The 252,196-nt window shown below is 37.3% G+C and overlaps 2 protein-coding genes across 4 annotated transcripts; both read left to right on the top strand.

Annotated features, from left to right (window-relative positions):
* The first annotated feature begins 74,476 nt into the window (after positions 1-74,476).
* Positions 74,477-214,170, top strand: znf804a (zinc finger protein 804A). 3 transcript variants are annotated; one of them, XM_058788205.1, is made up of 6 exons: positions 74,477-75,015; positions 123,693-123,836; positions 126,862-126,992; positions 127,988-131,002; positions 134,882-134,915; positions 213,180-214,170. In XM_058788205.1, exons 1-4 carry the CDS (start codon positions 74,905-74,907, stop codon positions 130,992-130,994), a joined length of 3,393 nt encoding a protein of 1,130 aa, XP_058644188.1. In that variant the 5' UTR covers positions 74,477-74,904; the 3' UTR covers positions 130,995-131,002; positions 134,882-134,915; positions 213,180-214,170. The 3 variants fall into 3 exon arrangements, with proteins under 3 accessions (XP_058644188.1, XP_058644187.1, XP_058644189.1); XM_058788204.1 differs by lacking the exons at positions 134,882-134,915; positions 213,180-214,170 and having other exon boundaries at positions 127,988-133,310; XM_058788206.1 differs by lacking the exons at positions 74,477-75,015; positions 134,882-134,915; positions 213,180-214,170 and adding an exon at positions 80,633-81,262 and having other exon boundaries at positions 126,862-126,984; positions 127,988-133,310.
* A 28,947-nt stretch (positions 214,171-243,117) lies between these two features.
* zc3h15 (zinc finger CCCH-type containing 15) lies at positions 243,118-250,340 on the top strand. The gene is made up of 10 exons (XM_058788191.1): positions 243,118-243,304; positions 243,919-244,020; positions 244,105-244,213; positions 245,815-245,967; positions 246,182-246,273; positions 246,373-246,558; positions 246,661-246,807; positions 246,968-247,102; positions 247,290-247,422; positions 248,891-250,340. The coding sequence occupies exons 1-10, from the start codon at positions 243,230-243,232 to the stop codon at positions 249,076-249,078; spliced, it is 1,320 nt and encodes a 439-aa protein (XP_058644174.1). The 5' UTR covers positions 243,118-243,229; the 3' UTR covers positions 249,079-250,340.
* The last annotated feature ends 1,856 nt before the right edge of the window (positions 250,341-252,196 follow it).

A 252,196-nucleotide genomic window follows, 5' to 3' on the forward strand; every position in this document is an offset into this window, starting at 1 on the left:
GGCTATGCCCCTAAGACATTCGTTCATCTTCGGAACACACATTATGATATTTTTGATGAAAACTGAGAGCTTTCTGACCCTTCAGCAACACAACTACCATTTTCAAGGACCAGAAAGGTAGTAATGACATTGTTGTAACTTTATGAAGCTAAAAAAGTACTTTTTGTTTGTGCGAAGAAAACAAAAATAACGACTTTATTCAACAATTTCTTCTTTCCTTTGGGTGAAATCACTTTAAGCTCAGGTACATATAGCATACAGTAATGTAATCTATAATCAATTTATTTTAGCTATACATTTAAAGGTGCCATAGAATGGAAAACTGTATTTACATTGGCATATTTGAATCAACACGGTCTCACTCCCAACTCGTCACATATTGACGCTTGGTCAGAACCCCTTGGCGTCGCTTTTTGACGCTCAAGGTACCCCTTTAGCGTCATTCTTCGACGCAAAGGGTCCTCTATTGTTTTCAGTTGTTTGTCTTAATTGAATGCTTTTCATGCATTTGTATTAAATATAAATAATTTTATATAAATGTATACTTTCATTGGAGCACGTAACCCCACCCCTACCCTAAACCTACCCACTTCTGAACAATATAAAACACGTAACAGGCAAATAAAAGTACAGTCACAGGTATTTATTGCAAAAAACAACCATAAACAAGCAGTATAAAAGCATTACAAACATGTCGTGTTGCATTCCAAGTCTTCTGAAGCCATACAATATCTTTATGTGAAGAAGAGAGTAAAACATAAGGTTTTAATCGCTGAAAATAGGCTTGTTTGAGATGAACAAAATCTGCAGAGAACCGATCACCGGTGATCACCGCGAGATGCATGCCGGTTATAAAAGTGTCCGAGTTATGTCCGCCTTGCACTGATGTCGTGCTGACGTGTGCCAAAAAACTCTTGCGATGGCGAGGCGGCTGTGTCGGATTGAGTAGTCGACTGACTGACGACACAGCTCAAGTATAGGTCTCTGCAGGAAAGTAATGGGAGTTACCAGATCAGGGCGTTTTTAGACCATGTTACCTGATTGGCTGATGTCATAGTGACGGTAGGTTTAGGGGTGGGGTTAGGTAAGGGGGATCATTTTGATTGCATGGTTTAGAAACACCCAGCAGTTTGAAAACACCCAAAAAAATCAGAAATGCCCACTTTTGCACTGCAGAGACCTCAATCTCACACAGCTTGATGCTCATTGGTTCAGACAACCGTGATGCTGCATTCTCTTCTAAAATGTTTTATTTTTTAAATCTGATGCTATTATGTATTTAAATTGTGCATGAATATTCCCAAACACTATGACAGTGCGATCACTGTGTGAGATATGTGATTGTTGTCATGTTTTCTATAAAAATCTAAATTAGCCTACATGTTTGAATTAGAATAAAAATGGATGATAAATACGCCTTTCGTATGGAATTAAATAGCAAGCACTTTGAATGTCTTGTTCATCATATTTATATTCATATAAAAGCAACAGAACTGAAATTATATCATGTTTATCAGCAGCACAGCATATGAGTGAGAATAACGTGATATCTGCCTTTGATCTTGTAGGTATCTGTTCCACTTCGAGAGGGCAGAACTGTCCGTCTTGACTGCGCTTATTTCACTCCTCCCCTCACTGCAGCCGCCTACATTTCAGGATGAGGCGAGGCGCATCTCAAACAAGCCTAATTGCTAACCTAAGGCTTTTTCTGGCAGCATTTTTTTTAATTCGCACACAGAGACAGCACACAGGAAGAGCTTTACGGCAGACGGAGACGGCGATCGCGTCTATTCCTCTCACAAATCAATCGTTTTGCCTCGAAAGACTTGGAATATTATTATTTTTTTAAAATAAATTATAGTTGTATCTGCCTGTTTTATCTTGTGTTTTATTGACAAATGGTAGGTTTAGGGGCAGAGGTTGTTGGATAATCAGTCTAATGAATACTTTTATTTATTATTCCATATAAAAGCCCATATGGATGGTTTACTGAGCATGGTGTGGAAGAACTTGACTGGCCTACACAAACTCAGACCTGAACACCTATGAAAAACTAGACACCATTCTCAATGTCCTCGCCTGGCTGCACTGAAGCTTCTGTTTCTGAATGAAGCAAACTCCTGCATGTTCCAACATCCAGTTCAAACCCTTCCCAGATAAATGAAAAGGAAGGACTAACTCCATGATGCCCACAGTTTTGAAATTTAGGCGCTATTCAAGTAAGTTACATATATTTGCTTTAGCCATGTACTGTATTATAGTGGTTCTTAATCTTTTTGAGTTCGAATCAGAGCATGTGAGTGGAATGGAGCGGGAGCGGAACGGGGAGCGTAGCGATCATATTTCCATCAGAGCGGAGAGCGCCTTTCTGAAGATTCCGCTCCGCTCGCTCAAAACGCTCAGCACCGCTCGCTCAACCCAAATGCCCTTTGGTAATTTGCTAGCTAGAGAATCTGTGGAATAGACTAAGCAATAGTTTGTCTAAGCTAATGTTTCTAAAAGCAAATTCTAAAATCCTGTAAAGATTGACAGATGTTTTAATAAACCGCGTTTCTCCGCAGTTTTGGTCTATTTTAATTTTAGAAAATGTGTTTCTTTTATTAATGCCACAAAATGATTCTTTAAGTGCATTTCATCTTGTGTGTGCTTTCATGGGCCTGATAAGCAAGGTGTATTTTGTGAAATTCTATGTGCATTTCATCTTGAGTGCGTGTTTTGAATGTTCTGTTGCACAATAACTGAAGCTGTGTTTTCATGGAAAAGTATAATTTTTCAGTTATTGAATTTTTTTTAAGGAAGATTTGCCAAGCGGCTTCAAAAACAAGACACGTTTTTAAATTAATAATTTTAATTTAATACATTTAAATTAATAAAATTCTACAAGCTGAACGTCACCCTGAAACATAACTGGACTACTGCTTTAATTGATACATTTATTCAAGAATTCCATTCTAAACAGGAAAAAAAATAAATAAATACAAATTTAAAAAAAAATAAAAAATAGGCCTACTGGAGAAATTTAATGTCAGAGCGTGATCTGAGCGGGATTTGGTTTACATGAGCGGAACATTAGCGGGAGCGTTTGCTTTGGCCGTGAGTGACTGAGCGGAGCGCACGCACACAAAGAGGAATATTGAGCTGAGCGTCCCACTGCTCCGCTTCGCTCACATCCTCTGGTTCAAATCCCTTCATTGCCCACAACAATGTTGAAAGGTCAGAAACTCCTAGTTTCTGTAAATGAAATTACAGGATTCCATAAGTTTTAGGAACTGTATGTTCATTTACATGACTTTTCTGATTTATTTGGTAAAGATTAAGGATAATGATTTTTAAGTTTCAACTAACAATTTCTACCCAATAAAACATTTTAGAGCTTGTCATAACTATAAAAATGTATATTAATTATAAAAAAATGCACATGAAGTTATAAAATGTTATTAATTTGCATCCTCGTATACCCAAATTCCAGAAATATTGGGACGTTTTTTAAATTTGAATAAAATGAAAACTAAAAGACTTTCAAAGCACATGAGCCAATATTTTACTCACAACAGAACATAGAGAACACAACAAATGTTTAAATGGAGAAATTTTACACTTTTATCCACTAAATGAGCTCATTTCAAATTTGATGCCTGCTATAGGTCTCAAAAACGTTGGCACAGGGGCAACATAGGGCTGAAAAAGCAAGACATTTTGAAAAAAATTCAGCTTGGAGAACATCTAGCAACTAAATAAGTTAATTGACATCTGGTCTGTAACATGATTAGCTATAAAAGGGTTGTCTTAGAGAGGCAGAGTCTCTCAGAAGTAAAGATGGGCAGAGGCTCTCCAATCTGTGAAAGAGTGCGTAAAAAGATTGTGGAATACTTTAAAAACAATGTTCCCCAACGTCAAATTGCAAAGGCTTTGCAAATCTCATCATCTACAGTGCATAACATCATCAAAGATTCAGAGAAACTGGAGAAATCTCTGTGCGTAAGAGACAAGGCTGAAGACCTTTGTTGGATGCCCGTGGCTCGGACGACACTGCATCACTCATCGGCATGATTCTGTCATTGACATTAATAAATGGGCCCAGGAATACTTCCAGATACCACTGTCGGTAAACACAATCCGCCGTGCCATCTGCAGATGCCAACTAAAGCTCTATCGGTATGGGCAGCTTGCATGTTTTGGAAGGCACTATGAATGCTGAAAGGTATATAAAGTTTTTAGAGCAACATATGCTCCCCTCCAGACAACATGTATGTCAGCAGGACAATGCAAAACCACATACTGCAGCTATTACAACAGCATGGCTTCGTAGTAGAAGAGTCCGGTTGCTGAATTGGTCTGCCTGCAGTCCAGATCTTTCACCTATAGAGAACATTTGCCGCCTCATTAAACGAAAAATACGTCAAAGACGACCACGAACTCTTCAGCAGCTGGAAACCAATATCAGGCAAGAATGGGACCAAATTCCAACACCAAAACTCCAGAAACTCATAACCTCGATGCCCAGACGTCTTCAAACTGTTTTAAAAGAAGAGGAGATGCTACACCACGGTAAACATGCCCCCGTCCCAACTATTTTGAGACCTGTAGCAGGCATCAAATTTGAAATTAGCTCATTTTGTGCATAAAATTGTAAAATTGATCAGTTTAAACATTTGTTATGTTATCTATGTTCTATTGTGAATAAAATACTGGCTCTTGTGATTTGAAAGTCCTTTAGTTTTAATTTTATTCAAATTTAAAAAATGTCCCAACATTTCCGGAATTCGGGTTGTATTCAGGTCCTACAAGACAGTGGAAACAGTTGTTGAGGGGTTGAATAAACATAAGAAATATTTAGTCTTATTTTAAATCATTTTAAATAATCTTGGAAGTTTGCTGAGGCTCGCAGGCTTCAGCTGCCAGGTTCAGAACCACTACTGTATAACTACTGTACCTCACAAGAGAAATGGGTTCAACTGTTTTTCCATTACTTTTGCTTCTAAACCTCTCAAGAGAAGTGAAGCTGAGATATGTAAAAGACAAGACAGTCGAACCTAAAGATCAGAGTGAGCACTTTTCCGAAATAAGCCTGCTTGGTAATGGCAATTGAAAGACAGTGATGAAACCCCAGGAACAGACAGTCCAATAAATCAAGACATTGTCAGACAATACAGCACAGTCCTAACAAGGCATGGAGAGGGAATGAGAGAGTCTGTTGGGATCCCTGTGCTTCTGAACCACACACAGAGCTCATCATGTCCAAGCTGAAGGCTCTGCAACCAAAACAAGGTGAAGGAGAAAGGAGCAGCAAGGAAACAAATCAGGAAAACAAGCCTTGGCACTGGCTTTCTCACAGAAAGTGAGTGAGATGTTTGGCAGAGGAGAATCCAATAAGAGTGCTGGTGAGCTGAGCATTTCAATTACCCAGTGGAGAAGCAAGCAGACATGGGGAGGTATCAGATGGAGGTTTGACATGTTGTTGGTGGACAGGTCTCAGCAGCTGCCCACTCCTCCAGCCCTCAGGGCAGCTATCACTGTAAACACACTGCCATAACAATGGACACCACAAAAGTTATTTGCAGCCCGACTGAAAAATCTGACTGTGCTCCCTACGCACCCACACTTGCTAGCTCAAACTGAGTGACGTCGTCATTTTTAGTATTTCGATGGGAGTTTTTCTAGGACAATATTACTTCTTGGCGTCCACGTGTAACATATGAGTGCTTTTCATACACTAACACATTAAGCAGATGTTACACATTATTGTCAGGGGAATGAAGGCAAGTCTGTTCAACATTAATACTTAATGTACCCCACAGCACCTAATGCAAAAACACACAATCAATTTGATTATGCTGTGTTTACTTTAAAATAACAAGCTGAGAATTTCCGTGCAGGACTAGCATAAGCCACCTGCACTGCTAAAGGTCACGGATGGGAATTGGCTCCACACCCTGACAATAAGATGATGAGCAATGGTGATTACAAGAGCTTTTTTTTTCTTTGCACTCTTTTCTCCATTTTCGAATAACCAGATTGTGAGCTGCAAAATGCAATTTGACCAAGACCAGACAAAGGGTACGAACCAGATTGTTAAATGCTAACCCCGCACTGATACGATTTTTCATTATTTTGCTTTTTTCTTGCAGTAGGTCAAAGGAACCTTTGTAATGGAGGTCTAGTGACTGGAAATCTTCACAGACCAGACATGGGTTCTTTTGTGCCTTAGCAGTGGTGCATTAAAAGATTGAAAAACATGTTGTACAAAACATATTCTGACTCGTTCAGTAAAAGTAGTGAGACTCAAAGTTTGTTTTCTGTACATTTTAATATAAAACCTGTGTCTTTTTAAAAAAAAATTATCTATGATTGGACCAAAATCTTATATGAGGTCTTATAATATTGTGTAAAATCATATATATGTATAAATGATAAAACAGTAAATCTTACATTAATATACGTATATATTATGAGTCAAAAACAAAAGACTAACATTATAAATGGATAGGTTCCAATTTCAGGTTCCAACTCCAAATTCTGATTGGATGAGCCACATTTACAATTATATCAACACCCAAACACATTACATTTTATTTTAATGATGCAGGCTGTGATGTTAATTGGGAACCAAGAAGAACCAAATCAAATAATCTACATGTTGCACTGTGGGGGTAAAAAAAAAAAAAAAAAAAAAACCTTCATAACAAAGTTCTTCCTCACCTTGACTTGTTTTGGACATGTGGTTTAAACTGAATTTCATTTGCTTCTTCATGAGGCAGACTCTCAATATTGGCTTCAGATTGCAAGTGCTGCCTGAAAGAGACTGCGTTGCTTCTCACAGTTCAAGGTGACGGGCTGAACACAGTATAGAAGTAATGTGAAAGTCCCTTTTCAGGAATGTCAGGGGTGATGTTTTATCTCCATATAAATGTGCTCTCTGAGTGCTTTTGAGAGGCTTGCCTTGCCTCCTCTTCACAATAATTATGGTTTTGATGATGCATTCTCCACTGCAAAATAATTGTGACTACAGGCTGTTACCATCTGAAACCACATCTTTATAATCACAAATGGGACATAACGTACAAACAGTGTATTTTAAGAATAAATGTTTTGTGTGTGTGTGTGTGATTAGTCGAGTCTTCTTAACACTGATGGTGTGTTGATGATGATGAAGGGGGAGGAAATGACTGGACAGCGAACAGATGAAGATGATCTGGCTGCTTTTGGGTCAGTGGTGGAATTACATTTTTGCTAAGATCATCTGAGGCTAAAATTCATTAAGGTTCAGGAGATTTTCCGTGAAGTCATGCATGTATTTACCATCTGCTGTGTAGCAAGGGCATCCTTCACAGGAGGTACTGCTTAGAATGTCTTGATTAAGTTCGTATCACCTTAAAATGCCTCAGTTGGTTAGTAAGTAATTATGATATAATCAGACATGGCTAAATGTTGTCTTGTTGATTCATCTTATAATCAGGTCCATGGATTTATGGGAGGCATGCTAACGTTTTGATTAAAATGTACTTTTTTTTTTTTTTAGTAACAATGATGCGTGCACAGATAACAAACTCACTACTTTTGACCTTGTGTCCTTTGGACTTAAAATTAAACACTTTTTATACTCTAAAATTTTTGTCATAAAATCTAATTTCACAAGTAGCATTTTATGTGTTCTTAAAACACACCATTAAATAATATAACACATTTAATAATATTATTTTACTATCATTTAATGTATTGTGATATTACGTTAATAATATTCAACCTCATTGGTGTTCCTGTCATCACATGATGTGCATAAACTAATGAGCTAACTTTATTTGATAAATTATTTGAATTGATAGTGAATAATTATTTAAATGCTCATGATATAGAGCGAACTTATCGCTAAAGAAAACTTGGATTTATTGGATTCATATACTTTTTATTTTATTTTTAAAGTCTAACGTTACTGATATTCATTGTATGGACAAAACAGCTAACTGTCGACATTCTTCAAATGTTTGTGTTTCGTCGAAGTAAGAAAATCATACACTTTTGGAAAGACCTGAGAATTTTCCTTGTGGGGCGAACTATTACTTTAAAACAGGTAAACGTGCAACTTTATCATCACTGTGCATTCATTTGACATGACTAATTTGCATTTTTGACGCCATTCTTAGATATTCTAGCCACTTTATTTTGCCCATCCTCAGAAATAAAATAATTGTATGTAACATTACACATAACAAATGTATGAATTGATCTTTTAAATGTAGTTTTAATCTTAAACTTCTGCTTTTTATTTCATCAGCAACAAAAATGCAGTTTATTAAGTGTGAGGAAGAGATGAGTCACTCAACTCCTAAAAGATTGGTCCATGTGTCAGTAACTGTATAAATGTGCCAATAAGTGTGTAGATGTAAAATTCATGCCGGTCAAAACATTTGCATTTAGTGCCTGTTACAGAACAGCACATTGTTACTGGTCTCCCTCCAGGTCTGTAAGAAATAAAATCACGCTTGGTAAATAATCAAGATGTTAAAAGTCTTAATGAGATGCTAAGTGATAATAATGAGATAAAAGTTTGAAATTATGAGATGCTAATTATGAGATAATTTTTTATGTGAAAAAATCTAAATTCAAACTTCTTAATCTCATAATATTGATTTATGTTGTAATCATAATTTACAGTATATAACCATGATTTCTTTTTTCTTATGTGGTAGAAATGGTCTTTCATAGTACTTCACTGTACTTGTTCTCAGTGCTTACCTGGTTAAGAAGATGATTCATTTTGACTGGAATCCCAATGCTTGCATTAGTGATGTCTCTAATTGGGTTTTGAACCCATTACAGTGTGGGATAATGTTAATGACATTCTTTTTTGAGAGCTCTCAAATCAAGATTGTGCATAAATGGCTCAATCTTAATGAATTGACCTTTCGTTGACCTTTTGTATTGTGTGATTGCTAATGTCTGAATGGTTCTTGTCGCTTTCAGTCAACCTTTTGTCACTTTAACATATATAAAACTATTAAAAGCTTTAACATGATTATATTTTTATATACTGTATAAGTGTTAACGCATGCTTTTCAATGATATATGACAGATGCAGATTTTGATGTCATGTTAGTTTAATTAATGTGAACGTCTCTAGAGAACAATTCTGCAGCTTAATTGGTAACCTCCTCCTCTCTCTGATTTGGTTCATTACCAGGATGAGCTGTGTTAGGTGTGTGTCCCCATATGTGTTTTTGTGTGTTATTTTGCATGCGAGAAGACATTACTGTGAGCCTGAATCAGAGTTTCATATGTCATTCATTTTGTCACCTTTTACTTGTTTTGAGAAATGTGCTAGGAGAGATTCTTCATCTACAAACCCGTGGCAAGTTTTAATTTCATTTATGGAACAATTTTGTGTGCAAAAATGTCTTGATTCAGCCAGTCGCGAGATATTATTGCTGCCATTTTGGGTAGTTATCTGGAAAAAGCCAGCTGCTGGGGAAATCACAAAGGATATTAATGCCATGAATGAAATAATAATAATGTCATACATATAAATACTTCATAATGAGTCTCTCCCTGGATTTTTTTGCTGACACAGCAATAATGGGAAGAGGTTTTATTGCTCTCAGTTAAGAGATGAGGGCTATTGATATTGCATATCTCATGCTCGAAATGTCCCTGAAGGATTTCAGGAATGAGTTTTCACTCAGCCTCGAGAAAGAATAGAGAAAATCCACTTTCTCAACCCAGTTTATGTTTCCTACGGCTTCTAATTTATTGAGAGAACCATCCGATTGGTTTTCACCTACTGTTCATCTATTTGGGTAGCTGGGTAACAGGACAATATACTTTCCATACATTCCAAAACCTATTGAACTTTTTACAGGAGCAGCAACATAGTGCATCAAAGTTGTGCTCATGTGTTGACACGAATGCTATTCCAAAAAAATAACTTAACTATGCTGCCTTTTTTTCTTTCTTTCCAAATTCTAAAGAAATATCACATGAGTCTTAGAGAAGGTAGTTGCAGGATACTTTGCAACTAGCTCAGTGAAAAAATAAAATCAAGACAAGTCAAGAGAAATATCAATTGTAACTCTTTACAATTAATTCACTGAGGAACAAAAAAGTTTAAAATACTTTTTTTTTTCTAAAACATTTCACAATTTGTGTGTACCATGAATATTCATCCATTATAGTATAACATGACTTATGCTTAATGCATAACCAGTATTAAGTCCTGTTTGAGCACTGTTTATGCGGCATATGGTGTTTCTAACTACACTATCATTCAAAAGTTTGGGGTTGTGTAGATTTTTAAAAATGTTTTTGAAATAATTGTCTCTTATGCTCACCAAGTGTGCATTTATTTGATAAAAATACAGTAAAAACAGTAATATTGTGAAATATTATTACAATGTAAAAATACCTGTTTTCTATTTAAATTTATATTGTAAAATGTAATTTATTCCTGGCATTTACTGATGGCAAAGCAATCCTTCAGAAATCATTCTGATATGCTGATTTGGTGTTCAAGAAACATTTCTTTATTATTATCAGTGTTGAAAACGGTCATCATATATTTTTTCCAAAATTCTTTAATGAATAGCAAGTTTAAAAGAATAGGATTAATTTGAAATAAAAATATGTTGTACTTTTGTCACATAAATTTCTTAAATATAATTCTTAAAACATGATTAACCTCAAACTCCGGAATAATCGAGTTCCTTGACCAAAGAAGGTAGTGAGCTCACTAGGCTTTGGAACAGAACTTGAGACTCACATTTATAACCATCAAGTGTTCATCAACTGTTTATGTAAATGCTGTATTGAAGGTTTTATGACAATACAGTATACTGTATTCCTCTTGGTCAGAATCCCAAAAAGCACTTGCGCTACTCACGCTAAAATAGTTTCACTCTTGGAAGTCATTACAGTAAGTGGCTGGATCTGTTGTGTTGTCAAAATCCAAGCCAATTGTTTCATATTTTACTTGAACTAAAGGCCCAGTGGAGCATATGTTTGAAGTCCTGATAAAGTCCTCAGAGTATTGTTTTGGAGCGTTATAAACACTGAATAGCCAAGCAACTTCCATATGCTAATTGAAACTGACCTCAGAACCTTTTTCTGTCCGCCAAATCAATGACCCTACGAGACTCAAAATGCTAATATAAACAAATCAATATCCATCTCATTTATTCAGGTGATTAGACTTAGAAAGGATTTTGTAACAGCCACCGCTGCCAAAAACAGCCTCTGCGTCTTCCTCTTGTAACATTATTTGAACGCCATCCAAGTAAGCCATTTTCGCCTGTTTGTTCCCCACCCCTCACCCCCACCACCAACTTTTAATTTTCTCATTCAAGCTGTACAAGTGGCAGTGACTGATCTGCTACAAATACATATTCATTATTTCAATTGATCTGCGAGCTTAAGTCGTCTCTGAGGAGAGGTCTGCTGTAGCTTTCAGTGATGTCATGGAGAAATTGTTAGCTCCGTTGTCCCTAGACACCCATGCAGTGCTCCTCAAATGGAAAACATAGACCATTTGCTTAAGGATGAGTTAATGGGAGTGTTTTGTCTCTCCGCTGCCTTTAAACATAGACGATATTTCAATGTAAACAGGTTTGCCAACTCTTAATCATGACAGAGTAGAATTTGTTTTCAAAAGCTTTTACCCTTTAATTACATTAGAAGCTTTGCTTCAGGCGGGGATCCTGGAACAGTTGAGGAATTCTGCCTGTGGCTTAGTCAGCACATTGAATGGGAATAATACCAAGCCACTTAAAGCTATTAAGTCCGCCAGCGAAACCACATCTGCAGTGTGGATAAACCTTGGCTGCTTGGCGGTGAAATCAAGCGTCGCATTAAGTGTGCGACTTATCAAGCCTTTTAAAATATTACAGTGAATGTATTAGCTTCATCTGCCATTGATAGGGTGCCTATACCCACTGATTGCATGAAAGTGTGGAGTCATCACAATGCTGGGGTTCTCTAGGATGAGGACATTGCCCTTCACATCTCTCTGACCTAGCTAACCGCTGTGCTTCAGTTAATGACTCTAGCCCTGGGTTGTGCTATTCCAGCCCCTGCTGTTTAGAGGACAGCTGCTAGCATGCATGCTAGCACTCTTCAGATGTGGAAAGGCGGATGAGAGTCCCTCTGTGGGCAATTTGATGGTGCGCTGAAGGATTTTTTTTTTTTTGTCTTGGTGCACTATAAACAAAGGGGAGCTGGCATTTAAGAGCAGAATTTATTATACAGTCAGTATTACGGTTTAACCTACATCTGTGTGAATCAGCTGGGTTTATGAAATGAGAGCTGCTTTTACTTCCACAGTGATGAATTTCTTTTTTAGACTGATGTAGATCTACATTTTGAATAGTAGTGGGTTGAGACCTGTCATGAACAAATGTGAACTGGATTTAATTCAGATGTACAGGGAATAGAGTGATGTATATTGTGACTCGGAGAATGACATGTTCATTTCTGTGATTTCTACTGTAGTGACTTGCTTGACTTCTAGTTCATCTGCTGACCACTGCTCGTCACCCACCGCTGCTATTTACTTACCACTGTGCTGCAAAGTGCTTCTAAAATGTCTTTTTTACTCTGGTTGAGACAAGCAGCAAGATTACAGACTACTGGGGCAGTAAGTGCAGGGCCTAATTAAAAATAAAAATAAATAAAATAGATATATGCTGTGCATAATGAAACAGTTGTTATTTGTGGTGCATGTTTTTTTCCCCAGCCATCTCTCCATCATTCATAATTAATTTATTTGACCAGCGGAAACCTCTATTAATCAGGTCCCAGTTGAGGGGGACTTACTGTCCACAATCTAGGAGTCACCTTCAATGCCACTTTCCTTCACTTCACACATTTCTTCTCTGACCAAACTGTCCTTTCTTCATCTCCACAACATCGCCAGACTGCGTCCTATGCTTATAGCTCCACTGATGCTGAAACCTTGGTTGTATGCATTCATCTTATCAAGTCTCATCAAGTCTTGCAGTAAATAATGCTCTTTTTTTTTGTCTTCCTAATAATTTACTGAATAAGCTCCAGTACATTCAAAATTCTGCTGCAAGGGTTCTCACCTTTTCAGAAAAGGTCTTCTCATATCATCCTTGTCCTCTGCAGTACACTGGCTGCCTGTTACATATCGTATTCAATATAAAATCCTCCTTATCACTTTCAAAGATTTCCATAGCATTGCTCCACAATATCTCCTTCACCCCTACTCCCCACTTCGCTCGCCTAGGTCCCCCAGTATAGTTCTCTATTGAACCCCACTTTAAACTGTCAACATTTGGAGGCAGGGCATTCAGTGTTGCCATCTCCAAATTATTGAATTTTCTTCTTACCCTGACAGCATCATAGTGTTGGCCCAGATCCGGCCCACATCTGGCCCGCGTGAAATCCATGCGGGCCAGATGTGGACCGGATCTGGGCCGACACTGCTTGCTGTCTGGGTAAGAATATCCAATATCTCTGACTTCGAGACTAAACTCTTCAATCAGTGATTTGAGTTGATTTATCTGCGATTTTGTGTGTATTGCTGTATTATTTTCTTTTCTTCTTAGTCCTAGCATACTTTATTGCTATATGTATACTGTATATTTTTTTCTAGTGTATCGTCAAATATTACTTATATTTTTCCCACCTACTTTGTATTTTTCTATTTTTGTAAAGCGTCCTTGATTTAGTAGAAAGGCACTATATAAAATAAACATTATTCTATTATTATAACATAAGCAGAGACAATGTTACAGGAAGAACTTTATTGAACACTTTTTATTATGGGAATTTGTGTTTCCACTGACTTCCATTCATACGCATGCAAATGCAGGAGACCTGGAAACATGCACTCATGTAAAGAAGTTTCACATTTTGCGGCATTCCGAAGTTCAAGTTCAGTGAACTCTAACCTGCGAATATGTTTAATGAAAAGACTTATGACTAGAAGAGTAGCTTAAAGAGCTAAAACTTTAAAGCTTCAGGTTTGTAGTGTTTGGAGGAAAGTGGAGTATATTGTATAATTCTTACATTTTTTATTTATTGTTGTTTTTGTTGAATTTATGTTCTTAAAAAAGGCGCCACATGATGTGATGATGTGTGTCATTCGTTGCAGTGTCTGGGTTTCCTCATTTTTTTTTTAAGTTAAGTCAACTTATCACTTTTTACAGTGTATCTGTGAAACTTTGTAAATGATGGGGTCTGCAGAAATCTGCAGCGCATGAAGATTTTAAAATATGACTCTAAGAAATAATAATTGATATAAAACCATGCTAAATCCATCCTCATGTCGGATGAGTATATTTTCATATGTGAGTATCTGAATGTTATTTGTTCTGTATTGCATAAATTCTCTGTTTTACTTGACTGTGTGCTAAAATAACTGTTGCATATGTGGGGGGCTCCACAGGGAGGCTAGCTTGGTTGCATTGAACAGTGCCTTTGGCAAGAGATGACAGAATCTGTAATTATTCTCACTAGAATGAGCATAACTGTATTAGTCTATGTTGATGTGCCCATTAGCTATTTTTCACCACGATGTATGGCCTTCAAAGCAAATCAATAAAATATGGTCAAAGATTTGCGTTTTGGTACGCAAACACAGGGAATTAGATAAAGTCTCACTGGAGGACAACCGCAAGCTGCAAATGCTCCAAAATGGCAGAACATAAAGGCAGAGGGAGAGATTACAGCACAAATATCTTCATTTAACTAATGACAGTCTGTTTGAAATTGTGTAATTGAATTAATTCAGTATCTGTTTTCAAGCGGTCTTTTGTGTGTATCCGGTAGAGAACTATTTGAAATAGACTTTATGCCCACAAAGGCATGGGGGGTGGCCCATGGTGACAATATATCAATATTAAATCAACCAAATTAACCAGAATCCTTGAAAAAGTGGATCGTTTCTCATCATTAAATGAACAGAGAGGGTATATTCAGGGGACTAAATGAAAATTAATGACTGCACTTGCAGTTACATGCCTGTCAGGTCCTAATAGATCTTCTAAATCAGCACTGACTACAGTGTCGGGAGGTCTGAACCCCTCCTTTCGTCCTAATGTCTCTTAAGGTTCCTGTGGATCAGAGGAGTAAGACTGTGCTTTTCTTCCAGAGGCAAACATCTGAGCACATATTACCATGAAGGTGACATTCTTACGCTCTCTTTTTGTCTTTGCCAAGGGAAATTTCCATATTATCGTCACGCTAAAGATCCACTTAAGATAAAGATCAGATTTGGCTTATTCCTCTGCACTATTTAATGGCACTGATGAACTGATACGGTATCTCCCATCTCACTCAGACAGCATGGCAATGCTTGATCCTGAAGTTGTTTTCATATACCCACTTGGCTCTTTAAAGTCTGGAGTCAAGACTTTATCCGTTCATGCAATACCTTGACAATGGGTTCTGTTCTGAACTTCTGAAGACTAATAGCTTGTTTGTAGCAATTTGTCATTATCTACGCTGGGGCAATAGGGTGCACCCTCTCATGATGATCTTCGTCCTTTTTTAGTGGTTGTTTCATTGCTGACAAACCCTGACGTATGGAGCACCCCCTCACGGCGTTATGAGCCAATTATGTTACGGTTAAATTGGCCTGTCTAGAGCAATTTCTACGGTACTCTGCATAGAAGCTGCATCTAAGCAGCAAATATGCTATATGTTTACACAGACTTTTTATGTCACACAGAGGCGGACTAAATGTATTTACACTGATTCTCAATCACGCCCAACAGTAATCTCATAGTCGAATATCGATTAGCTCCACATTGTAAAGATGCTGTAGGAGTGCTTTTTGCTAGGTTTTCCTGTGGTGCAAAAGAAGTATTATAGAAAGAAGTTTCATTCTAGAATCTGTGTCTTCAGACTTACAGTATGTACATTACAGTTCAATTTCTTATTAGTACTGACTAAAACCAACCAGATTTATACTTCATACAGTAACAGGAACCTAAAAGATGAATGGAAGATATTAGCCAAAAACTAAAACTTTAAAGCTTCAGGTTTGTAGTGTTTGGAGGAAAGTGGAGTATATTGTATAATTCTTACATTTTTATTTATTGTTGTTTTGTTGAATTTATGTTCTTAAAAAGGCGCCACATGATGTGATGATGTGTGTCATTCGTTGCAGTGTCTGGGTTTCCTCATTTTTTTTTAAGTTAAGTCAACTTATCACTTTTACAGTGTATCTGTGAAACTTTGTAAATGATGGGGTCTGCAGAAATCTGCAGCGCATGAAGATTTTATAGGCTAAAATATGACTCTAAGAAATAATAATTGATATAAAACCATGCTAAATCCATCCTCATGTCGGATGAGTATATTTTCATATGTGAGTATCTGAATGTTATTTGTTCTGTATTGCATAAATTCTCTGTTTTACTTGACTGTGTGCTAAAATAACTGTTGCATATGTGGGGGCTCCACAGGGAGGCTAGCTTGGTTGCATTGAACAGTGCCTTTGGCAAGAGATGACAGAAACAGTGCCTTTGGCAAGAGATGACAGAATCTGTAATTATTCTCACTAGAATGAGCATAACTGTATTAGTCTATGTTGATGTGCCCATTAGCTATTTTTCACCACGATGTATGGCCTTCAAAGCAAATCAATAAAATATGGTCAAAGATTTGCGTTTTGGTACGCAAACACAGGGAATTAGATAAAGTCTCACTGGAGGACAACCGCAAGCTGCAAATGCTCCAAAATGGCAGAACATAAAGGCAGAGGGAGAGATTACAGCACAAATATCTTCATTTAACTAATGACAGTCTGTTTGAAATTGTGTAATTGAATTAATTCAGTATCTGTTTTCAAGCGGTCTTTTGTGTGTATCCGGTAGAGAACTATTTGAAATAGACTTTATGCCCACAAAGGCATGGGGGGTGGCCCATGGTGACAATATATCAATATTAAATCAACCAAATTAACCAGAATCCTTGAAAAAGTGGATCGTTTCTCATCATTAAATGAACAGAGAGGGTATATTCAGGGACTAAATGAAAATTAATGACTGCACTTGCAGTTACATGCCTGTCAGGTCCTAATAGATCTTCTAAATCAGCACTGACTACAGTGTCGGGAGGTCTGAACCCCTCCTTTCGTCCTAATGTCTCTTAAGGTTCCTGTGGATCAGAGGAGTAAGACTGTGCTTTTCTTCCAGAGGCAAACATCTGAGCACATATTACCATGAAGGTGACATTCTTACGCTCTCTTTTTGTCTTTGCCAAGGGAAATTTCCATATTATCGTCACGCTAAAGATCCACTTAAGATAAAGATCAGATTTGGCTTATTCCTCTGCACTATTTAATGGCACTGATGAACTGATACGGTATCTCCCATCTCACTCAGACAGCATGGCAATGCTTGATCCTGAAGTTGTTTTCATATACCCACTTGGCTCTTTAAAGTCTGGAGTCAAGACTTTATCCGTTCATGCAATACCTTGACAATGGGTTCTGTTCTGAACTTCTGAAGACTAATAGCTTGTTTGTAGCAATTTGTCATTATCTACGCTGGGGCAATAGGGTGCACCCTCTCATGATGATCTTCGTCCTTTTTTAGTGGTTGTTTCATTGCTGACAAACCCTGACGTATGGAGCACCCCCTCACGGCGTTATGAGCCAATTATGTTACGGTTAAATTGGCCTGTCTAGAGCAATTTCTACGGTACTCTGCATAGAAGCTGCATCTAAGCAGCAAATATGCTATATGTTTACACAGACTTTTTTATGTCACACAGAGGCGGACTAAATGTATTTACACTGATTCTCAATCACGCCCAACAGTAATCTCATAGTCGAATATCGATTAGCTCCACATTGTAAAGATGCTGTAGGAGTGCTTTTTGCTAGGTTTTCCTGTGGTGCAAAAGAAGTATTATAGAAAGAAGTTTCATTCTAGAATCTGTGTCTTCAGACTTACAGTATGTACATTACAGTTCAATTTCTTATTAGTACTGACTAAAACCAACCAGATTTATACTTCATACAGTAACAGGAACCTAAAAGATGAATGGAAGATATTAGCCAAAAACTAAAAATCTTAACTGTCTGCTTCCAATAGCGATACTTTTCTTTCCCAGTTTTAAATGTTTGTGCATGATGTCACCACTTGAGGACCAATCTTATGGTTCACAACAGGGTTTTGTGCCATTCACAATATAACTGAAAAGGCCTTTTAAATTCCAATTCAGTTCCAGAAAGTTTGGAAAGCAATTTTAAAAACTTTGTTTACAGACTTAGATGGAACAATAGATGGATGGATGTAGATGTAGATGAGTATATAAAGAGAAAATGATAAAGATAGATAGATATTTCTATTCAGTTTCCTGTGAGGTGTGACAAATATAATTCAAATTTACACTCATGAATTGAAAGAGAGCTAATTCTTCAATTGTGAATTTTGCCTAACCCTGGTTCACAGGGGCCCTCAAGATTAGGTGACACACCACTGCTTCCTAACACGCCAATGACTGAATTAGACGTTCTTTTATACCTGCTGCATGTCTTAATTAAAGATATAACCTGCTGATTTATATTAGTTATCATACTGATGATCTGTTTAATGATGGGTATAGTCTATTTCATTCACAGCACTTTTCGCTCCTGTGTTTCTCTTTTTAATTTAGATTCCTGCCCTTGAAGATTATAACTTCTTTGTCTGTAACATTGCTGCGTATCTGATCATCACAAAGGCACTCACTAACGCCAGGTGACTTTGAAAGGCTTTTGAAGTTCGAGAGCCATACAGTGGTAAAGAGATGCAATATCATCAAAACCACAGGTTTGACAGATGAAAGAAATCCAATAAGACAACTCCTCTTGCATCATTAAACCAAATTACTTTTAATACACAGTAGCTCCTCAGGTCAAGTGGGGCTCAGAGTGGGTCTGATGAGCCATTAAAGTAACTCCCGTCTTATAGCCACCTCTGATATGCATGCAGAACAGCCATGTAAAAACTCCATTAAAAGGCATTACGGAGTGGAACGATGCCTAATCAAGCAGGGCTCGAAGGCTTTTGCTTAGTGACTTTCTCACAGCTTGCAAGCTATACCTGAAACTGCTTATAGGACATTATTATGGCAGCAGGCTACAATTATGGATTCTTCTTTGAGCCATTTTGTCACGTTAGAAAAGCACATTTTCTTGATGGGAAGCTGAGTGCCTTGAAACAAACACAATCCACTGTAAATGATTCTATTTGTGTCCTTTTGATCTTTCTGGCCAGGTTTGATGTCTTAAATAAATATTATGGTACACGTGGTGGTAATAGGCATTTCAGTTGGCTGCCTACTACTGTATGTAGGGCTGGGTAAAAAGATCGATATCTCGATATTAATCGATTCTCATATTTACGGAACGATATCGATTCTCATATCCCAAGAATCGATTAGCCTAGTCTGTTTACAGTTAATGGAAGGAACGTTGAAGGGCACTTAAACCAATATATCGCAATAAGCATTGTGCTTTGGTACTTTTAATATGAAACAAAGTCTCAGATTTCAAATTCTGTCCATTGTATTGCAGTATCAAAACAATAAATGCCGTTTTGCCGTCAGCAAGAAATAAACATGAATAAACATCCGAAGGTAAGTTAAAAGAAAGAGTACAACACAAATATCTTCATTTAACTAATGACAGTCTGTTTGAAATTGTGTAATTGAATTAATTCAGTATCTGTTTTCAAGCGGTCTTTTGTGTGTATCCGGTAGAGAACTATTTGAAATAGACTTTATGCCCACAAAGGCATGGGGTGGCCCATGGTGACAATATATCAATATTAAATCAACCAAATTAACCAGAATCCTTGAAAAGTGGATCGTTTCTCATCATTAAATGAACAGAGAGGGTATATTCAGGGGACTAAATGAAAATTAATGACTGCACTTGCAGTTACATGCCTGTCAGGTCCTAATAGATCTTCTAAATCAGCACTGACTACAGTGTCGGGAGGTCTGAACCCCTCCTTTCGTCCTAATGTCTCTTAAGGTTCCTGTGGATCAGAGGAGTAAGACTGTGCTTTTCTTCCAGAGGCAAACATCTGAGCACATATTACCATGAAGGTGACATTCTTACGCTCTCTTTTTGTCTTTGCCAAGGGAAATTTCCATATTATCGTCACGCTAAAGATCCACTTAAGATAAAGATCAGATTTGGCTTATTCCTCTGCACTATTTAATGGCACTGATGAACTGATACGGTATCTCCCATCTCACTCAGACAGCATGGCAATGCTTGATCCTGAAGTTGTTTTCATATACCCACTTGGCTCTTTAAAGTCTGGAGTCAAGACTTTATCCGTTCATGCAATACCTTGACAATGGGTTCTGTTCTGAACTTCTGAAGACTAATAGCTTGTTTGTAGCAATTTGTCATTATCTACGCTGGGGCAATAGGGTGCACCCTCTCATGATGATCTTCGTCCTTTTTTAGTGGTTGTTTCATTGCTGCCAAACCCTGACGTATGGAGCACCCCCTCACGGCGTTATGAGCCAATTATGTTACGGTTAAATTGGCCTGTCTAGAGCAATTTCTACGGTACTCTGCATAGAAGCTGCATCTAAGCAGCAAATATGCTATATGTTTACACAGACTTTTTTATGTCACACAGAGGCGGACTAAATGTATTTACACTGATTCTCAATCACGCCCAACAGTAATCTCATAGTCGAATATCGATTAGCTCCACATTGTAAAGATGCTGTAGGAGTGCTTTTTGCTAGGTTTTCCTGTGGTGCAAAAGAAGTATTATAGAAAGAAGTTTCATTCTAGAATCTGTGTCTTCAGACTTACAGTATGTACATTACAGTTCAATTTCTTATTAGTACTGACTAAAACCAACCAGATTTATACTTCATACAGTAACAGGAACCTAAAAAGATGAATGGAAGATATTAGCCAAAAACTAAAAATCTTAACTGTCTGCTTCCAATAGCGATACTTTTTCTTTCCCAGTTTTAAATGTTTGTGCATGATGTCACCACTTGAGGACCAATCTTATGGTTCACAACAGGGTTTTGTGCCATTCACAATATAACTGAAAAGGCCTTTTAAATTCCAATTCAGTTCCAGAAAGTTTGGAAAGCAATTTTAAAAACTTTGTTTACAGACTTAGATGGAACAATAGATGGATGGATGTAGATGTAGATGAGTATATAAAGAGAAAATGATAAAGATAGATAGATATTTCTATTCAGTTTCCTGTGAGGTGTGACAAATATAATTCAAATTTACACTCATGAATTGAAAGAGAGCTAATTCTTCAATTGTGAATTTTGCCTAACCCTGGTTCACAGGGGGCCCTCAAGATTAGGTGACACACCACTGCTTCCTAACACGCCAATGACTGAATTAGACGTTCTTTTATACCTGCTGCATGTCTTAATTAAAGATATAACCTGCTGATTTATATTAGTTATCATACTGATGATCTGTTTAATGATGGGTATAGTCTATTTCATTCACAGCACTTTTCGCTCCTGTGTTTCTCTTTTTAATTTAGATTCCTGCCCTTGAAGATTATAACTTCTTTGTCTGTAACATTGCTGCGTATCTGATCATCACAAAGGCACTCACTAACGCCAGGTGACTTTGAAAGGCTTTTGAAGTTCGAGAGCCATACAGTGGTAAAAGAGATGCAATATCATCAAAACCACAGGTTTGACAGATGAAAGAAATCCAATAAGACAACTCCTCTTGCATCATTAAACCAAATTACTTTTAATACACAGTAGCTCCTCAGGTCAAGTGGGGCTCAGAGTGGGTCTGATGAGCCATTAAAGTAACTCCCGTCTTATAGCCACCTCTGATATGCATGCAGAACAGCCATGTAAAAACTCCATTAAAAGGCATTACGGAGTGGAACGATGCCTAATCAAGCAGGGCTCGAAGGCTTTTGCTTAGTGACTTTCTCACAGCTTGCAAGCTATACCTGAAACTGCTTATAGGACATTATTATGGCAGCAGGCTACAATTATGGATTCTTCTTTGAGCCATTTTGTCACGTTAGAAAAGCACATTTTCTTGATGGGAAGCTGAGTGCCTTCGGAAACAAACACAATCCACTGTAAATGATTCTATTTGTGTCCTTTTGATCTTTCTGGCCAGGTTTGATGTCTTAAAGAAATATTATGGTACATGTGGTGGTAATAGGCATTTCAGTTGGCTGCCTACTACTGTATGTAGGGCTGGGTAAAAAAGATCGATATCTCGATATTAATCGATTCTCATATTTACGGAACGATATCGATTCTCATATCCCAAGAATCGATTAGCCTAGTCTGTTTACAGTTAATGGAAGGAACGTTGAAGGGCACTTAAACCAATATATCGCAATAAGCATTGTGCTTTGGTACTTTTAATATGAAACAAAGTCTCAGATTTCAAATTCTGTCCATTGTATTGCAGTATCAAAACAATAAATGCCGTTTTGCCGTCAGCAAGAAATAAACATGAATAAACATCCGAAGGTAAGTTAAAAGAAAGAGTACAACTTTACAATCCATATCTTGTCTCATGTAATCGCTCAATCAGTGTTTCAGCCGCACAAAGTTGTCAATATAACGGCTTGAAAACAATGTCACGTAACGTCACGTTTACCTTAGAAAAACATATTCGTGATCATAAATGCATTAGTCAGATAAAATTAAAAAATAAAGAAAAATAAACTGTAGGGAGTTGCATTTTGCTAAATATATGCATCATATAACATTTACTGTTCTTCAATGTTTAATTTATGTTTGAATAAATCCATCAAGTTTTTATGACTGCCACCATTATGTTTATATAAAAAATAAAACCCCCCAAAAAAAACCTAATTGGAGTAGAAATATTATGTAGGCTAATTGTAACTTTATTATTTAAAAAACTTCATTACGTGTAATTTTAACAAATCAGCCAATTTTAACCTTCAATATTATAGTAATGTAGTAACTGACTCATGTATATTTTACAGCATTAGTTGAGAGATTTTATTTCCTTGAGAAAATTTGGCAAGTGCTGTACTTGATATATATCCAAAACAATCAATATTGAATCGAATCGAATCGAATCGGTAATCGAATCGAATCACAAGCTTGTGAATGAGAATCGAATCGAATTGTGAAATTTGTGTCAAAATCCAGCCCTAGTAGTAGTACACACACAATATTTGACCTGCTGGTGGGTCCGCTCTCCCTGAGCCCTATGCATAGTCCATTGGTGCCATACATATACTGAAAGACTCCTATTGCAAATGAATATCTCTTGATCAGTCTGTGTCCTTGTTTAGAAGCCTCTGCACTTGATATTTTCACAGCATGTAATCTCAAAAGCCATCTTTATGAATTTTTAAAGTTAGTTGCAAGCGTGAATCATGCTGTTGACTCTTAACCTGTCTGCCTTAAATGTAAGTAAATGATTCTCAAGATCTTTTTTTTTTTTTTTGAACACCTCATTACAACTGTGCAGATCCCCCAAGTTGAACGGCATCTGTGCACGGGGGAGAACAGACGTCAAAAGCATTGATATGCAGCTCTTGACAGGGTCAGGTGAGGGCTGCCGCCTCCTTGTGAAGATATTTTAATTATCTCTCTGTGGATTTGTGTACTATATGATAAGCTTTGTGAGACTTGCGAGGCAGAGCTCAGATTCAGAAAGCAATAAATGTTTTCATCAGTCCTGCATGGTTACGGGGTCACCTCTGAAATAAGCCTCTGGAAAGATTTCATGAGATGGAAGTTTTAGACAGATACACAACACAATTTCATTAACTGGATTAGATACCAACAGCTCTATTTGAAAACCTTTTTGAATCGTTTATTTAATTTATATGCCTTCTGAAATAATGTTTTTCTTCAGTGCAGTTGTTCACTTGCTGTGTTTCTTTGTTAAACTCAGTTAATAATAGTTCTTTGTTACTTTTTATCTTTTTTTTTTTTTGAGGGAAAAAAAATAGTGTGCTGTGTGCCAAACTGACTGACGTTTTAGAGCAAGCCTATTCCAAATAATATCACAGATTTAATTGACTTTTTTTTTTTAATTTAATTTTTTTAATTATGACTAGTTCTAAATTAGCCTGAAAGTAGATTGAGAGTTGGCTCTCATTACTGTTCAAAACAACACTGCATTGTGTGTGACTTTTCAAAAGATATGCAGATTATTTTTGTGCTTGACCTTATGCTGCTATGTTCTTTATTAATATTTTTAAGCATTTCTTTCTCTCTCTGTCTTGGTGAATGATGAATAATACATCTGTGACAAAGTTGTCCTTGATTAAATGGGTATTTTTACATTTGTTTATTGTGTTTTTAATGAGTATGACTGAGTCAGGGGATGTGCAATTACAGTATATTTTACAACTCTGTTCTCAATCTTTATTTGTTCAGCATCAGAAAGAGTATCACTGCCTTTTCTGTCTGTTTTTATCAGGGTCACAGAACTGGGGTTTTAATATTTACATTAATAGCCCCACAAACCTTCAGCTTTTATCTTTGTGAGTTCAGTTTATTGCTCTGGTGAAGTGTAACAATTAATTTTCCATCCCTAATACCCAAATCAAAGACAATGGCCATGCCCCTTTCATGCCTTTGAGGTATTTCCATTATCTCCTTTCATGTTTTTTCTCTGTGTAAACAAAAGTAGTAAGTAGCTTAGGGTTCTGCACATAGTAAATATGGTCTCAGAAGTGTTCCCTGATGAACTGGTTTGAGCTTGTGTTTGTTCTTGGGTCCACTGCGGTTCTGGACTACACCTTTGCTTGTGCTGTCTTCTAGTTTCAAAATTCATAATTATAATGTGTTGTGCATTTTGATGTGATGTGCAAGTGATTTTAGTCAGAATAAAATTGACTTGCTGGCATTTTCATATTTCTTGCTCTCTTTTTAATTCCAAAGACAGCAAGTGTTTTAGCACTAATGCAACATAATGATTAGCAAAGAATGAGCATTAGATTAATCTATGCTTAATGTGTTTATCATTCCAGTGCTGCCACAGAAAGTGATGGGAAATGCAGTAAGGTCACTAATTCTGTCTCCTCATAAACCAACTAAATGAGTGGTATTTTGAGTTGTGTTACTCTGCTTCATCAAGAAAAAAAAGAAAAAAAAAAGATATTACTGTGTATATATTTATATTGTATGTATATTTATTTTTAAGAAGGCTGCATTTATCAGAAAAACGGTAAAACAATAATATTGTGAAATTTTATGTTATTATAATATTGTAATGTTATGTTATTATAATAACCGATGGTGTGGAATTGGGGGTGGGTTTGTTTGTTTGACTGACCAATGACAGAGAAACCTGTTTGAAAACAGTCATTATTTTTCTAATGCTGCTAGTTGATCTTATGACTAGGAAACTAGCCGTCAATCAAGTGATCAATTCATTGATCTGCCTTTCCTTGTTTTATTTTTATTTTCTGCAGGTTTTCTTATTTTAGTGACCTGGTTGGGAACATTTTGCTTAGATTCTAATGATGGAAGCTTTCTTGGGTGAGCTGGTGCCGACGGCATGACCGTGAATCATTGATCTTCCACTTTCCTTACCCAGGTTACATTTACATTTTCATTCATCTCACTTTACCTTTCAGCTTTTTAAAAATTATTGTGTTTTACTACAGTCATTTTTTGCACCATTTGGTGATTTTAGCAGCATAGAAATGACAGTTTTAAGCAGTAAAATAATGCTGATACTGGAGCAAGCCATGCATTTTATTGGTGAATATCGCTGATAAATGTCAAGTAATAATTTAGCAGGCTATTTTTTTTTTTTTTTTTTGAGGGAAAAAATAGTGTGCTGTGTGCCAAACTGACTGACGTTTTAGAGCAAGCCTATTCCAAATAATATCACAGATTTAATTGACTTTTTTTTAATTTAATTTTTTAATTATGACTAGTTCTAAATTAGCCTGAAAGTAGATTGAGAGTTGGCTCTCATTACTGTTCAAAACAACACTGCATTGTGTGTGACTTTTCAAAAGATATGCAGATTATTTTTGTGCTTGACCTTATGCTGCTATGTTCTTTATTAATATTTTTAAGCATTTCTTTCTCTCTCTGTCTTGGTGAATGATGAATAATACATCTGTGACAAAGTTGTCCTTGATTAAATGGGTATTTTTACATTTGTTTATTGTGTTTTTAATGAGTATGACTGAGTCAGGGGATGTGCAATTACAGTGTCACATCTCACAGGGGAGCACGGAACCAGGAACGAGAAGACGAGGAATTAGCAACACGGGAGTTTAATATATAGACAGGAACACAGATCACAGGTAGGGTAGACACTTACGTAGACACTTAGGTTGACGTACAAAGACCGACCAACACTAACTGAAAGGACTGGGGTTTTAAAGACAGGACAATCAAGGAACTAAAGGAGACACACCTGGAATCAAATTAACCAATCAAGGGGAGACAGAAACTAGGTCACAGGGCACACATGGGGAGCAAAACACACACAAGACAGTCCAGGGACGTGACATTACTCCCCTCCCGGAAGGTGCGTCCTCGCACCGTGGAACAACAGAGGGGGAAACGGTGGGAACCATGGCGGAGGCTCAGGAGGAGGACGGACCACCGGGAGGAGGTCGGCAGACAGAGACCAGGGAGGCAACGAAGGAGGGAGGAGCCAGGGAAGAGACAGGAGGGACCCGGAGCAGGAGGAGCCTGGCGGACCCAGGCCACAGCCATGATGATGGCCACGGTGGAGCCGACGGAGGGAGGAGCCAGGGAAGAGACAGGAGGGACCCGGGCAGGAGGAGCCTGGCGGACCCAGGCCACAGCCATGATGATGGCCACGGTGGAGCCGACGGCATGACCGTGAATCATTGATCTTCCACTTTCCTTACCCAGGTTACATTTACATTTTCATTCATCTCACTTTACCTTTCAGCTTTTTAAAAATTATTGTGTTTTACTACAGTCATTTTTGCACCATTTGGTGATTTTAGCAGCATAGAAATGACAGTTTTAAGCAGTAAATAATGCTGATACTGGAGCAAGCCATGCATTTTATTGGTGAATATCGCTGATAAATGTCAAGTAATAATTTAGCAGGCTATTTTTTTTTGTCTCCTTTGGGCTGTGCACATTTGTATTTATTTATTTTTTAGCAAATATTGCTAAAGCCTAAGGTTAGATACTGTAGATGACTGTAGATGAAGTACTTTGAACACCCATTTCTGATTTCACAGACAAGGCTTAAGCATTGTCCTATACTAAAATGCATGTTTGAGCTTGTCCTAATTTAACCAAGGGCTAATCCTGGCTTAACCTAAACCCTTTCTCTGAAACTAGCCTCAGACTGTTAGCCACAGTATAGTTTATATTTATGCATTTGGCAGACACCAAAGCAACTTACATTGCATCCAAAGTGTACATGAAGGCATTAGTCAATCAAATAAGTGTAGAGCCCATTTAAACACAACCGAGGTTGACCAAAGTCCTTTACAAAGAATAAAATAAACACAATTAATTAAATAAAAGGATAAAAGAAAAATAAACAGACAAACAAATACAAGCAATAAGCATTCAACAGAATATAACAGGATAACATGCTGTTAAAAGCTGACTGTTAAAAGCCAGGATAAATAAGTATGTCTTAAGATAAGATTTAAAAGTACTATGCCTGATAAAGGTAGGTATAGTTATTCCAAAGCTTCTTGGCGCAGGCACTGGGGGCGCTCTGAAGCGCTGTGCTGGACGGAACCAGCGGAGACTCTTGGGAGCGGCTTCTTGGCGCAGGCACTGGGGGCGCTGAAGCGCTGTGCTGGACGGAACCAGCGGAGACTCTTGGGAGCGCCGTGGCGCAGGCACTGGGGGCGCTGAAGCGCTGTGCTGGACGGAACCAGCGGAGACTCTTGGGAGCGCCTTCTTGGCGCAGGCACTGGGGGGCGCTCTGGAAGCGCTGTGCTGGACGGAACCAGCGGAGACTCTTGGGAGCGCCTTCTTGGCGCAGGCACTGGGGGGCGCTCGGAAAGCGCTGTGCTGGACGGAACCAGCGGAGACTCTAGAGGGCTCTTGCGAGGGGCAGGCACTGGCGGGCTCTTGCGAGGGGCAGGCACTGGCGGGCTTGCCATACTCTCTGCCGGCGGGCTTGCCATACTCTCTGCCGGCGGGCTTGCCATACTCTCTGCCGGCGGGCTTGCCATACTCTCTGCCGGCGGGCTTGCCATACTCTCTGCCGGCGGGCTTGCCATACTCTCTGCCGGCGGGCTTGCCATACTCTCTGCCGGCGGGCTTGCCATACTCTCTGCCGGCGGGCTTGCCATACTCTCTGCCGGCGGGTTTTCCTGGACCGCGAACGGCGGCTGGTGAAGGGAAACGTTGACCTCCAGATCCGTTTCCCAGTCCAGTAAATCCTCCTCCATGTCCAGCAGCCCCAGATAGATGATCAGCTCATCCTCAGCCGTGATGCAGGGGGCGGAGCTCCACTCCGCGCTCACACCGTCCACGGTTGGCTCCCTCGCGATGGGCACCGTCGCCGGCTCTCGCACCTGATCTGACGTGTTGGGCTCAACTTCCGGGGCGATCTTCCGCTCAGTCGCTCGGCTTCGCGCTGGCTCGTAGATCGCGGCGGGGAATGGCTCTCCGTCATCGGTGGGCTCGGGCTGATGCTCCGTACCGCTGGGAGTTGGTGGGCTGGGCTCTGGGTCTGGAGTGGATCTGGCGAGATCATCCTCGGGAGACGGTGGGGGTGATCCGTTTCTCACCAGAATCCACTCCACGGCGGCGAAATCCTCTCGAGGACCATCCTCGGACGACAGCGCTCTGCACGCGGTGTTCAGACTTGCGTTGTAGAATGAGCAGAGCGTGCCGTCCGGGTAGCTGGTGTCATTAGCTATCATCAGGAATAGTCTGGTGTGGTCCTCGAGAGATCGTTCCCCCTGCTCCAGCAGGAGGAGGAGGAATTCGGGCCGAACATAGGGATCCATAGATGCACAACGGAAAGAAAAAACACTGGGTAAAAACGGAAACAAAACGGAGGGTACAAACACGGAGGTTACTGTATAGGTCGGTCTTTCTGTCACATCTCACAGGGGAGCACGGGAACCAGGAACGAGAAGACGAGGAATTAGCAACACGGGAGTTTAATATATAGACAGGAACACAGATCACAGGTAGGGTAGACACTTACGTAGACACTTAGGTTGACGTACAAAGACCGACCAACACTAACTGAAAGGACTGGGGTTTTAAAGACAGGACAATCAAGGAACTAAAGGAGACACACCTGGAATCAAATTAACCAATCAAGGGGAGACAGAAACTAGGTCACAGGGCACACATGGGGAGCAAAACACACACAAGACAGTCCAGGGACGTGACATACAGTATATTTTACAACTCTGTTCTCAATCTTTATTTGTTCAGCATCAGAAAGAGTATCACTGCCTTTTCTGTCTGTTTTTATCAGGGTCACAGAACTGGGGTTTTAATATTTACATTAATAGCCCCACAAACCTTCAGCTTTTATCTTTGTGAGTTCAGTTTATTGCTCTGGTGAAGTGTAACAATTAATTTTCCATCCCTAATACCCAAATCAAAGACAATGGCCATGCCCCTTTCATGCCTTTGAGGTATTTCCATTATCTCCTTTCATGTTTTTTCTCTGTGTAAACAAAAGTAGTAAGTAGCTTAGGGTTCTGCACATAGTAAATATGGTCTCAGAAGTGTTCCCTGATGAACTGGTTTGAGCTTGTGTTTGTTCTTGGGTCCACTGCGGTTCTGGACTACACCTTTGCTTGTGCTGTCTTCTAGTTTCAAAATTCATAATTATAATGTGTTGTGCATTTTGATGTGATGTGCAAGTGATTTTAGTCAGAATAAAATTGACTTGCTGGCATTTTCATATTTCTTGCTCTCTTTTTAATTCCAAAGACAGCAAGTGTTTTAGCACTAATGCAACATAATGATTAGCAAAGAATGAGCATTAGATTAATCTATGCTTAATGTGTTTATCATTCCAGTGCTGCCACAGAAAGTGATGGGAAATGCAGTAAGGTCACTAATTCTGTCTCCTCATAAACCAACTAAATGAGTGGTATTTTGAGTTGTGTTACTCTGCTTCATCAAGAAAAAAAAAGAAAAAAAAAAGATATTACTGTGTATATATTTATATTGTATGTATATTTATTTTTAAGAAGGCTGCATTTATCAGAAAAACGGTAAAACAATAATATTGTGAAATTTTATGTTATTATAATATTGTAATGTTATGTTATTATAATAACCGATGGTGTGGAATTGGGGGTGGGTTTGTTTGTTTGACTGACCAATGACAGAGAAACCTGTTTGAAAACAGTCATTATTTTTCTAATGCTGCTAGTTGATCTTATGACTAGGAAACTAGTCAATCAAGTGATCAATTCATTGATCTGCCTTTCCTTGTTTTATTTTTATTTTCTGCAGGTTTTCTTATTTTAGTGACCTGGTTGGGAACATTTTGCTTAGATTCTAATGATGGAAGCTTTCTTGGGTGAGCTGGTGCCGACGGCATGACCGTGAATCATTGATCTTCCACTTTCCTTACCCAGGTTACATTTACATTTTCATTCATCTCACTTTACCTTTCAGCTTTTTAAAAATTATTGTGTTTTACTACAGTCATTTTTTGCACCATTTGGTGATTTTAGCAGCATAGAAATGACAGTTTTAAGCAGTAAAATAATGCTGATACTGGAGCAAGCCATGCATTTTATTGGTGAATATCGCTGATAAATGTCAAGTAATAATTTAGCAGGCTATTTTTTTTTTTTGTCTCCTTTGGGCTGTGCACATTTGTATTTATTTATTTTTTAGCAAATATTGCTAAAGCCTAAGGTTAGATACTGTAGATGACTGTAGATGAAGTACTTTGAACACCCATTTCTGATTTCACAGACAAGGCTTAAGCATTGTCCTATACTAAAATGCATGTTTGAGCTTGTCCTAATTTAACCAAGGGCTAATCCTGGCTTAACCTAAACCCTTTCTCTGAAACTAGCCTCAGACTGTTAGCCACAGTATAGTTTATATTTATGCATTTGGCAGACACCAAAGCAACTTACATTGCATCCAAAGTGTACATGAAGGCATTAGTCAATCAAATAAGTGTAGAGCCCATTTAAACACAACCGAGGTTGACCAAAGTCCTTTACAAAGAATAAAATAAACACAATTAATTAAATAAAAGGATAAAAGAAAAATAAACAGACAAACAAATACAAGCAATAAGCATTCAACAGAATATAACAGGATAACATGCTGTTAAAAGCTGACTGTTAAAAGCCAGGATAAATAAGTATGTCTTAAGATAAGATTTAAAAGTACTATGCCTGATAAAGGTAGGTATAGTTATTCCAAAGCTTCAGTCTAACACCACAATTTTTAAGTTTAACTTTAGGAACTATGAGTAGGCCAAGGTCACAAGATCTCAAGTTTCTAGAAGGAGTATACAGAATCAATAAATCAGTTAAGTATCGAGATGCCAGGTTATTGAGGGATTTATAGACAAATAATAAGATTTTAAAATAAATCCAGTACTTGACAGGGAGCCAGTGAAGGGACATTAAATTATAATATTGTCATATTTTTACTTCCCTTCGAGCAGTCTAGTGGCTGCTTTTTGAACCAACTGAAAATGAGAAATGGAAGCCTGAGTAAGACCATAGTACAGCGAGTTTCAATAATCAAGCCGAGATGTTACAAAGGCTTGGATAGCTGTGTCAAGATTTCTCCTGGATAAAAAGGGCTTAACTTTACTGAGAAGGCGAAGTTGGTAAAAACACTACTTCACAAGAGCTAAAATCTGTTTGTCAAACTTTAAACTGGAGTCAAATAGGATGCCCACATTTCTGACACACTGTGTATTATATGATCAAAAGATCAAAATCAAAAGGCCATTTTCCTTATGACCAATGCATCAGCTCATGCATCCCCTGGGTATTGAACCCATGACCTTGGCATTGCTAGTGCCATGCAAGACTGTTTTGAGCTAAAATAATATTTTGAGATTTCTTCTCATATTTGAGATTGCTATTGCGTATTTCCTGAGTATTCCTCCTTATCTAGAGTGTATGTAAACAGTAGAGCATGGTGCTAGCAACACCAAGGTCATGGGTTCTATTCCCAGGGAATGCTTGCACTGATGAATTATATACCTGTTTACTTGTGCAATGTTAGTCACTTCAGATAAAAGTGTCTGCCAAATGCATATAATATATAAATATATAAGTAAACTAGTTTTTCATTCTGGCTTTGCCATATTGTCTGAGGTCAGTGTTGCCCTTATGAGTGCTGTTCTTGGCTGTTCTGAAAAGTGCTGTTTACAGCGTTCTCAGAAATACAATGCCATCTCAGCAGTGGCTGCAACATCCTGGCCTTGTGTGTGTGTGTGTGTTAACTGATACCCTCCTAGATTCAGCTATTACACCCCAAACAACAAGGCTTCAACATAACCAACAAAGGGCTAGACAGAGAATGTAAAAGATCCTCAGCTCGTTTTTTTTTCTCAAGATGCTAAAAGTATGTGAGAGCCCCACTGCAGCAGTCTCAGACAGACTGATGTCCTTAGATGAGGAGAAAGACGTTTGCAGCTGAGGCATTTAGCATCTGCTGATAGCGAGAGGTAGTCTGATATGTCTGGCATGCTGATCCATTACCACAGGTCATGACATCCTTTGACCAACCGCCTTTCTGCATTTTCTCAGGTATTTTAGCTGCGATGGCGTGAACTCCTGACATTCAAAAAACAAAGGATAATACTAAAATACCCTTTTTTCCTCAAGTTAAGCAGCACAGTGTTTTGATTCTTGGAGCAAAGGTCTGTCTAATATGTGTTGCCATGAGGCAGGCTGATAGATGAACAGATGGGAGCAGTTATTTATAGACCCCATTATCACAGTCCATCAAACACTCATTTATGCCACATGCAATAAGATAACGCAAAAATGCCCCCGTCTCCGACCCCAAGCCGTAGCTAAACCTTAGATGCATTTTTACAGGCTTCTTCACCTTTTACATTTGAAGGCTATGACTCCGCAACTAAATCTGTTTACACTGGTTGGTGCCGGTCGCTGCTCGTGCTTGTGTTGTTGCTGTGTATTATATGCTGGGTCTCTAGGGACAGTGAGAGATGCTGAAATGCCTCCCTGACATTTACTGAAGGATCATACTCTGGGAGGATATGCTCTGCTTTTGTCAAACGAGGTTAAAACCCATTGACATTTTGCAGGGCGCTGGATACCATCTGTGGCGGTGGTCTCTCGCTGGTCTCTCTCTCTTTCCACTCCGGGTTAAAAACACAGTGACATTTGCCTGGCATGTCAAACACTTGCCTTTCGCCCCTTACCTCGTGTCCATTTCAAACATCTGTGGTATATGATAGTGTTGGGCGATATGGTCATTTTTTCATATTGTCATATCGCCAGCCTGTGAGATTGCCGATACACGATATTATCATGCATGGGTGGGTGGGGGCAAGAGAGAGACTCTCTGTACTTATCATATAGGCTATTTCATAACTACTTGGTGATTTTAAACCACGCGTGCGTGAGAGAGAGCACCAATAACCGAAATAATAGACTTTCAAACATACTGAAAAATGAACATGTTAAATATAAAAATATTTAAAACAGCTAGTTCATATATTCGGATACAGCAGTCATACATCGCTATTAGGACCGCACGTCCCACTGTGACAAGTTTGCCGCATCGGCGGCGGAAGTTATCAGTCTAAAAATCAGGAGAAAATCAAAAGTAGATTTATTTTAAAGTCCAACAGTTTAACACTAAATATTGGACATAAACGAACACATTAAAGATAAAAGTATTTAGTTAGTTAAGTAAAGATCAATTAAATGGATGCATCAGACAACAGCGCTCAGGCCCGCGCGCCCCATGACGAGCCCTGTTTTAGACTGATAACTTATTAACTGCATATTTTTTATAATAACGATGATGAAGAATAAGCATCATTGTTTTTTGTTAATGTGCTGTAAAGAAAAAGAAATGCTGCCGGTGCAGTTTCGTCATGTTCATTCATAGCTCATAGCTGTTCAAGAAGATGTCTAAAAGATGGCTCTTTTTGCACTCTTGACATAGCCTAATTTGTAAATAAAGGTTTATCACCCTGCAGTTCAATTTTGATGTGGGCTTAGTTTCAGAGTCCATTTATAAAACATTTCCAATGAGGAGGAGAAGCCTAATCCTCATTTGTGTGTGTGTGAAATGCGGCGCTGAGGTGAAATAGCAGGGCAATTTGATAATAATAGCCCAATAGTAACATGCCGCCTAATAATAATCATAGTTTTATACAGTAATAGGAGAATGAGCCTAATATCGTCTTGACTATCGACAAAGACATCTGTAATCGTCGATACACGATACTATTGTCTATCGGCACAACCCTAGTATATGAAGCAAGAATCAGTCTAATCTTTCTTATTTCACAGTGTTTGCTTGAGAGCTTTGTTTTTTTTCTCTGCCACAAGCATGAAGATGTAATTGGGAGCAAGTTAGATGGAGATCTCTCTTCCCAGGAGTATCTGGCTCAAACAAAGCTGAGAGCGCAATATTTCATCTTTTCCTGTCAGGTCAGCGGTTTCTGAACACCTAAATCTATCCACAGACTTGTAAAACAGGCTTTCTGTCTTAGTTTAATCTAAACGCCTCAAACTGTGTGAATCATTCAAGCCAGAATGAAGCATCCTCATGTGAATATGATCAGTAAACATTAGTCTCCCAACCAGTGGTATGTCTGTCCCAGGGGATACTTAGAAAGATTTTGCTAAACAGAAATTAAGACTTACATTTTTTCAATGTTTTATATTTATGCTCCTATATATTAATTAATGGAGGACCCAGGAGGATCTGGGTGGGTGAGGAAAAGGACGTACTGTATAGTCAGCCTTACTTAGCCTGCTGCCATCGCAGCCCAGAACCGGATAAGTGGAGGAGGATGGATGGATGGATAAATTAACCCTCTATCATACACATTATAAAAGCAGTGTTAAAATACATTTGACTTTTTTTGTATAATATCCTTAGGTATAATGTCTGAAGAATAGTGTCACTCAGTTTCACTGGAAATGAATACATGACCAATCTGAGTCTTTTTATAAGATTATTCAAAGGCAATTAATTATTTGCGGTGAAATTGACTGACTTTTTCTATTGTTTACTGATGCCAGAATACTAAAAATATGTGTAAAAGTATAGAAATATGTAAACTATTTTATTACGTTTTTCTTTTTACTTTAATGTTATGATACAATAATGATACTTAATAGATAATAACACATCTTCCATATGGTGTTATATAATATAATATATTAATAATATAGAATAATATAAATGTTGAACGTAGTATATGACCAAGAGAACTTTTGGTTTATTGAAAGTCATTTCTTCATTATTGTGATCATTTTATTGCTTTTTTTTTTTTTGTAAAGACAATGGATTTGTTACTCGGAGGTATTGTGCAATAGAGGGATATAGTGAACTGTAGAGTGTCTACAGTTTTATTACAGAAATAAAACAAAATAACGTGTTTAAAGTTTTATACATTTGTGTAGCAGAAACCCACTTGAGAATACTACTGTTCAAAAGTTTAGGGTCAGTAAGATTTTTGGAGGCATTTATTAAATAAAAAATACAGTAAAACAGTAATATTACTGCAATTATTATTTAACTGTAATATAACTATTTTCTATTTTAATATATTTTAAAATGTAAATTTGTACTCATTGCTCCAGTCTTCAGTGTCACATGATCCTTCAGAAATCATTGCAATATGCTGATTTGCTGCTCAAGAAATATTTCTTCTTATTTTCAATGTTGAAAACAGTTGAAACAGTGATACTTTTGTTCAGGATTCTTTGATGAATAAGATGTTTAATAAAACTGTATTTATTTGAAATAGATTTTTTGTAACCATGTAAAATTATTTACTGTCGCTTTTGATTAATTTATTGCATCCTTGCTGAATAAAATAATAAAATTTACAAAAAAATAAATAAATAAAAAATGTCGTATTGACACTAAACTTTCAAACGGTAGATACTTTGGTTCAGTTTTGGTTTAAAAATGACATCAATAATATTAGTGATAATGCTCATTATAAGTTTGGTTCTGCTGAAGTGATGCCTTACTGATGGGGCTGTAGTAGTACAGATAAAAGGTTGGATAACACTGATCTCGCACATTCGGCCTTTCGACACATGCAGTACTTGTTTGGAACATTTTAGCCAAGATGTTAAAAAGCTTGTCTAATATTTTAGCCAATGAAAAGTGAACAACTCCTATGCCTCGCTGGTTACTTGTTCCAGTCCTAAACGGTTGCTTGGGCATATGCGTGTTTGATTTGATGCAAATGTTTTGCCCTGTGGTGAATCTAGCTGTACACAGGAGGCCTGGCATCCTGCAGATGTGTAAGCAGGATTAAACAGTGTTTGCAGAATTATGGGGCTGTTCCCTGCCCTGAGAATCCTGCAGAGAGAAGCCCATAGAAGAGCTTGATACTGTCACTCTAGTGTGGTGATGAATGGGAGCAGAGCACTGTTTAATTGATCTACAAGCTGTGCTGGGCAGCGGGGAGGCCTGTGCCTTCAGGCAGAGCGACACTGTAAATGTAACGCTTGCATGCATGAGTCCTTGATGCCATTGCTCTTGATTCTCTAGTCCCTGATTGTCTCATGTTCTCCTCCTCATTTTAAAAATAGGTTTTCAGAGGACTTAAAAGTGAAGGCTTTTTAGCTTAATTCTTTCACTTAATTAATTTAAATAAATACTAAACCTAAAATGTCAAGTTAACATGACAAATCTACTTTCAGTCTAACAATTGCCAATTTAGATTAAGTACCTCTCTGAAGATGTCTTTAGTTGAATAAGCTTAAAAAGAGTTCTGTTCAAATTGTTCTTCTAATTTACATGGTTTTAACATTTTCAGTGTGCTTTATGTTGCTTACACCACAAACAACATCAATACTTGGGGGGTCTGACTTCATAAAATAATAGGCCTATGTTACTAAATGTGATGACAAAATCAACAGCAGTTTAAAAAATGGTTAAATGTTTTAAATAAAGCAACCTCATTGATTACTCATCTCCCAGTGCATGCTGGGTAGAGGACGAATGGGACCACAAAATCATTTTTTACCTTTATTACTTAAATTAATTGATTTCCTCATTGAAATGCCTATTGGCCATTATAATTTGCAGTTAATGTGATTGCATTTTATTTTAAATAAAATATGCATTAATCCAACCTGCTATGCTTATTATTTTTTTTTTTAATTATAATAAATTGTATAAAACTGAATTTGATACAAATTCTTAATAGCTGAGTATACCAAGCAAAGCAACCGACAGTAAATAAGTACATCTTTGGTTATATTTTCAATGTTAATTAACTGATCTAATTCTTTTTTAAAACATTTTTTTTTTTTGTTGTAATTTTCTTTTCTTTGTATTATTGCAGTGCTCTCTACCTCCCGTCTCAGTCCATGCTCTTCTTTTCCCCTGCTCCCCTCTTATTACAGAAGGATTTTAGGAGCCAGCAACAAACCTCTTTTAGAGGAGTAGATCAATACACAGACAGCCCTCACATCTGCTCATTTCTCTGATAAAGCCTCACCACTGCCATCAGCTCTCACACACAATGCACACCTCATATCAACTTCTAATACCCACTGGTGTCCTATTTTAATGATCTACATCCACTATACAGAAAAGAAAACAGCCGAGGAGCCGAAATAGTTGCACAACTTCTCATCCCGGTACGTCTTGTTTCCCAGTAACAATATCTAAACAAAATACTCAAGAATCAAGATAATAAAATGTACTTTCTGCAAATATCTGAATCCTTGATTTTTTTTTTGGCAAATTGTTTTCTTTTGCTCATTGTTGTTAAAAAGGATAGTCTATCAAGTGTATAGTGCTGTTAGTATTTACACCAAGTTTTCAGTGCAAACAAACCACCTTTTTATGTAAATTAGGCTCATTATATATTGCACATACGTATTTACAAAAATCAGCACTGTTTATTCGGCGCAATTACCTTTTCCTTAAAGTTAATGCCAGTTTCCACTGAAAGCAACATTTTATTAAATTATATTTTTCATATTTGCCTATATTTCGATTTCTATCATGACAACTCTTGGAAAATTTTAGCATGGTAATGGATATGACAATGTTAATGTACTTGGTCTTGGCAGGAAAAGATCTGCTATGTTGTAGATTATTGCTGCTGCTGCAAGCAAGTATAGGAACTTGCTACTGCCAATGCATACGGTGTTACATGCTGTGAGTATTTGAGACAAACTGCAAATATGTACACTTTAAGTACTAATATGTTCCTTTAAGGTACCAAAATGGACCCTATAGGTACAAACGTGGTACAAAAAGGTACCGCCCCGGTGACAGCTTTTGTACCTTTATTTCTGAGAGTGTATCAGCCTGTGCCATCTAGAGTTTCATGAAAGAACTTGGCATTTATCATGCAGCCACAGGGCCCTATTTTTGGGAAGTCGTGACCTAATGGTTAGAGAGTGGGACCGGTGACAGCTTTTGTACCTTTATTTCTGAGAGTGTATCAGCCTGTGCCATCTAGAGTTTCATGAAAGAACTTGGCATTTATCATGCAGCCACAGGGCCCTATTTTTGGGGAAGTCGTGACCTAATGGTTAGAGAGTGGGACCCGGTGACAGCTTTTGTACCTTTATTTCTGAGAGTGTATCAGCCTGTGCCATCTAGAGTTTCATGAAAGAACTTGGCATTTATCATGCAGCCACAGGGCCCTATTTTTGGGGAAGTCGTGACCTAATGGTTAGAGAGTGGGACTCGTCGGAGTTCGAGTCCCAGGTCCGGCAGTAATTGTAGGTGGGGGGAGTGAATGTACAGCTCTCTCTTCCACCTTCAATACCACGACTGAGGTGCCCTTGAGCAACGCACCGAACCCCCAACTGCTCCCCGGACGCTGCAGCATAAATGGCTGCCCCCTGCTCCGGGTGTGTTCACAGTGTGTGTGTGTTCACTGCTGTGTGTGTGCACTTAGGATGGGTTAAATGCAGAGCACAGATTCCGAGTATGGGTTACCATACTTGGCCACATATCACGTCACTTTCACTTTTTTCACTTTCACTTTTAACGATCTAAGCGCATGGTCTAAAGTACACAGCGCAGGTGCACTCAGGGCGTGTCCGAATCCACTTTTGCTAGTTTAACGATGGGAAAACGGTCGGGCGCCCCCGGGCACATGGTCTAAATGGGTTGTCCCTATTCTCTTAAGGAGTAATGGGTGTTTTTTGGGCGTAACGTGCAATAAACCAATCAGAGTCTCATCTCCCTATTCCCTTTAAGAGCGAGTTTCTGATTCTGATAACACGCAATGACTATCCATTATGACATGGCTCTTTAAATAACCAAAAACATATTGCGCCATTGACTTTAGACTAGGTTTAAGTTGGTCTATGGTGCAGTCTATTTTCAGTTCCTCAAAATAGCAACACGCCAACAATGCGCCTGAACACACCTCTTTTTTAGACCAGCACGCCCATGGGTGCACAAATGGGCACAAATGCATTTCTATTTAAACAACGCGGTGCAGGACGGGAAAATGAGAACTGCGTCGGGCTGAAACTAGCAAAAACACTTGCGCAGCACCTAGCGCCGCATTGTGCCGGGTGTATGATAGGGCCCCTAGTCTGCTGGTACTCATTGTTTTATTAGTTACCTTATTTGCTTAGTTCTTTTATTGAACTGGGTTCTAAAACAATGCAGATGCAGAGCATGTGAATAAATGTCTGTCAGCAGCCAATAATCATTCCTAGCGAATTCACCCCTCTAAGCAGCAGCTCTGCAAAAGAAATGGTTGAATTTTCAGTTAATAGTGAGCTAAAGATTCCCAGGACATACCTGAGCATCTGGATTTTGATATTAGTTGTGATATTCTTGAGGAAAGTGCATGCAATCGAGGGGTTTTCAGAGGCCTGACGAAAGGCTCAGGCTGGGAGCAGATGGCGGGACTGTGCTAAGCTCACGCTGCATTTTGCATTGGGCAGCAGTTTGAGTTCAGTGGTGTGGCAGGAATTCCTTAGAGCCTGGGTCTCATCTGCTCTTATCAGTCGCCTGCAGTTGGGGAACGAGGTTAAAGACAGAGTTACAACATAAGGCATAAGGCGTAAAGCTTCAGGGGCAAGGTTGAGCTGTGCTCGAGAGAGAGAGAGAGAGAGAGAGGGGCGAGAGAAAAAATATTCCCCAAGAAAAGTCTGATAAATGCAGTGTGCATTTGAGTAGTCCGTCATGTTGGGGCCATCTGCACACTCCATGAGTCTTACATTCATCACCCAAGTCATTTTTAAATGGAAATGTTCAGGGCAATAAATGGATTCCTTGCCCCTGACATCCCAATTTAAGCACAGTGCCGAACTGGAAGGTTTATTTTTATACTAAAAATACCAAATGTTCATTTTGAATGGACTCTTAATCCTCTAACGCTAAAATTCCAGCCAATGTTGGGGATACTTTAAAATGAAAATGGTGTGGATACGATTATAAAGTGTAACGTGTAGACTCAGCTAGTCTCAAATGGAGACATTACGTCATTTGCTGGTCGAAAAAGAAGTCACGCCCTCCCAGGACCTCCAGAAGGGAGACACTGGTCCCATGAGCACCATTATCTTTATGGCAGGGGTGACGATATGCTATAAACTTCATGTATGCTTTTTCACGTGATGCCGACTGTACTCTTAAAGGGACATTTTACCCGTAAATGAAAATTATGTCATCAGTATGTCTTTCGTCGAAATTTTGAAGATTATCCAATAGTCACTGTTTTACATGAAACGGCAATGACTGTGGACTGTGATTAGTGACATACAGAGAGATGGATCCTCTGTCACTAAAACAGCTCCAAAACAAGGGTTGCAAATCAAAACAGTGTTGTGAAAATTGTCTTTTGCTTAACAGTACAGAGACTGCTTGGACCCACAGTATTTCACCTGTACTGTTGTATTTTACCTTTGCTTTTGCCCCCAGGATATATTTTCTTTGACTTCCCTCTGTAGTGTAGACAGTAACTGAGCACCTTTGTTTTTGTGGAAGCATTAAACTTGTTAGTGGGCAGCGAGGCATGGAAAGATATATGCCCTACCAACTCTCTCCCTCTCTCTCTCCTCTTTGTTCTATAGTCATTCAGACACAAAGATGAGGCCGACTGGCTTGTTGGTCAATGCTATCGCTGTAAATATTTATAAAGAATGAGTTCTGAGATCAACACAAATCCTGGAGAGACAGAAAGACAGGGAAAGACAGTTTCTGGAGTTTTCTTGGTATTAATATTTTAAGTTTGTCCTGCTGCCACTGCCATCACTTTGTTTCAAACCATGAAGCGGGTGCAGACGTGCTGTATATTAATTAGATTATGCACTAATAATGTGGATAATGTGACACTGAAGACTGGATTAATGGCTGCTGCAAATCTCAACGACCCCAAACTTTTGAACAGTAGTGTATTTATATTCATGTTTGCATTACTCAACTCACTAGCTTTGTGACAAACCAATCCACCCCATCAATGTTTACACCATTCACAAACATCTAATTAACAGCATTCTGGAAATATTAATTTGTATCTTGTTTGGGAATAGGCATGTCTGGATGCGCAATACTGTGTTGCATTATCATTTGATTGGTAACTATGCTGTTTTATATAATTGTTTGCCTTTCTCCAGTGATCTGTCATCAGTGTTGTGGGCTGAGATTGATGACATTCTGCAGGCTCTGTGAAGCCCATTGTGCGATCATTAGGATATTACTTGCCGCATGTCGTCATGCTACATTTGCCAAATTACACTGATGTCTTAATGAGAGAGAGCAGGGCTGAATCCTTAGTGAGCCCCGGCGATAGAAACCCTGCAGTTACAACATGGCGTGTACTGTAATGTATCATTTCACCCTTTGTTCTCCTCACAGTTTTTTGTCTCTTTCTGTTTCTCTCTCTCGCACATATTCTCCATTTCTCTCTCATCTTTTTTTTTCTCCTTGTGCACACTCGCACACGCAGACATGCCATTTGACTCCTACATCACATAACAGACAGCTTGTGCAAGGCCCTCAATTCGGCCAGAGAGCCTGAGCAATTACTCACTCAGAGAGCCAGGCCTTCACTCATCCCCGCAGCTACACAGCCAGACCAGTTATCACTCGCTTTGTGCTGTTTGTGGAAACTCCTTTGGCTCAGTTGTCATGATTTTTCATACGTCTGCTCTAAAAGGCTGTGAACTGAGAGGAACGAAGAAGGGAGGACCAGCAGTGCAATAACTCTGAAAAAAACTGCTCATGAATCTGTGGTGTGAAAGAGACAGATTGAGCGAAGCAAGATTAAGAGAGGGAGTGAGATTGTGGGTAAAAGGTGGAAAAAAGCGTGAGGGAGCAGACAAGTAAAGAAACACAAGGTAGACGGAGATGAGAAGGAAAGAAAGAGCAAGAGCGAGATGAACTGCCCTGGGATGTAAATGCTGACAGATCGGCTGTAAGAGTCTGCAGCGTCCAGCTGGAAGACGGCCACACTGGGAGATCTCACACCGCTCCAAACTGCCCGTCAGTACGGCGCTCATCACAGCAGGCCTGTATGAGGAACTTCTGCTGAACACAAAGTGACAAAAGTTCAGAAGTCCTCATTAAAGAACCAGTTCACATAAAAACCATTTACTTCCACTTATGCTGCTCCAAAACTGTCCGACTTCATTTCTCCCTTTGTCAAGAAAGATTGAAGAATGTACTGATCACTCTTCTCTGTGCATTTACAATAAAACTATCATAAAAGCCCTATTCGGACGGGACTAGTTTTCCAGGGGGTCGTTAGAGAATTTGTGTTTCACAGACGTACTTTGAGATTTTAATCCCGTCTGAATCTGCCATGTCTGTGTTTTTCTCACTCAACCTCTAATAATTCCAGAGCAAATTACCTACTGTTTTTCGACAAACTCAGCGATCCTCTGAGAAAACTAATCCCATCCGAATGCGAATGTCTGTGATTGCCAACAATATTTTTTCCATCATATTTTTTGTTTACATAATATAGGCCTATGTGTACTGTGTATATTTATTATGTATATACATACTCTCACATACAGCATATATTTCATCTCGGTTCGGTGCATGAGGCCTTACAACGAATACAGGCAATTCACCCTCAATGCAAAGGGGGCGCCCGCAGTAATGCAACGCTGTTTGATAACCGCCAGCAGAGGAACAGGCGAATCCTGTTGCGCACTTGAAAGTTGCGCACTTGAAAACAAAGCCCACTAGACAGTGACCATGTGCTGATTCTGAACACGTCTCTCACTGACAAAGGAGTATACTTCAAAGGCTTGCGCACTCAACTTTTCGTGAAATGGAGCTTTGTGCTCGTGTATCCTACCTCTCTCATTTGGCACAAATATTCCATAATATTTCCATATTTGCAATGTATCTGAATGCAAAAACCAACGGAACCGTGACATCTGTGTACCGTTACACCCCTAATATTTATATACTTATATTTTATATTATATATAAATATATTTCATATATAAACATAACATATTTTTCTTAAATATGTACATGCATTACGTATATATGCATAATAAATATACACAGCACACACACATATTATGTAAACAAAAACTTATTTTGGATGCGATTAATCGTTTGACAGCACTAAAACAAATAATAAAATCAAGAGACAGATCACATAAACTGTTAAGACTGGTTACTGTAATATCAGCGTCAGGTAATATTAATGTTTTTTCGCCTTAATTTCTGTGCTCAATTACATAATGTTTTAATTACATATGCACCTTTATGAAAATCAAACATGGTTTTCTACAAATAAAAAAATAAAATAGTTAAACTAATCACACATTAACCATGGTTTTGCTATACTAGCAATATAGCTTCACCATGGTATTTGTAGTAAAACTGTGGTTATACTATCGATCCGAATGACTATACGCAATGCACGCATACGAATAAGAATCGAAACTCAAACGTAGTTTAGAAAACTAGTCCCGTCCGAATAGGGCTAAAGAGTGTCATTTGAAGTCAGAGAATAGCTTTGTGTAATGAACAGAGCAAAATTTCAGTTGTAATTCACAGAAAAGCCCTAGCTCTCCTTGTCACAAGAAAATGTATGAGAGAAGTAGCCGATTTGATCCAATTTAGTATCGGTCTGAATGATTTGTTCACGAATCAGGCTGTTAAAACATGTGAATTTAGAGGTTAATAAAGGCAAATATTATAAATAATATATATATATTATATATTATAATATATTATATATTATTACAAAATTTTAGTCTGTTCATAAATTAAAATGATGTTTGACTTCAGAAAACTTGGAATAAAAGACCCGAGTACTCAAAACTATTTTATGATACTTTGTGTTCTTAAAGACACCATGAAATTGACTCTTCGGAAAGACCCTCTCCCTTAGTTACTGTTGCTACGTTCGACAAGCCAGGACGCTCTCACTCCACACATTACTTTCTCACGTAGTGAAAAATACATCACAGAGCAAAGAGGACTCTGACACCGTTCCGACAGATAAGACAGAGCAGGTTACTTTTGATATAAAACAAAGTCTCAGTGTCATTTAAAAAAAAAAAAAAATTCAAACAATAAATACCATTTTGTGACTCTTTAATGTATCGTGACAGATCACTGTAGCACCTCAGTTCAAGCAGCACGTGAATCGATCGTCTTTTCATATTTACTTAAAGCACAAAATAAACATTAAATGAACATCAGAAGGTATCTTGTTTCATCCGTGGAAAGATGTCAACACACACCATTTTCAAGTTCAAGTCCACTGACATTATCTACTCTTATGTCTGGTTTGTTTGTTGGAAAAAAAATGGAAAATTTGGCATTATGATTGGTCAGATTGCTTGTCAGTCAAACTCCTGACAAAGGGTGAATTGATATTCACCCCATCTATTTTCTGTCTCGTAATCATGAATGCATCTTTGTTTGTTTGTTTCTTTCTTTCTTTTTAATTTTGAGCTAATAATTTTTTTTATACAATATCAACTTAATCTTTTGCCAAAATGTCAGACGTCTCGGTTACGTATATGCTGGACTTCACCAATCATTTAGTCTGCTAAGTTCTGCCCCTTTCTTACAATAGAATGCAAGCTTGCATTCAGATCTGCCTCCATCCAATTAACAACAGAGGGATAGAATCCCCACACTACATTTTTTTTTCATTTTTGTTCAGTTTCACTTTTTGATGTAGGTCACAATATGGAAGAAAAAAAAATCTGTCATACAGGGGAGTAAATGGTGGTAGAATTTTCATTATTTGGTCTCTATCCCTCTACAGAACTACCCATTAGCTAGACTGTTTTGTTTAACACTGTACTTGTAAAGTGAGTCTGTAATTGAGAAAACCCCCACTGAGCATGCTCAGTGGAAACTTCTCCGTCATCAAATTCCCCTTTTAATGAGTCCATTATGCATTAAGCACTTGTGGATCTTGATTGGAGTGCAGGATTTCAAAGTGAGGTTCAAAAATAGCTTCAAAGACTCATGAAAAAATCATTAGAGCAGAAAATCAACACAAGCATGCAGTGACCAACATTTGGACGATGCACCTTGTAAAAACATCAGGCAGCTTTGGGTAACATTAACCTATCTTCCTGCTTCTTGTTTAAGTCAATGTTATGCTCTGGGTAATCCCACAATTAAGATCTCTCAGAGTCTCAGAGCATCAATTAGAGATGGGTACATGGAAGCACAGCCAATCGGGGCTTCCTGTTGCTTTCTGATGAAGGTCTACAACTAAAATATCAAAGAAAGAGAGTTTTGTGTATGCTGTGCTGCATATTTCATAGATTTTTCTTTACAACTGTTTCCTTTATGCTTGTATCAGAGTGTTTGAAAATCAATGTATGCTTTTATGCATGTACTTAAGAGTTTTTTGATCACACCGAAGTCAGATAGATAGCCTCTGGTCTGAGCCTCTGTGCCTCAGTCTGCTTTCATGGGTGCCGGTATAAAGACAGATCCTGGCACCGCACCAGGTTTGATGTTGTTTTGCTGCCTACACTTCGACTCTCTCCTCTTTTGTGTCAGAGGGGGGAGTAGAGATAAAACAGAAAGCAGCAGTTGAGGGAATGTTGTTTATTGATTAAAAAATTAGAAATAAATCCAGGAATTTACAAAGATCTTTTCCTTCACCTCCAGCTCACAATAGTGAATCTGAGATGCCTCTTAACATGGCAATAAATATTTCTAACCTCAACAGATTTTTATTTATTTTTTTGTCCTGCCTTTGAGAGGTTAAAGTTCATAATAAATCAGGACAGGGGCGTCATGGACCTTGAATTATATATTATATTATTGCATTATGTTCACATGCTGACCTTTTTATACACTATCATTCAAAAGTCATTCATGTTTCATTAATTTATTTTGAAGAATAACATGGATGCAAAAAATTAATCAAAAGTGTCAGTAAAGACATTGTTTTTGACAGTGATAGTAATAATAATTATTTCTAAAGGATCATGAAACACAGAGTAATGTAAAATGAGTTAGTAAAAAAATTCAGCTTTACCTTAACAGGAATAAATTACATTATACAAATACAAATAGAAAACAGTTATTTTAAATGGTAAAAATATTTCATATCATTACAATTTTACTGTAGTTTTGATCAAATAAATGCATCCTTGGTGGGTATAAGTGTCTAAGCAAATTGTCAGATTAAAGTATTAAAGAGTACTGCCCAAATTTATACATATGAAAGTGTGATTTCTGTCAGACATTTTTTTTTTTTTTCATCATTACCTACAATAATCATGGTTTATCAAACGTACAGTACATTTTTTGGAGGTTACATTGAAATTCCACTTGACTCAAAAATTGGAGGGGGCACGTAGGCATGACTCTTCTGTGCTGAATGTTGAATTTCAGCAGTTGCTCTTAGCAGGCAGCAGCTAATAGCACAGAACGAAATGAGGGAATCCAGAAGTTCACATTTGAATGCAATCAAAATGTTTTTCTGAGAATGATGATTCAAACTCGCTCCACTGCCTCACCCACTTAAGAAATCCATCATATTAAGTTTTATCAGTGACACTTCATTTGCCGAAGCCATAAAATCAAAGATGTGTGTTAACCATTGATCATTACCATCAATCAATGGCTTTTATTAATTAAAACGGGACATGAACTGGCCCTCTGTGGGTCATAGCAGGAATTGCCGCCCTGAGCTGTTGCTTTGAGGCACAAAAGCAGCAGGCTCTTTTAGCAGGTGTCACTGAAATAGATGATCTCACTAAATAGAGACTTCATTAGCACTCTACCGAGAAGCAGGGGGAGGCGTTCGGTGTAAACTTAATCTCAGATGGAATGGATGTGTTTTAAGTGTCCACACCTTGCCAATCTGTCTGAATCGCTGGAGGCTGGATAACCTTTGGTCCTGTTAAAACTTAATGATGTGTCTGCTGCAGCACAGAGTGCCCACCTCCCGATAATTAGCACATGCACAGGAAAATTAACTGCTTCAGTTTTGAACTCAAATGGATTTGATATCATTGCAGGGTTATTGTGCAATGAGTGCATGGAGAATGAACAACTGTTCATAGCCGTGCAGAACATTGCAAACTGACATTCACCTAATCTGAGGCAGGGGCATAGATGAGGGTATTGATAGAGCTAAGTAACATTTTTTTTTAATGTTTTGACTGATACAATTGAAAGTATTCCAAACCCGTAAGATCTTTGTTCATCTTCAGGACACAAATTAAGATATTTTTGATGAAATCTGAGAGCTTTCTGACCCTGCATAGACAGCAATGCAACTGAAACGTTTTATGGCCCAGAAACGTAGTAAGGACATCGTTAATGTAGTGCATGTGGCATCAGTGGTTAAACCGTAATGTTATGAAGCTACAAGAGAACTTTTTGTGTGCTAAGAAAAAAGTAACAATTTTATTAAACAATTTCTTCTCTTCCGGGTCAGTCTCCGCTGGCATTCACATGAGTACCATGATGCATTCGTTATTTTTCGTAGCTTCATAACACATTATAGTTGAACCACTGATGTCAGATGGACTATTTTAATGATGTCCTTACGTTTCTGGGCCTGCACACATTTTAGTTGTGACCCTGCAGGGTCAGAAAGTTTTTGGATTTAATCAAAAATATCTTGATTTGTGTTCTGAAGATGAACGAAGGTCTTGAAGTGACATGAGGGTGAGAAATTAATGACAGAATTTTCATTTTTGGGTGAACTATCCCTTTATTAGTTGGGCACGCTCATTTATATCTGTTATTTGTGTGTTTGTTTTCATGCATTGAAACGCACAATATGAACATATTGCCAGCTTCTAAAATATCATCATTATTAATATTTTATTTTATTTATTTACATATACTCTGCTTAAGAAACAGTCCTTTATAAATAAATACACCAAAAAAATAAATAAATAGAAAATGTACTAACAGAGCTTATTTAGCAATTTCACTGTATAGGTTTTAATGTCTTTTTAGAAAGATATGATTTTTTTTAATGTCACTTTTTGAAGTAAGCCGTTTGAGGTGGCTTTGGGTACAGCCTGAACTTTTAGTCAGCATTTCTCTTCAGATACTATCATGCTGTGTTTCATCTCATAAGCATTAGCACTGTTGCTAATAGCACTGTAACATTTTATGGGTATAATTTTGGAATTGGTTACAGTGAGGCACAGTATGACTGACATGCCTATATCGCAGAAAAGTGGAAAAGTACTATACTGACCCTTCAAAATGAGTAGTTAAAGCTTATCTATGAATGCAGTAATGCATGTATTTCACGCTAGCAACATGTCGATTAGTGTAGTTGGGCTCCCTGGTGAGAAGACTGGTGCAGTCTTTCTCGCACCTAAATCTCAAGGTGCTTCTGGAGTCAAAATGTGTGTAGAAGCCCCACTGAGTTTTCTCTCTAGTGCTCTACCGCAACAAGCATAATTAGATTGAATCATTTGGCTACTCAGACAAAATTGAGCGCCTCGCCTTCAGCCAGCACTGGCCAGCGGTTCCACACCTGAAATTACGTTCTTTTGAAGTACAGCGTGAATGAGTCCCATTAAAATGCATTTAACCTCGCCTGGAATTCTCCAAAGGTCCTTTCCTCCTCTTTCCCGGGCCCCGCAGATCCGCCAAGGTTGATGTACACCGCTCAGTGGAAGGTGGGCGGTCTTTCGCTCACTTAATCACTCCGTCCGCGAGTGACACAAACTCATATTCCGGTGTGCAAATTGCTCATGCTCGGAGTTTACTACAAAATGGCCACTTTGCTAGAAATGAAAAACGGCCTGGTGTCTCATAGGTGATTTATATGGCACTGATGGCTGCGCGTGCAGCGGCGAGAGTGTGGGGGAGGATCCACCAGCTGCTGATAGATCACGTGACCGGCCCTCGTTTCTGTCTCCAAGAGATGGCACCTGATAAATTACTGTTATGCAATTTTATACCACACACCGGGAGAGTGACTGCCCTTCACATGAATTTAAAGTGCTTCACCTCCTCTACTGAGTTGAACTGAAGTGAAAAGGAGCACATTGCAGTCAATTTTCATGAACTGCCTTCAGAATTGTAGCGCAGCAGCGCGCCTGCCATGCGATGGTGTGTGAGAGGCTGAAAATAATTTGTGTTCTTGTGGATGGATGTTCAAAACCAGAACGGTTCCTCCACAGCTCAGACACACTCATGCAGCATTTATTTGGAGAGGATTGTCTGCTGCACTGTTGTGATTGCTCTGTCTGCTAGATTAGGACGAAGAGCTTTCCTGTATTACAGCAGATACAAAATTTATCTCACCGCCGGTGACCTTCTGTTTATTTATACAGCCATTGTACAAGGGAACAGCTGCTGTTGTGGCAAGTTCTGTCATTGTTCCTAACTTGGGTGTCACTTGGTTTTAAAAAGCAGTCGAGAACAGTTGAGAGGCGGGACAGATGTGATGGTTGTGACATCACACCCATTTAGCTCATGAATATTCATTAGTTTATACACAATTTAATAGTTAAGGCTTCTATTTTAGTGATTTAAATTAATAAAAAGATCCTGAGATCCTGAGATCAGTAGCAGAGGATTTGCTCATGTTCAGGTCAAAACTGGATTGTAAACAATAATATTTTATTTATATAAATTTATTTGATTGAAATATTATTGATTTACAGTATGTTGGTTTATTGTCATTTGTTGTTAATTTATACAAATTGAGCGTTCAAAAAGTGTTGCTAAGTGTACCTTTAACATATAGAACATTACTGAAACATTTCCGTAGCACATTAAATACATTTTTTGACTTTTTTTTTCTAAAGTGAATTTACAGAGTGATTTGAGGTAGCAATCATTCTTGCTGACAAAAAATTTACATAATTTCATTATTCTTTAAAAATTTTATTTAAATATTCCTGAAATCTTTCTATCACTGTGAGTCTCAAGATGTTGTAGGCCAGTGGATAAATGCATCTTGATATTAAATATGAGACTGTGGTTGAGAACGAGGAGGTGTGAGTTCTAATTAACCCTAGAGTTATCAACACTGCATGCAGCTGTTAATATATTTGGAGCAGGGACACATTTGTTTGCATTTTGTTTTGTGGTTTCTTTCGAATGGATTGTGAGCTGCAGAATAGCTGATACCAGTGGTGGATAACAGTCGTTATAACATACAAAAACTAAATGGAAAACCTGGGCAACTGTAGATGTTTCCTCTGCATTAGACGCATCCCTGCTGCAAGCTATTTCATAAAGCGGTGGGGACAAAATCAGCAGTGGCAAAAAGTATGACTCTTTTGGTTGCTGCAGGGAGAAAGCTGGCCTCGAATCTGCATGAGCCTGGGCAAGATGGGATCAATAAAAGAGCAATGAGCATTCATAGTACACTGGCTTTCTCAACAGTTTTTCAGATTTTACTGAGGGAAATGTCATTGGGGAGACAGTGCATTGATACCAGGTTATTGAATGGCGAAGAAAGTAAAAATAGATCATTTTAATGAAAAAGAAGATGGAGACAATGCAAGGCACAGACATTAAGTATTTCATCAGGATGAAGTGTAATGGATCAGACTGCTTTACAGTCTGGATGACATCTTAACTATGATCAAACAGTAGGGTATCTGGCTCTTTACCCCCTGGGAACAAGCTGGTGGAAGAGCATGTTCTCTGTTGTCTAGTGAAAATGGTGATCCGCCGAACATCACTCTGTCGGAGTCAAGATAGGAGGTTAATGAAGCAAAATAATTCATGCACATTTCAGATTACGACTCAATCTTCTCGAACTTGAGGAAAGGCCTTATGCCAAAAGATCTGTGCGCTTTAATTTTGGATTCTGCTGGTTTCATCGACACCTCAAAATGCCTAAAACGCTTCACTTAGCATGAGTGAACAGACTGGTGTTGCAGATCATCCGTGTTGTGAAGCATAGATTGGTGAGATTTATAAGGCCCGGTGCATTTCAAACCAGAGAGCGAGCTGATCTAACCCTGGTGGTCTCTGGGTAAAACACCCTATTGTTTGGAACTCGGATAACAAGACAGCAAGAAAGGCATTTGAAAATCAATATAGAATAAAAACTGCCTCTTAAAAGCCTGAAAGTATGTCCAGGAGCTACCTCGCTTCCAATTCACTCTGCTGCTGCAAAGCCTGTCTGTTCTGACTTGTTCTTTGCTCTGACTATCTTTCTTTTCCCCCTCCCTCAGTCCTGAGGTGCCCAGGGGCCCAAGCGGTCCGATCTTGATTCGGAACGCACTCTTATTTGTAAAGATTCCTGACAGCTTCACGCGTCTCGCCAGCAAAGTGCTGGAAATGAAGCACGCTGATGATGTACAGAGACAGTCTTTCACGGGCCCTCAGTCTTTGTTTCTGTCACTCGTTCTCTCTCCCTCTCTCTCCTGACACTTTTGCATGCGCTCAGTCTTACCTGTCAGCTCACAGCACAAAAGTTGTTCTCATCACTGTAGTCGGCCACACCGAAGATGCAGCATCTGCACTCTTGGCGGAGGAACGCTGATTGATGTTCCACAGTACCACCATCATTTCCTATTTAGCTCCATAGCTGCCTCTGTGTAACCCCTGCATATATTACACACCACACTGGAGCAGAATATCTGACTTTGCAGTGTATGGGTTATTTGCTGTATATAACCACACATGATTATATGGATTTTTAAAAGTTTCCCTTTTAAATGTCAATGGAATTTCTCCTGGGGCTCCGGGTCCTTCAAATGACACAAAAACACAATGATATTACTTGGGAGTTGGTGGTGTTAAAGCCTAAATAGTGCTATAGGCACACTTTGTTTTGCTCATTATATTTCTACAAATTCAGTTAGGTTTGTTATTTTACCAGTAAAGCTGGGGATGTGTACACTTTTTAAAAATGTATTTTATTCAGCAAAGACATGTTAAATTGAAAAGTGATCGTAAAGACATTTAAAATGTAAAAAAAAAAAAAAATCTATTTCTAATAAATTCTGTGCTTTTAAACTTTATATTCATCAAAGAAGCCTGATAAAATTGTCATAATCAGCACAATTGCTTTCAACATTAATAATAAAATGAAATGTTTCTTGAGCAGCAAGTTAACATATTAGGTCACACTTTATTTCGATAGTCTACTTTAGACATTCTACTAACTATAAGTAACTTTGTAACTACATGTCAACTACATGTCAACTAATTCTCATTAATTTGCAACTACATGTCTACTAACTCTCAGTAGGGTAGGTTTAGGGTTAGTAGAATAAGTTGACATATACTTGCAAAGTTTCTAATACTCAGTATGTTGTGGACCCATCAAAATAAAATGTTAGAAGATATTAAGCAGACAGTCTTCTAATACTCTAATGACTGCTAGTTGACATGCAGTTGCAAAGTTACTTACTGTTGGTAGAATGTCTAAAGTGGACTATCGAAATAAAGTGTTATCGCATATTAGATTGATTTCTGAAGGATCATGTCATAGAAAAAAATAAAATAGTTAAATATGTTCAAATAGAAAATTGTACTTAAAATTGTAATAATATTACTGTTTTGTGTTTAATCGCATAAATGCAGCCTTGGTGAGCAAAATAAACTTATTTTAAAAACATTTTAAGAAATCCCACTGACCCTGATCTTTTAAATGGTGGTGTACATTAAAAGGCATTTTGTCCACCTCATGTACTGAAAGACTACTGCAGTGCTTGCAGTATGAAAGGGCTTTGTAGTCAGCCTTTGTTGCATTTAAGATTAGTGCTCTTTGCTGGGATTCCTGTACGATGTGGATTAGGAGTTACAAGTATCCTGTTTATGAAGGGATTTGAAGAATTAGGGATGAAACAGAATGGTATACACGCAATGCAAATGTGCCCATTTCCCTCTCTAGCACGGATACATATGTAAATGAATGCAGTTTTGTAGAAGCCTCTTGTTATATCTATTTGCATGATATAAAGTGTGCTTGTGAAACTTGCCGCATGTCAAAAGAAGGTTAAAAAGAGGTTTTACAGTGCTGCTTTTGAGAAAGCAGCTATTATTCAGTTGTCTTCTCATAAAGGTTTCATTTGCAGTAAGACGTACCACAACAATGCGCAGCCACAAATGGAGATTATTGATTCAGTCAATTGCCATAAAATCACATCCATTTCCTGGCTATTCAGCAGTCAGCTGCATAGAGTGTGGTGAATGAAATATCCACACAAGCCCATTACTGAGCCAGAATCCGAATGGAAAAAAGAGCACATCAGGCCATCAAGAAGAGAATAATCTAATATCTGCCTGCAATTGAAAATTTCTCCATTCAGCGAAATGTCCTTTTTTAAATTTGAGGCCTGACTAGATAGATTAACAGAGCATATTATAGTGGTAATTTGTGTGGAGAATAAAAGCTTTACCTAGACCTATTACCAAGACAAATAGGAAGGCTGATGCATTTTGCAGGAGAGGATGGTGGGGCTGGGGTGGGATGAGGCATCTTGGCAGTCGGAAAAGACGGAGAAATCAAACTGCAAATAGCATTTCTTGAGCAAACAGGACTTAAAAGCCCGCCGAGTCCACCTTTGTTGATGGCCGATGATATTTTCTCTATGCAAATATGTATTATGGAGAGGTATGTACTCTGTGTCATTTCAGCAGCATGCCGACTGGAGTGTGTAATTACTTTGTTTAAGAAGGGAGCTACATAAGTGTATCAAGCTATTATTTTTCCTCATCCCGTACTTTATTCTTCAGTTTTTTTTATGGTTAACCACGGGCAAAACATTTTAGTGCTCGGTGACGAGGAATATGTTCACTCTAGCATTATCGCCATAAAGCTCCATTTACTTTCATGAGATCCAGCGTGACAACGCGGGGCCGGACGCAGGTCATTATAATTATATGATACATAGATGATTCCACTCAGGCTGAGAATTGCCAGCAACAGCAAAGCTGGAGAGCATGACACCCACTAGAATGAGATCATTAAATGAGATGTATTCTGGGAGGGGAACCATCTGTCTAGTGCACACTGGCTGGCTGTTTCTTCCTCCATTACCAAGGATGGGTCGCTGCCACCTCGCAAGTCTGCAGCCACTTTACATGCCAATGACTGTGTGGCCTGGGCGTGCCTTTGGCACAGCTGAATTAGATGTTCAATTTGAACCCATTGTTTCTCTTTCGAATATTTATAAAGAGTTTGACAGTTCTATCAATCTGATATCCATTGCTAATGTAAGGATAATTATTTAGTTCTTTAGGAAAAAAAAGCCAGAATAATTATTAGCCTGTGTTTAGGGGTGCTTCCAAAATGTCCCACAAATTTGTCATCATTTGAAGAGAAGATATTCTGTGCTTTTTTCCCCGCTTGTTTTCCTGTGGAGTGAACTTGTAATAATAGTAAAGGTCTAACTATTTCTTCCTCTGATTAAAGAGGAAGAGGCTATTGTACCTTTAAAGGGTAAGTTTATCCAAAAATTCTGTCATTGTTTACTCACCATTGTCATTCCAAACCTGTATGATATTTGTAATGAAACCTGAGAAATTTCTGTCTCTCCATTGAAAGTCAATTCCAGCAAAACTATAATGCTTCAAACTGTTAATAAAGACATTGTAAAGAAATCCCTATGTATCGTGTTGTTTAATACAAGTCTTGGTTCGCCACCCACGGTTTCAAATGCAGTTCATCTGAAGTCTAATGACACTTCTGAAAACATAAATATTAAATGTGTATGAATTATAAAGTGTCCAAAAGAACATATGCATAACAGTAGCAAGACTGTGCTGCACTGATACAAACAGTTTGTCGAACACAAAAGGCTTTTGAAGAACACTTTTGTCCATACAATGAAAGTCAGAAGGATCCACTCGGTAGAAAGGAAAGTCTGTTCACTCGGTGGCTATATTTGCAACGCCTCTGGCCAACTATTTCAGGCATCCAAGTCCTATCTAAATGAATGGGGTAATCCTGAAATCTCAAAAAACTGCATTCCTGAACTCACAATTAAATTACACATTTCATATCAGCAATCTAAAAATGAACTACCCCATAAATGCTTTTCCTTATGCACAAATAGAGTTAGAAAAGCTACATTTTTCTGGCTTGACCAGCCAATGCGCATCTGCAGTCATAAGAACGAGTCTCATGCTTCTATGGTCGCTGCAGTGATGCAGTGACTTACCAATCAGCGATTGGCTCTTTCATTTAGAAGACAGGACATATTCCGCCATATTGCACGTTGTAGTTTCTCCCAATCATAAGTAATAGGAGTGAACCATCTTTGTATATCTATAGTCTGGTAGAAATCAAGTTTCGGGGGCTTCTCGATAGAATCCAAAGTGCACTTTAGCATTGGCGATTAAAGGGGCAAGGGCTTGAGCCAAATAAGCATGAGTGACAGAAATGATTACAGAATTCCCAAGAAGCATTCTGGGTAACACTTTAATATAGGGACCAATTCTCTCTATTAACTAGTTGCTTATTAGCATGCCTATTAATAACATATTGGCTGTTTATTAGTACTTGTAAAACACATTCTGTATGACCATATTCTACATCCCTAATCCTAATATCCCCAATGCCTAAACTTAACAACTAGTATTAATACGCAGCAAATTAGTAGTTTATTGAGGCAAAAGACGTAGTTGATGGTTTGTTAATTGGACCTTAAAATAAAGTCGTGACCGATTTCTGTTGCTACTTGTTTCATTGCCTTAAAAATAAAAATTGGTCATTGGTACAATTTTTCTTTAAATCTGTGTACGCCAAACAGCAGTGCACCAAGCATTTAACAAACCACGCCACAACCATGATTACCGAACCGTGAAAAATCAGCACATTTTTCTTGTAGTAAATGGACTGAAAGGAATCGTCAAGAAACCCTCTGTGGGAAAGAGTTCCTGTGGATGCCCAAGTCTAGACCGGAGATGGATTCTCACGATCAAACATTTTCATTGTTGCGAGATGAATTGTAAGATGAAACTATTTGACCACAGAGTATTGTGTTCAGTCTGGCAGAAGAAACGTGGGTCCTGGAGTTAATGCGGGACACCAGGCATTGATCAGTCTGTCTGAGCCTGGGACTGCAGCCCAAGCACTAGCTATCACTTTAGGTATTGGTTGCATCAGGGAGAGATAGTGAGTAGCTTCCTGTTTTCTTCCAGGTTGTCTTGCATTGATTTCTTTTTCTCTCCTCCTCTTGATTTTGTCGCGGGATTGAAGGCTGACGCCTTCTTTCTGTGTTTGAATGTGATATCTCATGCTCGCTGAGCACAAAAGGAAAGCGAGGGGGATGCTTTCCAGCAGGATCAGGGTCATCTTCAAACGGTCACCTTCACCGCAGCATTTGGCTATATTGTTTATATCCGCACATACCCTCCATACACGACTACAGGCATTGATCTGCTGTCAATACCAAGGAAGGCACTCAGTCCTGAACGCGCTGCCACCTGATTCCCTGTGTCTTTCTCTCTCTATCTCCCCCATTACTGCACCATCAGTCTCCTGTGACCTCTGCTTATGTCACTGGCTTTTTTTTTTTCATCTATTAAGCCCCAAATCCTAGATGCTGTATTGAAAATCATGAGAAGAGCTGCATCTGCGCTTAATGAAATGACATTTGAAGTGGATATTCCACAAAATCATATTCCAGTCGCAGTAACCACTCAACGGATATTTGTTCAATCAATCTTCCACACTACATGGCTGTACGCAGAGCTTGAAGTGAGAAAATATTATTTCATTATTTATACTTCAGACATACATACAGTACATACATTTAAAAGCAAATAAAGCTGCTATCTAAAGTATATGAATCTATTTATTTTACAGTTTTTTTTCTACCAAGTTTAAGTTGCTTTTTAAAATTTTGCAGCATGTGTTATTCGCTATCTTTAAATGATCTGCAGCGGTATTAAATATATTGGCCTTTCGATCACCTTGCTCTCTAAGATATCTGCATCAGCCATCAAAAATTCCTATCGATTGGCCATTATAGTTTAATATATAGGCCCCTATTCATTACCTCCAGTCTGTGACTGGATAGAACTTCCCTAGATTAAGCTACAATATGCACCAACTTTAGCGATAAAAGTTAAATCTCTGGCTTGTGTGACTAACAGTCTTTGTCTAGTGGGAGCAAGAGGGCAGACTGTCTTGTCAAGCAAGAACAGAAGAGAGTGCCGACAGTTTATGAGAGCTGGCGGTATCTAAGAATAATTACCGGTACTGAACAGAGTAGCCCAGAATCGCTGGTATTCTGTTCCTGTGAGTACTGTCCCACTTCATGCACCGGCTGTACATATTGTTGCATAAGCAGGCAAAGTATATATTTTCTTTCCCCAAGCATGTTTTTGTTGGACAATTTATTGCCGTCAGACATATGCCACAAGTCCCCCATCAATGTAGCATTTGAGCCTATTGAGATCATTTAGTGATGATGATTTCATTAATATGGTGGTAATTGTTGTATGAACAGACACAATGACAATTATGAAATGGATTTGTTGTGCCACGTTCGCAAGTGGGTATTTTTCCAGATCTCTTGGGGATGTCAGGTAATTACCACTTTACTTAGCTGCCTGGTGTAATCGGTGCCACAGCTCACAGTATATTCATAAAGGGCTGATTTGCTCTGAGCTTATGAGTGCTGCTATTTTTGTACCGACACAGGTCTCCACAATTACCATTTGGTATGTTAGAACAAGTCAACTGGACCAAATGGGGGGGGAACACCGCTGTGACAAACCACTTCAGTATTTTTGGCTTGTTTTCCAGTGCAAATATCTAAACATCTTTAAAACAAGATTCATTTACTTGAAAGAAAATTGCATATGATAATACTTGTTTACAGAGACTATAATATAAGAACGTGTGGTGAATTAAGAGCCCCACTGGCAAATTGTTGTAGTGAGGTTTATGCTTGAAACAATTGGAAAAAATGCCAGTGGGATAAAAACAATGATTTACTTCAGTGTTCTCTGAAACAAGTTATTATCTTACACAGTTTTTATAATCTCACAATTTTGCCAAACATAAAACGGGATAATGTACAGTCAAGGTAATGAGAAGCAGTGGGGTTTTGTATCCCCAAAAGGGCTTATTTCCTGAATTCTTACTTGCAAAATAGATAAATACATGGACATGAAATATAAACTTGAGTTGACTTTTTATATGTAAATTATATATAAATATTGGACCCCTAAATCATTGTGATTGACCAGTCAGAATCAGGTATTTCAGAGTTGTGCAGTCTCTCTTGTTTAATAAATGTTTAGATATGTTTACTTGCAAACAGAATAAAAATAGCCTATAGATAAGATAAATGTTTTTTGTTTGTTTGTTTGTTTTGTTTCATAGCTTCACTGTATTTATTTCCTTCTGATGAAGAGAAGTGAAAGATCGTAATATAAGTGCTATTTGATTTGGGTGGTGAAATTATATGTACTGTAGTGCACACAGTTGATCATCTTGCATATTGAATTCTTTCTAAGTGATTTTACTCTCCAGTCAATTCATTTTATTGACTCACACATATGTGCTATATTCATAGCTTGTGGTGTTTCATTTAAGAGCAGGCACACAGAGCTTGAAAAAATATGCAGTTGGAGCTCTTTCATCTTTAATATAGTTATTTTCTCACTTCCTGTCACTTGATATATTCCTCTCTGTCGTATCCTCTTCTGGGACTCGAATACCACGACTGTTCGACTTAGTGTGCTGCTTGGGTTACAACATGACAACTATAGCCTATTCAAAAAGCTGAATTTTTATTTGCATATTTGCATATTTACAGAATTTCTCCACTCTTGGTGCTGAATCCTTTGTTAGCTGTCAGCAATATAGAAAGGTTATTATTAGATTATGTGCAGATGCTTTTTATCCAATGCAATTTACAGTACACTTGATAGGGAGCACAGCCCCTGGAGTAACCTGGGGTTAAGTGCATTGCACATGGGCACAATGGTAATACAGAAACCCAACCATTCCACAGATCACGTATCACTTTCTCTTCAGTTTCAATCTGGGTTTCAGCTCTGATCTTTACCCACACTTCATTACCATTCATTGAAGAGATTTCTAATGGCATTACCCTATAGCACTGACCCAGGATATTGTACACTTCGCAAGCCGATAGATTAAGGTTGTTTTAGATTTTTGTAGGATGCACAGTATATCTGCACCATGTTGGTTATCGATCCTGCTTATATACATGCACACTTATTTTTTATATTTAATTCATTTACCCTATTTACACTTTTAGATTACCTTTGCTGTTGTTGAACTCTGACTTCAAGGAACAAGTCACACAAAAATGAAAATTCAGTCTTTTCACAATATTTTACACAACCTCATGATGTTCCAAACCTGCATGATTTACTTTAAGGTGAGCATAAGAGAGAATATTTAGAGAAATGTTTTTATTTTATTTATTTTTTTTTTTTTCAGTGCAATGCAAGTCATGCATTCTGTTTTATTTAATTAATTTATTTATTAATGCAAGTATTTATTTATTTTGGTTGAAGTACTGTATCCTGTAAAAGTTGAGCCAACTTAAAATTTTAAGGCAACCAGCTTCAGCAGATTTTTGAGTTTGCTCAACTTATTTTTGTGGGAGATTCTCAAATTTTTGTTGTATAAACTTAAAATGACAAGTTGAGAAAACTCAAAAATCTGCTGAAGCTGGATGCCTTAAAATCTTAAGTTGGCTCAACTTTTTTTTTTTTCTTATTGTAAGGTAAAGCGAATCTTTAAAAAACACTGTAAAAATGATATGATCAGTATGTCGTGGCAGCTTATGTTTTTCATTAACTCACCAAGATAAGTTGAGTGATTTCAACGTTTTTTTTTTAAGTCAGTTTAATATAATTTGAGTTGAAATGACTTGCACAACCAAGCTGATTATACTTCACTTAAAAAAAATAGAAAAAAAAATTAAGGCAGCAACTGAAATTAAGTATGAAATATGCTATTTGTTTGTTACTACCACTGGATGTAAACTTTAACAAATGTCAAAATCAGTGATATCTAAATTCACTTGTAGCCTTTAAAATGGTTTGTTTATACAATGTTATTTTTAATTTAAGACAAAATGGTATCAAATTTGAACATTAGTGATTTATTGGTTATAAACCATAATTAATTGTCACCAAATAAATCACCAAAGTCCTGAATTATTTATTTATTTAAACAGCTGCCAGTCCTTTGAATGGATACCAGATCAGTCTTGTTGGCATGGGATGAAAACTAACCATGATTATATATATAGGCTACATGAAGTATTTAGATCTTGCATCAATGAGAGGCATTTTAAATACAGCACAGGGCCTCTGCTCCTACAGCAGACACACAGGAACCCAGCAATTACAGAGCACTTTCACAGCAAAAAGTACATTTAGACATCTCTAAACATAAATCTCCTATCAACTGATATCGATCCATCATAATCTAAGAAGAAAGGCATTGCACCTTGAGAGAGACATTAACAATAAAAGGAAGTTAAAACTGTCAGCATAGCCTATATTTGTCACTGATGGATGCTACCAGATCCTCTAGTGTTTGTTGAAAGCTCTTTAAAAGTGGTTTTTTTTTTTTTTTTTTTTGCTGTTTTACCCAGGGGGTGTTGTTGCAATGTACATGTCTGCGGTCAGTATGTTTGTTTTTGGGAGGTGCAAATATTTCATTACCCACAGCTGTGCATGAACACCTCCAAACGCTCCAGTCGGGAGAATCAGCACTCCCTTCAGTGGTAGATGGATGAGATGAACTAAGATAGGGCAGAGCTCTGGGGGAGATGCTATCATATAGTCCCTGTTGATGCAGAAACGATAAAAATCCCTGCTGCCTCAGAGGAAAAGGACGCTTTTAACCCTGGACTCAGAAGTCTGAATAACAGCCAGTAAACTGTTACAGGATAGATCCCAGCGGAGATGGGTAGGTTTACTTACGAGCACAGATGTTATTAATTGCCAACATATGATAGGAGTTAAGTTTTGAGTAAGTTTGACCTGCACTCTGCTGGTGCAATTTCTGATTTTCAATGGTTTGTTAAAAAAGGAACATTTTATTTATTTCACTCTGCCATGCATAATTTAGATAGCTGAGGCGAAACTCTGAAACGTGCTGCAGAATCCATCAAATAATGTGACAATGTTCAGTAAACAGAAAACACAAAAATCTTTTTGCTTTGTATTGGGTTACTGCGTCTTACATCACATTTGTCTCATTCGCCTCTAAAAATGCTTTCTGGGAGCATTCACTAAATCCTGCGCATGTAATGAATGATTTGGTGCAATTTGAATTTTAAACCACTTGAAAGGATTTAGGGTTTTCCAGAGGAACATGGCAGTTGGCATGTTTCCTATGCTGGCTTTGCTCATGGTGTATAGATATTAAACAATGACAAAACTAGTGCATGCAGAACAAAACCCATCCCTAGAGGACGAGGAGGTGTTGGGGTTTCTCCACACCAGTTTCACCTCTATAATTGCTGACAAACCCCCCGAGGACTAGGAAATGGGAATACTTAGAAATGTTGATTAAAAATACAAGCAATTTAAAATATACCCTTCTTAAAATAGACATCTTCATGGGGGATCTTGCTTGTCCAATTGAGGAAGGAATAGGGGGTCCTTTTAAATGATGTATTTATTTTGATATTTTAATATTTATTTAATCGTTTATGCTTTCTAATATGTATATAATTATTACACTATCATTTAAATATACTTTAAATTCATAAGGCAAGACATTCATTAAAACCTTTTGATGTGAAAGACTGTGTGCCTGTGTGTTGCCGTGAATGTGAAATAGCTTTTAGACAATCAATATTGTTGATTAATTTTTGGTGTCTCCCCCACTCACTTTATTATGCTTCAGCGTCACAATTGATTTGTTTTTCTTGTTCAAGTAGCAAAACATTAATCTGTTACCCTGACATACCCACTCTGAATATTGATAGAGATTATACATCTGCTTTTTTCCCCTCAGATTCCTGCAGTGATGAATGTGAGATTTTAAAACAAATTATAAATCACTTTTATTCACCGTAGCAAAATAGCACCACCCTTTCCCTGTAATTTATGTACAGAACTGGCCTGTGTTCATTTTTTTCTGAAAATGTTTCTGAGCTCATCAGTGTTACTGCCTGTATGTTAAGAGGATCACTCTACGTCCTCTAGATTCAGAAGTCTCGTCATGAGGCCATAGACTGATTCAGATTGAGGGGATGTATTTTTAACATACATGTTTGCTCTCCCCAGAGACTCTGAATGGAGGCACAATATGTATGCTAATGCGGCTTGTCTGCTATGATAAGGATGATATTACTGGAATATAAGAGAGACGGCACAAAAAAGGCATTTCTATTCACTTGTGCATTTACCAATAGTTTTATGTCTTTCACCCGCTCTTGTTTTACATTCTTTAAGTAATTTATTTCCGTATTACAGACGTTGAATATTGTCATTTGTTATACAGTATGTTTGACACCAGTGTTGGGAGTAACTACTCTAAGTAAAATGCCATCTTCTACAATGCACACTTTCTATCTCATTTTGGGAAATCTTGATTCATTTTTGTGAATTTGTTCATTCAGATTTATGACTGTAGTTCATAAAATCTTTATGAATTATAATTTTACATTGTCTTCATATACAAAATAATATTATTAATCATAATGTTGCCATTCCTAAACTCGGATAGATAAGTTATAAGTGTTGCTATTTGCTTGTTGTACTTTTTATGTTTTGTACAGAACCTAGATCACAGGAAAAGTGCTATCTTAAGAAGAGATTATTAGTAGTAGTAATATTGTTATTTGGAAAATTTGAGACCCATGAGAGAAAACGAGTTTTATGTATATACGGGCCACTGATATGATTAGAGTCTATCTTAATCAAGTGCATGTCATTTCAGTTGTGTAATGTCAAAAGTACTATCCATTTCTTCATGTATCAAACTTTACTAATGAGGAAAACAACCTATACTGCATGCATTTGAATCAATTCTGTTGTCAGTTCTGATGTGTTTGGATGTACTGACTCAATCATTAGTCACCTAAGCAACAATCATGCCGAGATTGTAAAGAGGTGCTTGCTCAGATCTAGAGTGTTTAAACAATAAATTCAGCCATAAATGAAGCAAGGACATCATACATCTTAAATTGGGGCCAAAAAAAACAAATGGTCTGACCGCAATCAAACTCTCAAAAACACATGACCAATATTGTGTTCAGAAGGCATACTATGTTTCGAAAAAGAATGTATACACAGAATGTATATTCTTTTTTGTGTGCATAGAACAGCTTCACGTTCATTTGGTAAAATGATCAATACTGTATTCCTATAAATACAACTGACTTGACCTTTCGTTTCCATTGAGAGGATTTAACAAGAAGCAATATCAGTCTATCTTTAATAATACTTTCCTGACTCATCTGATTCAATTGCCAGAAGTTAAGATATTTATAAAGACATTTCCACAAATGTCAAATAATAATGTGAAGTCATGCAACAACCACGCAGCATACATTGAAATATTTAGATTATGTGTAATGCACAATGCTTTTTCACATAGTCTCAAATAGCAGGCAGCATGCTAGTAATTCTGAAGGTGGCAGTTGACATCACCCAGGTCAGTATAGAGAGCACCATACAACTTGCACGCATATCAACTTGTGTCGAGAAGAATAGTAAAGTAGAAACCGCCACAATATCAACGATTGTGTGACGAGCACACTTGAAGCCACTAGTTGTCATTCTTCATGCCATCATGCCTGAATCACTCCATCGTCAGAGAAGATCCTTAGCGCTGTGAAGTGTCATTTACAGATTTCTTGCATGCAGGAGGGGTGTGCGCTTTGTACAGCCACTGCTGAGTATTTTTAGTATCCACCTTTGTAGTTGCCGTGGAAGCTGTGCTAATAAACTGCTCGTCTCTGAGGCCCGTCAACTTTTCTGCTCAGAAGTGAGGCGAGAGCGGCTTCGGTGATGCTAGATTAGCACCCATAGGAATATCAGACTCTGATATCAAGTCAGGCAGAGACGACTGTGTCCAGATCAATAATTTTCTAAAGGGTAAAGTGATTACTGTGCGGTTATTGAATTTTAGCTGCAACTGCAACACAGAAGTCCATTTACGCACGACTGTAAAACTGGGTTAGAAATGACAATTTTCCGATATGACTTCACCTCAGATGTGGACCCATCCATTTAACTAATTAGTTTGTCTTGGTGATTTCCGCTTTAGCTACCGTCGTATTTATTTTCACAAATCTTAGTACGGCTACAGGCGTACGCGGCATCAAAGCCTTTCCCTTTGAACTCTGTTTCTCAGGGTTTCATCAAAGGTTCAGCTGACCTTCCGCAAGCGGCTCTATTAAGATGGCCTTTCATTGGCTGTCACGACCCATTATGTCAGGCTTGCATGATAGCATTAGGCCGACATCATGACAGACATGTTCAAATAAACTTGAATACGACAGACTGTGACATGAGTTAAACAAGTTTCAAATGTTCCCTTGTGCTACAAATTAACGACTTAATTAATTTGGGAGCAGGCTACGGTTCAGAACGCCACAGCCTGATGTCCATATGGCACACCGAAAGGAAAGCTTCACTTCTTATCTGCCACACAGTATAAAATAAATTCTGCAATCCAAATGTGCTAGAAAATGAGTTACAGTTTCACTCTTCAAAGCTATTATTGGATAATGCTGTTCAACTAATAGAACACCTACAGGTTTTTTTTTTACTTGCTCTTACACTAAGATCTTTATACCCCAGCACCCTGAGAGACTTTCTGCAAATATATCTGAGATTAAGTGGGGCAGAATCTTCCAGCTGGTCAGACCCTCTGACATTGTCTTTTCTCCTGTCAGCTGGGTGAAGTTTGAGTAGTTTTCCCCAAGCAGCGGTCGGCTCATTGCTCCATATGTACTCTTGAGCTCAGAGCTTTAAATCTGTCGGAGCTGTGTGGCTGTTGCCAAAAAGTTCCCTTGTTTAACAAAGCTCTCTGTGTGTTATCCTTTTAGATTCACTTCTCTCGCTTTGCCAACATGAGCGACTGTAGCGAAACAACATGGTGAAGCTGCTGTTCAGTTCGAAGGGAGAAAATACCCCACGGTTATACATTTTTAGCTCTGAGTCTATATATTTAGGTGTTAGCATAGTTGCATACGCACAACATTACGCTCTGTACACTGCACACTATAAATATTACAGCAGTATATGCACGTTACAAGAGATGTGCTTTAAACCTGCACGCAGTAGTGGTGTTTCATTTGTGAATGAATTAGTGTTATAGAAAAAGAAAAAAAATTAAGTTGTGAATTAAAAAAAGGTTGAGTATCTTTGGAAAATTATACAGACATGTTTTAATAAATGATATTAAAAGCCAGCATGAAATTCACCATATCTATTTTCTAAAATTATCTTATTGTGAGTGATTCATCCATGTATATTAGAGATGCACAATATTGGACATTTGCCGATATTTTTTAAATAATTCTGGCCATTAAACGATGCTGATACTGATATATTTCCTTTTGTTTGGAAACGAAACCAAGTCTCTCCTGCGCAGAGATTATGAACAAATTATTTTTAATTTTGGTTAGTTTTTAACAAAACTGCGGTTCTTTTATAATGAGAGTACACTTAAAGCTGAAAATAACTATAAATCAACTGTAAATCAATCACTGCCAACCCCACCCCCCGACAGATGCATCGGTAACCATTACGGTACATTCACTCGGGGCTTCGGTGTCAATGCCTCTCGTTTACTTTAAATAGAGTGACATCAAGCCTTGCTGAACTGAATTGTGGGTCCGTTGCATCACGTCACTGGCGTTGCTCATGGCATGAATTGAAAACTTTTCAACTTTGCAAGTGCCAACCCAGGTGTCAGCCAAACAGATCGCCTGTTATGCAAATACCTTGGTGCCGACGCTAGCCAATCTCGTTCATGCAACACCAGAAAACTAATTTGATTGGCTGTTGCAGTGTTGGGTGTAACGCGTTACTAAGTAACTTGAAGCTTGAAGTGTCTACTTTTAAATTAAACGAATTCAAATCGAAAACAAATATTTTCTGATTAGTCTATATCAGCTGATTAAAGAACCAACGCGTCTGTTCTTCCACTCAAACTATTATTGACCTTGTTTTAGTGTCAGAAAAGTCTAGGATAGCAGATAGTGGGGTAAGGAATTACTGATTGAGCGATCATTCTATTGTTTTCTGCACTCGAAAGATAAAGAAAGCAGTGTTCAACTGTCATAGTTCTATAAGAGTCAGGTCACTAAAAAGGTATAGTAAAGAAACATTGGAGGACTGTTTGAATTTAAAAAACTGGTCTGCTGTGTTGCAATGTAATGATGTTGATAAAGCATGTTTTTTATTTAAATGTATGTTTTTAGAAGCTGTAGATAATTTAGCACCATTTAAGGTAGTAAGAGTTAAACAGAGGACAGAACCCTGGATAAATGATGACATTCTCGAGGCTATTAGGTTGAGAAATAAGAAGTATGGCACATTTAGGAGAAATAAGGATGATCAGAGTTGGGCAGAGTATAAGAAGGTGAGAAATGAAGTAAATAGATTAGTGGTCAATGCTAAAAAGGCTTATTTTAATGAGAAAATTGTGGATTATAGAAATGACTCAAGTAAGTTATGGAAGTCTCTCAAGCAGCTAGGCTACAGTAGTAGGTTGAAAACAAAAACTTGTAACATAACACTTGATTTGGGGAATAATGTCACAGCAGAAAAGGTGACAGTGGCAGATAGTTTTAACAACTACTTCTCATCAGTTGCTAGTAAACTGGTGGAAAAACTACCTGACCAGTCAGGGCAGTACAATGAAAGTCACTTTGTTGACTTTTATTCTCAGCAAGGGGTGAAAACAAATGGTTTCTCCTTTGAAAAGGTGTCAGAGGCAGTCGTACTTGAGAAGCTTAAAAATCTAAATGGCTCCAAAGCCACTGGCCTTGACAATATTCCAGCTATTCTTAAGAGATGCTGCTGAGGTTATCTCCCCATGTATTACCCATATCATAAATATGTCTATTGAGCAAGGACATTGCCCCAATGATTTTAAATTTGCCAGAGTAATTCCTTTATATAAGAAAGGGAGTAAATTAGAATATGGAAACTATAGACCTGTTTCTATTTTGTGTAGTCTGTCAAAGATAATTGAAAAATTATTTGTGAACAGATTGACAAATATTTAGCATCACGTAATCTATTATACGAGTTCCAGTCTGGCTTTCGTAATATCTCATTCTACTGACACCTGTGTATTGTATCTAACTGACCATATTAGGAGGGAGGTAGATAAAGGTCATTTTTGTGGTATGGTCATGTTAGACTTACAGAAGGCCTTTGATACAGTTGACCATGGTATTTTGGTATGCAAATTAAAAGCCATTGGTTTTAATGACTTAGCTGTCAGATGGGTGAGTTCTTATCTGAAGGATAGGAAGCAGGTGGTGGATATTGGAGGAACAATGTCTCAACCACAATGTATAGAATGTGGGGTCCCTCAAGGGAGTGTTTTGGGTCCACTTTTTCCTTATATATATAAATGACCTTAAGTCTGTATGTTCATGTGAACTTTTTTTATATGCAGATGATTCAGCGTTATTGGTTTCACATAAAGATAAGAACATAGTTGAAAGAACCCTCAGTGTAGAACTATCAAATGTCAGTAGGTGGATGTCAGACAATAGGCTATCGCTTCACTTAGGAAAAACGGAAGCCATACTGTTTGGGTCAAAAATAAGATTGAAAAGATTTCCTGGCTTTAAGGTTTTAGTTGGAGATAATGAGATCAATGTAAAGGAATCAATTAGTTACCTTGGTTGTTTGTTGGATTGCCACTTGTCGGGGGTGGGCCAAGCGCAAAAGGTTATTAGCAAGGTAAATCAAAGAGTTAATTTCTTGGCCAGAATCTCAAGGTTTCTGGACAAGAAAGCGATGTTAACTCTGGCAAGTGCTTTAATTCAACCTTATTTTGACTATGCATGTTGCTCTTGGTATAATGGTGTCTTAAAGCACCTGAAACATAGGCTTCAGACTGCTCAAAATGGGGTTATAAGGCTTATTTTGAACCTCCCCATGAGATCTCATCTTGATATTTCTCATTTTGAGACTATTGGGTGGCTAAAAGTAGAAGATCGAGTCTCTCAGATTCACCTGTGCATGGTACATAGGACTGTGCATGGGGTTGTCTCCAAATATTTGATCAATTATTTTAATAGAGTGAGAGATGTTCACAGCTACTCCACAAGGTGCAGCCTTACTGATTTTGTACTTCCTAGAGTTAAGAGTAATTTGGGTAAAGAGTCCTTTTTGTATGTAGCAACAAGCTTGTGGAACAGGTTGCCAGGAAATCTAAAAATGATTAGAAGTTTAGGAGGTTTTAAGAAGGCACTGAAAAAATGGCTCAGATGCCAATCTTAGTATGATAATGTTGTTTTATTGTTTTGTTTTTGATAGATCTATTTAATATATATATATATATATATGGATGTGATGATTGATGCTTTATCTGTTGTCTTTTGTTTTTGCTCTGTCCTTCCCACCTAACCCCCCACCCCTATGGGACCACAATGGAAATAAGCTCTTGGCTTTATTGTGTTATCCTGACCTTGTTTTTGTATGATTTAATGTATGGTACAATTGTATGGTGTATCGTATTTATTTATTTATTTTTCAACAAAAGGGTCAAATAAAATCAATCAATCAATCAATTATGTAATCCGTATGAAACTAAAGCGAGGTTCCCGTATCTGAACGCTTGAAGTGTCTACTTTTAAATTAATGAATTCAAATCGAAAACGAATATTCCTGATTATGTAATCCTTATGAAACTAAAGCGAGGTACAGTCTTTCCCATATCTGAGCTCATTATATGCAGTCACCTGCGCACAAACACCCTCATCTAGATACAAAAAAATTGATAAAAAAAAAAAAAAAAAGATTCATCTAATTTTCATCGTTTTTGAAAGAAGTCCTGCTATGAGGAATTTACCTCAGCAGAACAGCGCGATCTGACATGGCTTTATTCAGCAGAGAAGATAATTTGTGTAATTTATTCTTACCTACATAACGTGTCATTTTTACATAAACCTGTACGGATTTTTTACTAGTTGAGCTTTTCCTGAAAATCTTGCCAAACTGAAATGTATTGTTTAACTGTTCTTAAGCTTTTTTTGTTTTCCAGATATTTTGTTATTCAGAGTATTTCTATTTGTTGACCAAAGAAGGTTAATTTTTTTAATAAAAATGTTTAAGTATTACAGTTGTAAAGCTAAAAGGTTAAACTATTCTATGTTTGACTCAAATTGAAAGAATAAAGAGTTTAATTTCTATTAAGGTTTATAGAGAAGTTACTTATTGAGTAACTAAGTTACTTTTCAGAGTAATTAGTAAAGTAATTTAAATACAATATTGATGATGTAATTAGTAATAGTAATTAATTACTTTTTGAAAATAACTTACCCAACACTGGGCTGTTGTTACTATGACGGTCGCATCAAGCTTCAGACACGCCCTTCATCAAGCGTTGATGCCCCGTGTGAATGTACCGTAACATTTTATTGGAAGAAACTTAAAAAAATTAAGTTAAACTTAAAAATCGTAAAAATTCTGAAAATCTTTTAGAGCTCCTCGTCTTTAAGTTTCACAATCCATTTGAAAATAAAACATATTACACATTAATGAATAAATCTGTATATATAAAATTATTTAATTTACAAGTCTTAACTGACTGCTTACTGACTGTAAGCAGTTACTGCTTTTAGTTACTGCTTTCAGTTACTGCAATTACTGACTGCTTTATTCAATCAGAAACACAATCTTAATTTTATTTGTGTATTTTGCTTCCGTTGAATGCAATGATCTAAAGCAGTGAATATATTCACCATTCATGCAAAAGTTTGCTTTAAGAATGACCACACTGTTGATGTGATCTTATCGCTAGCACACCCTCTGAGCACATTTGAGTTATTCATCTTATCGGCAAGACATATCATCATCATTTTTCATGTCGGGCTGATGTTTACGTTTTAAGCCATTATTGGCCAATTCTGATATCGTTCCGATTATATTGTGCATCCCTAATGTATATGTTTTATTCATTTGTAAATTCTCTAATTGTTTCGCCCACCCCCTTTTTTAAAATCAACTGCAAGCTCACATTCAGATTTGCCTCCTTGCAGTAAACAACTGAAGGATAAAACCAAGTCACTGCCCTACATTTTTTTGTTTTTAGATAATCTGTTACATTCAGATGTATGTTGCAATATGGAAGACAATATCTGTCGCTCCTTCAGTTACATTGAACTTACTTTGATTGTGAACAAAACAGTTGAGTGAATGATTCTGTGATTTACTTGTGCATAATTGTGGCATCAAAATAACTGCATAAATCACATGTCGCCACCTACTGGCATATTGGTTTAACCTGCAGAGAGGATTATTGAATGAATCAGAACTAATCATTTTAGTGTACTGATTCAGTAGAATTGATTTATTGAGAAATTAAAATCACCACTTTACTAGAATGCAGTGCAATATTAGCTTTATTTTACATAGAGGTTGCGATAAAACATCTTTTAGTGAGTTACAAACAGCATTTTTGTTATATTGTGACTATAAATGGAACAGAGTGACACCTCTGGTTTAATTCACGTCCACATACGTCCCTCAGGTCTATTAGAATCCAGAAAATGAACCTCTCAGCAGAAATTCTGTTCTTCTAACACCACTTCTGTTAAAAGTTTTCTGTCATGCTGGCAAAAACACCTACTACATCTGAACCACGCAGGGGACGATGACAGCAGATCTGTTTAATTGCCATGTTCACAATTCCTGGAACTGCTGTGCTAACACATAAGAGAAATGAAAGTTGTTGCATGCATGGCTGCATATTATAGAAGAATAATGGGGTTTTGTAATTTTCTGGTTTATGAAATGTCATGCATGTTGGGTGGGAGGCAGCGCCGAGGCGATCGCACAGGTAGCAATCAGTCAAAGCTAATTTCGTGTTTGTGCATTCGGCTCATTGTTCAGATCTGAATGCCATTATTATAAAGAACAAAGCCTGTCCTTTCCAACAACTGCGCTTTATCATCAGACCATGAAACAGCGCTGTAGTTACAAGATTTGGCAGTGTAGCTATGCCTTTGTTGAGGAGTAACTGAGAGAAATGACTTTGGATTGTGTCTGTATGTATAGTTGATGTTCAAAAACCTTTTACTGCAGGTTGTTGATAATGAACAGGCACATCCTGCTTTCCAAGACATAGTCATCATAAGTCTGCTGATTGCAGAATATATTAACATTGTTTTCTGAGAAGAATCGAACCACCCACACGTAAGTTATTTCTAAAGCCTTTAGTGGTTGCGCATTGTCTTGAACTGCAGAGGTTGGTGGGCAGCTCAACGTGTATTGACAGAAAGACAGATGGAAACAGGGGCCCAATCTGCCTTATGTGCATGCCCTTAACTGAATACCACTGTATGCTGCATGACCACACCGATAGCACCAGCGAAGTGGAGCTTTTCACTTGGAACAAATCTCCCTGACAGCTGACAGGTCAAACTATACAGTTCTGAGGAAAACTTTCTTCCTCCTTCCCTACGGTTGCAGTTATTATTCAGTGATATTCCTCTCCACAGACTGGGCTGTTGCTGCAAGGTAAAGCGGTTCATGCGACATTGTTTCCATTAGTTTACTAATAATGGTCTTCTTGTGGTTGCAGTCATTGGCTGGTTAATGGGAAGAGATGCTTCTTTATCGGAAATGCATTTGACGTTTTCTCTCAGTGAAATGGTCCACACCACTCTCATTACAAACCTAATGATTTAGTGGTCAATAAATGCATTTAGATAAATAATGAAAGATGATTTGTTTAAGCATTTTGTAGGTCATCTCAAAATCATCCATCTTTTGCAAATCTAAAAGTTTTCATTTGTGTTTTTCTTATGTACAGTGTATATATACACATTCTATAAATGTTTGTGCAATATATATATATATACAGAGCTGGGTAGATTACTTACAATTTGAAAAGTGTAAGAGAACTTGTTCCATTCATTGTAATTTACAACATGAAGTGCATTAAACATGAGTTAAAAAAAAAAAACCTACAGAATAATAATTCAAATAAAAATGAATGTGTTCATCAGTATTTGATGCAATATTGAAACCCTTCTTAAACCTGAAATGATTTTTGTAAATCCAGTGGTCAAATTCTTTCACCACCTGACTAATGACTGATCTTTGTATGAATGTCCACAAAACTGGACTATATATACATATTTAATAGGCCTATATATCGGTAGGCTATTTTGGAAAGGAAAATTTAAAAGATGAAAAAGAGAAATCAGGGAGAATCAACGAATTATGAATAATTTATTGCTATTGTGTGAATAATATGTAATCATGTAATCCATAAAAAAAGTAACTGTAGTCTGATTACGAGTATTTTAAAATGTAACTTACTCTAATTACAAGTACTTCGTTTTTGGAATCTGATTACGTATATATATATATTTAGTAATGTCTGTTTTTTATTTTCAAAAATGTATGGCATATTCTAAAGTATTTAAGTCTCAAAAAGTTAAATAAAATAGATATTACTACATGATTATGAATTATACAAAACTTTGTGGTTGAATTTCCAGCAAAAAATACTACATGGGCACTGTTTCAAAGTAAACTAGGACCAATTTTCAAAATGATATCTTGACTCCTTCTATATTTCAGAATCATTTTTCAAGAGCAGGTTCAAACACTTATGAAATGAAAAACAGCGTTTGTTCTCCCATTTGAAATCAGCCCCTGATGGTTCATTTTAATTGGCAGTTGGTCACAGCGCTTTCCAAGATATGTCTTCCACTCCGCTCAATTATGCTGCAGTCTCAAACACGCCAAGACGTTTTCCTGTCGCGCTAGGTTTCATTAATATTTCCTATCGTTTTATTTTTATTTATTTTTTTTATATAATTATTGCAAAGTTACCAGATACAATGTCTCTTAACATATTGAAAGACACATTTGTACACATTTGTACATGTGCGCACCCACTCGTCTTGCCCCTTACATCTGCCTCTCCTACTGTATGCAATTTAGAATTGATTCAGAAACTGCGTTGCTTAGTTACGAGGCATTATTGCTCTTCTAAAATTGTTGGGTGGGAAGGGAACTCTCTCTCTCTGGCATGTTTCATGCAGCCACATGCTCTGTAGAAGCTCATACAGTTCTTTCTTTCTTTCTGTTTAGTGCTGCAGTTAGTGTAGTGCTTAAATAGGCATGCAATGAATGCATCCAGATAACTCTAACCCAGGATTCCCAGTTCTCAAGCGCGGCTCTGTTTTGAAGCTTGTTTTTTTTTTTTCCAGTCTTCATTAAAATAAAATGAGTTAAAAATTGCTGTTTGATCTTTCTTCAGTTAGCATCTATAATGCAATTTTCTTCATAAAGAAGTCATGAATCTTCCGTTCTGTCATATCAGCATGTAAATTACCATTATAGCAGTGGCTTTATGGATTTCTACACTTCCTCATTAGGAAATACCCAATGCCTGTAAATTGCACCACCTGGGACTTTTGGTTCGCAGGTATCTGTGTCCGTAGAACATATAAATATTTTTATGGCAACTCTCGAACATATTAACCTGATAAAAGATGGATGATAGGGATGTAACACATACCGACGCGTCTCTCTCAGTGCCTCAGCCTGCCTTTACCTGCTCCTGACTGCTGCCTCAGCTCCTTGCCGTTCACGAGCGAGAGGGAGAGCGAGAGAGAGAGGACTAATGAGGGAGAGAGAGGGGGTGTGTGAGAGGAAAAAGATGCTGAATCCTGGTTGGCTAGAGAGAGTAGAGGCTGACTCAGTGGATCTGGAAGAGCAGCATGTGACAGATGCAATTCTCATCCCCGTCCTCACCATCAGACCAGGGGCTTGTTCGCCATTGGCCCCGTTCATTGGACCGGCAACGCACGGCGCGCTATAACACCATGCTTTCCTTTGCCAGACCCAGCGGAGCTCTCTCACTAGCGCGTATCACTTGCGCAACGAGCAGGAGACTCAGCCCAGACACACTTCAGCCCAGCGCAGAGAGCCGAGACTGAGGAAGAGGAAAGAGCAGCTCTGCTTTACTCTCTTTGCCGTTGCACGGAAGAGGAGAGAGCGGGCAAACGCATTGCTGGAGGCTACTATAAGAAGCAGAGGCACGTCAGAAAAAGCCCACAAAGTGACTGTAACTGACCGAGCGATGAGAAATGTCTGATGTTTGAGGATCCGAGAGGATGAGGGAACACGCTCGCTCCGTTCCTGACTGAAGGAAAGTGAGCTTGTGCCTTTCATCTGAAACAAAGAAACAAAAGAAAAGGTTTGTTGGGTGGACTTGTTTCGCTCTCTCTTGGCTGGACTCTCTTGCATGGAAGCTTCGGGTTCCCCATGGCGTGTTACTACATTGTCATCAGCTCCACACACCTCAGCAATGGACACTTTCGAAACATCAAGGGAGTTTTCCGAGGTCCCCTCTGCAAGAACGGCAACAAAAACTTGGTAACTACCCCGTCTCCCTTACCAATGTTGTGTTTGATCATGTGCTTAGCAAGTGTTTGCATCTGTAATGTTGCTTCTGGAAACTTTTCAATACTGTGGTCACACTCTATACTGTGATTACTATAGTAAAACCAATCTGTATGTATACACTGCAAAAAGTGGTAACCTGCGATTGTCTACCGGATTAGAATGAGATTTAAATGAAAATGTATTTAGGTAGATTCAGTGATGTTAAATAATATTTTTGATTTGAATAAGACTACGGTAGTTATTTCAGACGTGACCATTTTTTTTTTTTTTTCAGTTTAGATAGATCAAATTGTAATTGTAAGGATTCCCCAGTAATTGCAATGTAACACTAATTGTGAAGCTGACCAAGCAGTAATCCTTCTGGAAAAGTGTTGCAAAATGACTTCATGTTCAGTACTTCCTGTTTATGAGGAAAGTTGCAGATGGAGAAAGTGAGTTCGGCTCTAGTCCATGACCATAACTAAAATCCTAACAGATGGATAGGGATCAAATTAATCTCTACTCACAGTCATGGCCTGGGATTTAGTCTAACCGTACTTTTCTGGTCTTGCCCTCGAAATAATCCTCCTGTTTTTGCTCCCACCAAACTGCCTCTATTTCCGCACAAACTCTGCTGTAAAGCCGGCATATCTAGGGCAGTGCAAAGGGGAATTTTAAAACAAAATCAACGTTAGTAAAATATTATTTTTCATAATTACTCTAAGAGCAGTTTGAAGATTGTTTTTCAATTCGTTGGCGAGTTAAGCAGGATTATAAATACAAAGTAATGCGATGAATGATGCAGCCGTACAGTGTAATTTAATTAAAGCGCTCAGCTCCTGAAAGGAAGCATCTTTCAAAGCTTTTAAATGTGGAAGTGAAATTTCATACTCTCTTTCACTGCTCTCTTCTCAAGCCTGCCCGTGTCATCTCTGTCAGTTGGGGGAACAGAGATTTCTTGACAGCAGCCTCCTCCTTTCAAAAGAATCAAAAATGATTGGAGATGAAATATTGAAGCTCTTGGCTTGGGATCAAGCGCCAATGCTGCTCATCTGCCTCCCGCCTCCAGCTGAAAGGCTAATACTGAGGGAACGTTTGGGTGGCGTAACTGTGAATGCAGCAACAGATTGTTTCTCGAGCACGGACGAAAAGTAGAATGGGGTTTGGGTGGCTGTTGTCGGCTCGATCTCAATGCAGTTATCAGATTCGACACATCTCCCACTCTGTTGCGGGGAGAATCTGGTGACAGTGAATGTAAAATTACGACGGAGCGTTGTGTGCATCGCTGCCGCTGCTCTGTAACAGTAAATTTCGGTCATTACTCCCGCCGCTGCATAGAGCAGCTGTAAATCTCATATACTCTTGCACACACACTCTCAGATGTATGGGTATGAAAGGTAGACTAAGAAAGCTGTGCTTATCCCAGCGCTGGTGCAGTGCCATCTGGCTCCTTTTCCTGGTGCAGTGATATTTTAGTCCAGAAGAAAAGCTTTGTGCTGTAGAACATTTGTTCAGCGTGGCTCAGACGCAGAGGAAAGGAGAGTAGGAAGGATAATAACCATGTAACTGAGAGTGTGAGTGCTCCAATAGTCACTCTTGTGATATGATGGACTTTTCTGCTATGAAATACAGAACCACTCAGTAAAGATCATCTTTGAAATTAGAGGAAATTTCTCCCGGCTTTCTCTGTACATCGGGTGGCTTGGTTCAAGTGAAAGTGTCAACCTGTTGATAATGTTGAGAGGAAAATGAAAACAAGACATGTTGTGCATATCTCACGTATTGAATGGCCCTTAACAGTGACTTTGACGCTGAGCATGTTTTACTTGCGACATTTGTGGAGAAGAGATTGGAACAATGCATGAAACAGAACATTTAACACTGTTTGGAAACTTAAATGCAACAAAATAAAATGACACACTTTTGTTATTATTATTATTATTATTAACAACAGTATATATTATGTTTCTTTTTGCATCAAGTAGATTGTTTTGTCATTTGTTATATTAGAGTAGCATAGAAATAGCTTCAAATTGCAATACTGTCTGTAATTTCTTAAATCATTTTATCAAGTTTTCATTAAAAGAGTAATATGTAAATATTTATTATTTTATTGTGTATATTTTAAGTGCTATAAAGACTCAGTATGAAGCCTGTACCATTGAATAAATAGATAACTTGATTGTTTTTCAGACTCGAACTCCAACAATACTGTTCTTGTTTTGTTTTGCTTGTTTTGGTTTGGTTTGTTGCTTTGCCTTTTGTTTTTTGTTTTATTTTGCATTATTATTATTGATTTTTTTATTTGTATTATTTGTTTTGTTTTGTTTTGCTTTGCCTGGCTCTGCTTTGTTTTTTTCTTTGTTGTTGTTTTTTGTTTTGTTCTGTAGGTGCGATACGGCAGTGAAAACATCATCCTTTGTATTAAACTGAATGAGTACCTGATTGGAGCGGTGCCATATCAGTGGACTGCTATGAAGTCAGACACAGAGTGAACACCAGCGCCTGAGTGGAATTTTGCCCCTTTCTTTAGCTTTCATGAATATGCATATCAATGGGGTTATTTCAACGCTGGTATCGATTTCTTCACAGTCGCTGCTAAGTCAGCCCATCTCCCCGCTGAGCTGTGATGTGAGCATCCATTTCCACTCAGTGATGCCCCTTTCAGACACCACTGTGCTCTGGGAAAGGATCCTTACGCTGAATAGCTATACAGTATGTATGGCCACAGTGACTCTATTGGCAGATGCATGGCAGCGTGAACAGGTGTTATAATCAGCTCTTGTGCTGATTGCGCAGGGGTTCTGGGCGATTGTGTAGATTGGATGTTGCTAACGTGATACGCATATAATTAAATCGCCATTGTCGCTCTGATATTCCTATTTGTCTTGCGTATCATGCTCTTTCTTCATGCCACCATCCAAAGCACAGAAGTCTGAGAAGCCCTAATCACCATCGCCTGTGTGCAAGAGCCGAGGCAGCAGACTAGCTTAATCGCAAAGAGCGAGAGAGAAAGAGACTAAAACAGTGGGAGGAGAGGGATTGAAAAAGGGCAAAATGTTATTATGTTCCTCTTACCCTTTGTCTTTCCCTGCTGGGAAAGCCAGCCCGACAATTTGCATTGTGGGAAAACAATGCGTATGTGTGTGCAGACGCGCTCCGAGTTGCTTCCTAATTGAGAATTACAGCAGAAATCCAGCTCTAGCAGTGACCAGGCCCCCGTGCACAAGCTCTGCTGCGGGGTAATTAATGTAGTGGCTCGGACGATTAGCCTCTGCAACCTTTCGCCGCGTTTTACCGCACGGCCCCATCCAGGTGCGAGGGAGAAACGAGCGTTTAGATATCTCACCGTGCAGCATGCATTATTTACAGACGGGGAGAACCCAAGGCTTGTCATCACTGCCGAATGCAGACAGATGTAGTTAACTTTACACACGCCCGAGACAAATGTATGGCACGCTCGCACTCGGCTGATTAAAATTCACTCCATTCATGGCCTTCTGTTACTCATAAACGCCAGGTTCATTTAAATACCCTGAACGTGGCGTTTTGCCTGCTAGTGCTGCATCAATTTCATTTCACAGTGCTGTTAACTTTATAACAATGGAATCATTCTCTCTGAACCCCGCAGACAAGGTGTTTGTTTCTTTGTGAGTGTGTATGTGTGTGTGTTTTGGAGGTATTCACTGTGACAAATCAAATCTCTTGCCCTGGTTGTGTTGTTCTCCTCCTCTCTGCACAAAAGAGGCACGGTGCAGATTCCAGGGGCCCTTATAAAAGTGCTAATCCCATGTTTTCTACTGACGGTGAACCCATTTTCACACTGATTCACAGAAAATACCCCATTGAATAAACTGTGTACTTAGAAGGCACAAAGGCACAGCGGGGTTTCACTGTAGGCTTGCTGCTGAGGTATAATAGCACAATTACACTGTAGCATGGCAGCTTTACCCTTTCTCCTTCCTGTATTTGGCTCACCTGATGTTTGGGGATGAAACGTTCACGGCGATCTTATGCTGTCAACCCATTGTTGTTGTCTTACCCTCATAAATATTTAAGTCACCGGCCACAAGGATCTATAATTTACCCGCTGTTTCAATGCAGAATAAGCGCCTAACACGGTGAGACCAATCTCTTGCTCCGAAGCGCTCGCCTCTATATAATCGCTTGAACTTTGCCAGGCATTTTTGTACGCGTCGGGAGGGTTTTGCTCTCGTAAGCAGTGGAGTAAAAATACCCTGCCAGCCCTGAGCTCTGGCCTTGTACAGCTGAAGGGCAGCATATAGAGAGGCTTCCTTACAGCGTTCCTTACAGCGTTCCTGCCTCCTAAGGGACGGATACTGCTGTACCATTGCCTGTGACATATCCACTCTGACCCTGAAAGCATATGATGCCTAAAGGAATAGTTCATCCAGAAGTGCTCATTATTTACTGTACTCACCTGTATGTTGATCCAAAGCTGTACAGTATGCTGTTATTTTTTCAGTGGATTGCAAAAGAAGAATTTTTGAAGAATATTTATATAGCTGTTTTCCATATAAAGACATTTTATATGAGCACTAGCTTTAAAATGTAGAATAAAGATTTTGACGTTTTAACTTTTTAACTTTAATACTTTTATATTTTTACATGCATTATACATACACTGCCATGTACAAAATTGCACTTTCTAAATCCTTTTTGGTCACACTTTATTTTAAGATCCAGTTTTTGCTATTAACTAACCATTAACTAAGACTTTAGCCCTGATAAACCCCTAATTAGCTGCTTATTAATAGTTAGTAAGATAGTTGTTAAATTTAGTTTTTGGGTAGGATTAGGGATGTAGAATATGGTCATGCAGAATATGTGCTTTATAAGTACTAATAAACTGCTAATATGTTAATAATAGGCATTATTATTAAAAAAAATATTAATTAGTATCAATGTCATCATATTAGAATGATTTCTGAAGGATCATGTGACACTGAAGACTGTTATGGCTTCTGAAAATGCAGCTTTGCCATTTCAGGAATAAATGCCATTTTAAAATATAATAAAATACAAAATGGTTATTTTAAATTGTAATAATTCTTCACAAAATTGCTGGTTTTATTGTATTTTGAGCAATTAAATGTAGTCTTAGTGAACATTCTGTAAGAGTCTTAAAAATAAAACAAAAAAAAAATGTATAGAGCAGACTTTTGAATGGTAGTGTACATTTTATCAATTCATGCATTCCCAGGGAATTCAACCATAAAACTTGGGTTGTTTATTGCTGTCTGAGTTGCAAAAAGACCATAAAAGTCTTCTTGCTATATAGTCTTCTGCTACATGATAGCTTGTGTAAGCACTAAAATGTAAGAGCTGATAAAATGTAAAAACTGTAACTTGAATGCAATGTAAGTCGCTTTGGATAAAAGCGTCTGCCAAATGCATAAATGTAAATGTAAATGTAAGTCTGTATTCATTGATTAATTTATCATCGCAGCATCTCTGGTTTCATTTAATTATATTTGGCCATGAGATCCAATGCTGTTTGTCGTTAAAAATATGAAACATGTTTGAACTGCATTTTTTTTTGTTTTTTTATTATGCCAGAAGACTTTAAATATAAGCTAAACAAAACTTCTTCAAAATTCTCATTTTGCATTCAACAAAACATACCAGCATACAGGTTTGGAATGACAAGAGGGTGAGTAAATGATGACCATTTTCATTTTTATGTGCACTGTCCCTTTCACGCTCTATATGCTTTTGTGTTTATGCTATATAATATAAATGAAATATGCAGCACAGTGAATGCAGTAGGTATGGGAGGGTACAGGTGCAGCGCTGGAAAGAGAGCCCTGTGGTTGTGCCAGTAATTGAACGAGTCCCCATCGTTGCTCACAGCCACTCACCGCAATATGAGTGCTGAGAGCCTTTTAATGTTCCCCATTCCTTTGAGTGATATTATAATGCAGAGCATCCCAGCTGCCTCATCTCACTTGATTTGATGCTTGATAGAAGTGAAGCGCTTCTTTTCCTCCTTTTCAAAAAAATCCGCAGCAGACCAAGCAAGCATGTAAACACTGAGTAACACAGCGGCAGACCCTCAGTTCATTGAGCTTCACTGCTGCCCACCTCCCGCTTTACTGGAGCCGATCGCAGGGGGACGACCGCCAATGGGCCATGTTTGTGATTGAGGACAGACGGAGATGCAGAGAGGGGCTGTGAGGAGTCCTCCAGGTGACCACAGTATTCTGATGAGCTCTGAGTTAAGTGTGTAGGTGTTCACTGAACCTCCTACTTCTCCCTTTATCTGTGTAGTGTTCAGATACTTCAGCAAGCAATGATATTATTAGAGTGCTGAATACTAGACCTTTTGTCTTTGACTCAAGTCAATTAACTTCTGCTCTGCTCTCATGCTGCTCTTTCATTCTCTCTCTTTTTCTCACTTCCTCTCACTCTACCTTGTAACACTTTTTTTCTCTTCCTTTCTAAATCCAACCTGATCTCATTACTATTCATTAGTATTCGTATTTAGAGTGTGGTTCTAATGCACACGCAGTACATTTCTGTACATTTGGAGAGACACTAAAACGTATGATATTCATATACTAATAGCTATCAATAATTCATGGGAATTATAAGTTCATTTTATTGTATTTTATTGTCGACATGTACATATAAATGACTAAATGAAATACTAAAAATGTACACAATTTTCTTTTTGTCTCTGTTACCTAATCTGATATTAATGTTTAATTCTTGGTGATTTCTAAAGAGAAGTCTGAACGATTTTGCCTGTAGTTGCACACAAATGTGATGTTAAGATGGTAATGTTATACTGTAACATTAACACTGTTCCAAATGTACTTCATGAGCTTTGAGCTTGAACTGAGCTTCGATGATAATTAAATTCAGCAATACAAAAGTACAAATTAACTTTTAGTCCAATCGGAATTCATTTATAAATAAATGGCATTTTTAAAGGTCATTATCATAAAAAGTGTCTTGCACTGAAGAGTAAGAGTGAGAGTCCCAGCTTAGTACTGAGTTTGTTCACCTGCATCAGTCCTCTCAAAAGCTGAGCTCATAATTATTTTAGAATTGTGTGAAATGGTGTACAGTTTAAATGAATCAGGATCTATCCAACAAGTATACACTACCATTTAGAAATGTGAGGTCAGTTGTTAAAGGCTACATTTATTGAATTAAAAATACAGTAAAAAAATGTTTTCTATATATACAGTATATATATTTGTGATGCAACGCTGAATTTTCAGCATCATTACTCTATTCTTCAGTGTCACATGATTCTTCAGAAATCATTCTAATATGCTGATTTGACGCTCAAGAAACATTTCTGATTCTTATCAACGTGAAAAACATTTGTGATACTTTTGTGATTCTTTAATGAATAGAAAGTTCAAAACAACATCATTAATTTGAAAATTAAACCTTTTGTAACAATGTAACAGTGCTCAGATTGCCATTACAGGTAGTGTATGTGTAAACCGGGATCATCCTGCTAGATAAATCACACACAAGCTGATGAGCGGTCTGAATATATCTGAAATTGAAGACACCACAATAATAAATAAGCATGTCTGCAGCAGATAATGCTACAGATGATCCAAACAATCTCAAAAATGATTCAGGGCTACGAACTGCACAAACTGTGGTAATCCAGCGACTAGATGTTATCCAGTACAAACCATCTGAGATTGACAGAAAATCTGAGCGGGTCCAGTCTGTGCTGCTGAATCATAAATATCCCAGAGATGCCAGAGTGATGGTAGTTATAATTTACTGTAAAATATAGCAGGGACACATTTATAGCACATTCATTGTCAGCAAGTGGCGTGGTGTGCTGCTGTTGTAAATTTGAGTGAATAAAACTTTACTTAAACTTACAGTAGACTGCATTTTTTTTCAAGTATGGTGCAGTTTCAGGTGCGTTATTGTAAGAAAAAAAGGGTGCTATATTAGTATCCTTATCCTTAAAACAAATTATTATGAAACTAGACAATTAAAAATATAATAAAATTATTATATATATATATAAAAAAAAATAATAATAATAAAACTATAATAGCGCTGATCCTCCTGCCTGGAAAGTATGCAGGTATTTCTAAGAGTGGCTTTCCTGTCTTACAACGTTATGTTTTCTTCCTTTCTACTCCAGAGAGAGAGAGCGGCTTAAAGTCTCTATTTGTGGTTGTTAATTATTCAAGTGTCGTCACCTTCGTCTCTGGGCAAAATGGAGTCAGGCTGGGGCGGCAGTGTCTGTGCTGTCTCCTGCCAGCCGTCTCTTAATCTCCAATCATTTAGATCCGGGAGGTGGAGTCAGGGTCAGACACTGCCACTTGAGCTTCATATCAGACTGATTTATGTTTAAGTGTACAAAATAACTGTAGGAAATAGATCCATCAGAACTACCCAAGCACCATAAACATTCACTACAAAATGCTGATTATATTTTGCTGGCTACATTTTCTTGTTTGATACATTTATCTAGCCGCTGAATATTGAACTGCAGTGTGTGTGTGTGTGTGTGTGAACCTGGTTGTGTACTTGTGTCTGTGCCTTGTTTCTCATTTCTCTTGTGTGTATTTGTGCACGTCAATGTGTTTGTGCTCCAAACACATTCAAATCTCTGGCCATGGTTTGCTGGGGGACTGCGTATTGCACGTGAGCGGTTTCTAATGATCAGAATGTGAGCTAATTGACAGCGGTCTACTGTGTGTTTAAAGATCATGAGCCATCATAGGAAAAAAAAAAAACCTCATGCTACCTGTCAATTTAGCCTTGGCCTGTTATTTTGAATAAACCTCAGATAGTGTTGGTAAACTGTTCAAAAGGTATTGAAATCACTGACAAAATGACTAGATTAGATTAGTTTTTAAATGGGTCTATCTCCTTTTTTTGTATATAAAAATATATAAAATGTCTAGGATTTAAATTCTACTAAAAAATGTAGGTTACTAATCATATAAGCAAATTTTATAGCTTTGATCTTGAACATGATGGATTTCAAAAACAGAGTTAGGGCGGGAACTCGTATACGTTGTAGTGCAATTATGCACTGTATACAATGCATTTTACAGGCCCTAAAATCAAGATTATTTTCATTGTATCTGTTTGCTTGAATGAAAGACAGGTTGTGTGAAATGATTATTTTTGTAGAGCCAGATTTATTACAATAAATTCTGGGCCACTTTACAATTTTGGCCAATTATTCTGGCCAAGAACCACCCACTTAGACAGGAAGCAGCTGTCTGATAGACACGTAAACTACAAACACGTCCACAACTACAGTTTGCTTTTTAAGGAAGATAAATCTGAAATCAGTGATACCACAGTAATAAGACTGTTCAATTTATAATATTTTATTATTTATACATTTATATCACATTCAAATAATCCACACTGCTGTCTTCACAGACTATTGTGTTGTAACCCAAACAGAACAAATTTCTGTCTAAATTATTATTATTATATTAACATTATCACTGTTATTATTAATTTTTTTTGGAGATGTTGTTGAAAGAAGTCTCTGATGCTCATAAAAGCTGCATTTATTTGATCAAAATACAGTAAAATAATACAGCAGTAATACACAGAAATAATTTAATAATGTAAAATAACACTTTTCTGTTTTAATATGTTTTAAAATGTGATGTATTCTTGTGACGGCAACGCTGAATTTTCATCAGACATTCTTTCAGAAATAATTGTAGTATACTGATTTGGAGCTCATGAAATATTTTTTATTATCAGTGTTGAAATTTTTTTGTGGAAACTGATTAAAAAAAAAAAAAAACAGGATTCTTTGATGAATAGAAAGTTTAAAAGAACAGCATTTATTCTAAATAGCAATATTTGTAATAAAAAATAACAAATAAACGTCTACACTGTCACTTTTAATCAATTTAATGTTTGAAATCGGCTTGTGGTTAGATAATTTTAGATAAGTTCCCCATGATCATGTCTTTGCATTCTGCAGAGGCTATGATCTGGACTTCAGAGAAGAGAAAAGCACCAGCCTTTCATGTGGTAGCCATGGCGATTATTGACATTTAAATCCCTGTTTCAAAGCCTTAATAAACACCTAAGCAGATAACAAAGCGATCCTTATTGAGGTTGGGTTCAGAAAACCGGTTGACTTGGCGACCTAAGGATACAAACTTCATCGTTGCCTGTCAGGCGTTTAAAGCCTGTGGTGTTTCACTTCATATACTGCACGTGCACACGATCACAGCAATTTCACGGCATTCTGCCCCTGCGCTCTGGTGCGAGACCGCTTGTCTTGCGGTGTGCGTGCTGGTGAGATGAAAGTTTAACAAACAAATGTACACACAGCGCCAAATAAGAGAGCGCTGTGACAAGTTTTCAACCATAAACTCAACAGCATTTGAAATCTGGTTCAGAAGAATAGCTGTTATTGTGTACGGAGACCCTTTCTTTTATCATATCACACAGGCTGAGAGACGACTGAAAGATCACGTTTTAATATGTGCATATTTCACACCGCAGAGGCACACGTTGCATCAGGCACAGTTGAAAGGTCTCTCTGATTTGGGACACTGAAGTACTGCAGAATCTCTTTTAGCCTCTGAGGCTGACCAAAGGACGGGGTGTGTGTGTGTGTGCATGCTATCCCATAATCCCTCTCTTCCTCCTGATGGTGTTCTAGGACAGTCCCCAAAGCAACCTCTGAATGACCCCTGTAATCTCTCCTTTCTAATGGCATCACCAATCTCACTCTCAACTTTCTTCTCAAGCATTTTGATTGTAGAAAATGCTGTCAACACCAGCCCAATAATCAATATCGCGCTGACTCTCTATTCCGATACACGAGCGGGGCTTTAAATCTGAAGATAGATCTATCTGAGAGTCGAGAAATAAGATTGAGGAGCTGTATTTGTGAGTGAGATGCTCACCGTGCCAGAAGAGACTGATGACAACAACAAAACCTCGCATATTCCAGCTCTGACCATTAATTCAGCATCTTGTGTCTACATATGTTATTCACCTAATGCAAATAGCGTGAACAGATGCCTTAAAAGTGTCCGTTTGACGTATTAGCGCGAGAGACTTCTTTATTTTACGTAACACCCTCAATTAGTTCTTTCTTTAGCTTTACACAAAGGCTTCTGAAGATCACATAGAGCTTCAAATATCTCTAAACCTGCCGGTGATTTGTAAGGCCAGTACCTCTGTACTTTCATTAGAATTCTCCCATAGAAAAAGCATTGATTTTTTTTTTGGTCTGCATGGCAGCCTAGCAGATCCTCGGAATTTATCTTCCTCTGGCCTCTTATTTAATCTCTGCTTGAAACAACAGCAGCGGTAATGGCAGTGGAAGGATCCCGGGGAATGTGCATGGTCAGCGTGAAGAGAGATAGAGTTGGTGCTGGCTGTGTAAATTAAAGCAGCAGAGCTCAAAGAGACAGCTTTATGGAGCAGCTTCTGTGTGTGTGCGTACCTGTGTTTGTGTGTTTCGATTTCTGCGTGCAGGGTTTCTGTGTGTGTGGCGCTGCGGTTGAGCGCGTAAATGTCATTTCAAACACTTATCCTCTTTATTAGAATGTTTCCACCTGTGTGAAAACATTATCTCCCTTATAATTTCCCATTTCCTTTTCTATTCTGGATGAATGGTGAATTTGACCCTGTTTCTATACCTACAGCCTCTTTCACCTTAATACATATTCAGAACTGATTTAAAATGCATTTTTAGGTCCTGCATCTCTCAATATCCAGCTCATGAATTGACTGCTTCACCGCAGCGCTGGGTTTGCAAGAGCAGACCACCTTGAGTTTGCTTTAATAGGATAGTTCATCATTTACTCAGCCTCATGTTATTCGCTTTATTCCCTGGAACACAAAGGAAGATATTTCAAAGAATTTCTCAGCTGTTTTTGTCCATTTAACAAAAGTCAAAGGGGTCCAACACTTTTAAGCTCCAAAAAGGATATAAAGGTAGCATAAAATGAATCGATTCAATTATACTGCCAGGCAGGGGCGCCTGCAGGATTTCTTCCGAGGGTACGCACAGAGTTTTTTTTGGGGTCGGGGTGGGGGTGGGGATTCGTATGTAATCAGGGCTGGAAATGGGGGACGCGGGGGACGGAGTCCGGGGAGTGAATTTCGAGGGGGTTAGGTTTATTTGGAAATGAACATGATTTCTATATTTATATTTTCAAAAGACTACGAAAGCGATCCCAGTTCTGCATATAAACGTAGCGCTGTGTTTATGGTTCTAAATGGTTTGCCATTTAATACCTGCAGACTGCAGCCAATAGAAATGCTTCTCTACCGCCGCTCGTCCTGCTCCTCACAGCACGGACTGTGAAGGCAGACTGCAGTTGTTGTCATTCATTGTAACAAACAAAGTGTAGAGATGATGTAAATAATATATTCAGTGTGCAGTGTAGAGAGCTTTTTACATTAAAATGGAAGTTTGTGAGATAGCGATGTACGGAGGGTAACAGTTTTTTAATGATTATAGAGATCTTGCAAATGTGAAATTGAATTTATACAACAGTTTATACATTTTTGATTTTATACAAAAGATAATATTAAGTGACTTACATTTTAGGAACACTGCCTATTTTGCTCTATTTCGTCAACAAAAATATAGTTCAAAAACAAAGTCACAGCTGAGCCTCTGCGCAAGTCTTTGACACAGCGTCAAGAGTTTCGTTTATGAATGAATCTTTGCTTTTGAACAAATCTAGTGAGTCAATGATTCAATGACCCATTCATAAAGAGAGTCACTTGCTTCGTTAACTAAATGAATCAGCCGTTTGAACGAATCGATTGAATGAATGATTCAGTGACAAAGACAGTGATTTGATGCCACCTACTGGCAGTTTCTATTCCATTTTTAAAGTATAAATTGAGTCAATTAATTCATTGAAATTTATATATTTAAAACATTAATCTCATAACATTGTTATTATGAGATGCATTAATACCACCTCTGAGTCTTCTTAAATTTCTTAAATTCTGTAAATATTCCTTAATGCCACATTTGTGCTCTTCTGTGCCATGCAAAGATGAATTGTTGATGCTGATTTCATTTGACTGGAAACTTATTCTTCCTGATTGTTATTGTTATATCTTATTATTTTAATTGAATTTATTGTGTAGTTAAAATTTTTTATAAAAGTTTTTTGGCACAAAAGATGACATACATTTAATAAAGTTAGAAAAATGGCATTACAAAGGTTTTTTTAAAAAAGAAAAAACTTCAAGGAGTCAAATAACAATAGGAAGGTTAATTTCTGGGTCATTCCTGGGATTCAGTAATAGTTCAGTCCCCCAGAGTTTCTAAAGTGGTGGTTCACCAAAATTGTTAGAAGCTTTTCACAAAACTTTGGGATGCCCATTATAATTAATACAAATAATTATTGCATTTTTATATTTTTAGCATAAAATAATGTCTTATACAGTATCTATCTTGAACCAAGCATTTTGTAATGTCCCTGAGTTTGTACTTAGAAAATTATTAACAAAATGTGCATAGTGTCTGTGATTTTTGGCAACAATATAAGCATTTACTTTTTTTCAGAAAAAAAAAAGAAGCAAAATATTTGATTAAAAAAACAGACTGTAAAGTTATGTCTCTCAGTCTGAACTCAACCCCGTCACACTAACCATTCCTCGCCCATAATAATTTAGTCTCCACTCATATGTGACTTCATCCAGGTCTCTTTAATAGTGGTGTAGAAAATGGTTAGTGGTATCATACTTTTTATTCATATTTTTGAGGCATGTTATGGTCAGGGAGGGTACTGTCAAGCTTAACAACTCAACCCCGTCATATAAAATTAAGATGGAAAATTATTACTTTTACAACATTTTATTTTCATTCGTAAGTATATACAATGTGTTTATTTTATTGCTGCCATATATGGTCTACTCTCCTACACTACATGAGCAGCAGTGGCCACAACCCCGTCACACTCAACCCCATCACAAATATATATATATTTCTCATTGTTACAGGGTTGTAAACTTGTGACAGGGTTGAGTTATTTGCTTCATTTATTAATAATTTTAATGAAAAAATATAAAATAGTTATGGTTTCAGTAAATATATATACTCCAAAAGCATGACAACTATTTTTGACATAATCCGCTTAAACGTGGACAAGCATCATACATCAGAAATTGTGCCAATGTTGACAATGTTGGCCATGCAGATATGTTGACCCAGAAACAAGGGGACAATATGAGAGAGAAACAAATCTAAAAATGTAAATTTAAGGCAATGTATCCCTTCAAATGTGTTACAGTCTTCAACCCCATTAGAAAAATATAGGGAAGACAATTAAGAACAAACGTATTTCTTGCTGATTCCCATCTGACATGTTAAGGGCTAAAACAATAAAATTGTGGTTTTAGTTAAAATTTAAAATTAAAAATATTTTTTACAAAAATAAAGAGAATGTAGACAAACAATTTGTGTATGTTTAGCTTCAGTCCTATAAAAATGTGAAAATGATGATAAATGTTACATTTGATATCATTAAATTTTTATAAGGGACACAAGAGCAGTAGGTAGATGTTTGTTTATATAACGATTTCTGTGTAAAATCCTTTTTAAACCAATCCCATTTTGTCCGTTACGGGGTTGAGAAAAAAAAAAAGCTGGAAAAAAACTCAAATTGATAAAAGGTCTGTAATGCCTGAGGTGGGAAAATATGATATTTTGAATATGATATATTAAAATATGATGAATATTTTTTGGAGGTTTGATATGTGCCTAATGATGTGGGGTATTTAGAAGTTGAAAAGCATGTATATTCCAAGTTAAAATGTTACCGAATCCCAGGAATGACCCTCCTGTCATTGATCAGAAGGTCTGTTCCTATTTTTTATTTATTTATTTATTTTTAAGTAGGAGCACTAGTGCTCCTGAAAAGAAATGTAAGCATAGAGTCCTCAAGAATGAAATATTAAAAACTAACTGCAAACGTTTTTGCAACGTAATATGTGCAAATTCACACACGTATCTTTAATTTGGCCAGAATTGCAGGTGCTTGTCTAAATATAGAAGAAAATTTAGAGAAAATATTAAATACGTTGTTAATAAATGTTATTATAGATTATAAAGTGTTGTATAATTAAATACATTGAAAATTACTATTATTACCCCCGCCCCGCCCCCTTTCCAAGCTAGAGTCCCCCCAGTGAATTCTGGCCATTTCCACCACTGTATGTAATGGTAAAGTGATTATATTTTGTTTCGTTTTTTATAAAGCTAATTTATAAAAACGTTTGAAGCACTTTTTGTTCGTTAAATTTGTAAGGGTTTTTTTTTTTTTTTTTTAAGTAACAACCAAGCGGCCAGCGGCAGACAGTGATCAATTTAGCCTCCTCAAATCATCACGACTTGCTTAAAATACAATCTATAGATATAAACAGTTCAAGCATATCACAATGTTAGTTTAAATGTTTGAACTATATAAATGTGCGCTAGGTGCATATCTAATCGTTTGTGTGAAGAGTGGAAGCTGAAGCCACTTTGCAGGACATGGAGGCGCCAGAGCGGTCACTTGCATTTTTTTCTTGATCGTGGAAACAACTTAAAATATGCCGTAATTTTTGCTTATAAAGGTAAGAGTAATACATCAGTCGGAACTGTAAAGGGTTTACTGTTATTTGTGTGCATTCACAATATCAACAAAACGTTGTGCTTTTATTAAAATAGATAGGAAAACAAAGGATGCGCTTGCCGTCTCATCTTGAACAGGAGCGCTTCACAATGATGAACCGAAACTCAACGAATTGAGTCACAAATATGATAAATATATCTATAGAAAGCTTTAAATTACTACTTTAAAACGAAATAATTCAAATCGAAAATAAAAACCCTTTCATTATGTAATCCGTAAAGATGCATTTCTCTCTAAAGGCACGTCCAATGAGGAGATGGCGAGTCATTTTTCATCACTGTCTAAAATATAAAAATAAGGAAAAGCCTAAAACAGGCCTGATTATATATATATATATATATATATATATATATATTTTTTTTTTTCTGATTTTTATGTTGCTCTGCTCTGAATTCCTTAGAATTTCCTTAAAATTTAAAGGATTTTCTGCAACGCAGTTTTGTCTGATATGTGAATTATTTATTAGCCTATTTTTAATCCATGCAGCAAAACAGCTTTAAAATAACTTTATTGCATTCCAGATGATTTTAAAGAACTTTTCACTATAAATTTTACAGGTAGCTTGAATGTAAAACATTGTCATGAATTTGTTGTATTCCCATTTGTAAAATAGGCTACAAATTAATTGTTGTAGTCTAACCCGATCTCATGAAAGTGCGTGTAGCACGATTTTCTCTTTCTATTTGACGCAATGTTTATAAGCAGTAATTGACTTTGGCATGCAAAAGACTGATACATTCATTATTAATGGCATGGCTGGTTGAGTTGACAGAAATACGGGACAAACGGGCCTATAATTTACTGCTGAAATGTTTGCGAGGCAAATCTCAGGACAGTCTGAGCGCTCATGGTACGCACAGTGCATACAGCCGTACACCTGCAGGCGCCACTGCTGCCAGGAAAACTTGGTATAGTTGTATTTACTTTGTATGTTGCCAGGAATAATGTGCAAAAATGATACCTTTAGGGGTACAACAGATTGTCAATGGGGTAACTTTAAAGGGACAACTGCTCCTTGAACCGTGCATATTAGTACCTCAGAGTAATAATATAAACCTTCAATGTACTACTATGAGCCTTTTAGGGAATAATAAGATAGTCGCTTTAAGTGTGACATTTTTTGAGAGTGTATGAGATTGAATTTAGGTCGTTATTCAATCTCAAATTAAATCAAAGCATTGATCAGCGCATGAATACACAGACAAAATTACATATGGCATTGATCGATGTTTTGATTTGATTTGATCTGTTCATGACACAAATTGAGCATGCTGTTGCAGAAGGCTTTTAATATATCAGTCGAGTCATATGGATTAAATTCTCTCTATTTTTATGTCCTTTTTTGGAACTGCAAACTTTTGAAACCCTCTTGAGTTTTACTGTATGGACAAACACACTTGTTCAAAATATCTTCTTTTGTAGTTTCCGAAGTTGAAGTGAGGGTGAGAAAATGATGACAGAATTTACATATTTGGGTGAACTTTGCCTTTAATGATATTCAAAACTGATTTAAAATGCACTCTTGATTCCAGCAACTCTCAGTATCCCGCTCATAAATTGAGTGCTTTACCGCAGTGCTGGGTTTGAAAGTGTAGACCACCTTGAGATGTGTTGGGATACATTCAATACATTGTTTGAGTTTCCTTGCTGCAGTGTTTATCTGTGTAGTGGCTCTGCTCAAAAGCTCCGCTGCGCTTGTAGAGTAGTGGACTAAAATTACAGAAGGGGAGGGAGCGGGCTAGGACCCAGGGGAAGGGTCGGGTTCAGCTCAGGGCCTGGGCAGGTGCCAGGACTTGGCTCATGTTCTCGCAGTATCAGCAGAGAGCTCAGACTCGCAGAAGGTAGAACCATTTCTGCGACCCCAAAGACTTTCCTCACAGTGCTCCTAGAGTACGATTCATTAAAACGATCCTGTTGGGATGCAGGAGAACGTACGTTCCCAGCAGTATGATGGCTGTCATTGTCTACATAATGAGTAGCTTTGCAGGGCATCTTTGTGTGTTTTATAAAGTCTTTGCTGGAGGCTGTATCTTTGTTGGACTACCCACGCAGCTAGCCTCCCTCTCCACCCACTCCCCTCCTCTCATCTGTCAGAGTAGTGCCCACATATCAGGCCACTTTCTTGTTTAATGAAATTCATTAGCCAGAGCGTCTTAAAAGCTGGAAGACTAATTAAGCTTCTTTTTGAAATGCATGACAGAGGAAACATGTATTGAGATTCTACATCGCAGCCAGAGGCATGATTCCCTGCTCTGCGCTAGTCAACAATGGACCCCAGTGAGACGAAAGGGTCGTTTTTGCAAACAAAAGGAAACAAAACGTTGTTTTATCTATATTATTAAGCAAACAATTATTGACTTGGAAGCTTTGAAGGGATTTTCACCTCTTCATTGCGGTCCAGAGGCATTGTGTTGGCCATTGTGTTTACACAATGCTTTTGTAAATATTGGCGCGTTCGCCTGAACACTCTGCTCCCGTGGTCTTGCTTTAAATGGCACAGTGAGTACAGCTGTCACCGCAAAGCGGGCCGATGTTCGCCCTCACATTGCTCACTATCCAGCCTCGATTGTTTGCCTCAAAATAACCTGAGCACAAGTTGCTGCAGTTTAATGGAGACGTGCAATCTTTCAGTATCTTGCTGTGCGGTGTGTACAAGCTCTTCGATTGCCCAAATTTATCTCAGGTTCAGGGGCACTTAAGGGCCCTATTTGTGAGGTTCAGATAGCATCTCCTCGCCACCGTAGAGGTGTATCTGCAGTGTACATTTATAAGCCTGATATCTCCGTGTTTAATAATTAATGTGTGGTCAGTGTTTCTCTAGCACTTACAGCCGTCCCCTGTAAAAGCTGATTTGATTTGCCGTTCTGGATTGCCCCAATCACAGCCTCAGAGAGCCGATCACGCACTGACTCTGACATATGCGATGTGGAGCTAATGTTAGAACCATTCTGGCGCCTGTCCAGGTAGCGCTTGGTTATTGTATCAGGCTGAGTGCGCTCGTCGCTAATGCAATTCATCTTTGAAGAGCAGTAGTAATAAACAGAGGCATTGAGGCTATGAACTGACTTAAAACCCACGCACATAAAAACAGAGCTGGGCTAATAAAGGGGGCTGTTGAACAGGTTGTGGTATTATGAGACTCTGTGCTCCTGAACTGAAAAATGGCAACTGAAATTTTAGTTTGGATAAGAGAAAAAAAAATCAATGATTCACCATAATCCTGAAATGCATGACGTATGTGGTGCATCTAATGAATTGTGTGTATGTATGTATATATGTATAAATATATAGAGAGAGAGAGAGAGAGAGAGAGAGAGTATTAAGTATTACAGGAATGTATTAAAGGGAATAATGTTGATTACCCCAAATTTATTTTGACTTGTCCCTCATTTTCTTTGAATAAAGCAAACATCTAGGTTATAATGAGGCGCTTACAATGGAAGTGAAAGAGCCCAATCTAAATATTACATGTTACTCACTGTTTCAGTAGTATAGCCACACTTAAAATTACTAACCTTTTCTTTGTGAAGTTATGTTATATTTTACAAACTTTCCGTGTTGCCATGACAACATAACTTCTAAAACAACTGTTTTATAACTCAAATAATACACAAGATTTAACAGAAGAATTAATGTTAGTGCTTTTTAAAATTATAAGCTTCTGCTTTTAAATCCTTTCACTTACATTTTAATAGCCTCACTGTAACCTCAATTTTTTCTTTTCTTTTTCTTTAAAATGAGGCATGAGTTATTGTTTTATTAATTTAAATAACATATATTTTCTGCTCTTAAATGTTGCCACAAATGCCATGTAGCTGAGCTGAGCTCAACTTGCTTTGGACCAGACATATTCCTTTAATGTAACTTGTTTACATATGTGCCCCCGTTTTATTTTCCATCTGCATCTATATATGTGATTACATATAGACAATATGTCATGTCCAGATTTAGTAAGAAATTAAATGGCAAGCTGTCATTCAGCAGATGCTTTTGTCCTTATATTGGCTTTATAACAGCGACGGTTCTCCTGGAGCAACATGGAGTTAGATACACACATATGCATATATTTATTTATCTTACTGGGGACTTAATATAAACATGTCTCTTTTTTTTAGATTTTCATTATTAATATGTTTATTGAGCTGTTTTTCTCATGGGCACTATTGGCTGCCCCTATAATGTTAGTGATTTCAGGTTTTACTATCCTTGTGGAGACATTTGGTCCCAACGGCATAGACAAAACCTGACCCCAGTCTAAATTATCATTAAAATTTATGTTCATTGACAAAACAAGTAGAGGAGTTAATATGCATCTAATTATCAATCCATGTATCCTGTGGATTATATGTATGCATTATTAGGAGGGAAAATTAGCTGCACTATAGGGTGACGGTGTTGAATACAAGATCAAACGTCACATAATTGACTTATCTGTCCTTTACCTGTGTCAAATCATCTATTTGGCATCAAATGGCTTCTCTGTCAATCTTTCTCTTACTTTTTCATGATACGATCGCACCCTGTGCACATCAGCAGTTCAGAGACAATTTTCTCAGGCTGCTGATCCCAGACAGATATCCACCGGAGCAGTGGCCTCCAACTTAATGTCTTTCTCCTCTCGATGTCATAGGCTATTCAAAGCCCTCATTTCCATCGGATCGGGCCTATTGGATTTGTTTTCACGTCCAGGGGTGTAGCACCTGACTCAGCCTCCGCCACACGCGCAGCTAATTAATGCAGAACGTGTTTGTACCTGACAGCGTGATCTATTATTGATCAAAGCGCTTATTACTGTTGATTTTGGGTCTTGTGACATTTGCAACCGCAGTTATTTTTCTCTGCAAAAATTGGTGGCATTTGTGCTCTCATTTAAGAGGGAAAGACACTTGGCTGATGACTGATTAAGTGGGCTACTCGATAACAACCGCTTGATTCTCTGAAGGTACAGCAGTGCATCCTAAGTGGAGAACAGTGCAAAACCATTATACCAATGGATTTTATGGTGTAGTTTACTTTTAAATGAAAATTATGTTATTATGAACTCACTCTCATGTCATTCCAAATCTTTATAAACAAAACAAAACAAAAAAAGCCCTAGCCATTCTTTTCTAAATATATTGAAAATTAATTAAGCAACATGAATATGGCTCCTTACAATTGTGATGAAATAGAAATAGCGACAAATCTTTTCTAATTATGACATACATTCCATGTTACAGCCAATTAACAACAGGTTAGAAATTGACATTTTGTGACATCAATTGATTTAAAATTATGGGCACAAAAAATCTAAACATATGCACGAGAGAATCATTCATTATAAGATCGATAAGCTGCATCTAATTTCATGCCGACTTTAAAGTCTTCTGAAGCCAAACAATAGCTTTATGTAAGTCATTTAAGTCATTATCAACTTAAATCTGGACGACTATCTGAGCTCTTCTTTTACTTCATGAGAGACATAGCAAATAATCATTCTTTTGAGTCAGATCTTTTCGGTGAGTTGATAAATCCAATTCACAAAACTGGTCTGAATGGTTAATTCACTGACTCAATCATAACTCACTGACTGAATGTTCCGGTCACAGCAGTGAAGATTATCACAAAATAATGGCTTTAATTTCAGCCTTCATATAGCACTCAAATCATCTACAGAACCTTAATGCTACTTTTATGATGTTTTTCCATCTTTTTGTAAAGTTACAGCCCCTATTCATTGATACTGTTAAAGTAACACGTTCTCACTCCCAACTCGTGACATATTGACGCTTGGTGTCGCTTTTTGATGCTCAAGGTATCCCATTAGCATCATTTTTCGATGCACAGGGGTATCCTTTTAGCATCACTCATTTCGTCGTGCAGGGTCCTCCATTGTTTTCAGTTGTTTGTCTTAATGTTTGCATGCATTTGTAAAAAATAGAAATATTTCATATAAATTTATACTTTCATTGGAGCACCTAAACCCACCCACTTCTGAACAATATAAAACACGTAGCAGGCAAATAAAAGTACAGTCACGGGTATTTATTTGAAAAAAACTGACCATAAACAAGCAGTATAAAAGCATTGTCGTGTTGCATTCCAAGTCTTCTGAAGCCATACGATATCTTTATACAAAGAAGAGAGTAAAACAAGGTTTTAATCGCTGAAAATGATCCCGCGCACATCTCATTCAAAAAGATATTACCGTAGCATGACGCAATCGGTCACGAGACACACAAGAGCCAATAGCATTTTACAAACAAGGCTGATGCAAGGCTCCTTCTGGCGGCATTTTTTACATTTGCGCTCAGAGACTGCAGCTCACAGGGTCTGAGCTTTACGGCGGACGGAGATGACGATCGCGTCTATTCCTTTCACAAATCAATCCTTTTTGCCTTGGAAGACTTGGAATATTATTATTTTTTGAATAAATTATGACGGTAGTTGTATCTGCCGGTTATGTGTGACCCTGAACGACAAAACCAGTCTTAAGTGTCAATTTTTCGAAATTGAGTTTATACATCGTCATTGATGTATGGTTTGTTAGGATCGGACAATATTTGGCTGAGATACAACTATTTGAAAATCTGGAATCTGAGGGTGCAAAAAAATCAAAATACTGAGAAAATCGCCTTTAAAGTTGTCCAAATGAAGTTCTTTGCAATGCATATTACTAATCACAAATTAAGGTTTGATACAATTACAGTAAGAAATTTACAAAATATCTTCATGGAATATGATCTTTACGTAATATCCTAATGATTTTTGGCATAAAAGAAAAATTAATAATTTTGACCCATACAATGTATTTTTGGCTATTGCTACAAATATACCCCAGCGACTTAAGACTGGTTTTGTGGTCCAGGGCCACATATGTTGTTTTATTGACAGATGGTAGGTTTAAGGGCATGGGTTGGGTTACATGCTCATAAACGTGTAAATAGTGTAATGTAAATAAAACTGTTGTGACTGTTTACATTGAAAAATCACACCCCAATATATATGCAATAATGGCAATATTATGACCCAATATATAATTTAATCATGACGATAAAATTCCCAGTGCCTTACTGACGCCAAGGGTTTATTATTTAAAGCAATGAAGGACCCTGCACATAAAAAAATGACACTAAGGGGGTACCCAGTGCATCAAAAATTGACGCCGAAGGGTCCTGACCAAGCATCAGTATGTGACGAGTTGCGAGTGAGAATGGTTAAGAGCATTTAGAATTTCTCCACAAAAGAAAACCATATGGGTTTGGAACAACATGAGGGTGAGTAAATGATGACAGAATTTTCATTTTTCTGAACTGAATCTTTAACTATTTGGATTACCAATTAAATATTTATATACAAGCGTGTCATATCACACTCTTTTTGAGGTTATTTTCAGGCAGACATCCACAGGGAGACAGAAATGCCCTCTCTTGGCGGGCTTCTTGTTTGCTGCCAAACCCTCGATCAGACATGCGGTGAAATAAAATTGCAGAGTGCAATATCTGCAGCTGTTGTTCAGCTAGTGTCAGCTGAAGGTCTGATATGGAAGAGAAATGGGTTTCCCAAGATCCAGCGTGGAGTCTGCAACCTATCAATTCACTCCTTTCATTTCACATCCACTGTCCTGTATCTAAATAATGTGTATTATATACTTCCTCATACGTGAGGGGGGAAAAGCAATCCTCCTCCAGTTGATAGATTCTCCTGGGTACAATACCAGCCCCTCTTCTACTGTCTGGTAGTACAGAGCGAAAAAGACACAATTTACTGATTAAACTGGACTTGTAGGAGCTGTGCAGGCACCTTGGGAATTTAAGATCCACTGAATAAGTGTGAATAATTTGCAGACAGCCAGAAGAAGTGACAGGGTTCTGTTCAAAAGACAAATGGCTGTGTAAGAGGAAGGAGGCTACAATGAGTATTGATTTCTTCTGTGATGGGAATTCATTTTGTCACAACTAGCACCAGATTGGCATATTGTCTCCATGCTGGCTGGCTTTCCATTAAAAATCACCTTGTTTGACCTTTGCTCCATTGTTCATCCTCACTAGTGGTTGGCTTTCTGTCAGGTTTAACATATCCGATGGAGGTCAAGACTGACTTTCTTGCTACATCAAGGTACATCCATTCATTTACTTATTCATTTCTCATTACTTTATAAATGAGGAACGTTGTTCATGTTGAAATGTGACCCTCTGTCGGCTCAGCAGAGGGATGACAGATTTCTATAGACTCAACCGCACTGGGTGGTACGGTGCAGCTCCAGAAGGCAGGAGACACCCTCAGCGTGTGGCCCAGTCGTGGTGCTTTATCATCTCATTTCAGCTGCGTCCCAGCATGCCTCACTGTGTGCATGAAGCGGGCAGTGTGCATTTGAGCAGCTCAACGTTAAAAAATTAATTGCACTAAAAGAATCTGCAAGCAGTATATTTGATCCGCCTAATGTGATCTGACTAATTTTGTGGACAATGAATTATCTGACAAAAAAAAAATCAGAATTTAATGACAAAATGCAGGTTTTTTTCATTCATTATGTACACAGAAAGATTGAACATTTACATATTAATCAATTGTTCAATCCATGTTCCATTCAGAATTTCATTCAGACAGTTGTTTTGTGAATTACAAAATGTGATTTATCCTTAATAAATGTGTGTTGTGCATTGCATTTCATGATTCATCATGTCACAAAATTCATTTTGTCCATGAAACGTGCATTCTGTGAATTAGGTATGTATTTTGCCAACATAATTTTGTGATCCAGATATATATACTGTATACACTGTGTTTCTCAGAGTGAAGCACGGCACTGTGTTCTTTTACACATCAGCAGCTCATTCGTCTGTGCAATATTTCTTTGTTTAATACTTTTATTTAGGAATAATAATAATAATGAGGATGACAATAATAATAATTGTTATTATTTCATATGATAATATTGATAATTTTATTTCTGTCATTTTTTATTTTACAGTAAAATGTTAATTAATTAATTATTATTTATTTTCATACATTTATTATAGTTTAAAATATACAATGTATTTATAAATAATTATTATCATATAATTATTAATAATATTATCATTATTATTATCATATTGATGAATAATTACATTTTCAGACATTTTTAATTTTGTTTTATTCTTATGTTGTTCATTTAGGAGTAATAATAATAATTTAGTAGTAGTAGTAGTAGTGGTGGTGTAAGTCATATTGATAATCTTTTTCTTTTTAATTGTGCAGCCCTATAAACAAGCTCTGCAATGTTATACTAAATTGCATTTTAAATCTCTTTCCCCCCCAAGTTATGCAGTTCTACTTGTATGGACCAGAATCAGTCAAAAAATGTGTTTTACTTCCATTGTGTGTGTGTGTGTGTGTGTGTGTGTGTTTGAATGAGCTGATTTTTATTACATTTAAATGCACTCTATGATGCAATCTGAACAGTGCTACTGCAGTACAGAATAAAACTACCAATTAGTAGAGTGCCATTCCCTTCGCTCTTTTTTTTTTTTTCTTCAGATTCTCACTCTCTCTTCAAATGTCGCACATTCTTGTCGAGCAAGCTGTGGAGAGTTCACAGCACAGTGAATTAGAGTGCCTCTATCTCACAGAAAGGGCTTTGGGGAACATCCCACGCCACCGTCACACACTAGCAGTCCTGGACAGATTAGATACGGTAACCCTACCAAAACTCGCTTTTATCCAATTATCTCTGTTGTTTTGCTGCTATCTGGGCCAACAACAGCAACTCTCTCCCCTCCCTTTCAATCAGCTATCTCTTTATCTGCGGCTCAGATTCTGTTACACCCATACATTGCTGGATCTTTGTAGTGCATCTCCATAGAGGCAGGGCAGAGCGACTATGACCATATTAAATATGCCAGAGCTGAAGTATTCACTCTGATCCTCTCTGCCACATCACAAGACAGAAATACACTCCCTCTCTCTGCTATGGCAACCTCGCATTCAGAGTTCTTTTGATTGCTATCCTTTATAGAATGACGGCGCTTGTAATGCGGTCCCTGCTGACTTGCAATGGAGCAGAGTAGGTTAGTTACAAAGGCATTAGTATATTTTTAGTGCTCAGTCCTCCAGCATTTAATCTTTTCTCACTCTTGTGAATGTGCTTCATGCTGTTTGAGGCTTATAATGGAGTGTTTTCCTTTTTTTTGCTGCATAGGAATATCTGTTGCATGACAGTGTGGGTTGCTTTGCTGGGCCGTTTGCATATGTGTGTGTGTCTCTGTGTTTTGGGTGTGGCTAGTCATTGTGTATGCTTCCACATCTCGTCCTCCAGAGGGTCTGTTAGAGAGACCCTTAATTGGGGGGGGTGTTTAGACGGGAGAGAATCTGGTTCCAGATGAGCAGAGTTGGAGTGCAGAGGGATTGAGAGAGAGGAATGCAGACGCTCAGGGATGGAGACAAGAAGTCATTATCAGTCAGTGTGGAAACAAGCTAAGAGGAACAACTAAATCACGCTAACCCACCCGCACAAGCTAAAGATAATCTTATAAGAATATTACACAAGTAAACAGACAAATGAGTAAACAATTCTTTTGGAAATGCATTAGAAAGAATCCACAGAAGTAAAGGTGTGCTCAGTATATTTTTCTGTTTTTATGTTGTCCGTGTTGATTTTCTAGTTAGCATGGCCCTGTTTGCCTCTAACTACACAGACTGCAGGCAAAAACCATTTGTCTTTATTGAAGATTGTATTGTATTGTCAGCGGCAAAAGATAAGGAATATGTACACACACACACACACATATATGCTGACAATACTTAGAATAGTCATGGCTTAAGGCGATCACTTTGTATGCAAACCTTTTATAAGAAGAAAAAAATTCCAGTGTGTACCTTGAAACATATTTAAATATAAATATTCTGGTTCTAAATTTCGCTAAATTGGATAAGTCACACTCCTTGTAATGTAGCAGATATGCACACCTGTAATCACACTTCAGTTTCTATATTTATTTACAAGTCTGTCGCTCTTTTAGTTAAAGTCACTTGGAAATCATAAATATATAGTAGACAAATGTAGACAAAATTTGTATTCTTAAGAATTTCTAATCTGTTGTTATAATCATAAGTAAACGCAATTATGTATTGAACATTTATCATATTCTTGTACCATCCTTCACGTTGTGCCTAACAGCAACTTTTAACCTTGGCTCTGTAAAATCACTGTGATGTAAGGCCTCTTGGGTCTTATTGTTTTAATTTACATTAATTTTAGATCATCGTTACAGCAGTGACACAGGAGCACAATCAAATCCCACTGCTCCACCATCTACTTAAGTCATCTGACACCGTTATATCTTGAAACCCAATGACGAGAGGTTTGCTCACCTTCATTCTGTAATGTATGGCACTGAGAGATTCCAGATTACATTCAAATGACTTTAAACTGTAATGATCCCCTGGGAGGGGTAACAGAAATGCTACTTGTGACATGACAAAAGGATGTTAGGCCTATGAATATTACTGTAAATATTAGACTTCAGGTTTGTACTAGAGTATTTGCTCATTTACAAGTGAAATTGAAATGTAAACAAACATTTTATGACAAATACAACCCAGGTTGCACGCTTTGCAATACTTACAAAGTGAAATGTCCAGTGAGTGGCGCTAAAGCGTGTCCAATTTTAGTTTGAAACACATAAACATGAACTGGCAACATTTACCATTTAGCTTGTTTTGTTGTATATATCACAGCAGTTCGAAAGCAAAATTTCCAGTGAGTGATGCAAAAAAGTTAATGCTCTCATGTCTGAAAATAATGTACCGCCTACACTACACTAACAAAAACAAATGAGATAAAAATGCATTTGCCATTTTAGCTTGCTTCTACAAGTCTTTGAGCTCTTTAAGCGTGACTTGTGTTTCATGGGACTCATAATCGAGCGCTTCATATTGCATGTGCAGCGCTGTACCAGGTGAACTCCCAAGCAAGTTTACTACAGCAGAAAATTAAAAGTGTTTTGAGGTAAAATGTAGGTAGAGGCACGTTTTTCCAATGTGCCCATGCACTGTAGATTGCATAAAAACAGTTGTATGTCTTTATGTTAATAGATGTGTATCAGGTGTGGGAATGCATTTGTTTGCAAATTGGTTTTGTCTTTTAATGCCTTATACAACATTAGGAAGATTAGACCCTTCCTGTCCGAGCATGCCGCACAACTCCTCGTCCAAGCTCTTGTTCTCTCCAGACTGGACTATTGTAATGCTCTCTTGGCGGGCCTTCCCACATGTACTATCAAGCCTCTGCAACTGATCCAGAATGCAGCAGCCAGAGTGGTCTTTAATGAACCAAAGAAAGCTCACGTTACCCCTCTCTTCATCACGTTACACTGGCTACCAATAGCCGCTCGCATCAAATTCAAGGTACTGATGTTTGCCTACAAGACAACAACTAGGACTGCACCAATATATCTAAACTCACTAGTTCAAACTTATGCACCCTCCAGAAGCTTGCGTTCTGCAAGTGAACGACGCCTTGTGGTGCCATCACAAAGAGGTACCAAATCCCTCTCACGGACCTTTTCCTGGACTGTGCCCAGCTGGTGGAATGAGCTCCCAATCACAATTCGAACAGCTGAATCTTTATCCATTTTCAAGAAACATCTAAAGACGCATCTTTTTCGCCAGCACCTGACCAACTAATACTAACACTTACCTATTCTATCAATTTAAAAAAAAACAACAAAAAAAAACCCTATCTATGTGTACTGTGCTGGGCTAACTGAGACTTGTCATGGCACTTGTATACTGCTGCACTCTCGATGGTCTCATTGCTTCTATTGTTCTCATATTGTACGTTGCTTTGGATAAAAGCGTCTGCTAAATGTAAATGTAAATGTAAATGTCATGCGTGTAGAGAGCCATTGACAAGCGATAGATAGGGAACTGTGTACTGGAGAGAATATATTGTCGCTATTGCCTTCTGCATGCTTTCCTGATAACGACCGCAACCAAAAAACATATCCGGGTTCACTCATTGTAACACACATGAATGAACTGAAATGAAAACTCCTGTTCGACAAATGGAGATGCTTCCTTTGCATAAGATTTATCGTCATGGAAAAAAAGTGGTGGGGGAGCGTCTCCACCTTCCTATAAAAGATGCATGTTTCCAACATAAAAATAATACGCCGATTTATGAATTGTGACATGATGTAGATTGACTGTGGTCCCCGATGGCTTTTTAATTAGGACGTCCTGCTGATTGACACTTTGCATTTTAGACGTCTTGATCTCACCACTGCTTTATTACGCAATGTGGCCTTAGCAAAATGTTAAGTATTGGGGGGGTGGGGGTGGGGGGCCATGATATAATATTGTTCCAGGCCCAGACCTGAAACATAATTAGATAAGCTATAAAAACACACACACACACACACACACATACACACAAATTTGACAAAGAGAAGGAGAGGATGGTCATAAAAAAACCTATTACAAGCCAGATTCAAATGGCTTGGAGCGTCTTGTAAAAACCCAATCATGATATGGCCTCAGCTCACACAAGAGCAGCGGCGCTCACTGATGTAAGCATCAGAGGGGATAAGAAATAAAATCCATAAAGCAAAATGAGATCAGATTAAGAAAGAATGCTGCTGTTCTAGCCCCTATAGCGCAGGACTCAGGGGAGTAGATGGGGAATTCCTGTGCGCTTAGATCTTAAAACCACTCGCGGTATAACAACAACTCCCCCACAAAACAAAATCTTTGTTCAGAAATGCTATCAAAACTGTTGACAGCAGCAACACCAACAAAGCTGTCCATCGCTGTGTGTAACTCAATGAATAGTCTGTAAAACTGCAATTACACTGACCTTTCAGATCTGGCCTGTGGTTCTGTTTTCTCTGTTTGGGTTTGCAGTACTGCCATTGGTTCATTTTTCAACTCGAGATCGCAGACACTATTTCAAAGTGGTTGCAAAAAAATAAAAAATAAATCAAACCCTCCTTTGATCAGTTTGGCTGCATGTAAGGAAAATGGAACTATAAACTAAATTCATTCTCTAGCTCTAGCATCTTTTCCATGCAGTGCCTTATTAATATTTAAGCATAAACCAAGAAAGAATTTGTATTTAGAGGGTGGTTTGAAAGCAAACGCTCCCTGACTGAAACGGAAAGCCCAGTTTACAACCATCACTCTGAATTTATTCTCATGCTTTTGAGATGGCCAGTGAGAAATTGACGTTGAATATCATTTGATTCAAAATCTGAACATGCTGTTTCACAGTTGCTGTCAGATCAGTCAAGACCCTCGTTTCAGCAAACAGATGAATAATTAGTTGCTTACATACTGTACCTTTTCACTCTGTCAGACTGTGTACATCATGTGAATAAATTCATTGTCATGGTGCCCAGCGTGAAGTGGAACGAACGTCTCTCCAGTATCCGATGCCAGTTTTTCCACATGCACTGATAGAAAAGCACATTTTCATTGATGGCTTTCTTGTCACTTGCAGCGAACTTGCAAAAATAATTGGTCCCACACCCAAATAAATGTCCTAGTTTGAGCAATGCAAATTCTGACATCATTTACTCATCTTCAGAATTTTTACAAACCTGTTTGACTGACATTGTTCTGAGAAGATATTTAAAAACAAAATGGCTCAATTTTATTTTATTTTTTTGTCTTTACAATCCAGAATTGTTTTGGACCCTGTTGACTCTCGTTGTATGGACAAAAAACACTCAGGCATTTTTCAAAATATCTTCTTTTGTGTTTCACAGAAGAAAGAAAGTCCTATAGGTTTGGAATGACACGAAGGTGAGAAAATGATGACAGAATTTTAGTTTTTGTGTGAACTATCCCTTTTTGTCCAAAAAAATGACACACTTCAGCATTAAGCAAGTAATGAGAGTTCATCAGGTACAGACTGGATCTGCTTGAAATTTCACAAGCCATGTCTTTTATTTCAACATCAGATTCAATTTCTTCCTCACTGCGGTGAATTTAGTTTAACATTAACAGCAGGAAACATCTGCTACAATGATAAATCACAAGAATCGATGGCTTTTTATCTTTCGCAAAGTACAAAAGGTTCCTGTACAGATATGACAAGAAGCAATGTCGATTGCTGTAAAATGAACTTGGCGTAAGACTGCAAAACTGCGAGTCTATAAAAGTGTGTCAGATTTGAGAGAACCATGATATAAAAAAAATAAAAAAAACTTTTAGAACAGCTGTTATGTGTCAGTGCACCTGCCGTTGTGCTTTATTTTTGTGGCTATATTGCTATGCATACGCTGTTCTCTTTAACTGTGGTGACGTTTCCTATAAATCCACTTACAATTCTTACAGCTTCTCACAGCCGTATGAAATTGAGTTTCATTCTCCTAAACCCTCTAAAACAGTTCATCCCCTGCACTCCCATCTTAACCCGTTTCCGAGGTCAGTAAAGGTCATATTAAAAGGAGATTTTGAGAGCTTTCACCTTTTATTTCCCATTGGAACAGCAGAGATGCCTGTATCAGTTCCTGTGATTGTGGCAGTCAAAACAGAGTTGACATTTCAAAATGAACCGAGGACTGAAACCGATGCAGTCAAAAGGGGCCAACACTTTTATGTGCAAAGCCATAGCCTTTTAGACATTTCACAGTCAGTTGTGTGCCTTTAACTCTGTTTGGGCTTAAAGGCTGCTATTGCACTGTCACATAACCTCAACATATGTATCTGTCTTATGACTTAAAGGGATAGTTCACCCAATGAGTCTGTCAGCGTTTACTCACCCTCATGTTCTTCCAAGCTGCTTTGAGTTTCTTTATTCTGCAAAATAATAATTCGAAGAACATTTTTAAGCTCCACGATTTATTACTTGAAATATAAAATTGTGATATGGCTTAGTGCGACTGTCGAATTGCAAAGGCTTTAATAAGATAAATATATGTGTTGCGTTTTTCAGAGTGAAGTGCAGCATGTGTGCAGCTCATGATCCAGTGGGTTTTTTTTGGGGGGGGGGTTATGTCTAAAAGTTTGAAAATGATGAAATGAAGGTACTGTAAACGTTGTTAATGTTATTTTTTTAAATGATCAATTTTTTATTTTACAGTATACCATATTAGCAGTACTGTTTGCAATAGTACATATTTCAATAGAAATATTTATTATTTTGTTTAATATTTTTTTATTGAATAACACGGCATTATTATTTTATAGTCATGATGATATATAATCAGAAGACATCGCTAAATTGTGTAGCCCTGTAAACAAGCAGAGCAAACCTGGAGCTTATTTATTTATTATTTTTAAATCACATTTTAGATAAACATTCACCTTTATTTTCTCTTTTTTTCTTTTCTTTCTCAATTTTCTCCTCAAATCATGCATAACTGCAGGTCAGTGAGGTCCAATGACCCCATTGACCCCACTGATTTTTATTAATCATTTTAAGTATTTTTTAAAGCATTTTTTATGTTCAGTAAGTCAGAGAATAAATGAGCTTTTTTTATACATTCATTTAAATAATTTGCTTCTGTTTGGTGTAGGCTGTGAAGTATCAAACACAATTGCATGGACATCAATGGGGCTCAGATCAAAGGACCTGTCATGCTAAAGTCCAAAAATCATTACTCTTATATATCAGAGTAATGTCTTTTTACATGGGCTGCGATTGTGGTTGCTCAGATGGACGGATTGAGTCAGTGTTGTCAGTAGAGCAGCATGTGATATCAGTGATGTACAGATGTACCCCATGTCCTCAGAGACCTCCGGCCCAGATGCTTCATCTTCCTCCCCTGACCGCCTGCGCGCAGCTGCCTGATCGTGGACTCTCCCAGCGAACATTGCCCCTGCTGCTGCTAATAACCCACGACAGGATCCCAAACAACAGACTGTGCGCAGCTAGCGCCCGGGCCACAATGTTTATAGCTCCTGACACCTGACTCCCGTTGTCCTTGGGACTTATCATTCGGCGTTTATTTGCTCTGTTGTTGTTCGTGTACCACCGAGACCTCTGTATCACCCACCCCCCACCCCCCACCCCCCCAAAAAATCTCAGATTCCTCCGTGATTAAAAGTCTGCAACCTTAATCAAATTCCCCCTAGCAGTGCTATTTCATTAACTTGATAAGAGAGAGCTGAACGAGGGGAGCCCGGGCGCTTTGTGTGTGAACTAGGCTGTGAACGCTCATAATCATCATTCAGTCCTGGAGTGAACATCTCTGAACATCTGGAGCGATTCTGTTGTTGCTAAGGACCAGGGAGTCATGGAGAACGTTGTTCATGCACATTAGTTCTGCTTGTGATGTCGCTTACATGTTAGAATTTTAACTAATTTCCAGTGATGGCTTCCCAATGATAAATAATTTGTCAGCATGGGATGAATAAATTATCCATTGTACCTTTAAATTTATTTTATTAGAGCATACTTTGAAGATTCCTTATTGCAGAGATTATTCTCTTTGTTTAGTATTCTGCACTCAATCTTCTTGTTTTCCAGTAAAATATCTTTAAAGTAACAAAGATTTAATTGTGAAGCCAAATTACATTAATTATACAGTAAATTGTATTATAATAATATATTATATGAATTTTAAAAGTTGTTTTTAGAGAATATAGCAGAGAAAATAAGTTTGGCAAATTGTTTCCCCTCTTGTTTTAAGGTTCAATCTAACAACATTTAGTGATGTGTAGAAAAAAAATAATAAATTCAGGAGATATTCTCTGAAAACATATGTATTCTCTAAAATATCAATTCTTCTTTTAATGATGATTAAATCATTTTGTAACACTTTACTTAAAGCCTTTATGTATAATGCATTATAAAAAGATATTAAAGGGTATGATGCATTATAATTCATAATGTGTATTGTAATACATTTTATCACGTTTTTAATTATATAATCCAAATTTAAAATGCATAGTGTAACAATGAATTGATAAGTGTTATAATGTAACTGTGGATACAATTATTCATAAGAATGTACAATGCATTATAAGGTGCATTACAAGGCATAATTAATGCATTAAAACGACTTCTATAATGCATTATAAATAAAAGCTTTGAGTAAAGTGTTACTGATAATTTTACTGGAAAAAGACAACCTGTATTTTATTTCTTAGCTTGCAATGGTATTATTTTAATTGCTTGCATACATACAGACGTTGACTGAAGCAGATTTTAGGATTTCAGGTTTGTAGGAGTTTCATTGCAACACAAACTGCTCAGATGAGAGAGTTAGTGAACTTTTTAGATGTAATGAGTTTTTTAAAGACTGGTAAAGGGAGGATTCACAGTGAAACTATCTCTGATATCTTGGCGCAGCCACAAAACACAAAAACGAAGATCACAGTCATTATTTATGAGTGGGTTGACATTATGGATCAAGCAACATCTCTGCAGATGACAAAGGCAGCTGGACAAACTTTAGCATATGATTTCTTTCCAAAATCTCCAAAACTAATTTTAAGAGAATTATTTTCACTTGCAATTATCTAAGCTCATCTGTTTTCCAGTGGCAAATCTTGGCGGTGCATTATGTTGGCGTAGCTGGAGGTTGGGACGTGGAGCTCAAGCAGACTTTAGATGAGAGACGACACAGAAGACACATTATCACATCTCTGATCACATCTACATAGAGTTCAAAAATACCACTCCAAACGCTCTCTTTGCCACTTTACGTGAACGCAGGTCTTGTGTGGAAAGACGGGGTTCTTTTTCTGTTTCCATGGTTGCTTGTCTTAAGCCTGGTTTTGATAAAGCAAACGCTTCCCCAAGAGATGGAGACAGCGAGGATTAAAAGAATGAATAGGAGCACAAAATTTCTCTCTGAATCCCAACTGCGGATGACAGTGGGTCCTGTAACCATTGTTCCAGTGTATGACACTCATTTTATTAACTACCGAGAATTATTCCATCTTCTACAATTTCCATCACACTGTGCGAAAAGAAAAGCACCCACTTGTTTAATTGCCTCTCACTTGCAAACAAAGGCAGATAGCTTGCAATCAGTTATAGTAAAAGGAGAATACACAGGCTTTTGTCAGTTTGAAGGGGGTTCTCCTTAAAGCGTCGACACACATGTTCATTCTCAAGGTGCCTGTGAAAGCTGCAGCAAGGAAAATGAGGCTTCCAGCTTGGCTAATTGATTCATTTGGCAATCAGAATAATTCACGTCTGGTTGATTTCTTTCAAAGGTTAGCATGGCCCTTCGTTGAGATTTGATTGTAGATTATCTACATTACCCTGGCACGGGAAATGGAACAGAGGAGCACATGCTGCTACTAACGTGGATTTTGGCTGCTGTAATGTAATGCTTATGCACTTTATTAATTATCTTTGCACATTATCCTAGCTTCTATGGCCTACATGGTGTATTCTCATTATTTGGGCGAGATAATAGTTTTCGTTGCCATTGGAATTATTGTTTCAGTAATTTTGCACTCTAATGATACTCTTGAAGTATAATTTACTTTTTATAGAACCTTTGCGGGGACTGCCTTTCAGAGAACCTGCCTCGCAGCTGAAAGGGAAGCCAGCCGTAATTACTCTAAAGCGCGACGCTTGCTTACTGATGGGGACAGAATTTATATGGAACGAACAGCAAAACCAGAAAAAGAGAAAAGGTGTCCATATTTGAAATTTGAGCGTTTAAAACAAATATAATAATCAACCAAAAATAAAAGAAGTCTGATTCCTATTAAAATGATTAAATGCAATTATTAATAATAGAATAATAACATGATAATTATTATAATAAAAAAATGGTATCTATTAAAAATACTGAATTATGACCCTAATTGTATGCTATTAAATAATGCTTTTACTATACTATTGGGTTATATTAAAAATTATTAAACAATTTTTCTATCAAAATAATCTATTTTTTATAATAATATTCTTAATTTTTGTCTAATTTTATTAATTTCTTAAATTGTAATTGAATTGAATTATGACCATGATCAAATGTTATTCATTTAATAACCAATAATATGTCATAAATTAGATAAATTAGTTATCGATAATGTGGCCATGCTGTTAGATGTTTTAAAAATGTTTTTATATATATAATTTTTTTGTTATATCTGCATGTTTCACAAAACAAATGTAGAATATATTAACCTTTTACGTTTAAACCTCTCTTTTTCTGTGTTCTTCTGTCAGCTCAGAGAGTCTTCATGGGGCCTACAAGGGTTATGAGTTACCATATAATGCCATCACAGCTAAATCATACCTGTCAAGCCTGTGTCACAGTAATTGTTTGCAGAGGCTATCTGAGACACATTCATTACTGCATCTTTGATCATTCATCACTGAATGAATCAAACTATTTTACGGGTAATCCATGTGCTGTGACAGCTTGTAATGCAATGCCAATGGCATAATCTATTCCATATCCATTCTCAAACAAAATCTTTTTGGATGTCCGCTTTTACTGGAAATATTTATGAATTAATCAAACAGATTTCCCTGTGCATATTGCAGAGTGGAGTTAGAATATCAGAACATTAGTTTATGGAAATGTAGTTCGTGAATCATTTTGTCAGAATCATTTTATGATGAGAGTGAATTCCCTCAAAGCATTGCTAAATTTATGGCGGAACAAGCCGGATCTGGATCCGCCATATAACATATAAGAACCTGCACGCATATTTCATACACTGAAAAAAAATGTTAACATACAAATGGTTTTATTTAACATCACTGAACCAACCTATATATGTTAATAACAAAAGTAATTTTCATGGGTTAAATCAGGTAGAAATTACAGGTTACCACTTTTTGCAATGTAATATTGTTGTCAAAACAGGTTTTTGTTAATCGGGTTTAGTTTAATTCATTTTTATTTTTCATAGCACATATGCTTGTACAGATATAGCACAATGAACTTGAGTTCATCTAGTGCTAGTAGAATTAGTTATTTACACTGTTTTACCCTAATGCAGGTTGTTAGGAAACTCAACACTGCTCTTTTATATACAAGCAAGTGTCAACTATAAGATCGTTATCAACAAACCCATCCAATCCATCATCAGTCCTTGTCCCGGGTGCTCATAATTTACAAATTAGCATGCAAACCCTCTTCAGATATTAAATGTGATGCCGAGATAATGATGACAACAGAAATATCAGCTCCCATTGATCTCAGCCCACTGATCTTCAAGTTGTTTTGCGTATTCCTTCTCAGTCCTGCGCTCTTCTGTACCTAGAGCCCTGTTGTTATCATCCTGCATACAGCTCCCTGTAAGAGAGCTCTGGGGGAAGAGAGTAGAAGTAGGTCATTAGAATTATTTTACATTTTTCCCCTCTCATTTTTGTTCTTTTCGGTCTCTGCTCCAGTTCTTGGGGGGTGGGAGGGGCAGAAATTGGGCCTCAGGATATTCAAATGGTAATCACATATCATGTCATCAAAGCCAAGACATTCTTTTTGAGCTTTGAAGTTTATTTGTGCCTGGTGTTTGTATGTTGTCGGTACATCTGATTTGACCAACACTTGACTTTAAAATCAAATGGTGTTCCCCATGCTACAGGGAAGATAGATCTGGAGAAAGCTATCCATTAGCAGCTCTTCTCAATGGTATTTGCTTGGCCAGCACAGGACACCCTTGAAGTACACTGTCGTTCAAATTTTTAGGGTCGGTAAGATTTCATTTTTATGTTTTTGAAAGAAGTCTCCTATGTAAAACTGTAATATGATTACAGCAATATTTGTGACCCTGGACCACAAAACAAGTCTTGAGTCGCTGGGGTATATTTGTAGCAATAGCCAAATATACACTGCATGGGTCAAAATTATCAATTTTATTTTTTATTTTTTATGCCAAAAATGTTCCATAAAGATATTTTGTAAATTTCCTACCGTAAATATATCAAAACTTAATTTTTGATTAGTAATATGCATTGCTAAGAACTTCATTTGGACAACTTTAAAGGCGATTTTCTCAATATTTAGATTTTTTATGCACCCTCAGTTTCCAGATATTCAAATAGTTGTATCTCAGTCAAATATTGTCTGATGTATGAATCTCAATTTAAAAAAATAACCCTTATGACTGGTTTTGTGCTCCAGGGTCCCATTTATAATAATAATAAAAGGGTTAAATCCCAAATCTTCCATCAATCAAACTCCATCACAAATGCCATGATTGGCAGATGGCAGCATACGAATATATACAGTCCCAAACCCTATCCTGAGAATTGTCGTGAAAAGCAACAGACAGGAAAAAATAGTCACTTCCAAAGTAATTTCCATTTCCAAAATCCATTTCACGCTTTTAAGAGCCCTTCATAAAGAAATCAGGCACTGGTAAACATCTGGTATACTAAAATGAAATTTTTATCATTTAAATTTTGCTACCGAAAAAGTAAAAACACATGGATACTTTTGAATGGCCATCAATGGATAAAGATGCTTTCTGCTGTCAGACATGATTACTTTGTATCCTTGGAAGTCACTCATTTCTACAGTCCAGGAACGTTCAGTTTTAACAGTTTGATTCACATTTTTTGATTCTGAACAGCTTGAATTTCTTTCTGTTATTTAACAGGACCTGAAGCTCAGTCTTGCTTGCAGAGTTAACAGACTGAAAGCATTTTCTGAGGACCCTTCAGACCTTTGTGTGTTCCCCTTGGCCTATATGTGATATGTGAGGCGTATGTGTCTCCTGGCCCGTTTCTCTATGTCACGCTGTGATTAAATGGTTGTTTCAGTGGCTGGGTCATGAGGCCTTTCGACATTATTAAGACAGAAGTGGCTGGCAGAGGCCGGCTGGCGCGATTGGAAGGATTAATTACAGCCTGTCTCATTTCAGCAGAGTCTCTCTTATTATTATCGATTGAGGTGGTGGAGATGAGACTTCGAAGATGCTGCTCATTTGAAGCAGAACGCTGATGCATAAGGCAGCGCTAGCAGCTATCAAACTGAGGCTGCCCATTCATTACAGAGCGACTGCGGAGCCCAAGCTTAGATTAAACCCCGTCACGTCGTGCTTTAGTGTGGCTCGCATGCACACATGCTACACTAAACAACATAGCGTGATTTGAGGGATGAAAGGTGGCTGCTTGGCTTCATGCGCTCAGTCGTCATCGACTGTCACAGAGTGGGAATCACAGCGGATTCAAAGCTCACAGGAAAAACATCACATAGCTTCAATGATTGAAAAGCTTATTGAAGTAGAGGGAGTTAACAGAAAGTCATATTATTGGTTAGATGTGGCTCAATCACATGCAGTGAAAACCTCACCTTATGTGATTGAAAACAAGAGGTCAAGGTCTGGCTGGTTAGCATGGCCGTGTTAGATTCTGCTGGCGGATGCTTTATACACCATCTGGTGTACAAAAATGATCTCTGTCCATTGATCGCCATCTAAATAAATTAAACAGAAAGCAATATACACACTTCAAAAATCTGATTAAAAAAAGAAAGAAAAAGGAGTCAATAGTTTTAATTAATACATTCAGCAAGGATGCATTAAATTGAACAAAAGTGGACAGTAAAGACATTTATAATTTTACAAAAGATTTCTATTTCAATTAAATGCCGTTCATATTCATCAAAGAAAAGTGCATGTGTCAAAAAATGTACAAAAATTTGATGCAACACAACTGTTTTCAACATTGCTAAAAATGATAAATGTTTCTTGAGCAGTAAATCAGTATATTAGAATGATTTCTGAAGGATCATGTGACACTGAAGACTGGAGTAATGATGCTGAAAATACAGCTTTGCCCTCACAGGAATAAATTACATTTTAAAACACATTCACATAGATAAGTTATTTAAAATGATACTAATATATTACAGTATTGCTGTATTTTTGATCAAATAATATCATCAAAAACATTTTACCGACCCCAAACTTTTGAGCAGTTGTGTATTTGAAAGCAACAACTAATATTTCATTGTATTCCATCCTTTTTGCTTTTTACTGAACATGGAAAAAGAGGTGTAACTTGATGGTCAATTCCAAACACATCCAATCAGAGCAGTTCTCTCTGTGTGCATGCTGTTATGGTTTTCCTTGTGGAACCTGAGAGGTTTGTCCTACACTTCCACTTTCAGTCTCTCCTCATGTTTGATGTTTAAAACAGATGATGAGTGGTACTTGGGTTGTATGATATTTCGATGAGCACAGAGAGTTCCCAAAGCAAAACTCCAAAGCTCTCAGCCAACTCACCAACTGAGATGAATAGGAATGCTAACTGAGTTTCTCCAGATATCATAAACCTCCTTGACTGAGGCTAGCCAATAGTTTGAGTTTGATTGTGACATCTTGACAGTGTAAGTGTGAAATTCAAACCTACATGTAGTAGAAAAAACAACAACAACACTTAAAATGAAATGAGACACCAGTAATGGCCTTATTTACGCGCTTGCAGCTTGAAAGCTGCAGAAACACTCGGACCTGTAAGTCCTGCACTTCACACTCCCAGCACACCATCATGCCAATGAGGGAATTAGCAAATTAGTCATCTTTCATCGTCACTGTCGTCTGTGGGTTGCTTTTAATCGCGTTTGTTCCAGCCCACATTCTATTGCAGTTAATACAAGCGTGCCACTGAATGAAAATGTGCTAAAAAAACCCACTATGCATGTTTTCTGTGATTGTGCAAGAACTACTCATGTTGATTTTGAGATGCCATTTCCTTTTTTCTCTGCAGCCAAACATTTGGTTTAATTTTCAGATCTGGAAAATCATTTACGGTTCATGTTGCATCTCAGCTTGAGTGTGGAGCAATAATAATGACAATACCTTTACAATGCATTTAATTATTTATGAATATGTATGCTTAAGATGAATATGCATGCATGAAATGAATATGTATGCATGAGCTGACTGATTTCCCAGGCACACCGTAGATCAATATTCAGCGTGCAAAGAATCAATACAAGCCGAATATTACCTGTTAGGGATGAAAGGGAATCATGTGTAGTTTGAATCATGTATTTGAGCATGTTTCCTTTTTTTTTGACAGGTTGCATTAGCGCTCAGTCTTCTTTCCTCACAGCACCTGACTACAGCTGCATTTTTTGAGACATTTGGGAAAGGCTTATCAAGCTCAGCTTCATCAAGCAGAAAAACGTCCCTCTAATTGCTGCATGCTCCCTGTGATTTATCCAAGCTCCCGTGTCGTGTCTCTGAAAAGCCAAAGAAAAACATACGCTGTTCCCTTCATAACCTCAGTTGATTGCAGATGATAATTATCACATCTCTCCCTCCCTCACAATAGGAGGGCAACCTTAGGAAAATTAGCAGCTGTCAAACGGAGGCACATCTCCTCTGACTGCTTGTCAGTGTAGTCCCACACCCTTTCTCTGCTATTTTTTTTGTCTTACTTTTTACCTTGTCAGTGCAACTTCCCTGTAGGAATTGCAGCTGCAAGTCAAGGGCATTTGATCGTAGTCTTTACAAGAGAATTCTTCTTTTTACTCCCTGCCCCAAATCCACGAGCACAAAGCAGATAGAAACCAGCTTTTAACTCAGCCCTGCGTGTAAGTGTGTGTGTGTGTGTGTGTGTGTGATCTCCCTCTCCTCTCTTGTCTTAATTCAACTACATCCTCTCCCAGTCCTGACCGGGGGGCTAGCGCTTATAGAGGTGAAATTGTAATGCAGATCACTTTAGTACAAAATCTCGCATGAGACACTTGGAGATCCCTGATGTATAAACCGAGAGTGTAAGGCTGAGTTTCTCATCTAGCACCTAAATCGGCCTTGTCCCAGTCAACTTATCGTTTACTCTGGTCTTCAGGGATTCTTCTCTCTCCAGGCTTTGTGTCTACTACAGTCTACACAGCCTCCAATTACAGCCCACTCTCTGCAACTACTCAAAGCAAAAAAAATGATGCTTGAAAATTGGTGTAAAACCCAACAAATACATGGTTTTTAAAAGCGGTGCATGAATAACAAACTAATTTACAGGGTTGTAGAATATGGACTATTGCGCTCTATGAATACAATGCGCACATAATGTGATGGAGAGATTTAATTTAGCAAGAACAGACCGTAATGTTTTCCAATTCTGCAAAAGATCATTTTCTGACTCCCTTTTTGGATAGTTGTCCAGTAAAGAAACCCATCTAAACTGCATTTTAAATTATTTATTTATTTTTATTTGTATTTTTTCTTACCCCCATTGGCATTTAGCTTTTTGCATAAACCTCGTTAAGTCTTGTTAGATTTATGATTAAAACAAGAAAACTATTTGCTTGTGGAGAAAAATAAAAAAAAAACATTAAAATGAAAACCTTAATTTGTCTGGTCTTTTTAAATGATTTGTAGATATTTTTTAATTGGAAAACAATGCAAAAATAGCGATTAAGGAAAATATTTTACAGGGAGCCTCAAGGTTGCTGAAATATGAGTCAAAAAATTGCTAAAATGAAAACCATCTTTTGAGCTCAGTATCCATCTTTGTCCTCCTTCAAGTTCAGCCATTATCTACCAAACAACTGAAAAGTTTTTTTTAAAGAAATTCTTGACAGTTTTATTTATTGTTGATAGTTAATCTAATTGTAAACCTACATCTTTATCTCTCTAATAAAAACAGGAAGACGCATGCATACAAAAGTGAAAATAGCACCCTGTGTTTGTTTATGCATTCACAGCATCCTGAACTTACAGCTTATGAATATGAATGGTATGCAGTGCCATATGCACTGCTATACAGTGTGCGATACTGTACATCCCCTCAGCAATGTTTATTCAGCAGTAACGGTAATGCTTGGCTCTGATATGAAGTGCTTCCCATGACAAACCGCAGCTGAAGGCTGTTTTGAAACCCTGCGCTAAATGAGGCTGATGTACCCTCTTCGCCCTTAATAGAAAAAATGCATTGCAAGTTAGTCAAGTTACAGTATACAAAGTTCAAGAATCTCTTGCGATTTACTTAAGCCTGGGGATCCAGTCACTTACTTTACCATCACTTTAAAATGCAAGACAATGGTTCAGCTGACCTCCTAGCTTCTTACATAAAGTAACCAAGACATATATAGATTCCATTCAATTTCAATAGCTCTGTATGTGTATACACACTGCACTATTAAAATCCAATTAAAACTCCAATCCACAAATCATAAATGCATGCTGATTGTAAGTATATTTTCAGGTTTCTAGTGCAGTTATGTCGTTGTCCTTGGAGCAGTGCGCCACTGTGTTGCCCGTTGGTGGAAAATTGTGTTATTTCAAATCTTATCAAATGTGTTGTTCCCTAGACACCCACAACACTTTTTCTTAATCCTCATACAATTACGTGTCGTAATCAGGTGGTTGTTGGAAGAGCACATTACAGCGAGCGAGAGCTGAAGACAAATGCAGGAGCTCCCATCATGCCCTCTAGAGGAGACTCTTCAGTCAATAATGGAGATAGATTCTGTGTGTGTCAGCAATTTAGAAACAACAGCCAACAGAAATCCCACCAGAAGGGATACAATTAATCACAACAGGCGAGATGTAAGCGTCTGCTTGGAGAGATCTCGCTCTCCCGCAGTCTTCAGCGTAAAATGCCACTGCATCATTATTAAGACTGGAGCCTGTTGGCTTATTACGCTGCTTCAAAGTCAGAGTATGCAGTTAGTGAAAATGACTCCACCTCACATTGCCGTGAAGTGTGGCTTGAACCTTGCGTTGTCTCGTCTATAGACTGCAGAAGCAGTAGCGAGTTGTGTGCTATTAGAGCAGTGTGTATTGAGAACAGTACAGTCAATGTTCCATCACAACCGATCCGCTCGAGGAAGAGTAAAATTACTCCTCTAAAAACTACTTGAGTGGGCGGAAACAAGCGGATCATGTCAAAACACATTTACGCTACGGTTCCGCCATGCAGCCAGCAGAGTCGGTGTTGTGGTTTTCCACTGCTTGCTCTAGCTTGAAGTGGAACAGTGTGTACAGTGTATATTTTAATTAGAATTTTAATTTAAAAAGGCGTGAATGAGAAAATGTGATAATCAAGAACTGAATCATTCCGGGCTCTTTGATAATTGACACTGTTTAAACACACAGAACAATACAATTAGAAGCAGCAAGAAAATGCTATGCTATATTTAAATTATGCCATAATTTTCTTATCCTATAGCATTTGCCCCCACTTATAATGTTAGTCAAGGTTTCTTGCACCCAGTTATAGTTTTGGTACTGCGTTCAGTACTTTTAAGGTTTACTGTATATTATATTTTGTAGTAATTGTAATTATTAAAAAGTAATATTGTATAAAAATGTATCAGATTATTATTATTATTATTATTATTATTATCTTTAAACTAACCTCTGGTAGGATTGGCATCTTGCAACCTGTCATAGTTTTGTTTTATAAGACTGTTAAAATTGTTAAATTGACTCTGCTCTCACTATTTTCAAGATTTATTGTATATTATATCTTAATAATAATAATAATAAATATTATTGTATTACTTGTAATTATTGAAAAAAAAAATTATATTAAAATGTAGTAGATTATTATTATTATTATTATTATTATATTATTATTATTAAATGATTTCTGGTAGAATTGGCTTCTTGCACCTAGTCATAACTTAAACACAAGTCATAACATAACTTAAAATTATTAGACTGTTAAAATTGTTAAGATTTATTGTATATTACATTTTAATAATAATAATAAATAATAATAGTAATAATAATAATAATAAAAATAAAATAAAGTATTATTGTAGTAATTGTAATTATTAAAAAGTAATATTGAATGAAAATGTAGTAGAATATTATTATTATTATTATTATTATTATTATTATTATTAAATGATTTCTGGAAGAATTGGCTTCTTGCACCTAGTCATAACTTAAACACAATAACATAACTTAAAATTATTAGACTGTTAAACTTGTTAAGATTTATTGTATATTACATTTTAATAATAATAAACAAATAATAATAATAATAAAATATTGTAATTATTAAAAAGCAATATTGAATGAAAATGTAGTAGATTATTATTATTGTTATTGTTATTAAATAACATCTGGTAGGATTGGTATCTTGCACCCAGTCAAAATGATTGTCGTTGTATTTAAATGACTCCTGGTAGAACCGTCTACCATCTGTGTCTCATTGTAGTTCATACTTCATCAGGGTCGCTGAACACCGAGCAGGTTTGATATGTATATAAAATGGGAAATCGCATGTTGCTGTGCTCTCTCCAGGTCAGATTGAATAACGGTGTTTGGTGTTTGTTGGTATGAAGCAGCTCTCATCTATGTGATTTGTGAAGTGTTGCCATCACTGCTGGTTATTATAGAAGACTGTCGAGTCTTCAATAGAACAGGCTGAAAATATGCATGAGATTTACAACAGATTTGCCCGTGAGCAATATGCAAAGTTAATATTTTCTATTTCCTCATAAATTATGCGAGAATCTGTAAAAATGAAACGATCCCTGATGAAATTGAATTTTTGATTTTCTTGACTAGATATTGTTCTAAGGCTTCTGGAAATGTGCATGAATTAATCAACACGTTGTTTTTAATTAATGTTATTTGAGACAGGGTTTAATTTACTGTTTAATTCATGAATCACTTGATGTGATTTTGTGAAGGACCATCTTCATTTTCTCTATTTGCACCAAAATACGCTCTGCTCAGAAATTGCCCCTTTTCTACGCCACATAAAAGACATCTCTCATAACCCAGGTGTGCTATAAAAAGAGCAATCACAGTCTCTCTGATCACCACTCATGTCAATCATATTTTGTCTTTATGTTTCAATACATTTCTGATGTGAGGTGTCTTTGTGGTTCCCACCCTTGTGGTTGACCTTGTTAGGCAGTCCCATAAATGCATAAAGAGCCACTTGATCTGCAGCGCTTCATGTTCTCATGCTTGATGTTCAGTAAAAAGAGAAGCCATGTTAAGTATCGCTTCAGATTTTGGAGATGCATTGTGATGCTTCAGAAGTGTGCTATTTATATGAACACCCCCTGTGTGTCAACCCATCGCAGGATTTGTTTTAAGTCAGGCAGTAATCCACTGTATGTAAATACCCTTGTCTTTTGATGTTTTAATGGAATGCCAGATTGAAGAAGTCTGCTGCTACAAATATTAAACAAAAGGCAAATGTTTAGTTTGCAAAATGTTTCTAAATGTGGCCCGCATTAATTATTCCTGCGTTAGATTAGTCTTGACTCTTGAGACTGTGTTTAAAAGATTGAGGACAATCCTTATTTCCCCATCCACTGCACCTTAACACCTAGGCTGCTGGAATCATGAGCTGAGACTTTCGTTTTTGTGCTTCGGGCGTCAGGGGTGGCAAATGTACCACCAAAAGGTGTGTTTACAATGATTTAATAATGCACAGTCTGCAATCACTTACACAGGACTCACAACAGTGTTTAATGTGCTGGAAAGATTTGATTGATTGTTGATTTTTGTGCACGGCCTACAGAAAACAATAGACTGGTGCTGTGAGACTGAAGTGCCAGTGCAAAAAACATACTTATAATGCAAGCAGCTGCTGTTTTAATATAGTTCTCTGTTATTAGTTTAGTCACAAAACCAAAAAATTATGAATTCATTCTACCCACAATATCTATCACAGTTCTATTAACAAACAAAGGTTAACAAAGATTCAGTTCCATTAACAAACCATTAACTATGACTTTTGCCTCAATAAGCTCCTAATTTGCTGCTTATTAGTTAGTAAGGTAGTTGTTAAGTTTAGGTATTGGGTAGGACTAGGGATGTAGAATATGGTCATGCAGAATATTAGTACTAATAAACAGCCAATATGTTAATAATAGGCATGCTAATAAGCAACTAGTTAATAGTGAGAATTGGTCCCTATACTAAAGTGTTATCCAATATTTATTCATTCATTCATTCATTCAATCAGTCACAAGGTGTTGCTATGCAGTTTCTAGTGTGTTCTGTGGCGGGTTGCAGAAAGAGCTTGGAATTTTTTTTTTTTTTTTCTTCAAGACTGGTCATAACTTTTTAAGTCAGTTGCATAAAAGGTAGATTGGTATTAAAAAAAAAAAAAATACTTTTACCTTTTAATTTGTCAAATAAGTTCTTAAGTTCACTAGGCTGGTGCTAGGTGGGCTTTGAGCCCACCCCCAAATTTATATGATATCCTGGTGACTAAATATGGCTCTGACCCTGCCTCCAATGCAAGTTTATGGGGTTTTTCACCTGTTTTATTGTCTGCCATGCAACAAATTGCAAGTTTGATAACTTAGAAAAGTAATAGCACACCTCTTATCGACTCTCTGCATGATTTCAGATATCTGTTGTGTTTGTATAAACAGTGGGAGATGCATTATGTGCAGTAATTTAATACTTTATTTTTCTAAGCGTGAGACAGTAATAGTGATGTTTGCATTAGAAAGTACCACTAAAAATCATGAATTTTATTTGTTTTTATTATGATTTGGTTTTTTTATTAGCTTCAGATTTTGCAAATGGTCACATGCCCTTGAGAACAACCTCATTCTATTTTGAAATATTGAAAGGAACAGAGAGGTATGGGGGATTTCTCAGCTTGACACAAAGTTGTTGTTAAGTGGCTGCTTTCCCCCATGCAGTGATTAGATCTATCTGCTGTGTAAATGAGTTCACAGCTTCACACCACATCATTCGCTTTCTTTTTTCCACATATTAACTCTGTTGTTTAATTTTGCTCCCTAACACTTTAAAGTAGAAAAGTCAACTTTTTTTTTTACATTTATTTATTTTTTGGGGTGAAAACTCCCTTGACTGAGCTGTTTTCTTGAGATGCAGTGGGTTGCTAATAAGTCTGTAAAAACACGAGCTTGCTTCGCACCAGCACAGATGCTTACGGAAGGATTTTCCCAAAAGGCGTAACCATTTCCTGATATAGAGTGATTTTGGTCTAAGCTTTCAGTGCTATTGAGTTGAAGAAAATAAGGGTCACTTTACCTAGCACATCCAGCTAATCAAGCGATTCAGTTTTCATTACCTGTAAGCTAGCCACTTATTAAATACAATTACACGCCAATTGTTTCACGCTGTCTCGCAGTGGGAGTGAATGAGAGGGATGTTATTATTTTTGCATATCACAGACGAGTGTTTAGCAGCAGCGTATTCTCACCTAAGATGAGTGAGAGACAGACTATTTTCACAAGACATCAGATCATCTGAATGGGCAGGGCTTCCTTGTCTCTCAGTCTAATGGGTTTGATGCAGTTGTGAAAAGCTCACGATCATGTCAGTAATAACACCAGGCATATGTTTGTCGGCTTTGACTGATGATGACAATCGTATATCATTTATTGGCCATCTTATTCTGGTTGACAAGTCTGATAGTTGACTTAATCATCCTTGGCTGATTTACAAGTCCTCCTCCGTGTGCTGTTCTTCACAGAAGTGACAGGCTCACGTTTGACTCTGCAATTGGGTTTCATGGTAAACTGATTCCAATTAAAATGCAAGTGCTTTTCCTCTTCCCTGCGGTCATTTGGATTGGAGACCTTTTGGGAGTAGAGTTTTTTTTGTTTTTTATTTGCGTCTTGTTTTTTTAATCTGCACGTTTCCATATATCCAGAGCTTTAAAGAAATTAGATTTGAAATACAATCTGCCCCTGGTGAAAGTATTCCCATCTAAGATTTGTTGTAAATCAATATTTAATAAAGAGTATTAAAGAAAAGGAGGAAAATGAGGATGGCATCATGGGAACTGAGTTTGGATATATGAGCATCATTTTCAAAGAAGAGCAACACAAATACATACAGAAATTTTTCTACCTATATTTGTGTTTATATGTGTGAGTTTATTTGACCATATCTAGTGAATAAAGAGTTTCTTGAAGGGCTATAGTCTTTCTATATAAGAAAAATAAGACTGTTCTCACTAATAGCTAAACATGTACAATAGAAAAATAATTAAAAGTTTTGTATAATGGTTTTTCTCATCACATTCTTTCTTCTCAGTCATAAGAAAGGCGAAAAAAAAACTCTAAAAACATCTACCATGTCTCAAGTCAAGGACCTAATGAAGGATATTACATGACAGAGTGTCACTCTAAATTACTGTATGTGATTTCGTAAAGCATTTTTAAACAAGTTAGATGCTATTATTCTGATGGATTATGCTGTTTCCTTTTACTCCAGGATTATGCTGAGAAGGAGAAAACCTTGGCCAAAGCCCTGGAGGACCTCAAGGCCAACTTCTACTGTCAGCTGTGTGACAAACAGTATTACAAGCATCAAGAGTTTGACAACCACATCAACTCCTATGACCACGCTCACAAGCAGGTAATGGGCCTGTTGTGTGCCCCTTGAGACTTCCACTGATGCAATGCATAGCAATAATAGAGTGTTTTAGAAGATGACAACAAATGGATTTTGTAGCATACATGTACAGCACAAGACAAATGGCTTCCCCTTCGACACAGAGTCAGTGGAGTGGTGGTGGTCTTATGGAGTTTTAATTTAGAAAGCCATAGATCAAAAGCAGGCAGGACAATTGAAAGTCCTAGTGCTTTGTTGTTGTTTGTTCCTGCTGTTTATCCCCTTTTCTCAGGACAGCATTAAATCTATTTCTCCAGCAGTATGCTGCATAAACAAGTTAAAGTGCTAGTTTTTTTGACCTGTTCTTAAGCACAGCAAATTCATTAAGCCATACAGCCAACATCCATGCACTTTTGCCGAGAATAGCTCAATTGGAATGCATTTGGTCTCGTTCCGTAACCAGGTCCACTGAGGCATAGGAATATTATACATAATTGAGTATTGTAGGTGAACGAAAGTGATAGATAGCAAACACATTGTTGAGAGCATCATTCAAAAGTTAACAGTTCAAAATAAAAAATGGTTCCATGAAGAAACTTCAACATCTAAGGAAACTTTCCATTGCACTAAAGGTTCTTTATAATGGAAAAAAGGTTCTTTAGATTATTCAAATGTTCCAAAATGTTTCTCCCGTGGCATCACTGCAAAAACTCCTCATTGGAACCAACTTTTTTTTTCTTTTTTCTTTTTTTTTTTTGAGGAATGAATGGATGGATGGATTTATAAAGCAGGGTGGAAGAACATCCGACTTCCCAGAATGCATTGTCTATTTGTTAAAATTGTTTCAGTTGTAATTCAGACAATTGACTTCTTCAGATCTGAGATATTCTGCAGCAAACAAACGTATCATAACTTCAGTGCAGTTTCACACTCAGTATATGTTGATTTAAGAGCCCCCAGCATCCAAAAATAGCAGTGTAACCTTTAATAGCCTGTTAAAGCTTTAATTCCACCACTTGTCCTGCTGTTTGATATCGGCCCTGACCCCTGCGCTCTGACTCACTCAGAAACTAAATGCACGGAGTCTCTGGGGCCTGCTGCGCTGTCAATAACAAGGCTCACTGAACTATTGACTGAACACCATCTACAAACCCTCCACCCATGACCTTGCTATTGAACACAGCAAAAGGAGCGAAATGAACGGATTATGAAGGAAAAAGTCACTCCCCCTCGCTCTCTGATATGGGTGCTACACTTGCTAGTTTGTGTCGTTCAGATGTGTTTATCACATGGCCTCCTATCTGCACGGTTCAAACTATTCTACAGCACGGGCACACGCTACCATTGAGCTTCTTCACGAATGGGGTTGATGGATGAATAGCACAATTTCCCAGCAACCCTCAGGAGCTGGCAGAGCATGTCTGCTGAGAATATAATGGAGTACGGGAGACTCGTGGCCCCACAGGAAGCCCAGAGCTACAGAAATGTCTGGTGTTCCTGTCAGTGTGTGAATCATCACTGCCAAGCCTTCACTGTCTGCCTCTGACTGGTCTCAATGTTGCTTTTAATTAAGAATACATGTCCAGTCAAAAAAATTACTGTGTTAAAATTTTCATTAATTCTCAAGTGGCCCGTCAGTCATGTCTGCCCCCACTGTACATGAAAGGATTTCACTGGGCATGTGCTCTCTCGCATCAGGGCTGCATCCTGCTATAAATGATGTAACCATATCCAGTCATGTGAAATACAGGCTACATGCATTAACGGCTCATTCCAGAGCTTCTCTCGCCAAATACATTAACAATCAATGAAGAACAGCTCCAAGAAATGCACCTGAGAGTCAAATAAATATAGCCAACGCCAACCTGTTTGCTATTTTCTGCAAAGCTGGCTGACAGCGAACCAGCACAGTGCATCAGGCCTGAGTTTGCCTGTACAGTGCCAGCAGAGAGGGACAAGATAGGCGCTGAAGGATAGAGGGCAAGTGCACAAAGAGACCCTATCCTGATGGGATCAAACTAGTTACCCTGATGTGCCCGCTCCACACTGAGCGGCCCTTTAACATGACAAAATTATATCTGATGTGACCGCCTCGCATTCCCCTGACTATGAGCCCCTGCCACGGTAAATGCAATCACTGAAGCCTTCTCAAATAGGAGAGGTTACGGCGCCACTGAACTGTGTATAACTGTGCAACCTGAGTGGAATGCGTAATGTTGGGACAGATGACTCTTCTTGGCTGCCTGGAGAAGCCATCGCTGTTTTTACCCTCAGCTTTCGCGAACACGAAATATGCCCGGCCAAAGTACAAGAAGTAGTTCATTGTGCTATAAAGATGCTTTTCAGAAGAGCTCGTCATCTGTCTTAAAGCTAAGCATCAAGTATTAATGGATAATTGAATGAAAGCTTTTGGGATTAATTGGATGTGATAACTGTTCTAGAGCTGGTTGTTGCTTGGAGACGTCTGGTGCGTTCAAAAGGAGTGTGGTCTTTAAACACTCATAAATATCATATCCTTGTGAATAATGAATGGAAGTTAATTTAGATTATCTAACTGACTTAATGTAAGTGGACACTGTATGTTCAGACGTCATCCTAATCAATACATCTCACTACCTGAGATGCATTTATGGCCCTTCCATCCATCTTGCATTCAAAGCACTAAGCCTTTCAGACCAGGAAACAAATGCAAATTGGCATCACTGAATTTTATCTCAAATAAATAGGACAATTTCATGGAGTTTAGCAACCTCATCCTCAGCTTCTTTTCATTTGCACAGAAAATGAATTTGATGAAACATAACAATGGTGTGCAAACACCTTAATTACCTTGCTTCTCTCTTGAAGAGATTTTTAATCTTTTTTGCTGTGTATCCCTCAATGTGTGATACACAGCGATACCCAGTCTTCATAATGAAAGGTTGTTAAAGCATGGAAAAAAAGATTCATGGTCTCAAAGAGGATTATTATTCAAATAGCTTTTGTTGCTGTGGCGTAGTTGACATACTGAGATAGGTGAATGAATTAGATATATTTTTTCCCCCCTCAGAGGCTGAAGGAACTGAAGCAGAGAGAGTTTGCCCGCAATGTGGCCTCCAAATCCAGGAAGGACGAGAGGAAACAGGAGAGAGCTCTCAGACGCCTACATGAGCTCGCTGAACGACGCAGAGAGGTGCAATGGTGGGGGACGTTTTGTTAAATTGTTATTTCCATACATTGTTATTTCATGTTATTTATATACAATGTGCCAGTGTATGCATAAATAGAATGGGGCCTAAAAGTCAGAAAATTGAAAATTTTATTTGAAGCAAGGAAATATAGAGAATACTATATATATATATACATATATATATATACTGTATGTATGTATGTGTGTGTGTGTATATATATATATATATATATATATATATATATATATATATATATATATATATACACTGTATATTAGTTAAATCAAGATGAAAAGTTTCTGCACTATTTTTAAGTCACTAATCAAATTTTGTCACATTGATCATGTTCACTCCTTTCTACAAAACGTCAGATGTTTTTGCTTCCAAGCATGCAAGATATAATTTTATTCTCAAATCTTCTTAGATACCATGGTACAACCCTGTGAAGTCTAATCCTCAAAATCAGCCCCTTTTCTTATTAGTTAAAACGTAAATGAACCTGGCACATGCATTTAACTTTATTTTTCAGACCCACTTTATATTAAGTGTCCTTAACTACTATGTACTTGAAATGTACTATGTATTTGAAAATACTGTCCTGTAATTACATCTGTAATTCATTTCTAAAGTTACATCTATAATTACACTGATGGCCCTACCTCTACCTCTTAAACATAACCATACCACCAAACAGCAGCAAAAGTGTTTAGCAATTCAACATGAACACAATAGATACACTTCACCTACCAATCCATTATTTTATTATTAAGTACATAGTATTTAAATATACCTAATATCTTGGTAACACATTGTTACATGTTACTTGTACTTACTATTATAATAACAATAAATTATATATGGAAGTAACACTAAGCCAAACCCTAACCATATAGTAAGTACATGTAGTTAATTAATATTACTCGGTACTTAAAAGTATAATTACACTGTAACAAGGACACCTTAAAATAAAATCTAACCTATATCTTCCTCTCTTTTCTGGTACAGTGCCCCAGGAAGTGGTCCTATGTTCAAGTCTACCACGGTGGCAGTGGAAGGTTCTTTCAGGGAGTCCTGCTGTGATGATGCCCAAGAAGAGAACCAAAGCTGTGCAACCCAAGAACCAGGGGGTCAGATCCATTCCAGCGGTTGTGGCTTAGCTAGTAAGCAGTCACAGTGGCCTTACAATGGGAGGGCCAAAAAGCAAACTTTCAGACGCAAAATTGCATTCTCTTTTTCCTTTCCAAAGAAAGCATCTGTTAAGCTTGAGTCATCAGCGGCGGTTTTCTGTGAGAGCATGGAAGAGGGATCGATGGAGCGGAGCCGCAGACAAAGACTCAGAGCACCCCCTGTCGAGCTTGACCTCCCTGGCTCCCCCACGGAGGGAAAAGTACTAAATTGTGAAGAGGCAATTTACAGCACTGGCACACAGCAGGGCAAGCACTTCCAAAAAAGTGACAGCGCCGGAAGTCAGGGGTCATCCGATGCGCCTGTGGCGAGGGAGAGCCCCTCATCAACGGCCTCAGATTTGTGTGCTTTGCTCGTTTACTCAGAGGATGTGGCCAGTCCGGCCGTCTCCCTCTTAAACACTTCCCCTTTTCATTTAAACAGGGCTGATATTGTTCTTGACTCTGAGGACTCTGTTGAGAGTCTGAAAAGCAGCATTGCTGAAAGTAAACCTGAGACCTCTGAGGATGTGACAGTAGAGGAGAGCGGCATTACAGAGGAGGGGCACTCGACCATCAGTGAGCCTCCGGAAAATACTTTCTCAGATGTTCCACCTAAAAACGATTGCCCTCAACAACAAGAGCAAGTGGAGGATGCAACTGCAAAGACACCTCACCCGTTCACAAAGCCCAGCCAGCCTTTTTTCTCTGTCCTAAGCAGGGACGGTAACACCATCTTCCAGTGGCCCTCAGAGATGGTGACCTTCACAAGGACAGAGCCGTCCCTGTCTTTCAGTTGCAACCCCCTCCATTTTGACTTCAAGAGGTCACGGATTAGAAGGTCTGCCGACACTCTGGAGGTGACTGAGCCCAAAACTGATGAGGAATTATCTGTCTGCTCAGGTTTCAAATCCTGCCACTCTGACAAGCACATTGAGGAATCCACAGCCAGCCCCAGAAACAGTCCCAGCCAAGGACCTGAAGGCAAGGTCAGAAAGTGTTATCAGTATTCAAGTGACACTGAGAGTTGTGTCAGGCTGAAAACACATGACAGGTGTAGACATTCCAAAGATTGGGTCCACGCAAGTAAGAGGGCAGAAGAGAAATTGCGGGCCAGGGACCGACGTCATTACAGGAGCCACTGCAAAAGGAAGCGGAGGAGGCGGAAGAGGAGGAGAGACAGACACCGGGAGACAGAGAGCAATATGGTGAAATCCAAGAAATTCCACAGACGACCTGAGTGTGTGGAAGGACTTGATAGCCAATTTAGAGGCACCACTTCACAGCAAGTGCATCCATTAGAGAAGTCAAAGCAATCAGCTCAAAATCAGGCTGAGGACAGCAGCGCAGCTCCCGTAGTCGAGGAAGGGGTGGGAGGCAGGAGGCAGGAGGCAGCAGCCGATGTAAACGGCTCAGCGGGCTGCATCATTCTCTCTGATGAGTTCTGTGCCGATAGTGGAAAGGTGCTTGGGAACAGCAGGGAAAAGCCTGACAATCCAGCTGCAGGGGAGCTAAAGTCCACAGGACAGTGTTCCCACAGCCAGGATGCGTCTCACTCTCAGAGATCCAGTGCAGCCGAAGAAGAGACACCTCCGTTACCAGAGACTGGACCATGTGAAGGACAAACTTCGAAAAAAAGGCCTACAGATTCTCTAAGCGACGGAGATGAGTCTTACGACCCCTGTCAATCTCCGGCAGAGATTTCTGATGGGTGCCCAGAACGTACCTGTTGTGAGCACGGGACTAGAAGGAAAAGACAGAGGCGGTCACATGTCCAAGATCAAACCACATGCCTTGCAAATGAATGCCCCATTTTTAGGAACAGTGTTCTGGAAGAACAGGACAAGGCTGCAGAGGAGTTGAGCATGAAATGCCTTGTTTTAAAAGGCGCGTGTGACAGCTCAAATGGGTCAGACCAAATCTCATGCAGTATTGATGATGGAGAGAGCAGTGCGGTTGATTCTCAGACATTTACTTCCATTAGCAGTGCCCTGGGTCATACTGTGGAGGAGAGCAGTGACTTGCAGCAGAGCTCCTCCTCTCAGATCAATGCTTCATGCACCAAGGGCAGTCTAACTCTACCGGAGACAGATTCAAAGCTCTCGAAGGAGCCAACAAAGGAGAATAGTAACATCCACAGAAGTGAGTCTAAAGCAGCACAAACCCCCTTAAAGAACTGTAACAAGTATTCAGTGGCTGCTCAGGCCTGCCTGCTCGATGTAAGAGATTTAGCCCTGCAGAGGACTGAAAAAGCCACTCACGACAAATCATGTCAGCACAGCCTTCAGACCCCACCGCAGAGATTTCACCTAGGCATTCAGGCTGATGAGAAGTTAAGCAGAGAGTGCTTCCACACCACCAGCAGCCTGTTCCAACCCTCTCCATCTTTCCAGGCCCCCTCAGACAGCATGGAGAGATGCTGCCTCTTGCAGATCCAGAGCCATGGACATGTGCTACACCAGCAGGTGTTCCCCGCCAAGCTCAAATCTGTTCTGCCCAGGCCACATCTGCCCATGTCATCTGCTGTCCTCCATCCAGTTCACCTGCCATCCTCCGTGCCTTCTGGCTCCATCACAATACGCCACACCATACTACAGCACCACGCTGCTTTCCTACCCCCACAACCCCCTATCTACCCCCAGGTAGTGCCTGTTTCTCGACTCCCCCTGGGGCCGGAGATCTGTCCGGCCGCGGGACCTCCGTTTGTGACCCCTCCGCAGGTACAGGTGGTGGCGCCCCCTAGCCTTCACCCGATGACTGTGACGTTTCACGCCCTGCCACGCCCTGCAGTGTTTCAGCCCATGTTGCCCCCTCATTCTGCTGTCATTCCCCTGCAGCCTCTCTTCTAGATCTACAGGTATTTCTGTATGTAACACAATGTATTTTATACTGCAGTAGCGAGAGAAACATCTGCAGCGCTGCTCCCTTAGTTAGAATTTTAGGGTAGATAGATAGGAAGTAGTCCTTTTGCCGCTTGGAAAGGATACTGTTTCCGTCCCATGTTGTCAGTAGAGATTCTTGCAGAAAAGAATTGCACAACACTTTTATTAGGAAATATATAACTCACCTACCTGATTAATTCTGATATGTTTTATTAGGATTTGTTGTTGGGAAGATTTTAACAGATTGTAAATCACCTCAAAGACAATAGTTTTATCCGATCAAGGGCAGCATGGTCATGGTCAAGAAAGAATTTATATATATATATATATCATATCATACATATACACACACACACAGACAAAATAACAATATACTATATGATGGTTGCTATTTGCAATCTGTAGTAATAGGAAACCCTAAAGTGTCAAAGTAAACTTGCAGAGAATTTATGTAACACAGACATTCATCATGTGTGACAGCATTTCAAATGAACTACTGTACGATAGTAATTACTTTAAACATAATGTTGCTGTGCCTGTTGAAGGCTAGCGGAATGCAGCAAAATAGCGCTATGCACCATGTGCTACGACAGCACCGTGTTGAACACATCCATAGTGCTCATTTATATGAGTAGTTTTTATGCAAATCAAAAAGCCCATAGCATGTAATGGGGAAACTGAATGTGACTGTGAAAGCTGAACTGATTTGGGCAAATTATATTTCTTATTTTGCTAATTATGAGCAGTGTCAACCTCCATGCAGCAAATAAACGAACAGAATGACAGTTAAGTTCAGACTACAGAATGTGTCGTGTGGTTTAATATGTACTTCAAATTGTAGATCTTACATGCTGTTGCCTAAAATGTTTGAAAAGAAGCACAAAAATTACCAAGTGCAAATCCATACGTGGATGTTTCCTGTATCCCTCATATTATAACCCGCTTGGATTAGGAGAACATAGGCTAGATCTATCTGAAAACATCTGTAGGACATGAAGTACCCTGGGTACCTATTTAGGGAATTTTATTTTTCATAATATTTTTTTTTATGCTGTTTGTAAATCTAAATGGTTTACATAACCTAGAATGATCCAGTGGCCTGTCATGTGAAGTAAAATCTAACATTGACAGTGTTTCAAAGTAAGTACTTACAACTAAGGCAATTCTCCTTATAAATTCATTAATATTATTGGTTTGATTTACATATTACACATGGAAAAAACATTACAAGCCTTGATAATGAAATGCTGGTAATATGCTTAATTCTAACAAATATTAGCTGGAATTTATTGAAATCCTGCTTTGGGGTAACTCCAAAACAGAAGTTCGGTTTTGTTAGCAAAGGATTAAATTTCTTCTGCTTGCATCAGATGAAAGAGGCTAAGCTCAAGAGAAGGATTCATTTACTTATTTAAAAAAAAACTAACTACTAAGATACTTGAATCCAAAAGCAATTCTAGCTAGTTAGAGAAGAACATAAGTAATTCTGTATCTTTTGAATTTTCACAATCCTTTCATTTTCAAAGGAAATGTGTTGAACTGGAATTAATGACTTAGCTTTATTGATTTTACAAATAGCCATATGGAAGGTAGACTGTACTTAATTCTTGATAATTATGCTACCATATGTTTTGTTTTAGTATCTTTTTATTTAAAACATAAAAATTATTCAATACAAAGCTGTACAGCTCCACAATTATTTTACACAATTATAATGCTTAATGAGTTCCAGGTCCAGTCTGAAAGACTGTGACATTTAAATAGAAAAAGTAGATAGATTCGATTACAATTTTTTATTTTTTTTTCCTGAATATCCCAAAATCATGTAATTTCATTACAAATGTATTTGCATTAAAATGAGGTGTCATATGAAAATAAAAGACAAAAGGTGATGCAGAGACATTCAGAAGTGGTGTAGAGAAGGAGAGAGACTGGTGTTTTTGTAAAATCTGTTTAACAAAGCCCTGAATAACTCCAGATTGCCCCTTTTTAATTCATGTCAATTCTTAAACACAGAAAATTGTGTAAATGCACAATGTTACCGGTTTTTCCCTACAGTCAAAAAAAACAACAACATGCTTTGGAAAATTGTATATGCTGTAAATCAGTACTATTTATAAATCATGTAATATGTAATGTACATGTACATATGTTTTATGTTTTTATTGTGCCAGGTACTCTGTACGTATGAATTATTTAGATAAGATAAAACAACTATGTTTTTTACGCCACTTTGCCAACTGAATGATGCCGAAGTACTATGTAATAAAACAAAGAAACGAGTGCGTGCTTTCATGTGTGTGCTTTAGACAGCTTTTGGGTTCACCACACACTCAGGTGAAAAAGTCCACAGTATATGGCTACAAACACACTAGAAATAAATGCTTTTTGAAGCCTGGGAAAATCCAGGGTTTTTGTCACAGCTAGGAAAGAACTGTTGAATATTTCATCTTTAAGGTCTCGCACAAGCGATGCAGAGGTTATTGAGCGAGACAGCCGCGGTCATTTTCTAGCAACTTTGAGGCAGTGCTCGCCAGACCATCGGAAGCTTGAGCTTCTACAACGCGTGGCTTAAAATTCGTCAGCCTCCTGCAGCAGCGCTAATGCCCTCACCTCTCTGTGAAAGTGACATCATTATGCAGAATTATTCTGCCATCCTGTATGAGACTGATTAGCTCAGATGTTCCGCTGTTATTTCCCCTCCAGTCCTTGAGTCACATCTCTCCGAGGCTCCTCTGTTGTTAGACGGCATTGCCTGCTTTCTGCTCCACTACAATCGCAAGCTCTCGGAGCCGCTTTGTGTGCCGACCTTTTTTATACAGAACGGCACTCGGTAGATTTCCTCGTACTTTATGACTCATAGGCCCAGTCACAGCACTCCCTTGTGCCATTTTGTTTCCCTGGAACGGATGCATACGATTTCTGCACCCGCTACCTCTATCCCACAGAGCTAAAACATGGTCTTCCTGCTGTCCGCACTACTGCTGGGCGCCGTGTTTAATCACCTCTCTCTGAACCTGGACAACCCGGATGATGACTACCGGGCTCGTGTCCTTGTGAGAAATGAGCTAAACAACTAACGTCCATACTTATTTCCTTGTACATACATTGACATGCAGCATTTGCATAAAGCCTTTGTTATATAAAGGCTTTAAATTGCAACATTTTGTGAGTTGTGAGAATGCCGTGTTTCCTCCGAGCGTATCTTGCCTGCAGACTTATGGACCATCTCTTTACAAACACCCACGTACAGCACTGCCTCGCACAGCCAGAATAATGCAGGGATAAACAAATGCCTGGCTACCCTCAGACAAAAGCATTCTCTGCAATCTGAGCATTGTACCGGCCTAATCAGGGTTTCGTATTCATCAGCATCGGAGCATTATCTTAGTCATCTTGTTTGTTTGTTGATCACAGTCTCACGTTCCGAGGATGGATTCTATATTGGGGATGCAATTAACAATCCAGGCATCTCATTTGTGCCGTCTCGTTATCCTTTTTGTTTGTTGCCTTTCTTTTTATTTTCCTCACAAGGTCAGGGAAATACACAAGAGAGTGATGCAGGAAACTGCAAAACACACAGACACGCGCAGGACTGTCAAGCTGTTAAATAAAGTTTAATTAACGCTTCCATTCTCTTAGAGCAGGCTTTTTTATTACTAAACGAAGATGAGCTCCTGGATAATTTCACCCTCATTATTATAGAATGAAAGGAAAATCTGTGTGGCTTCAAAAGGCGAGAGAAGCATCTGAATTAGAGACTGTAAACGATTAAATCTGGCTTTGGTTTTTATTACGTACCGTCTGTGGTGTGTATTAAAATCTGACCTCAACTTTGTACCTTTTCTTCATAGGCACTGTCTGGCTCCTGATACAGAGAATCCCACAGTAAGTCAAAGAAATTGTCAAGAAAGTTATTGCTAACCTCAATAAGAGCGGATCTGACAGTAGCAAGCTTACACATTTCATTGCCTGAAGTCTCTGCATGAAATATTAATAGCATATAAAGAAATATCAAATACTATAAACATCTAAACACGTTCAAGAATCAGTGTTGCATGGCTAATGAATATGAAAGCAATAGGCCATGATAGGCCATTCGTTTTACTACAGAAGACGTGTTTTCTTAGACAGCACATGAACTAGAGTGCATAAAAGTCCTTTGCCCATGTTAAATCACTGTAATGCACTGACTCAAGTGACACGAGTTGCATTTATGATTAGTAATTACTGGAATAAACTGTTTTTCCACCATGTAGTTGATTATTGTAACAGTAGGTGGTTTCCAATTGCCCAGCAACTTAAAGCATTAGTTGGGGGATTGTAGATTAAACGTACAGTAGGATATGGAAATATTAGTTTTGGTAGGGTCTGTGCTAACTTGAGGTTTGTAAATATGTTTTCTCAATCAGAATTTATTATCTGAACTATCAGTTTTATAACTCCAGGTGAAAAAAATAAAAAATATCGCACAGCAAAAATTAATGCATGTTACATTGCTAATAAGTCTAATAAAAATGTGCATAGACTATGAAAGTAAATGCATTTGCAATTTAAATAAGGTTGGTTTAAAATGATCAGGGGCCTCATTTATAAAATGTTGCGCAGAGACCATCCTAAAATTGATCTTACGATCATTTCTCGAATATGCGTACGTGTGATTCATAGGATGAACTTATGTACAGAAAACGCACATACGCGTCTCTTTCAGATGTGAAATCTATGAATCGCAAATGAATGGTTTCAGCTCTCTGCCTTGTAAACGACTCCTAATAAATGTCATTAACATGTAAAAGATCACCAGTCATCATCCAAATTCTTTAATTTAGAACAGCGAGCTGCAAGAACAGCTTACATTTTCAAAGACCTGCAGTACTCGAACAAAAAAATGTGTATGTCTGCTCAGACCCTGATGTGACGCTAAACACTTTTCCATGTCAAAGACAGTTTTTACAAATGGCGTGGATTTAAGCGTACGCACACTCTACGATCAAATCTGAGCGTACGCACGCTTTATAAATGAGGCCCGAGATGTGTGATCAGATCAGCAGAACCCTGAAGTGAATCGTTGCAGCTTTTTATGACTTGTTAGAAAGAAACATATATTCATGCTTTTCTGCTTATTAGCTTGAATAGTCTTCAACTTCAGATCAGTTTTTTAACTAGTAGTTCAGAATGTTAGTAAATTTTGCTGTGTCCCAATTCACATACTTTTTATATAATTTCAGGTGAAAAACTCACACAATCAATCAATCAATGTCTATCATATTGCCAGTAATTCCCATAAAATGTGCATGTAGACCATGACTGTATGCTTTTGCAGTTTATATAAGGTGGATGTATAATGATCTGATGTGTGATCAGATCAGAAGGACTTAAATCATTTTTATGATTTGTTACAAAAAACTTATTTGGTAGTTCAAACTGTCAGTGGCAGTGTCTTAATTTCTGTATTTTATGCCCTGAATTTGAAGTATAACTTACTTTTCAATCATTTATGAAGTACATTCTGTAGTTATACAGGTGCGTGGTGTATATTCTCCATCTGCCATGCTGGCATTGTCCTTTAAGTCGTGTGTTCTTAGGCCCACTGGCACACGAAACACCTCCACCGCTCCTGTAGTGCTGATGAAATACCTCAAAAGAGTGCATCATCTGCATACTTTATCAAGAATACTGAGTATACTTTCTATGCACACTGCATAGCAGGCAATGTGTTATGCTGTTTCAGCCACATGAGAGAGCTGTGGACGTCTCCCCTGTGAGGGGAAGAAGGTCACAGAGTCTTAACACTCTGAATGCTTTGTGATGGCAATGAATTGCCTTGTTGCTCTCGTGACACAGGCTATCTTCATACTGGCCCCAATGACTGTCCCCTTAGATCACTTTATTGATCCTGCTGTCACTGATCTTAATGCACTGCACTGCTACGGAGATGATTTCTGTCAAAATAGGGGTCAGGGGCTAGTCATTTCACTAAGCTTTTCAATAGAGATGTCTCAACCTAAGATGACAATATTATATTGCATATACTACCATTCAAAAGTTTAGGGTCAGTGAATTATTTAGTTTGCATTATTTGATAAAAACTACAGTTAAACCAGTAATATTGAGAAATATTATTAAACATTTAAATAATATACAGCATAAAAAATATATGCTGATTTGCTGCTCAAGACACACTTATTATTAATACTGAAAACAGTTGTTCTGCATAATATGTTTGAGGAAACCTTGTTACTTTTTTCAGTAGTCTCTCATTTATAGAACATTCAAAAGAACAATATGTATTTTATAACAAAATCAAAGCTTTTACTCACTTTTGATCAGTTTAATGCATCCTTGCTAAATAAAAGTATTAATTTCTTAAAATAAATAAATCATACTGAATGTAACCTTTTGAAATGTAGAATCACAGTCTTTTTATATTATTAGTTTAATTCTCTGCCTGTTAGACTGGATGGATTTTTCCTGAATATTAGTTTACTAGTTATTAATATTGTCAAATGTTAATGCCTGTAATCTTTTGAAAATTTCAGTATCAAAGATGCATGACATCTTGTCATTGACAAGCAAGGCAGTTTAATAATCAAAGGTTTCGTCTAAACGCAGAGACAAATTTAATTGCCATTAATGACGGTCATCTATATTGCATTAGTTGGATTTTAATAACATCACTTTAATGTTTTTTTTTTTTTTTTTACAAGTGCTAAAATGTTCACCAATCCCTTTAGATTGCCTGTGATTATCACAAAGCCACAGAGAGATATGTTTTGGATCTGATTAAACAATCAAGTGCTAAGCAAGTCAACACTGTTCCAAATACTGGCCTTTATATTCTTCTTTTTTACCTTTCTGAACACCAAACCTCTGCGGAGGGCTGAGTTTTGTGTTGAAAATGTTTCAGTTTAAAATTAATTTTTCACAGTACTATTCATTTTTAAATTAATATCTGTTTGCTTTTTTTATTTTTTGTCATTGCTGTATCCATTGTTTGGGTTATTTCCACAGTAAAAATGTTTAATTAAAAAGCTCCATTTAATTTAGTCTCAAGTAAATTTCACCAAAAGTACTTCCTCTTGCACATGTGTGTGAGGAACATGCATCCCCGTTCATTTTCAGATCACAGACAATTTGCACAATTAAAATAATTTCAGTTTTTCACATTAATAACCTGATATCACTTGCTAAGGACACAGTATGGCAGTTGGTCCTAACAGTACTTTAGGCTATCTTTAATTAAATGCCAAAATAATACCCAACTGTGAGGGAAAATATGTGAGCATCCTTAAAATAGTGTTGCCTTAAGTAATACTATGCTTCATTTACAAATGTGCCATTGACTGGCTTTGGCAGTAACTCTTGTGAATGTTCAAGGGCTGTTAAACTGCATTTTTCTCTGTAGCTTAATTTAAAAAATAAAAATACAGTCAATTGAAAAAATATAGTCATGTTAACCCCACTGATATTTTATGTGCCATGAGAATGAAAAGAACAACAAATTGTAGATAACTCAAGGTAACTCAAGAATATATTCATGACAAGACTACCAAAAATAACTGTACCTGTATGTAAGGATAATTACTTAAACTGCAATTATACCAATATGATGTCCTGTCATTTGAAATTCTCATAATTAAGAGTAATTAAATGCAGTGGGTATCTGACAGTTACTCGAATATTGAAATATGCTTAAAATACTGCTTTCATATATTGAAAAACATCACGCAAGCGAACTGGAAACCACTGTTGCCTTGATGAAGTGCAAGTCAAATGGCCATGTCAGATGAGCCACTGAGAACCACTACATGCAAATTTCTCCCCAGTATTCCTCCCATCATTGTCCCAACCATGCCAGAGCAGCATGCAACTGCTTCACAAAAAAATGCTTTATTCAATTAACCTTTGCCCTCGCAACAGCCACGCAAAAAAAATAAAATAAAACGACTGCTTCTCTGGGATTCAATGTATTCACTCAGTGGACCAAGATCAAGCGTTGTTCACCATTGTATGATGAGGGAAAGGGCAAGAGGTAGCTATTAACTGGGGATTGGCTGTTATCTGCTTCCCCTGCAAAACAGGCTCAGCGAGAATGGAAGTGGCTGAATGTGTATGTCATAAACTGAGGCTCAGAGAGGACTGAATATGCTTAATGTCCTCTAATAGGGCCAATTCAACATAATGGAGACATTCCTACGGATTGACATCCATTTCCTTTATTGTCTTATATGGGAAATAGGCTCTCGCTGACTGTAAATCATGTATTATAATATGATGAAAATCACAAGCACCACATCAAGTGAAATTCATACAGACTGCAAACAAGGCATCATGCCTTTGTAGATGCCTTTATGACAGGGAACCAGTGACTGTCCTCCCTCACCTGTCTAGACAAGAAAAAAATACCCAAAATATAATTCCTAATATAAGATTAAAGGTGCAATCACATTCAGCAAAAAGGTCCATCGTCGATTGTCAATGATATAGTGATGTATGAAGCAGTATTCAGCTCACACAGAAGTCACTTTAAAAACTAAGCAGTTTCTCACTAATCTGACTTTTTTTCTCGGAATTGCACATTATAAACTCGGAACTGAGAGTTAACATCTCGCACATCTGAATCTGAGTTTGTACCTCATGATTTGAGAATTGTGATATATAAACTCAGAAAGTTTATACACTGTATTCATTCTCTGGTGGAAATTTTTTAACTCTAAAGTTTTTGGTTATTGTGCAGATGCAACTTAAGTATCAAAAGATACACCATGCACTTGGCACAAAATCTGAGTGTGTCACATGGGGCCCCTTCAGTTTGAACAGGAATGATGTTTCTGACTGCAAATATCTTGAATCTTACTGTGGAGTAATGTTACCTTACAGTGTGGGGACATATTGATTTCCAGGTCATGAGGAGGTCTCGGTGTTCCCTCAAGAGAACAGTTGTCATCAGATGTTCTACATGAATGACTCGTGCAGCATCCGTCGCATTCTGAACAAACACAACACACGTTAAAGGGACAGTTCAGCCAAAAATGAAAATTCTGTCATTCTTCACTCACCCTAATTTCGTTCCAAACCTGTGACCTTTTCTTCTTTGAAACATGAAAGAAGGTATTTGAAGGATTTTTCAAATGGATTTTGTCCAAACAATAAAATACTGGTTTGAAACGACATGTTTTGAATAAACTATCCCTTTAATGGTCAGGTATTTCCCATTCATTCCTTCCAGTGTGAAGCTGAAAAAGGGCAAAATGTCGAGGCCATCCAAAAAAACAGTGCAAAGATGTTGTGATTTAAAATATTCTTTCTTCCATTTATAACTAAGTCCTTTAAGGGTGCCTTTCAGTAAACTCCTGATCTATTTCAGCTCTCTGTTTCACAAAAGCACGTTGATCTAAATAGTCTCAGATAAGCCTGTGTATGTGTTTTGAGGTAATGCGTGATGGAAGCAGGTACAAGTGACAGGTGCAGATTTGCAGTATCACAAAATCAACAGTATGACTCAGGCTTCCCCGCTCTGCTTGTCCCGCTAATGGCCTTCATTTTGGTCCAATTGCTCCTGACAGCTGCAGAGATAAAAATGCTGTTGCGACTCTATAACATAAAGCTTTATGATAGATTTTCGCTCAAGGGGTATTTTTAAAGCAAGCAACTCTCAGAATGGCAATGAATGAGTGGTTTGAACAATAATATCACGTATTAATGAAACGAGTCATGCATTCGTAAATGAAAAATTAATTCCAGCAACATTGACATGGCAACTTCAGGAAGATCCGTTGAAACGTGTCTGTCATTATGCTTCATTTGAAAGAGCAATCATAATTGCTAAGCGGTGATTCTCGCTTGCTCATTGTCCATTCAGTCGACTAATAACAGAGCTTAGCATAAATGACTGCAGTGCAAGTGGTTGGCTAGATTAAGCGGAAATGCGCTATGATTGAGCGTGACCCAAGTGTGAGAGAGCCTCCATCAGGGGTGAGTGTGAAAGAGAGTGAGTTTTGAGCGTGTGTGTGTTGGGAGCTCCTCTAACACACTTTTGTGCCACAAGCTCTCCAAGTATTTAATTGCATTTAATTAATTGTGGAAAAAAAAAACAAGCACTCAGAAACCTTGACCCCATCGCCCCAGGGAGGAAAGTCCCAGCTGGAAAATGTCCTGCTATCAGGACCGCTCAGATAAAAGTAATTATGTGGAATTATCCAGAAATCGATGATGGAAAAATCAACAGTGTTTTTAAGGAAGCTGAGTAGGTAAAGCCTGGCCTGAGCACTGAGTACTTGTGTTTCAGTCCGACTGCGGCAAACATGTAATGAATATTCAGAGAACTCCCTCCCCTGACAAAACAAAGCAATGGCTTTGAGTTCTGTCAGCAAATATAGTATATGATTTAGCCTAAGCATGAGGTTGTAGATGATCAAACTGTGTAATACGATTGAGAGATGCTTTTATACAACAGTTCAGTATATAAGAAGTTAATGCTGATTTACTTTTTACACAATATTATATACAGTTTAATATACAATATTGCCAGTTATTTTGTCTACTTTTGCTCCATCAATGAAACCAAATGTAGTTATAGAAGAATGGTTGTGCATATGCAGAGGTGTTTTAAATATGTGTTATCAAATAAATGGTTTGATTGAATATGTCGAATCATTCAGAATTTCGATACACTCTTAAAAATAAAGGTGCTTCACGATGCCATAGAAGAACCTTTATGTCTAAACGCTTCCATAAAGAACCTTTAACATCTGAAGAACCTTTCTGTTTCACAAAAGGTGGTGAAAGAAGGTTCTTCAGATTATAAAAAGGTAAATAAGAGATGGTTCTTTAAAAAACTTTTGACTGAAAGGTTCTTTGTGGAACCAAAAATGGTTCTTCTGTGGCATCGCTTGAAGAACCTTTTGAAACACCTTTATTTTTAAGAGTTTTAAGATGTGTCTGAAATTGCATAATGTCTGAATAACTACTACATTCAAATAAGAACTTGACCGTTGGGAAAAAGTTTGTTCTACATAGTCTAAATGTGGTATAAATGAAAATAAAGTACATTCGCCATGTTGCCATGTGATTTACAAAGCGTCAGTTATGTCACCCCTCAGTAAAGTATCCTTTGGATCCGTGCTTCAGAATCATGCAAAAAGTAGAGTAGTAGGTTATTTTGGTACTTTTTACCTACTGTATGAGTACTGTATGATAATAAATAATAAATATATAATAATAATGATGGTGGTGGAGATGAAAATGACATTTAACTGGTTTTAATTATGCAACATTTCACGGATTCTTGAGACATGGGACAAAACATGAATGAATATTTTCATTTATGAGGGATTAATAATAGAATGTATTTAACACAATTACACCCTTCAAATAGTAGGGACGTATGCTTATTCGGACGCAGCTACCATTTCGTACCTAAGTGAATCAATATTTATGAATGAATATGTTAAGTGAATGAGGCACTGGCTAGTATTCTTACAATTTCTGCCATATAAAGATGGCAAAAATATATGGTGAAATTAGCAGGATCAGTCAGCTAATTTCTATTTCAAATTTCTGAATAAATCAGAGTTTTTGAACATTACTTGACTCATTCATTCAGTAAAGACACTTGTTGCCAACTACTGGCGTATAAATGTAACATTGTTAATAATAATGATGGTGGTGGAGATGAAAATGACATTTAACTGGTTTTAATTATGCAACATTTCACGGATTCTTGAGACATGGGACAAAACATGAATGCATATTTTCATTTATGAGGGATTAATAATAGAATGTATTTAACACAATTACACCCTTCAATTGAATTTTATCATGATTATATCAAATCTATGACACTTATTGCCTTCTCTCTATCTGAAACAGTGTGTCCACAGAGAAGGGTTCAATCATTCATGTGCTATAAAATGGATAAAAATGTTTGTTTTTGTTTTTTTTAATGATGAAAAAGAGCTTGTTTTATCAAATGCAACACTTAAGAATATCTAATATCAAAGTTTTTTTTTTTTCTCTCAATAACACGTGCATGTTTCATAACGTTTCTAAGTTGTGTTCCCACTTTTTGTCAACACCGTCAGACATTCATTAAAATGTAAAAATAAGGGGCAGCTGTCACTCTAATGGACCCCCTGCCACATTGCACCTCTGCAGATACATCAGTGTCAGACAAGTTCTGGTAAGTTTATAGTTGTAATATTTTAAATCCTTATGTTAATATTTCCTGTGTCACAAGCATGATATGTCAGCACCATCTTCCAATTTTTGCGGAAATTATTTGAAATGTTTAGATCATTTTATTCCTCCTGAAGCAGGTTCTATTAGCGTCTAGCATCAACAGAGAAAACAAAATGGCTACTACATGAACTCCATTTGTTTTGTGAAAGAAATGCCAAATTTGTCAACACCGTCAGATGTCACCATCAAGAATTTCTGTCTGACGGTGGTGACATTCAACGTGATGTCGTCATATTTTTTGTGGTTTGGTTTTCAAGTCATTTTTAATTATATTAAATGTAAAATAGTGTTTAATTTTTCTAATAATGTATAAATACTAAATATACAGCATATATTGCTTTTGTGGATTGATAGTCATCACTTCTAGCAGAGTTAGGGTTGAGGGAACACACAACACTGGATAAAACATACTGTATCTATACAGTTTGTTTGTATTCTGATCATATGTGTTCTGATCATTTTTGATCAGAATATCTGATCATATTTCATCCTGTTTTGTCCCACTTCTCAAGAATTGGTGATAAAGTAATTTAAAGTCAAGTTAGATTCTGCTTAATTTCTTCTGACCATCTGTTGTCCAAGACTTGGAAGATTATGTATAAATACACAAAATGGCAACTGGCCACTGTGTTTGTGAAACCCCTCTCAAATATAAAATGTTAATTGTGATGTATAATCTACAGTCCAGTAGACTTTGTGAAGACATGCACACGGCAGTGCATATTAAGTGTACCATTTGGGACATGGCCATGCACTCAGATCTTGGTGAATATCATTGTATATAGATAACATTTTGTATTTTTGTGCTTGAACATTGTAGAATTTGCACAGATAACAGTAATGCTCTCACGGATTGCTCTGCAGCAGTAGATAAGGCTTTAGCAAATTGCACTTGAAGGATGTCACTTGAGGTGTTGAGCCCTAATCAGTGGGGAGTTCTCAGTGCAAATCCAGCATTATGACTGGGCTTCTCCTAGACCCAGTGCACTGTGACAGAGAAATCTCAGCTTTTAGAAACACTGCAGACATAGCCATATTTTTAGGATTTGCCAATATCAGTATGACCTAATTGCTATGGAAACCATTAACTGAGACAGTGTCTCTCGTATACTTTCTAAACAGGTTTTTATTTCAGTTGTAATCAGATCTGACACAGACTGAATGGCACTGTCACATTAACTGTGATGCATATCAGATCTCTGTTTCTCGCTTTCAATCAACAGATTTTTTTTATTCTGTATGACTTGTGCACTGCCCAATAAATGGCAACCTTCAGTGACAGTGTTAAATGGATGGTTCACACAAAAATGAATATTCAAACAGCATTTAATTACATAAATTGTATGACATAATGTACATAAAAGAACATAGAATATATTTTGACAAATGTCTCAATGGCGGTGGGGCGGGGGTTTCATAAAAAAAAAAAACTGAAATTAAATAAACACAAATATTGGTAAGTTTAATAATCACTCATTAATAATTAAGTTGAAGTACTAAAATTACTGAGTAAAGACTGAGTAACAACATTCTTCAAAGTTTCTTCTTTTGAGTTCCAAAAAGACAGAAAGCAGAAAGAAAGTCATACAGATTTGGAATGACATGAGAGAAGGATGACAGAATTCTGATTATTGTGTGAACTGCCCCTTTAAAGACAACTGTTTAGAATCTCTTTAAGATCTTTTTTGCTCTATCACATACTTATTATTGATTAAGCAAGAATATCTAAGTGTTTTAGTCCTAGTGCTGGAAGAAATGATCCAAATCATGCTATTGTGTTCAGTTTGTGTTCTGTTCTTTTCTTTTCCCTGATGTATTGCTGAAGGTCAGTATTGATGGTCAGTTGGAGACAAGGGCCAGATGAGGCGTGCATATGTTCCCCAGCCCTCTCCATATTACACAATTATTTATTCTTCATCTTAATGTCCGTATTTTACAAATAGTGGCGGTCTACAGCATAATAGCAATTTCACACAATCTCTGCCATCTCCATATGGTAGCTAATGGCCTAACAATCAGATTAGGCGAGATAGAGATAGACGATTCAAGAAGCCATTGTTATTGTCTAATGGTGTAATCAGTATAATGCTGGGAGAGGATGATGCTTCTCTATTGTTGTTCAAGGTTTGTATACCAGTAGATAAGTAAATCCAAATTGTCTTGACTTCCTTCCATGCTTTGTTCAAGAGAGGTTAGATGTGTTATGCTTGCGGATGATCTAATTGAATCATGGCTGACAGTGATACTATGTTATAATAGGTTGGATGAAACATTTCTCCATTTATAGATAAGATGTCCCGATACTGGTCACCCTGAAGTCTCTCATATTTCCTCTCAGAGGCAAAAGTGCACGGCCCGAAGAATGAAAAATGGCCCGCCATCTGCGTCATTAAAAATTACCACTCTTATCCCTGAATGTCATACACCAATGGACCTATAATGGTAAATCAGCGCACTACATTTTCATTAACGCAATAAAAATCAGAGATCAACTTCAAACTATTACCCATTCCATGTGGCAATCTCCTCCCCATCTCTATTTAAATGGGCAAGGTTATTAGAATTGGTAATTGCATCGAGCACATTACGCCACGTTAATGCAGTTCAATAGGTACTGTAATTGTTTGCTTGCGGGCACTGAAAGAGAAACCAAACACTTGAGACAGATCAGCTGAGAAGAGAATTAGAGAGTATTGTTCAATGCATCTTAATATTACAATTGCTGCAACGCCGGGCGCTCGAGTCCTCGCGGTGCTTCCCTCCCCCCTCACAACACCCAGTCTATTTGCCGAGATCACACAGACAGCCTCCATTATGGAAATGTCGGCTCAGAGCAGCGTGTTTCTCCAGTCTGCTCGGGCCCGGCTCTGCCATGCCCTGAAGATGGAAGTCTCTCTATTCACTGACCATAAAGACCAAGCCACTGTTCACTGCACACCGCTCATGCTCTGCGGCAAAACACAGACCAATTCCCAACTCACATTTTCCAAGGTGTTGAATCTTCCCTTATAGGGATTCACATGATTTCACATTTCTAGGTGATTGGATGGATGGATGCATGGCAAGCCCCCGGTGCATGATTCTCATCAAGCTAATGCACGGAAAAAGACCATCAGAGAGGCTCAGAGCATGCATAGTGAATGCCGACCGATTGTACGGACCACACATGCTACAACATACACGCTGTCTCTCCAAAGCCCAGGCTCTACACATCAGCGTCTGCAGTGATGTCTGATAAAGGTTGCACTTCCCTCAAGAGCCCGAGTTAAAAGGGCCAGATAACAAGCAACTGCACCCACTCAAAAATTGCACTTGATTTTTTTTCTTTTCCCTGTACCCTAGAGAAAGAGGCCCAGTTACTGAGAGTGACTTTAATTTAAACATTCTGACTTTCCAAGCCCAGGGCCGCTTTGATCTATTTCTGATTTGTTCTTCCTTTTTAGGCCTGCATGTATGAGAATGGCCACTGGACACAAAAAGCTTATTTAATTCAGAGAGACCACAATATAGCAAGACATGTTCATGACATATAATGTTTCTATATCCATATAATGATTTACACAAGTAGGACATGCTCTGCGATCAACGTGCTTTGTTGTTACTAGAACAATGTTTGTATCAGTCAGTCATTTCTCTGATTTGCGGGGTAAAGTTGGGATAGATTTAGGATTTTTGACATCTTGTCCCAGAAAAAAAAAGAAAAGAAAAGCATTATTCCAAGAACATGTCCTACTTGTCTAAATCGCATTGTGCATATGCCTCATATGAAGTGTAATACCACATTTCATGACACGAGATTCAAGCTTTCCTTGAATATCTGGGCCCGTATTCACTAAACATCTTAAGGCTAAAAGTAGCTCATAACTTGCTGATTTAGGAGAAAATCATAAAAAACAATGGCCTAAATATTTGCTCTAAGAGTATTTTACAAAGCATTTTAGCGCTAAAACTAGCTTCTAAATCTGTGAAGCGTTAGGAGTAGAGTCACTAAGAACAAACCACAAACTATCCTAAAATGGCTGTTGCCGGCAGTTTGGTTTTAGCGGTGATCCCAACTCCAGATGTTCCTTTGATTATATATCCTTGTTTCCATTAACCATTTGGGCAAGAAGTAGTTAACAGCTGTAGGTGAACCAAAAACAACTGAAAACAGCTCTCAGTGATATGTGTCGGGTCCCCGCTATATTAGCAGCAACATTCACAAATGCTCACAGAACAAGCGGGAACCCAGTGTGCCTGTAGCCTTCTATATTTCTGTTTTATCACTTGATAGAAAGTCTAAGGCCTTCTCAAACCGTACGGCTGACCCATCTAATCTGCGGCCTTTAATGCGTCAATCTAAGATTGCTGTAGAGACAAAATGTAATTCCATCAAGTTAGCATTTTTAAACATTCGCTCACTAAAAAATAAATCATTTCTGATCAATGATTTAATAACCACAAACAACCAGGATTTTATGTTTCTAAATGAAACATGGCTTGAAGACAGCTGCAGTGCAACAGTCCTCAATGAAACAACCCCTCCTAACTTTAATTTTACAAGTGTCTGCAGGACTGTTAGGAGAGGTGGAGGTGTAGCTGCTCTATTTAAAGATGTTTATCAATGCAAGCAAGTGTCATTTGGTCAGTATTTGTCTTTGAATACCTAGGTATTGTGCTGAAAGGTGCTCCACGCATTCTGTTTATCATTATTTACAGGCCTCCAAAATACTCTCCAGCCTTTGTTGAAGAGTTCACAGAACTGTTATCAATGATTTCCTCAGAGTTTGACTGTTTTACTATTGCAGGGGATTTTAATATTCACATAGATAATGCAGAAATCAAAACTGCAAAAGAAATTATAACTGTTTTAAACACTTTTGACCTAATCCAGCATGTGTATGGACCCACACACAATCGTGGACACACTCTAGATTTACTCATCAGTAGAGGTCTAAACATTTCATCCATTGTTATTAAGGATGTAGCACTATCTGATCACTTCTGTATTTTCTTTGATATGTTGATCTCTGTTACCACTGAATCTAGATCTGTCTCTGTCAGAAAGAGATGCATTAACGAGAACACCAGTGTGCTATTTATGAAGGCTATGTCTTTAACACCAAGTATTTCTGCAGACTCTGTTGATCTTCTCCTGGATTCATTTAACTCAAATGTAAATAATGTTATTGATGATATTGCTCTGGCAAGGGTCTGCAAGAAGAATGGCAGACAAAAATCACCATGGAGAAAATCAACAGCAGTTCAGAGTATGAAAAGACAATGCAGAAAAGCTGAACGGATGTGGCGGAAGACAAAACTTGAAATTTACTATAGCATCTATAAAGACAGCCTTCATGCTTTCAATGTGGAACTAGCCACAGCTAGACAAACCTTCTTCTCAAACCTTATAAACAGTAACTTAAACAACTCTCGCACTCTTTTTGCTACTGTTGAGAGACTGACAAACCCCCAAGTCAGATTCCCAGTGAAATGCTCTCCGACAGTAAATGCAATGAGTTTGCTTCCTTTTTTTCTGAGAAGATCAATAATATCAGAAAGGAGATTGGCATATCTAGTTTTGCAGAGGTCACACAGATTCGACCGCAATTTCAAAAAGAAGTGACTATGTCTGTTTTTGAAGCAATTGATAGCAAAATTTTGAAAGAAATAGTACAGCACCATACATCGTCAACCTGCTATCTTGACACACTTCCCACATCTTTTTTCAAAAGTGTGCTTAACTGTTTAGAAGCAGATCTCTTAGAAGTGGTGAACGCCTCACTTCTTTCTAGGACTTTTCCAAACTCCCTGAAAACTGCAGTTGTTAAGCCCCTTCTGAAAAAGCGCAATCTTGATAACACAATGTTGAACAACTATAGACCAATATCAAATCTTCCTTTCATAGGTAAGATTATTGAAAAGGTAGTTTTTAATCAGCAGAACAACTACTTAAACTCAAATGGATACCTGGACAATTTTCAATCTGGTTTCCGAGCACATCATAGCACAGAGACCGCGCTTATTAAGATAATAAATGATATTCGCTTCAATTCTGATTCTGGCAAAATATCAGTGCTGGTACTACTAGATCTTAGTGCTGCGTTTGACACTGTTGATCATAACATACTTCTAGAGAGACTGGAAAACTGGGTCGGGCTCTCTAGGATGGTACTCAAATGGTTCAGGTCATACTTAGAAGGGAGAGGCTATTATGTGAGTATAGGAGAGCATAAGTCTAAGTGGACGTCCATGACATGCGGAGTCCCACAAGGCTCAATTCTTGCACCACTCTTGTTTAGCCTGTATATGCTCCCACTAAGTCAAATAATGAGAAAGAACCAAATTGCCTATCACAGCTATGCTGATGATACCCAGATTTACCTAGCCTTATCTCCAAATGACTACAGCCCCATTGACTCCCTCTGCCAATGCATTGATGAAATAAACTGTTGGATGTGCCAGAACTTTCTTCAGTTAAACAAGGAGAAAACTGAAGTCATTGTATTTGGAAACAAAGATGCAGTTCTCAAGGTGAATGCATACCTTGACTCTAGGGGTCACACAACTAAAAATCAAGTCAAGAATCTTGGGAGACAGAATCTAAGGTCTGTCTCCTTTCTGGAGACAGACCTTAGTTTTAGTAGTCATGTCAAAGCAGTAACTAAATCAGCATACTATCATCTCAAAAACATTGCAAGAATTAGATGTTTTGTTTGCAGTCAAGACTTGGAGAAATTTGTTCATGCCTTTATCACCAGCAGGGTGGATTATTGTAATGGTCTCCTTCCAAAGAAGACCATTAGACAGCTGCAGCTCATCCAGAACGCTGCTGCCAGGATTCTGACTAGAACCAGAAAATTTGAGCATATCACACCAGTCCTCAGGTCCTTACACTGGCTTCCAGTTACATTTAGGATTGATTTTAAAGTACTTTTACTCATTTATAAATCTTTAAATGGCCTAGGACCTAAATACATTGGAGATATGCTCACTGAATATAAACCTAACAGACCACTCAGATCATTAGGATCGAGTCAGTTAGAAATACCAAGGGTTTACACAAAACAAGGGGAGTCTGCTTTTAGCTATTATGCCGCCCGCAGTTGGAACCAGCTTCCAGAAGAGATCAGATGTGCAAAAACATTAGCCACATTTAAATCCAGACTCAAAACTCATCTGTTTAGCTGTGCATTTGTTGAATGAGCACTGTGCTACGTCCGAACTGATTGCACTATGTATAATCATTTTCTATTCTTAAATGTTTTAAATTCTTTTTAAATCAATTTTTAAATCACTTTGTTTTTATTGTTGTGATTATTATTATTTTTAATTCCTTATTATTATTTTTAACGACTATTTCACTTCCTTTTATGTAAAGCACTTTGAATTACCATTGTGTATGAAATGTGCTATATAAATAAACTTGCCTTGCCTTGCCTAACAGCTGTTCTTGCATCCAGTTTGGTTTTCTTTTATGTTTGCATGTCTTACTATCAGCCATGATTACTCTACTCTGTTAATTAAAAGGCTGTTTATATGCATATCCGCTAATTGTTTATGTAAAGCATACATGTAAGAGGCTGAAAATTAGCTGAACATATACTTGTTTAATTAGTGTCCAATTAAACTACATTTTATATATATATATATATTTTTTTTTATTTTTTATTTTTTTTATTTGAATAATGCAATTAACATTTTTATTTTTAAATCTTTATTTGAATATTGCAGCATAACATCATGCTCTACAATATTACTATGAATAAATCTCTGACAGAGACCCCTCCCCTATCAGCCAATCACTTTGTGCATAGTTAATAAGCATGCTGACATCATCCATAGCAACGAGATCAACCCCAACCTTACTCTAAGCTTAAGACTTCTCTCTATTCCTTAGTAAAAGTTTGTCTCAGCAGCTTTTTGAATACATTTTAAGAGAAAACTCTTAGCTAAAAACTTTCACTCTTAGTGGTAAGATAAAATGTTTTGTGAATACAGGCCCTGATCCTAATTTTAAGTAACTGCATTGAAAATGCATTAGAGATGTACATAATCCAACAACTCAGGCATTGATCGCTGATGAAAACAATAATTGCATGACCTTTTAAAGGGGTCATGAACAGAGAAATCTAAATCTTTTGATATATAAGAGGTTATTGCACTATAAAAACATTCTGCAAGTTTCAGAACTCAAAACTTTCTCATTAGTCTAAAAACAGCTTATATTGAAGCCAATCTGCCAAAATGACAGCTTGTGGAATGTGCCACTTTATGATGTAATAGTGTGGCTAAACACTGCCTCCACAGACGTTCATCAACGCCTGCTTCTACAGCACTGCCTGTTTAGCCCCGCCCACCGATTCACGCATGTAGTAGGTAAATGACAAGAGCGGCAAATGCAGGTCTACACAGAAACCAAAAGATAAACTTTATTTCTAATGAAGTGCCAGACCACGTCAGTAAGAACTTGGTTCACTTCATTTTACCGTCGATTCATTTACAAACAAGGCACAATTTGAGGCAGTATTTTCAGAAAGACTGAAACTAAAAGATGATGCCATGCCAACTATATTGGATCCGATGTTGCACCACACAAGTGTGAGTAACTGTTTTCATTACATGATTATTATTGCTTTGTTTGGTATTACATATCGTTTGATATGTACTGAGTATTTATGCGTTTTTAACCTGAAACTCAGCAGCATCCATTTAGGAAGGCTGTCAAACATACACAACTGTCGTGTGATGTTATCAGCCAGTTATGCAAAATAAAATGTGGCTTGAGAAGTTGAACATCATGCATTCACAACAGTGCATACAGTTCAAAATTTATGCAATGTGTCAGCACATAAAACAAGTCTTACCTTATGTTGCTACAAATGTTGCTTTGCACTCAGGAGTGTTAAATCATATGCGAAAACAAAACTGTAAAACATTATTATTGAATGCAAAAATAAATACAAGCTACACCAAAAATATAACAAGTGCAAAGCGACATTTGTAAACACCTGCAATTTAACTATGCATTAAAATATATATTTAAATGTGTGTATGTATATATATATATATATATATATGATTCGTATGAGGGGTTCGAGGCCCTGAGCTAACATGGGGTGCGAGACCCCCCCACCGAATGCAACTTTAACGCACATCTAATGGACAAATAAACAATGCGATCTTGTTTTTGTTTTTTTGCTGCTAATAAAAAAGTGGCTTGATCTATTGCATAATACACTTCTAACAAGCAGAATAATACAGCACTGAGATATTGAGTCTACTATCAGCTATGACTACAGTCTTTCGAAGGACAAAAAAAAAAAAAAAAACCCGAAAAAAACATGAACAATGTCATTCAGGTCAGCTGTCATTTTATTTTGACATGTTAAACAATGACAGACAATATGTTACAAATTAATAATTCAGCATAGGCTATATTTCATTCAGATTTTAAATGTTTTCAGATGGGTCATAACATGTACAGTAGGCTATAGAGTCAGAGTCATTTAGCTGTTATAGATTTGCAGCTGCAGGCTATATATGTTTTGAACAGGTTGACAGATTTATGAAAATGACAGATTAAAAAAAAAAAAAAAAAAAACTTAGAATGTTTCGATTTAGTTTTTTTAGGAACACATTTAACTAATAAAAGAATAATTGGTCACACTTTATATTAGGTAGCCTTAACTACTATGTACTTACATCAAAAAATAAGTACAATGTACTTATTGTGTTCATATTGTATTGCAAAACACTTTTGCTGCTTTGAGGTGGGATACGGGTAAGGTGCAGGTTTGGTGGTATGGGTAGGTTTAAGCTTGGGTTCAGGTCTAAGGGATGGGTCAACAGTGTAATTATAAATGTAATTACAGAAATGAATTACAGATGTAACTACATATAGGTTTTTTTTTTTTTTAAATATAAGTACAATGTAAAAACATGTATGTACACAATAAGTGCATTGTACCAAATAATTAATTTAAATGTAAGTACATAGTAGTTAAGTCCACCTAATATAAAGTGGGACCGAATATTTCATATGAAATGAACTCAGGTCGTCACGTTGTAATTTTACAAGGCCACATAGTCTATCTTGTGACATGGAGGTGCGCAAATAGTTTTTAATTAGCTTCAATTTCGAAAAGCTTCGCTGGCTTTCTGTTGTGCTGCTTGTAGTCACGATATTGGCATTTTCACAACCGCTAGTTTTGATAAATTTATCCAGCGATCCTCACAATGACTTCTGAAATTCTTCTTTATTTTTTATTATTTTCCTTTTCTCACTCTTCTCTTATTTTTCTTTTGCTCTCGTGCAGAGCCCAACCTTTTTTTCTCTTCCTCGCAGACGTGCACAAGTGGAGCGAGCTGCAGAACGTAACACTGAAATTGTTTGTGTTTGAATAAATTAATAAATAAATCCTTTAATTGCACAATAAAAGCCCAGGTGAAAAAATACACTACCCATAATCTCTTTAGAGCTACCAATCACTTTGCTAGTCCTCAAAGCTACCAAAACACGCCGGGTTTATGCGCTATCGTGAGCGCCAGATTCGAACATGGGAATGGCAAAACTTGTAAAAACATCATCACTCATCTTTGTGTTTCATGGATGAAAACAAAACAGGTTCGGAGCAACATAAGGGTGAGTAAATGACAGCACTTTTATTTGGATGAACTAAAAAACATTTGCCGTTTTAATTTATTTGGCTGTTTTTGGTGTATTTTTCATATATACACACATAAACACTATGCACTAAGAACAGTATGTTAACTTCTCGTGCATGTGCATCATCTAAGTATTTGAAGTGCACTTGTTCTTGTTGGGATTTTCAGTGTGAACACAGTATTTGTATTATTCATGATGCAAAATGCCAAAGAATAATAGTTCGTATGCATCTTGGGACGCAGTCTTTTATCTTGAACATTTTTAAATGCATTTTTGCTTCAAATGAAAGTTTGTAATTCTGTGGTTCATTGCATAGCAGGTTGTTTTGCTTCATGGCTTAGAACTGTTTATTAAAAAATCTATTGGTTCTATTTCTCTCTATGGAAAAAATACATAAGAAATATACTTCTGGAGCCAAGACCACTAAAAAAAGTTAGTGAATTTTGTTGTACTAGTCACTACTTTCCGGAACCTGACCCCACATAGGTAGAGCCTTAATCACTTTAACGGCCGAGGTCTTTGTTGAGCAGGGATAGAGCATTTGGGAAAAGCTGTACAGGTGTCTATTGGTTTTGCTTTGGATGGCTGTAAAACGTTTTGCAGAGAGCAAAGCAAAGGAGAGAGAACAGTGTGCACTTAATATTCAGCATTTATGAATGAGCATCTGGTCCATGCCATGCTATGGGGCTAATGATGCTGTATTATGTGCTGATTCCCAGTGAGCCTCAGGCTTCTTGTGTTTCAGTGTTTTCAGGTTCAGCTCTGTGATGATGTCTCAGACTCCTTTGTTACCCTGAGCATCATTATAGAGTCTGAATGCAAATAGTACACCGTGAGATGTGTTGATTGCTGTATTTAGGGTGGCAGGAAATCGCTTGGCTGTTCTTCTGCTGCACCTGCTATCTTTCAACAACTTGTTTATTCTCATGATGTCAGCAAATGCATTTAATATGTGTAATTATAGGCAAAGAAGGATCACTTGATATCTTGGAGGATATTAGCATCCAAAACTTTTTTGCTTTAAGTTTGAACAAAGGATGTTATGTAAAAACAGTTGTACTTCTAACTCAGCAATTAAATATTTGACTGTGTTGGCTTTGTTTTCAAAATTACAGACTTGATCTTGTTGGATATGATTAAGTAGATGATTGAGTATATGCAAATTGTTAATCTAGAGGGAGATAATATTCAATTACACGTGAAACGCATTTAGACGTTTAGGGGGGAATTCACTAAGAATGAATTGCACCCGCTGATAGTGGCGTGCATTTATATGTGCTGTCTGTTGTTGTAGCAATTCACTAAAGGCATTATGCAAATCACACAAAGTCTGTGTTGAACACAATTTGCACAGTGCAATTCCCAGTCTTGTGGGTCAGTTGTGAGTGATACATTGTGGAGTTTGCAGCAGACTACCTTAATCTAGCATAGTTTACTGGGTTGAACACTCCACCAGTTGCTTTTTATAATGCTAAAAGTTTGCTTGTGCTTAAATACTACGCTCAAAAATGGTGCAGCTGTTTTGTAAATTGGCCATTTTTTGGGTGTCACTGAAGAATTTCACCGTTCTTCATTAGAATTAATTTATTTGCATTATTATTAATTTATTTGCAATTCACCAAATAAAATTTTACCCTAACTATTTTCTAATTGCATGAAAAAAAATAAATGCTTTGACCTTGTTTAATCAAAATGTCAAAACTGGACCTTCTGGTGAAAACGAGAGATTTCTGGTGATGTATACAGGACTTCATTTAGTCTGCTTAAACCTGCCCCTATAAGCCCACGTTCATCTGTCTCCACTTTCAATGTCCTCAAAATCTAATCAACAACCGGTGCATAGAATCAAGTCTCCTCCCTTCTGTTTCTCTTTTATGACAATTCATTACACTAAGAAGTACAACACAATATGGAAGAAATATCTGTTGCTACTTTCATTTCATTGTGATTTTAAGATAATAGACTAATCAGAAGTTGGGACAAGCACCTAGAGTAGGGGTCTCAAACTGCCTACCATAAATTATTCTTTAATCTGGCCTGGAAACTAATTTGTCTGATGTGTTTTCAGTTGATGGACGTCCTATTTGTAGCTGCAGCTACTCCATTCACTTTATTTTACCTGTCCAAATGAAATAAAATGACTTTATATACCAATATCATGTGATTATTGATTGCTGTGTAAACAACTTCTGACCATCAAAGACAGACTCTCAGGCATCATTAGTCCACTAAACATGCAGAGCAGCAATATGCTAGATATACGGGTGAGATGTGTCAAAACTACTATTGAACTATACTAAAAGGCTAGTGACAATGCTTTGAAAGATAACTGCTGAATTTTAATCAGCTTTGTATTGTTACAATGTCGTTAGTATGTAAATTAACATTGTGCACTCTTTTTCCATGTTAGCCGCAGCCAGATCGCCCAGTTTACTTGTCAGTTTATAAGTCTGCCGGATGATGCAAAACTTTTGACAGCTCCAGGGCTTTTGTGAAAACTACAGATACTGCATTTTTGTATCCCCACTCATGGATAGTTGGATAGAGTCCAGTGCATTACGGGTGTCAAATTTTTCCTACCTTTTTGACAAAAAGAAAAACCACAGCCCCTGTTCTCGATTTTCTCTAGTTATATAGCACCGATTACATTTTTTTTTTCTTTTTCATTTCTACAGTATAGTTTGCCAAAAGTGAATCACCCCTTAAACTTGAAAGTCCAAACAAGATGTTTTATGTGACGTGTGCATCACTGGTGTGACAGGGCACAACACAATGGAAAGAAGTGTAATAAACTCAAATGAGAACATAGTTTTGCTTTAAAAAACAAAACAATTTAGATTAAATGTGGTTTACAATGCCATTTTAATGTCTCTTGACAGGATGTAAGTTTATTCTCAGCTGGCCACTTGTTACATTTGTGAACTTTTTCATTACCGGTATATGCTGCAACCCTAGTCTAGACATCTGTCTGCTACATTGTCTTATTAATATCTTAATAATGAATAACTGGCAACAAGCCTGAGCGCTCAGTATGTTTCCAGACCCTCCCCACGTTCTGTTCCAATCCATTGTGTTCTGTCTAGCTGTTTTTGAATGGAAGGGTGCATGCTGTGTGCGCACCAACTTTAATTTTCCCTCTTTGTCTGTTTGTTTCGTACAGGCCATAAACATAAAACAATTTCAAAAATGTTGCTTTAAGAACATGCTCCAATTGCCTAATTTCCATGCAGATCAGTTAGCTCTATGAACTAATGAAGACAGCGTATGCTGACCCTCGTGACCTGCCGATTTATTGTTCTTTTCTTTGGGGTGCCATCCTGCAATGTTGTAAGTTACTAGCGCTATCGGTTTGCCCAGCACCGTTATACAAGCAGATGGCAAGGTTATATATTTACTGTCAGATATTATTAAGGCCTGGACATGTGGTCAGCTGAGATAGCAAGCATATGTTTGTGCCACAAAACAGTGCCCTCCAAAGGAGGCTGATTGAGCTGACACCAACAAGGGCAAATTCTCCTTCGTTGTCACTTCCTTTTCAGTTCAGTTCTAGCAGATAATGCACGAGTCTTGACTTCAAAAAGCCATATCCAATGTGCTTATTCAAAATGTATTTTTAAATGTCTACAGATTATAGCTAATGTCAGTCTTTATTTTCATGCCTTCACATGTCTCTTTCATCCCCGGCAAATTGACCTGTTAGGGCACTATTTTTGTTTTTATGATGACGTGGGGAAAGTTCCCCTCTTCGTAGTGTGAAAAATCATATAGTTTTCAATCATTATTATCACAAAGCCATAACAAATCGGGCCATAACATGGGTTCATTTTACCAAAACCCAAACAGATGAGGATTTTAAAATTCATTTGATGAGGAAAGGTTAATAATTAACAGAGGAAATTTTGAGTGCCATTTCTCCTGCATGGTGCAAATGATTTAGACAGATCACCCTCTTTACTGACTGCATTTGAGCTCAGTTGTTAAAAAATGATTCAATCTGTGATAATTAGCAAAGTGGTTGAGGAGCTCCCTTCTGCTGCAGCATTCAGAGCCATGAGTCATGCATTCAGACACTGAATATGAAATGATCTTTATGTGCTGAGAAAAATGTCTCTGACAAATCTGACTGCGTGTACGTGCGCGCCCAAATTCACAGTCAAGATCTCAAGTCTCTCGTGTTCATTCTTACAAACTAAACAACAGAGGAGTTTGACAATAACAAAGGGAGGCGAAGACTCGCAATTTGAGATGAGCGTGTAAACAGGCGTTCGCAAATGCTGAAGAGCAGCTCACCTCCAGACTGTCAGTCTCCCAGGGGGTTTCAGACTCTCAGTAAAGCAAACCACACTCATTATGGCAGCTTCTGTTTTTACTATCAGTACCTCACATGAACCGAGGGTCTATTTCAGCTCCAAATGTTTTCCTTCTCGAGCGCTCGTGAATACCGGGAGACTGTCGCTATGCGTTGTCTCTTTGAATTTGCTGTATATCAGGAGTGGTGCTTGGCGAAGCAAATACCTTTCATTATTGTGTACCGTCTAAAACTCCTGGTACACAGGGCCTATTATGTGGTACCTCCCTTACTAAAGACATAAAAACAGTATGTAATGGTTCTCGCTTTCCAGGGTCCATTGAACACAGTCCTTTCAGAGTAAAGTACAGCTTCCAACGTCTTATATTCAGTGGGGGTGTATTCTTAGAGAAAGAGGTGCAGCGTACAGTGCATTATGGAATTTATGTAGCATTACCGCCCTCTATAATGTAAGTCGCTAGGCGTTGAAATGTTTGACAAGTGTGCAGTGTGGTGCGCAGAGCGGAGATAGACGCTGTAAGTATGGTGTCAGGCCCTGAGGAGGCTTTTATTTTTTATTAAAATGTGCATATGACATTAAAAAAGAGCAAATAAAGAAGGAATTCACAATTGGTACCATTTATGTCATCAGTATTAGGTGTTTTGTCAAGACTAATTCTGAGGGTTTTGCCACTCCATATGAAACATCTGATCATAAAACCATTAAGAGAGGTGAGTAAGATATTCATCTTGATAACATGAATCTATCCAAATAGTGTCAGTGGTAGGTCCCTCCGGGTGGCAGAGTCATTCCCTACTTTCTCCAGAAGTTTAGAAAAATTGAGGTTATAAAGATTTTTCAAGTCTCCATTTACAAAAATACCCAAGTATTTAATACCTGTGGGTGAAAATTTGAAAGGGAACATATCACTGTTTAAAAATATAGATAATGGTACAATTTTACGGTAACACTTTATAATGCATTATAAAAGTAGTTGTAATGCATTAATTATGCCTTGTAATGCACCTTATACTACACTGTACAATCTCATGAATAATTGTAACCACAGTTAATACATTATAACACTTATCAATTCATTGTTACACTATGCATTTTGAATTCAATTATAATTTACGACAAGATATTGTCACGATACGCTGATGGAAGGAGCACAAGGGAAACGAGGAGGACAATCAATAGGCTTTAATCCATACAAAAGGCGCTGGAGCATCACACGTAGACAACAAGCAGACCCAACAAACATAAACTAAACCGACTGGGGCTTTTAAACACAGGACAATCAGGGCAGGTGCACAGAATAAGTCGATTAACTGGGACATGGAGCACATGGGGAGGGAAGACACAACCAAAACAGATATAATGTATTACAACGCACATTATGAATAATTATAATGCATTATACCCTTTAATAACCTATTGTAATGCATTATACATAAAGGTTTAAGTAAAGTGTTAGGGATTTTTCAAGACCCCATCTATGAAAATACCCAAGTATTTAATACATGTGGGATAGTTCCATATTTAAATATAGATTTTAGTTTATCAAAATTTATGTAGTTTATCGAAATCAGTCCAGTATATATATATATATATATATATATATATATATATACTGTGTATTGGTCGATATCAAATTGTTTAGGCTCATTTAGATGAACTTTGCCTTCATCTAGCATTCTTCTAAAAGCCTTTGGAAACACTAATAATTTAATAACACAGTTAATTGTAATATGATGCCTAAATACATTTTAAGCAATTTTATGGTAAGTTTTTAGTGTTTTTATTATTAATTTATTCAGACAAAATAGTTTTTAAAAATTATAACAAACACTTTTAATATCAAAAGTTGTATATAATTTTAATACCATTTAAATTTCTCTCTAAAACATTTTAAGATATACAGCAACATTATCTCAAAATGCTACTTGATATCTACCAGAACTTATCTGGTATCGTGTATCCTTAAATGTGTAGAGTTAACATAAATGCAAAGATATTGTTAGTTTAGGATTTGAATCACTCATTTGTTTACTTTATCTATACTTTATGTATTAGCTTTTGAGAGATCACAAGTATGCATTTCCTATCCACATTATATACAATGGTCTACAGAGCTGAATGCATAATATTTATTTAGCCTACAAAACAAGATCTCTTACAGCCACTGGGCTTAATATCAGACTTTAGAGGTCATAGTCATTTTGTGGATAAGGGCCGCCTCTCAGAAAGGGAAAAGTCTTTTGTTTCTAAGTTCTGGTCATGGTGAGCCGGGCTGCAGAGAAGATCAATGGCCAAGACTGTGAGAGGACTGGTGCTGTGTGCAGGTCAGACTGAGAGGCGGTGTGAAGCCTTTTCATAGTGACAGAACCCCTGCCAGCTTCAACAACAGAAACACAGCATCAACAGCGCTCGTGGGGAGACAACAACAAGGCACTCACAATTTCAACCAACGCACACAGAGAAATGGATTTTTATTGTGACATTGAGGAGATCATCAATACCTGTTGTGCGTGATGGGGAAAATATCAAGGAGAGTTGTCGATACATGATGAAAGGGCAAACTCTTTGTATTAACGTCTTTCTCAAAGTCAGAAAAAGTATATGTTTCACTCTTTCTTTCTGAAAGGGCCATGTAACTTTTGTTAAATTGTTGGGTTTTACAAGGCTGCATCATTCTTTTAAAAAATTTGGGTAAGGCTGCCATTTCTCGACCTTGTTTTATTAAATGCTGATGTACCTATAGATGAGTTAAAACCTTTCGTGTGGAGAAAAGATGGAGCAAAGAAAATACAGACTGTTATCAACAACACTGAGGTGTACAGTTTAAATTAAAAGATTGAAGGTAGTACAGGGCCAGACCATGCCACATCTCTAAAAACTTTGCTGAATATTTGGTGTAGAAACAAACTTTGTCAAACTTCGAAAATGTATCTTGAATTTAATGCTAGCCATTGCTGCTGATTGATCATCTAATTATTGCATCTAATCTCAATTATTTGAGTTATTTGACACAACTGTCAAGTTTAAAGTTAAATTACATTTTTAATTTAATTACGTTTCAGTTTCCTGTGTGGTGGGGGGAAATGAGGGGAGTCATAACCTGGCAGGAAATCAAATTTTGGCACCACAAAGGTCTTTAAGCGCTCCAAATGAACCCAGACAGTCTCAGTGACCAGCAACATGGACTTTAATGGAATCGAACCTCACTTGGGGATGACTGAAGAGCATCTGAAGATTAGACACCTCTATTCTGGAGTGTACCGTCTGCAGTGGTTTGGTTCACTCGAAACTCATGCAAAAGTTTATAATCAAGGATTAACAAATGTAATTGTTGAAAATGGTCTAGTTTTACTTTAATGTGCAATGAAGGACGCTCCCATATGTCATTCCGAATCTGTATGACTTTCTTTATTCTGCAATACAATGTAACATGGTCTGATTTTTAGGAGTCATGCAGATTGAGTAAATGTTACGAAAGTCAGATTGATGATCAGGTTGGATTACAACACCTTCCAAAATATTGCTTAAAAAAGGAGAAAAGTCTGAGACTTTTAGCTTCTACAGGTTTCGGCAGATTAAACCAATTTTAAAGTCTAATTCGACTGAGATATTGGTAAGGGGTGTGATGACACCACAGAAGAAGAGATAAAGACATACATTACAGGCAATATCTTAGAGCAGAGGCATAGGAATGCAGGCAGATGGACAGTACTTGGTTTAAGCTACATCCAAGGCTGTTATGAACCGGGTAAGGAGTAGAGAAAACCGTGAGATTAGGTAGTGGGTAGTGTGAGAATTGCACAAAATGATGACCACAATTTGTTGAGGAAATTCTCAAGGTGATAAAAGGTGACTGAAGGTGTCGAATGCTACTGAGAGGGTGAAGTTAAGGCTCTGTGTGCAAAATATCTACAGACATGTTAGAGAATTGAGTGGTGGGGAGGGATATGAAAACAAAAGTGCCATTGTAGAAATTGAACCGGGGGAATCTGAAAGTTCCACTTCAGTGTGACTTGATGAATGATGCAATTCACCTCAAATCATTGCTGTTTTGTTTCTACTATACTGGTCTACACGTATATCTGGAGCCCATGAGGTCCACATCCAGGCTGACAAAAAGCAGTGTCTGCCTTGTACCTCTGGACCTACTGCTTTCCCTGCAAAATCCAACAGTCACTGTCTTCACTGTCTGTTCCACTGCAAATGGGAATGAGATGAAGTATTCAGACATATGGACCAAGGTAACAGGGATTGTAGGTGTGGGACAGTTTCTTGTAAACATAAAATCAAATTGTTTTCCCACCTTGGGAGTCACAGGGGACTTGGACAGAGGATGATGGGCATTTGATGTTGAAGGGCAGCTGGGAGCATCAGCTTGAATATTGAAATCATCTTAGAAGAACGTCCTCCTTCATTCGGGCAAAATATCTGGGTGTTTTTAAAGAACTACAACTACAATATAATCCTATAGGAAGTGTCAGTAATACTGTTGCATGAAATAATAGGAGCAAAGAGGTTCCACCACCTCAACATGAAGCCCAATAATCGTGAGCAGAAAATGATATCAGCTTGGCAAAGACCAAGATAAGTCTCCAATGGATTATCAATCCCAAAGACGTCACCGGACTGAGAAATCTCTAGTAGTTAGTGAAGGATAGATTAGGTGGGATGGGATTCTTCATTTGTGGTTCAAAATGAAGTATGCAACAGACTGGAATTGCAGGAAGAGGATCTTTGCTGTTCCATCAGGAGAGAGCTTACATAAAGTGCTTTATAGTTGTAGGGCAGAAGGACTAGAATCTCCATTAGCCTTCCTCACTGAACTCCCACAGACAGATTCTGATGAGGCTGAGTAGGACGAGGCTGCTGCTGCAGTGCAGATGCACTAAGCGTATAATGCTGATGATTAATGGCTGATTGGTTGGCAGGTGTGAGAGAAGCAAGGGAATTCAGGCAAATGGGAAGCCACTCTAATGCTTAAAGAAAACAAATAAAACAGATACTGTGCTTAAAATGGGCCGTGTCAAAGCAAGTTCTTATTTTGCTGGTTAGGCTAAGACAAGATAAGAAGGTTGAGAAAAGAGCCGTGATTTGTAGTTCTGCAACATAACCAGTCCAAAAGAAGTGCTTTTGTACATTCTCAAATTTAACAAAAAGTACTGTAGCGTCAGAACGAGTCAGACAAAACTAAGATTCATTCAGAACATCGAAACATGAGGAGCTGAAATTCCAGGAGAACAGGACAACATCGTAAAGATTCCTATCTCCGATTTCTGGAGCAAGCCTAACCAACAAGCCTCTTCCAGAACAGCTTGCAACATTTAAGACAAAAGAACACTTATTGATAAGTCCAACGTAGGAAGGAGATCGTCAAATTTGGGGTAAATAATCAAGATTAATGGTCAAAGAGATGGCCATCACATGTGTTCCACAAGAGAAATCACAAGCTTCTTTAGATTGACTTTTCCCCCACACATAGAAGACAAAGAACCAGACTGAAATTCCTCTGTCCAAAGAACATGTCTTTTGGTCTCCACAGAACTATACAGAGACTTTCTTTTTCATATGCACATAAAACCATCCTAAAAGGACATTGCTAGACATAACACTATATTATGTATGTAACCACACATTAGACTATCATGTTTTAAGCACATATTATGTATGTCTTTTTAATAACTATTGAATGACTTTAAGGTTTATTCATGTTTGGTATGTATGAGCTTGACAATTCTAGCTTGAAACGTTTCTTCCAACTGATTCTTTGTCAAATGTATCATATTCTGGTTATAGAAATCACATCCAAATTATACTTTGCAAGAGTGTGAAAAGTCAGACCATGTGACCAGATAACATGCTGATTTATGATGGAAGGAACAACCCTAGCTAAGATAATAGCCTATCTAATTGGTCAAGACACCAGATGGGATGTGTCCAAAAGCCGAGTTTAAAACCTCAGGACACCATCAAATCGCCTTCTTCCTTCTTCCCTTCTTCCCTTCTCCTCTTCTTCTTCTCGCCACCGCTTTTGACGCTGTTTTAGCGCTCTTGAGCGTGCTCTGGCCTACAGGCCAGTTGCTACTAACACCACGATGAGAGGAAAAACCACCTAGTCTCGTTACTCATTTAATTCCTTTTACTTTAGTTTGTTTTCTTTCCGTTGAGTCTCGTGTTCACAAGTTAAGTTTGCCGCAAAGTCCAACTCCGACTGCACCCGCTTCAAACTTCAACCAGCAACTGACTCCAAGACCATCCTCAGCCAACGCCCAACCATTGGCTCCCAAGACATCACTTCAAAGACTACTGAACTTCCAGCCAATCACCAATTCGGGAAAACCCCTTTCCTGCAATGACGACGACAGAAGGAAATTCCTGTAACCAAAGGCAACGCAAGTAAAACAACTCCAGATTCTAACTGAACTGGTGCATTTAATATAAAATTTAGCCTCATTGCGAAACTCAATGCGAGGGTTAATTAAGTGATTGATGGTTGTTCAGGTCTATGCAATAGCACATATTGCTATAAACTTGGGATTTCACATTCTCATTCTCTAAACTCATCCTTTCTCTCTTTTTGCAACGTGTGAATGTGTGAATGCGTGTGTTCATGTTAGATTAGTTTATGTCTTAGGTTTATATAAATAAAGTCGTATTTATATTTAAAAGAGAAGTATCTTGTGTTTTGTGCTTACAAGTTAATGTCTTAATCTGCCGATCTTGTTACTGTGCTTATTAATAGTGTGTTCACTATATTTTGGATTTTAATATCCAGTGCAGAGTTGATGTTATACGGCTCGTTCAGTGAATCGCTGCCGACTCAGTGATCAGCCGCAGAACAGTGATTCTGTTCAAATTACCTATAAAATCATAAATGATTCCCTTTGAGCTAAATTAAAATTATATTTATGTATCAAACCCTACAGTACGTAGCATTCTTCAATTCTAGGTCTCGTAAATTACCACAGTACTGACAAGAGTAAATGTCAATGTCTTATTTTGACAGTAGTCTATCTAAACCTGTCATTAATAAATTTGTTATTTTCATTCTGTATTTAACTGAATGATTGGTTAAGTTTTGGTGAAAAACATTTTACAAGAAAATCCCATTTCGTTCTTTCTACTTCAAAATGTCATGTATAATTCAATGTGCTACTTGCTGTTCTTTTGTAATGATTTGTGAAATGAACAAGCAATTTCTGAATGTAAATTCTTTCAAAATAATGCTATAATGCTGAAATGGAAAGCCAAATTTAAATGAAATTATTCATTGGCTTTTAAAAGTCATCAAGAATTTGCTTTAGGAATCTAAGCTGTCTCTGAGTATGTTTTTGATGTTTTATTGAGCATTTTATTATTGCTGTCTTTATTGTTGACTCAGTGCTGTGCTGTGTCATTGACACTGACACTTTCCTGCTTTTTTTTTTTTTTTGGTATGCTAACCTTGCCATGCTGGCTTGTTTTCTTGTAGTCTCAACTTTTATCTCATGAGCAAAAACTCTCCCACCATTTCCCTGGTCAGCAGTAAGCTAGTTAGTTAGTCAGCATCTCTTAAACATCTATCTTTAACCACGCAGATGTTCCGGTCCCTTGAGCTGGCAAGCAGTGAAATTGACCACATGTTCAGAGTCTGTGCAGTGTCTACGGTGATAAAGTTATAGTCTCCTTCTTAAATGCTGGAGTCTGGACAGGAGTGAGTTTCTGATCAAAATGAAAATGTGTTCATCCACAATGTAGCAATAACTTTTATTAATAAAATTGATTTTTCTTGATAAATCAACATTATTTTTGACTTGTAATGATTGCATCATTAAAGGTCATTGCACACTGAGTTCGAAATTTTCACGTGCGTTTTTCCGTTTGTTTGTTTTTTCATATTCCTCATCCTTTCCTATCAAAATGCATGCTACGGATGCGAAAACACAGAAAATTGAACCTAATCCGAATTTTTTCATGACGGACGTAAGTTTCGGAGGCAGTGTGTAAACGTGATTGACACAACATGAGGTCGTATTTATTTTTTAACGTGTGAAAATTCCGGACGAAAATTCCAGACTCAGTGTGCAATGACCTCCAGCATTATCATTAATATCATTAAAGTGGTCAAAACAATCAATAATGTGGGAGAAAAACTCAATCAATAGGTGTCTTTAATGAGATACTTGAGAAACCCCAATGGGATGTAAAAAGAATAGTCATTTCAATATTTGTGTGTTGTATTTTTTCCATTGCTACAAGAATATTCTGACTTCTGGGAAATTCCATATGCAGCAAATACTGTTAAAAAATATTTTAAAGGCCACACTGTGCAATGTAAGGTTACTCTTGAATGCTAAGAAAACAATATCCATGTCTTCTCCAAGGCTTGTTTCAGTGTGCTGACCTCAGCAGGTCTGTGTCTGAAGGGACACAAGCTTATTTTTTCACAAGAAATACTGAGCATATGGTGAGATGACAAGTTCACCTTCAAAATTAATTTTAACACCTTCTGTAAAAATGAAATTAAGTTTGTTTTTTCACAAACATTCCCCTTCTTCAAAGGCCAGGAAAAGTTTTGTTAAATTTGTTATGCCACTGATATGAATTTGACATTTAAAGTTTGCAGATATTTTTGCAGTTTCCAAAAAAATTGTCAGTGACAGTTGCTCAGCATAAGCATATTCATAATTTTATGACACCAGCCATTCCATAGAGCATATGGATGTATATTTGTGACCTGCATATGCTCATGTTCAATTATTCCTGTTTAAGAATGCTTCCTCCTACTCAACACAATCAGAGGTGAAAAAGCTACTTCACTTTTTGTTTGGCCTAATTGAAGTGATAATAATGTGAGAGCTTGATATATTTTCTTGTGTTAGATTCTGCCGAATGTGTTGTTTCAGCCCAAAGAAACTTGTTTTTGGAAGAAAGAACGAAGGAAAAATTCCTCAGTGGTTTTGAATGCCCTTATATTTAGAACATTGTAAGATTTTGTAATATGTGACCCTGGAGCACAAAACCAGCCAGAAGTAGCACGGGTATATTTGTAGAAATAGCCAACAATACATTGTATGGGTCAAAATGATAGATTTTTCTTTCATGCCAAAAATCATAAGGATATTAAGTAAAGATCATGTTCCATGAAGATATTTTGTAAATTTCCTGCCGTAAATATTTTTGATTAGTAATATGCATTGCTAAGAACTTCATTTGGACAACTTTAAAGGCGATTTTCTCAATATTTAGATTTTTGCACCTCCAGATTTCAAATAGTTGTAGCTCAGCCAAATATTATCCTATCATAACAAATCCATACATTAATGGAAAGCTTATTTATTCAGCTTTCAGATGATGTATAAATCTCAATTTCGAAAAATTGACCCTTATGATTGTTAAGAATATGTTATGAGAAATTAAAGAGTTGTTCATATACTAATTCACACAACATGAGGTCGTATTTATTTTTAACGTGTGAAAATTCGGACGAAAATTCCAGACTCAGTGTGCAATGACCTCCAGCATTATCATTAATATCATTAAAGTGGTCAAAACAATCAATAATGTGGAGAAAAACTCAATCAATAGGTGTCTTTAATGAGATACTTGAGAAACCCCAATGGGATGTAAAAGAATAGTCATTTCAATATTTGTGTGTTGTATTTTTCCATTGCTACAAGAATATTCTGACTTCTGGGAAATTCCATATGCAGCAAATACTGTTAAAAAATATTTTAAAGGCCACACTGTGCAATGTAAGGTTACTCTTGAATGCTAAGAAAACAATATCCATGTCTTCTCCAAGGCTTGTTTCAGTGTGCTGACCTCAGCAGGTCTGTGTCTGAAGGGACACAAGCTTATTTTTTCACAAGAAATACTGAGCATATGGTGAGATGACAAGTTCACCTTCAAAATTAATTTTAACACCTTCTGTAAAAATGAAATTAAGTTTGTTTTTTCACAAACATTCCCCTTCTTCAAAGGCCAGGAAAAGTTTTGTTAAATTTGTTATGCCACTGATATGAATTTGACATTTAAAGTTTGCAGATATTTTTGCAGTTTCCAAAAAAATTGTCAGTGACAGTTGCTCAGCATAAGCATATTCATAATTTTATGACACCAGCCATTCCATAGAGCATATGGATGTATATTTGTGACGTGCATATGCTCATGTTCAATTATTCCTGTTTAAGAATGCTTCCTCCTACTCAACACAATCAGAGGTGAAAAAGCTACTTCACTTTTTGTTTGGCCTAATTGAAGTGATAATAATGTGAGAGCTTGATATATTTTCTTGTGTTAGATTCTGCCGAATGTGTTGTTTCAGCCCAAAGAAACTTGTTTTTGGAAGAAAGAACGAAGGAAAAATTCCTCAGTGGTTTTGAATGCCCTTATATTTAGAACATTGTAAGATTTTGTAATATGTGACCCTGGAGCACAAAACCAGCCAGAAGTAGCACGGGTATATTTGTAGAAATAGCCAACAATACATTGTATGGGTCAAAATGATAGATTTTTCTTTCATGCCAAAAATCATAAGGATATTAAGTAAAGATCGTGTTCCATGAAGATATTTTGTAAATTTCCTGCCGTAAATATTTTTGATTAGTAATATGCATTGCTAAGAACTTCATTTGGACAACTTTAAAGGCGATTTTCTCAATATTTAGATTTTTTTGCACCTCCAGATTTCAAATAGTTGTAGCTCAGCCAAATATTATCCTATCATAACAAATCCATACATTAATGGAAAGCTTATTTATTCAGCTTTCAGATGATGTATAAATCTCAATTTCGAAAAATTGACCCTTATGATTGTTAAGAATATGTTATGAGAAATTAAAGAGTTGTTCATATACTAATTCACACATATCAGACTAATGAAATTCTACCCAGGTTTTCCTATTTAGAATCAAACAAGCAACAAACAGTTACGCTATGCAGATGTTTATGCTCTGATTTTTTTGCTCTGACATTTCTTTAGTAAATTTGGATGCACAAAAGAATATCCTCTATATAAAATTATGTAACATGTTAATTATAATATGTGACCCCAGATATGATAGGGCAATATTTGGCTGAGATACAACTGTTTGAAAATCTGGAATCTGAGGATGCAAAAAAATCTAGCTATTGAGAAAATCGCCTTTAAAGTTGTCCAAATGAAGTTCTTAGCAAAGCATATTACTAATCAAAAATTAAGTTTTGATATATGTACGGTAAGAAATTTACAAAATATCTTCATGGAACATGATCTTTGCTTAATATCCTAATGATTTTTGGCATAAAAGAAAAATCTATAATTTTGACCCATACAATGTATTTTTGGCTATTGCTACAAATATACCTGTGCAACACAAGGCTGGTTTTGTGGTCCAGGGTCACATATGTTAATGTGTTAATTATATAAAAAGTTTATTTTAATTATGAAATTTTAAATAAATGTTACATAATCAGTAATACTAGACTTCAGGCACTAATTAAGAAATTGTCTGGCCTACTTTAAAAAATATTTAAAACACAAAAACATGAACCAATTATCTTATCATCTAATTTGTTCTCAAACTAACATTATTAATCACTTGACACATTTTGTGTTGAATAATTTATTCCATATCATTACAAGCCGTCTTTTTTGTTCCCACTTGCCTTTCCACACATCAAGCTGTCATCACAGACATCAGAGATGTGATTTTCCCTCTGTCCTGAATGAATGTGAACAAGACTGGGTTTCTGCTTTGATAATTCACTTTGTAAAGACATCATTTTTATGCATAGAGTTGCTGAAAACGTCAAATAATGAGACAGTGACACAATGAATTTGTATGGTGATATTTTGTGCCAGAGACTAGAGACGGCTCATTTCTGATTCTTTCTGATTTGTTTCCTGACATGAGATCCTGATGTTGTTGGACATGTCACTAGCTTGTTCTCCATCTTCGTTGGCCTGCCATTTGGTGCACTGCATGCCTTATGGATTGTGAATAGACCGATATGCACATGCATTTCTTGAGAATTATTATAGTGAATGAACTGATTGCATAAATAATCTCCTGTTGACCTAAAACAATTCCTAAATTGGGCTCGAAAACAGAAGGGGCCCTAGTGTATAAATTATATAACTGCAAAATATTAAGAGAGAAACAGAGAAAAGATATTGTATCCAGTGCATTTTAATTCCAATAAAATTGTTATGGCAGTATACATAAATGTTTATTGTGTTATGAACCAAGTGGGTTGTGATAATTTGATAAAGAATTTAATTTGGAGTTACATACATCCTTTTCCTACCAGAAATATCAATCTAGGGAATAATGTTTTCATTATTGCTCTTGCCAAAGAGCCCTCGACTCTCCCTAGCAGCCTGTCTCAGGGCCCTGACAGCTGTTCATGAAATAAAATCTATTGTCATTAGTAGAGAATCACCAACTCAATCCACAGTCTGAGTATCATCAGAATTAATCGTGACATTCCCATACTGGGTGTCATTTGTAATCTAACTTCTCTGTTTTGGTCAGCCCAAAGTAAGATTATTTCAGCATTGTGAAGCAGCCAACTTTGGCATACATGTTCAGACTAGTGATGTACAGAATGGACGTCTCTTGAATAAAGGATGTGGTCCTGCGATTTGTGTTTTTGCTGATTATCTCTGGTTAAATCTGAAAGATTCTTCCCCTTATTACTCTCTGTGGACTTCCTCCCTTTGATCTCCTCGTGGTTTCGAATTCGTCTCACACTAGACTTGTTTTGAAGAAGTTGCATTGCTAATTCTGACAAATTTTCACAGATGATAGTGGCCTAAGCAGAATTCTCCAAATACTTGTATAGTTAAGGGTAAAGATGAAATGTAGGCTACCTCAGAAAACCCTTCTTACTTTAATTAATGGTGGGTGGCTGTATGACACAAACCACAAACTTTTTTGACAGTGTTTTATGACATGAAAGCTAAGCTAACTTTGAATCCTCTTCAGAGAGATTTTGAAAGCGCCAGACACTTGCACCCCATCCTATTTTCCCCCAGAGGCATATGGGAAGTATGGAGGCAAGTTTTGTGACAAAAAAAAGAAAAGAGGTGGCTGAGGTGCAGTTTTTTCATGCCATATATAACCACACAGCCCCAACAGTAAGGCTAAGTGCCCTTTCATCAATATTTGATTTGATTTTATTTTTACAGACAGTTTTGTCCAAATAGACTTTCAGTTTATTCATGACAATTAATGTGTTCATGAATTACCTGGGAATCAAACTCATGTCTTACCGTTTTTAGCATGAATTTCTCGTTTATTACAACTATTCACTTTGTGGCTATTTAATTATTATTTTTTTTTTTCATAAAATGTTTGTAATTATAGTTATTATATATTTTTGTTATTTCCCTTGTGTTTTTATGCAGAAAACGTCTTGAGATTGGTGATAAAATTGGTGCGTTGTATTTTAGAACAATTTTATTTTCTTTCCTCAATGGAAATTAAAAAGTTATTTATGTAAGACAGTCTTAAAATGCTATTTTAGTCTTTTGGCAGCACTTATTTTTAAGTCATAACTTCTGTTTGATGACCAAAGCAAAATAAAAATCTTTCTAAGTACCCCCTGGGGTAAGTATACCACAGTTTTAGATCAAGTGATGCTGATTGACATAATGTTATGATTCGGAGCCAATCTTATGGTTTGGGTGTCATGCCATCGGAGTTCTGAGCAACATCTGAACTTGTTCTTCTGTCACATTAATGGGTTGAAGATATATATGTTAGGAAAAACTGATGCCCTACCTGGGGGTGTGCATTAACGAGACTCTCCTAATGAATGGGAGGACACTAAAAGGCATCCTCTTTCCGTCCATGCATCAACTCCATGACAGCCAGCGAAGGTAAATGTCTCTCTTTTTCTTTTCTGCTCATTGACTGATACCACCTCCTCCTTCGCCATCGGGGTTATTCTTAGTGGCCGCTTTGACTTCTCGTCTTGCTCTGTCAAAGCAAAACGCTATATCCAAGTCCATTAGCTTTGGAAAAAAAAATTACATTACCACTTAGACTGACTGTATGGAGCGTGCCAGGATTTTCTGCCATCCTGCTGGTTCTCCATTTCCGACAAGAGGAAGGTATTAAATGACTTTCAGAAGGAGCAGAAATTAAACCAGAAATTCGAGTTCATGTCTTCGAGACACGTCTGACTGTTAAGGTTGCGGGCTCCTCTGCTTTGATCGAGTCTAAAGTTGGCCTGGCTAATCACTGATCAGTGGCTAATCATTGATTATAAATGGTTAGAGAGGAGGGTATTTCCCCTGAGGGTGCAGCCACTTGGCCTCCAACTGTGGAAAAAAGAGCCACCATTAGTGTTATTAGTGGTTTAGATTTAATTCCAGCCCATTCTTCATTAAGGCAATTGATTGAGGGAAAGATGGAGCATGCTAGTCCTTGTGCCAGAATCATGCCGGCTCCATAGGATGTCATTTCATTCAACTCCAGTCTCTTGCTGCAGTGCTCGATGCAGGAGACGCTTTTAGTCACCAACCCTTGGGTTAAATGGATGCCGCTAGCATACAGACGAGAAGAGGAAGGAACCAGATATAGACTTGGACAGGAAGCACTGCTTTACTTTTCAGTCTCCACAGCTTTCGCTGCTATAGCCTCTCCAGAGAAGCCCAGAAACAAAACGGTAGTGATTCATTTAGCTGGTTTTTATTTTTTCAGATTGAGTAATTTGCGTTATGTGTTCATTCAGTACTTTTAGTGCTGGAAATTAAATGGAGAATCATCTTGCTCCCCCAAGCCCACTTAATGCTCCTCTCGTTTTACATCTCATATTGTTTCCCGGTGTCACGAGTTTTGTTGCGCTGAGCTTGATTAGATGCTCACGTTCCCTTTCCTCTTGTGTGCTTTTGTCTACTTGATGATTTTTAGTTGCTCTCAGGTTCACTGGAGGTTTAGAGTTTGACTAAAATGGAAAAAAGCGAATGCAGTGGCAATTTAGAAAAGCCAACGCTTTTGTATGTCTACGCTAACAGCTAATGTAAACGTATTTTTCCATAAATGGGACCGTGTTCTACAAGCCTGCACATTTATGAGCGTGCTCTGCAGGCTGTGTGCATGAGTGCAGCTCATGCCCCAGTTAGAGCTTAGTCAAGGTGTTTAGGCCCCAGGTGAGCCTCAAGCAACGGGAAAAGCCAAATCCCAATGGACCACACAGAATGAGGGACTGTTTAACCTGGGTTAACACTGGAGGATGTCAAGGATGAAACCAATCAAATTAAGCTGTTTTCCCCTGGATCTCAGTGGAATCAAGTTTGCTTATTTAATTTAATTATTTTATTTTATTAAATACAACAAATTGCTACATTTTCTGTTTGTAGTGATTTTGCTTTTGCCGACCTAAGGAAGTGAAATAGTGTCCTCAAGTCACCAATGGCGTTGTGATTTTTGGATCACGTGTCACTTAAGGTGCGGTTATGAGTACATCAGATAAGAGAAATCTGTGGGATATCTGTAGAACCTCTTACTGTATTATCAACACAAGGAAGACACAAATGTAATAAAATACATTTTATTGACAAAAGATAGAGAAGAGTAAGCAATAACTACTAAATGAATACCATTAATAAAAAAGGAATAAAGTGCATAAGATGCATAAAATGCAAGTGATTAAGTTGGGTGTTGCTTTGTCATAGCTACGTTATCTTGCAGGAAAGATAAACTTTTACTACTCTGAAATAAATAAGGTGAAGAAACTTATAATGAATGAGCTATTATTTGTCATCAACTGCAATCAGCTATATAATATCTAATGTAAATTAGAAAAATCATATACTGACAATATACAACAATGCCACGGTCTCTAGAAGAGGTTTGGGTTAGTGATATTTACGTTCTCTGTGGTCGAGTGAGCAGTCCGGTGGCGGTGACTTCTTCCACTAGTTGTGCTGGTAACAATGCAGTGGGGAATGGAACAGGAATCCGTTTCTGCGGCCTTGAACATGAAGCACTGTAGGATGCTGATCTCCTGGAGCACCAAAGGGTCCCAAAATCTGTAACACCAGACATGGCCCTGGAGTAGATGCAGAAGGTCCTTAGCCTGGAACACGCAGATGAAAGTACCTTGAGGTGAAAGTTTGTTTGCCGGAGCTTAACCTTGTTGCAAATGTCTGTATGTCTTCTGCTTCTCTGGGTTTCAACTTGCTCCACTTTGTCTCTCTAGGATGGAGACTCGGGACGTGCTGCATCTGTTGTTGTCTCGCTGGACAAAAACTCTGAACTTAGAGTATCTCTTTCCTCACAGACTAGAATGTGGTCGTATCTGTTGCTGCTTCAAAAGCTGGAGACTTGATGTCTGTTATTGTCTCACTGGACGTGCTGGAGACTCAGAACGAATGTGTCTGTTGCTGCTATCCCTGTGGTGGATATCCCTCAGAACGAGTGTATCTGTTAGTCTTTCTCCCCTGGCAGGACTGAGACTCAGAACTTGGTGATCTGTTTCTGTCTCTCCCCTTACAGGACTGAGACTCAGAACAAGGGTGGTCTTTTGAAAGGGTACCTTTTATCACTTTCCAATGAAGAGGAGATTGCAATTCGGTGCTTCTCCCTTTCTGTGCTGTGATTGGCTGTTTTCATCAGAGCGGGGGAACACAGTGTGCCCCACCCTTCTTTCCTCCAGTGGAACTTATTTGCATAGTCCAAACACAAATTTAGAAAAGTGTCACTAAACAGTGCATTTCTCACTTTCCAAACCACAACCAGAATACCTTTGGTGATGTTACGAATGCATTAAGTCTAAGCATTCTTGCACTGTAAAAAATCAAATTAACAAAATGTTGGAATGGCAAAAATATTTAAGTTGAGCTAATTTTATTGCTTGGCCTTAGTTGAGAGGACATATTATATTAAGTCTACACAAATATATTTAAAAAACATTGAATGAATGGTTATTTTCAAATCCAGTCAACAATTAGCTATGCTAATGTTGACTCAACTAATAAAAACATGTGCATGTGCACTATACAATTTCAGTAAAGGTTGAGCCAACTAAAAAATAAAAATTCAGGTAACACTTTGAAGTCAGAAATTGACTGAATGTAAAATTTCTGTGGAACTAGTTACTAAATAATAATTAGTTGAAACCGCTTGAATTTTTTTACAGCGTGCATACAATCATTTGTCCATTAACAGTTGAGTTTCTGTTGCGCTGCACATCGCTGTCACTGAGAATACTGATTTCTCTGAATATAAGATGTGTGTGTTTTGTTTTGCATCAGTTTTAAGGTTTAAAAACATAAATATATTTAGAGTTATGAATAAAAATCTGCAGTAATTATTTTTTTTTATAGTAACAAGCCCATATTTGTTTTTGGACTTAATACAAAATACAAAATTAAAATAATTAAATTAAACATTACATTAGATTAATTACAATTAAAACTGTTTTATATATTGGTCGTGAATCGATTTAAATGTAACATAAAATATGAAACACTTCTTTAATGCAAATAAGCATGTTTAATGACGTGTTCATTGCACTGCAATATCTTCTCTATTGCAGCAGTGCATCAGACACTTTTTCATGTATAGCCCATAACTGTATCCGTTTTTTATGGTAATTTGTGAAAGTGGTTGTCTTGTAAATATCAGCTACATGGTCTGCACCATGGCTCCAGGAGACATGGTGTTTCATATCATCTCCTACCACACAGCACAGAAATGACAGTAAAGCGACTGAGACTTTGACTCGGAATTAATTGTCTTGTCAATCCAATCAGCCGCTCAGTTTGCTGTCATGTTCACGTCAGTCTTTCCTCCATATCATGGGCTTGTTTTTAGTTTAGGTAAAGCATATTATTAGCTCCGTCTTTGCGGCTCTGCTTCTCTGTTGCCCTGTGGTACTCTCGTCTCGTATGTGTCATGGTCAACAGAAGACCTATAGTTCTGGCATTGCATCCCTGTCATCATAACTCAGATGCATCTTCTCCAGCGGGCCAGACTCAACTAAGACCCAGAGATGAGCACCCATTCCCCTGGCAGTTGACATATGCCTCTTCCCGTCCTCAGAGTGCTCCTGTGGCTAATAACTAATACCACGCCAGCCTCAAAGGCAACGGTTCTGGTGGAAGATTTGTGGGAAACTGAATTACAGGTGGCACCTAATTTGAGGCGGCATGTGCAGAGGACTGGCTCTTCTCTTCCGTCTCAATTCTTCTGTGTGAAAATGGTAATTTATTTCACTCTGGTCTGCCCTGCCGGTGGCTTGTGGAGTCTGTCCTCTCCTGGCCAGAGCTGTTAGACTAATTCTCAGTATGCTGTAAATGAATGTAGCGCTGCACCTGGGCTCCACAGGTGGGGAACCGCTGCAATGACAGCTCACATCACAAACATAATCAGCAGACTTCTTCAGAAGTAGTGCCCGCCCCCAGATGCTGTCAGGTGGGCACAGAGGGCAGAGGAAAGGCTGTCATGTGGAACATTGCTGTATGCTACAACATGCTGAGAAATTTTATAGAAAGTTCATGCAACTAGAAAGACTCTTGAAAACTTTTAGCTAATGAATCATTTAGAGCTGACCTGAGGTAGCTTGTTTATTTGTTTGATAGTTGCTTCAATATGTTGCTTCAAATGTCTCAGGAATAAATTTATAAACACATTTATATCTGAATCTGCTGGCTGAAAGTCAATAGGCTTTATTCATTCAGCAGGAGCAGAACAAATATATGTGTAAATCTTTCATAAATCTATTTGTACATAAATTGTTGAATTCAACTGGAATTCACTATTTTTGTATGAACAGTTTTACGTACCGTCCAAAAATCTGGCATCAGTAATTTGTAATACTTTATTCAGCAAGGACACTCTGAATTTGATCAAAAGACATATGACAATAATTTCACAAGACGTCTATTTCAAACAAATGCTGTTCTTGTTGTTTTGATCTTTCTGTTCTTAAAGAATCCCGACAAAATACCAACTAGCTCCTGCTCAGGACCAGCACATGACCAGCTTAAACCAGCTTAAACCAGCTCAAACCAGCAGCCATGCTTCAATACATACCTAACGATCATAACGATTGAATTTACACATAAATTGTTCTGATTGTGTTTCATGATAAATGCCTAATGAAATAAATTGTACTTAGAATTAGAATTGTTCTTAGAATTGTTCATTAGAAATATGAACAAAAACCGTTCTTATTTTCTTTTGTTTTCTGGAGACAAAGGAAAGTTATACAGTTTTGGAACAAAATGACGGTGAGTAGATGATGATTAGCAATTTCTGGGTGAACAATCCCTTTAAACACTGAAAGAAAGAAAAAAAGTTCAAGAAAAAAATATATATCTTTTCAAAAAATATAAAAAATATATATTTTATATATATGCTTAGAACTTTTCACTTGAAGAATCTATGATACAGAAATGAGGACAGCAATCAGGGGATCACTGACTTGACAGTTTGGAGTAAAAAAGAAAAACAGTTTATGTAGTTTGAGATCACGTGACAGCATTCCCAGGTTGAATACTATTGTTAGATGTTTTTTTTTTTTTTTTTACTTGCTTTTTCTCTTAATAATAGCCAGAGTGTAAAAACAAAATAGTCCGGAAATCTACAAGATGACATCTTAAAATATTATGAGTGGTACATATTCATCATTGTGGCAATTAAGATTTGAGCAAGAACCTATGAAGATGTTGAGTCCAAATGACATTTTAAATAAGATGCCAGGTGGCTGTTATAGATGGGAAATGAGATGCATTTGTCTTTTTACTTAACATTGATTTATTTGTCAATTTCTTATGAATTCATTTCACATTCAGGTTCATGTGCAGGTCAGTGTATTTGAGGATTCTTTCTGAGAGATGTTCCTCCCTTGTGCTTATTAATATTAATTATTTGCCAATTGAATGGGGATGGAAATTGATATATAATAATTCAGATCAACCCACTAGTCTGTGCAATATGACAGATTGAATATTTGATGACTATATCTGGTAACCACAGCTGTTATACTTACAAATCAGCTCAAGGAATAATTGAAAACCTTCCCCATTTTTTCAGTATCTGCTGTTTCTTCAGCTGTTATGCAATGGAGAGAAAATGACAACTTAAAAAAAAGAAACATGAAAAATGGAGATGAACAATAAACAATGCCTTCTCGAGTGTGTCGTTAAAATGGGAGATATTTTGAATAGAGTAATTAAAAAGAGGATATTTTAGTCGGTAGTCATCATTCAGATACAGTCTAAATAATTTACTGGTTCAGCACTTTGCATTTGTAACAATTTTGATAAATTGGCATGCAAACAAAAGAAACAATTACATGGATTTGAGCTGTAATTATAGACGTAAAAAGGGCCACAGCACACCACTGTTCTAGTCTCAAATACAGCCGTTTCATCCGGATATAAAATCATTTTATCATCATCTTAAATAGTCAAACAATTGTAAATGCTGTTTTCGTCAGTCCTAATTATTTTTAATGTCTTTATCATCAAAGTTATTGCCAAATACTGAGGGATTCCAGCCCTGAGGCGGTCTGCCATGATGAGTTTTATTTTTTTCCCCCTAAATTATTCTGCATTGAGATGAATTATTGACTTTCTTATCTGGCACTTTTCCAGCACACATCATTAAACATTAGTCCAAAAAGCAAAGTTTCACTCAAGTTCAGTTGCTTCACTAGATGCCAAGAACACAGACTGTGAACAACAAACATATACCAAAGACTCAGCCCAACTTCATGAGTCCATCCCAATATTGTGTGCTTTAATTGAAGAAATGGGACTTAAGCCAACGGACATAATTTCCTTTCCATTTGCTTATACTGTAAGTTTTCACTCATTTGTGCCTCATATTTTCATAATGTGTACAAAATATGCAAGTGGTCCAATACATCATAAAAATCATTATTGCCAGCATATGCATGACAGTCATTGTAATAATTTGCATCACCATTCAATAAATCAGTTACATTTTTTTGATTAAAACAAATGCATTTTAGCAAAACATAGTCTAAAAGTAATCTCTGAATTTCATAACTGTGTCTCAGTTCTCCTGATATTTGATACCCTTTTGTCACTCCATATTTCTCAATATTGTCTTCCATGTCAATATTCTCTTGGCCTCACCTGTCTGCGCGAATCCTCGCAAAGTAATCTAAGCATCAAGCGCATCCACTTTCCTTCAAACTGATGCGATCGCGGCGGTGCTTCGAGGATGCGGGCGGCCCAGGTGACCTTGTTCCATATTCAATTTAGCCGGCCCCGCGTTCCCGTGGACAGGTCCTCTGCCAGCTGCTCTCCCCGTCGCACAGTTCCATGTGAAACACTGAGAACATCAGTCTGGGGACGACTTCGAGAGCCCTTATTGATGGTGTTGTCAAGGCGAGGGAGAGAGCAACTTAATCTCTCTCAATTAATACCCCCGCCTGCGGCCACCGCGTCCCAGTGCTCAGTGGCCCTTTTCCCCTGCACAGCCCCTGAGCTCCACGCTGACACTCACCTTTCTACTTCTAATGAGTCCCTCTCCGATTAGCTGCCACCGCTCCAGGCCTAAAAATTGTCCCTAAATCCCAACACATCCCTGACTCTGTGTATATCCCAAAGAGAAGATGCTAAGAAAGAATTGCCCATAAAAAGTCTGTCATGGACCTTTTTCACAGATTGTGATGATGTGTTTTCACAGTTATTAACATCGTAAATCTAGCAGGTTTTTTTTTTTTTTTTTTTATAATTTCCTTTTTTTAACTGCACATTCATAAGACTATACTTGTGTTATGTTACCTTGACATTAAAGGGATAGTTCACCCGAAAATGAAAATCCTGTCATTAATTACTCACCCTCATGTCGTTCCAAACCCGTAAGACCTTCGTTTATCTTTGGAACACAAATCAAGATATTTTTGATGAAATCTGAGAGCTCTCTGACCCTGCGTAGACAGCAATGCAACTACCATGTTCAAGACCCAGAAAGGTAGTAAAGACATCATTAAAATAGTCCATGTGACAAGTGGTTCAACCGTAATGTTATGAAGCTACGAGAATACTTTTAGTGTGCAAAGAAATAAAAAATAACGACTTTATTCAACATTTCGTTTCTTCTGTGTCAGTCTTCAACGCTCGCGTTCATCACAGTACCATGACACATGCGTGTGGTGCTGCTGACGCAGGAGCCGGCGTTCTGATGTAAAACCCAGATGTGCTGCACCTTGTTTACTAGCAGAGGAAGATACACACTGTACATAAAACAGTCTTCATAAACATGTCTGAAGATTTCGACAGAGACGATAACTTGCAATTATTTGCCCAGCCTTACTTGTTTGAATCAGAATATACAGACGACGAACTAAGAGAGATGGACGTTCTACAGAACAAACGCGGAATCCTGCTTCAGCAGCACCACATGCATGCGTCGTGGTACTGTTGTGAACGTGTGTCGAAGACTGACATGGAAGAGAAGAAGTTGATGAATGAAGTCATTATTTTTGTTTTCTTTGTCCACAAAAATATTCTCGTAGCTTCATAACATTACATTTGAACCACTGATGTCACATGGACTATTTCTTAATGACGTCTTTACTACCTTTCTGGGTCTTGAACGTGGTAGTTGCGCTGCTGTCTATGCAGGGTCAGAAAGCTCTCAGATTTCATCAAAAATATCTTAACTTGTGTTCTGAAGATGAATAGGTCTTACAGGTTTGGAGCTGCATGAGGGTGACAGAATTCTCATTTTTGTGTGAACTATCCCTTTAAATTACAGTTATCAGTGCTGTGTTTATAATACTATGGCTGAGGGAGTGATGGCAAATTCTCTCTTCTGACCAATGTATTCAGTCTCTCAGTATTTATTTCATTGTTTGGAATGTTTTATCTAAATTTGACACTGGACCACAAAACCAGTCTCAAATCGCTGGGGTATATTTGCAGCAATAGCCAAAAATGCATAGTATGGGTCAAAATTATCAATTTTTCTTTTATGCCAAAAATCATTAGGATATTAAATAAAGATCATGTTCCATGAAGATATTTTGTAAATTTCTTACCATAAATATATCAAAACTTAATTTTTGATTAGTTATATGCATTGGTAAGAACTTCATTTGGACAACTTTAAAGGTGATTTTCTCAATATTTAGATTTTTTTGCATCCTCAGATTCCAGATTTTCAAATAGTTGTATCTCGGCCAAATATTGTCCTATCCTAACAAACCATACATCAATGGAAATATTATTTATTCAGCTTTCAGATGATGTATAAATCTCAATGTTGAAAAATTGACACTTAAGACTGGTTTTGTGGTCCAGGGTCACAAATATTTAATTTATTTATTTAGCTATTGGGGCAAATGTGAAAGCAAAAATAATTTGTTGTAGTTTCTATTCACCACTATAGAAGTTTAGCCAACTATGACGACTTCTGTCCAATAGACCCTTTTCCCATTTCCCAGAAGTTTTTCAGAAGCAGAAGCATCTCAAGAGGTAGATATGATTGGGGGAAAGTATTACTAATGAGTTATCAGGTGACTGCATGGTTAATTATTTTTGGTTCAGTCTATCCGAAGGATTTATGACTACCACATTCTACTCATTCAGCAGCAGATGTCTAACAAAGTTACTTTGAAAAATGCATTATGTGTAATCTTTAGAATCAATATAAAGATTATATCCAGCCATTTTCCTGGAAATATATTAGATATACAGACATAATCTTATAAAATGCACCCATGTAACTGTATGTTCATATGGAAAGATTGTTGTTCTTGTCCTGGGGTGAGTACTGAGATAGTATTCCCAGTTATGTCTTCCCTGCACATCTGCTTTTGGGCACTGCACCAACTTCAAATTAGGAAACACAAAGTGGGATTGATAGGACAGCTGTCAGACAGGGCCAGCCAGAAAAACTCATCACTGGCCCAGAGCCTCTGTGCTCTTTGATTGGCTCCTCAACTGGAAACACGACTTCATCCAGCCAAACAAATGGCCCATGAGGAACAGGAGGAGAGTGCTGGCAGGACCGCTGGTAATGTTGAGGGAAAACATCTTGAGTCTTGTCCTGCGTGCTTTTCCATCATTTAAAATCTGACGCTAACTTTACTGTTCACTGCAGTTGGATTCTCTACAATGCTTATCACTGTCAGAAATATCTGACATCGAAAATAATAGGAAAAAGCTATTTTTTAGGCATTTTTTCTTCAGCACAAAAAAAAAAAAAAAAAATGGACAAATATGTTTTAGCTAGCATTCTGATATCCTCCAGTTCTCATTAAAATATCTGAAGATTATTTCTACATTCAGATTTGGCTTTAGCATTGTAGTTTAATTTCTGCATTCAGTCTTAATCACACAGCACTATGCACTGCTATAAATAATATGCAATACAAGTCTGCTGGATAGCAGCATAATGATTACTCTCTGAAAAGAACAATCTATTGCTTTTTTTTAGGAATGGAAATTAATGTGAAATCATTTTGTTTTCTGTGACGAGCTTTAGGAATATAAATAAATGTAACTAAATTATTTTCATTTTTTTGCATTTGTATGTGTGTTATCCATTTTCTTGTTTTAGCAAGGCAGGAACCACCACATCCTTTCATTTTAATCCAACACCTTCTTTAGAAGACGTGCAGTGGTTCTTTCTTGTTCTCAGGTTGTCACTTCATGAGAGCAGACACAGCACATGAGTTGGAAGGCCAGACACGCAGACAACTGTGTTAATTAAAATGTTCATAGGAGGTTCGCCATCCAAGAGGAGATGCCATTAAGGCTACAATGAAATGAGCACGAGTTCAGTAAGTGTTATTTCTGTGCCTTTCATTTCTCTACTGTTCAGCTACAGTCTTTTCTAAAACATCTCCTGGCATATAAGGGAGAACGGGGCTAGTTATCACACTTTTTATTCCAGTGAATACTTCGCAGTGTGGGTTTATTTGCTGTGTAAGTCCGTTTCTATGTAGGCAACTTTAAAGTCTTGGCTACAAAAAATAAATAAATAAATAAAAACTATTGGACATTTCCACTATCTTTGCTAGAAAAAGTTTCTGTTCACTGAAAACAATCCAATGGCGGGTCAACGTGTGTAGAATAGAAACATTTGAAAGGTAATTGACTATCTTTGTGTAAAACATCATTGTTTTGCCCGACAAATATTATGATGTACACTACCGTTCAAAAATTTGGGGTCAGAAATATTTGTTTTATGTCTTTTAAAGTCTCTTATGCTCACCAAGGCTGCATTTATTTGATCAAAAATACAGTAAAACCAATAATATTGTGAAGTATTATTTTGAAAAACTTAAGCCATTACTCCAGTCTTCATTGTCACATGATCCTTCAGAAATCATTATAATATGCCACTCAGAAAATAATTCTTATTATTATCAATGTACTCTAGAAAACAGTATTTTGTGGAAACCATGATACATTTTCTTTGATAAATAAAAAGTTCAAAATAACAGCATTTATTTGAAATAGAAATATTTTGCATTATAGTATTATTAAAGTCTTCTGATCAATTTATTGTGTCCTTGCTTAATAAAAGTATTAATTTCTTTCTTTATTTAAAAAAGAAAAACCTTTACCAAACATTTCGACGTTAGTGTATAAATTATGTAGGTTTCTAACATTTAAAACAAATGCTATTTGGTCTTTTGCTGACATATAGCACATCTTGCTATATGACATGTGACAACTAAAGTAAGGTGGTGGTATTCAGATTTTTAAATGACATTTTAATCCTGTCATAATCACATAGTATTACCACCACAGCATTTACTACTTTTAATAATATAAAGTTTTTCCAATGAAAATAACATGCAAATATGTTTTGGAAAATTTTGTTGCCAGAGGTCTAAATTACATTCTTGCTTGTTGCTTTGGCAAACAGATTATGTTAATATAAAAGGATTTCAGCTTCTTGAAAAGATGCTGGCTGCATCAAAACAATTTTCTGAGCACTGCACATAATATAGAACTGACAATTAGAAGTATTATGTCCACCATCTGTTGCTAATTGTGTGGCTGCTAGCTTCATAAACCATGGCAATGTTTGAGAACCATCTTGAGCAAAATAAGTGAATATTCATCCCTGCCATCTGAGAAAATCACTGAGTTCATCATTGCATAGATTATGTATTTTGATGGTGGCATATAGAAATTGGCAGTGTCAAAAATCGAAAAGGCTCAGAGATTTTCATTGTTCTTTAGAGTTTAATTTTATTTTTAAAAAGTAATTTCACTTTTAAAGTAGCTTTCCACTCGAATGGCTATACCAGCAGTTCAATTTGACGTAACAGTGGATGACAAATTGATCTACGGTTTGCAATTGTTGCAATGATATCGAAAAAATGAGCGATATGAACAATGACATATTTTCAGAAACGTTTGTTTGAAAAGAAAGCTGTCAGCTATATCTTGTGTCCTCAGGTCCTCTGTGCCTTTTCTACAGGGAGCAACTTCAGTTCACCTGTCACAGTTAGTACCTGTTAGTCTTAAGCCAGACCACAGGACGTCAGTCAACAGTTCACAAGTGACAGAGACGAATACTGCACTGTCTCCCTCTGTTCTCAAAGCATACTGAAGAAAGCTGTCGGTATGATTTGGGCAACCTTTTCATTTGCAAGAGACAAACCATCCATCAACAGCTGAAAGACAGGTAAATGTCATTTTAAACAATCAAATGCCTGCAAGGTTTTCTGAGGTCCTATTAGTGACAGTATGATATCTGTGTATATTTATATTCTTGACATCTATATACTATCTAGAATCTAAAATAGACATTTTAAAGCAATGCACACTGATTTCTGTTTGCATACTTATTAGTATGAAAGTGGGCCATGTTTACAATTACATCTGATAATAACATGTTTGCATTTGATAACATTCTCATGCTGCAGTATGAGCTTTTTTTGCAATGCAAATATATGGCAGATGGGAGCAGGTGCCATGGGTCGTGTATCCTCTGACTTTCTCAAAGTTGGTAGGTTGCTATGCAGGTTGCGGCTGCAAGAATGAGACAGAAAAGAGCACTAAACTGTAAAATATTATTAATAAACGTACAACTTTTGAGCGAAATGGAATTTTCATGCAACCTCACAAATATATAATTTTTATCCTTAATAATTACGTTTTAATTAAGTCACACTTATTAAAATAGTAAAATCTCAATGATATCTCTCTCTTTCTCTCTCTCTATATATATTTTAAATATACATAATATATATATAAAAAGATTCACACAATATGTATTTTCTTTCATTCGCTTTATCAAGTTTTCAAGGCACATTATTGAACTCTCTTTTATAATTTATCTTTCCAGACAGACTCTTTGATCCAGTATGTGTGATTCTGTGATTTTCTTTTTCCTGTCCATCACCAAGTCATATAACATTTCAATTTTGTTGGTAATTTTATGTTTTTTGTGAAAACAAATTAGCCAATTTTATTGGTAACTGCTACCAATTTAAGAACATTCTATATATGTTAAGCAAACCTATTTAATTCAAAAGGCTTAAGGAAGGTTTCTGCTATTCTCAAATAGTGATTTAGCTTCTACTAAACTTTCTGGAAACCAAAAATCATTAGCTGGGTTATGCAAGTACACTGTTCTCTCTATGGCATATATTAGGCCTTCGCCAAGTGCACTGCCCACACTATTACATTCATTAAGACCTTTGTCTTTTTTTGACATTCTGTACCTATCTATTCAACCTTTTGATTTATTAGCAAAAATAGTGCAAGATCTTCCAAAATGAAGCTATACGGACTAATGAATTAAATTTTTTTCTGTTGGTTTCTCGAGTAGTTTTATGAGGTTGTGATACATCTCCATGGTTGCCCTTATAGCTCAATGTGAAATAAATATCGGAGATGTATGGGGTATGTATTCAGAGAAGCATAGCGTCTCTCCAAATTATAGCTCTTTAACGTTTCCCAGTCCTAATGCGGTTCATGTCTGATGGTTTTAACTGTGACCGCCTCAATTAATGCATCTTCAGTCCTTTAATGTATCAGCTTTTACTGGTACTAATACACGCTCTGTGCACTAATGTCATATTTACTGGAAGCCCGTCAGCGACGAGACGCCACCATCCATCTCTCTTAGATCCCTCTATCACTCACCCCCAGGGGGCCATTCGGTATCAATACCATGCATTATAGAGATAGAGTCGGGCGGCTTTCTCCTTTATCAGCATGACTACGACTGCGAATGTTAGAATGTTCTTGTCAAAGTCCATTATAGTTCAATGCTTTATTAAAAATGCTGATATGGGGTAAAGTGGCTGCTTGCCACTTGCTGCTTTTCTTTGAGCCATTGTCCATTGGCTGAGGGAAAGCTCTTTTCAGACCAGCTGCTGAAACGGGCTTGTTAGGCACTTGGTGAGATTGTTCATTAGCCGTCGTGATCAGGGTGAGGTGAGAAAAATGTGGCGGGAATAAGAAACAGAAAGAAAAGGCGCTGTCTATTCCTGTTGATTGTCTCACATAAGAATGCAATCAAGATGGAGTGTTATTCTTTAGGCGTCGGGAGTGTGTGTGGCAGTGGGGGAGGGTCGAGATGGGCAGGGGAGTGGGGGACGATGGGTATGGTAGGTTATGTTTCTAGAATTGGCGGTTCTGAGTCTTTTCCTCTCTATCTCTCCCAACTGAGACGGCACATCAGAATGTAAGATTGTATGTAATTGGGGTGACGCTTTTTGTGTGAACTCCTATAGGTAAGCTCATTAAACCATAATCCAGCAGTAACACACTCTGTGGGTGACCTGATAATTGAGCTCAAGTGATAATCAGGTTAGACATGGTGCACCATGGGCACGGATCCGCAATAGGGCTACTGCTCACTCTTTTGAAGAGGGCAGAGAGGGTTTGGAGAAAGAGAGAGCACTACGCTTCGCACCACTTAACGACGAAACCGCAGAGTGAAGATCTTGATTACGCAGATGAGAGCATTCCTGCTATGACAGCAACAAATCATACCTACCTGTTAATTATCCACAGTTTCAGCGGCTGAATAATGCCAGCGTCTTATTTGCTGCCAGCCACAATTTGTCTCTTCCTTGTTTGTTGCTGAGTTGAATGTGGAAAATGTTGTAATGTCAAAGTGTATTTGAGTGTAAGAGTAATGTCCATTAGCATAATAGCATAATAACGTCCATTAACATTTTCAGAATTGCAACTGGACCAGATAAAATGTCCTAATGAAGGCTTTAGCAATTAGGAAAATGGATTGGCCACCAATAAGATTGTTTACATGGCTGCCTCCGTTAATGAAATTGTTATCCTAGAGGCTGCAAACATTGCCGCTTCTTAATCATTGCGAAAGCAGGGCACAGGCACAGATCGTCAAACATGAACCGATAGCTGATAAAACGACACAGCGCTGCAAGTCACGAGAGGGGGCAGCATTTAGGTAACTTTCGCTTCTGTGAACAGTTAAAAGTCAAACAAGGATGTGAATTGTATTTTTGAAACTGACTAGGTCTTAAAGTCGTGGGGTACAGATCTTTTATTTCCGTGTTTTTTTTCAGGGTGGGGACTTGGTTCAGTCCATCAGTTGCTGATTGGTTGGAGGCAGATCTGAATGCAAGCTTGCAGTCTATTGTAAGACAGTGGTGGGTTTATTTTTGTGAAATTCTTAATTTTATCTCAGAATATTCCATATTATGTTAATGTTTTTTAATTAAAACAACAGCAACTTGTACTGTGGCACAGAAGTTCCGTGCATTTATTTTGCAGCCACAATCACAAACAATATAGATGAAATTTAAGTTCAGATATATTGCAGTTCATCACTGAGGTTTGCTCACAGATTTAGTTGTAGCAAACAGTGCACACGGCTACATGAAAGGAAACAGACTGTCTGAATTACACTTTCATTTGAGCAAAATATCTCTGATGGGGGAAGATTGGAGGATTTAAAATCTTGACATCTGGCAACCGCAAGCATGAAAGCTTGTGAAGGCTCGTTACCAATCCAAGATAACGCAAATGTCAAATAAAAATAGAGTTGCTTGAGATTCATTATCGGTAGTTGACACAGTGTCTTAAAAATGAAATGCTCATGGTTAGATGCTCAAAAAACGTGAAGTGTGATGCAACAACAAACGCAGTGTTAATCTTGGCAGCAGAATTACAGTCCAAAATGTTCAGAGGGTTCAAAGAGGGTTTTTCTCTTGTTTCATCAACGATAATGAAGACGAGACAAAATGTGTCATAGTTATTATTGAAAAGGAAACATCTTGAAGGTGAGATGTAATTAGTAATTTTGTGTAAGTCATGCTGTGAATACAACTACTGTAAATATCATGTCAGTTTTGGGGGTAAAGCATTACAAGTAACGCAAGTTATGTAAACAGATTACTTTTTTCAAGTAACTAGTAAAGTAACGCATTACTTCTTAATTTGCAAATAAAAAAAAAATTAGTTACTTTTTCAAATAAGTAATGTTAGTTACTTTTTTTCCCCATTTATTTAGTGGAAGCTTTCCTGTCCCCATGTTGAGAGAAATCTGGAGTAAGTGCAGAGGTGTTGTGTTCAATATGCAAACATGATGCTTACTGTAGTTCTAGACTAAATGTGAACATGTACTGTATATCACTTGCAGAAAAAACTGAATCAGTATTCCTCAAAAAATGAACAAAAACACTAAAATGCAAACTCAGATTATGACGCAAAGTTGCAATAATTAAATGTTAAATAACACAAATAACCTTTATGTACACTCTCAGAAATAAAGGTACAAAAGCTGTCACCTTTTCAAAAGGTACATGTTTGTACTTAAAGGGTCCATTTTGGTACCTTAAAGGTATATATTAGTACTTAAAGTGTTCATATTTGAACCTAATAGGTACGAAAGTGTACCTTTTGAAAAGGTACCACCCCAGTGACAGCTTTTGTACCTTTATTTCTGTAGGATGTTTAATCCAATTTTGTTAAACAATGTGTTTGCTGCTGAACTTCAATGATCCTATTCAACCATACTAATAAGCAAAAATGACTTTAGATAAATATAACAATTGTGTTTGTAACATTGTAAAATTTGCTACTGTTCAGACGTGAATTTACATTTCCTTCAGCCTGGGGTTTATTCATTTCACTTTTGGTGTGAAAGGGCTTTTACATTTGCCAAAAATATATATATTTTTCATATTAAGAACAAACAAGCGAGCCCAGCCCAAATTATAAAAGTAACGCAAAAGTAACATAACGCATTAAAGGTAACTGAGTAATGTAAGTAGTTACTTTTTAAGGAGTAACATAATATTGTAATGCATTACTTTAAAAAGTAACTTTCCCTAATACAGACAATGAATAAGCATGTTTTTACTATTACTAATATCATTCTACAATGTAATGTTATTTCAGACAGTTTTCACATGATAAACATTTATACAAGCTTAAATTAATGCAATTTTTAATTATTTGGTTAAATATTGTGATTTGTGATTAAACTGAATTATTTTGACTAAATTTAAAGGATATTTTCATCAAAAGACTATTGTATTTTTGATGAAATCTTTATTTAAATTGTATTTTTGTGTGTCGTATTCATTCATTTACTTAATGACTAAATCAAAACCTTTAAGACAAATATGCTTGCCTGGAAATGTTTGGCTGTAGTAGCAATGTTTTATTGGAGATTAATTTTAAGATGCAGCTTTTACAAGAAGATTTTACAGTGCAAGCTGCCTAACGGATAAAAAGCACAGCATGCAATATCAATATCAATAAAATATGAAAAAACTCAGATAAAGTTGTCAACCTCATTCAACAGCCATATATGACCTACATGACCTGTTACTAACCCCAACCTTTGTAGTTTAGAGTGTTTAGGCATTGAGAAAAAACTTGAACAGTAAATACACTTTGGCACAGCAAGAGATGCCATTCAAGCATGAGAAACGGCATTTAGCATTGCAGCGAGTTTGACACTTGGAGCCATGTCAGAGTGGGCGTTGTACACGCTTGAGCACTAATGGGCTACCCCAGAGTGCTAAGCCAATATGAACGGCATCCATATTCAGAGCCGCTGTTAATCACTGGCGTGGCTGCGGCCATATTTCAGCGCTGGCCCTTTCTGCCCCAGGAATCTAATCCCGCCGAGCGTCTGCGAGCTGAGAGAGATTGATGGATGCAGGGGGGAAGCCTAACCGAGCAAACCCTGCCAATGCTGCTTCTCCTTCTCTCTCAGGTTCGTAACACAAGAGGTACGCTTCCGTCCATGGACATCTGCCAAACCGTGCCTTTCCTCCGGCCATAAATGCAACCTCTTTACTGAAGGGAACTACCTGTGTGGGGGCAATAAAGCTCATTCCTTTCAAACGTAATCAGACGCAGACAGAAAGAAATGCCCTCAATCCAATTGACTTGAACAACTGAAGCACACTGACTAATCCATTTCACAGTTCATTTCTGTCTCCCTGGATACCCGGAGCAGCGCAATTACGAGAAATAGAGAAATTATTACAAATGGTTTCTTTTTGGATGGCACTGTGAAGACACGAATGCATGCAGGAAGGGGACTACAATTCAAAGAGATTAACGCAGCTCGGTTTTCCCAAGCACAATAATTCTCTCTCTGTCTTCAGCGGGGTCACCATTGTACAGTCTAAATCATGCCTTATCAGGGCCAAACAGCCCCCCTGACTCCTGCGGTGTCTTCAGCGACCTGTTGTGTGAATCATACATTTCCCTGAGCCGGGGACGGGGATCTCTGCAGGTCGTAGTGGGCAGGTTGAAAGGTAGGGGGCGTGGCACAATGTCATTCCAGCTGGCAGAGAAAGTTGTTGATGACAAACCGGGGTGGGTAATAAGCAAATTTAGGCATCTTCTTAATGGTCTACAATTGTATTGCGGTTATTGCATTGCAGATCCGAAATATGGTTAAATACAGTATTAATCAAAGCTATCGAACAAGCTAAATGTTTAGTGATCCCCCCCCCCCCCAATAAAAAAATAATCACTGACAAGAGTGATGTAGAAGTATATATGTATATACATATAAGAACATCACAGTTATATATGATATGAGAATAAGGCCTGTAGATATGGAGCATATGTTATTTAAGTAAAAATATAATTATATTTCAGAATGACATATTAAAATGCCCCCAGAGGGCATGGCTTAATTACTGTAGCTACTCTGTTCTGAACATCAAATCCTTTGTTTTTCCATCAAATATAGTTGAATAAAAAAGACTTTGTATTTAAAAATGACCTCAAGTTATCACCAGGTAGCTAGTTATGTAGCCAGTTAGCATCAGCTAACAAAACGTTTCAAATAGGCTATTATAATTTTGTAATTCATAATTATTGATTATATTATTTTTATTTTTTTAAGCTGAAACTGTCTGTACTCTGATGTTTCTGTAAATGTTTAAAGAAAATTGCTTTGTCAGACTGGGGGGCATTTTACCCCACAAATTAATTTTTTGTTAAAAATCTAATAATATGAAAACTGGACATTTCATACTTGGTTTGTAATTTATGTCATTGTCATTAACACAGTCCATAAAGGGGGCGTTTCCCCCCACTCTACCCTACTACATTTGTTATGCTGTTATTGTCATATGTCATATTGTCATACAGCATCAGATGCCTGACTTTACTGCCGTTCACAAATCCTCTCCCAAGGCTTCATGGCATAGAAAAGTATGCATAACACTTAAGAATCTTGCTGAAAGTTGTAAGTAATGCACATGCTTTTTGCCTACTGTGAATTTGGACATACTACCCTTTTCGGTAACACTTTAGAATAGGGAGCACTTATTCACTGTTAACTACGACTTTTCCCTCAATAAATTCATAATTTGCTGCTTATTAATAGTTAGTAAGGTAGTTGTTAAGTTTAGGTGTTGGGTAGGATTAAGGATGTAGAATAAGGTCATGTAGAATAATGCATTAATATGTGCTTAATTACTACTAATAAATGGCTAATATTCTAGTAATATGCATGCTAATGAGCAACTAGTTAAGAGACCCTAAAATAAAGTGTTACCCTCTTTTCACATACTTTTTTCACTTACTATATAGAGGGGAAGTATGCAATTTCGGATCCAGCCCCTAACTTTTACCTCTGTATAACATTGATAGCAAATCCTAATAGACAGCATTTTTTTTTGACAATGGCCTTGACAATGACTTTTCTGAAATGCCATCAGAATGTAAAGTTCTCAGACACTTAAATGCTTGTTAATTGCAATTAAATGACAATGGTAGTATAATTTAAATATATATTTAATGCAGTCTGCACTGAACTTTTGACCCACTTAAGTAGGACTCAAGTAAAAAATAAAAAAAAAACTTCAAAGGATAACAACATGTCATGTCATCCAATAGTTTTTTGTAACAACTAAGTTTGCACTGACAGTTTTTTAAAGAAATTAGATTTCATTAATGGAGCTGGGAGTGCAAATGCAAAATCCTGGAGTGGAGCCGGAGTGGAGTGATTATAGACTATTTTTAGAGAAGACATTTCTGTCCCACCACTCACATTCTGCACCGTGTTTCAGTCTCTGTTTTGCTTGGTGACATGCAAAGATTGATGCTTCAGCTTCTTTTGGAACTATTTTCATTGAAAGAGGAAAATAAATATACAAAGTAACTGTACAAATTCACTCTGAAATGTGTGTTACTCAGTATTTTTATAGCACTTTTATGGCCTCTGTGACTTTCTACTGTATGTGACCCTGGACCACAAAACCAGTCTTAAGTCGCTGGGGTATATTTGTAGCAATATCCAAAAATACATTGTATGGGTCAAAATTATCCATCTTTCTTTTATGCCAAAAATCATTATGATATTAAATAAAGATCATGTTCCATGAAGATATTTTGTAAATTTCCTACCATAAATATATTAAAACTTAATTTTTAATTAGTAATATGCATTGCTAAGAACTTCATTTGGACAACTTTAAAGGCAATTTTCTCAGTATTTAGATTTTTTTGCACCCTCAGATTCCTAACAAACAATACATCAATGGAAAGCTTATTTATTCAGCTTTCAGATGATGTATAAATCTCAGTTTTGAAAAACTTACACTTATGACTGGTTTTGTGGACCACGGTCACATATTAGTAAAAGCTGCATGAAGTATCTTTTAGATGGTGTAAATACATTTGTGGCATAAAACAGTATATCTGTATATTATTATTATAGAAAAATAATGAAAATGCTGTGTCAAAAATGCTTTTTGTTTGTTTTTTTTCCCCCAACTTCTTTGTAGAAATTCTTGTTGCTCTCAGTTTCTTTGTCCACACAGGTCCCAGCAAGAACCTCTGTCCACTGATAAAAGAAACCTTTCGTCACACCCCCTCTTTTCGTCATGCTCACAACTCTGAGACCCATGCAGAGACTCGTACCAGCTGAGTGTAACCTCTGCCATTTAAACCTGCTTTGTGGTTCAGGGCCTTTGTACCTCCTACAGGAAAGTAAGTACAGGAAAGTACAGTAAGTGTCCGCTTGAGCCCAAAGAGCACACATCACATGAATAAATGCCATCCGTATATTACTAAAATGCAAGCCAGAAGGACCGTAATTAATTTGTGGTATAAATTAAATAAATAAGGACATGCATGCATAAACAAACAGACTCATATAGCCATATGTTGCACATAATTTTTCCTATAGCTCTGCTGTTTGATCAGCAACCCTGAATAAATATAAGAACTTGCAGAGAGAAGAAGTGCTGAGAGTTTCTCTTATCTGAGTTTGTAGCTTGTTGGATTTAAATACATCAATGGTGAATGAAATTGAATGTTTCCCGATGCCTGTGCTCGGAGGAAATGGATTTCTTGCTTGCTGTCACTTTTTTCGAAAGTCTTTAAAAGACAGCAGTTTTTTGCGACTGTTGTCTCCTTCCTTCCCAAAGCTTTTCATTTATATGCATGAAAAAGAAGGAAGCCCAAGAGACGAAATATCACAATGATAATCGTTTGTATTAATGTTTAATTATCAACCTAATTATTCAGGGGTTTATACCCCCTTCCCCCCCCCAGCGATGCTTCAGTGCAATCAAGTTGACTAGATTATATCCGTGACAATAATGTGCAAATTTGGTTGAATTCACTTCTCACAGATTGCTATAATAACTTCAAGTCGGCTAATTAATTACCCGAGCTGTAGTATGATTCATTTAGCTGCCATTTTTATTTGGATTGTTCTATCAGGTGTGTCGAGCAAAAATGGATGGGTACCTCGTGTGAATAAATCATGGCGTACATAATGCAGGACAAACAAACAAAAAGAGCTTGTCATCAGGAAGATGAGATGTCTTTGAGAGCTACTGATCCAGTACTTTGGCAGCCTGCGATTATTGTAAATTATACCCCTGGAATCCTTGCTGCGCAGAATTAGAATTGGTTCGGTGTCTAATTTGGACTTTGCAATCAGAATTTTGATTAAGCTTGATATTGTGTCTGCAATTAGAACTTCAATGATTCAGAATAAACAAAGGTGCAGAGAAAGCAGTGCTACTACAAAGAAATGGGAAAAAAGTGCTAATATTTTCAGAACCGCAATCAACAAAATTCCCTGAGTAGATCTGCTCTCGGGCCAAAATAATATTTTTCTTAACCACTGTCTGCTCCCATCAAGCAGACTTAGTGAGTAGAGGGAGCACCAGGGAAATAGGGAAATTGTTTTTAGATTACATTTGGGCGGAGTTGGTTCCACTCCTGCCTTTTTCGCTCCCTCTGAGGTGAGACCGTGGTCACTTTTCATTAGCTCTGAACTTCCTCACGCAGAACAAGTGTTAGTGAGGAAACGTGCCCTGACATTATGCCTGATCTGAAGTGTAAAATGTAGCTTTTCCACCCACTGAGAAGTCATTTATCAGGCTGTCTGAAGGCTTAGCGAAAGTGGAACATGAGGGTAAAGTTTGATGGACTTCATTAAAGAAAAAAAACATGAGAGCAACACGTCAAGAGTTATTAATTACTCTTAGGGTGATTTGTCTTCAGACTCCCACAATCCATCTAAATTAGACTAACTTAGGAAAAACTGTCAAGTAAACAGGTTTAATTTGTCTAAATGACCCGCTGTTTGTGTATGTATATCAAGTGTTATATCACTTTATTTGTCCTCTTATTAGTTGTTAAGCAGATAGTTAACATGAGAGGAGGTCATGTGGAATGATGGGAGCTTAAATAAAGTGTTACCGCACATTTCTATGATATCTAAATTTCCCACATTGCTTTCAGAATATGGGTCAGGTTTGAATATTACATTCAGTTTCCAATGTTCTAATACATTTTCCCTGGTTACGAATAGATATATGTGGGCAAACTTAAATCCACCCCGTTGATTTGGGTCCTTCTAGGACCCTAGGAGCTGTTTGTAATGCCTCATCAAAAGTAATTATTGCTATATGTTGTTGTGATTATGTGGAGTATAAGTGGCTGACAAAGGGTAGCCTATAGGCTAAGCTATTCTATATGTTATGTTAGCGGTATGCTAACACTAGCTGAGCAGTTAGCTTGCAAAACATAAGCTAACTAAAAACACACACAATATCTATAGCTTTGGTTATATACTATTATGAGTAAATGTATTATTTAAAACAGACCTTATGGTTGTGATAAAGTTCAGATGACATAGATTGTGAAGTGATTTTGCAGTATTTTTAACCAGCATATTCTTCCACCTGTGAATCTGTTTTTGGACTTGTTTCAAGGTGCGCAGCGTATTGTTCACTATGAGTTCTCCCTTGTTGATGGCTTTTCATAAAATATTGACATTACTTGAAGAGACTTCCCTTCTAAAAAAAAAAAAAACAATAGAAGCCCAATAGAAACCATCACAGAAATTCCAATGGTTTCCATTAAAATACCATTATAAACCGTTAGCTTTTTCCAGTAAAACCATTACAAAAATTCCTTTTTGTAGTGTGTTTTGGGCATTTTTCCAATAGGATTTAACATCCCACCAAACTGTAAAAAAAATAAAAAAAAATTGAGCCAACTTAAAATTTTAAGGCAACTAGCTTCAGCAGATTTTTGAGTTTTCTCAACTTGCCGTTTTAAGTTTATACAACAAAAATTTAAGAATCTCCCACAAAAATAAGTTGAGCAAACTCAGAAATCTGCTGAAGCTGGTTGCCTTAAAATTTTAAGTTGGCTCAATTTTTTTTTTTTTTTTTTTTACAGTGTAATTGAACCCATCACATACCAGTAGACACCATTATAGTTTCCATTAAAACCAATACAATTCCCATTATAACCATTAAAATCATTACATTTTCTATTGTTTTTTTTTTTCAGCAGGGTTTTTTGATTTCTTTTTCAATAAATGATACACTTTAAAGGTGAATTCTGAAGCCGCTGTTGCTACTGTAAGAGATAAGGATTGTAAAGTTTGTCTGATTTGTCAAGCACGTAACTCACATATTTGTGCTAGTTGTAGTTCTTATTTAGCCATTCTAAAACATATATTCAGTCCCAAAAGGAACTCAACGATCTAATGCTCTTCCAGGTTTCCCAGCTCAATATCAGTGTATCTCTATAGTGGTTATGTGTAACACGTAACCAAAGGTAGTATGCTAATCCCATTGTTCTCTGAAACCTCTGCTTGTAATACAGTTATATTAATGCAAATAACACTTTGAACATCAAATCAATACTGTTTCATGGAACAAGCATGGTCACCTTTCTGACCCATGTAAGGTCAGGTCTTTGAGGTTTCATCTAAAAGCAATTTCTAGCGAGGTCTGAGAAATGCAAAGCCAGCTTTATCCAGCTTGCTCTGGCATTCTGGTTTCAGTGGAAGTCAAGGCCCAGCGCTTTGTTCTCTTGGAGGACATGATATTGATCTGGTTTGGTGTCAAAGTAAACTCGACTGTAATGCTTCAAAAATGAGCGTGTGGTTTACTAAGTCAACACTTTCAGCAGTTCCGTTAGAACTTTTGGATTTATTTCGGAAAGGGCCCATACATCTGTAGAGTAAATCAATTGCACCCTGGGCAGGTTATTAAACGCTGAGAAGAAACGCTTCTGTGATTCCAGACATCATCATTATTTCTGCCAAAAAGAAACAAACATTTGTTCTGTGTTTCTAGGAGAGGCCGGCTATTTCTGCTTCGCAAGTATACATTCCTTCAGAAACCCAGCACACATTTGTTTTCTTCTGGTCAGCCTCAAAATCATTTTACATCACTGTCCTCTCTAGTCCCCATGTATTACAACATCTATAGCAATAGATTTAGAGGGGGTTACTGAACTGTTGTATAAGACTATATCCATTTACAGTGCTTTAAAGAAATTGTTCAACCTAAAATACCCTCTCTGTCATCATTTACTAAATTTTATGATGTTCTAAACCTGACTTTTACAAAAGGAGATTGGGATATGAATAATTCGTTAGTCCATCTTTTCCATGCAAGCTTCGTAAAGGATCAAAAAGCCCTATTAAAGTATCATAATAGTAGTCAATACAATGTTTATGTTATATTTTTAAGCATTCTGAAACCATTTTTGTGAAAAACAGGCTGATATTTAAGTCATTATTTCTCTAAGGCATGTCTAGAGTTCATGAGAGAATGAATTTAATTTGTGGTTTTTATTCTTTTGTGTCTATTTCAATCTTTTCGTCACTTTTAAGATATCATATGACTTCAGCCCATTTTTTTTTTTTATTCCTTTACTGTGCTTTTGCAGGACTCATTGCATGAGAAAGAATGGCCAGTACGTCAAAATTTCTTCCTTCATGTTTCATGAAAATGATGTTATACAGTTTTGGAATGACATGGGGGTGAAATATAATTTATTTCCCTTTTTTCTGGATGAATTTCTGCTTCGAACAGTCACCAGTGTCGTTTGTAGATGAGAAAATTGTGGGAAACTTGTGATTTTCAGCCAAAATTTCATGTTTGATTGTGACATGTTTTTTAAGATAACAAAAAAAACAAAAAAAACAACCTCAGCAGATCGAGCAGCTTTTGCTTGTAAGTGACAAGTAAACAACAATCATACAAAACATTACCTATTTTTTCTTGTGGTTAATTGGAACCTTAATTTCTCGTCTCTGAAGTCCTCATTAAAACTCTCTGAACTGATTTCAAACATAACATAATCAACAATTCAGATGGAACGAAACACACCGCCGTGGCCTGCCACTGCTTGCCAAAGGGATTGGTTTCAAGATGGTGAAATATTAACGAGGGCTTGTGTTTGACACATTCACTCCCTGGCTGTCATGCTGCCCTGCTGCCAAATGCTTGGTGTACATGACTGTGGTTCATCATGTTTGTTTGTGTGTGCGTGTCGGTGTATGTGCGTGTTATCTATAGTCTGGACAGACTCAGGGCATCGCAGCAGGCAACACTGTGTTCCTGGTAAGCAGACTTGTGAATATAACACAAAGCTTTGAATCATGGAAGATAACAGGCCAGTTCACTAACGCAAGCACACGCATGCACAGCCTTGGCTCATTTCTCAGCACAGTGCAAAAGCAGCAGGATGAGGGAATGCATCAGGACACAGCTCCACACGGCTTTCATTTACTCCCTAGGCAACAGAGTATGTCACACAGTTAGCGCAAAACTAAGCGTCTACTCCAGGGGCACCGCTGAAAATTCAGTGCAAAAATAAAAATGTTAAGAATGTGAAAGCAAATAGTGTGCAAAACTTGTTTTTATGAAGTAACACTGTGCAACAGTGACACCATGTTTCAGAGCAAGGCAGTGACTCTTCTGCCTTCTTTTGAGCTCATTAGGTTCCCATTAAGCTCTAAATCATGGCGTGAATGTGAGGGGGCTCATGGTGAAATGCAGGTGACAAGCAGTGCTCCCACATCACTGTGATTGCTCCGTCAATGCGATATCAAGTTCGCAGCAGGTGCACACATTGGCCTGAATGGGTCAATCTGGTTGTATGGAAGTGCACCGACTAATTACAAAGTAAACAACTCACCCATTCGAACAGCATGAGCTTTGCTCTCGTCCAGTTCGGAAGTAATGACTGAAATCACGATCTGTGAATGAGCTGTTTTTTTAATAAGCACCCAGATGAGTAAATTAATGGTACTTGTGATCATCTTGAGCATCTGTTAATAGTAATAATCCTGGAAAACTGAAAACTCAAGTTTTCCCAAACACAAGCTACATAAGACATGCTTTTTAGTGTATTATTTTTGCATTAAAACAAACTTTTAAAACACTTTGTTGCTATTACTTGGTTTCAAATAAAAGGTGCATCCACATCATGTTGGAATTATCCTTAATTATGACTCATACTGATTCTAAACTCATAAGTTTAGAGAAACTCTGATTTATACCACCTGATTGCTGCAACGTCATGCGGCAACACTCAAAATGCCAGCAGCTTCAGCAGTAAAATGTAGTCATAGTCACTAATCAGTCATTTTGTAATTTTTCTGTTTAATAATAATAGACTAATATAATAAATAAAATATGATGCAGAAATGGAATAAAGGAATAGTTCACCCAAAAATTAACATTTGCTGAAAATTTACTCACCCTAAAGCCGTCCAAGATGTGGATGAGTTTGTTTCTTCTTCAGAATAGATTCAGAGTAATTTAGCATCACTTGCTCACCAGTGGATCCTCTGCAGTAAATGGGTGCCGTCACAATGAGAGCACAAACAGCTGATAAAAAACATCATAATAATCCACAACACGACTCTAGTCCATCAGTTAATGTCTTATGAAGTGAAAAGTTGTTTGTAATAAACAAATCCATGATTAGGATGTTTTTAACTTCAAGCCATTGCTACCAGCTAAAGTATAAGTCCTCTATATTGCTTTCTACAGTGAAAAAGTCATCTCATCTGGATCAGGAGAGAAGTATGCACAGATCAAGCACTGTTTACAAGGGAAAACAGTCCAAACAAATATGTTGGTGGATCAAAGAATACTTCAGAATGACCATGGCACTCTTGTGAATTAAAAAGCCTTTATTATCAAATGGCTACATCCAAGAAATCTAAAACCAATATTTTGGTGGATTTTGATGTGAGAGGAGTACATGGGATGAAGTCAGGTTCTGAATTATATGTGATGTTTTTATCAGCTATTTCAGGATCTATTTGTGAGCAAGAGGTATAATACAACATTTTATGAGGTGGCTAATTAGTACTAATTCATACTTGTCTAGACCCCAGTGATGGGTAGGGACGAGCTTAGGGTTAGGTCATTCGTACGAAAAAACACCTTGTAAAATATGTATGAATTGCCGTGAGATCGGGTTGACAATCTACATCTTAGATGGCCTAAGGATGAGTCAATTTAAATTTTTGAGTGAACTATTCCTTTAATGTAGCTGGCACAGACTTGAATAATTATCTAATTACTATTTCCATATTAATAAGGCATTTGCATTACTTACTGTATTGTATTGTGTTTTGTATATATATATATATATATATATATATATATATATATATATATATATATACAGTGCACAGCACAAATGACTACACCCCCTCTGAAACTTGACAAATTCAACAATTACTTTATCATTACATGATAGGGTCCTTTAGAAATATAATATTTCATCAAGTCTGCTTGATCAGTTACCAAAGCAGCATGTCAAAATTATTCAGTAAAATAAGGTTTGTGTTGCAAAAATGAATACACCCTCCTGTAAGTTACTAAATTAATCTAAAAACTAAAAAAAAAAAAAAAATGTGTAAGTTTAAGGCGATTCAACAGGTAAGTATCTTGAACCAAAACTTAAAGAGAAGTAATTTCTTGAAAATGAAAAGTGTTATAGCCCGCTGAATCATTCTCAGACTTAATGTTTACAACAATGGAACCACTTGGGAGAAACTGTCAGGAGACTTATTTCTTAGCACAAAAGAGGACAATGATAACAATTCATTGTTTTAAGTGTGAAAATACAGCAAAAGTAAAACAGAAATTAAAAATCAATGGATTTGTGACAAGGCCCCTGAAATGCTCAGGCATTCACTTAAAGCTTTCATTTCTTGTTTTTGTGTTGTTGTTGGTTTTTTTTTGGGGGGGGGGGGGGGTATGGGGGGTTAGAAAAGAGCAGGAGAAATATCAAGCAAGTGTCTCAGAGCCGACAAAAGCTTTGAAAAGAGTGACTGTTTATCTCACAGAGTAAGATGCTGCCTGCAGAAGTGACATGCATGGTTGTTGTCCACACTGAAACTACCTACTGTAGCCAAAGCACAATAAACACATGTAACCTTTTCCAAGGCCCATATTTACAAAATATAGACCTCTGGGGATTCGTACTCTGGTCTCATGAGACCAAGTCAATCATTTCAGATCTAACAGCATTCCAAATGTTATGGTGTTGCTCGAGGGGGAGTACAGTGAGCATTTCAGCTCTTATAGGGATGTATGAGTGCTGAAGGTGTGAGGGAGTTGTGCTTTATCAATACTGTCATGAATTCACACACCACTGTGTGATGTAGTTAAAAAATTAGAAACATAAGTTGCTACCCTCTCCTCTTTCCCTGTGTTGTTGAGCATTTTTTCAACATCACAATGACAATATGCATTCTCCCAAGGTGAAAATCCTTCAGTGGACAAGTATTTCACCCAGTCTTAACACTCTTGAGAACCTGTGGGGGATTCTGTAGAGATGAGTTAAGCAACACTCCTCATTAAAGACCAGGGCATTTAAGGAGGTCATCCTCCAGGGGTTAAATGTGTGACAGATGTGACAAGTTTTCATGAACTTGTACACTCAGTGCCAAGAAGGGTCAGAGCTGTATAAAAGATGAACGAAGGTCTTACGGGTTTGGAACGACATGAGGGTGAGTAATTAATGACAGAATTTTCATTTTTGAGTGAACTATCCCTTTAAATCTAGGGTGTACTCATTTCTGCAATCCTTCATTTAAACAAAATTGGCTTATTTTACATATATCAATGACACATATATCTCTGTTTTTATTAAGTGTATGTTTAATTCAGCCACATTGGAGGGTTTTCAAGCATGAATGGACTGTTTATGGTCATGCCACAGCATCTCAATTGGATTTAAGTCTGGACTTTGACTTGGCCACTCCAAAACCTTAATTTAGTTTGTCTTGTGCCATTCAGAGGTGGACTTGCTGGTGTGTTTGGGATCATTGTCCTGCTGAATAACCCAAGTGAGCTTGAGCTTGAGGTCACAAACTGACATTCTCCTTCAGGATTTTCTGATAGAGAGCAGAATTCATGGTTCCATCAATTATGGCAAGTCGTCCAGGTCCTGAAGCTGCAAAGCAGCCTCAGACCATCACACTACCTCCACCATGTTTGACTGGTATGATGTTCTTTTTATGAAATGCTGTGTTGGTTTTACGCCAGATGTAACGGGACACGCACCTTCCAAAAAGTTCAACTTTTGTCACATCAGTCCACAGTAAATTTGCCCAAAAGTCTTGAGGATAATCAAGATATTTTTTGGCAAATGTGAGACGAGCCTTTGTGTTCTTTTTGGTCAGCAGTGGCTTTTGCCTCAGAACTCTCCCATGGATGCTGTTTTTGCCCAGTCTCTTTCTTATTGTTGAATCATGAACACTGACTGTAATTGAGGCAAGTGAGGCCTGCAGTTCTTTAGATGTTGTTCTGGGTTCTTTTATGACCTCCTGGATGAGTCGTCGTCGCGCTCTTGGAGTAATTTTGGTAGGCCGGCCACTCCTGGGAAGGTTCACCACTGTTACAAGTTTTCTCCATTTCTGGATAATGTCTCTGACCATGGTTCGCTGGAGACCCAAAGCCTTAGAAATGGCTTTATAAACCTTTCCAGACTGATACATCTCAACTATTTTGTTTCTCATCTGTTCTTGAATTTCTTTAGATCGCGGCATGAAGTGTTGCTCTTTAAACATGCTTCACTTTGTCAGACAGGTTCTATTTAAGTGATTTCTTGATTCAACGGGTCTGGCAGTAATCAGGCCTGGGTGTGTCTAAAGAAGCTTAACTCAGCTTTCTAAAATAACGTGGTTAATCACAGTTCTTTCATGATTTAATAGGAGGGGGCAATTCATTTTTCACGTAGGGCCAGGTAGGTTTGGACAGCTTTTTTCCCTTAATAAATGAAATCATCGTTTAAAAACTGCATTTTGTATTTACTTGCATTATCTTTATGTAATATTAAAATTTGTTTGTTGATCTGAATCTTTTAAGTGTGACAAATATGCAAAAAAATTGAAAAAACAGGAAGGGGGCAAAATATATAATAAATTGCTAAAATTACAAATTGCACATTAATTTTGCCGTTAATAGTATTTCCATAAAAATATAATTTCGAGTCTAAGGACATGAACAGCTCCAATCCAAATGTCAGCATGGCTTGAAAGCAACAAGAAAATAAATAAAAAAATTGTTTTAAAATAAATGTTATAGTACTGCTATTGTAAGGTGAATGCATGTGAACATCAAGTAGCACTTTGTCAATGAATTTACATTTCAGAAGTTCACCACACACCCACTGATCTACTCCTATCAGCTATGGTAAAGGGCACCATCCTCAGTTGTTTGCTAAACAGGACCAGATCTGAGACACCTCATTGCATAGCAAGTCCCTTTGAGTGACAGAAAGCATGTCACACTGTTGAACACACACGTGCGCAGTGAGACAGGTGATGTTGAGCGTTCAAGGAATCAGCAGTAAATGCCAACATTAACCCAAAGCCCCGATATTAATTTGCCTGCTAAAAGAAAAGTGCAATTATTTGCGCAGGCACTATTCTTTCAAGCAGTGCGCCCCAGTTCAACCTTTCAACATCAACAAATCAACTGCATGCAATTCATTATGCTTATAAAAGGTTATGGCAGCCTGATAAATGGGAGCCTCTGACTCATGTATCAAGTCCCTGAGATAAAGCAAAATTATGTCATGAATTATTAACTGCAATTCAATAGGTTGAGCTTCTAATCTCACAGTCCGTCAGGGCGGCTTAAGTGAGAATTCTCAACAAGATGAGGGCGGCACAGGCAGAAAAGCACTGAGAAGCAAATTCATCGCCGTGTTTTAGTGTAAGCATCTGACAACCCCAATAGCAGGAACCCTCAAACAGGACATGCATGAAGCGAACGACTGCATTTGGGTATTTTTGGGTGAAGAAAAACAGATGTATTACCAAAGGCTCCGGAGAAATGGATTTCCTATCAGTGTGACAAGAAAATCTGACACAGCCAGCAGAAATGCTTTGCTGCCGCTGCAAACCTGTTCAGGGAAATTTGTGTATTTATTCTCCCGGTGACACAGGGTAACACTTGAGTCTGGTGATCGGTCAGATGTGTAAAGAATATGTGAAGTCTCTTGTTCCTGAAAAAAACTGGTCATGCTGTTTGCTGGCAAGAAAACAGAAAACAGAGAGAGAGAGAGAGAGAGAGAGACAAACACTCTATTTTGTCCCCTGCAGAGCTATTGCCATGTGATTGAGGTTGAACTGGAAAAAAAGAGAAATGTCATAGCTTCTAAAAATACAAAGTCCAAAAGCAGAGCTATAGGCATATTTTGTTCTCCTCCAAATATTAGAAGTGCATTACAGATTCATTATTCATGAGGGTTGAGATGGATGGGGGGGCAGGGACATATGGTGCACACTGCGTGTGGTGAAATATTAAAAAGCCGTGTCAGCGCTGAGGCCACAGTCCCACCAGGTGGGCAGATCTGCCGGACGAAGACAGCTCTCTCCTGACAACAGGCCCCGGCGGACGCACGTCCCGTGGTTCTGTGCCCAGAGACAAAGGCAGAGGGGACAGGCAGGTAGAGAGATGCTGCCGAAACATCCCGTAGAGGTCAGACGCGGCGGTCAACGGTGCGACATCTGTGGTCTTGGTGGAGATTGGAGGGGACGGAGGGAGAGAGAGTTAGGGGCCAAACAAATTAGAATAAAATGAACAGGTCAGAGGCTTGATTATTTGTGCGACCGGAGGTGCATCGTAATCATCCTGCAGTGTTACTGTAGAGTTAGTGCATCCTAATACAACTGACTGGAAGGCAAAATGTGGTCCATTTGGGAGATGACAGAATGATAGGACAGAGATAATCATGAGATGTGCTCTTCACTGTAGTACTGGAGTATGTTTTGCAAGAAAATATTATTCAAGTCTTTCTATTTCCAAATTTTGCATTTAATTCTATGTGTTATTTGCCAGTTCTTTGTAATTATGCATGAAATTCACTTGCCATTCATGAGTAAACATTGTTTCAAAATAAACCCTACATCATTTTCAGTATATGTACAGTACATTATCCTAAAAATAATACTTTTCTGGAACGTAGATTATGGGAGAGACATTATATATTAGAAATAAGGGGTGTGTTTGTAAGCCATTGTTTAATGGGCAGGTTGGTAAATGACCATAATGAGTCAATAAAACCTAGCTCATTTATTGTTAATGGGAAATTTACGCAGATTCATGATGATGGATGCCTGTCCATCATATGCTCATTTGGATTGTGCCCTAACCTGAACGGAGCACATGGGCTACATTGAGAGACAAAGCATGCTGGGTAATTAAATGAGAGCAGTCATAATGTCCAAGACACAAAGGTTTTGTTAAGCAGTGATGAGGACAGAAAATGGGTCTGCTCTAATTTAGGTACTTTTTCTGTGCATATAGTTAATGCTTATTCTATTTTACAGTTTTGCAAAGCTGAACAATTAAATTATAGGCCACATTAATATTAAAATGATGGCACATTTTTGTGCCCTTATGGTCTGTCTGAATACTCAATTCTGATTGGCTGGCAGGTGTTGATTAAATTCGTTTATCTGCACAGGTAGTTTAATCACGTTCTATATTAATGCGCTTCTTATAAACATTGGTAACCATAGTAACATACAGTTACAGTTGAATAGTAATACAGACGAAAATAACCATCATCGTTCCGGTCAAATATTGCAGCACAAATATTATTAACATCTTTAATATGTGAATGCTGGCAAATGACCATGACATAAACAGGATAATCAACGGCTAGCTGTGCATTAAACGAAGAACCTCCACGTCGTGCATTCAAATCGTTTAATGCACAGCTAGCCATTGATTATCCCTTACATAACTAACAAAGCAATAAATGTTTTTTTTTTGTTTTGTTTTTCATTCTGCAGAAAAATAGGATTTTGCCGCCAAGCATGTGTTATATGAATTATATAGACCTTTGACAACCCAAGTACTGTTCAAAAGTTTGGGAGTCGGTAAGTTCTGAAGAAAATTAATACTTTTATTCAGCAAGGACACACTGAACTGATCCAAAGTGACAGTAAAGGCTTTTTATAATGTTACAGAAGATTTCCATTTCAAATAAATGGTGTTCTTTTGAACTTTCTGTTCATTAAATAATTCTGAAAAAAAAGATCACTGTTTCCATAAAAATGTGATATGAAACAGATGAGAAAAAGAAATGTTACCTGAGCACCGTATAAAAAAATGAAATTAAAAAACATATTTTACATTTTTACAATGTTATGGATCAAATAAATGCAGCCTTGGTAAACATAGACTTCTTTCAAAAATATTTAAAAAATCTTATAGACCTCCAACTTTTGTCCAATCAACAGATTTGCATATATGCGCTTGAGCAATGTGAGCTGTTTCTTTGTGTAATTATTAATATATTCCAACAGCTTTGACTGGGTGGAGTGGTCATCGGTCTGGGTAGACCAGAGCCGAACTGACCCTTATGTGGCCTCACCACTGCGTTAGAGCTTCGAGTGTTCCTCAAAGAACTCAAGAGAGAAAAAGAGAGAGACACAGACAGACAGACAGAGACGCAGAAGGGGGCTAAGTATGTACCCACTCCCTCTGCCAAGCCTTGATCAGACCCTCATAAAAGGCTCTTTCCGTGGCAAGCCAGCTTTCATGAATAGCGCTGATGACAGCCCCCAAATTTCCAGGCACAGCGAAGTACTGCATGGGAATCACAGGTGGCGCCTGGCTTCACTGCTCCGATTAACCTCTTCCATACTGCTCGTCTGCTGTCGGAAACTGTGTTTCAGAAGGGACAGCCAGAGCCTGGCAAGATGATAGATGAACCCATCTGAAGAGCAGGATCTAAAGAGACTGAGAATGACGAGGTTTAGAGCTCCATCATCACTAGCTGTGTCTTTTATGTTGTAAATGGTTAAAGCCCCAGCAAGTCCATAAGGTGCCCGCGAGGGAGCAGTAAACAGGAGGAGACTGTAACTCAGAGGTCTGGGGACAGATAGAGAGGAATGTTCTCAACAGAGAGTGCAAATGTGAAATACCCATGATGCAACAAGATAAAGACAGCTGAGACCATGAAAATCTCTGTGTGAAATATAAATCACTCTATTCAGTCTGAGTTTCTGTCTGGCCCTCCAGACAGATTCTCAAATATGTCCAATTCAAATGGCTCACATAATGGCCCTGATTCACAAAAGGTTTGCATGTGGCAGGCTGTTGAGAAAATGTTTAAGTGAACTCTTAAAAATGCATAAGCGATACATTTTGGGCTCCCAAAAGAAGCTCTCAGAGAACATTCTTAAAAGAACATTTTTTTTGTTAGTGTGAAAAATATTTTAATAATCTAAAAATAAAAAATCCATTATAAAGAACCTTTTGTACAGTGGAAAGGTTCCATGAATGTTAAAGGTTCTTCATGGAACCATATGCCAATAAAGAACCTTTATTTTTAAGAGTGTCTGTATACTCTCATATTTTTTTGTTGTGGTTTTGATGGCCCTAATAAAAATATGTGCAAATTTAGTAACCTGGACTAAAAATGTCCAAGCTGTCCAAGCTGATCTAAGATTGTGGCCTTTCAGCTGAGCAAAGTAGCATGCCTTTGTCAGATTCTGTTGGCTAGTCTTAATGAATATCTAATTTAGGGTGTGCTTCTATAAAAGTGCGAAATTAAGGGTGGTGTCAATGCAAGATTAAATTGCAGCCGAAAATCGATTTATCAACCCTGCAAGTCATTTCATAAATTGCGTGTGCAAATTAATATGACCAAAAGGCAGGTATTAATCTGAATCACGTGGAGCATGGCTGCTGTCATTGCAAGCGGAGAACAGAGACTACAGTGAGATTTAACAATTAAAACTGTAGAAGGAATATGGAATTATTTCTCATGAACTTTCTGTAAGCAGTTGTTTTATGTAACATTTCTTCTAAAATATGAAATCCTTACTGAACATACATTGTTGTCATCCCGAGTTCATAAAACTAAAAACCTGATTTAAATATGGGTGTGTCGAAAAACTATTTGCTAATTGGGCTGTACTGTATGCACAGTTATACTTAATTAATTAACCGCAGTATGTTCACTGAGTGCACACACACACAATTTGTTCGATTGCGCAAGCAAATTAGTAACATTTATTTGGGATCTCAGTAAATCAGGGCGACAGTGAATTATTTGTCACGAATAAGGTTCTTTCAGTACACTGCATGTATCCCATATTTAGAAATATTTTTATCTTGCTGTGTATGGTTTTTGACTGATTACACTCTCAGGGAAATGCTCATTGTTTTTTTCAGTTTTAATTTACATTGTAATTAGAACAGTGCAATTAATTAACCTCCACTAAGTACCACTTAATAATCCACATGGAGTGCTGTTAATTACTTCAGTGTGATAATCATAAACCGGTCATTCAGTCACAGCCACAACGGCGATTCTTTTGTCCCAGATGGTAAAAAGCCCATTGTCCCAGATTTGGAGAAAAAGAGATTAAAAATACCATCTACGGTAAAGCTCTCTGAGCACAGAGGAGAATTTTTATTGCTGGGAGGTTGTTCATTCATAGCTCTGGAGTCTCAGTGAGATTTTCAGTTATAGTTCATATAAGTATCAGCTTCCCAGCTGACGAAAATGTGTTCTAAGGACATTTAGCTAGTTTTCATTAAGTTCTGAAAATGTTATACGTTCTCTGAATGTTCAAAACATTTAAAAATGTGTTTTTCAATGTTATACAAATGTTAAGGGAACATTCCGTTTAATAATTTTGCAAAGATTATGGAAGAGTTGCTTTTGAATGGTCTCTGAAACAAATAAAAACACTTTAAAATTCAACAAACGATGTATAAATAATGTTTTATGCTAACATTTTAAGAACATTATTAAAGACCAGATAACTTTAGTCGAACGTTCTATTAATATTACTGGAAGAACACTTTTGGTGTCTGAGAAGCCAAATTTGAGGACAGTGTTAGACATCATTGAAATCTACTAATACTCTATTGGAGATGTGTAAGTCTTTTCTATTTAGTTGCTGTTTAGGTGAAAGGGTTGAGATATTAAGGAGAACTTGTTTGTGCGTTGTGTTTGGTTTTGGCATGTGGACCACTGTAACACCTCCACACTTTAAATATACTTTGAAGTTATATCACATTTCTGGCCATATCATTTAAATTCATGCAACCCTCGTCACGAGTTCTGCATGCTGTTTCTGCATCTGTGGGCTGTATTGAAAGACTGATCTGAACTTCCTTCTCAGTAGCAAAAAAAAAAAAAATGCTTCAAAATCATGCATTCACTAGCAGAACTGGAAGCTTTGAAAACCTTCACTGTATGCTTTATTAATGCAACAGCAGCAGAAAGAGCGAGAGAGAAAAAGCATGACTGACCGGCAGAATTTTGGCCGGGGACAGAAGAGCGGGAGCTGCCCTGTCATCAGCACTTCACAGGAAAGCACAGCCACATTAGGCAGCGTGGCAGAACCACTTCGTCATGCTGCAGAATAATGTGGCCGCCATTGCAGTCCCATGCGTTCCAGCCGTGAGCCACAGGGGTGTGCAGCGCCAAGCATGTCATTAGAAATTATAGCGCAGACACTTAGATGCAAACGCTTTAACTTATCATAACACACACACACACTTGCTAACGCGTACTTCGAATTTTAATGATTTCTAAATGGAGTGGATAGTTCTCGCTTTGAACGTGGCATATCCAGTACAAAATAGACAAACACATGTGACTGTGCATCCTTTAAATTCTATGTTAATGTGTCAATTATTCATTCACAGAATGATCTTGAATTGTTAAGATGCTTGGAGGCCGTTTGTAAGTATTTTTCTAGATGTTTTCCATGTTTGATGTCTCAATGACATGCAAGCTAACAATCAAATAAAGGATTTCACTTTCTTCTTGTCACATGAGGCTATCAACTTCCTACTCCTATTTTCAGAAAGCATGGCAAAGGCAAACCCTCCCAAGGAAAGGTCATTTTCGTGTTACTAATATTAATTTTTTGTTGACTTATATACATCTACATAATCATGAAGGTCTCTAGAATCATCCAAACAAAACAATTCTTACAAGAGATCTATCGTTTTTTTGTATACTTAGTCAAAAGTCCAAGCAGCAACTGTAGTTGCCGGTGGGCAAATAACTTGTAAGTACATATAACATATATAATGGGGAAATGGGGGTATGCTGTTGCTAGCATCATGCTACTCATGTTACCTTCTTGTTAAAAACAGCTTTTTAGCATCATGCTAGCAACATGCTAATCATGCTAACTTAATGCTAACATGTTAATCATGTTAGTATGTTGCTAGCATCATGCTAATCACATTAACAACTTGTTTAAAACATGTTAACATCATGCTAGCAAAATGTTAATCATGCTAATTTTGTTTTAACATTTATTTGTGTTAACATGTTGTTAGCATAATGCTAACACAATTAACATGTTGTTAGCATGTTGTTAACATGATGCTAAACTGATTAGAGTTACTATTAGTGCCTAGTGCCGAGTTTTCCCAAGGCAAGCACCACTCACATTTTCTTCAGATACAGTGTTGCCAACTTAGCAATTTTGTTGCTAAATTTAGCAACTTTTCAGACTACCCTAGCAACTTTTTCTTCCAAAAGCACCTAGCAACAAATTTAGCAATTTTTTAAAAATTATTTGGCAACTTATAGCAACTTTTGATAAGTGACTCAGACAATAAAAAGACACACATTTTCCATCCAAATTGCACAAAAAGAAAACCAAAGATGCCTCGCAGTACACACATCACGTGAATTGAATTAGCCGCTATTTGCATTTCTTCAATATAATAATAATAATAACAACTGAATAATTGTTCATTTATGATAGGCTACACTTTGTTATAGCTTGTACTTGCGATTGCTGATCAGTTAGTACGCTGTAAGAAAAATGGAAAATAAGCTACTAGTAATTTTCCAGGACGTTATCCATTGTAACCCTGTAACCTGAAAACACAATGAGTAATTTAAAATGCAGGTAAAAAAACAATACGTAAAATTATTTAATATTAACATAGAAGATTGTGCCCTATTTTTACAGCCTTTTCTTGGAGTGTAGCACACTAACTACTAACACACTGCTTAAAGCATAATTGTTGAGAATGTGTTATATTACTAGTTTACTAGCTATTGAAAAAGAAAAAAAAACCTTAAATTGTAATCATTCAAAAATGTGTAAGTGTTCAATAATTCAATGTTTTTTAAAATACAGTTATTTATATTTTAATATTATATTATGCATATTATTTTACAAACAAATCTAAATTAACATATATTTTTGTTGAGATTTGATGTTGTGACACAATTTTGCGCCGTGATTACGCAATGAGGTCATCGTGCAACGTCATTTAGCAACTTCTAGCAACAAATTGACCTTCCCTTAGCAACTTTCTCTGAAAATTAGTTGGCAACACTGTTCAGAAATGTACAGTGCCTTCCACTGATATTGGCACCATTGGTAAATCTGAGCAAAGGCAGCTGTAAAAATAAATTTGCATTGTTTATGTTTTTGATCTTTCATTAAAAAAATTCCTCAAAAAAAAAATAAAGTAAAACAATTGAAAGTTGTGAGAAAATCTCATGATGAAATTTTTTTTGTTTTTTTCTCCAATGCATGTCGGACACAATTATTGGCACCCCTAGACATTCTTATGAGTAAAATATCTCTGAAGTATATTCCCATTTATGGAATTAGATTTGTGCCAAATAAAATGAATGTAATTTTTAAAGAAACGTATGAAAATATCAAGTGAAACTGAATAAAATGTCTTTGAAACTAAAAAATAAATAAATTACAGGCAAAATCTTTGACCTCGTTTTTAATACACTGCAGGTTTTGCAACTGTTTTCTCATCTTTCATTCGTTGATCTGTACTTACAAATGCACTTCCAGAGTTTTCATTTACGCTTCTAAAGTTTTCGTTTACGATTCTGAAGTTTTCGTTCGCCATTCTGGCACAAAGCTCTCGTGGGGGCGGGGTTAACAGCGGTGTGTTCTCATTGGCTACTGAGTTTTTGATTGACAGCTTCTTGACCTGGAAGTGAAGGCGTCAGTATCGTTGCGCCTGTGTGGATGTGAGCGTCTGTTAGCGGCTTCCTATTTAATTTTAATGATATAAAATGATATATAAAGATTTTTTATTATTATTTTATCAGTATTTTTCTGCTGCTACACTACATTGATGAGATGATTTCTTAGGAATAGCACAGATGAATAATATAATCATCATGATCATCAATCATCGTTGTTATCAGGATACTCACGGTAAGTGTTCTTGATTTAGTCCAATCACAGGACCTGGTTATCTACACACAGTTACAGTCTTCAATTAGATCATATTTGCTTCGATTAGTTCATATTTTCCCCCAGCACATAGAGTGTACAGTACTAAATTTACTGTATCTGACAATAACCAATGCTATTTTACATGCGCTGTCAATCACTGCGCTGTCAACTTTAGCAATGTAAGCCTTTTACCATGCTTTTTCTGGGAGAGAACAAACAAGCTTTGACAAATAATGCCTAAATATATATCCAAATGCAAAACCTAATACATGCAAATAATTATGACTGAAAACAGTTTCCAGCAACTAGGGTATACACAGTCATGATTATATAGGGCTATACAGAGCCATCTAATGGTTACACAGCGGTATTACAGATGATTAATGGTACATAACTTTGAGGTATTTTAGTACCAAGTTAATACTAATATATATATTAAATAATTATATTGTGTATTTATTTGTTTGAAATATTTTAAGTTTGAAATGTGTCATGGGAGTTCAAAGCAGTTTGTATTGTTAGACTATGATACATGTCCTTTCTCTGTTTCCAGAGAGAAGAGCAACTCTTCCATAAACTTCTGATGCTGACCCAGAGGATGTAGTGATAGCACCAGAGATCCACTGCCCTCATCAGACAAGAATCTTATTGTGTTCAGACACATCACCTTTGAATGACTGGGATCTTGATCTTCAGACACCTGATATTATGCAAATATTTGTACTTCTTTGGAGATCTAGATAAAACAAACACTGTTCACAAGTACACAAGAGGTTGCACTTTATTCTTATTAGTCTATGCTGATCTCGAATTGGCATACCAACAGCATGTGATTGTTAAGGGGATAGTTCAAAAATAAAAAAATATATGTTTTGAATTTTACTCACCCTCATGCTGTCTCAAATGCATATTACTGTACTTTCTTTCTACTGGACAGGTAAACACAAGTTAAGATTTTTAGGCAAATAATTAATCTCTGCGAGTCCTAAAGATGCTTTAAAAAGCACACACAGCGACCGTGACCGTAATCCATCTGACCTTAGTTTTTAAATCAGTATCTTTTGAAGTGAAACAACAGATAAGAAAAACACTAATAATATAAACTTTTGACTATTAATAATCGCTTCCACTCAACTGTCAAATGTGCATGGGTTACAGTTCACTTGTGTTATGTGGATTCTCAGAGATGGATTATTTTCTTAAAAATCTTTGTGTCAAGAAAGAAAGTTATATACATCTGGAATAGCATGAAGGTGAGTAAATGAGAGAATTTTCTTTTTTTGGCGTGGACTATCCCTGTAAAGACTGATATTGCACTCCAGTACATTACATACTCATTCACTGTTTTGTAACTTATACTGTAACAGGAACTGTTGAAAGGATCATTGCAGTGTTTAAAACATATGAATTTTAAACATTCTGTATGTTATGTTCTTGTGCATTTTGTGTGGTAATGTAAATTATAATAGTACTGTGCATTATGTATATATGCAGTTAGTGTTTTGTGGATTCTGGTCCCTCCTGTCACAACATAATTGCATCCAAGACTTTCACTTTGATACTTGTGTATATGCTATAGTGACAATAAAGAATGTCAATTTATTTGAATTAATTCATATTTTCATTTACATCCATTCAACTGGTTTATAAAAGTCACACTTGAAAGAGTTGATGATTGTTAAAAATGTATTTCCAATTTTAAATGTTAGATGATGTTAACTAAATAAAATAACTAAACAAAATGATCAGCATGATAAAAACAATTGGCAGCAAGAACATTGTTTGTGTGGGATATGTAATAAAATAAGCTTGATTGCCTGGTTGGAGTGAGACTTTCTTGACGTCTGAATATCACAGTATAGTATTGTATTTCAAATGTAACAGCTCAACCTAATTAGACCCTATAATGCAAAAGAATCAAGAGCAATAAACACATATAATAAGAGAACACTGGACATTATACGATATTTCCAGTATTACAGTACTTTAATAATTAAACCTCAATATGACCTTTTTCTCTCGCGTTTTCTCATGCTCCTAAAAGCTTATGTTGACAGAGTAGTAGCAACAGATGAATACAGATTGAATTCAAAAACAAAACTCATAACTTTATATCATTAAAATGAAATAGGAAGCCGCTAACAGACGCTCACATCCACACAGGCGCAACGATACTGACGCCTTCACTTCCAGGTCAAGAAGCTGTCAATCAAAAACTCAGTAGCCAATGAGAACACACCACTGTTAACCCCGCCCCCACGAGAGCTTTGTGTCAGAATGGCGAACGAAAACTTCAGAATCGTAAACGAAAACTTTAGAAGCGTAAACGAAAACTTTAGAAGCATAAATGAAAACTCTGGAAGTGCATTTGTAAGTACAGATCAACGAATGAAAGATGAGAAAACAGTTGCAAAACCTGCAGTGTATTAAAAACGAGGTCAAAGATTTTGCCTGTAATTTATTTATTTTTTTGTTTCAAAGACATTTTATTCAGTTTCACTTGATATTTTCATAAGTTTCTTGAAAAATTACATTCATTTTATTTGGCACAAATCTAATTCCATACCCATTCATATTTTCATTTTTTAGCACACCCGGGTGACTAGGAGCATGAAATTGTACAGCCATGACTTCCTGTTCCACAGGATTATAAATGCCAACTGATAAAAAAAAATCTAAACCTGACTGCCTCTGTTAGAAATCTTACAATGGGACATGGTTGGATCTTCCATCAGGACAATAATCCAAAACAAACATCAAAATCAACACAAAAATGCGTCACTGAGCACAAAATGAAGCTTCTGCCATGGCCGTCCCAGTCCTCTGACCTGAACCCTATAGAAAATGAGTGGGTGAACTGAAGAGAAGCAGCACCAACATGGAGCTGGGAATCTGAAGGATCTGGAGAGAATGGTCTCTGATCTCTTCTCAGGTGTTCTCCAAACTCTTCAGGCATTATAGGAGAAAACTCAGAAATAAAGGTACAAAAGCTGTCACTGGGGCGGTACCTTTTCAAAAGGTACACTTTTGTACCTATTAGGTTCAAATATGTACAGTTTAATTACTAATATGTACCTTTAAGGTACCAAAATGGACCCTTTAGGTACAAACATGTACCGTTTGAAAAGCTTTTGTACCTTTATTTCTGAGAGTGTGGGAAAAGGACGATGCAATAATTGGGTGCCAATAATTGTAGCCAACATGAACTAGAGAAAGCATTTACTTCACAATGAGACCCCCCACTTACACTTTCAATTGTTTTACTTCAGTGAAAGGTTAGAATTTTGTGAATTTTTTGAATGAAAGATCAAAAGAATAAACAATGCAGATTTATTTTCACAGCCGCATTTGCTTATATTTACCAAGGGTGCCAATATTATTGGAGGGCACTGTACATATTTATGAATTTTTATATATTTATTTTCATTAAAATTTTTGATACACAATGCCCTGTTGGGGCAACTTAATGGCTGCAATTTGTTCTGCACTATGTTCCACCACTTTAAGACAAATGGATTTGTTTTTTGTTGTGTATTCATATTCAAGAGATTATAAGCTAGATGCAGCTTTTTTGGGTTTGCATCGAAAGTTCTTCGACTTTTATACATAATAAATTTGTTCATGAATAAAGACTGATCTGTTGGAAGCAGTTATTTTGAGTTAGAAGCCAAATGTTCTCCTCCTATTCAAATTTGACATTGAAGGGGTGCATACAACATATTTCCCCACCGGCAACTATAGTTGCCGCACATTCAAATATTATTTTCAAGAAAAAAAAATATGGGGAAAATAAATGCAGAACATGTTCACATAGGACACTATTAACATATATGCGTGAAACCATTCAGAAAATTTGGGCACAAATGGGTTAAATTCAATGAATTAAGAATTGAAATGTAATTTCACTGATACGTCTTTGTAAATGGTTAACATGGAATATGAATTGCTGGTGCCTTTATCAGGTCACATGTCACAAAGGAATTATTGATACAGTTTATTATTCATTGAACACTTGTACTCGACTTTGCATCCTACCTACCAGTGCTTCTCAGTTCACAGCTTTGCAGACTGATTATTCTTATTAAATGTGATGCATCCAGTCTTGCACCCTGAATATGGAGTTACGTAACATATACGGCCAAATGGCAGGAAGTGTGGAGAGCGTGCTTGTGTGTTTTGGCTCAGTCTGTGCTAGCAGTGTTGTGCCGTGGCATGACCGTCTGGACTCGACACAGGGATTACAAGCATCCGCTGTGAAGAGGGATGGGTCTCACAGGAAGTGACACGTGCTGTTCACACCCCGCCCACTCTGTGCTAGTGGTAGAGTGACTGCTGGAGACATTAAGGTTACTATTGATGTTGAAATGTTTACCACACATAGGTCTCCCCACGTTTCATTCTACAACAGAAGCATATGCCTGTCTCTTAAAGGGATAGTTCACATTTGTGGGGGTTTTTTTTCTCTCTTATGATGTTCCAAACCTGTATGACTTTCTTCTGTGAAATTCTAAAGGAGTTGTTTATCACAGATTTTCTACACAGTGAATGGTGACCACTGTGATTTTCAATGAAAAACGGCTTAAATTTCTGATAAAGCAATTGTATTGCTACAAAAGACATGTATATGTAGTGCATGTTTGTGTTCTTTTATGGTGTTTTTATCCTTTATATGATAGAAACAACATGAGGGTGAGTAAATAATGAAAGAATTGTCTTTTTCTTTTCTTTTTTTTAAACAATTGTCCTTTAACACATGCTGATTCTCCTTTGTTTGTCTCCATGAACATGTTTGTGATGGTAGCTGGTGACAGGCATCCGGTGCGGATGTCAAAAAACTGTCTCTGAGCCCAGGAATACTTATTTGAATTCTGACACTTGGGGATAAAACAGGTCAAGGCACATTTGTTTCAAGGACATATTGCGGAACAATTCCCATTTATCAGTGCATGTCCCCATTATCAGGGCCAGAGAAACTTTTGTCCACTGTATTTTACTAAAGTTTTGCTTCCACACCAGTGGAGGGAGTTTGAATTCAAATCAGTTATTTCTAACATTTCTGGGCTCAGCGAATGTATGTATTTGATTTATAATGTGGGTCATGTTGTTTGATGATTGAGTCCTTTGCAATATAGTAAGACTCAGTGCGTTTGAGTCAATGGGTAGTTCTACAGCAGTTGCAGACTGAGAAACTCGCTGTGTTGTTGAAGGTGCAAACCTGAGCCGTCTCTGAAGATAAGGCATTTCCTCCATCTGCAGTGTCTGATATGCAGCTCCACTGTAACAGGCTTTGCGTTCAGAGAGTTTCCAAGCCGCTTTGGTGCCACAGCTGTCAGGGGACATCAGCCGAGGTTTCCTAAATTGATCAGGCGCTGAGAGATTACTGGTCAACAACAACCATTTCTCCCCAGTCTCTCAAATCTCTGCCCACACACACATACTAAAGCCTGGTCTCTAATGGAGGATAAATAGACAGGACTTTATCTCAGCATGAGCCTTCCTATCTAGAAGTTGCGGTACAAATGATCATTATCGATCTGTCATGTTTTATGTGTATCCTCTTCATAGGTTTATGCCATTATGATATATATATATATTCAATGTTATTTTACTGTTTTAACTTTTATATAGAAGAAATGTATAATTTTATTCAACAGGTATGTATTAAATGAAAGACATTTCCAAATTTATTTATTTCAAATAAATGCTGTTCTTTTGAACTTTCTATTCATCAAACTGTCCTGAAAAAAAAATGCATCAGGGTTTTCACAAAAATATTAAGCAACTCAACTGTTTTCAACTTTGATAATAATAATAATAATAATCTTTATTGAGCAGCAAATCAGCATATTAGAAGACTGGAGTAATGGCTGCTGGAAATTTCATACAACAAAAGAGACTGGCTGCTCCAAAAAGGACAAATTCGCACCATAAATGTATCATGCAAGTGTTCATATGGCTCTTTTACAAGTTGCCAAATCCTCTGAAGCCATATCATAGTTTAGAGGATCAAAGGCATTGTTCACCAAAAATTCACTGAAAATCTGTCCTTCTAGCCATTTATTTGTTTGGATATCTTCATTGATTCTTGTGTGTTTCCTGACATACCACATTTGCATGGTTTTCTTTAAAACTGTCAGAATGACAGGCAGCATTTGGAATTAACCGTCAAGATTTGGTAAATAACAGAAGCATTTCGGTTACCACAGCCTTTGTTCCCATCTTACACTTGGATATATCATTCCCAGTCAACAACAGCCAGTCAAAACATGGATGTCACGAGCAATGCAAGCAAATTCTATTATCTGCAAGACAAGTAATACATTTTCACCACGTTTCTAAGAATAGATGCATTTTTCTCAGTTTTGGAGACACATGCATCTTTATTTGGGTCGTGTTTTCCCCGAGCATGGAGCAATCTATTGAGAGTCAGCTCTTTTTCAACTCATTTTGCTTTCTATCGATTTTTATCGGCAGCTCAATTTTCACATCTGAAGCTTAATTGTTCATGCAATCCCTGTATGCCATATTCCAATCCACAAAGAGATGAAGCAGTTGGGAGGAAAGGATGTGTAACTCTGAGGGGGCTATAGCTGTAGCTGTGCTGGTGACAGTGGCCTTGTACCATAGATTACAGTGCCCTCTGTTGACAGGTCCTTGAATTTTTGCAACATGCCTAGATGCAGATTGGAGGGAAATTTATTTCTTTTTATGCCACAAAACCACATTATGTCATCCTAGACTTGGTCTGTTTTCGCTATCACATTGATAATAATAGTATTTCTGGTGCTCTCATGCTATGACTCATGCATGAGGGAGAAACAGTGGGCAGTTTACAAGCAAATCCTCCTCCTTCCAGTAAAAACAAGTCCAGCTTTGATACATAACATGATTTCCCTTCTGAAACATGATTTGTGAGATGCCTTGAACTTGCTGTTGTGTGCACCAGATAAGCAGCGTGCATTCATTTCATCTATAATTATCATGCGGGTCGGTGCAATCTGTGGTCAGGGACGCAAAATGAAAGCATTAGGAAAATAAACAAGCTTTCAGAAGAAGTTTTTTCCTGAATAAGCGTCTACGAGAGCACTGACCTGTCAGTCCTTTCCCATGATCCATTCACCCGGGATATTTCATCACAGTTTTTTTTCTGAGTCATTCTGAGTCAAGCACTCTAGGTATGGATAAAGGAGGAAATATGATTTCCCCCGCTGTGTGTGGCAGACGTATCGACTTTCTTTATGCGCTTGAGAATAATGAACTTCCATTCTGGGCTGAGGTTAAGTGGCAGTGTGTTTGTTTTGATCGCATGAATGTCAAGCACTTTTGAACATATATTACCTTGTAAAAAATGTGCCAGAAATGTGCCAGAATGGAGCGAATCAAGGACAAGTCCCACTGTGGGCCATTAGAAATCTAATTAATGAAATTTAGCTTTGAGTTGCTTTCATGGCCCGTCCTAGTAAGTTGCAAGTTGAGTTTCATTTCAATTTTGCTCTCCCCTGCTGTCACTCATGATGTGCGTAACACAGCACTACATAATTGAAAACCAAGCGCTGAATCCCAGAATGTCTCTCTCAGCAGATTTTGACGCTGTAAGCCCTTGACCAGCAGAGAATTAATAATTGTTACATGAGTTCCACTTGCTACAGTCACCCTCTATTTGAGCAAAACATTTAACCCTTGTATTATAGTATTGCACAAATACACTGCAGAAAAATGCATCTGTTTGACACGTAACATGAGATTGTGAACGTGTGTGCTTTTCGTCTAAGCCCTTTAATTGCCAAAGACCTTCATTAGCACACAATATGTAATTATAGTTACATCACTGCGTGTCTCATGCTGATACACTGATGGAAAAACAGACACTAGGAGAGAAAATTGCAGTGTGTGTATATGTGCATGTTTACATCTTGGTGTGTGCTGGAGCAGGTTTTTTTTTTTTAACTGGAGTCTACCAGGGACTTGCAAAGGGTATTTTTGAGAATATTTTTAGGGCTGTCAAAGTTAATGAGCATTGTGCACCTAAGGTATTCATGAAATGTTTATAATTATGAAATATTATAATTTCATTCTCTTTTATAAAGAGTGGTCAGAAATCATGAGATTAATAGTGGATATTTTGCTGTGTTTACTCCACTAGTTTATAACTGAAGACTGAAGTAATGATGTTGAAAATTCAGCTTTGCTATTACAGGAATAAAGAAAACAGTTATTGTAAATTGTAAGAATATTTCAGTATCTTACTTGTGTGTGCGTGTGAGTGTGTGTGTGTTTTGATCAAATAAATGCAGCTATGGTGAGCTAGTGTATATGGGATTTTATTTATGAAAATATCTTATTTGAGCTTATGTTTTAGGAAGAGCATGTTACCTATTATTTAACCACAGTGACCCCATGTACACCTTCTTTTAAGATTTGTTTCAGATCATCTGTTCATAAGTGGAAAGTACGGTGCCCGCGAGGTGTGTCATGGCCACGACATCATAACTCGTGGGAACGTGATAATATGTCGTGCACGAGATATTAATTTGTGGCAACATGCACTGTAAAAAGTGATAAGTTGACTTAACTTAAAAAAAAATTGAGGAAAACCCGTTGCCTTAAAATTATTAAGTAAATAATAATTTTTTTTTTTTAAGTTGAGTGAACTTGACAATTCACTTAATTATTATTTTTTTTATATTATTTACTTAATAATTTTAAGGCAACGGGTTTCCTCAATTTTTTTAAGTTAAATCAACTTATCACTTTTTACGGTGTGATATTATGTCATGGCCACAAGATATTAATTTGTGGGAACGTGATATTATGATATTATGTAGGCCACGACTTCTTATGTTGAGGGAACAACATATTTTTATTGTGGCCACGAGTTCAATGCGTAAACAAACCTGCGTGACCATAGCAACCCGGGATTATCAGATATTATCATAAAACATTTTTATTAACATTAAACATTTAATTTAATATTTGTATAGGTTATTATTATTATTATTACATTAACTTATAGGGTTATATTTTTACATTTTTATTTCCCCTTTCAATTTGTGTATCACTTTACCTAGTTAACCTTTTGTGTAATTATGCTATATTTGCTAGCCTACCATATATTTTGCAAATACTCTGAACGCTTGACAATTATGCCAATAAAGTTTTGACTTTATGATTGTATTTATGCCCGTGTGTGATGATAAATGAGTGTGTTGTGTTTTCATTTACAAATGAAATTATGTGAATGATTAATTCCTCAATGAAACACCATATAGTATTTGTAATTATGGTCTATTGCTTAGCAGAAATAAAATGAAATATATGTTAAATTTAAACTGCATTCCAGTAAAAATTCCAGTCAGCATAACCAAAGCTTATTGGCATGTCGAGCATTTACAGTAGGCTGTAATTTACAATTCAGAACGTTAAGTAAAGAGATCGAAATGATGGGAAGAAACGAATACAAATGAATATCAAAATATAACCAATAATAATAGGCTAATAATAATAATAATAATATACAAATATTACAGGAAAAAGACGATCAGTTAATGGATTTACAAGACTGTGGGATGGAAAAAATGTTTTCTTGTGGGCCTATTTTATTTTATGCACTTTATGTAACATTTCATGATAAACTTCATTTGAATGCTGACTATGGCACGTAATCCAGTCGTGGCCACGGTAATAATAATGCAATTTGTACAATAATTAATATAATAATTTCTTAATTCTAAATAAAATATTAATGAATCCATCTCTGATAATCCCAGGTTGCTATGGTTACACAGGTTTGTTTACATGTTGAAATCGTGGCCACAATAAAAATATGTCGTTCCCTCAACATAGCATCTCGAGGCCACGACATAATATCACATTCCCACGAATTAATATCTCGTGGCCACAACATATTATCACGTTCTCACGAGTTATGATGTGGTGGCCACGACAAAAGTAAGTGAACCGACCATGTCACTTCGCGGGCACCGTAGGAAAGAGCTAAAGAGGTATAAAACATTTTATATCCGATGATCACGCAAACCACATCAGAAGGTTGATGGGATTTAACCTTCTTTTCTTTCTTTCTTTTTTTTTTTACTTCTTTGAGCTTTTTCTTTACTTGCACTAACATACTGGCATAAGTAATGCAGTCGCTATATTAGAGACCCTTCCTTCAAAACACAAGTCGCAAGTGGTCTCGTCTTAACGCAGGAGTAAACAACGAGACGTCTCGGGTGATCAAATCACTCCCTCTTAATAGCAGGTGTAAACAGTGCCTTAGTTAAATTGATGTAGAACGTGGAGATCTGGTTCATTTGAAAGTGTTTCTTCTGTCCTCTGCAAGCAATTAGCCCACAGCACAGAGAGCTCTTAAAAGAGGTCACAGTAATTGCTAGGAGGTGGGTGATAAAAACGTAACCAGTTAAATTATCATAGGCAGACAGGCCCGTGGTTTGCTACATCAGTTCTTCATCAATAAACTGCCTCTGTCGTTAACAGGGCCTGGGAGGGAAATTGGAGATTTAATATGGGTGTTATCTCCTTTGGAAACCCTACTGAGGCATGTATCGTATTTTAGATCTTATGACTTTCCTCTTTCCTGGAGTTATAGATTCATAACAAATTCCTGTCTCGTAAATTGAAGACAACTCTGCTTTGCTTTTCTTGGCAATTTCGTCCGAGCTTTCCTGATGTCCGACAAGATTCCGTACGAGTGAGTGACGTCGTCTCAGCCCCACAGTTAAAGCAATTTAGAGATTTCAATAGAAAGCAACGGAATGACAACACAGACTGAAAGACGCTGAAAGCCCAGGGAGCGGAGAGGTCTATCTGAGTGGTTTGAACATGGCAGATAGTTTCATAAAAATTTTGTAGTCATTTCTCCGGATCCAATATTGTGAGATGCGCATGAACGCACTTTATCATCAAACACAATGCCTGACAGAGATCAGAGTAGAGGAATCGAGTGTGATGGAAGGGCCATTACCGAATGCTGTTCTTTTCTAACACTGAGAGTTTCCTTCACGTAAAATCGCAAAAAAAGAAGAAAAAGCAGAAACATGCTGTCTAGCTCAATTTGTGTGAAAAAAAAAAAACTGCTAATGGTTGCGTTTGAAGTCTAAATTGTCATCTGTGCAGTGTCTAATGATGGGATTTGCCCAACTCCATTACACCCAAAGGCTATTGGCAATCAAATGCCGTGGATTATTTTCATAGGAATGAACAAATCGCCTCAGTTTAACCGTAAAAGAACTGTATGTTTTCAATTTGCATGAGAGTTTACCAATGTAAAGGAAGTTTATTCATCAGCTATATTATATTGGGGCTGTTTTAAAACACAAAAAGATTGATTTCGTTCTCATGCTTCATGGCACCGCTTATTCTCATGGGTAAAATCTTTATATAGCTGTTTATGAAATGCCATGCCAGGGTTTTATAATGCTTTTTCTGTTCTCTTGTTTATGGAGACATAAATCTTGTTATTCACTGACAGGAATAATCAAATATTAACTATCAGACCCCATTTATTCAATCCACAAATTGAGTCTATAAAATTTGAAAGCGTTTGATCCAGAGGCAGCAGTAAAGCTGTGCAATTTTTGAAACTTTCTTGAGATGAGCAATCCGGTTTTAGTTTTTGTCGAGGCCTATGCCAGTTTTTTTATGGCATTATGAATTAAATAAATCATAAGAGGTCTAATTTTCCCGTAAAGAAGCACTGTTGCTGACAGCTGTGTGGGCTAGAGAGGTGTGATTCCTACAGGGCTCGGCAGTGTCTGTAGTTTGCGTTTAGAGGTTTTGAAGAGCGCTATGAAATTGGAGGTGTCTCAGAAACTGTCAGGACTTTGAGCTTGTTAATTTATGAGCTCGTCGTAGAGGAACTCCACCAGGCATAATGTGCCACGGCGTTACAGAGCATTTCATTGATCTGCTCACATTAAATATGTCCAAGACTCTCCGTCTGACAATTGATGAAATTTCACTCACAAAGAGTCAGTTTGATCTCTCTTGCTTTTCCCAGAAACGTATGGCATTTAAAATCACACAGCCTCTTTAATTAGACAGGTCTGGCCTCTCCTGTGACATCTCGCTTGTTTTTATATCATGCAGACCTCTTTTCTTTACCCCAGAATGTAACAAATCAACAAAAATTTTGGCATACATAAATAATCCTTCCTGCTGGACTTGAGTCATTCTTTAATTCATGCTACTAAGCTCCAGCGCAGCTAAAAGTGTTCACTTGGTTTCCGTCAGCAGAAAATCTTTATTTTTAACCTCAGAAACACCTTTAGCGACAAGCTTTCCACTGCTTATGAATCATTTAACATCATTCTCAAGCTCTGCAATTGACAGATCTGTATTTTTATATACAGTATATGCTTATTATCCCAGCGCTGGTCTGTAAAACGTTACTTAAAGGAATAGTTCATGCAAAAAAAATGAAAATAGGCAATTATGATGTGGCTTCAAACCCCTGGAATATAATGCATGGCTCGTATGGTTTTATGTTGGATTTTTGTTCTTCAAAGCCCCTGGTTCCAATCCGCTTTCATTGTATGGAAAAGAGAAGCTCAGACATTCTAATAAACTTCTCATTTAGTGTTTCATGGAAGTCGTGCAGGTTTGGAACGACATGAGGATCAGTGCATTTGTGTGTTCATTTTTGGGGGAATTATTCCAAATGCATGAGTTCAAACGCATATTAATAAGTTTATTTATTTATTTATTATGATTTTATGATGCAAGGCTACATTTATTTGATCAAAAAGTCAGTAGAAAATAGTAATATTGTCAAATATTGCTACAATTTAAAATAAAATGTTTTCTATTTGAATATATGTGACCCTGGACCACAAAACCAGTCTTAAGTCGCTGGGGTATATTTGTAGCAATAGCCAAAAATACATAGTATGGGTCAAAATTATTGATTTTTCTTTAATGCCAAAAATCATTAGGATATTAAGTAAAGATCATGTTCCATGAAAATATTTAGTAAATTTCTTACCGTAAATGTATCAAAACTAAATTTTTGATTAGTAATATGCATTGCTAAGAACTTCATTTGGACAACTTTAAAGGAGATTTTCTCAATATTTTGATTTTTTTGTACCCTCAGATTCCAGATTTTCAAATAGCTGTGTCTCAGCCAAATATTGTCAGATCCTAATAAACCATACATCAATGGAAAGCTTATTTATTCAGCTTTCATAAGATGTATAAATCTCAATTTCGAAAAATTGACACTTAAGACTGGTTTTGTCGTCCAGGGTCACATATTTGATGGCAAAGCTGAACATTCTAATACTGAAAACTTTTTTTTTCATTGTTTTTCAGAATTCTTTATTAAATATAAAGCATTTATTTGAAATAATGTTTATAGTGTACTCACTCACTCACTCACAGAATAAAATGATTAATTTCACTATCAGTGTGTGAAATAGCAAAGTATCGAACGTATAGTTAGCGTGTCAACTCAATGTAAATTGAGTAGAAGTCTTTTAATTCTTCTCAGTGCTCTTTGGTTTTCTGTTCTTCCCTCCATGTGGACATTTAGACTCAGCGTGTATTAAAGAAGATTGTGTTTGAAGTTTATGAGACAGTGGCACTTCCTCAGGCTGTAATTCGCTTTTCATTTGAATCTCAACTCATGCGTAATGAAATAAAATGCACTCGTATGAAGGATAGCACAAAAAACTGCATCAAACCCTTCCCTTGACAACTATAATTTCTTTACTTTCTGTTGTTGCTAGGCTACTTGCAAGAAGCACAAAAATAGCTGCAACAAGTAGTAGCCTATGTAAAACCGCTAATAAACCTCTGGCATTTGTGTAGTTTACGACTTCTGCCTAAGAGAATCCGATGGCTGCGCTCCAAACTCACACACTGTGTCAATGTTGCGGTTGGAAAGGCATGTGATAGCTGTAGCCAGAGACATCGTGATTGTGGGCAAAACGTTCCATATTTACAGCGGCGTTTGAAGAATCCAAGGAAAGCTGAAACCGGTAAGGTGTCATGGAGCGAGCCGCAATATTGAAGCTGACAACTTCTCTGAAGGATTGCCTCGGGGGAAATTGCGGAAGTGCCACTAGTGGTCTGTTTGATAAATCAGAGGCCTTAAACCAACGCAGCTGACGTGTGCCCGCCAGCCACTGTCAGAGGCGATTCAAACAGAGATTAAAGGGTCTGATTACAGCGCTGAGAGGAACAAACTTTAATTAGGAGAACACAAGATTCTCCCTCTGGTTTCCGCTGTCCCAGTCCCCATGCTGTCAAACTATTCCCATGCCTGATCACTGTCATCTATAACCCACATCTCAGGCCATGCCATGTAACTTCGCTCTTACAGAATATCTGATTCTTATGAACAGCGAGCAGGGAGCAGTGTAAAAGGTGGGATATTGTCATTGACAAGTACATGTTCTGTCAGAATGAATATGGTGCGGTCACGCTAGACTTGTGCTCATGTACAAGAACGAGTGATGAAAGCGCGTGAAGAACTTTCAAAGTTTCATTTTGGTGAACTTAATCTTTGGACAGATGTTTGACTTAAAGATTGACCAATACAACAATGCATACACTATTTCATTTATTTACGGTTTATGAAAAACAGAAGCCGTAGAGTGTGCCCATATTTTTATCACCTTTATGATGTCTGTGCAACAAAACCCTTTGTCACATATATATTTCTGCCGTACAGAAAACCATAGTTCACCCAAAAAAGAAAATTGTATTACCCATTTCTCACCCTCATGTCGTTCCAAACCTGTTTGACTTTACTTCTTCGTGCATTTGTCAAATGAAGATATTTTGAGGAATTTTGGGTACATGAAGGTGAGTAAAACGATGACAGATTTTTCTTTCATAAATTATTCCTTATGACGTTGACGTATCAAAACCTGTATCTTCAGTATTGTCTTATACATGTTTGATGTTTGCTTTTGAAAGATGCATTTTTACATTTTACAGATCTCTGAGAATCTCTTTGCAAACCGCTTGGATGCATTCTCTTACGTCAATCTATATTTGGAATCTCAATTTGGCTAAATTTGGCTTCTTGACCTGGACATTAATTAAAATAAATGTGCAGCTTATTCACAATATTTTGCAGGCTCTTTGGAGATTATCTGTCGACAAAAATGCCATACTTTTCAATCTTGATAATTAGCTAATTCTAATTGGGATCACATGGTTCGTGTGGTAAAGGGAGCAGGATTAGTCTGTAAAGCCTTATTGTGACTGATTTAAAGACAGTGCTTGTGCAAAGGCCTAGGATTTCATTGATTCTTTTGAACTGAGCTATAATGATTTACATCATTAATCATGAGTATACTGAAAGGTCATGTTGGTCACTCATGAATTGCAAATAGAAAATTTGCTGTGCTAAAAAAAATGTTACAACCAAATACATGTGTGGCAATGCTGAGGGGAGGAGAAATAGCGTATAAACGGATCAGAGCACATCTAAACAAAAACCGACTACGCCACCCCGTCAAGAAACGGGGAAAGGACCACAGGTTCGTAGGCCAAGTAAAACCCCAAGAGACGTGTGAACAATGTACAAAACGTTTTTAGATTGTTACAGTAAATAATTAAAAACACCCAATGGCATCAATGCCATGTGTCGGGTCACAATATAAAGCACAAATTGTAGCCATGTGTACTACGCCAAATAAAGAAACCACTTAAAAATACTCACACAAGAAAACAGAAATCAACAAAAGACAGGCATAGGCTTGCCTGAAGTGAAGACCCGATCTGTACACTAGTGCCAACAAGCAGTAGCACCTCAAAGTCAGTTCTCCCAGAGCCACATGAAAACACTCTTCACAGCACAGGCAGAGTCACAGATGCAAACAGCCAAAAGCCCGACGAATCAGGCCTGTCGCAATAGAACCGCTACTACATTCGGCTTAAATTGAGCATCAGCCAAACCGGTATACGGCCAATATTTAGCCGTACAACAGAGGGACTTATCAAAAAAAATAAGGGAAAACAAAAGAGAATACAAAACAGAAAAGAAAACAGCAGCACTGTCCTCCTTCAACGCAGAGTATAAACACTTCCGCCTTCTCCAGCGACTACCCAACACGGCGTCGGAAAAACCTCAGTGCACTAAAAGAAAGGGCCGATTACTAAAAAAAGATCACTTTTCTTGTGAACAAGAGAAAACGGATCGCACCTACCAAAACGAATCATGGTGCCACACGAATCGTACCGTTGCTCTCAGCTCACAAGCATAGAATCTAGCATAGAAGTGAATAAACACCGGTTAACAGCACCCGATGCTAAACGAACAGCAGGTAATGCAAGCGAACGCATACCTGACATTTAGTGGACAACCTGCAACCCAACACACAGCATCAAGTGGCCATTCAGCGCGCACCTGTACACCCGCACTCCATAAGGGCAGTCCCAGCCGTGACGCACACCAAGTGGCATAACTCCAGCCTTAAATACCCGGGTTCTAATAGACTATTGTGGGTGATAATCACACGCCAATGCGCCAATGTGAAAGGATTACGTCACCCACCTTGCCACACATGCATTTGGTTTTGGACTGTAATGTGTGTTTTGCCTGATCTGACACTTACGTCAACCCATCAGACGTTAGGTTTGAGTTTAAGGTCACGATAGTGACCGTAAAAAAGGTTTTCATTTATAAAGCTCTAAAATCCTTACTGACTGATGTTTTAGTGCACTTCCTGCAAATATGGAAAAAATAAAGGGTCTCAATTAAATATTTGCAGTTTCACGTGATTAGTGCAAATTGTCACATGACCAGAGCAGTTTATTTCCTGTTTGCACCTTGAGAAGATGATGACTGCATCAAAGCTCCAAAACAAAAGGCTAGTAAAGTATGTTAACAAAAAGTAATGACAAAGATTTTTGGCACACATTATCTTTAGGTTGTCTAGTATTAATTAGGGGTGTCAACGTTAACGCGTCAACGCATGCGATTAATCCCAAAAATTTTACGCGTTAAAATTTTTTTTAACGCAGATTAATTGTTTGATAAGGTTTGACCCCGACTTCTTCTCGTCATCACAGCACGGAAGGTTATCTATCATTGTGTGATGAGGGTACAGCGCACCAGTGTTGCCAGGGTAACGGCACAAGTGGTTTAGTTTGAAAATACAGTCGCGGGAAAAATTACAGAGCCGTGGGTTGCATTTTTTTGTGCTACTTTTATAATGTACCGCGGCCGCCCAAGGTGTATATAAACAAATAAAAATTAAAATAGATCCTTTTACTAATGTGTATTATACTTGAAATGTGTCCCTGGCAGCTTAAGAACGGAGAGGCGGTTGTAACATCAAACAACGTGAGTTTCAGCAGAGCAGCAGAAATAAACTTGACAACAGCCACTATAGATTATATAAGATAATAAACACACGATTACGATAGATATGGTCTGTATGTGATTTTCTTGAGTTGAATGTGTACATCTGAAATGCTAATTTGTGAAGTGATATAAAAGGCTATAAATAGCATATTTTATTACAAACACTCGATGGTGGTTTGAAGTGAGTTCTGAGTAAAAGTGTACTATTAATCTCATAAATTGTCTTATGTAGCATGATGCTAATATTAGCTCTAATGCAGCTGCAGAACAGGTCCAATTCTTCTTCATAATGCATTTTGTCATAATACTTCATGTAAGGTCGCAAGAAATGTTTTGTTGTATTTATTTAGAAATACTTTTGATAATAGTTGTGTAAATGTACACTGAAGCGATGTGGCTTGGTAAACGTTTTATTGCCAGTTTAAAGGCAGATAATGGCTGAATAAAAGCAAAAGAATAATGATAAAAGAATAATAAGGATTATGTCTCATACCTGGCGGAAGTGTGAAAGGTTCTGTTTCCTTAAACTAGTTTGTCATGCATTTCTTTTTCAACACATTTACAGGTAAATCCTAGTATTTTAAATTTGCGATTACATTTTTTAATCGATTGACAGCACTAGTATTAATATATGCATTTGCCTATATTTATTTTTGTTGAGTGTGGTGATAGAGTGAGTAAACATGTTGATGGTCACAATAGTGACCAGTGGGATAACAGTGAACTTAGGTATACAATATAAATCCAATGGCAGTTGCTAGTGAAAATGACAATAAAATGGTGCAATGACAAAATATTGCACTAAATTAAAAATTCAAATGTTACAAAAAATGTACAATAATGATGTTGTATATAAAAATTTGATGTTATATTTTACAAAAATTAACCATTTTGAAATGTGGTGATAGTTGAATTTTTTTTGTTTTTTATCTCAGTGTTCCTATCAATGTTGCATAAGGTTTTTTTAATTCAAAATAGTAACCCTAGAATGTGATCAAACAGTTTAAAATAGCTGGGCTAAGATATATAACAATTTGTATGACTGTGGAAATATGTGATTTCAGTACTTTCCATATTCCACCAGTCACTATTGTAACCGAACATAAAACACAATTTTTCACACACTTTTCCAAAAATTCAAAAAATAATCATTTGGATATTTTCATGTCTGGGAAAAATTTGGGATTAAACGGCTTACATAAACCATAGCTAAATTAAAAATTTAACTAAATGATTCAAGTATGTTGAATGTGATGTTCAAGCATATTACTGAAATAATTAATTGTAATTGTTTTGCAGCGTAAGTATCATAATGTATGTATTTGCATCAATAAAGTATTGTACACTCAATTTTATACAACATACATAGGGATCCCTGCTCTGTCTCTCCATACACTGTGTTTTGGCCTTTAAAAGGTTAAAAAACTGCTTTACACTTCAATTGTTAGTTAATTCTATTGTTAAGGTTGGGGTTTGTGATGGATCCAAGAACACATTGTCTACTGTCACCCCTTTTTTAGCCTGTTATTCTCCTAACTGCAAATTGTCCAGGATTGAACAATTATAAAAAGTCAGTTAACGTTATCTCAGAGCTGCTCCGGTGATATGTAATTGCAGATCTTCCTCAAATCTCACACCAGCAGCTAAAGGTTCATTTGTTCAGCCGGGATGCATGTGCCTCATCAGCATTTCTGTAGCCTTGATGTTAAATGATGAAAACTTCGGGTGCCAAGTCAAACAAGAATTCTGAAGTTTAATCCTCTAGCAGAAGAGGAGCGTGTCTTACGGTCTCTTTTTGAAATTTAAATGTATTCCCCACTGAAAGATGATGTTTGACTGAACTAGGACAAGCCAGTCTTGTTTAGAGGAGTTCTGGGAAGGACTTCGCACAAATAAATAGCATCATGTGCAATCAGGGCATATGCTATGACTGACAGAATGTTCCAGCGTGGATGGACGATAAAGGCTGATGGCTGCGTGGTTGAATCTTCTTGTCAGTGCACGACGCCGGCCAACCGTTTGAATGAGTGTGTGTGCATGAATAATGGAGGAAACGTGACTTTGGTGGCAAAATGATGATTTTGCTGTGAAAACATCCTCCACTCCTCGGTGGCTGGTATGCAGTGTAATATTCTCATTTTTGTGGTTATTTTGGAAGTCAAATTAATGTAACAAAGGTGAGGTTGTTTTTTGAAGCTGCGCTGAATTAAATATTGCTTGGCACATTTTGTTTCTTCAGAAATGATGAACAGAAGGTCTATTTTTGCATCTGGAACAAAACAAATGCATTATGAATCAGTTTGGCACACTGATATCGTGAGAGGATGGAGAGAGTACATGTCGTCCACTGGCAAGTGTTTAACAACCTTCACATAAATCGCATCTACTCAAACAAACAATATTTATCTCTTCCAGCCAGTTGCTCACTATCAGATAGGTTTATAGCTTTATATGTACTTTGTGTGTGTGTGTGTGTGTGTGTGTATGTGTGTGGGTGGGTGCGTGTGTGAATATACATATATATGTATGTATGTGTATATATATATATATATATTGTATATACATATATATATATATATATATTTTTTTTTTTTTTTTTTTTCAACAATTTTGAAAAACAGTTTTGACTCATTCTCATTTTGGGGGAGACAATATGATTTACTGCACCCCCACCCCCACCCCCACCCCCTCAGCGCTAAGTGTTAGAATATTTTGAGAATATGTAATAAAAAATTTAAAAAATGCCAAACTACTTAATCAGTGTTTTGTTTTTTTAAGAACTTAATTTTTAATGATTTATTTTATTATTCAAAATATATTAATCCAGTCAAAAATGTTAGAAATTAACAACTGATACTTACAAAAAGTAACAGTTAAAGTTAAATTAATTTAAATGAATTATTTTTAATTAAATTCTGAAAGTTTGAAAAAAAAAACATTCTTGAAGGAGTTCTGGTATGAATTTGTTATAATTTCAGTGTAATAACAATAAGTTTAACTGTTATTTTGGTCACAACTGTTACCATGGCAAAAGGCTCCATCTATTTTATCCTGTTTTATTGACGTTCTGCTTTTCCCTGTTTTATGTTTTTGCTGAGATCATTTCTAAGCCATGGCCTCCAGCTAACATTTTGAGCAAATAAATAAATAAATAAAAATGAGCATATCTTCCATCAGGCATGTCAGGTGAATTATGAAACCATATTTCCATTAATCAGAAACATGTATCCCATGCTATTTTCCCATTGTGGCAGGTTTATTGTGGTTGAGGGGCATGTTTGTCACAATCATATTAATCCATATGAAATCCAGTGCTGGGAATTGTGTTTGATGCATATGGTTTCCCAAGCAACATTTTAACACTTTCTACATGCTGCCAAAGAAGAATAAGCCATGAAAACTCTTTGAAAGTGGCGTCTTTTGTTTCCTGTCATTGTACCTTTGTTCTTTCGCACTGGTGCTACAACACATGTTGAAAGGCATGCATGCGGGATAAGACATGCTGTGGAAATCGTTTTCCCGCATCCGATCAAGTAAGTAGAGCTGTAACAGAGGGGTGTCTCTGAAACACCTGTTAACAGCTCTGCTGTATCGCCGCAGGGAGGAAGAACATCAATAAGCCACCGAATATCCTCAGGCAGATCTTTAAAACAACAAATTAAAATGGGTGGAGGAAGAGAGGTGTGTGTGTGTGTGTGACAGGGTGGCTGATGAAGCTCTGGAGGATGGGCCACGGCGCTCCTGTTTTCACGCTGATGGGAGATCGAGTCCCCAGCCATCTGCTTCTTGGCCCACTCCAGGGACGCCTGTCTAGCTGAATATGCTCAGCAAGCAGAAAGGGAGACGCTGTGGCAGCACTCCTCCTCTCCTGCCCTCTCAAACCCACCGCTACAGACAGCAGCGGGATCGCGGTGCATGAGCCGGGTGATGGGCGACGAGGTGGCATCCGTGTGGGGGGTGAGGGTAACTGTCTTGTCTTGGCAGGGCTCCATTGGATCACCATAGCCAAAGAGCTGGCAGGCACATGCACACACACTCATTCATAAAAACACACAGATGTACACTCACAGGTACTGTCTATCCTTACATGTGGTTTTCTTGTAAGCAAACTAGTGCACTACTATGAGATTTTTTGGATCAGGGTTTGATGGACCTAAGTAAATGTCAGTATGAAGATAAATATGAAGATCGTATTCCTTACTTGGTGGTGCTAGACAATATTCACCTCTAGATTCATTTTTAAAAATGATATTTTGAAGAATGCAACAGTATTGAACTCAATTCACTTACATGAACAAAAAAATTCATGAATATCTTCTTTTGTGTTCAACAGGAGAAAGAAAGACATACAGGTTTGGAAGAACATGAGGGTGAGTAAATGATAGCAGAATTTTCATTTTGGAGTAAATTATTCCTTTAAATTCTATCAACAGCTTTTGTGGCACATGGCCATATGGGCATTTGGCCAAGTGGCACCACGTCCGGCGGGGGCTTCATGCAGGGCCCTATAAATATTCTCAAACAGCAGTAGATGCTGCAATACGGTGACAGAATTGCAACTGAAATAACACATTTTACACAGTCACTGTCACTGATTATTACCCCAATATTAATGCATCAATACAAACATGTTATTTCCTTTTTTAACATCATTTTAAGGATGGTTAGATAAGGTATCCTTGTGCAAATTATGTGAAAGTTAATGGGTTAACTAGCTTTAAAAGTTCAATACAGAAGTCGAAATATTGAAAGAAAAAAAAAAAATAAATAAAAAACATTGCATAAATTAGTAATTGTTTCTATCACACTATGTCTCATATATAAACATGATGTTAAAGCTATACGTTCTTGTGGATTTTAATATTTTTCCTTTGGTATACTGACATCCATTGTCAATGCATTAGTGTTGAGACATTTTAGTTTTGTTTGTTTTGAATTTATTTCATTTATTATTTGCTATTTAAGCATAAATCACAGATTTGGACACTATACTGTTGGCGGATCTACTTTAAAGTCTGCATAAAATGAAAATCCGTCTTTTTTTTCTGATGCATGTTAGAAATCTTATTGTGTACAATTTATTAATTTATATGTTTATTTAAAAAATAAAAAATAAATATATATATATATATATATGTGTGTGTATATGCAATGCAATATTTAATCAAAATGTCAACTCAATCATACAGGACTTCTAAACCTACTCCTTTTTTACTAGTTTGCATTATTTTTTGAATGTCTCAAAATCCAATCTGCAGGCAATGGATAGAATCAAGTCCACACCCTACATTTTTCTTTTTTGATAATCCGTTTCACTTTGGATGTACGTCACAATACAGAAAAAAGATCTGAGACTACTTGTAACCACACATCTGGAGACACCGAAACTCGTCCAGTGTTTGTTATAAAGCATTTTGATAGTATGTTTTGATTCATGATCTCCACCTATCCGTTTCCATTTAAATAAATTATTCAGGTTTGTACCGGCGTGAGCCCATGTGTTTCTTTCAGCCGTTGCAGTGGTATTTCACCTGCTTCCTCTGCTGCTGCTGCTGCTGCTGCATTAGAATTCCATTCATCCAGTTCTCCTCTGATTGTCTGATGTAGACACACAGACACCTAAAGAGGATTCTGCTCCCACTGAAAGTAATTGGCAACTGCTATGCACGAACGAGCCAGACGTAATACACTAATGGCTCTGCATGCGTGTGCGAGTGTGTGTCTCTCCTCTGGTGTATGCTAATCCCTAGAAGGAGCCGGACTTGTGATCGGCATGTTAGTTCCGTTAAGTGTGGAAGGAGAGATTCCATTCAGGACCACGGCAGAAGGATATCGGTGTCCCAGCAGCAGTGTAAGCGGCGCTATCAGGGGAGCCGGTAATGAGAACACGCTCTCTGTGGGCTGATTAAAAGGCCTGTCACTCCATTAGCTTAACACTCACATAAATGCACACACATAAACTTAGTAATGGCTGTAATAACATGTTGGGACACATTCCGGGGGAGACCGTCTCTCTGCATCGACGTGACTGATGGTCTTTCCATCTGAGCATGTTCAAGCTGAGCGCCATGTGGCTGCTAAATATTACTATTACAGGATTTGGTTAGCGATTCAGGCAGCAGGAGCGGCTGGTGTGTTCTGCACATCTGTCATACCCAGGGGACTCAGACTTGTAAACTCCATTAAGTGTTTGTGAGGGTAATAACGGATTCCTGTCTGATAAAGCAGAACGGCTGCCTTTCTCATCTTCTGCTTCTCTAACATCGACGCGCTGTTCCGGTCCAGCGATCTTCACAACTAAACAACACCACGGCTGTAGGTAAACTTTAAACGCCGCTCCCATCCTCAAACCCTTATTGGTTCTTACAGGTATTTGGATTATATCCTTTCATATCATATATGTGGCTCTGGGCTGTTGATTTTTGTAGGCTTCCCCCTTCGCCCCTCTGAGGAATTCTATTAAGATAATGACACAGAGGCTGCGCATCCACATTCCCCTGCAAACATGTTTACACCTGCGGGCCGCAGGTTATTGCAAACATTTTAAAATCAAATGATGAGGGTGATTGGCGGCCTGTGGGGGATCGCCGTTATTAAATATCCCATTACACTCAGAGATAGAGTAATAGTGTCGGGATCACAGGGGTGCATGAACACTCCAATCATTGGCCTCTGAGCTCCGCTCTGCTTCCGTTTGAGTAAACAGCACTATTTAAGTATGAGGGACTGTGGTCAAATGCAATTTTGTCTATTTCGAAAAAGGGACGAAAGCAATTTTGTTGCCCTCCGAACCAGCTTGTTGCCCCAGGCTGGCTCATAAAAAAACACACACATACATGTTCCTGGTCGGACGGGATCAGAATAATGCATGTGGACCCGTGTTTATTTTAATGATGGTATGTCCACAAAACATGGTTTCGTAAACTCATCAGTAATGTAAATGTGCAATATAAATGTTTTTAATCAACATTTATATTGCATAGCATTATTCCCTCGACGGCCATGTTGTGTTTACTAATGATGTTGTGATATCATAAAAGTATGATATGCAGATATCCTCCCTGTAGTAATCTGTCTGCCTATCTATCCTTTTGTCTGTCATTGTGTCAATCTAGATATAATCTCTACAGTGTGCATCCATTTTTGTCTTGCTTAATAAAGCAGATTTTGACAAACCGTAGGCTGTTCACCGGACACATTTGTCTGATGGCATTGAGGGGTCTTGACTCAGAGAATCTCCGGGCAAAGAGAAAATTAGACATGAGTGATTCAGATATGAGCGGCCACGCTACGTCTTTCCTCCCACACTTTCTCACGGCTACACTCGGTTGAACAGCGACACAGAGCTGCAAGGCCACAGAGATACACAGCAGGGAGCCCTAATTACTGCCTCAGCCAAAAAGAGCTCGCAAAGACGGAAGGGAGGTGCATGGCGACTATGAGCATGCTGTTATGGAGTGGACACTGAGATTAAGTGGATACTTACTGTTCCCTCATTCTTGGATAAGTCTTACCATGCTCTCATCTAGACGAGCTACAAAAATGTGGGCAATACACAGAAGAGATAATGACATGAATGTCACAGGTCATTTATCTGGAAGGTCATTTGAGTGAACATTTCATTGACTCTTCCACTCACATCGGAGATTCATTTGTGAAATATTCCTGGGTTGAGATGGTGTACACTGTGCGTTTACTTAAAGCCGAATAATGTATTTGTGACCCTGGACCACAAAACCAGTCTTAAGTCGCTGGGGTATATTTGTAGCAATAGCCAAAAATACATTGTATGGGTCAAAATTATTGATTTTTCTTTTATGCCAAAAATCATTAGGATATTAAGTAAAGATCATGTTCCATGAAGATATTTTGTAAATTTCTTACTGTAAATGTATCAAAACTTAATTTTGATTAGTAATATGCATTGCTAAGAACTTCATTTGGACAACTTTAAAGGTGATTTTCTCAATATTTTGATTTTTTTGCATCCTCAGATTTCAGATTTTCAAATAGTTGTATCTCAGCCAAATATTGTCCGATCCTAACAAACCATACATCAATGGAACGCTTATTTATTCAGCTTTCAGCTGATGTATAAATCTCAATTTTGAAAAATTTACACTTAAGACTGGTTTTGTCGTCCAGGGTCAAATTTATGAAATAACTGAAACTGAAAATTGGTTCGTATTTAAATGTTACTTTAAAATCAGAAATATACCATATAACTGTTTCCCCTTCTAGCTGCCTTTAGATTTACATTATTTCTTGTATCAAAACAAACTTTGCACTTATATTCCTCTATGAAAAAAATTTAAATTCTAGCCTTGAAATGGCCTTTTCAAACAAATAAATACAAACTTTTCTTCTTAGACTAATGTAATAATCACAACAATGTGATTGTCTGTGTTTTTGTGCAGTAACCGCTCTTGTTTTTTCTCTCAAGGTTGTATCACTGTTCTGTTTTAAAACTCTTTTCTTGTACCGTAGAGGCTGGTGACTCATTGTAAGTACAAAGAGTAGAGTGTTTTTTTTTTTTGCTCTAGACCTTCCATTAAGAAATCATTTAAATGCCAGCATAGTACATGAAAGTGCAAAAAAGATGAGTCATGGCCACCATTTCATGACAAGCTGACAGTATAATGATAACATCTGTAAGGCAGGTATTTAATGTTTCTGGGGGGAGTGACAGGGAAAGATATTAAGAGTCTGTGGGGGGTGTTCAATAAGAACTTGGATGGGCAGTTGTAAATTAGGTTCAATATCAGGAGTGAAACTACTGCAAGTAGGTGAGATTGCTCTATAGATGGACAGTGAGTTTTGGTGGTTTGGAAAACTGTTTCATTTCACAAAAGAATTTTCCTTTTTGCTAAATGCCTGTTACAAAACAAAAATACAATGCACATGTGTTTTATATATAATATGCAATTTAATAAAATAATTAATTTTGTAAAGAGCATGAAAAATACAATGATCGTATATGTAACCACATATGTTTGGTTAGGGTATGTGGCAGTGTATATGAGGACTGAATTATTGACAGGGAAACCCAAAAGGCACACGTCCAGACTTTGTTTAGTTTTTTTCATATCACAGTATCTTATTTCATATTTCTCAAAAGAATAGGTATACATCAACCGACAATGAAAAAAATGAATGAAAGAGAATTTTAAGCTGAAGTGTGCAATGTTTTGATGGTAAAATACTTTCTGTCTCAGCTTAATATACACAGACAGCTATAAGCAAGCAAAACAGCCCAACACAGCAACATAGACTCAAATGACATGAGTTTTGTGAGAAACCTGTGGAAAACTAATTTAGCAGCACTGAAGGTCAGCTCCATTCAAACTCTTTTTTTTTTAATATTTATAATAATTGATTATCTAATAATAAAAGCATTCCCCCATACTAAAGAATGTATTCCATTAGAGCCAGAATATTATTCATAAGGCAACATCAATGCTGCATATTTTTGTGTGCCTCTTTGACAATGCATTCAACAGGTGACTCAAAACATTTTGAACATTAAACTAAAATATTTCATATTAGGGCTTGATGAATAGCTTAAATTAGTTGCTTGATGTTTTGTAATATTTAGTCCGTAGGTAATTTTAGTTTCCTGCTCGAACACACATTTGAATTACCAACATTCAAAGAGCATTTAACCTAAATCACACAATGAATGACATTGTTCTTTTGTGTTCTGCTACTCTGCACTTTACTTGGCCACATCGGCAGTGTGTGTGCTGATAAATATTGCAGAGGGTTTTGTGGGTTATTGCGCACTGCGCTGAGCCAGTAGGACATTGCAGAAGGCTTTGGATAATTTACTGTGCCATAAAGGCAGCATGAGTGATTTTCTCTAGTATTTATTACCCCCACCCAATGAATTGCCAAACCATTTCATTCAGTTTATAGCTTTATGCTAATGTGCGAAAATCAAATTAAGTTGAGTTTGTTTATTTATTTGATTTTAAGTTGGTTCACTTTGTGATTTATTTGACATCTGAACAAATGGCGTATGATGGATAGCTAATAGCATCTGACACTTGGACATTAAATAGGAATTCTTCAAAAACAATCAAAGTAGCAAAGTTTGAATGTCTTTATTTATTGCACATCAACAAAATGTTATTAAAAAATCAAAACCGACTCTGATTCTCTTTTTTTTTGCTGTATGTTTCTGGTCTTATTGTATACACCTTATTCACTTTCATCAAACAATCTTTGATTGAATATAAATATTATTTCATTGTAAAGTTGTAAATAAAACAAAGACAATTAGAGCATGTTTTTCAAGAAAATACTATTTTAGTCTTTTTACTTCAAAATGTTCAAACTTGTTTCAGCTGATTCAGTACATTTCTGGCCATAGACTTATATTTTCTATATTTTAACATGCAATGAAAGTTAAAGTTACTGTGTATGCATTATATGTAATGGTGTGTCGGTGTAGTCACCCAAGCACTTTTCTCGGTAATTTAAGACATTGTTGAACATCAGTGCAGGAAATATAATACAATTAATAAAATAACTGGAGTGTGCACAGACACATCTATTTGTTTGAAAAGTGAAATTAATACCATTTTATGGAGAAAATTTATATATATATATATATATATATACGTGTGTGTGTGTGTGTGTGTGTGTGTGTTAATAGATTAGTTTTAAAATGGTGAGTTACTAATTAATAAAAGTGGCTGACCGCCCCCTAGTGGACAATAATGATATTTTGTAGGTATCTACACTCAGGAAATACAAATCTATAAATATACCAGACTTCCGGAACTGTGCTCTGATCGAATTATCTTGATGATTAACAAGATGACAAGAAAATGAACAGGTGCTTTTTATGTTTGGGGTTTTTAAAATGTTTTTTTTTTTTTTTTTAACCATCTTCTTAAAATGTTATATTTTCATACCAATTTCTGTAATTTTATAAAGATAGAATGTTTAACTAAAGTTAACTAAAGAAAAAAAAAACAGATTTCATAAAGTCCATTGCTATTTATTAATGTTTGCGTTGTTATTTTCCGACCATAGATTGTCACTCTCTAAAGGATAATGTTAATAAAAAAATAAAAATAAAAACTGGCTTGTGATAGTAAAAGAGATTATAAAAGAGTTAAAGGAAAGAAAGTGATATAGAAAGGACACAACGTGTGAACATTTTGATGCATTATTTTTTAAAATATCTGTAAAATATGAAGAAACTGAAATCTATTCATCTGAAATATTCATGAACAAATTAAAACCCCAAAATATTGCATGCAGTATATTACAAAATATATGATGGGGGCATGGTAGAAATGACTCTGACGTAACACAAATAAATGGGAGATGGCGAGAACGGCAGGAGGCTGCCTGTGAGAAATTAAATTATGTACAGAAATATTAAATAAAAAAAGTACTTACACAAAAAAAAAAAAAAAAAATGTTTTTAACAAACCTAACAATATTCCAGACACCATCAACAAAATCCAATCATTAATTTAACCACCACTTAATATAATGGATGAGCAGATTTATTTCTGTATAGCTGTGATTTCCATTGTTACTCAAGTTTGTGTTTATCTCACCTCTCCCTGTTGGATTTCTCACAGAGAGGAGTGTTGCAACAGAATACCATCCGTCTGCTGAATCGGCAGAATAATAATGTAATGCAAAAGGTGCGACAGTATGAGCTTTGAGCTTTGATTAAACTGTGCCAGACTGCAAACAAAACAAAAAAAAAGCCAATATAAACAGAATCAAATCTAAAAAAAATAAATAAAACCAGACATATAAAAAAAAAAAACATTTTTTAAAATTCATATAAGCCTACTTTTCTTCTCAAGCACCTCCAGTATTTCCTCAAAGCTCAAACATTAGAGTTTGTGTGAATATCTGAGGTATTTTTGAGATTATCAGCTACATATTCTTCTAAAGCAGCCAAGGCCATGTTGACTAATGGGAGCCTCATCAAGTCTCCTCTCTGTTTGCTTTGGATGGGAGGATCGGATATGCAGCAGGAGGAGAAGGAGCAGTTGCTTGTAAAAAACTGCCAGAGTTAATGATGGCTACTTACAGCAGGGTGTCCATTTGTGATTAGACACTATTCATCACTCCGACGAGGGGAGCACATTTGGTGTGATGTTGATAAATCAAATCAGCTCCTAATGATAACGCTCGAGGGGCCTTCCTCTTCATTTATAGGTGTGCTTATCGTCTGGTCAATCTCACAGAAACCTCTCTCCATCCCATAAATGACATTACATTTAATCATACGTGTTGCATACAAGCATCCCGCTCAGCTCCACATAAATGTGGAAATGCCAAGTTTCTTTAAAGCTGAGCATGTTTAAATTAGATCTCTGTTATCCTGTAATTTACAAAAAAAATACAAATATTATCGGAGAAAATTTACGTTTTTCTACTTAAAATAAATGTAATGTGCTTAATTTAAATTAAATTCCCTTCTTATTGTGAAATAGATTTTCATACTGTTTACTACAGTATAGAAAATGAGTTTGCAAATAAAACAGATGTTGGACTATGATTTACAAGAAAATACTATTTCTGTTTTCCTATTTCAATATTTTACTTTTAGTGTTACTTGTAATGAATTTTGAAATTTACTAGCAATTTCTGAGTTTAAAAAAAAATAGTTTTGGACGCCAACTTTTTTTAGTGTACTGTGTCTCTTTTATAATTATATTTTATAATATATTTTATATTATATTATATTGTATGATATTATATTTTTAAGTGTTGAAATTGTATTGTCATACCAAATTCAATATATAATAGCTAATGCATAAAAAGTGTTTAAACAACCTAAAAATCATGTTGTCAATATTTCTGTCATTACTATGATGTCAATCATTAAAAAAATAAAAATAAAAAAGTCATGGAAAATTGAAAGTGATATAAACACATTTTTGCTGGGACAACAAATTGAAAAAAAAATCTAAATTAATAAAAATAAAAAATTTAAATATTATCCCATGCTTATCCAGTTTTTTTCTATTTAAAAAAAATAATAATAATAATAAATACTAATAATATTTCTCTTTTTTTATGGTACACATATCATAGAAAACACGAACAGCATTTTCATCAGCAGCCGCTAGATGGCGTTGTTGTACCACGTGCGCTCACATGCGCGCCCAGACTTCCCAGAATGCATTGCGGCTGCTAGGGCGGTTAGCCTACGCTTACCTGTGAACATACGGCATTCTACACACGGCGTCAGGGTTTCCTCAGTTTTATAGTTTGTCTTAAGCGACATGCCTCCGAAAAAGCCAGCTCAAGCTACAGGCAGTAAGAAAACCCAAGAGAAGAAGAAAGAGAAGATCATTGAGGTGAGGTTTGCGGCGTTTTAGCACTCATGCAGCATGCTCAACTCTGGGCCTTGTGCTCTGATTCACTCACAAGCGCGTTTCTACAGCTTCTAACGACTTTTAAAGCCTCAAATGAATGGAATAACATGGATGAGCGGTTATATATTTGTTTAATTGGGTTAGACTAAACTGTCAGCCTGATATTGTCAACGTAGTGGTGAATGAAGAGGAAATGACGATGTGCAATGAGCCAAAGTCTGCTGCTAGTTTGCCACATTCAGGCTGTGTCTGAAAACATAGCGAGCTGTCCATTTAGACAGCTTTTGAAGCCATTATAGGAGTCGTTTGAACGTTTAATTTGAAAGTGCCGGGATGATTAACAGAGTCAGGGTGCTCTTTAGGTTTTGAGCCACATCCTAAGTGATCTGGCAGTTCCTTTTATGTACCTAATTTGGCATTACTCAGTCTCGTATTTATGAATATTCATTATCGTTTTATAGAAGAACTGGCTTGAAACTAGGGCTGTTTTGTTACGTTTAATAATCTGATTATGTAGCCTATTTGTTTGGTGTGGGCTGTTTTTAAAGTAATGATGAATAATGATTGTTACTGTGACTTTCAATTGTTTCTGGCAGGATAAAACCTTTGGACTGAAAAACAAAAAGGGAGCTAAACAACAGAAGTTTATCAAAGCTGTGACACAGCAGGTCAAGTATGGACAGCAGAATTCGCGACAGGTAATGATTTCATGTTTTTACCTTAAGTTTGAATTCTCAAGCCGGTGTCCCAAAGGTCTGCAATGTGTTTTGTTTTATTTGTAGGTTGCTGCTGAAGCTGAAAAGAGCAAAAAGAAGGATGACAAGAAGAAGGAGTTGTCTGAGTTGAATGAGCTCTTTAAGCCAGTGGTGGCAGCTCAGAAAGTCAGCAAAGGTAACTCATCCATCAAATATGGTGGATTATGAATTATGCACCTAATTCAAATCATCATTAGTCAAAATGGCATGAACATAGTATAAAGACGTATGACGAGCGGTTCTTCCTTTTGAAGAAAGTTTTGTATAAATGTGTGTCCTGTCATTATAAAACTCTCCTTTCACTCGGCAACTGTGAAGTGGAGCAGGACAACCTCCCAGCAGTCCTCTTTTCAGATTCTCATCCACAGACGCGGGGAGGGGCATTTTTACTGCGTGATGATAAATATGAGCTGTACGGCACAGCGGTTTATGGAGAAATGGATAAATATTAATTCTGCTGTTAAAAACAAATGAATAGTGTAGGAGAGTGGTTATTATGTGCAAACAGTGAGAAACTATATGCGCAGTGCGCATGTTAAAAAAGTAAACATCAATTCCGATTTGAAACTTGTGACATAACGCACACATCAACCTGATCACTTTATCTAGCATTCATGTAAACACTACGTACAGATTCATCAAGCGGAATGAATTCAGTCTGATAAACCAAAAATTGTGCTTGTAAACACAGCCACTGACTCGTTATCTCCGCAGTAGTGATGCGCCTGTATGCATGTTTCATATGGATTACATAATCTGAGAATATCTGTTTTACATTTGAATTGGTTCATTTGAAAGTAGATATTTCGGTCTTTGTTTTTCATATCTGTAAGGCAAGCATACACGGAGTTTCACGCTCAAGTTCACAGAGACCGAGACGGCAGAGAGCGCATCCTGTTTGCTTTCATTATTTTACAAAAGCGAGTTTAGTTGTTGTGAGTGCACACAAATAAATGTCTTTACAGATTCAAAAGATGTATTACTCTTATCTGTATGACCAAACGTGAGGGAGTATTTTAAGAGTAAATGAGCGCAGTGGCGCCTGCATCTGTCCTGCAGTGAGCGCGCTACTGTACACTCCACACAGACACTTAAACAGCGCACATTTCTCTAGATTACCATTAGATTGAGCGGCCATGTAAAGTTGCTAATACTTACATATTTCAGAGGATAAGCCGTATTTGAGGGCGCTGAATGATAGGCGAGCATTTGGATGTACTGTATTACCACAAAGACTAGCCGTTAACAATCTGTCTGTCATGGACTGCATGTGGATTTTTTTTTCTGTGACTAAAAGAAATTTTGGTTGACTATTTGGTGGCAGCCCTAGATTAAATCCAGCACCTGTACATAAAGCAAAACAACAGAGAACAAAAATAGCGAGGTAGTCCTTAGATGTCATGTTTATTTACATCAGTAATGTGACATTAATTTTAAACCCAAACTGATTAATTAGCTGAAGTTATTACTCCATCACCTCCAGATCTATATTGTTTAACCGCCACTAGTTAAGAGATGAGTTATGCGATTGCACGGGAAACACACCCCAGTGCAACTGTATATTTAATGGCCAGCTGTATACTTTACTTTGGTCTTAGCTTTGTTTATGTAGCTCTTTGAGTAGAATTGTCCTGCTTTGGAATGATCAGTGCCCATCTGTACATTTTACTCTACTGTTGTATTCTTTTTGTCGTCTGTTCTGATCATCTTCATGATTTTTTCTGATTTTCATTTCAGGAGTGGATCCCAAGTCTGTGCTGTGTGCTTTCTTTAAGCAAGGCCAGTGTACCAAAGGTGACAAGTGTAAATTCTCTCATGACCTCTCTTTGGAGAGGAAATGTGAGAAAAGAAGCGTGTATGTGGATGGCAGAGATGATGAGCTGGAGAAAGGCGAGTCCAATAGTATTTTTATGAGGCTACATATTTAGCACAATGTTATGTGCATTAATACATTGAAAACCTTGTCAGTGCATAAGTCATTTGTTTTCATTTTGGAATTGACATAAGTGAAGCTATTGCTTCTGTGTTTGGTTGATGGAATTAATCTCAAATATCTTTTGCTTTTATGTGGTTATTTTAATTGTTTTGATTTTGGTAATTGCAGACACTATGGAAAATTGGGATGAAAAGAAACTTGAGGAGGTGGTGAACAAGAAACACGGAGAGGCTGAAAAGAAGAAAGCAAAGACCCAAATTGTAGGTTCTGGCAGGAAATTTACACTTAAATCATCTAGATATTAGCATTGATGTGATTTGACCAGTGAATCAAAGAAATTAATACATTTTTAATTTAAGGTGTGCAAGTTTTTCCTTGACGCTATTGAAAACAACAAATACGGCTGGTTTTGGGTTTGTCCTGGCGGAGGTGACAACTGTATGTACCGCCACGCTCTTCCTGTTGGCTTTGTTCTGAAAAAAGACAAGAAGAAAGAAGAGACGAATGAGGAGATGATCTCGCTAGAGGAGTTGATAGAGACTGAGGTGAGAAGGAAGAGAAGAATGTTTCAGAACATGATTGTGAGGTAACGGTGTAAACTGTTATCTATTACAAGTGTTGTTATGATCATCTGTTCTTTATTGTAGCGAGCTTCTCTGGGAGCAGATGTCACCCGAATTACTCTGGAAACATTCTTGGCCTGGAAGAAAAGGAAAAGGCAAGAGAAACTGGCTAAAGCAGAGCAGGACATGGAGAGAAAGAAAGCCGACTTCAAAGCTGGCAGAGCGTTTGGGGTGAGTGAAAATCATGACGTCGATATTCCTGTTTGCCTGATCGATTCAAATACTGACCTCAAAATTAAAATAAGATGTTGAGGTCTCAAAAAAAGACTTATTCTGAAAAAGTATTGGGCATTAAAAGTCCTGGATGTTCTCTTGCTTTCATGTCCTGCAGGTCAGTGGAAGGGAAGTGTTTGAGTTCAGACCTGAGCTTGTTGACGATGACGATGAGGAGGCCGATGACACAAAATACGCTGCTGATGACGACGATGATGATGACGATGATTATTATGCTGAGGTTTATAACGAAGTGAGAAAAATTACATTTTATATTATTTAGCAGAATGCAACATTACCTAATATAAGCTATATAAACATTTTAGATAAAAATAAGACTATCACCTGATGTTTAATATTTGTGTCTGTTGCATGTAATACTTTAATGTGATTCACTTATTTCAAGTCGTTTAGCATTATTAACATGATTGTCTCTCCAGGTGGAGGAAATGGACGATGTTCAGGACATTGACATTGCTAGATTTATCCCTAAAGAGGTGGATAATGCGGGTATAACGGTGGCATCTGCAGACAGGTTCACTTCCAGAGCTCCTCCAACAAATGACATGGATGGTGAGATGCTTCTGAATATATTATTTTTATGTCTTTAATTTTGTATGCTGATTTGTGAGGTTAGTGTCGGTACAACCTTGTTTGAACAGGCAGGCAGTGAAGTGTAGAATGACAATATAAGAAAAAGAGAGAAGTGGAATATATATATTTGTGATCCTGGACCACAAAACCAGTCATAACAACGGTTAATTTTATTTATTTTTTTTGTTGGGATCGGACAATATTTGGCCGAGATACAACTATTTGAAAATCTGGAATCTGAGGGTGCAAAAAAAATCAAAATATTGAGAAAATCGCCTTTAAAGTTGTCCAAATGAAGTTCTTAGCAATGCATATTACTAATCAAAAATTAAGTTTTGATACATTTACAGTAAGAAATTTACTAAATGTCTTCATGGATCATGATACTTAATATACTAATGATTTTTAGCATAAAAGAAAAATCAATAATTTTGACCCATACAATGTTTTGTTGGCTATTGCTACAAATATACCCCAGCGACTTAAGACTGGTTTTGTGCTCCAGGGTCACATTTAATGTATTTCACTGTATTTTCTACCCAGCTGTTTTCAGGTGGTGAACCACTTAAAAATGTAATATTAGTATTTACCGTATTGACCCGAATATAAGACGATGTTTTTTTTCTTGGAAATACATCTGAAAAAACGCAGTGGTCTTATATTCGGGGTCTAGACTTTTACATGTCAATAATACACCCACAACAATAGATGGCGCCAAAAACGCATAAAACGAGTGTGCCGTGAAATGCATAATGTAATGTGTGTTGTAAAGATTGCGAGTGAAAACAAAAGAAAAAGCTTACAGCGGCACGAGTCGTGACTGTGATGTTAGCCTGATGGGACCAAACTTCCTCTGTAAGTGATTTTAAAACAGAAGACAGTACCCAGATTTGAAGACTACAATAAGATTTTACTTCTACTGATAATAACATTTTGGTAGGTTACTATGAGATGGATAGCCTAAATGTTATATAATTCAGATGGGCTACCTGTTATTTTTATGGTATATCAAAAAGTGTATATTTTTAAATGTCATTGTTGATAATGGTACATTTTACCCGTATTTACCATACCTTCAAAACAAAAATTAAAATAGGGAAAATATGCAATATGAAAATAATTTAAGAAAAAATGTAATTTACAGAGAGGGAAAAAAAAAAGATTTGGTTTTCAAAAAGCCTTTTTCCAAAAGGTACATCTGGAAAAAGGGGGGTCGTCTTATAATCAGGGTCGTCTTATATTCGGGTCATTATGGTACAATTCAACTATAACTCGTCAGTTTATTTCTTTTCTTCACTGCTTTACAGTGGCCTATATTTTATGGTGCTTTAATCTTCACTACCGTAGACTAATCAACCTTTTTGTCTGAAATGAGCATAACTCAGTCAGGTCACAGTTATCCATAAATGTCATTCTGACGTCACTGACCTCTGTTTTGTCTCCACAGATAATAAATTGAGCGAGGCATCAGGCGGAGCTGTGGAGAACGGAGAACACAGCGATGACCAGACGCTGGAGGACGGAGAAACCAATGAGGAGGAGTCGGAGGCGGTGCCTGTAGACGAGAACCTCTTCACCGGGGAGGATCTAGACGAACTAGAGGAGGAGCTCAACACACTGGACCTGGACGAGTGAAGACTGGGACTGTTGCATTATTCATGAACTACACATGGCTTGATGTGAATGACAATATTTTCACAAACTACCACCAGAACTGCCATGTCAGAAGCCGCTCTGCCTGCAACATGCACCCTCATCACTCGATGTCCCGGGACGCTACAGGAGAGACCGGAGTAGATGTGGCTCTTGTTCTCTCTCTGATTTAAATTTTTTTTTTTTTTTTTTTAATTGCAGTCTACCCCAAAAGCACAGTCGGGTGAGGGTTTGGTTCTTCAGCAGGAACATACTCCAAATTTTTATGAGGCTGTTGATTATTTAATATTTCTGCATTCTCCTTTGAAAGATTTGATTAAATCAGTCTTGGTAAGGTCATGCCTATGAAACGATCCAGCATAAATCCTCTCTTCAAGACATTCAAGCACTATTGGAATCTGGTTTCCTCTTCTCTGCTGTTGAAATGTTGCTTTAATGAAAACAAAGGTTCATTCGATCGGTCTCATTTCAATTTTTAACTTGTAACCAACTGCATGCCTGTATCAGGATCAGAATGTAAAGGTGAATAAGTGCGACGCTGTTCAATAATCATTTGATCAGATTGAGATGGTGAATGTGAAGTCTCTCGGATGCAGATGTGGCATCTGGCCTTACAGAAGGAGATGTGGTTGATGACATCCTTACTAGTCAGATTTGATTTTTGAAGTGTGAGCAAAAGAAGTGAGCTTGTGAGATGAACTAGTAACGTGTCTGTCCTTTTGTATTCAATTGTTTTAAATTGCCCTCCCACCAACACACCACAAGAAATTGTAAATAAAAGGATATCAGATACTGGCTTTGAGTTGAAATGCCTAATTGTAACTTTTGATTGAGAGTAGGTTTATTTAAGCTTAACTAGAAATTACATTGAAGTGTGTTCGGGAAAACTTAAACATGCAGTCTGGTCTAGATATGGGACTGCTTTGTCCTATATATTAAAAAATGAGTTATTACATTATGTGAAATATGGGTCTGTAACAAACCCATGTCCATTAATTGTTACTTGAATACAGATGCATTGTTATACAGTCGTGCTGTTCTTAACACATGGTCCACATACTTCCACATAAAGCTTAAGATTTTAATAAAATTAATTACATTTGCCTGGAATCACAATGGTTTTATGACATTTTAGAAGATATACCAGTTCACTCCTGCTCAAGTCCACGCTGGTGAGAGCTGATGGCTTTCATCGTGACGTTTTTCCCGTGACTCCACCCGAGACTACATCAGTCCTGTGTCTTTAGAATCAAAATACTGATGAAAATGTTCAAGACTCTTTATTTCGTCAACGAAGATGCAGCAACACTGCAAAAATAGAAAAAAATAACACTGCAAAATATAAGTTCACTGACATTGTTTTTAGAGGAAGAGTAAAACTACAGTTGGTTCAATTAATAAAAAGTTTCTAAAATGACAATCTTTTATGACAATATACACTACTGTTAAAAATTTTGGGGTCACTAAATTATTTTTTTCAATGAAATTAACTTTTAAGGATGTTAACCTGTTTTTTTTTTTTAAAGTGATCAAAGTAAAGACTTATATTGTTGGAAAAGATTTCTGTATTTAAATATTTTAAGTAAATGCTATTCATTCTAACTTTTTATTCATCTAATTCTGAAATAAGTATTACAGCTGCAAAAAAAAAAAAAATATGAAGCAGCACAATTGTTTTCAACATTGATAAACAGAAAGCGTTTTAAATTGTAATATTTCATCATTGTATTTCTTCTGCATTTTTGATCAAATGAATGCAGTCTTGATGAGCAGGAGAGGCTTCTTTATAAAAATAAAAACACTAAAAATCTTACTAATCCCAAACTTTTGAAGGACACTGTACATTGATCATCAGTAATGCCATTTGGCTATTTTTCTTTCATTTTAAATGAAATGTAAATCAGCAAATACATATTTCCTTGATGCTACTGTATACCGATGGATTTTATTCCTGTGGGCTTTGTTCTGAAGAAGGAGGAGAAGAATGACACGATCTACCTGGAGGATTTGATAGAGAATTAATTACTCTGGAAACGTTCTTGGCCTGAAAGAAAAGGAAAAGGCAGGAGAAACTAACTAAAGCAAAAGCAAGAGCAGGGCATGGAGAAAAAGAAAGCAGGCTTCAAAGATGGCAGAGCGCTTGGGTTGAGTGAAAATCATGACACTGATATCAATTCATCCTCTGTTTGCCTGATTTTAAAAAAAATAATAATAATAAAAAAAAATGGACTGAATGAATTGGGTGTTTTGGTGGCGATGCTGTGGTTTGACCAGAGGGTGGCAGTAGAGCTTATGCTCTCAGATCCTGTGGTTGCTGCTGTTTTACTGGGTCCTGGATCTTCAAGACTGTTTAATGTTGTTGTCTGTTGTGTTAAGTGACCCTCCTGCTTTCATGTCCTGCAGGTCAGTGGAAGGGAAGCGTTTGAGTTCAGACCTGAGCTTGTTGACGATGACGATGAGGAGGAAGCTGATGATACATGGAACAGATGCTCTACCCACAAATCACAGAGATGGTGAGGCACCTCTGAAAATCTTTCTAAAGTTGATCTGTTTCATTTCCACACTCTAGTCTCCTTTTTCCAAACCTGTGAATAAACGGTGAGTAAGTGTGAAGCTGACACCTCCCACTAACACACAATAAGGAATTGTAAATAAGAAACAGATTTTGAGTGAAGATGTCTAATTATAGACTAAGTGGTCTTAAAGTCTCCAGAAATCTAATTTCAGTGAAAGTAATGAGACACTTAATCTTCATTATTTTATGTGTTCTTTGGAGGTTCTTATAGATGTGAATATTTCCCTTTCTTAATTCAGTGGTAAACTCATGCCACCTCAAAGCAATCGTCTGTTTAATCTGAAATCATATATTTATATAATGTACCATGCATCAGACAAATCTGTCCAGATGTTTAGCAACAGCTCATAAACATTCTTAGCATAGCACAGCTCCACTAATTGCTTTTCTTGGGCTGTTGAGAGACGGCTGACATGGTCAGAGCACTGGAATTTCCTATGATCTGCATGAGAAAGCATGGTCACCCCTGCCTCGTTCACACAAATAGATAGAAATCGCTTACAGAGCCATTAGGTTTCCACAAAA

This window comes from Onychostoma macrolepis, chromosome 09 (genome assembly GCF_012432095.1).
Source record: "Onychostoma macrolepis isolate SWU-2019 chromosome 09, ASM1243209v1, whole genome shotgun sequence".
NCBI classification, from domain to species: domain Eukaryota; kingdom Metazoa; phylum Chordata; class Actinopteri; order Cypriniformes; family Cyprinidae; genus Onychostoma; species Onychostoma macrolepis.

Bases quoted from the DNA above. Each gene is read 5' to 3' on its own strand.
- znf804a (XM_058788205.1), top strand. From the start codon at position 74,905: ATGGCGTGTTACTACATTGTCATCAGCTCCACACACCTCAGCAATGGA. The intron at 123,837-126,861 runs GTAATGGGCCTG...TTCCCCCCTCAG, and splicing joins ATGACCACGCTCACAAGCAG to AGGCTGAAGGAACTGAAGCA. The intron at 126,993-127,987 runs GTGGGGGACGTT...TTTCTGGTACAG, and splicing joins CGACGCAGAGAGGTGCAATG to TGCCCCAGGAAGTGGTCCTA.
- zc3h15 (XM_058788191.1), top strand. From the start codon at position 243,230: ATGCCTCCGAAAAAGCCAGCTCAAGCTACAGGCAGTAAGAAAACCCAA. The intron at 244,021-244,104 runs GTAATGATTTCA...TTTTATTTGTAG, and splicing joins GACAGCAGAATTCGCGACAG to GTTGCTGCTGAAGCTGAAAA. The intron at 247,103-247,289 runs GTGAGAAAAATT...TTGTCTCTCCAG, and splicing joins ATGCTGAGGTTTATAACGAA to GTGGAGGAAATGGACGATGT.